Source organism: Equus przewalskii, chromosome 1 (genome assembly GCF_037783145.1).
Source record: "Equus przewalskii isolate Varuska chromosome 1, EquPr2, whole genome shotgun sequence".
NCBI lineage: Eukaryota > Metazoa > Chordata > Mammalia > Perissodactyla > Equidae > Equus > Equus przewalskii.
Genome location: NC_091831.1, coordinates 135186653 through 135450913, shown reverse-complemented (window position 1 = coordinate 135450913; position 264261 = coordinate 135186653). Strand labels below are relative to the sequence as shown.

Below are 264261 nucleotides of genomic sequence, written 5' to 3'. Positions count from 1 at the left end.
AGTTTGCATTCCCACCAGCAGTGTATGAGGGTTCCTTTTTCTCCGCAACCTCTCCAACATTTGTTGCTATTAGTTTTAGATATTTTTGTCATTCTAACGGGTGTAAGGTGATATCTTAGTGTAGTTTTGATTTGCATTTCCCTGATGATCAGCGATGATGAGCATCTTTTCATGTGCCTATTGGCAATCCATATATCTTCTTTGGAGAAATGTCTGTTCATGTCTCCAGCCCATTTTTTGATTGGGTTGTTTGATGTTTTGTTGTTGAGTTGCAAGAGTTCTTTATATATTAAGGATATTAAGCCTTTGTCAGATATATGACTTGCAAATATTTTTTCCCAGTTAGTGGGTTTTTTTTTGTTTCAATCCTGTTTTCATTTGCCTTGAAGAAGCTCTTTAATCTGATGAAGTCCCATTTGTTTATTCTTTCTGTTGTTTCCCTTCTCTGAGAAGGCATGGTGTCCGAAAAGATCCTTTTAATACTGATGTCAAAGAGTGTACTGCCTACGTTTTCTTCCAGAAGCCTTATGGTTTCAGGTCTCACCTTTAGGTCTTTAATCCATTTTGAGTTTATTTTGGTGAATGGTGAAAAAGAATGGTCAATTTTCATTCTTTTACATGTGGCTTTCCAGTTTTCCCAGCATCTGGTCATGCATTTTTAACCTCAAAATCAGAGCTTTCTTTTATTTATATTAGAGCTTTATTTTTCTATAATTGTTTCAGATTGCTCTTGATATTTTAAGATTGTCTTTAATGTTTTATCAGAAAAGGGTCACCACCTAAGATCTCCCCTGACCTTTTTAGGATTTAAAGAATGAGATTGATTTGGGATTTTAAGATTATTTTAAGATAACAGCAAATGATCAAGTCTTAATAATCTTTCATAGCTCATTATTTTGTTCTGGATTTAATGCCAGTATTTATATAAATAAGAGAAAAAAATCAGGCAAGGGATATGTTGGTTTGATGATTATCCTCAGGTGCCACACAATTCAAAATCCATATGTCCTTCATGTCTTATCATCATATAGGAATGGAGGAAACTGTAAATGTGTAATAATCTTGGAGGCCATATCAATGATGGAGTCCATTCAGCATTGGATGTTTTGGTGTAACAGTTCCAATTGATAGCCCCTCCAGTCCAAACTACATATGCCTACTGGCAATTTGCTAGGAAGGCAGGAAGCACAGAGTGAGTATAGATTGATTGCCCAGACTTACCACGTAGACCCCAGGTGCCCAGGACAGGTTTCTCTAACACCTCCCAGCCAGGGATGGAATTAAGATATCCAGAGTTATTCCTGACCTGAGGCCCTTTCACCACCTCAGTTTACTCTTGAGATGGAGTTCAACTCTTGCTCTTACATGTTTCTGGAATTACTAGAATGTTTCAAAGGTTAAAGTCAAGGTTCTTTGACCACACGTTTCGTGCAGGGTCACTGTCCTGGTAGGGCCTCTGGCAAGTGCTACTTCAAGGTTCCTTTGTTAGCTATCAAGACTTACCTCTGTTTAAAAGAAGACATGTCATATCTCACTGATGGAGGATAGACAGAACTCTTCCATTAGAACTCTTCTATTAGGATATAAATTCTAATTAAATGAGAAGTATGATTTGAAATCACATGTATACCAAGAACCCAACACAACTGATGCTTCGATTATTGCTTATTTGAAGACTTATTCCTATCCCTCCCACTTCTCCTCACTCCTGGGACATGTTAAATGGAGTCAGGAGATTTACAATTTTAAGATGGAGGAGGATGTGTACTGATGGGAAGTGAGCTGATTTGCCCCACAGAACCCTGGAAATGCTCAGGAATTGGAAGTGCTGAGTACTTCAGAAGACAGCCAGTGAAGTGTGTGTGTGTGTGTGTGTGTGTGTGTGAAGGCGTGTAAGGAGCAAGAGCAGGGGGACTGTTGGAAGTCTGTAAAGCAACAGTCAGTCAGCTTCCCAAGTTGCCATCCACACGCCAAGAAGCAGTCAGGCTCCCCCCCTCCCCAACACTGGCAGCACAGGGGATGCTTTGGAGGAACTGGACCAGAGGTTCTGGACCCAAAGACGCCAGAAATAGAGGAGAGTGAGGATGAGATGACAGATTTAAAACAAGGTAAGTGATATTCTGCATACTGAAAGATAAAACCTCTTTCTCTTTCCCCTACTGAGTTTCAGAATAAAAATAACCAGTCTTAAAAATACTGGCAGGAGATGGAAAGATGGACAACCTCCGAAGAAAAGGTCTGTGGATGCTAACTTTTGGGGTTGCTATTCTTCCATACTACCTAACTTAGATGTGAAAAAAATATGTATGTGTGTCTATCACAGTGTCATACTCACGGTGATGAAAAACACTAAAAATGGATTTAACCAAAATTTGTGAAAAAACCATATTGGAAGAATGAATTAGGAGAGGTTGAGGGAGCGTAAGTCTTCTTTTACTATAATAATACATAATTTAGATAATCTCTAAAATTGGTGAATAAATAGCAAAGTTTGCACATTATTTTGAAACATGAAAGTAAGTGTTAGAACAAAAGAATTAAGTAGGTCTATCTAAGGAGCAGAACGAGATGATGAGGAGGGCCGAGGGTTGCTGTGCTTTGTTACATGCCTTTAACAATTATATGATATTTTAAAACCACGGACTAATATTACTTTGATGGAAAAGATACTATACAGTTAATAGTAAATTAGATTATTTCTTTTCAATGAATAATTTTGAGAGTGGACACCTTAATTTAACTAAACCTGTTCTAGGTAAAGTAACTCTGTTCCTTCCAGAAGGAAACAGATTGCCCTTTTTAAGGGTACTTCCCTTACAGGAGCTAACTCTTTAAGGAAAGACAAAGAGATTTTCCCAGTAAGGTAAATTCTATGAAGACATTAGAACCTGGAGAAGGGAAGTGGGGAGTGGATGCATCACCCTTTCTAAATTAGCCTTGATATCTTTGCAGTAAACGACTATTATCTTCCTAGAAATTCAAATGCTTCATTATTTAAGAATGTTGTTGAGCTATAATCTGAGGAGATAACTTGAAAACTGTGAAATACTGTGCAAACAAGCAGATATTTGCAAGCCTTTGACAAATACATCATTTCTTCATTAATTGTAGAAAGTGAAAAGACTCTTTAAAAAGTATTGTAAAAGCACATTATCTCTTTTTTAATATTGGTTATACTCCAGGTAGAAATTAAGACCAGTTGCAGATACTAGATGAAGAAAATCTACAAGGTCGGGAAACATAGGTAAGGGCTTAATTACCTGATTATTCACTACAAACACTTATACAGATTATTTAAAGATCTCTTTGAAGAAAAATGGGCAGTTCTTTCTAGAATCTTCTTCTCAAGGAGTAACTAAATATTGTGACCAAAGTAGAGATCCAAAGAAACAGGTTGCTGAGTAAATTGTCTCAAATTTATTCCATTTCCTCATAAATTTACCAAAACAAGTTTTAATTCAATGACTAATCAATTGATGTCTTTCCCTATAGAAGTGATCTCTCCATTTAAGTAGAGATTCTCTCAACTGAGTTCTAGACTATAAAGAGATCTTAAATAAATCAGAAGAAATAACCAAATGTGATGAGGAAATCCCTAAGTCCAGAAATTTTGATAAAACCTGAAAACCATGACTCTGTTTAACATCCATGTTTCCATAGTGGCTTTGCAAGACATGTCAGTAAAGAGCTGGTTCATCAAGTGTTTTTAAAGTCATGGTGGCATTCCTGAATAAACAGAGTCAAAACAAAATGCTACAATAAACAATAGTTTCAAAGGACAACTTCTAAAAACGTGTAATTTCTAAAGGTGTACTGAGATAATACTTAGAGCTTTTACTCTTGGACTGTTTTCTCTCCTGAAATTATTCTGCAGTTCTCCACCAACTGGAGAGTGGCATTCACTGTTTGATGAGGGCAGACACTGCCTACAAAAGGGGGACTCAAATAACTTAATTCAAGGGCTGAATGGATTTTTTTTTCTTTTCTTTTTTTTTGGGGGGGGGGGTTGGTGAGGAAGATTGGCCCTGAGCTAACATCTGTTGCCAGTTTTCCTCTTTTTGCTTGAGGAAGACTGTCACTGAGCTAACATCTTTGCCAGTCTTCCTCTATTTTGTATGTGGGATGCTGCCTCAGCATGGCTTAATGAATGGTATGTAGGTCTGCACCTGAGATCTGAACCTGTGAACCCTGGGCTGTGGAAGTGGAGTGCATGAATTTAACCACTACGCCACTGGGCCAGCCCCTGAATGCATTTTTTGTTTTTTCTTGAGGAGGATTAGCCCTGAGCTAACATCTGCTGCCAATCTTCCTCTTTTTGCTGAGGAAGACTGACCCTGAGCTAACATCCGTGCCCATCTTCCTCTACTTTATTCATGGGATGCCCGCCACAGCATGGGCCAACAAGCGTTGCGTAGGTCTGCGCCTGGGATCCGGACCCAGGCTGCTGAAGCAGAATGTGCGTGCGAACTTAATGGCTGCACCACCCAGCTGGCCGCTGAATGGATTTTTAAATTCACACCTGGCGAGAGTGTGAAATCACAACATTCTGGATCTGTCTGAGGCAAGCCTTTGAGAGAGAAAGGTTTTTGTTTTGAAGTCAAAGAGGGCATGGTTCCAAAGTTTGATCCAGATTGGAGGAGCAGAGTTTAGGCTTTATAAAAAGTCGTCACCATAGAGTAGGGAACAATGCACTCTATGACTCATGGAGTTCCCCACCCCCAAGGCAGGAAAATTAAAGAAACTTTTCCAGGCCTGGCAGAGGAATCAGAGAAAGAGAGAGAGGAGAGCAAGAGAGCTGAAGTGCCCCAGCGAGGACTGCTCTCAGCCCGCTTCTGGGAGCAGTCAGACCTGCAGTGGGGGCAGGCTGATGAGCTTGGTTCAGTAATCAGAGCCGAAGGAGCCTATACCCCACCTCCCACATGGGATCCTGAAAGGACACCTCTGAGAGTACCCCGTCAGCCCCATGGGCAGCCTCAGTAGAGTAGAAATGGTACCATGATGTGTTTGGTAGATGAAGAGAGCTTGAGTCTGTGCCCCACTGGTTCCCCAAGACCTGGACGAGATCCTCAGTTCCTGAGTCAGGTGTAGTTGGAGCCCAGGGTGCACAGACCAGGTGTACTAAGTGGAGGTAGACACAGGACAGCAGTGGAAGAAGAAAGGAGAGAATGTGGGATGTTATAGATAAAGCTGCTTTCTTGGACTCTGAATAGTTCAAAGAACTGAACCTCTTTCAGAGAGGTAAAGACACAAAGCATCAAGCAAAATCATAAAGCAACTCAAGCCCTAAGGATAGAGGCTTAGGGGATGTTTAGAAAGATCAAGCTCTGGAGAAAGAGACAAGATTTTATAGTGAGACTTGAAAGAGAGCCCACTGCTAGTGATTCAGAAGCTGAGCAGACCCGGGAGGTGCTGAGGAGGCAGAGAGGAAATAAGAGGAGGGCCATGCTGGTCTGGAGAGAGCCTAGGCTCAGGAGGTGCCTACAGCCCTTTCTCAGCCACAAGCCAAGGAGGATACTGCCTCTAGCAGGAAAGAAGAGGAGATTTCGGTTGAGGAATCAGTCCCTACCTTCTGTTGCTCTTAAGGGAAGATAGGGGCTTACCTGGTTGATGTGAAGTGAGGGTCACCATATACAACCCATTTTGGGGGGGCCTTCCACACAGACTAGGATAAAAATGGTGCCCCAGGGTTGTGCACATCCTGCACTCCTCTACTTGGGGGCTCTGTCTAAAGCCTGCCTGAAGCTTATCCCCCATCAGAGGAGGCTCTGTCTACGTCATGGCTGAAGCTTCCTAAAAGGTGGGGCTGGTGGGAGAATGAAGGCAAGCCACTGAAGAAGAGATGCAAGGATGTTGATCAAGGCCACCTGGGTAAACCCAGAGGGCTTGCAAAGAGAGACACAAAACAGATTCTACACAGACACCCTCTTGGAAGTGGGAACATCCAGATGAGAGTAAATGTCTTTGCGGTGGCCCTCGATGATTCACTAGGAGAAAACATGAATTTGGAATTTTGGGTGATATTTGGAAATTTTAAACCACGATTTGTTTTCTGTCCAAAAGGGATACTTGCCCAGTGATTCTTCACCCGTTAGAGTGGCATTCATTGCTTCAGGGAAAGGCCGAGTCAGCCTAGAACAAAGAAAGCCATTGAAGGGTTGAAAAGTAGTGTGCATGTGAACACACGCATGTGTGCGTGTGTGTGCATGTGTGTGTGGGTCTAGTCTCTGTGTTTAAACTCAGAGCAGGCACAATTGCCTGAAACCCTGCACGTGCAATAGGTTTGAGGTTTAAGGTCATAATGACTCAGATGAAAAGAAATATAAGTTTCTTTATTTGTCGATAAAAATAGAAAGAGCTCCTTTGGTGAGAAGGGTGGGAAACATTTCATCCTGCCCCTTTAAGGTAATGCAGTTGTCTCCAGTTAAAACCTCATCTCCTTTAACTGAAGGGTGGCAGAATATGGCACCCCCAAATATGCCGCTTTGGTATAAGGATTATTTTGAGCTGAAGGCAACTGAGAAGGAACAGATACAAGAAGAGCTCCCTGCCCTCCGTCACTTTGCCTGAAAACAGGACATACAGTTGCAAAGCTGTCCCTCCCCCCCTCTCTACCAGGAAGGACAAAAGTTACTCACAGGAGACTTTAAACTCCATCAGCCTGGAGATGGCACCAGAGGGATCTACAGAACAAATTTATTGCCTAGCCTTTATAGACCATTCGTTTCCCATATATTTGCCTTCCCACAATTTGCTGCCCCTGAAGACACAAGGTTCTTTTCCTTTGTCTTGTCACTTCTCTAAAATTTATTGTTCCTTTGCTAAGATGCTATATAAACTCAAGTTCTAACCAGACCTTTGAGTTACTCATCTCTGGGGTACACACATGTCCCATGTGTCACAAGCGGATACACATGTTAATAAACTTCTGTTTGTTTTCTCTTGTTAACCTGTTTTGTGTTACAGGGGCCCCAGCTGAGAACTGAGAAGGGTAGAAGGAAAATTATTTTTTCCTTCCCTATATAACCAATTCAGGATTCAAATTTAGTTAATTCAAAGCCAAACTCTATGTTCAGGCTTTTCTAAACCTCTGAGCCCTATTGCCTCCAGGGCTGTGCTCTGAGTGCAGGTGGTGGGTGGCACGCGGCCAGCATCGTGCTGGGGAGAGGAGCGTCTGGGCCGTCTCGCCTGTCTGCAGATCTGCGGCCTCTGCACCTTGCTGGCCTAAGGCGACCCCTTGCTCAGCTAAAGTGTCTTATTCTCTGCCCGGTGCACCACTGGCGATCGCCTGCTTGGGTCATCTGCTCTGTGACCCTGCCATCCACGCTTGGAAGCCTGTGGTGCTTGCCTTGGCCTCCCTGCTCCGGGGGCAAGCTCTCCTCAGCTGGAATCCAGTCGTTCCCCAGTCATATCCTCTCGGCAGGTGTGCAGCCTACATGGAGGCACATGGCCTCTGGATCTTGTCCAGGACACACATAACCCCAGAAAACCCATGGAAAACCTCAATCACAGACTGCTTCTGTGCCTAACACTCCACCCACCATTGCTATTGTCATTCTATTGTCTACTGTCATTCCTGTGTTGGTGTGGGACATCCTTTAAGCTGGCGTCCTTCCAAGTCTTTCCAGATAGAAAATAGTGCATGAGCTTCCCCACTCTAGGAATCTAAAGTGTGAGGTTCTTTATCCCCAACTATCCCCATTCACGGAGCTGCAGAACCCTGCCCTCCTCAGCCTTTTCTCCAAGCTCCTCCTCTTGAGTCAGGAAGGGTTTTTATTGCCTTTTTGTGTGACAGGAAATTGCCATGACCTCATGTCCTATACCCCATGGTTTATATTAAAAACTCTAAACTTAGCCCTCATGCTTTGGATCTAGAGATTTAAAGAGAATGTTTTGGAAGTTGAAATAAAACAAAACAGAACAAAACCCTTTCTCTCTTGAGTGGCTGGGCTTTGTAAATGATGTGCACCCCTGGCCTGTTTGCCCTCTAGTCCTTTCCTGCCCTGACCCTGTCCAGCTTTCCGGTTTCGGGGCCCAATGCCTGCAGGCTCCCATGGCAGCTGACTCTGGCTGGGTTCAGCCACTCGGCGACACTGGCAGGAGCTCGGGCTGGAGGCGGGAAGGAAGAAGTTTGAGTATTTCTCTCGGCCTCGGCAAATCTCTGGCAGAAGCTGCCTTATTCCGTTTGTCTCTCCAATCTTGCTGATGTGGTTTATTTCTGGGTGACTTGACCATCCACTCTTTGGTTTCTCATCTCCTCCATCTCGTGTGAACCCAGTTACCTACGCTAATTTTCCTCTGTTGTAAGTTCTTAAAGTGGTTTCTGTCTTCCTGGTTAGACTCTGACTGCACACCTGGCTTTCAAGACTCTTGCTTCTGAAAAGGACTTCAAGAGTTAAACAATGACTCTTTCCATTCCTGCTGTAAAAATCCTAATCCTTCCTAAGGAAAATGAGGCTGAGTCAGAGGAAAGTCAGGGTCAAAGAAGCACAAAAATAAAAAACACATTAATATATTTCAAAATACCTCACTACCAAAGCATGCACAGTTACTGCATTCATTGTATGGCTACTTCAGTAGACAATTTGTTGTCCCGCCTGCCCCCTTATAAACTCATGGGGAAAAGTTCTCAGGTGTTCTAATATCCATGTGATCCTCCTTGGGTCCCACGCTATGTCTCTTACCTTTTACTTACAGAAGATTATGCCCCATTCAACAGCAAGTCACACAACCCACTCGGCTGAATGAAGTAATGGTGTATATTCTCAGTTGTAACAAAGCCAATTTTACACACTGACCCAAACGTGGATGCAAGAGTTTTAGAATATCAGCTTGTAATGACTGGTACTGACCATTCCAACAATGATACTAAAATCTGCAGATCCAAATGAGTGAAGGCAGAGGTCACACAGATCAAAAATGTCTGTGGGGCCAGACAGGTAAGACATGTGGGAAAGGAGATCCCGTGTATTACAAAAGGGAGCAGTGGGACTGTGAAAACTAGAGAGGAGGTGTGTTAGTGAATGGGGAGGCAGTCTCTACCCAGCTCCAGCTGATTACACCGTGTGAGAATGGGGACCCCTTGTAGGAAATTTTACAATATTTGAAGAGAAGCCAGAAATCCAGATTGCATGTGAAAATCTCATGATTTGTAAAGTAACATCAACAAACTCAAAAAATTTGAAAGCGTTGTGCAAATTTAACAAAACATGTCTCAAGCTAGATAAGACCCCATGTCATAAGTTTGCTGCCTCTGTTCTAATTAGACATTATACATTGGAGAAATATACATTATATGTTCTAATAATGCTGCCTTAATTTATAACATTTGTGGATATTTTAGTTACCTCCATAACATGGTCTATTCTTTTGAATATTCTCATTTGCATGAAATATACATTCTTTCATGGTAGGCCAAACTTTCGAGAATAGTCAAAATAATAATGTGAATATCGTTTATAAACAAAGAAAAAGTGGGGAAAATGAATTTGGGTGTATGTTTTTCCCTCTCACTTTTAACCTCACCCCCACCCCGACTCCCCCTTCTGGTTGTCACATCTTTGAGTTTTAAAAATATTTCTGGGGGCCAGCCCCGTGGCCGAATGGTTAAGTTCACGCGCTCTGCTTTGGTGACCCAGGGTTTCACCGGTTTGGATCCTGGGTGCAGATGTGGCACTGCCCGTCAAGCCACGCTGAGGCGACGTCCCACATGCCACAATTAGGAGGACCCACAACTGAAAATACACAACTATGTACCTGGAGTCTTTGGGGAGAAAAATGAAAAGTAAAAAAATCTTAAAAAAAAATTTCTGGCATTCTCATTCTATCATTCCAGTTAAAGCAATCATTAATAGATTCCCTCTAGTAAACCATTCTGATAACTTCCCATTTCTCTGAGCTCCCAGGCTGTCCTCTATGCAGCTTATTATGAAGCAGCTAACGTGAATTAGCACAATGCTAGGAACTCAAAGATAAACTGGGAAAAATTTCTACCCTCAAGAACTTTACATTCTAGACATTTTGGTAGGTAGGAGGCCTGTGGCTGTTGGGGAGGAGAGAGTCCTGACTCTGCCTGAAAGAGGGAACGTGGAGGAAGAGAGCCTGGTTCATTGACTGGAGCCTCAGAGAATCCAGCCCTCCCACCCTCACTGTGGGAAGTAGTTAGAATGTCTTCATTCCACATTTAAAGCAATATAGCCTCTCACCACATGTCGTCTTATCTCCGCCAAGAAAACTGTCCTATTTTGTGTTCCACGAACAGTGTCATGCTTTTCTGCCTCCGTGTTTGTTTCTGCAGCACTCTCCACCTCAGCCTGTTGAAATGCTACTTAAACTATGAAACTCAAATGCTACCCACCCAAAAATCTCCTGCTAACTTTTTGGAGTTATTCTTTCCTTTGAGTTTCCGCAGAACTTCTTGTCTACATTTTGACATTCATATTCTGCTCTGAAACACAGATTCTTGAGTTCTTGTCTTCTCCCCACTAGACCACAAGGACATTTCGGGCATCACCTGTGTCTTATTACTGATCTTCTGCAGGGCCTAGCATTAAGCTTTGTACAAAGTACGCGCTGGAGACGTCTGTCCTGTATTGGGGAGAGGATGAGTTCTCCATCTAGTGGTAAAACTGAAAACCGCATGCAACTTTTGCCTAGTCTAACGCTGCACATTGCTTCAACCTTAATCTATATGGAGGAATGCACCGTATTACTTCGCAAGCAGACGTTAATCTCTCATAATATTTTTTATCAAATCACTTTGTCTAAAAAATTTCTCGAGATGGTACAAGTAAATCTTTCTAGTTAAGGTTAACACTCTGAAATGCAGGTTTCTACGGAAGTTTTTAGAGCAGAATTTCTAGAGATTGGGACCTACCCAACATCCTAGACGCCTTACTTGGCAGAGTCTCAAGCCACGTGCTGCTTTCATATGCCACTTTCTTCTTCCTTTCTTTTCCCCAGATTTAACAGGAGTTCAGTGGGGAACAGCTCACACCAGCAATGGCGTCCACAGAGGATGATCAAGGTCTGAGGAAATGTTTAGTAACTCAAAAGACGGCTTGGAGACCCTGCTTTAGCATTTGGTGTCTTTTTTAAAAATTGCCTTCTAAAAATAAAGAAAAAATAAAGTTAAGATAGTTTTGACAGTAGGGCTAAAATAAAATGATGGTATAATGCTCTCATGAGATTAATTTTTAACTGTCATATATTTTATTATGTAGACAGTCATTCTAGTTCCCTTCTATTTATCACTTAGATTCCTAAGCAAAAATGTCAGGCATTTGACTATAATTTTTGTGGTACAGTGATAAATCGAAAAACATGGCCACAATATTTTGCAGTTCTTCTCATTAATAAGATGAGAAGAGAAACTATTCAGTTCTCTGCTAGTTCCCCACCTCTTGACTCTGGGCTGTTTGCCTTGCTTTGACCAGTATAATGTGATACAAGTGACTGTACAAGTTCTAGAGACTTAGCTTCAAGGAACCTTGCAACTCCTACCTTTTCCTTCCGGGAATGCTGCCCTAAGACCATCAGTTAAGGAAACTGGTCTAGCCCACTGAAGATGAGAGGACCAAGATACCCCAGCCGACAGCTTGAGCCAACTGCTGGCCCTGTGAGTGAGGCCATCTCAGACCTCCAGCCCAGCTAACCCTCCAGCTGAATGCAGCCCTGTGCGTGAGCCCAAGCAAACGCAGCAGAGGAACCCAGCCCAGTCAGTCCACAGAGGCTGAGAAGTAATATGTTAGTCGAAGCAAGCCTCGAGGCCAGCCCAGGTTCAGGGGAAGGGGAAATAGCCTCTGCCTCTTGATAAGTGGAAGCCCAAAGAACTTGCAGCTATGTCCATGACTGTATTTCTATTTCATTTATCTATTCCTTTGTAACTAGCTATCCCAAAACTTAGTAACTGATTGGCTTAAACAACCCCTGTGTATTAACTCACAATTCTGCAATTTGGGCTTGCTAGACTTAGCAGGACAGTTCTTTGCCTGTGCCTGGGAATTCAAGATAGGTTTACCCACATGTCTGTGTCTCACTGTGATGGCTGGAACACCTGGGGTTTGGCCAGTGTGACACTGTAATCTAATAAGACATACATATTTAGTCTTCATTCCCAGTTCCTGTCACGGAGTCCCCTAAAACTTGTGATTTCCTTGAGTGGTGAGGTGAAAGGAGCATCTTCTGTTATTTATAATAAGCCCCTTTCGACCATACCTGAGTTTATATTAATGAGGTGACTGGTGGCCAAAATCTAGATACTTTTAGGGGCTAGTCACCAGAGGAGCCAACCACGTAATTAGAGAGTTGGAACTTTCATCTACACCCCCAAACTCCAGGGAGGAGAAAGGGGCTGGAGACTGAGTTAATCACCAATGGTCAGTGACTTAACCAATCATGCCAAAAAATGGAACCTTCATGAAATGACTAAACTATGAGGTCAGAGAGTTTCTAGGATGGTGAACACATCCATGTGCCGGGAGGGTGCACACCCAAACTTCATGAGCACAGAAGCTCCTGTGCCCAGGACTCTTCCAGACCTAACCCTCTGTACCTCTTCCTTTGGCTGTTTCTCTGTATCCTTTATAATATCCTTTATAATAAGCCAGTAATAGTAAGCAAAGTGTTTCCCAGGGTTCTGAGCCATGATAGCAAATTATCAAATCTGAAGAGGGGGTCATGGGAACTCCTGATTTGTAGCCAAGTTGACCAGAAGTGTGGGTAACCTGGCTACCCACTACATCTGAAGGTGGGGGCAGTCTTGTGGAACTCAGCCCTTAACCTGTTGGGTCTGTGCTCAGAATTGACTTAAATTGTAGGACACCTAGGTGGTGTCCACAGAGAACTGGAGAATTGCTTGGTGTGGAAAACCTACACATTTGGTGCCAGAAGTGCTGTGAGTAGAGAAACAGCTTTCCTTTAGCCAGCTATCTTTCATCTCTCCATCTAGGTTGCTAAACCTCTTTCCATGTGGCTTGGAGCCCCAAGAGGGCAAAAGTGGAAGCTGCACAGTCTTGTAAGGCCTGGCACAGTGTGTCTTCTGCTGCATTCTAATTGTCAAAACAAGTCACAAAGCCAGCTGAGATCCAAGGGACAGGAAAGTAGACTCCATGTCTCCATGTGGGAACAGAAAATATTTTGTGGCCATCTTTAATCTATTACAGTCCATTCTCTGGCCATAAATTATTTGCATCTCTCCCACATGGGCCTGTTCCCAAGACCTTCCAAGTCTCATGCAACATGGCAGCAGCTCATTGCTCAGAATTTCATCATCTGGATCAGGTCTGGACGTGCATGACGATGCTCGGGTGTGGCTTATCTCAATCTGGAAACCTGTGAACTAAAAGTTTAAGTTATCTGCCATCCATCACCACTATCCTTCACAACCCCACATACAATAGTGAGTGAGGGATAAGATAGTGACAATGGACAGCCCCATTCCTAGGGGGAGGAAACTGAAGGCACATAGCAGGCCTGCGTCCTTAAAAATTCTGAAACTCAGCCATGCACATGTTGCCTGATCCAGAGGCAGGGACTATTACATGATTAGGGCCTGTTTCTGCTCTCGGAAATGATTCCTTAACCCACTGTTCTTGGCTGTTGGCTCTGTCCTCTGACATCTTTTTCCTTTTCCGTGAGAAATTGTTCATGTTTGCAGCTGAGTAATTTCTCAGTCTGCTTCTTGCTCACAGAAAGTTGGGGGCCCAGAGGTCTCTTTTCATTTTGAATTGTCTTTGTTCCTTTAGACTAAGTGTATACAATTCCTTTAAAAATGTTGTGGAATTTCTCTATATGAAATTATAATCTACCCCATTAGACAAAAGTCACACCCCATCCACATGTCTCCTGGAGACAGGCCCTCTCTACTTTGGGCTGTGATGTCTTAAAACAGGTCTTACAGCTACATCCTCAATTAGATCTTGATTAAGGTCACATTTTGCTGGCAGCATCCGGAGGCCATTTCTTCCTTTGGAAACCCTTAGGGGCAGGAGAATCTAAGAAAGAGAATAGGTTATATTTTCCAATCCATCAAGCCTGAGCTTGCAAATACATTCTCTAAATTCTGCTTGGAAGATGAACTACTCCTTCTTTGGTTTATCTCCCTTCCCATATTTTATCATAGGCAGCTAAAAGAGGCAAATTAGCCCCTTCAGCATTCTACTTGGAAATTTCCCTTGGCCAGATCCACAAGTTCAGTAAGAACATTTTCTACCTTCCACGTTACGGCAGTCCTCAGCTTCACTAACCGTCCCCTACTTTAAAACACACGTGACCATCTTTCCAGCCCCCAATAACAATTTCCTTTGCCACCCTTCCAGCCTTTCCCCGTGGCTCAAGCTCAAAATCACCTCTTTTAGATTTCTGTTCCTGCAGCACCCCACTTCCAGATACTACTTTTTGTTTTAGTTATCTATTGCCATGTAATAAACCACCCCAAAATGTAATGGCTAAAAACAAAGATTTATCATGGGTCTCGTGATTTTGTGGATTGACCACAGTAATGTGATGCATTCATCTAGGAGCCTGCTTGGACTGGACTGTCCAAGATGGACTCTCACCCTCCAGAGTGTGTCTCCATTTGGCCTCTCATCATTGAGTGGTCTAGCCCAAGTCACTTTTCAGCATGGTGGTGAACTTCCAGAAAGAGCATTCCTAGAGGACAAACTCCAATGCACAAGTGCTTGTCAAGTCTTCCATCACGCTTGCTAATGTCTCATTGGCCAAAGCAAGTCACGGGATCAAGTCCAGGGTCAATGTGGGAGGGGATGCCAAGGGCATGGATACTGGAAGGCATGATTTATTGGGGGTCACTGTCTCCCGCACTCTCCAACTTTATGTCTTAGCAGTTTCTCCCTTGTTCACTATGCTGAACTTACACTGCATTCTTGCTGTTCCTTACACAGAAATCTCTTCCTTGCCTCAGTCTTGTTTTTGACGTTCTCTACCTGGATCACTCTATCTCTAGTCTTCACATTGCTGTTTCCTTTATATTCCTCTGGTATCAGCTGAAATGTCGCATGTGCCCTCCAAATCCCAGTTACTATCACATTACTTTGTTCCTTTCTTTCTTGGCATGTGAAATTATCTTGTTTACGAATTTTCTAAAATTTTTTTCCCTTCCTCTACCAAAATATAAGATCAAGGGGTCTTGTCTACTTTGTTCACAGCAGTATTCTCAGCACTCCAAATAGGCCCAGCACATTGTAAGGACTTAATAAATGTCTCTGAATGTATGATAAATGAACAAATGGATGAATGAAGTAACTAAAGCTTAGTGTAAAGGAATTTATAGATAAATGTTTATTTTTTACAGAAACTATATAAAAGTTTTAAACAATTGTTGACTACTAAAAACCAGGAGTGACCCAAAAAGTTATTTTTTGAGATCTGGACTTAATATTGGTTATAGCTTGCTGAAACATTTAAAAGAAATGATAAATTTGGGGTTTGCTTCAAAATAATCTGGAGAACACAGGGGCGCAGATGACAAGAGATTGACTATGAATTGATACTTATTTAAGTTGGGTTAAGGGTACACAAAGGTTCATTATACTCTTCTCTTAACTTATGTATCTGTTTGAAATTTCCATAATAAAAAGTTTAAAAATTATATGTAGATTATTAAGGGACTGAAGAGCATTAGAAAGATTGTAAAAATGTTTTACAACTATGAACTAATTTATTGCTATTCCCACTTTTCCTACTTCTTTTAGAAAGAGATTTCTATCCTCATATGATGGAAGGGAGGCATTTTTAATGATCATCTAGAAACAGCATTGGCTAGATGATCTGAGGCTTACTTAGATGTTGCGTTTAACCCACACTAGACTCCATTTTAAGATATTGCTGGAACTTGGCATGCAGAACAGATTTCCGTAAAGCAAATCATTTTCCCATTGATTTCCATTCGGTTTTGAAGACCTGCTCTCATACCTCCTGTTGATTTCTCTGTCTGCTAATTATAGCTCAAGGCAGGAGATGGGAAGTGCAGAAGCTCATGTAAGCACTGGCATTTTGCCCTGATCTGGGGCTCAATGCAGCTATCTGATGCAACAAATTTTTATGTCCTCTGCCTGGATCAAGAAGAAGCCAGGGAGAGCAGGAGTTTGCTCCAACAGATGCCACCCTCAAGCTGACAGCCGCTTTGCCTGGCTCTGATATCAGTCTGGGGAGTTGCTCATCTGTTGGCAGAATTCAATTAATAAGGGACTTTTAATTATTATATATCTTTCATATGAGTCTTAATTTGGGGGAATATAAAATAAATATGGCTTCGTCTCTGCTATCAAGGAACCTGAAGGCTTAACGGGCTCAGGAACAAGTCCAACCTTAAAGCATCAGCTGGTATTTTTCCGCCCAGAACTAGAAGAAAACTACTATAAGGTTGAGGGCTGCCATATCCTGGGCGTTTGTATAACGAATCAGGACCCTGGGGCCAAAATCGTGGAGCGACACAGCTTATTTGTGAGTGAGCAATGGAACTGATGATGCTCTTGTGTGGGCAGAAGACCGGGTGGCTGTGCTTCCATGCTTAAAGACCCCCAGATCCATATCCAGGTGAATCCATTCAGGATGGCCACCTGCTGGGCATTCCCCCCCACCTCTGGAATAGAGATAAGGACCCAAATGGGGATTTGTTTTAATGGAAGTCTCTTTGCTGGGATTTGTCCTCACCCGCAACTCACACACACCTTCACAAAAGGTGGTTGGAGAAAGGCCAAGACCCAGAAATGGAGGTGTGTGGACAGAAGGAACCTGGCATATCAGTTTAGGGTGCTTTCAGCTGCAAGTAACAGTGATCTGTCAGTGTGGTTGCTTCATCTAGTCTCCGGGAGGCCCTGAATTTGTAGTGACAAAAGCACTGGGCCAGGGGCAGGCTGACCTGAGCACTGGTCTGGACTCACTATTTTCCTCACCTTTCTAAATCTCGTTTTCCCATCTGAACACGGAGGGAGGTGGTCTAACTTCTTGGAGATATCAGGTCCAGAAATCAATAAACAAGTGATGAAATAAAAACTTGTAGACTATTGGAGGGGGCAAACTTAGGAGGAGTCTGTCGTTAGGGCCTCTGGAGAACGGGGCTTCCTGTGGGTGGGAGCAGATCTTTGAGAAGTAGGAGGAAATAGTTCTTCACTTTGTGATTATGTTCAAAGCCCCAAACGGACGTTGGCTCTTTGGAGTAAGATGAAGGTACCTACCACTGTGCTCAGTGAATGTTAGTCTCCTGCTCTCTTCCGATGGGTGAAGCCCACCTTCCCTACGTAGGACCACCTCACCCAGACAGGAGAGAGAAGCACTTCTGATTTGCAAAGTAACACAGGCCCACATCAAGGCTTTCCTTTCAAAAAGGGCTTATTAAAAATTTTAAAATATGTATTTGCATAGCATAATTTCACAAAGACTACAGTAGACTCCAGTCACCAAAATAAAAATAAAAATATAAAAATATTATTTCAGTTGGAGTTGAGGATGTTCCCGTTTACAGATTCACTCAATAAAATAGTAGCTTAATCAACAATTTGTTTAATGCAAATATTTGGCGTCCTGCCAGAAGGACCATAAGGCTATTGTCAAATCAGTTAAATTTCTGTTACAAGCAGTGAGGGTGGCCATCTGCTGTGGTTGGCAAAGAAATGAACATATTTCAAAACGCAAACACATCTCAGTCTCTCCCTACACATCTCAAAGCAGGCATCTTGGCTATAGACAATTTGGATGGAATATTTAGTGCTTCAACTAAAATGATGTCCAATGTCTTTAAAAATAGGCAAGAGATTTTAGATAATAAATGTTCTATTTATTTGCTGTTATGAAGAATGACAATTCTTTAGCTAAAACTTTGTGCCTTCTTGAGAAACTCTCTCCGAAAATCATTACTGTCAATTCAATTCAGCAAATGAGGATAGTGCCCCTGCTACAGTCACTGGGCTCTGTGCTTTGAGGCGAACAATGAAAGGGGCCTTTATGGAGCCTCCGTGTGCCTGCACAGGGCAGAGCACTCTCACAGAGGCCTGAATCCAGTGCCACAGGAGTCTGCTTATTTCACAGGCAGGGGTGGCAAAGGCTTCTCCTCCCATGGCAGTTGAGGTGGATTTCGAAGGAAAGTATGACCCATAAAAAAACCCCAAAATATGGAGAACAGCCTGAGCAAGACTTCGAGACACAGGAGTGCGCACCCTATTCAGGAAACAGTAAGCGGTTCTGTTTGGCTAGATACATTTGGTAAGATGAAGCTCAAAAAGTTGTGTGGGAACAATGGTGGGCACCTCTCATGTGTTTTGCCTGGCTTTCATTCCCCTTCTTCCGGAAACACCACTCTGATTTTCCTTTAGGGAAACTATGCCTTACTCTTTTCAGCTCATGAGACTTGAAGGAGCTGATTATGCAATGCTGTGGACACTGGCCAAAGGAACTTGGACTTGAGCTATATATATATATTTTTTTTGAGGAAGATTAGCCCTGAGCTAACTTCTGTCGCCAATCCTCTTCTTTTTGCTGAGGAAGACTGGCCCTGAGCTAACATCTGTGCCCATCTTCCTCTACTTTATATGTGGGACGCCTACCACAGCATGGCTTACCAAGTGGTGCCACGTCCACACCTGGGGTCGGAACTGGTGAACCCTGGGCCGCCAAAGCAGAACATGTGAACTTAACTGCTGTGCCACCGGGCCAGCCCCACTGAGCTATATATTTTAAATCTCTTATTTAATAGAATGGAGAATCATAAAAACCTTTTTAATGAAAAATTTGTGAACATACAGAAGTAAAAAACCAAAACAATGAATCTCTATAAAGCCACAACCAGACTAAACAATTATCAAGAATTTATGATTCTTCTATCCCGCTCTCTCTTTTCTTAAGATTGGCACCTGAGCTAACATCTGTTGCCAATCTTCTTTTTCTTCTTCTTCTCCACAAAGTCCCTCAGTACATAGTTTATTCTAGTCGTAGGTCCTTCTAGTTGTGGCATGTGGGACTACGCCTCAGCATGGCTTGATGAGTGGTGTCATGTCAGCGCCCAGGATCTGAACCGGTGAAACTCTGGGCCACTGAAGTGGAGCACACGAACTTAACCACTCAGACACGGGGCCAGCCCTGCCCCTCTCTCTGTCTTTTACCAAAGTGTTTCAAAGTAAATCCTGGACAACCTGTGTTTTCACTTCCACATATCTTAGTACACGTCTCTAAAAAGTATGGACATTTTTGGGGTCAGCTCCGTGGCGTAGAGGTTAAGTTTGTTGTGCTCTGCTTTGGCGGCCTAGGTTCACAGATTCAGCTCCTGGGTGTGGACATACACCACTCATCAGCCATGCTGTGGCAGCAACCCACATATAAAATAGAGGAAGACTGGCATAGATGTTAGCTCAGGGCTAATCTTCCTCAAGGGAAAAAAGAGGAAGATTGGCAACAGATTTTAGGTCAGGGCTAATCTTCCTCAGCAAAAAAACAAAAGTACAGACATTTTCTTACAAAATGCCATTATCACAACTAACGATTCCTTGGGATCAACTAATACCCAGTCCATATTCAAATTCTCCCAATTCTCTCAAAAATATCTTTTTAAGTTGGTTGCTTGAATCTTGTTCTAAACAAGGTCCACGCATGGCAAGTAGTTTTCATAGCTCATCAGTCTATTTTAATCTATAGCAACCCTCCTCTCTCCACTTTTTTTTCCTTATGCCATTGACTTGTTGAGGAAACCATGTCAGTTGTCTCTTATAATGCTCCCTCTTCTGGATTGGTCTCATTGCTTCCCTCTGGTGGTGTTTAATTTATTCTTCTAGCTCCTGTATTTCTTATAAATAGAGATTACCCAATGTTTGCTTGTCCCACATTTATTAGTAGTAATGCTAAGATTGATCAGTGAGTTCAGGTGGTGACAGCCTGTTCCTTCCACTACAAAACTTCTTACCCATCTATTACCTATTGGTTTCATCCATTGATGATCTTTGCCTGAATCTTCTATTTCATTAGGCATTGCAAAGTGGTGATTTTCTAATTTTATCACTCTTTCCACACTTACGACCTGGATTTTTTACAAAAGAAAAATTCTCTCTGTCAATTAGGGCTATTTGGTTATCCTAAATACTGTTGATATAGGAAAAGCAAATTTCCTTGTAATTGTCAATTTTCAGCATACTACTTAAAAAAAATTGAAAAATATAACAGATACAGAAAGCCACATAAACTAAATTAATACCTTAATAAATTATTGGAAGCAAACACTCTTGTAACCATCACCTAGGGGAGGAAATAGAACTTTGGCAGCCACCCCAGAAGCCCTCCACGTGTCCACTTATTCTGATTTTTATGGTAATCGTTTCCCTGCTTTTCTTTATATTCTATCACCCAAGTACGCATGCCTAAATACTACAGTTTCATCTGCTTTTTATTTAGTATGAACTTTACTATGACTTTTTAAAAAAGTCTCTTTTAATCTACAGGTTCCTCTTCCTTTTTTTTTTTTTTTTTTTGCTTTAGGAAGATTGTCCCTGAGCTAACATCTGTGCCAACATTCTTCTATTTTGTATATGGGACGCTGCCACTGCCTAGCTTGACAAGCAGCGTGTAGGTCTGTGCTTGAGTTCCAAACCCAGGAACCCTGGGCTGCTGAAGTGGAGCATGTGAACTTAAACACTATGCCACTGGGCCAGCCCCCATGTTCTTTTTCTTTTGTTGAAATTTATTTGTTAAAGAAACTTGACTGTTTGATCTGTAGGGTTTCCAAGATTTGGATTTCACTGATTGTATCACCATGATACAACATTTCATAATCTATGTACTTCCTATAATTTGGTAATTGGATTTAGAGACTTGATTAGATTTCAGTTTAATTTTTGCAGGCAAGACTACTTCGTGGTGGGTTTTGTTCTTCTGTCATGAGGCACATACTGTCTGTTTGCCTCTTTTTTGGTGATGTTAGTACCCATCGATGCCTATTGTCTAGATCAATTCAATTCATTAAGGGTTACAAAATTATATTGCAATTTTATCACTCCTTCCCTCTTTATTAGCTACACTATTTCTATATAGAGCAGCTCTCCTTCATCTATTATTTGGTTTTCCAGTGGTACAACTCGCAAAGGAAAGGCAGGATAAATATTTGAGTTTTTCCCGTGACCCAATTTTAAAAATAGTGATTGGTTGCCTATCATCCTCAAAATGTGACCAATTAATTTTTTAGGATCATTAAAACTCATGGATTTAAACATATTTTAAGTGTTTCAATCCACTGAAGTTATTATCCTTATTGAACTTAAATTGTCCCATCTTTGGCCAGTGGCAGCTTCTTCAAGTTGGCTCCTCAGTCCTGTTGACATGACCTTAGTAGTCTCTGATAGCTTCCTTGCTACTGAATGGCAAGATATTCCATGAGTTCTTACTGATACTTCCAATCCAAAGTCAGGACTGTATTGTTTTTACTTAACATCTTCTATCTTACATCAATATCTCCTTTCTTCTGAGAAGCCAGATTCTCAGGGACCAGAGAACAAGAGAATTAGAATATTATACAGTTACTGTTTGCATTGTCCTGCATATACACAATAGTCTATACACAATAGTCTATACACAATAGTCTCAGCAAAATCACTCATTCTACCACCACCAATATTATTGAAAAAGTTAAAAAAGTGTTTGCATATACTCTATTTTCTGTAGTTGCATTTTATCTAGATTTTCAGAGAATATATCCAATACACAGCACACTCTGTCCTCTTTAACCCTCATGTAGTCGTGGTTTGCCAAGTAAATAGGTATTCAATGCTCACCACCAGTCCTTAGGTTGACGTCTCTCTAGTCATTGGGATGTCTGAATTTGTTCTCTGATAGATTCTTCAGGAAATGTGCAAGGAAGCAATATTGAATTCCTGTGCCCCCACAATGTTTCCAACAGAGGATGCTGTCAAACTTAGATTTTTTGCCAACCTGATAGGTGAGACGTGGTAACTTGGTGTATTTCTCTTATTATGAGTTAGATTGAGCATTTTTTTTTCATGTTTAAGGATCATTTCTTTTTCCATGAGCCATCTGTTCATATCTTTTGTTCATTTTTCTATTGGGTTGTTGGCTTTCACAGTTCCCTCATTTTTAGGAGCTCTTTCCATATTAGTGTTATTACTCCTTTGTGTGTGATGTGAGTTACAAATATTTCTTCCTACTTTGTCATTTGTTGCTTGGCTTTACTTACAGGGATTTTGGCATGTGACTTTATGTTTAATATCTTGCAGGGTTAGCCTCTCCCTCAATGCATTTTTCAGAATTTTGGGGGGCTATAATTGTTTATGTTCTGATTTTAAATGTATATTCAACTTGTCTAGCTCTAGAAAAAAATGACATTTTTGTTGAGATCGTGTTAAATTTATCCATTAACTTAGGCAGAATTGCTATCTTCATGACATTGAGTCTTATCATCTAAGAGCATGGTTTCTCATCCCATTTGCTTTGGTCTACCTTGTGTCTTTCACTAAAAGTACTTGAAAAGTTTTCCTTATATAAGTTTTGCATGTTACTCCTGTATTCATGCCTGGATATTTTATCTTTTGTTGCTAGCATAAAAAGGGTCTTTTCTTGCCTTCTATCTTCTAGCTGGTTATTGTTTATAAATATGAAGAATATTGACTTCTGAATATCACAGGCTTTTGAGTTAAGGATTTCTATGGTGACACTGTATGGAAATTATTAGAGAAGTAAGAGAGAATTCAGTATTTCAAGCGAGACATGATTCCACGTACCAAGGCAGAATCAGGAGGGAAAGAGACATGTACCTCAAAGGCAAAGGACTTGGAAACTAATCTGAGGTTGAAGAGAGGATGAAGGGCACGTGAGCTTTCAACTTGGTGACTGCAATGATGATAATACTGTTATCAAATAATAGGAAGAGGAGAAGGTTGGGGAATAGAGAATGAATTTCAATTCTGGGCATTTAGATTTTGAGACTGAAAGTCAGAGAGAGGTCAAATCTGAAAATTTAGATTTGGAAGCCATCAGGCAGAGCTGTAGGAGTGTTTGAAAAGACTAGGGAGAAAAAGTAGAAGAAGAGAAAAGCCAATGGTAGAATGCCAAAGGACTCCTATATTTAAATAATAGGCAGAGGAAGCTGACCTCTGAAAAGAGACCAAGAATTTGGGGTCTGAGGTAGAAAGTGAATCAGAATATGAAGACCTGGAAACTGAAGGAACAGTGTCACTGGGTTTACCAATTCCGAAATCACCAGTAATTTTCAAGACAGCCATTTCAGAACTGCTATGAGGGTGAGGTAAGATTGTGAAAGATTAAGTAAAGAAATCCTATTGACTTTAAAGGTATAATCTATGTAGGTATCAATTAAACAAACATGCTCAGATGACAAAAGCTTGGCCTAAGTTAAATTTTATTAAGTTATTTCTTGCTTATGGCCACATAACCCAAATCCAAAGTTCAGCTCTTTGCCTGAATCTACATTCTTACTTTACCTTCTGACAGAGGTTGGGGGGGATGGTGTGTGTGTGTGTGTGTTGCTTCAAGTAAAACATAACTTTTAAGTGCTAAAAAGGACAAGATGTTTTTCCCACTCCTAGATAAATGTCTGTCCTTTTATGTACGTAGTTATAACAATCACAATGGCTTATACTTAGAGTTTACAAAACATTGTCCTATCACTGAACTTCACAGAAGATTCTGGGAAGTAACCAGGACAGGAGTCATTGTTCTTCATCTAAGTGCAGAAAGGGGAAAAAAGTGACAGAACTTGGTCTAGATCTCAGGTGTTCCTGACTCCTAGCCAATAGGCATCTGTTCATAATAGTTAGAGCTAAGTGTAGGAGATGCTTATTCTAGGTATTTCAAGCAGAAAAAGATAATGCAGATAATTGTTTACATGTACAGAAGTGGAAGAGCAAGCTTTAGATTGTGCCCCTAGAAATGACTCCCAGAACACGGTAGAGCTGACCAGCAGGGGAATGGGAACGAATTCATATCTGGAATCGCTCCAGAGGTCAGGAAGCCAGACCAGCAAGTTGCTGATACTGCTGCTGCTACCATTGCTGCCACTACTTGACTGCATATTGACATTCACAGAGCTGGTGACCTGGCATTGGAACAAGGACCCTTGATACCTAAGAATCTCAAGAACAGACTCTAGAACACTCCTGCTGAAAAACTTTGTCACTAGGAGCTTGCTTGCAAAAAGAAAGTCACCAAAAGGGGAGAAGAGGATAGCTTCTGCTTCATTTTCATCCTCCAAATCTTTTAAGAATGCATCTAATAGATGGAATGCAATTCATATCCAGAACCCAAGCAGTGAAGAAGTCTAGAAAATGCAGTTTTTGACCTCTCAGGATCTGCATAACAGGAGGAACCTGGAACAGAAATTGGGCAAGACAATCTACAATATTTGCCACAGCAAACTTTTTGTATGTTCACTCAAGATTTTGGCAAAAATAAGAAACAGGCCAGAACCATTGTGGCTCACCACTGGAAAATGCTCTCCAGATGGGTATCATTACTAGCATTCAGATAACCTGCCCAGGGTCATGGTTATAATTGGCAGTGCCGAGACTTAAACCCAGGTCTGACACCAGTGACCAGAATGCTGTATTGCCCTTCAATTTGATTAATTCTCTTTAGTTGTTTAAGCAAAGTTTATAATCCTTTTTTTTTTTTTTTGTTTGACAGCTGTGAAACAGTATTCAAATGTTGCGCTAAAATCAGGGTATTCTTTCTAAGATTCTCTCCTGACTTATCAATCCCAATGAAAAAGAGAGGCAGTTTGCCATTCTTCAGGGGAATCCGTGATGGTTTCGTGATCCTCACGCTAATCTAACATTCCCCACTCCTGCTTAAAACCTTCTGGTGGCTACGTTGGGTTAGAATTTGGATTTGCGTTGAGCGACAGAAAACTCAAAATAATTGACCTAAACCAGAAATTTCTCTCTCATTCATAAGCAAGCAGTCAGGACCAGTAGGGCAGCTTCCCTGTCATCAGGGCCTTAAGCTCCTTCTATATTGTTACTCTATCGTCCTCAGCACATAGCTTTACCTCGAAGAACAAGGGAGCTACTAGAGTTCTAGTCACCACAGGTGCGTTCCAGCCAGCAGGGAGGAAGGAGGGCAAGAACACAAAGTCGCACACAAACCTTTTGGTTGAGTACTTGGTAAGTGACTCCCCTAAACTACAAGGGAAGCTGGTACATGCAGTCTTTCCTGCAGGTGCCCGGGAGAATGCTACTAGTGGCAAACAGCAGTCTCTGATACGGTGACCTCATTGTGTCCTGCAATCCTGTTCATTGTGCGTCTTCCTCATTATATTGTAAAATTTCAGAATGGCAGGCGTCTTTTCTAGCACCTGGCACAGAGACTGACATATTCTAGGCACTTCATCATTTCTTCAACAGCCTATTTCTTATTTCCTGATGAAATTGTAAAAGTGGTTTAAAAATAAATGATTAGGTACACCTCCAAGAAATGTGCCTGAAAAACATGTGTGTGAAAAACAAAATTTCGTATTTAAATCTTATTTCTCCCTTGACTCCAATACATCAGGGCAGGTATTTCCACGGGGGTAGGAGACGGAAAGGGACTCGATTCATTGATAGAAAGTTACAAAATACAAGTAAAATCCAAAAGCAACACAAATGAAAAGGAAGTCTAAGAGATATAAGGATGGGAGCTTAAAGGGAAATAAAATCCTCACAAAAATCAAACAACACCAGATTTTAAGCTGGAATGAAATTTAAAGAAGCCACCAGATCAAACTCATACAGCAGGCAGTTTGAACAAGTGTCTTAAGTATAGCATAACAGTTATGAACTAGGCTTCGGAACCAAGTTAATCCCAGCCCTTCCTGTTGTTGCTGTTACCCCTATCAGTTAATCCCTGAGCCAGAATTTTCTCACTTGAAAAATGATATTCTTTCAGAATTGTTACCATAAGGAAATGAGAATATATACAACGTATTTAATATGGGGTTTAGTGCAAGGAAATATTCTATATATGGTAGTAATACCATTCTCATGATACATTTTATTTGTAAAATTATTTTCTCTTCTCTCCAAAATTAAGTACTTCTTAGAAATAAAATCTACCTTGAAAATAGCAGTCCTTTTGTTTTTCCCTTTCCACCCCATAAGCAGATAACTCAAGGGCTGGCCATTTATATATTTTAAATTTCAGATTATATAATATTGATCAATGATTCCATCCACAAACTTGTAATTCTAAAGATTCATTTATAGTAATGTACATCAAAATCAATCTCTATAGATTGGACAAAATCAAAATTTTGGCAATAGGTGCTGAGGCAATTTGCATTTATGATACTCAATAATACCTGATTTTTCATCTCATAAAGGGAAGGCAGGATACCAGTTAACAGTTTACACCAGTAAGCAGTCTACTTCTAAATGCAGTCTTTACTAAGAAGCTTCTTTTGCCCTGTTCTTGGCTCCTGTGTGAATTCTCACCTCTTTTCTTCTATTTCACATATTATATCTCTAATTGGCACTTCTCAAAGAACATGTGAGTAGTTCTTTGTAAGACTGAGAGCCCCTTACAGCTGGACACAAGATCTTAAGTACCTTGCATCTTCTCTAGGTTAAGGAACTCATTTTAAGGTGGATAACCACATGCTCCAGGAAACGGACGCGTACCCTAACTATAAAGAATCAAGAATCTAAGCTAATTTGTTTTAGGGTGGGCCTTTGACCTTGTTTTGTCAAATGAGACTAAATGGGGGGTGGAAGGTGGGAAGGGAGTGCCTAATGGGAGACTCTGGGGAGGTTTTTTTTCTCTCTGATAAAAGGCTGAGAACTGCCCTTATCACCTTGTTTGGGATGTACAAAGATAAAATTTCTGGAGCTGTGGCAGCCAAACTGTGACCACAGGCAAGAGATACAGAAAAGCAAAGCTGAAGAAGATGGAACAGAAAGACAGAAAGATACACTCTGGTTCTTGATGAGATTGAGCCATTCAATGAACTCTTGAACTTCCTGTCTCCAAAATTATTAAGCTAAAACTAAGTATCCTCACGGCTTAAGCCAGTGTTAGGTTTTCTCTTACTTGCAGCCAAAAGCGCCTCAGGTACTACACAGTATTTTTCCTCAGACTTTGTTACTTGTTCATTATATCTACTGATTCTTGTTTTATTCGCCTGCTCTTGATTAATTTTTTTCCCTTCTGTCATTGAGAATCCTAATGTACTTAAAGTAACGTCCGAATAGTTCATTACTTTTATCTGGAGAGACCACTAATTGTCTTAGTTTCGGTTTCTTCGAATACTTTAGAATTTTGGTTTACAGGCTCAACATCAGTTTTGGTTTGCAGGCTCATCTTGCGTGGCAGTCTCCTTTCTCTTCATCCCCCCACTTTCCAAACGTCACTCTCTTTTTTCCTTTTATAATTGCTTCCACCACCTGTCCACACTCAGGGCTCAGTCCTGTGGTGAAAGTGGGGCTACTATGGATTAACACAGATCTGTAAACACAGATGAGTCGGCTGTTTGGCTCAGGCCTGGCTACAATATAAATTACAGTGTCAGGCACCAGTGCTGCATCTGTTTCCTCTCCAGAGTGAGGAAACTCCATCTCAGATCCTGGTTCATTACTCTGTGGGAGTTGAAACTTCTGGCTCTCTTTCCTGTGTCCAGACTATAGCTCAAGTTCTGGTTTACCAGTTCAGTGCACTTATCACTTTGTACTTCTGGTTCACCAAAATACCTATATTGCTTTTGGACACAGTTGTGCTTTAAAATTTTCTCAGTTTATTCTTCTATTCAAAGCTCCAAAAATATACATATCTGGGTACTCACAGGCTAACATTCTAAAGAAAACATTATGTGAATGAGCAAAAGAAAAGATGTTATTTTGGACAACATAAAGCTCTATGCCATGTACCACTCACTGGTAATAAATCCTAAGTGAACAACAGAATTGTGACAAAGGAAATAAGATCTGTGTATCCTTCCGGATTAATAGCAGAGAGCAGGTTAGCCACACTGTTTCACCTTGTGCTGATTTTTATCCATTTCCCCGAATATCATGAGATCAAAGGAAGAATGGCATCAGGTCTGTTCACAAAATGCATGCTGCCTATATAAAATAGCTCCCATAAATCACCTGAAGATCCAGTCAGTTTAATATAAAATGTTTTTAATTGTTTTTGAAAACATTTAAAAAACAATTTTTGAGCACTTTTAATAAAAAAAGAGAACTGAAATGCTACTGCAATATTCAACTACTGTAGTTTCAGCAGGTACAACAGACAACAAAAACACTCGGGAAATCTGACTTTTTGCACTAAATGAAAACATGAAACAGGGCTTGTTTTTGTCATTTATGGTGTAGTAAAGCACATTATAGTACAAGACTATTATATGAACCTCAGATGCACTGCACAAAAAAACACTTTCCTTCTTTTCAGTTCAAAAGTCAGTGCTTATTGCAATTATATGCAAAATTATTTACTTCATGAAGTCTTATCATGATAAACAGTATGCAAAATGTTTTAAACATCAAAACAATGAAAATAATCTGAGAAAAGAACATATTCAACAATAACTAAGCAGAATTAGTAAACATAAAAAAGTAAATAACTTGTGAATAACTATGCCTGCCTGGTTAACATTGAACCAGTCTCAATACAGCCAAGAAAAAAAAAAGTGGTTACAGGAATACCTAGTACTGTACAAGGTAAGTCAATAACACTCATGCACATTTTGTGATCATGTATTAACATGGTGAAGCAAACTAAATTCTTCCTGCTGTAATATTCTCACGTAAGAGAATAAGAAATAGAAATATCTCATTGAGATCAATGCACATTGCTACATAAGACAATTTTATCTGTCACTTTGATGACATTTTGTCTTTTCATAATGAAACACATTTAAAAAGTTTAATCTGTGGACTGTATTGGTTGCATTTATCCTAAGAGATGTGCCTACCACAGGTTCAACAAATTTAGTGCAATATATGAACCCCAGAAAGTTTGCTGGACGAATTCAACCAAATTTAAAGTGTTTGCTGCAATACTGTACAGGGGTTAAAAATCCTCCAGTCTTTATATTTTTATCAAAAAAGATTTCCATTATTTTTATGTTAGTAGGAAGCTAATAATGTAAACAAGGGATTAGAATGGCCTCAAAATCTCCTTTTCAGAGTATCTCATATAGAAAGGCTCCCATCATTTGTTAAAAGAAATCACACAGTTTCCTTTGGGTATTGCATACTTTGGTGTGCAGTAGTGCTGTGTCTCAATGTACAGTGAAGAAATAACTAGGATCAAGAAAAAATATCTAACAGATCATTAAATCAAGATAACAGCAAACACACACAAATGCCAATAACTAGGACATATCAATATATAAACCTCTGAGCAAACCCTAGCACCATTTATTTATCAAAATATGTTAATAACCTACCTTGCAAATTTATTGAACAATGAAGCCTTATTAAATTAAACCCTTCATCACATTTGTTAAATATTCATTGATTGTAGTCTTCCGATTGGCTTACTAATTAATAAAGGAAAGCTTATCTAGGTTCAAGGTAGCATAGCAATGGTTTAATGTTAGCTTTAAAAACTTAATGGCAATTTTTAAATCTATTTGAAAGTCATCTTGAAACTCACTTAAATGGAGCTGTCAACTAGTGAGCAGATTTGTCAACATGAAATTCATAAATAATTATTCATAAAACAAAATGGGAGCCATAGAGAGAAACATTTTAAAACAAATCCTGAGTGCTTCTTTTGCAATTGTGGTTATCACAGTCAATAAATTAAGCATGTAATAAAATGCCCCTCTTCTTCAAGTACTATTGATGGCCCCTTTGCTTATCAGATACAAAGATCTGTGGCTTCAGACCTTAGGTGCTGAAATGTTTTTTGCTCAGTTTTTATCTTATCTCCCTCCTGCTTGTTTCTCAAAGGGATCTCATGATCACGTTCTATTACTAGAATCAGGAGGAGCGGAGGAGTCGGTCACTAAATTGAGAACTTAAGATTATTCTACTTAAAAAAACTTCAAAAGAAGTCTTCAATAGAATTTTACATATGTGCATGTAGCCACTGTGATGAAACTAAGAAAATGCTTTTATTTTCCTTCTAAATTCCCCTATCTCAACTACCTAATAATAAAACTCAAAATATTTTCCTAACATGCTTGCTTTTATTCTATTAAATTACAATGTTTGGAGTTATTTGCTGTGTGTGTGTGTGCACACACGTGCATGTCTCTGTATTTTAGCTCCATATTAAAATCAGTATTTTAAAATAAGACTAACACAAGGTCACAAATATAAATGGCTACTAGGTTTTCCTTTAAAAAATTTTAGTGCAGCTTTTGCTTTCCTTAGGTTAATATTTAATTTTCCATTATTTTTTCCTATTGAAGCCCTTCATTGCAGGTGCAAATGGTACTGAAGTCCCAGAAAGTCCTACAGAGAATTTTCATTCTACAGTAGCTCTATGCTTCAAGCGTAAATACTTATAATAACCTGAATATTATCCCTGTTTCAAGGAAGACCTTCTTGTCTACAGTTCACCTTAGCTATGATTTCATATCTAAAAGATAATGCCAACAACAACAAAAAATAGCCTATACCTAAAATCAATGGTTTCCACTAAATTCTGTGCAGATCAACCAATGAATTAAAATGAATTTACACAAATAAAGATCTAGACTGCTCTTGTAAAAGCTGGTTAGTCAATTGTTTACTAGCAAACAATGTGATTAAATGGGGAACATTATAAAATTTAAAACCTAATACTTTTTCTTCTACAGCCTACTGTCTTTAGAAACTTGTTAAGAACTGAGGCGAGTCTAACCATTTCCTACTGAAGAAGAAACCACTTCTGCAGCAAACTTTTTAAATGTCACAATTAATAGTAAGTGTTTCTGCTGCGGGAGGCACTTCCATTAAGACAAATACAATACATATGTCTTTAGATACAGTGTGCTACATATTATAAAACACAATTTAACCCAACATTTCAACAGTAGGATGGTCCTTGCTTTCTATCCATTCAAAACCTGATGAAGTCATAGAGCTCATGGATTCACTGCAAATTTGTTGAAATAATGGGTCATTCTTTAATTCTTCCAGTGTAGCTTCATCATCTTGTCCCTGCTGACGACCTGGATCAAACAGTAGATTTGGGTCTAAAGTGTTCAAATCATTGATGCTGCCTGAGAGCTCAGAAGACAACCTGATATCGCTAGAGAAATCAGACGCAGTATTAGTAAGATCAGATGCTACCTGACCTACTAGCTGCTGGCTGGTTTGCAAGCTGTCTCCACTCAACAGGTCTTTAACAGTGCTATTGAAATCTAATTGTTGCTCTCCAATTTCTGATTGTGCTTGATTATCTCCAGGAGAAAAACTGATCTGATCGGTGCTATTACTTTTGGTGAGGTAAGATGGTGTTTGGAATTCATAAACAGAAGTGCTGGAATCGATCATATTCTGCGGATTGGCACTAGGAAAAACAGTGGAAGTTTCCAAAATCTGAGTGAGATTCATCCGGGCTGTGTAATTGGAGGGCAAGTTGTTCATGCCCAAACCTCTCACTGCATCATCATTGTCAGAATCAAGTTTACTCAACAAAACATTGGTTATTTTTTTACTGTTTGTTTGCTTCTGAAGAGCATTCGGGAAGGCTGTCTGCATCATGACTGTCAGTGGAACTGATTGACTTCTTTGAGCTATGTTGTTGGCACATGGGTCTGTGTGAACATTTGTGAAAACATGAACATCTGGGGTTACTGGACTTCCAAAGGGGGTCACATTAGATCGGGGGATATTAGCTACTGGATAGAGGGTGCTTCCACTAAGATTACGTTGGCGATGAACAGCAGGGCTCACACTCCGGCATCTGAAATTGCTGCTGGTAGATGAATTAGTTCCTTTATTATCAAGAGGGGCAGGGACTGCAAAACCCTCCTGTTTGTTGGTGTTATTTACAGTGGCACCTTGATGCTGCACAGGAGAGACAGGAGTCAAACGACCAAAATGAGTGTCATGATGTCTGGATTGAGACTGGTAAGACTGTCCAGGCACAGCAAAAGCATGAGGTTTCCTGAAACGGTCTTCCACTAGTTCCTGATAGCTTGGGAGAATGCCATGGCCAGAAACTGATGAATTACCAACCCCACTATACCCATTATTCATCCATTCTAGCTTGGTTTTGTCAGGGTGTGTGGCCATGGGTCTTTGCATTGGCTTCACAGGACTACTTGAAACAATGCTGGCATCATGATATGCCATACTGGAGCTTATTGGGGTAAATGCAAATGGATTCCTGCATTCAACAGGGCTGGGAGGGACACTACTGCTGCAGTTAGAATGTGGAGTACCAATGGGTGTATGTCGGCTACTTCCTAAAGCACTATCCACAGGTGTGGTCTGGGCTAGCCTGGAACAAGGGCTCTCCCGCGACAGACTTTGAGACCCAGCAATCATTTCAGATGTTGGGGTTGGGGTTGGGGTCGGGGTTGGGGTCGGGGTAGGAGTGGGTGTGGGTGTGTGGATTGGAGTGCCATTGCTATGGATTGGATGATAGAAGTGGGTGCTGGAGGTGTGAGATGACATTGGAGCTCCTGGAGTTACTGACTGACTTTGAAGGGTCATTCCCAAACAGTTACCATAAGAATGAGAATTGTTCATGGACATTTGCTGCTCCATAAGCACCAGCTCTTCCACAATACTATCTTGTGTAAGTTCATCATCAAAAGGAAAGTAGCTTTCATTTGTTTGGGAAACAGAAGGCTCAAACTCCTTTAGTTCAGACTGTAGAGGTAACTGATCTGAAGACTGTGCTTGTATTTGATTCAAAGAAGATTCTTGTATCTGGCTATGTAGCTGCTGGGTATATGTGTCCTGTGGCATTCTTTCTAATTCCCAAACAGATTTCTCTAGGTCATTGATATCAGAGTGCTCAGGAATTGTCATAACACTGATATCTTGCTGTTCACAGCCGGCAGATATAAACTCAGAATTCTTAGTGACCTGCTGCCATTCATTTGGATTAAAGCTGCCATCTGGTTTTGAATCACTGTCTAAGAGAAAGACACTCCCTTCAAGTTTTACTTTTATATCTGGAGATGATGATGGTGTTTGCTGTTCCGAAACTGAACCACTGGTAATAAGAGCAGAAGAATTCAAGGGTCGATTTGCCACTGTGTGTGAACTGACATTCATTGATACCTTGCTAGAAATCTGAGCACCCGCTGTTGAACTTTCTGTTTTCCCTGAATGTGGAACCTTTTGGTCCTTCTTAACACTGCCTGGTTTCTGACCTTCCATGTTAACTGCAGAAAGCTGTTCCACTATTGGTTTCTTTATAGGAGGCACCTGGGACTCTTGCAATGCAGAAGACAGTCGCTTTCTTGGACTTTTAGTGCATAATTTAGGGTCTTTATTTATTGAGTCACCATTAGATGGTGAGTTGGTGCTGGTGAAAGTTAAGTTTTGAGTGGCAACTGAGAGTGTGACAGTGCTTTGATTATTGCCTGTTGAAGTGATCGGCAGAATTTCATTACAGCGACTTTTACATTTGGTCCTCTGGTCACAGACCTTAGTTGCTTTTATTTCAATGACACCTTCATTTGAAGGTTTTTGCACTACTCCATCAGTATTACTTTTCTGCCCCAAAAGGGCACTAGGTGTTGTTTTGGGAGCTTTAGTCCCATCAGAGTTCTCTTGGCACTGTACAGGATGCTCATCTGATGAAGTTTCAGGTTCTATTTTGACTTCCACAGCAGATGATCCCCCAGCGCTGCTGGTCCTGGATCCAGGAGACTGAAGTGAAACAACAGAACCATTCTTGATCTGCGGAAAGGTCCTTGATTCTTCTGTTGTTCCTGTAGCACTGTTTACTGAGGCAGAATGTTTAAGAGGGGCACTACTGTTGCTGGGTGTGAGGGATATTGCTGTCATTTTCACCACATTTAGAGAACTCATGTGTGAAGTGGGTACAACAGCGGTTTTGATGGGACTGCTAGTAAAGAGGACAGTAGTTGGAGAGCGGATGGTGAGCGCACTGGTGTTGGCAGGTTTGGGTAAGATCTGAGGGTAGCGGTGCCGGGCAGAACGATCCCCACCAGGACTGGCTGGAACATTCTGAGGAGTCTTTGGTGCCTGTTTCACAGACTGCATGTGCTGAGTGACCACCTGTACATTGAGGGGAAGAACTTTGCCATCAGAAGAACTCATTGGACTTGGGGAAGTTACCAACTGCCTGGTCCGCTGGACCTGTTAGAAGGTGAAAAACAAGAAAAAAAATCAGATTTAACAAGCCTAGGATATAAACAGTAATTCATATACCTGTATAGTAACAAGGCATTTAATAAATGCAATGCTAAAAAAAAAAAAAAAATCAGTTCCTATGTTAGATGAGAGTTCTTCTAGACCAGGTTCTACACAATCAGACACATAAATATGAAAATAAATGCAACATAGTGCATTATAGCTGGAAGACACAATATGTAAAGAAGAACATTAAGATACTTTTCAATTAACAGGACCAAAAACTTCACACTTGTGATGAATACTTACCAAAACAATGATTTTTAAGGAGGTTATAGGGAGAAGAGGAAAATCTTGAAGAAATATGCAACTTTATGATGGTATCGACTGGAGTCTGTGCCAAGAAGATAACTCACTCACTGGGGACACTGTCTGATAAATGGGTCTAACTTGCATCTTAGTAATTAAACCATAAGGTCTCAGATAAAACAACTGTCTCCCCAAATTTGCTCTATAGTGAACAGTACAAGAGTGTAGTTACCAGGTATTCCATGTTTTAATGACATGATGATGATAATGGTAGGAACAAGAAAAACAAGATAAAGTTTTTATCTCCCTCATAATATCAGTAACAACATAAAATACCATCCTGTTTTAGTATGATACACTTTCATTTTAAAAGCCCCTTCATCACAACCTTAGTGGTCTGAGACAGGAAAAGGGAAGAATATCACCTCCGTTTGTTGATAAGGAAATGGACTCAGGGTAGCTAAGGGACTTGCCCAAGGTCCTATGTCCAGCAAGCCACAGACATAGGTCTATGTTAAAGCATTATCAATACACATTACAATTTTGCTCCATCTGAATGTTAAAAAGAAAAGAAGTTTAAACCAAAAAAAAACGTTTAAATTGCGTCATCTTGGCTTAGCTAGAGAAGAAACAACTCTGAAAATGACTCATCTCTTACATAATGCTCTGACCAGTTATGTGCATACTTTGTATGTCTTGGATCTTTGTATTTTCACGTATGTTCATTTGATAGCTCACTTTGTAAAAGACAACCAACTGAAGCTGAATCTATCTGTGGTCACAAAATTAGTTAATAACTGAATTTACACCTATACTTGCCTCCTTCTCCTGTGCCACTTTTAATTAAATGATTGACTTCCCACCATCCCAGTAAAGCCAAACACTATTTGATGATATTACCGGAATGGGACTAGGGACAGCTGCCACAACAATACCAATAGGCTGAGGAGAAAGGATTGCAGGATTTCCATTAGAAAGATTAGTCACTCCATTAGTTGTAGCGCCTTCTGATTTTTTCGCTGAGGATTCTCCTGGCAAAGGGGATTGTAGTTTCTGTTCTTGCTGCTTCTTCTGAATTTTCCGTTGCAATTGCTGTTTAGCATCAATAGGTGATGGCAAAGTCTTCACCTGAGGCTGAAATGAATTACTTTCAGCTGTAGGTATAAAAGCAGAAGGCTGGGTAACTCCTTTAATTCCTGAAAATAAACAGAATGGAAAGCTAAAATAAATACTCTCCTTTATAGAAGGCAGTTACAACTCCATTTCTTTGAATATGTAGCTATCTACCACACACGGCAACCAAACCTAGCAAATTTATTTTTTTTATTTATTTTTATTTTTTTTAAAGATTTTATTTTTTCCTTTTTCTCCCCAAAACCCCCCCGGTACATAGTTGTGTATTCTTCGTTGTGGGTTCTTCTAGTTGTGGCACGTGGGACGCCGCCTCAGCGTGGTCTGATGAGCAGTGCCATGTCCGCGCCCAGGACTCGAACCAACGAAACACTGGGCCGCCTGCAGCGGAGCGCGCGAACTTAACCACTCGGCCACGGGGCCAGCCCCAAAAACCTAGCAAATTTTAACTCACAGTTTCTTTATAAAGCGTAAGTATTAGACTTCCAATTTATAAACATTTGTCAATATGGTTTTAATTGACACTTTAAAATATGGTTCAACTCAGGTGACTGTTTCAGTTAAATCAACAATAACAGACGAAGATTTTGAAAAGAGTAGCTATGTCATGAATATGCAGAAGTTAGGATAAATAAATGCAAAGAAAGCATGTTTTATATTTTATCAGTAGATGTCAGAAATTTCCCTCCCCACCTTCTCTAATTAGAAATTCAAGCATTTTCACGATTTTAATACTCAGCCCACAAGGGGCACTCCATAAATATTTGCGGAAACCATCCATATATTAGGAAAAATTTGTATGGGGAAAACAAATCTTTAATTCTACCAGAAATTCATGAAAATAGATAAAACTATTTTAACTGCTACTACACAATTATTCCAGTACGACCTAGGAGAAATTAAGCAGTTTCTTGATAACACTGAGGTTAAGATATTTTGAAAAAGTGTCACTGAGCAAACTCTTTAAAGCAGTAGGAAGATCAACACTGAGAAAAAGGAATAAAATAAGCAAGAGATAAATGTCAATTTAAGAAAAATTGATTATGTAATACAATTAATTTTTTTAAAAGCTCATTTCACATTTAAGGTGTGGCACTGAGATCATCAGAAAATAAGCCTGGTCGGTAAAACCAGTGGACAGAGGAAAGGGGAGGACATCACCACCCTGCTGGCACACCTTGCCCTACCTTTCCCCAGTCCAGTTTCTGCTTTTCACGTTCCGTTAAGAACAATAACTTGGGGAGTGGGAGACGGGAAGGAGAAAAGGAAGTGACTGTAAACTCTCTCCCACACACTCACTCCTCAATAATCCCTCATTTTCGGAGCCCCTATTTATCATTATTTTTTTCTCTTCAAACGCAGCTCGAATTGCACTGCTCCCTCCTGGCCCCCAGCCTCAGCTCTGGCTTCTCGGCACCTGCACCCCGAGAGCCTCTGCCAGTGGCTCAAAGCTTGGCTGTTACCCCGCCTGCCAGGGTTTCTGGACGGGAATGAGTTCCAAGCAGCTGACTTACAAAAGAACATTTGTAACACAACCTGTTCTTAATATGGAGACTATATTTATAAAAAACCAAATTCACTTCAAAGGATGAAGATTAATCACTACCAAAGGTATTCAAAAAAATGTGGTACTGGCTGAGAACAAAATTTCAAGAGATTCTAAAAATGTTTGAGTAATGAAACAATTGTTAGAGCCCCCAAGCTGACTACTTTCAAAAAGGGAAAAGACTTGTCTATATATGTAATTTTTAGTATTTTTGTTTAAAAAAACACACCTTTCTTTACACTTATGCCTCAAGGGGGCTTTGGAGACAGACAAATCAGGATTCAAATTCTGGTCCCACTACTTATCTGCCCATGACAAAACACTTAACCTCCCTGAGAGGCTGTTTCCTGATCTGTAAAATGGGAATAAATATCATGTATCTTCCAGGACTGCCAGGGGAATAAATGAGGTAACATGTGTGAGCTATCTAGCTCGATAAGGCTGCCCCAGCACTCCCCTGCTTCTGAGTAAGTGTTAAGGGAACAGATTTAGGTCATACAGTTTACATCCAAACAGAAAAAATTATGAGGAGGCTCTTGTTAGAGATTATTTTTCTGCAGTGGGGCCTCAACTGACCATAAAATGAGAGGACAGAACAATCCCACAAACACACCACAAATGCTTAAAGCTTCTGATGAATATAAACTAAAAGAAAAAGGATTCCTTATTAAAACGATGAAGTTAAGACCCCCACAAAAAGTGAAGTTATTTAAGAGACCATAATTCTGGCTGTCATAAATCTATTGCAGATTTAAAAACATTTACATTTAACAATCAGAAGAATTATCTCTGGAAAACAAGTTTCATGTTAATAAGTTTTTCATAGAAATTGTAATTTCCTACAGTATTAACATAATTTATTCACTCTTTTTTAGGTTTATAAGGTATGACTGAAATAAGACATTTAAAAAATTTCATCAGAACAGATACTTTACACAGCTACTAATTTAGGGGTCATTTATTCCAACAATACTGTCAATTCTAAAATTCCTATTTGAATGAAAATACTCATTTGAATGCATATATGCATATAAAAAAATCACTCGCTATTTTATAGTAATGCTTCATATAGTTCATTTTTTGTGAGACTAAAGCACCTTTCACATGTCCAAAGATCATTTTATTTATAAGCATTAGTTTCTGAGAAAGCAGTCTAGCAAATAATTTTAAAACGCAGTCTTACTTTTACCTCTAATATTTAGTTTATTAATTTAGATACACATATGTACTTAAAAGTACATATGAATGTATCTTTAAATTTTAAATAGCAATGAAAAAATTAAGCAAACATCAGCTGGGAAACCTTAAAAGTTTCATATTTTGGCAAAGCAACATACAAAAAGCTTTAAGCTTTATAATGAAAGGACTACTATTACTATGTTTGTTGGCTCAAAAAACCCATCTGAATTTAGTGTTAAATGAAGTAAGAGTGAATTCATACAAATACTGAAAAGACAAGTTCTCTGGCTAAACTCTTCTTTTGCTATCAACTCTACATAAAGTAATGCCCTGTCAGCTTTAGCTTGTGAATAGTTTTGTACCTGGTGGTGCTGCTGCCATCACAGTTAGAGCTGCCATCGACTTGGTACCTATACAGTGACTTGTTATGAGGAAGCGGGCTAATTCCAAGACTGTGTCAAATGGCTGGCTTAACACTTTCTGGGCCCACTCACACACAAGGCGGCAAGCAGAAGAGATAACTTCCTCGTCAATATTTTGAAGCTGCCCAGAAGGTTCAGCTCCTTCCAACTAAACAAAGGAAAAAGGAAAAGTTAATTTTTAAGAGAAAGTTCATAGAAATTAAATAGAAGCAATTCAAGATACGTACTCTTAATTAGAAGATACAATCTAAATCTGCTGGGTCTAAGTAGTATGAAGTGACGTACGGCATGCATATAAGAGCATTGCAAATAAGGTGTCTTTGCCTATAGCCACTGGTGCGCAGCCATCAGCAGCATTGTGAATGTAACATTTAAATGGTTGTTAAACATATATGAAGACTAACAGATCTTTTGAATCTTTCTAAAAGCTTTTCTAACATCAAAAAAAACAAACTATGCTACTAGCCATATTTGCTCTTCTGAAAACATTCATACTAAACATATTACCCTACAACTTAAAATTTCCTCTTGACAATATACATCATGGATATATCTACAAATCAGTAACTTTAGATACATCTTTGTTCTCTGAAATTTCACGAGCCATGTTGATATAAGTCATATACCCTAACATTTTTCAGCCACTGTTGAATTTTTGGGTTCATTTATTTTGTAAAAGACACCGTTCCTGGTCCCTGGTTTTATCCAAATGAGACTATGCAGTATGCATTTCAATGCTGATATTAAGGTATAATTCTATATATTAAAAAGAAAAGGCAAAATTCTTACCCCATCTCCAGTTTTGTGAAAGTCAAGATTGGGCAGTGTTGGCATATGGACAAAAGCTTTTTTTCTTAGTCCACTGTAGCAATATGTAATAAATGGTTAAGGTCTAAAGTACCCTAAATTAAATAAACTGCTTATATAGTTAGTTATATGAAATGAGAATAAAATCAGCATAAGATGACATCTACTTTCTGAGTTCTTCAGTAAGAGAAACCTTAACATTAGAAACTCAGGACACTTTTACTCTTTTGAAACTGGAACAGTCTTTGTAGAACGTTACTGTCTTAAATGAAACAAAATGATTTTCATCTGTTATAAATTTTACAAATAAATGTTCCTAATAAGCTGTGCCAGCCACCAGTAACAAACAGGTCAAAAGGAAAGGAATATCCAGATGGAAACCTGGCACAGAGAAGGGAAACTTTAGCCCAGGGCACTGGGACAAAAACAACTCTTAAGAGTGTCACAAGGGCTTTAACCTTTTCACTTCTCTTTTTCCACTGAAACACACAGGATTATCGCCTGTAACATGCCAAAGACACATCAAGACATTTCTTTTTGTACTCAGGAAACAAGTCTAGGTCATGCAACAAGTGGCTCAAAAACACCTGGATCCATTTTAGAAAAGCAGCCTTTCCCCCTTCCCCTCATTTCCTCTAGAGTAGTGAATTTTTAAGCTTTGAAAAATGCCAAGAGCTAATAAGCAGAGAGAAATGATGTATTTCTAATATGACAGAGAGACCCTCTATTTTACAATCTTATTTCAAGATTAGGAAGAACTTTAATAAATTCTTAAGTTTAATTTTTTTTTTTTTTTTACTTCTGTTTGCTCCTAAGTATTGCTCCATCACAAGAGGGACCATTTCTATGCTGTGGCTTTAATTTTAATAGAGGCTTTAAATGGTTGGCTGAAAAACACTTTAAAGAGAACACTTATCGTCCAGTACAAGTTCCACAGAAATTTTTTTGAATATTCTATCTTTTGCCAAGGAGATCCCTACTTTTCTAAATTAGAGGAAGTAAAGAAGATAATCTAACATCTTTCTCCATTTTTATTGATACAACTTACAATTGCTGTACTGTGGCATGCCTCAATAATTCTTATTGTTAAAGAAAAGGACATCAGACCATAAGAACACATTACAGAGACAGCATAAGGGGAAATCTATCACAATCCTTATAATAACTACTGTTTGTTATTTCTCTTGCAGTTTGATAAATAGCTGGGAAAATAACATTTGCAATTATTCTACTAAGTCCTTTTGAGTTGTTTCTATTTGTTAATTTAAATTTATTTCTCAATAAATGTAGTTGAACTGCAAGTGCTGGTTGAAGTACCACAGCAGATGTTCTGTAATAAGCACCCTTACAGAGATTACTAAAAACCACTCTGGGAAAGGATATTTAGATTTGCCTCTCGTGCCCAGACGACGTGCCTTCATGTTTGGAAAGACATTTTTCATGATCTTTCCAAAGTCAGCAGCACTTAATGGATGGTAACCAAGATTGTCACAATAGCTCCTGAAAAAGAAGGAGGGACCAATTTAGAGAGCAACAGAACTCAGACTCACACAGCACAGTGCTATTTCAATACAATTTGAGCCCTTTGAGAAAATGAAAAAACACATCTTCAAGTCATTCACCACAATTCTCACTGATAAATGATTATTCTTTGGGGACTAACTCAGGTTTAGCTAGCTTGTTTCATCCTCAGGGCATACAGTACCACTGCTTTCAACAGCATTCAAGAAACTTGCAGTAAGAGATATTGGCAGTACAAAGTTTTCCAACTACAATCCAACCCTCCACTCTGCAATGAGTACATCCAGCTCAATCAGTAGGGCTCTAAGTTTCCACAAATGTATCAAGCTCACATCCTGGGATAATTTCCAGTATAAACATTATGTATGTCAGACATTAGAGACAAAACCACAACATGGTTTAAAACAGAAACATGATACATTAGAAGTAAAAGGGACCTTGGGGATCATCTATGCCAACACTCTCATTTTACCAATAAGGGAAAAAATGAAGGCACAGAGAGAGGTCCTGAAGGTCCAGTGTTCTCTCCTCACCCCCCTGACCCCTATTATTGCTAGGAAAAAAGTACTCTGTAAGGCAGTAGCTTCAAGAGGGACAAGGGAAACAAGCCAAGTCTTAACGACTATTGGACTCAGCTATTCTGTTTTTCTCCAGGGCTGCCAGCTGTAGGTAAAAGGCCAATCCCTCCACTACAAGAAGCAGCAGGCCAAGGCCACATCTCGTTCTGGCTGCCAAGGCCTTCCTCATAACTTTTGGCCTTTGGGAGAACCACTACCTGAGACATACTAAAGAGGAAGTCAGAGGAATTCCAAAGTAATTCAATCAGATCTCTCCACCTCACCACCCCCATTTCTGAATCAACCAGAGCAGCTTCTTGATGAAAAAGTCATGCGGTGCACAGCCAACAAAGAGATTTAGGATGAAGAAAGAAAGGAAAACAACAGAAAGGCCTGATGGGCAGGGTACGGTGATAACCAGGACTTGAGTTCTTGCAGACTGCTGAATATCTTGGCAACATTCCTGAAGCAACCTGAACTCAAGAAGGCAAATTGGGAGAGACTCAAGAGGAGGGAGGGATCCCTGGAGCCTTACCAGAGAGAACATGGGTAGGTCTGGAGACCATGGTCTTTTTCTTGCTTGTGTCCTCCCTATCCCCACACCAAACCCCACATACCTCTGTGGGGAGTGGGGGAGAGGGACTGCCCAGTAAACACATTCCCAGCAGTGCTGAAGAGCAGGGAAAAGGCAAAGGAGCTAAAACGTATTGAAAATTCCCTCTAGAGGAAGTACTAGATTAGATACATCATATTTAAATTGAGACTAAACGTGATACTTTGAGTGGCTCAGGGGTCAAGGTTTAAGGTACAAAGTGAAGGGATGATTTTTTGGGCGCTGACAATTTAAATGAATTGCATCAAATAATAACCATTTCAGTAATGGGTTAAATCAGTCATCTCTACGGTTTAAACAAGCACAGAAAGAAAATGTGAATGAGGCTCTTTTGCACCTCAGAAACTTGACACGTGTTTCCTCTCCATGGAACATTATTACTTTTCTTATCCTTCAAGTCCTAGCTTAAATGTTATGATTTCGAAAGGGTCTCTTCTGCCTCCCCTGTCTAAAATAGTGCCCTCCTGCCACACCCTCACCATATTCCGCATCAGTGTACTCTGTTTCTTTTCTTCTCATGACTTACAGTTATGTAACAGCCAATTTACTTGTTGTCTCCTCCATTAGACTGTAAGTTCAACCAGGGCGGTGACCACATCTATCTGATTCACCAATGTAGTCGCAGCACCAGGAACAAGATTTAAGAGTTACACTGTTTACCTGTTACACTAAGCCTTAATATGACATTAAGTATGTCATACTTAAAATGACCAAACCCGTTAAAGAAACACATAAAAAGGTTAAAAAAAAAGTAAAAAAGAAACTACTGGCCACTGGTTCCCATGACAGCAATGGCAGATGGGCCTAAAAAAACTGAAACCAAATAAAGAAAAGCAGGGCAATGAGTCTAATGAGAGATATAACATCCATTCTAGCCTCCCTCTGTGACTTAGGTCTTGGTGGTTTTTTCAGCATATTAGTATACCAAAATTTTTTACTTTGGCAGAAGAGGTAGGTGAAAGGTTGGCAAAGTTAAGAATCAAGATGATCAATGCAAAATTTGCTTGTCAAATAGAACTACTCCTGAGTGTGATTTCAGAAGGTGACCATCTGATTTCATCTGGTTTTTGACTATTATTTATTCCACTAAAAAAAAGAAGTTCACCTTTTGGAAGAATTAATTTTTTTTACAATAACCTTATCTTTAAAATACTCTTCAGTGGATAAATATAAAAAGTATCTTGTACACATATAAACAGCTTAAATTATTCCTCCTCAATCAAACAGTAGGTAATATTAAGAATAAAACTGCTTATGATTCAAAATTCTATACTTTGACATCTTACATGTCAAAGAGAAAATAAAGAGACCTCAATTTAAAAGCAATGATAACAGTACTGGAACAGGTCCTCAATTTTTTTAATTTTGTGAAATCTTAGAACTGGAAATGAGTTTAGAAGTTGTATAGTTCAGCTTCCTGCCAGATGTGGAAATGGCCCTACTCTTAAATGACGGGTTACCTCAATGTGAACACTTCCCCTTATGGGGAGGGCTCTATATCGTGAGGCAGCAGCGGTCCTCATTTTCAAAGAAAGAGAATTTCATTATTAGAGTCCCTTCCTCATTGGGAAGATCTAGATATTCAATGACTCTGTCTTAATCTAATTAGGTAAATATTTATAGGCTATCTACTCGTAATTTTGAAACCAGTGCTATACAACAAGCCATAGTTCATTCCAGGCCATGTGGAGATCCTGGTTGGTTACATTTCGGTTTCCTGCTTCATAACTTTAACTGCAGGTTGATCAAGCAAAATATGGTGTCAATTAACACTTAACTCAGTGTCAGATTATATTTATGCAAGACACAAAAAAGGGAAGGAATAGAGAATGTTCTATTCACAGGATAACTAACACTCTAATGCCATTCTTAAAATGAGACCATTTTTTTTTTGTTGCAATGTTTTTTTAAAAGTATGCTTTTAAGACTTTGAAATTAAGCCTAAAATTCAACATGACCATCAACACATTGTTCAAAATTGTTGGCAGCAAGTCAATCTTTAATGTTTATTCATACCATTTACAAATTAACTGCATAAGTTAAAGGTAAACATTATTTAAAGGTACAAAAATATAAACAAAAAACCCATGAAAGACCAGTGGCAAAATATAGTCATAGGATACCCAGCCATACCTGGACATTCTTTGAGTGTTTTGTATGTGTTACAACATTTAATCCTCCCACACTTTGAGGCAGGTATTTATATTACACACGCTTTTTAGATGAGGAACTTGCGAAGAGAGAGGTGAATCTGGAAAGGATTTGGTCATCCAGCCTAACCTACTCATCTTGCTGATGAGAAACTTTTATTGCTAATTAGTGACTGTAAGCAAACTGAATGCTTGGAAAGCAACCAAAATTATATTATTAAAAATTTTTCCAATATTTAGAAAGAGAAGAATTTACTAAGAATTATTCATTTTCTATTAAAAGCCCTTTTCTTACCAAGACTCACACTAGTATTTTGGAGGGCCTTAACATTCAAGTATTACAGACGACAATAAAAAATATGGGAACTTAGGAAGGTTCCGAAGACATGTAGAATTACATTCCCTTAAAAGTATTAATCAAACAATACATTTGCCAGATGATCTGCAAGATAAATGAGGTAAAAGTAATATGGTCAAATTAGCTAATTTGCTTGAGCTTGGAAAATGAAACAGTTGCTGAAATCCTCCAATACTTTTAAGGTGCAATTAGGTCCTAAGACTCTGCAGAGAAATTCTTTGAACGTACCTGACTTTGATCATAATGGATTTGACTTTTCCTATTGTTCCATGTTTTGGGCAGGACAATGATACACAGCTGAGTCTGAGGCACGGGGCTAGGTCCACTGGGCTCTGGCATTTGACAGGACTACTCAGAGAACACTGTGGAAGTGCACAGTGTAAGGTATGTGATGGCTTGGTGTCCCAGTGGACAGCACAGCTGGAGAAGCACTGCATTCGGCTGTTGGTTAGTTATCGTGTCTTCTAGTCTAGCCCTGGAGAGCACTTTAGAGTTGGCAGCAGTACTATTAAGCCAAGCTTAGACAGGACAAATATCACCTTTGAAATTCAAGTGCCAAATCGTATTTTTGTAGTAACTACATAATAATATGTCTGAAAGATTACTTTGCTTGAAGTCAACAAAATTAAAGAAGAGTTAAATTATCATGTATATATAAACAAATGATCATGCACGACCTTATTAACCAGGTCTTTCCTTCCACCTTGCTTTTCCTTTTTCATGGGATTATTAACTAAAATGATTTTAACTAATAATTCCATGAGAAAGATTCAGTCATGGTGAGTCAAGATTAACATGTCAAGGATCTTATCCTGAACTTTATAAGTTACTAATAAAAGAACATAAACTTTAAGGGTAGTCATCTGATAAACCCTCAATATTTTAAAAAGAAATCTGTGTCCTTAACTATTTAACTATAGTAAAAAGTAAATATTTCTATTTTTATTATGTCTTAAGAAAGTCTTGATTCCTCACTATTGCCTAAGAAAAAGCCATTTAAAATGACTATTCCTTTGGTCAGTTTGTATTTTTTTTTTTAAATAAACACTACATACATAAAGGATATATATATCTCTCAAACTCTGGATATAGTGCAAACTTTATTGGTACACTTACCTTCAATTTTGGATGGTCTCAGTTCTTTGTTTTAAATTAACCTCACATAAAATGTTCAGATTACATGAATAAATATATTAACTGTCTATAGATTAAGAATGAACAAAAACACTGAAGCAGTGGGCCTCGACCCAATGAATCCCTGATTAACCATCTCTTCCCTGAACTTCCACCCAAATCCAATTTAACTATACTAACAGTTCTTCAACAGTTTCAAACATTTCTGAAATCAGTTTAGTAAAAGGATAAATTTGACAGGAACGAGGTTGTCTATGTTAAAACAACAACAAACTCCACCATCATCTGTGTAATCATACCATTTTGTAGATGAGGATACTAAGGAACAGAGAGGTAAAGATGATTTGCAAGGATAGTTAACTAATGAGTGATTCTTTATATTACTGATGAGCCAAGCAGAGTTTTACACATTGGGTATTCAACACATATTTGCTGACTGGTGGCACTGCAATCAATATTTTCAAAAGGTTCCTTCTGAAGAATACTGATCAGTCCCCAATTTGATTTGCTGCATAAAATCTCAAATCAATAAATACATATAGGATGGCATTCTTCTAGAAACTACATCAGGAGAAAATGATGAGTGAGATATATTTACCTGCCTTTAATTATTATACAGAAGAGAGAAAAATGGACAAAGACTTAAATAGGCTCTTCACAAAGAGGATATCCAATTGGCCCAAAGAACATACAAAAAGGCACACAACTTTATTAGTCATCAAGAAAGTGCAAATTAAAACTCAAATGGAAAATAACCTAATGACCATACATAGTAGAATGGACAAAGAAATTGCGGTATGTATTCATAAACAGAATACTAAACAGCAATTAGAATGAGTGAACCAAGACTACACAAAACAAAATGCATGAATCTTTCAAACATATGTTGAGTAAAAAAGAACCTAGATACAAAATTATTTTATAATTGCATTCATATAATCTTCAAAAACAAGCAAAGCTAACGTGTGGTGTTAGAAGCAGGGATAGCAGCTCCTCTTGGCAGAGTTGGGGTGATGGTGGTGGGCAGTGTAGTGACTAGAAAAGGACACAAGGGGCCTTCTGGGATGATGGCGATGCTCAGTTCTTGATCTGGATACTAGGAATATAAGTGTACTCACTTTGTGAAAATTTACCAAGTTGTACACTTAAAATTTGTGCATTTTCCTGTGTGTATGTTACACCTCAAAAAAAGTTACATAAAGTACTGTAAATAAAAAAGTCCTGTAAATAAAATGCTATGACAGAGGTACAAATGAGCTGCCATATGATCACAGAGATGGAAGCAATTTTAACTTAGATAAGGGTATAACGGTGTATGCAGAAAGTATATTTAAACTGGGCCTTGGAAAACAAGCAGATTTAATCAGACAGGTGTTGTAGGGGAGGGGGCTGAGGTAGATCTATTGCATGTGGAGGAGAGTGTGTGAACAAAAACTGAGAAGAGCAGGGTGCGTTTGTGCAATCTCAAGAAGTTCAAAATAGCTAAGGTGTAGGATGAATGGTGAGAACAAGGAAAGAGGGAGAAGAAAGGTTTATACAGGATAAGGTTCATACCAGGTAAGGCGAAATGTTGGACTGTGGAAGAGTTTGAATAATAACAACTGCTGCCACATATTGAGGGCTAACTATGTACCAGGGACTATGGTAACACTTTTTGTATGTAGTTTTAAACCTTAATAAAAACAGTATGATATTTTTACATTCTACAAAGGGATAGAAAACAAACCGACACTAAACATTACTGACATTAAACGTGACTTGCCTATGGCTACAAACCTCAGTACATCTCTAAATGAGGACTCAAACTTAGACATGGTTAGTTACAAAGTCCAATTTTTCTCTACTATATTATTCTGCTTTCCTCTGAAAAATACAAGGTTTTGGACTTCATTCTGTAACAATGGGAAATACCAAATACAATCTGGAAGGAGTCTTTTTCATAACTTTTAAAGAAAGTCTTAAAGAGGTTTTCATTTTTCAGGCTAAACAGTTTTTATTTCTTATGATTAAAATGGTTATTCCATTTGCTGGATCACTTCAATGAACTTTTCAATGAAGTGAGGCAGTTAGAACTACACATAACATTTCTGGTCCTTTAAAAATTTACAGCTTTCAATTTTATAGTTTTGGTGACATCCATGAAAACTGTATAGTAAGGACCACTGAAACAACAAGGGAATTAAAATGGTTCGCTAGAAAACATCTATTTAACACAAAAGAAGTCAGTAATGGGAAAATTCAGAAACAAAAAATAGACATAAGACAAACAGAAAAAAGGAGCAAAATGACAAATGTAAATCCTATCTTATCAGTAATTACATTAAATGTAAATGGATTAAACTCCCCCAATTAAAAGGCAGGAATAGGCAGAATGGATTTAGAATAAAATATGATCAAACAATATACGTCATCTATATAGTACATATATATTTTAGATTCAAAGACACAAATAGGTAGAGAGTAAAAGTTGGGAAAAAGATATAGCATGCCAAAAGTAACAGAAAGAGAAATGGAGTGCCTATACTAACATCAGAGAAAAAGACTTAAAGACAAAAATTGTCACTAGCGACAAAGACAGACATTATTTCAGGAAAAAAGCATCAATCCACCAAGAAGATATAACACCAATAACCTATACTGCACCTAACAACAGAGATCCAAAATACATAAAATGAAAATGGACAGAATTGAAGGGAGAAATAGATAATTCAACAATAATAATTGGAGATTTCATTACTTCACTTTCAACAATGAGTAGAACTAAGCAGAACATAAACAAGGAAACAGAATACATAAACAACAGTATAAACCAACTAGACCCAACAGACACCTATAGAACACTCATATCTATTGAACATACGACGATAGATCATATTTTGGGTTATAAAACAAGTCTCAATACATTTAAAAGGAATGAAATAACACGAAGTATTTTCTCCAACTATAATGGAATGGAATTAGAAATGAGTAACTGAAGGAAATAAGAAATTCACAAATATGTGGAAATTATAAATGGGTCAAAGAAGAATTCACAAGAGAAATTAGAAAACATGTTAAGATGAATAAAAATGAAAGCACAACATACCAAAACTTACGTGCTTGTAGGGAAATTAATGGCTGCATGTGCCTACATTAAAAAGGAAGAGGGCCAACCCTGTGGCCTGGTGGTTGAGTTCAACATGCTCTGCTGTGGTGGCCTGGGTTCAGTTCCTGAGTGTGGACCTGTATCAGTTGTTGGTGGCCATGCTGTGGCAGTGACCCACATACAAACTAGAGGAAGACTGGCAAGGCTGTTAGGTCAGGGAGAATCTTCCTTGAGCAAAAAGAGGAAGATTGGCAAATGTTCCTCAGCAAAAAAAAAAAAAAAAAAAAAAAAGGAAGAAAATTCTCAAATGGATAACCTAATTTTCCACGTGAAGAAACTAGAAAAGAGGAAACCAAACCTAAAGCAGGCAAAAGAGGGGAAATAATAAGAATTAGAGTGGAAATAAATAAAACAGGATATAGAAAAAAATTAACAAACCCAAAAGTTGATTCTTTCAAAAGATCAACAAAACCAACAAATCTTTAGCTAAACTGACCAAGATAAAAAAAGAGAGAAGACTCAAATGACTAAAATTAGGAATAAAAGAGGGAATAGTACTACTAACCTTTTAGAAATAAAAAGGACTGTAAGAGAATACTATGAAAAGCTATATACCAACAAATTGGATAATCTACATGAAATAGACAAATTCCTAGAAAGACACAAACCACTGAAATGGACTAAAAAAGAAACAAGATGATCTGACCTATAAAAAGAGATCAATTTAGTAAATTAAAAAGTACCCACAGGAGGCAGCCTGGTAGCGCAGCGGTTAAATTCGCAAGTTCCACTTCGGCGGCCCAGGGTTTGCCGGTTTGGATCCCGGGTGCGGACCTACGCACCACTTGTCAAGCCATGCTGTGGCAGGTGTCTCACATTAAAGTAGAGGAAGATGGGGACAGATGCTAGCTCAGGGCCAATCTTTCTCAAAAAAAAAACTACCCACAAAGAAAAGCTCAGGCCTAGATGACTTCACTGGTAAATTCTATCAGTTATAAACTCTCTCACAAAAATAGAAGAGGGAATACTTCTAAACTTATTCTGTAAGGCCAACATTCCCTGATTCCAAAAACAGACAAAACGTATCACAAGAAAGAAAAATAGAGATCAATATCCCTTATGAATATAAAAGCACAAATCCTTAAAAAGACTAGCAAACTGAATCTATCAGCATATACAAAGGATTATTCACCATGACCAAGTGTCATTTATTCTAGGAATAGAAGATGGGTTCAATATACAAAAATCAATCAATAATGTAATACACCACGTTAAATGCATAAGGAAAAAAATCTGACAACGATCATCTTAGTAGATGCAGAAAAGGCATTCGACAAACTTCAACATCCAACAATCTGGTAACAGAATGCAAGTTCCTCAATCTGATAAAGGTAATCTATGGAAAACCCACAGTTAACATCATACTTAACAGTGAAACAATGAAAGCATCCCCCTTCAAACTGGGCAAAAGACAAGGATGTCTGCTTTCACCATTTCTATTCAACATGGTACAGAAGATTCCAACCAAGGCAATTAGGCAAGAAAATGAAATAAAAGCCAGATTAAAGAGGAGAGTTAAAACTATCTCTATTTTCAGATGACAAGACACTATATATAGAAAATCCCAAGGAATGCACTAAAAAACTATCATTAGGGCAAAACCTAGTTCAGCAATGTTGCAAGATTCAAGATCAATATATAAAAATCAGTCATGTCTATAAACTAACAAAAGTAAAATTAAGAAAGTAACTCCATTTACAATATCATAAAAAAAAGAACCCTAGGAATAAACTTAACAAAAGAAGTACAAGATGTATACATGAAGACTACAAAACATCCTTGAAAAAAGCTAAAGATCTATGTAAATGGAAATATGTCCCATGTTCATGCACTGGAAGAAGTAATATTGTTAAGATGGCAATACTCCCGAATTGATCTACAGATGGAATGCAGTCTTTATGAAAATTTCAACTACGTTCCTTACAGACACTGACAAGCTGATGCTAAAATGCATATGGAAATTCAAGGGACCCAGAAAAGTCAAACTAATCTTGAAAAAGAATGAATTCAAAAGACTCACACTTCCCAATTTCAAAACTTACTACAAGGCTAAATTAATCCGACAGTGTAATACTAGCATAAAGAAAGATACATAGAACAATGGAACAGAATTTAGAGTCCAGAAGTAAGCCCACACATCTACGGTCAATTAATTTTCCACAAGAGTGCAAAGACCATTCAATGGAGGAAGAAATAAAGTCTTTTCAACAAATGATGGTGGGACAATTGGATATCCATGTGCAAAAGAATGAATTTGGGTACCTACCTCACACCGTGTATAAAAATTAACTCAAAATGCAAAGAACTAAATGTATGAGCTAAAACTATAAAACTCTTAGAAGGAACACAGTGTAAATCTGCATGACCTTTGAATTAGGCAACTGTTTCTTAGATGTGATACCTAAAAGCACAAGAAATCAAAGAAAAAATAAAATAGATTTCAACAAAATTAAAAACTTTTGGGGCTGGACCTGTGGCTGTGCGGTTAAGTTCACGCACTCTGCTTCTGTAGCCCAGGGTTTTGCTGGTTTGGATCCTGGGCACAGACCTAGCACTGCTCATCAAGCCACACTTAGACGGCATCCCACATGCCACAACTAGAAGGACCCACAACTAAAATATACAACTATGTACTGAGGGGCTTTGAGGAGGAGAAGGAAAAATAAATAAATAAATAAATAAATAAATAAAAAGATCGGCAACAGATGTTAGCTCAGGTGCCAATCTTTAAAAACAAAACCACCAAAAACTTTTATCAGAGGACACTGTCAAAAAGAAACAGCCCACAGAGTGGGAGAAATATTTGCAAATCATAACATATCAAATAAGGATCTAGTGCCCTAAATATATATATAATAGAACATTTATGACAATAAAAAGACAATTAAAAATGGGAAAAGAATCTGAACAGATATTTCTCCAAAGAAAATATACAAATGGCCAATAAGCACATGAAAGGATGCTCAGCATCATCAGTCATCAGGGAATGCAAATCAAAACCATGAGCTACTACTTCAGATGTACTAGAATGGCTATAATAAAAACGATGGACAAGTGGTGGCAACGATGTGGAGAAACACCAATTCTCACGCATTGTTGGTGGGAATGTAAAATGGTGTAGTGATTTTGGAAAACAGTTTGGTAATTCCTCAAAAAGTTAAACATAGAATTATCATACGATGCAGCAATTCTACTACTCAGGATACGGCCAAGAGAATTGAAAACATACAAAAACTTAGAGACAAATGTTCAGAGCAGCATTATTTATAATATCGAAAAGTACAAACAACTCAAATGTTCATCCACTGAAAAATGGATAAACAACATGTGGTATATTCATAAAATAGAATACTATTTGGCCATAAAAAGGAATGAAGTACTGATATATGATAGATAAACTGTGAAAACATGATGTTAAGTAGAAGAAGCCAGACAGGAAAGGCCATATGTTACATGATCCCATTTATATGAAATGTCCAGAATAGGTAAATTCATATAGGCAGAAAGTAGATTATTTGTTGCTATACCCTGGGAGGAAGGAAGAATGGGTAGTGACTATTAACAGATATGGGGATTTGAGGAAGTAACAAAAATATTCTGGCATTAGTGGTGACTGATGCCTGACCTTGTAAATATGCTAGAAACTACTGAATTGTGCAATTTAAAACACAATGAATTTTATAATATGTGATTTATGTCTCAAAAGATAAAATCTAGGGGCTGGCCCTGTGGCTGAGTGGTTAAGTTTATGCGCTTCGCTTCAGCAGTCCAGGGTTTTACCGGTTCGGATCCTCCGTTGTGCACATGGCACTGCTCATCAGGCCACGCTGAGGCGGTGTCCCACATAGCACAACCAGAAGCACTCACAACTAGAGTGTACAACTATATACTGGGGGGCTTGAGTAGAAGAAGAAGAAAAAAAGAAAAAACTTGCGGGAAACAAGCAAAACAACTCTTACATGGGAATTTGTATGCTCAATGCATTTAATTAAAAAAAAAAGAGAAGAGTGAAAATGCTTACTAAAAAAAGATAAAATCTAAAAAGCAGAACAAAAATTTATAGTTTTGTCTATCTGTGAATAATTGTCTTAACCCTATGACATACAGTAAATTGAGGTTTTTACTGCTGCATGAATCTGAATTACAGCCTTTAAGATGGGAGTGGAAGTGATGCACTTGCCGGGACATGAGCTAGCCAATCACACCTGCATCTCAGTAAGGCTTCACTGTTCTTAAATCATTAAGACTTATACTGTCTCCAAAAATTATAAAAATGTTTTTTCTATGTTAAAAACAGCTCCAAATCAAATAGATGGATTACAGAACTGTTAATTTTCTTGGATGTGATAAAAGTACTATGGGTAAAAAAGTGACTGTCTTTATTCACTGAAGTATCATACCCACAACTTACTTTCATATGGTACAGGAAAGAAACTGCTGAATCTAGGTGGAGAATACAGGATATTCTTATATTATTCTTTCAACATTTGTTACGTTTGAAAATTTTTATAGTAGGAAGTTGGAGGAGAAAGTGCCCTGAAAACAAAGTGATTCTTCAGGGTGGATGGTGATGGCAATGAATAGGAAGTGAAGAGATCTAAAAGGGTAATGATATTTCCCAAACTAGGAATTCATGAAGGTCTTGCAGCATCTACTTGGCAAAGTCCAGGCCGCATCATGGTTTTGTAAAAGAGTGAAATGTTTGTTTTCTAGTTTTGTTCTTTTTCTGATGGTGCCCACTCAGTTGATCTTTTTGGCCATGGCACAACGTTGGCCTGCTCTTCCCGGGTTATAATTTATAAAGATCTTCCTGAGCCATTTGCAAATGGTAGCTAGAAAACCTTTATCCTGTAATATGCTTATTTTCTTAAATACACTTATTTTTGTCCACAATGAAGTTTCCTGATTAAAAATGCTTATGTGGATTTTTCTGCCAACCTAAGTGGCTTAGGACTTTGTCCCTAAGGTTAATTCACTGTTCTTCACTTGGTAGAGCTCAGAGTAAACTGCTTCTCCTCTTACACAGCCCACAGAGGATTACGCGGCTGTTTGCACTTTTCCTTTAAAGATGTATTTGTTTATTCTCATTTTTACTTCCCTATCCTTTAGCAAAGTGATCCAGTAAAAGGTAAAAACAAAAACATGTACTACCTTGTTAAAGGCTTTTGAAAAGTTGAAGTATCCTTTACTCTTCAATCTAAACATCATACTAATACAACTTAAACATAAAGGCAAATCTAACAGAGTAAAATAAAAATGCTTAAATAGCCCCTATGTAATTTCTTAGATTAATTTTATTTTAACTGCAAAAATACAGTCAGGATATAGCACATAGCGGGAGAGGGAAGAGAAACTCCAAGTCAGGACAGCCCAAGTTAGAGCTGTCCAGTTAACCGAGTTTGACCTCATAGGTATCTTTCTTCCTCTTATCCACAAATATAATTACAGAGCTTACTTTAAACACAGTAAAAACAATAGAGGGTATATTCTTTTAACTGTTATAATTTACTATCAGCATTCCTTCTCACCAAATTTTCTGAAGTTAGGTAGCAATAAATAAAAATTCATAGACACTTTAATACATTAATTAAATTTTGAGTAATTTTATATCTTTTTCTAACTAGTTCATTTCCAACCATCAAAACAGCTATTTGATAAAAGAGGCCATCTAACATGCAATGAAATAAATATGAAGGGTCTTGACTATTACCATTTTGTTACAATTACATGGCTAATTTAGTTAACTGGCTTTATAAAAGAGGATCTAGCATATTAGTACATTAAGTACTTCTTTGCTGCTAGTCTATCAGTCACACAACTAATAAATATCAAAGAAAAACTAAGGACATTAAGGTTTTAAAGACACTTCAAATATTAATGATATTGCCATTATTGATATATATATATATATCTTCAATGCTAAAAAAAGGGAAAAGGTCCCCAAGAGGCTAGGCTAGAGGTATTAGAGAATAGGGAGTATCTGCATGAACAATCAAAAAATTTCACAGATGCAGTAAGAGCTCCAATGAAATAGTAATTAGCTACAGCATTCTATAAAGCAGAGTTTCTCAACAGCAACACTACTGACATTCTGGGCCAGATAATTCTTTGTTGTGTGGGATGGTCCTGTGCTTTGTAGGATGTTAAGCAGCAGACCTCGCCTCCACCCTGTAATAGATGCCTGTAATACCCCCCAGTTGTGACAATCAAAAACATCTCCAGACATTGCCAAATGTTCTCTGCAGGGCAAAACCACCTTCAGCTGAGAACCAGTACTCTAAAGCAGTAGATGTCAACCTTAGCCTCAGAGGAGAAAAACAAGGTGAGCTTTTAAAGTTCCCAATGCTTAGCTGCACCCCACACGAATTAAATCAGAATATCTTGGGGGGGAGGGGGATGGGAAACAGACTTCTTCTAAAAGCTCCTTAGGTAATTCCAATTTTTAGCCAAGGTTGAGACCAACTACTGTAAAGTGACAAGTTTATTTGTATAATTTCTCTCTCCTCTCCAGGATTATCTATGAACTCTCAGAAAGAGAGGACAGGTGCATTTTAAGTATACGCTGGTCATCTCTAGTCTGGCCACTGGATAAGGCAGTACACTTAGGGAAGAGCTTCTAAGAGCCGAGTAAGAAGAGACTTATTATAAACTCATTTACTTTCAGTAAAAAAATTTTAAAACAACACACCTAACTCAATTTTTAACCAAGGATTTACAAATTCAATAGTATTGCTGCTGATAGGTAGCAGACTGTCACGGACGAGAGAAGTTGAGGGTAGGGAGGAGAAGGTAAAGTCAATAAGGTATGTGTTCCCAAAGACACGCAGAGATTTTATATCTTGAGTGGTTGATTACTTTCTTCCAGAGAGTTGTGGGAAAGACTCAAATGCACACAAACAATACAACTAATAAAGTTAATATAAGATTTTCAAGCATACATTTTAAATATTTTTACTATATTATCCCATCAAATTCACTGACTTGACTTATTAGAAAACTTAATGACTTCTGCCTAAAAAATTTTAGTGAAGACAGAGTATGGTGAGTTGCAGAGTGAATGAGAGGTGAGGAAGTTAAGACAGCTTAAGTGCACGGCCTCTGTTGACAGAAATAGCTCAGAGATCTAAAAGTTCCTCTGCCTTAGGCTGTTAGGATATTCATCTAAACTGTTTAAGCCTACTAGGTGTGAGGTTCCTATGAGGACTTAAGATTAGTCTAGAAGAACTGAAAACTTAAGATAGTTACATAATCATATGCTGCATTACACTGCTAAATGCCAAAACAAATGAAGAAAGATTTTGGTTAAATGGGATGGACAGATTGCATGCTTAAAATAAGTTAATATAAAGAATAAATATCATCCCCTATTCCCAAGCCACAGAGAAGTAGCAGCAGCCAGGAATCATCTCCCCAGGCAGGATAACTTAACCCTTTGGAAAAATTTAAAAGTGGGTAGGAGTCAGAGACAGCAAAAGGTGAGGGAGGGTAGTGGAATGAAGGGCAGAGTAAAAAGTGATTTTAATTTGATGCTATACTTTTAATTTGCTATAATGAACATATATTTCTGTAGTATTTGTAGAATTAAAAAATTAATTTGAATATCTGATAAGGGGTTAATATCGAGGACACATAAAGAACTCCTATAACTCAACAACATAAAAACAAATAACCCAATGAATAAATGGGCAAAAGAACTTGGATATGTTTCTCCAAAGAAGATATACAAATGGCCAATAAGTGTATGAAAATATGCTTAACACTATTAACCATTCAAGAAATGCAAATTAAAACCACCATGAGATACCACCTCGCACCCATTAAAATGGACACTATAAAAAATCCCAGAAAATAACACGTGTTGATCAGGATATGGAGAACCTTGTGCACTGCTGCTGAGGATGTAAAACGGTGCAGCCGTTATGAAAAACAGTATGGTGGTTTCTCAAAAAATTAAAAATAGAATTACCATAAGATTCAGCAATTCCACTTCTGGGCATACACCCAAAATAATTGAAAGTAGAGTCTTGAAGAGATATGTGTACACCCATGTTCATAACAGCATTATTCACAACAGCCAAAAGGTAGAAAGCAACCTAAGTATCCATCAACACAAGAATGGATCAACAAAATGTGGTATTATACACACAATGGAATATGCTGACACATGCTACAACACAGTTGAACATTGAGGACATTATGCTGAGTGAAATAAGCTGGTCACAAAAGGACAAACACTGTACGATTCTACTTGTATGAACAGTCAAAATTCATAGAGACAGAAAAGCAGAAGGATGGTTCCCGGGGATGGAAGAGGAGGGTACAAGAAGTTATTGTTTAATGGCTACAGTTTCAGTTTTGCAAGAAGAAAAGAGTTCTGTGGCTACATGGTGGTATGACAGCACAACAATGTAAATGTACTTACTGCTACTGAACTATACACTTAAAGATTAAGATGGTAAATTTTATGTGTGTATTTTACCATAAATAAAAATAGTAATAGAAACATTGTGATTTTATTATAAGCAAGGCTTAATGCAAGGTTCAAAACAAAAGTATCTTACCTACCTGGGAAGACAGAAACAACATTATATTTAAATGACAACTTAGAAAAACAGTGGAAGACAACAGGATGATTAATTTTAAATAAGTAACATAAATCAGTGATTTTCAACCTTTTTCTCACTCCCTTAACGCACCTGAATTCTAACTCACTTCTCCCATCAGCCACAGTAGCTCATTTTGGATGGCAACAAGTAAAACCAGGCTAAGGATTATGAGTGGTGAAATGGGTATCTACAAGGAGCCTGGGTCCCTGCTGATACCACGGAGCCACTAGAAGGAAAATTAAATCTTTCTTGTTGTTGAAACTGTTGTTCACTGGATGTTCGGTTCTATGCAAATAAACTTGATCCCCACTGGATGAGGCTAAAAAAAAATTTGCTCTCCTGGGGCAGGCCCGGAGGCGTAGTGGTTAAGTTTGTACGCTGTGTTTCAGTGGCCCAGGGTTCACAGGTTCTGATCCCACGTACAGACCTAGCACAGCTCATCAAGCCACGCTGTGGCAGCACCCCACATAAAATAGACGAAGACTGGCACAGATGTTAGTTCATCAACAAAAGAGGAAGATTGGCAACCGATGTTAGCTCTGGGCCAATCTTTCTCAAAAAAAAAAAAAAAAAAAAATCTCTCACTACCTCATCTCTCTTACTGTTTTCTTTCTCCATCCCTTTAAAAACTCTACTCAAGGTCTTCATTTACCACCTATTTACCTTTCAGGGCATTGTAATCAGGCTTCATTCCCCAATACAATATGGAAACTGCTCTGGCAATAGATCCCAGTGACCTATTAAGTGACAAATAAGATGGATTTTTTCCTTGTTTTCCTTTTACTCGAGCTGTCTGAGGTACAGGAGACTACAGCAAACACCTGTCTCAAAATAATCTCTTTTCTCAGATTATAACATATATGCTTTCTTGTTTCTCTTTTAAATTCCTCCTCATTTTTGGAGGGCTCTTGTTTCTCTGCCTAACCCCTCACAATTACCAATTTTCTCCTTTACCTTATCATTTCTTTCTGAGATGTTGTTCTATTGTTTAAGTTTTCAGTGACTCTCCATGATCCACACATGCTCTCTGGTCTGGCCTGGTCTCTGACATCTCCCGAAATCTGATTATAAGCTCCCAGGCATTTAGTATTGCGCCTTCCACCCAGAATGCCCTTCTGAATCCCTAGTCTGCTAGGTAAACTTGTCAGTTTTTACAATTTTACACATCACCTCTTCTGTGATGCCTGCCCTCACTCCACCAAATTGAGCTGGTAATTCTTTGTGCCCCATTTATTTACTGGTCTGTTTGTCTTATTTGAGAGTAGGGACTATGTATAGATAATGCTTGATAAATTAATGCACTCAAATTAATTTATTTTAAAATCATTTATTTTATTTAAGGTATGCTGTTTTTTTGGTGAGGAAGATTGGCCCTGAGCTAACATGTGTTGCCAACCTTCCTCTTTTTGTTTTTTCTCCCCTAAGCCCCAGTATATAGTTGTATGTCCTAGTTGTAAAGTCATTCTAGTTCCCCTATGTGGGATGCTGCCAAAGCATGGCTTGATGAGTGGTGTGTAGGTCTGCACCCAGGATCTAAACCAGTGAACCCTGGGCCGCTAAAGCGCAACACATGAACTTAACCACTTGGCCACGGGGCCAGCCCTCTAAAATCATTTATTTTAATTTATTGATTGCAATAAAGCACTACTAATTCTGCCACGATCTCTTTGTCCTTAGGATTGGTAATGCTGAAGTCTTAATTGTGTTAGTTCTTCAAAGTACTCAGTGCCTCTCAACTGCTACATACCACATTAGGGGCAGAGAAAAAAAGTTAAGGTAGTGACCCCAGCAATGAACTGATAACTGAAAGATTCATGATATGGAATAACTAGGCTCATAGACATGCAGTTTACATGTGTAGGGTATTGGAAAGGACTCTCATTTTAAATTATGAGACTTGGTTTGTAGTTCCAATTATGACTATAATATGTGTTTAGTGCACTTACTGTGATTGGAACAAGTCAGTCAACGTTCTCTACAAATATGTCAAATTAGAGAACTAGTTCCTTTCCTGATATAATATTCACTGTTCTAGCTCTATTCTGCCACTACTCTATTACTGCTCTTTCTCTGATGATTTTAAAGAGTTGAAGAGGGAAAGATGAGAGTAAATGACAAACCTGTGAATGTACAAGTGGTCAAAAACATTGAGAAGGTAAGGGAAAGATAGATTATCAACTATCCCCTTGAAAGTCAAGTCACTGGAAACAAAAGGAAAAGAGAAAACTGGGATAAGGACTCTAAGAGATAGGCCACATCAAAGAAGTGTGAAAAAAAAATCTTACCGGAAAAGAAATCCCTTAAACATGCTAGCTAATGTATTTAGGGTAACAACTCAGACATTACAACTATTAAACTTAAATGGTAAAAATCTTAAACCAATTTATATCTTAAGGAATATTTAATATCTATATTTACCTGTCAAATACAAAACAAAAAGTTTGTAATGCTGAAATTGATCACTTTTATGATTTGGTTTATTTCCAGTCAGTTAAAAATATTTAAAATATAATTAAGGTTTGGCAAATGCTACTTCAAAATTTTTCATTTTAAAAAGAATAGTATTTGGAATAAATTTCTAGTGGTAATAGAGATTAATTCAAAAAGAGCCCGCCCTGAAGTCAGAAAACCTGGGTTCAGATTTGTCTAGAGCAATCTCTTCTCTGAGCCATAAGGCCCTCATCCATAAAGCAGGGATAACATCTGCTTCCATTTATTTCCTACGGACGTTGTAACACCAAACAATATATTACACTTTTAAGAAACTTACAAATTATGCACATACGCTTAGGCCTGACCTAGATTTCAGATAGGTGTAAAACATTTATATGTCTTTTAAGTCATGCATTTGTTCACTATTCTAAAGCTCTTAAAACAAATATGTTACTAGAATCTACTTCTACCTTCAATGTTGTCCTAAGAGTTTAATTTACATTGATTAATACAACAAAAATTACAGACTTCAGTGGTAAGCATGAAAGCATCACACATAGAAATTTAATGATTATATAATAACAAACTAAAAAATTAAAACAATCACATTCCTTGAAATATTAAATAGATTAAAAAAAAAAGGATTTGGAGAGAACATTTGTGTACCAGCAAACACTGCAGCCAAGGTTGTCAAGTTTACAAATCTGCATATTTGTGATCTATCTAGAATGAAGCAAACAAATCTCCAGGAATGCTAAAATAGGCTATATATTATTTAGTAGAAATTCATTTAAGATTAATACTTGAATTTCTCTATCATACAGGAGGAAAAAGCAGCAGGGGCTGTGGTTGCTATTGCCTCTGTTGCTAAATGTTTGTATACAGAAGAGTTTCTGGATTGGTTTATTCCATCAGCTTCCCTATGGGTTAGATTTTAAGACCAGGGACAATTTTAGATTAAAACTATGTAAAGCATGACATAAATGGTAAAAATAAAAGTGTGGACAAATATGTGTGTGTGTGTGTGTGTATATATATATATGACAGATATCCAGAATGTGTCACAAATATTGATATCAAAGGAGAATTTAAGACAAAATACAATAAATATGACACAGGATCAGTTTTTGTTGACAACAGCAAAAACTATAATAAAGATATACCATCATGGACCTTTTTTGTGTCAAATATCCCCAAAGACATGTAAAACAAAACCCATTAAAAATACTGCAAGGAATTGTGTGAAACATCACTTTTGTAAGAGATTAACCCCACTCATCTTCAACTGATTAAACAAAAAGAAAGTTAAAGATATTTTGCAGAATTTGAAGGATTTAAAAAATAAAGGAACGTGGATATAGTGCATAACAACATACAGTGAATACACAGTGTGATATAAACAGAATGTCCATAAACATTTATAAAAACTGTCCATTTGTTAGGCTGAAAGTAAACCTGAACTAATATAGAAAAATCAGAAATTGAATGAGCCATATTCTTTGAATGCAATATAATAAAACTAGAAATTAATAAACTGCAAAACAAAATGAAAGAAAACTCCTTCGAGCACATGAAAAGTTAAAAAAAAACACTTTATTTTGGGTCAAAGAAGAAATCAAAGCTATAATTCCACACGATGAGAAAATTATGGTAATTTTAATAAATCATATATCTACACATAAGGCATACAGCCAAAACTATAAAGAGGCAAATTCATAGATATAAATATTCATATCTTAAATATGAAAAGAATGAAAACAAAGTAAGCATTCCATTTAAAGAGGAAAAAAGTCCAAGAAAATCAAGAGAAAAAAAATAAAAGCATCTAATAAATGAGAAAACAGACCAAAAAAAAATCACTCTTTTCTTCTCCCTTTAAAAAGAAAATCAATAAAAATAAACTACAGCTAAGTATAATTTGGAAAAAAAGAGGGAAATTCATATATATAACATTAGAAATATGAAAATGGCTATAACAAATAGGATATTCAACTTAAGAGAGAATAGGATACATAATGCTATGCTAATACATTTGAAAATCTGAATGAATTCCAGAAAAAACAAATTACCAAAAGTGACTAATGAAATAAAAACCTAACCAGAAAAAACTACAAAAAAATTGTCAAAGAATTACCTCCAACAAAGGCTCCAGGCCTAGATGGTTTTATAGTTGAGTTCTTTAAAACTTTCAAGAACAAATAAGTCCCATGCTATATAAACTTTTCCAGAGCACAGAAAATTAGGGAAAGAGTTCCAATTCATTTACGAAGCTGGCCTAACCCTGATATCAAAACCTGACAAAGATAGCACAAAAAAAGAAAATTACAGACCAAATTCACTTATGAATATAGATGCAAAGATTCTAAATAATATACTTGAGAATAGAAATCAATAGAATTATTAGACATCTTGACATGAAGAGGACATTCATTCTAGGAATAAAAGGAGGGTTTAGATTAGGTAATATCTTTATATATCATATCAAAAGGTCAAAGAAGCAGCACTGTATAATAATCTCAATAAATGCCCAAAAGGCATTTGATGAATTTCAATACCCATTTCTCATAGAACAGCAAATAATGTCTTGGTCAACTACAAATAATACATTCTTAACATCAAAGAACTGTAAGAGTAAATGATGCTTATCATTGCTATTATTTATAAAATCAGAAGGAATATCTGTTAAATGTAATAAAATAAAGAGAATGAGGAAGATATACAGGATAAACTTTACCCAGAAGAATCAAAACTAACAACTGAAAAACTAGGATTAAACAAAGTTCAGGAAATATAAAATTTGCAATAAATTCATAAATAAAATAAATTTTCACATTTAATGCCGTGTGAATCAAAATTCTTTTAAGGTTTCCTTTTTTAAAGTTAGAAAGGTGATTCCAAAAATTCATATGAAAAAATTAACTGGTCTGAAAATAAACTCCAGGAAAATTTTGAAAAAGAGGACTAATAAGGGAAGACTGGTCCTATCAGCACTTAAACATTTAATAGCTAAAATGCTTAAAAATGGTATAGTATTGGAGTAAGAACAGAAAATATAAAGGAAGAAAATTGAGTCCAGAAGGCCTTACTAATATAAAAATATTATAGATTAGTGTTAAGAGAAAAAAATTATTCAATAAACAAGACACCATTTGGAAAAAATTAAAATCAGTGCCTTACCTTACGACATATACCAAAATACATATGAGAGGGACTAAAAGGTTATATGTGAAAAATGAAATAAGAATATCTAGAAAAAATACATGTGAGTATTTAGTTGCTAGTGGCATGGGGAAGCTCTGTCTGAGTATAATAGCAATGTGACAAGCTACAAAGAAAGTGGATAGATCAGACTACTTAAAAAAATTAACTAAAATTTCAATAATAAAGAGCAATCTTGAAAAAAATTTACATTTTAATAGAGTTAATATCCTATATATATAAAGGTTCAATAACCAGCAATCCCAATTCTGATAATCTACACTAAATTATATAGCCAAGAATGTTCACTGCAGTGTTATTTGCAACAGTTCCCCCATTCAAGAATTGTGTAAACAGTGGGGCCAAATTTGGTTAAACAGTAACAAGAATATACATGGGAAAAGAAGGCAGTAGAAAAAAATAAAAAGAAATAAACTAGAGTGGTTACTTTTAGACAGATTACTGGTGGTGTTTTTCTTTTTTATACATGTATAACTATCTGTCAAAACTTTCATGATGAATACATATTACTTTTACAACCAGAAAAATATAAAAAAACACATTAAGGAACATTTTCATAAATACATGATTATCAGAATTCAAAAGTTTCAACAAATGTGAAAGTTCACAATGGTTTGTAAATTAAACTATCTTTGCGTGCTGAAAGCCCCTTAAACATTTCTGGTTCTATTAATCTTAACTTAGCATGAAAATACAGTTAAAAAAAAGCCATACTGTCTTAGATTACATTTTCATTCCTTCTCTCAAAGGGATTTTGATTTTAATGACTATTAAAAGGATTGATTTTCACAAATACATCTAAACATCACTGCAATAAATTATACAAGGGTCCATATGCAATAGAATAGCTTACAATAAAGGTTTATTTCATATTAATAACACTTTTTTCAGTGAATATTTAGAATAGAACCAATTTAAGACTGGTCATTTTCTATATTAAGTTTTTACTCAGGAAACCTCTTTAAGGCACTCCAAATAGGAAGACGACTAGCCTAAAAGCCTTTAGAAAAAACAAAAATTCTTTAAAAATCTTAATGGACAGGAAGTATTATTTTGTGCCTAACTGAAATCTCTCCTGTGATTTAAAACTCTTGTTCTTTAAAAAAATATAAAGCTAGACTGCATTTTGCTTTCTTTAGACAACATAATTAAAAAACTTTTAACTAGCTATTTCCTAATACTTTGGTTTACTTGTCTGTCTGTAGTCTTTTAATATTTTTCTTATCTCTCAAGTTATTTAACCCCATATGGCAAATTATGGTTTCAGGCAATGCACAATCAAATGAGAGAAGAGCTTAGAGCTCCTACACGTATAATTCTGTAGAAATACAAACATACCTTCCTTCTTGGCACATGTTGCGCTGCTATTACATGTTACTGTGCTTGTCTCTTACCACACTCATATTATTTGTATGCATGTATACTAATTGTATGTAAACCAATTCATACTTTGAGCAGCTTTTTTATTCACACTAAGTGGAAGTCCTAGTCAACTTTATTTGTAACTACTTGCCCAACCTTTTCCACTCACTCAGTTTGACATCACTCAAATTTAACAATTTTGCCTTCTCATCTATTATGAAACACTCATGAAATGTGAGTTCTAGCCTTATAACCATCCCTAACTAGTTTTGTGACACTGGAAGAGTCCCTAACTTCTCCAGGTTTCAATGTTTCCCTCTATAAAACGGGGATGGAACTGTACTAGAAGACTAAAAAGTCTTTTACACGCTGACATTTTATTATCAATGCCACGGATCAGATTCTATTCTAATTACTCTTAATATTAAATTACTGCTTACTATGTGGAAACACTGTGGGGAATACAACAGTAAATAAAGTATATTCTTAGTGCAATGTTTTTTGAACTAAAATACCCAGACTTAGGTATACTTATACTATAGTACTATACTGATTATAAATAGAAAATCATTAGCATAATTCTTTCAAATTCTGTGAACAGAACTGGTATTTCTTCCCTAGCCACATTATCAGAAATTTCCCTTGCCTATACTTCCTTTTTAGACTCTAGTCTAAGTCACGTCCTTTTGTCTCTCTTGCTCTCTGATGAACTGCAAACGAACTGTTCAACTGCAGAGCCTCCACTCCTCGCCCCAAAATGAGGTTCTGTTTTGGTTCTATTTTGTTTAGGAAAAATCTTTAACTTTTCTTAGCGAAAAAAAATTATAAGGATTTATGGGAATCTTATAAAATGATTTAATAAAAATTCAGAAAAATATAACCAAGTCTTGCCCAAGGCAAGACACTTTTAAAAACATAAGGACTGCTATAACGGGCCAGACTCACACTTTCACAAACAGAGGGTCCTGTCTCTCATGGTGAGGCAAAGGGCTGTGCAGTGGAAGGACATCACTTCACAAATATATGAATATCCCAGGTTCCCTTATTAATTTATTACGGAAATGTGATACATTAATTTGTCCAATTTGCCGTTTGGGAAGCTAGTGAGTTATCCGTGGATAACTAGTTCCTCAACATTTCCTATGTCAGACAATTTTTAGAAATTTTAGGGCTAAAAGAAACCTCACACCTTTTCAATTGCCTCATTTTATAGATGACAGGACTGACAAAAAGAGTAGTTAAAACTCTTGTCCAGGTCACTCAAGTTTAAGAAAGAATCTACTCTCTCGATCCTCAATCCAAGGATATATTTCTTCAATATATCACACATTTATCTGATACTAATAACCTTTGAATGAATTCAAATTTGCTTTTTTGCCATTTCATAGGGTTATCTCTATTTTAATTAACTTGACTTTAGTGAAGAATTCATGCTTACTGTAAATATATATATTCTTGACAAGGGCCAGGGCTGTGTCTCATTCACTGAATCCTCAGAATTTATTTATAGGGTCTGGCACATAAGCAGGTATTCCATAGACTGTTGTAGACTGAGCGAATGAACTTTATAGACTTGGCTCACATGCATTCTTAGCTTTAATTTTCTTAAAGAGAAAAAACGTAAAGCTCTTTAGTTCAACTTTGTTCCTTTGATCATTCCTGACATTTTTCTCTAGACTTTCTCCAGCTCCATTATGTTTTTTTTGTTTTTTTTTTTTAGGAAGATTAGCCCTCAGCTAACATCTGCTGCCAATCCTCCTCTTTTTGCTGAGGAAGACTGGCCCTGAGCTAACATCCGTGCCCGTCTTCCTCTACTTTATATGTGGGACACCTGCCACAGTGTGGCTTAATAAGCGGTGCAAAGGTCCACACCCAGGATCCCAACTGGTGAACCTCAGGCCACTGAAGCAGAATGTGTGAACTTAATTGCTGCGCCACACGGCCAGCCCCTATGTTTCTTAAGGTGAGGAAATGAGAATTTTGAATGAGGGTAGAAAGTTTTCTTTCTAGATACCAATAATCTTCCCAGTAAGTGTAGTTCCCTTGCACCACCTTATTCTGGTTAACAACAGTACTTACTTAACACTTTTCTTTCAAACTGTATAAGTACAACACATTAATGTTTGTTGGTTTGACATTTCAACACCCAGAAAATATGGATTTTATTTATTCTGCCAGAATAAAGTCCCTCTTCCAAATCAATTATAAAAATGTTAAACAAGACTAGATTTAGCATGTATTAACTTTTCTCTATCCAGAATGGTCCATTAGACTCTATAGTTTCACTTCCTGTGTTTAAATAAATTATCTGTATAATCAAAATTATTTGAGTGTCTAATATGTGCAAGCCACTGAACTTCCTCGTCATGAGTAAGTAACTCATACCATTCCAGAAACTGATCTTTTTTTTGGTTGGTATGGAGAAGGATTAGAAAAGTTTTGGATCCATGAAAAAGACCTTTAGGAAGTATAAATAAAAAACATGTTTTAGTTTTTCCTTATGCATTGACTTATTTATTGCCTTCCACTGTCCTTTTAACCCCAGATATACCCTTCCTGTCATTCTTAAGAACTCTACCAAAATCCTTTTATTTATCAATCCTATGTCTTTGTCCCTCTATCCTCAGACAACCCTCCTATCATCTAGAAGAACCTTAGAGAAATTCTTTTATTCAGTAATCCTGTCCTTTATTACATACGCTATCAGAGAAGTTGAGAGATGGAAGGAATCTTAGAGATTCCAAGTTAAACTCCGATATACCAGCATGATATTCATCAATACTAAAACAAATAACTGTAGCCAAGTATAGTACTTAACCTGTTTAATACGTCAGCATGCTTGACGTATACACATAATACTTACTTGTACTCATCATAGACTTCCTGTTTTGGCAGTGAAGTCTCAGGATGCTCCTCTAGGGTATTCCGAATCCAGGAAAAGGCATGCATTTGCTGTGCCCGACTAGATGACATGGCGTTCTGATCACTAATCATAAAACAAAAACATGTTTTAGCTGAACTAGACAGCAATTCTTTGATAATTTTTGAGCCAGGACTAAATGTTCCACTACAGAACTGTATGTGAACGCATTATAAACGACTAAACCAGACTCAGTACATACATCAGATGCCCAGTTATCTATGTACCAATTGTCTACCTGTGGTTGTGAGCCATTTTCTACAGCTAGTATCCGACTGCAGTTACTGCTCTGTTCTATCCCTCTCCATGGTCTGTCTCTAAGGCGGCAGAGGTGATGGTGCACCGAAAACATAAGGTATTTGTTTTGGCCAAAATTATCTCTAAGTGGATATCTGCTCACTCACTTGCTTGTTCACTGGCCTAAATTTAACAAATCATCAAACTTTTAAAATAAAAGTCATCAAAAAATTTGTTTATTTTCTATTTGCTTAGCAACCTCAAGTAACTACCCCAAAATCTTACTAAAACACTCTGTCCTCCAGAATGGAATTCACACTAGAGAGATCTTGAGAGGATGAATCTCCCCTTATAATCTTTCCTGTAACTGGGTCCCCTCCCCAGGCAAAAAAGATCCTAAGTTTTTATTATATGGCAGTGTCATTTATAAACCAATTCCATGAAATGAAACCCAAGATAGCATGAGGGAAGCTCCCTTATTGATTCTGACATTCACCTCAGCTAATAGCATAACAATTTACAATAATTCCAAAGAAGATACGGAGCAAGTTTCTAGAAAGGACAGAAAATGATTAAAATAGTAATAAAATTTGGTTGGAGGGAGAAAAGATAAAAGCAACACAATTTTCATTCCATTTCTTTTTATACACAATTTTAAAGCAATAGAATGTTAAGTATAACATATGAATGAAATGAATTTTGAGAAATACTTACAAGGGTGAAGAAATGCCTTTAAGAATAGAATGTATGAACAACTTCCCTCTATACTTTCTAGATGAGACTATTAAATATTTTTAATAATAAAAATATAGTAATACCCAAAAGCACCTAAAACGTCTTATATTTATCATAAATTTATGTTCCATACAGGCAATTTCACTTTTTTTCTTTTTTATATTCTGTCATCTACTTACCCGACAGTACTTAAAAATACTCTTTTGCATTTTATTGCTCACAATACTTATCTGTTTATGTTTTGGTTTTCTGTTCATTTTCACAATCTCCCTTACAGCATAAATACATTGATTTGCTTATAAAACATAATCCAAATTGCATTTTGTAGCATTTACCCAGGTGCACAAATGAACCGGCAAAACTGTAGGAAAACACTTAACCAAATATGATGAGACTAAAAAGATCTACTGTTTTGCCAGTCTGTTTTCTGCTGATTTTAGGAATAGTGTAAAACCATTAACAAACACAACACACACATCCTCGGGGTGTCCTATAAACACTATAATTAAGGCAAAACCCAGAAGACATATACCTTTTCTCTCCATTGCTGAGACCAGAAGGCAGCTGAAGGTAGAGGTAGAGTTTCTCTAGGTCTGTAAACTTCTCAACTTCTTGCTGATTGCAAAGGATTAAAAAGAAAGATAATTTTAAGAACACTGGTTTCTCCCTCAATAAAACTTACTCCCTAAAAAATACTGACTGTCTAAATTTATACGCCATGGAATGGACAACCTGCCAAAGAAAACAAAATTTAGGCTTTTTTCTCATCAGTAAAATAATATAGTTGTTTGATAAATTTATTGCAAATAAAATGTTAGTTAACAAGCAAAAATGGTCCTTTCCTATTAATTCTTATCTTCTAGGTATAAATAAAACCATAGATCAATGCTTAGACAGAAGTTTCTCATTTTTCACGACCTTTAAAGAAGGGGACTGTACAGTACCATAGGAAAGGTACGAGACTAGGAGTCAAGAGAATATTACTTAGTCTTAACCTAACCATTTAACTGGCTATGAGGCTTTGGTGCTCTGGCAAATTTTCCTTGTAATTGTTAAGATGGATAACATGATTTCTAGGATCCTTTTCTAATGCTCAAAAACCTAGAACATGTGACTGACAATGCTATTATCACCTGTGGATGGAACTGAAGTTTAAAAAACTGAAGTACAACCAATCAACACTCTTTCTACACTATGCAGATATAATTATTATTTAACTTGCAACAGTGGCTACTATTTGGAGAACCTACTTGCAACATTCTCTATTGCTATTTTTCTGCACTTATGTCATTTCGTCTATAAATGCACCCTTAAAAATAATTTCTGCTGGTTGCAGGTTCCAGATTAAGATGGCGATGACAACCGAGGAAGATCCTGAACTCACTTCCTCCCACAGACATACTGAGTCTACAGCTATATATGGAACAATTTCCTCTTAAAAAACCCTAAAGTCTGTCTGAGTGATGACTACACATCGGGTAAACAAGGAGAAAACCATATCAGAGCAAATAGGAGAGGCTGGGAGACAAACTCGCCATAAACCCCACCCCCAATACCGGTGATCCACAACTAGGAGGGAACTCAGAACCTGGAACTTCTTGCTGAGGAGCAAAGGTTCAAACCCCACGTGTGGGACTCCAACTTTTAAGACATGCACTTGAGAGAAATCGCCCAAAACATCTAATTTAAAAAACCAGTGGGGTCCCAAGACCCACAAGATAGTAGAGATCTGGGAGACACCTCTTAAAGGGCCTGTGTGCTCAGACTCACTGGCCCAGGGCCCAGCTCAGAGGAACCTCATCATGCCCAGACTTAAAGTGAAGGAGGCTCACCTGCTTATATTAAAACCTCACCCTGAGGGGGAGGCATCTAATGCAACAGACACACACACACATCTAGAAGCCTGCTGGAACACTTTCTAGGGCCAGACTGGCGGGCGCTATGTTTGCACTCTCCCTTTGCCATGCTCCAGAGCACCATTATCTCCCTGAAGAAAGTCCTTACACGTGTTTGGTGCCCTGATTTTTGTGGCTGCCACCCAAAGGATGCCTCTTGATCACCTGGCAGTGAAGGCCAGGGGAGCTTATATTCCTGGTCAGGCGGGACTCTAATAACCAGTGTCACCAAGAAAGCTCATACCCAACTGGCACCCTGATTTTTGTGACTGCTGCCAGAGGACACATCTGTATCATCTGGCTATGGTGGCAAGTGGAGCTTTTGCTCATGGGTCCAACAGGATTGTAACCAATGAATAAAAGAGTTCTTAAACAGCTATCACTCCCAGGGCAAGGCAAGAGGCAACAGACGCAGAGCTTCGTCTTTCTGTGAAGGAGGCCTTTCAGGTAATCATCATAACTGTGGCCTGAGGAGTAGGCTTCTAATTAAATGCACATCTAGGGGCCGACTGTAATCTTTTCCAGAGACCTGGGAGGGCAGGTGCTATCTTTGTACTCACCTTCTGCCATGCTCCAGAGTCCCAGTGTCTCCTGGAGGGGAGCTTTACAAGTGTCTAGTAGCAGGTTTTACAGCTGTTGCCCAGGGGATGCCCCTTGACTGCCTGGCTCTTGGGCCAGAGGGGCTTGCAGTCCTGTGTTTATTGGTAGACTAGCACCCCCAGGGCACTGCAGAGACAGCAGACTGAGGCACCCCGCCCTACCCCCCCGCCCCCACCCCGTCTTTCTGTGAAGGAGGCCACTTTGCTTGTCCTGGAGCTTCGGACTGAGGGGCAGGCTTCAGATCTGGCACACATTTAGTGGCCTATGGAGCTGCTCTAAAGGAATGTAGGCTGTGGATGCCAACATGGCACTCTCCCTCTACCTTGCTCCAGCTCACCAGCGTCTCCCAGAAAGGAGTTTATACACTCATCTGGGGCCTGATTTTTGCAACTGCTGCCCAAGGGACACTTCCAGACCACCTGGCTCTAGTGGCCAGTGGGGCATATGCTTTCAGTGCCTCAGGACTGTATATATCTGTATACTTTTAAAAGCTGCTGCCTGAGAGTCTGGCTTCAAGCAAACCTGAATCTAAGTGCTAAGATACTCCCCTTTGGGACAGTGACAGGTCTTGGCACATCTTCAACTACTAGGAGATATTAAAAAACAGATTAGGCTGCTGGGACAAGCACAGAAACTTGAGAGACAACCAAAAGCTGGGGCAGGGCTGAATAAAAAGGTTCATCTCTTACACAAGGCCACTCCTTCAAGACTAGGAGAGGTGGTTGTTTCATCTATTGTATAGAAACCAACACAGACAGCCAAGGGAAATAAAGAAACAAAGGAATATGTTCCAAATGAAAGAATAGGATAAAACTTCAGGAAAAAAAACTTTAATGAAACAGAAATAAGTAATTTATCTGATAGAGTTCAAAGTAATGATCATAAACATGCTCACTAAACAGGAGAGAAGACTGGATGAACACAATGAGAATGTCAACAAAGAGACGGAAACATAAGAAAACACCAAATCAAAGTCACAGAGTTGAAGAATACAATAACTGAACTGAAAAATACACTACAGGGGTTCAACAAGCTGGATGAGGCAGAAGAAAGGATCAGTGAACTTGAAGACAAGACAGTGGAACTCAACCAATCAGAGCAGCAAAAAGAAAAAGAATGGAAAAAAGTGAAAATACCTTCAGGGAATTATGGGACAACATCAAACGGACTAACATTTGAATCACAGGGCTCTCAGAAGGATGAGAGAGAGAGAAAGGGGCAGGAACTGTATTCGAAGAAACAATGGCTGAAATTTCTCTAACTTGGGGAAGGAAACAGACATTTAGATCCAGGAAGCCCAGAGAGTCCAAAAAAAAGATGAGTCCAAAGAGACCCATACCAAGACACATTATAAGTAAAAGGTCAAAAGTTAAAGACAAGGAGAGAATTTTAAAAGCACCAAGAGAAAAACAACTTGTTACATACAAGAGAATCCTCATAAGACTATCAGCAGATTTTTTAGCACAAACCTTACAGGCCAGAGGGAGTGGCACAACATATTCAAAGTGCTGAAAGAAAAAACTTCCAACTCTACCTGGCAAAGTTATTCAGAACTGAATGCGAGATAAAGGGTTTTCCAGAAAATCAAAAGCTAAAGGAGCTCATCACCACTAAACCTGTCTTCTAAGTAATGTTAAAGGGACTCCTTAAGCTGAAAAGAAAGGGTGCTAATTAGTAATAAAAACACATATGAAAGAATCAATCTCACTGGAAAAGTAAATAGACAGTAAAGGTAGTGGAATAATTACTTAGAAAGCTAGTATGAAGGTTAAAAGACAAAAGTAGTAGAAATAACTACAGTTACAATAATTAGTTCAGGGATACATAAGATAAAAAAGTGTAAAATGTGAAGTCAAAAATATAAAATACGGGGGGAGAGTAAAAATGTTGAACTTTAAAATGGCATCAAACTTAAGTTATTATCAACTTAAAATAGGACTGTTATAAGTTATTATATGCAAGCCTCATGGTAACCACAAAGCAAAAACCTATACTAAATACACAAAAGATATAGAGAAAGGAATATAAGTATACCACTAAAGAAAGTCACCAAATCACAAAGGAAGAGCAAGAGAAAAAGAAAGGAACAGAGAGGACTACAAAAACAGCTAGAAAACAGTTAACAAAATGGCAATAAGTACATACCTATCAATAATAACTTTAAATGTAAGTGAACTAAATTCTCCAATCAAAAGACAAAGAGTGGCTGAATGGAGGAAAAATCATGATCCATCTATATGCTGCCTACAAAGAGGTATACTTCAAGTGTAAGGACACACACAGACCAAAAATGAACAGATGGAAAAAGATATTCCATGCAAATGGAAACCAAAAGAAAGCTGGAGTAGCTATACTTATATCAGACAAGATAGACTTTAAAACAAAGACTGTAACAACAGACAAAGAAAGGTGTTACATAATGATAAAGGGGACAATCCAACAAGATATAACATTTGTAAATATTTATGCACCCATAGGAGCACCTAAATATAAAAAGCAAACATTAACAGACCTAAAGGGAGAAAGAGATAGCAACACAATAATAGTAGGAGACTTTAATACCTTACTTACATCAATGAATAGATCACTCAGACAGAAAATCAACATGAAAACATCAGCCTTAAATGATATGCTAGACCAGATGGACTTACCAAATATTTACAGAACATTCCATCTAAAACCAACGGAATATACATTCTTCTCAAGTGCATACAGAACATTTTTGAAGATGGATCATATGTTAGGCCACAAAACAAGTCTTAATAAGTTTAAGAGGACTGACTTATATCAAGCATCTTTTCCAACCACAAAGGTATGAAACTAAAAATTAATTATCCAATAACACTGGAAAATTCACAAATATGTGGAGATTAAACAGCATGCTACTGAACAACCAATGCATCAAAGAAATAAAAAAATACCTTGAGACAAACAAAAATAGAAATGTAACATACCAAAACTTATAGGATGGAGCAAAAGCAGTTCTAAGAGGGCAGTTCCAAGTGATAAATGCTTACCTCAAGAAACAAGAAAAATCTCAAATAAACCACCTAACGTTACAACTCAAGGGACTCAAAAAAAAAGGAACAAACAAAGACCAAAGTTGGTAGAAGGAATAAAACAACAAAGATTAGAACAGAAATAAATAAAACAAAGACGAAAAGATCAACGAAATTAAGAGCTGGTTCTTTGAAATGATAAACAAAATTGAGAAAACTTTAGATGGACACGCCAAAGAAAGAAGAGAGAGGACTCAAATAACAAAATCAGAAATGAAAGAGATGTTTAAACTAAAATACAGAAATACAAGGGATCTTAAGAGACTATTAACAATTATATGCCAAAAACTGGACAACCTAGTAAAACAGATAAATTTCTAGAAACACACAACCTACCAAGACTGAATCATGATGAAATAGAAAATCCGAACAGAGTGACTACTTGTAAGGAAATTGAATCACAGTAATCAAAAACCTCCCAACAAACAAAAGTCAAGGACCAGATGGCCTCACTGGTGAATTCTATCAAATAGTCAAAGAACAATCAATACCACTCCTTGTCAAACTCTTCCAACATACAGAAGAAAGGGTATTTCTTCCAAACACATTTTACAAGGCCAGCACTATCCTGATACCAAAATCAGACAAGGCTGCCACCAAAATGAAAACTACAGGCCTATATCCCTGATGAACCCTTCCTGCAACTCTGGAATAAATCCCACTTATCATGGTATGTGATCCTTTTAATATAGTGCTAAATTTCGGTTTCCTAATATTTTGTTGAGAATTTCGTGCATCTATGTTCAACATTCGCAAATCAGTCAATGTGATATACCACACGTTAACAAAATGGATAAAAATCTCAATAGATGCAGAAAAAGCATTTGACAAAATTCAACATCCATTTGTGATAAAAACTCTCAACAAAGCAGTTATAGAGGGAAGGTAACTCAACATAATAAAAGCCATATATGACAAGCCCATAGCTAACATCATACTCAATGGTGAAAAGCTGAAAGCTTTTCCTCTAAAATCAGGAAATGACAAGGATGTCCACTCTTGCCACTTTCATTAAATGCGGTATTTGAAGTTCTAGTCAGAGCAATTAGACAAAAAAAAGAAATAAAAGGCATCCATATTGGAAAGGAAGAAGCGAAACTGTCACTAGTTGCAAATGACATAATACAATATATAGAAAACCCTAAAGATTCCACCAAAAAATGGTTAGAATTCGGGACCGGCCTGGTGGCACAGTGGTTAAGTTTGCGTGCTCTGCTTCAGAGGTCCAGGGTTCATGGGTTCAGATTCTGGGCATGGATCTGCACACTGCTCATTGGGCCATGCTGTGGTGGCATCCCACACACAAAAGAAAAAAAAATAGAGGAAGACTGGCACAGATGTTAGCTCAGGGTCAATGTTCCTCACCAAAAAAACCTCCTGTTATTCATAAATGAATTCAGTAAAGCTGCAAGATACAAAATCAATACACAAAAATCTGTTGCATTTCTTTACATTAATAATGAGTATCAGGGGCTGGCCTGACGGACTGGTTAAGTTCATTCACTCTGCTGCAGCGGCCCAGGGTTTTGTGGGTTTGGATCCTGGGTGCGGACGTGGCACTGTTCATCAGACCGTGGTGAGGTGGTGTCCCACACAGCACAACCAGAAGGACGGGGGTGGGGGGGAGGGGTAGGAGGAGGGGGAGGGGGAGGAGGAGGGCAAAAAAGATTAGCAACAGATGTTAGCTCAGGTGCCAATCTAAAAAAAAAAAGAACTTTCAGAAAGAGAAATTAACAATCCCATTTACAATTGCATCAAAAAGAAAAAAATACCTATGAATAAATTTAACCAAGGTGGTGAAAGAGTTGTCTATTGAAAACTACAAGACATTAATGACAGAAATCAAGGAAGACACAAATAAACAGAAAGATAGTCTATGTTCATGGGTTGGAAGGATTAATACTGATACAATATCTGTACTACCCAAAGCAATATACGAATTCAATGCAATCCCTCTAAAAATTCCAATGTTATTTTTCACAGAAATAAAACAAACCATCCTAAAATTTGTATGGAAGAATAAAAGACCCTGCATAGCCAAACTCATCTTGAGAAAGAAGAACAAAGCTGGAGGCATCATGCTGCCTGATTTCAAACTATATTACAAAGCTATGGTAATCAAAACACTATGGTACTGGCATAAAGACAGACTCACAGGTCAGTGGAACAGAACAGAGAGCTGGGAAACAAATCCATACATATATGGTCAATTAATTTATGACAAAATAGCCAAGAATACACACTGTAGAAAGGACAGTCTCTTCAATAAATGATGTTGGGAAAACTGAGAAGCCACATGCAAAAGAATGAAACTGGATCACTATCTTACGCCAGACACGAAAATTAACTCAAAATGGATTAATGCATGAATATAAGACCTGAAACCATAAAACTCTTAGAAGAAAACATAGGTGGTAAGCTCCCTGACATAGGTTTTGGAGATGATTCTTTGAATCTGAAACCAAAAGCAAAAGCAACAAAAGCAAAAATAAACAAATGGGACTAAATCAAATTAAAAAGCTTCTGCACAGCACAGGAAACCATCAACAAAATGAAAAGGCAACTTACTGAATGGGAGAAAATAACTGCAAATCATATATTTGATAAGCAGCTAACATCCAAAATATATAAGGAACTCATACAACTCAACCCCCCAAAACCACACAATCCGATTAAAAAATGGGCAGGGAATCTGAATAGACATTTTCCCAAAGAAGACATACAGATGGCCAACAAATACATGAAAAGATGCTCAACATCCCTAATCATCAGGGAAATGCAAATCAAAAACTATAATGAAATATTACCTCACACCTGATAGAATGGTTATTATCAAAAAGAAAAGAACAAGTGTTGGTGAGGATGTGGAGAAAAGTGAACCCTTGTGCCCTGCTGATGGGAATGTAAATTGGTACAATCATTATGGAACACAGTATGGAGGTTCCCTGAAAAATTAAAAATAGAACTAGTATATGATCTAGCAATTCCACTTTTGGGTATTTATCTGAAGAAAATGGAAACACTAATTCGAAAAGATACCTGCAGTCCTATGTTCACTGCAGTATTATTTACAATAGCCAAGATATGGAAACAATCTAAGTGTCCATGTATGGATGAATGGATTAAAAAAAATAACAATGGAGTATTATTCAGCCATAAAAAAATAAAAAAAAGAATGAAATCTTGCCAGTGCAACAACATGGGTGGATCTCGAGGGCATTATGATAAATAAAATAAGACAAATTAAGACAAATACCGTATGATCTCATTTATATGTGGAATCTAAAAAAACAGAAACAAAACAAGCTCATAGATACACAGAACAGATTGGCGCTTGCAAGAGGTGGGGCTCTGGGGCTGGGAGTAATGGGTGAACTGCTTCTTGTTTTTTATTTCAGTTTAAATAAACTGAATAAAAATTTAAGAACAAATGTTAATGTCATAAGACACAAAGCAGCAGAGCAATTTCCAGATTAAAGGAGGCTGAAGAGGCATGCCAACTAAATGCAATGCTCAACCTTAATTGAATCATGGAAGGAAAAATTTTGCTCTAAAGCACATTAATGGGACAACTGACAAAATTGGAAATATAGACTGTGGATAATTAGATAATAACATTGTATCAGTACTAAAATTTGCTGATTCTGATATCTATACTGTGGGTTGTTATCTAAGAAAATGGTCTTAGGAGGTACAACTGAAATATTTGGGGGGTAAAGAGAAAAATACAAGCAATTTAATTTTCAACTAAATGAGGAAAATAAAATAAAATAATTTCTGCTATGCAGAGATATATAGTGTTCTTTCCAGTTGAGTTTGCCATAGAATAGCTTTAAATGTGCCACAAATCCTATTAGAATAAAAATATCAGAGTAAAATTTTGGTAGCCTTATTCAAGTAAAACTCCACTGCAGTTAAAAATGCAGGCAGATTACTGGCATTCCTGATGGCAGAATTTCTTCTTATATAATAAAGCACAGCTTAAACATAGATCCAATTTTTTTAAAAAGCTTAAAATGACATAATTTAGCCTATTCTTATTATCACCAGAATTCATCAACAAACGTTTAATCTTAAAATTCATCCAGAGAATGATTTAATCTATCAATTACATGCAAATAACTCCCCAATCCACATTTTTTTCATTCCACTGTCTATGTGGGTATTTTCCAATTAGCTCTCGCTCTAACGCCTAATAGATCTACCAGTAATATCCAAATAACCCTCCTCTCAAAGAAAAAACAACAATAACAAAACACACAGACATTTCCTTTCTCAATTGTTACTTGACACCTTCTTTTCTCCAGTTTCCCAGTGTTCAGTTTTGTTCTGCTTAATTTTGTTCCTCTTGGTGCATTCCACTTTAATCCTTTATTTAGCCCTCTTAACTCTTCCCCACATATTCTCCCAGTCTCTTTATTTTCCCTGCCACCATATTATTCTGGGTCTTTACCTGTCTTTCTTTTAACAATAAAGGAGAATTCATTTACTCATTTATTTGTTCAGTACTTCTATTTTCCGCCATGTTCCACACATGATTTACAGTAACCATGGATTTACACTGTGTATTACAACCTATACAAAGACTGGAAATACAGAGATGAACAACACAACAATAGTCCTTGCCTTTAAGGAACTTATAATAATTCCTAATTCCTAAATTACTAAAATGTCTAATTAGCAAGTTTCCCTGCCTCCAACCTCTCCCCATTTTAATCTGTCTTAAATAAAGTAAATATAGTTCCTAAAACACTTTCTGTTGAATATTATTAACATCACCCACTTAATCCCAACAGTGTCTATCGTATTAAATCCAAAGTAGGTTATGTAACCAAAACCCCCATAAGCATCATCATGGACAAAGTCTGAGAAAATGCAATATAAAACATGATTTTTGATGGCTAAGAATTAAAAAAAAACTTCATACTGTTGGAGAAACCTTGGACGGTACATAGTTTTCAAACTTTACATATACTAGAGACAAGAAACTCCAGAACAGAGAGGAAATTCCAGAAGGAATTCAGGAGATAGTCCAAATTAGGATAAAGTGCCAAAGAGATGATTTAAAGATGACGCCAAAGGAATAATTTTGAAAAAGATAAAACTTACCATCCTGTTTTATGTTTTGCCTTTCAAACAATGAAAATTTACTACTGTTAATTACCATTTCATTTGTTATGTGGGACTTAACACACAAAAGAAAAAATGTGGAGAGATTACTAAAACTGGTGATGTCAAAATTCTCTGGAGCAAATGGGAACAAAATGACTCAAGAATGTGGTGACGGCATTCTAGTCCAGCAAGGCTGAGTTCATGAAGATTTCCGGTTTGGGATATATAGTGTCATTTATGGCTAATAATTGGCTTTCAAAACAATAATCAGTGGTGTAGGACAAGAATTTAACCTGGGTTGATTATCACAGCAAGAGCATCAGGTGGCACATATGGTTAAACATCAGATTATTTGACATGCTTAAAGATTAAAATGTCAAGAATAAAGGTTTTTTGTTCCATGTTGAGATTCATTGGTTGTCAAAAAGAAATATGTTTGGCTGGATCTATGAAAGGAAGGACAAAATTGCTCTATTTTTAGAGAACTAGAAAAAAGATCAACTGCACAAACTTTTACAAACTATAATCTTTAAATTCAGCAATAAAAAGGAATAAACTACTGATAACATCTACAACACACACCAACCTTGAGAACACTATGCTGAGTGAAAGAAGCCAGACACAAAAGGCCACATACTGTGTGATTCCATTTCTAAGAAATATCCAGAATAGGCAAATCCTAGAAATAGAGACAGAAAGACTAGTGGTTGCCAGGGGCTGGGGGAGGAGAGTATGAGGCTGCCTACAGGGTTTCCTTTTGGAGTGATGAAATGTTTTGGAAGCACAAAGAGGTGGTGGTTCCACAACACTGAATATACTAAATATCACTAATGGTAAATTTTATGTTACATGCATTTTACAACAATAAAAAATGTCAATTTTGAATAGAGCTTGGCTCATTTGGCAGACATATCTGAATACTGGACCTGAAACTTTAAATGACAAACATTAATATCCCTATTCACTAGACTTAAAAAGTCTTCATTTTCTTGAGTTGAAGAGTTAGGTTCTCAAAGCAAAGTTATTGAAAATGGTTTCAAGTCTAGGGGGAACCTCAAATATTACACAGTCTATTGAATGAACTAAGGTGACAATTTCCTGCTATTGTTGTTGAAGATCTTGCCTGAAAGCTTATGAGGACCTCTCTCATACATTTCAATCTTTGTAAGAAGATATCCAAAAGGAATCTTTGAACTAAAGTTTGATTTAAATGTCACAGGCATTCCAGGAATCTGCTTTGGAGAATTTTTGGTAAAATCTGTGTTGACTCCCAATTAGGTGAGGAGACCTTGTGTGTCACCATCCCACTTTTGTAAGCATGTATTTACGAAACTGGTTTTTCTGAACCTTTGGCTATGAAAACAAAGCAGTGCTACAGACCTAATGTTGCAAATGACCTAGATGGTACTTTGATCTTTCACATCTTGGACAGAAAAGCTTGTGGCAAATAAGGATTCAACATTCACTTTGATATCACGTGATCCAGGGGAGATAAAGGTGTAATTCAAGATATGCAAAATCAAGTTACCTTTGGAGGTTCAAGATGGAGTTCCCTGTTCGAATCCTACAACTCAATCACTTTTCCTTCTGAAACTTTGGTTGGTAAAGAATATTTACACAAGGAACTAACAGCGTGGAGCTATCTAAATCCTTCTATGAGGTGCAAGTAAAACAGTGAAGAGAACATGGGACAGAGACAGAGCTCATCAAATATTCCATGTGCTCACCTATACTTCTCAGCCTCCTTTGCAGTTAGATTAGGCCCAAGAACTGAGCACAAGTTATGTATTTCATTTCTCCGCTGACATAGCTAAGAATCAATGTATGACCTTTATCCAAAGGGAAACCCTTTGTGACACCTTGGAGGCCATCTGTGTTACTGGTGAGACCACAACATGGCAGTGCCTGTCAATGTGGGTTCCTGAGGAACTATGTGGAACAGGGGACACTAATGATTTGTGCTGTACATATAGAGTCATACACTGCATAATGACGTTTCGGTCAATGACAAACTGCATATATGACAGTGGTCCCATAAGATTAGTATCATATAGCCTAGGTGTGTAGTAGGCTTATACCATCTAGGTTTGTGTAAGTACACTCTATGATGCTCGCACAACGACAAAATTGTCTATCAACACGTTTCTTAGAACATATACCTGTCATTAAGTGATGCATGACCGTAAGGTGAATGAAAATAAATTTTTGTGGTTAGGTCAATATTTCAGGTGTACTTTGTTATGGTAGCATAGCCTTGCCCATTCTGATTAATAGAGAAAGTCAGACTTTTCCTTCCAGCACTTCTGAGAGAACTAAGACCCCTTTTATATATGCAGATAAAAAGGTGGGGAGAGGAAAAGGGATCCTCTGTAGTTAGAAAAGCTTCCATTCACTCATTTTTAGAATAGTATTTAACTTATTTTGAAATTTCAAATTACATTAACCAAGAATATAAGATATTTACTTATGTTTCTCAAAATAGAGTATGGGCTAAAAAAAGGTTGAGAAGCACCAGTTTAGAATACACAGCCATGCTCTCTTCCACTTAACTTCTACTTAAAAAAAAAAACAAAACCTCATCAAAAATTCAACTCTAATAAGTTTTTTACATGTGATCCTATAATATGTCTGTCTGTTCCTCTACTTTGAGCCACAATTACTTAAGAATTTACACTCAATTAATTTGCATTTATTGATTGTTTGAAAAAATGTTTTTCAGTGTCTGGTTATATATTCCCCCCTCAACTAGACTGAAAATCCTGGTTTGTCGAAACTCAATCATCCTTTGAGGCAGAATCCTGAAAGATACGACAGAGTTAGATGGGAATCCTTTTAATACTTTAATAGCTCATTAAATTTTTTAAAATTTAAAATTATAAAGCATTTCAAATAAAGTATAGAAAATAGGGACACATGTATCACTATCTATATTAAAAAGATACTAACTTTTTGGTATATTTGCTTTGGAATTCTTTGACTTTTAAACAGTTTGTACAATAGTGTTGTATGGATTAAAACCAGTTTATCCATTTCTCTAGATAGATACTATAAAATTTCATTATTTCATTATCGCTTCTATGAAAATCCTTATTTGTGAATATTGGGTACTTGTGTGAGAGTTTTTTCCTATGGTATGTACCTAAAAGTAGGAGTACTTGGTCACAAAGATGCATATCTTCAACTTTACTAAGTATTTTGAAATTGCTCCCGGCAACTGTTATGCCAATTTATATTCCTAACAGCAATGCTACAATTTCACCACATCTTTGTTAAAACTTATGATTTAAATTTTAGCTAATTTATGGGTCAGAAAAATAACCTTGTTTTAATTTACCTTTTCTGATTGATGATGAGACTGAGAATGTTTTCATAATATTTATTATTTAAGTTTAATACAACGGCTATCAAATTTTAGTATGCATCAGAATCACCTGGAAAGCTTGTTAAAGACTGCAAGATCCACGTTCTGATTCAGTAGGTCTGGAATGGGGGCCTGAGAATCTGGATTCCTAAGAAGTTCCCAGTGATGAGGATACTGCTAGTGAGAGGATGATATCTTGAAGAAACATAGCTCAAGCAACCGCTCATTTAAAAATGGGGATATTTATCATGTAGCCTGTATGCTAATCCTCTACTAGTTATAAGTGCTGCTAATATCTTCTCCTAGTTGTAGCTTGTCTTTTCATTTTGTTATTGAAGTCTTCTGATGCAGAGAAGATTTTCATTTCCAGGCAGTCACATATATCAATCTTTTCATTTATAATATGTGCCTTTTGTGTCTTGTTTTGAAATTCTTCCCTATCCCAATGTCCTACGTTTTCTTTTTAAAGTTTTTTTTTTCTCATTTAAGTCTTTAGGTCTTTAATTGCCCTAGAATTTATTTTTCTATGAGATATAAAGTAGGGACCTAATTAAAAATTTTCCACAAGGTTAGCTACTTGTCCAAGTATGATTTATTGAATGATTTACCAATTCCTTTCTAATTTTTCATGTCACATCTATTATGTGATTCTTCTTTATTAAAGGTTAAAAAAATTTCATTTTTACTTTCAGTATTTAAAAACATCTTTCTCTAGGAGGTGCAGGAGGAGTGATGTCAGCACCATGGCAGAGTGAGCCCTTCACTTTGACTCTCCCTGCTAAGACATAATGCAAAGGACATTCATAAACCAAAAGAGAACATTCACACAACACAACAGATGTCTGAGAGAACCACGCAGTCATGCATCTGAAGGTTGAGGTTCTGGACTCCCAAGGAGGAAGTGGAAGGAGGTAAGGGGATTGCCTCTCCCTCCTCCAACAGCAGTGACCCAGGTCACGGGACTGCACATGCCTCTGAGAAAAGAGGGGGAAGGGGCAGCTCTCCATGGGAACACCTTCGCTCTCCAAATTCCCTCACAGCACGTGGAAAAGCCCCACACACAAGTGGTTGGGCTATTGCAGAGCTGTTTTCATCAAGCCAGCATACCAGGAGAGTAGACAGTAAGGGCTATCCAGTGAAAATGTCCTCTAGATAAAATGGAGAAATAAAAACTTTCCTAGATAAACAAAAGCTCAGGGAGTTCATCGCCACAAGACACCTCCTACAAGGAATGATCAAGCAGGCCCTCATACCTGAAAAAAACAGAAAGGGTTTACAAAGCCTTGAGCAAGGAGATAAATAGGCAGACAAAAATCAGAAAACTGCTGCTCTCTATCAGAACAGCTTAGCAAACAATTATAACATTAAAGATAAAGGGAAGGAAAAAATAAAAAATACCACAAACTCACAACCCAAGATGGAATAAGATGTGACAAAAACAACTTAGAAGAGGAAGGTAAAAAGGATGGAATTGGCTTAGACAAAGGACACAACAGGCTATCAGAAAATGGACTATCTCATCAACAAGATTTTGTACACAACCCTCATGGTAACCACTAAACAAATAAGCAGAACAGATACACAAATGATAAATAAAGAGAAAACCACCATAGAAAACTACCAAACTGAACTGGTAGTCTGAAATACACAGGACGAGAAACAAGGAAAACACAGAACTGGAAAACAAGTGATAAAAATGGCAGCATTAAGCCCTCATATGTCAATAATCACTGTAAATGTAAATGGATTGGATCCCCCAATCAAAAGACAAAGAGGGGCAGGATGGATTAAAAAAGAAGACCCAACAATATGCTGCCTCCAGGAAACACTTCTCAGCTCTAAAGATGAACACAGGCTCAGAGTGAAAGGATGGAAGATGATACTCCAAGCTAACAGGAAACAAAAGAAAGAAGGTGTCGCCATCCATATATCAGAGAAAGTAGACTTCAAGATAAAACAGGCAACAAGAGACAAAGAGGAGCAGTATATAATGATAAAAGGGACACTTCACCAAGAAGGCATAACACTTATAAATATATACGCACCCAACACAGGAGCACCAAAGTACATAAAGCAAGCATTAACGAAACTAAAAGGAGATAGTCACAACAACACAATAATAGCAGGGAACCTTAACATCCCACTTACATCAACAGATAGATCATCCAGACAGAAAGTCAACAAGGAAACAGTAGATTTAAATGAAATACTAGACCAGATGGACTTAACAGATATCTACAGAACACTCCATTCAAAAACAGTAGAATACACATTCTTCTCAAGTGCACATGGAACATTCTCAAGGACAGACCATATGTTGGGAAACAAGGCAAGCCTCAACAAACTTAAGAAGACTGAAATCATATCAAGTATCTTTTCTGACCATAATGCTATGAAACTAGAAATCAAACACAAGAAAAAAGCTGGGAAAATGACAACAAATATGTGGATATGTAACAACATGCTACTGAACAACCAATGGATCAATGAAGAAATTAAAAGAGAAATAAAAAATATCTGGGGACAAATGAAAACGAAAATAACCATACCAACTCATATGGGATGCAGCAAAAGTGGTCCTAAGACGGAACTTCATAGCAATACAGGCCCACCTTAACAAACAAGAAAATTTTCAAATAAGCAATCTTAAACTACACCTAACAGAACTAGAAAAAGAAGAACAAAGCCCAAAGTCATCAGAAGGACGGAAATAATAAAATTAGAGCAGAAGTAAATGAAATGGAAATGAAAAAAACAGTAAAAAGGATCAGTGAAACAAAGAGCTGGTTCTTTGAGAAGATAAACAAAATTGACAAACCCTTAGACTCAATAAGAAAAAAAGAGAGAAGGCTCAAATAAATAAAATTAAAAATAAAAGAAGAGAAATCACAACAGACACCACAGAAATACAAAGGATTATAAGAAAATACTATGAAGAACTATATGCCAACAAATTGGACAATCGAGAAGAAAAGGATAAATTCTTAGACTCACACAACCTCCCAAAACTGAATCAAAAAGAAATAGAGAATCTGGATAGACCAATGACAAGTAAAGAGATTGAAACAGTAATCAAAAACCTCCCCAAAATAAAAGTCCAGGACCAGATGGCTTCTCAAGAGAATTCTACCAAACATTAAAGAAGATTTAATACTTATCCTTTTCAAACTACCCCAAAAAGCTGAAGAAGATGGAACATTTCCTAACACATTTTACATAGCCAAAATCACCCTGATCCCAAAGCCAGAAAAGGACAACACAAAAAAGGAAAATTATAGGCCAATATCGCTGATGAACATAGATGCAAAAATCCTCAAAAAAATATTGGCAAACCGAATACAACAATACATTGAAAGATCATATATCATGATCAAGTGGGATCTATACCAGGAATGCAGGGATGGTACAATGTCTACAAATCAATGTGATACACCACATTAACACCATGAGGAATAAAAACCACATGATGATCTCAATAGATGCAGACAATGCAATTGACAAGATCCAACACCCATTTATGATAAAACTCTCAATAAAATGAGTATAAAAAGAAAGTATTCAACATAATAAAGGCCATTTATGACAAACTCACAGTCAACATCATACTTATTGGGGGAAAACTGAAAGCCATCCTTCTGAGAATAGGAAGAAGACAAAGTGCCCCGTCTTGCCACTCTATTCAACATAGTACTGGAGGTTTTGACCACAGCAATCAGGCAAGAAAAAGGAATAAAATGTATCCAAATTGGAAAGGAAGATGGGAAACTCTTGCTGCTTGCAGATGGCATGATTTCACATATAAAAAACCCAAAAGAATCCATCAGAAAACTATTAGAAATAATCAACAACTACAGCAACGCTGTACGCTACAAAATCAACTTACAAAAATCCACTGCCTTTCTATACTCTAATAACTAACTAACAGAAAGAGAAGTCAAGAATACAATCCAATTTACAACTGGAACAAAAAGAATATAGTAAATACGAATAAATTTAACCAAGGAGGTAAAAGACCTATACAATGAAAACTATGAGACGTTTTTGAAAGAAACTAATGATGACATAAGGAAATGGAAAGATATTCCATGAACATGGATTGGAGGAATAAATAGAGTTAAAAATGTCCATACTACCTAAAGCCATCTACAGATTCAATGCAATCCCAATAAGAATGCCAATGATATTCTTCACGGAAATTGAACAAAGAATTCTAAAATTCATATGTGGCAACAAAGATCCCGGAGAGCTAAAGCAATCCTGAGAAAAAAGAACAAAGCTGGAGGCATCACAATCCTTGACTTCAAATTATACTACAAAGATAGAGTAATCAAAACAGCATGGTGCTGGTACAAAAACAGACACACAGATCAATGGAACAGAATTGAAAGCCCAGAAATAAAATCACACATCTGCAGAAAGCTAATCTCCGACAAAGGAGCTAAGAACATTAAATGGAGAAAGGAAAGTCTCTTCAATAAATGGTATTGACGAAACTGGACAGACACATGCAAAAGAATGAAAGTAGATCATCATCTTTCGCCATATACAAAAATTAACTCAAAATGGATCAAAGACTTGAAGGTTAAGACCTGAAACCATAAAATTCCTCGAAGAAAATAGAGGCAGTACACTCTTTGAAATTGGTCTTGGAAGGATCTTTTTGAATACCATGTCTACTTGGACAAGGGAAACTAAACAAGTGGAACTTCATCAGACTAAAGAGCTTCTGCAAGGCAAAGGGAACCAAGAACAAAACAAAAAGACGACCCACCAACTGGGAGAAAATACCTGCGAAATAAGCCATACAGAGAAAGACAAACACCACAGGATTTCACTCATACGTGGAAGATAAACTAACACATGGACAAAGAGAACAGTTTAGTGATTACCAGAGGGGAAGAGGGTTGGGGAGTGGGCATAAAAGGTAAAGGGGCACGTTTATATTGTGACCGACAAATAATAACGTACAACTGAAATTTTAAAATGTTATAAACTATTATGACCTCAATAAATTTAAAAAAATAAAAATAAAGAAAATAAAAACCTGACCACCACCACCACCAAGAAAATCTTTGTCTGAGAAAGATTAGAATTTAACCAGAATTCTAACTAGAATTTAGAATTTAACTAGAAAAACGTGAACAATTTATCCTTGAGAGGGTCATATACCATTATAGCAAAATATATGATTCACCAACCTTCTTGAACTTGTGTTACAGAGATTTTTTATATAATATAACCCAATAACTGATTAGTACAGTAATAAAGCTATCTAATGATGAAGCTTTTATAAATATGAGGTTAACAGGCAAGTCTCCTATTGATAAATTAATAGCTAATGAGTATACATGAATGAAGCAGCTGCTATTTGAGCTTGACTGATTGACCATTCGAATCTAATCTATCTAAAGCAGCAGGATATTGTGATAAGGTCTAGGATACAGAATCAGAAGGCCTGGATCTGAGCTCCAGATTTGCCATTCATTAGCTTTGTGATATTAGGCAAGCTGTTCAAGTTTGAGTATTAATTTTGAGATCTATAAAACAGTGATAAAATGCTCAGATAATTTTTGTGAGAATTAAATGCAATTTATAAAATATATTTATGATAGGTATTATTATCACATAAATATTATTCTGAAATTTATAACTGCCTAAAATCAGATTTTGGCTAAATAGTTTATAACTCAAATTTTGTCAATAAGTATAGGATCTTTCATTTGAAAAAGCAAGGCACCTTAAGAAATGTAGGAAATATTTAGCCTGGCAACCTCCAGAACTTGGGAGGCATACTGTAAGAGCAAGGTCCTAGATTCTATATGTGAGCATCAGACTTGGCCATAAGTTTCTGAAGACAATGCTCCACCAGCACTGACCTTCCTCAGGGGCAGTACAGAAAAGGGCAGATACTATTCCCTCCTGAACCATCAAGATGAAATCAAAGTTAGAAAATATTTCTGACAACAATTTTGTTACCAGACAGAAAAGAATCAACCTAAGCAGAATAGGTCAGAAATTAAAGCTTTCCCCAGGTTGTACTTGGAACAAGATGTGCAACTTTCCACTTACCTTCTGTCTTAAAAAAATACCTGAAACAATATTCTGTATTTAAAAAACTGAGGTAATTTTTAATGCTTCTGCTAGTCTGCTCAGGACATCTGCCTCTGAACTGTCAATACACACCAGATGGAATGCAGAGAACCAGGCAGAATTCTGAACGTCTTATTACCAGAACTTGAAGAGCTTCAAGTAGATGGTAAGGAAATATGTTCCTACTATTTATTGGCATGGAATACAGGTATAAGGTAGTCTGAGTAAAGAGATCTGCTCCTGTTTTTAGGGACCATCTTAAATCAGGTTTACTCCACAATTTCTCAAAATTTTAATTAACTTTCTCCTATCGGAAATAAATTTCTCTGCAGTGATTTTTTTTTCTGTTATGAAACTTCCCTTTCAGGTTTTATTCAGGTTTTTTTACAGGGTTACAAAGCTGGGTAAGGGTTGATGCTTATAAAGACCATAACAATTAAAGACTTAAACAGAAGCTTTCATGCAAATCCTTGATGGGGAAATTACATCTGAGGATCATTATCTTTATTTCCAGAAGAAGCAGACATTCTCCTGTTGAAATGTATAAACACCTTTCAAAGAATTGGCCAGGATGATAATGACTGAGCTCTGACAGAAGATGACCAACCAAAGTATCATGCCCATAATCAGTTCTTTAAACTTTAGTTTTCAAACTGGCACCAGAAAAAGGTTTTTTGAAAAGTTTTAATTCAAAGTTGTGTTTAGAACAGTCAGCTTAAAACCCAGAAACCGAAATTCTCCAGTTTGACAGTTTCCTCAGTTAAATTACCATGTATGGAGAGAAAATATATATACGGCTAGGATAATCATCCTTGATTTTGTCTGCCCTTGATTTTGTGAATTACAAAAACAAAAGTGAAAATAAATCTAATTTTTCCCCCTCAAGGTGACACTGATTTAGGAGTATAGTTACTAAAAGGCCTCTTTCTTCACCACATCACTGACAGAAGCACCAAAAGGGCAAAAGCAGAACTTCATTCTACAGCCTTTAATTTATGCAAACAGTCAACATTCTCTCAGGCCCCAGCAGTTGTGAAAGATGTCCTTCCACAGGATTGTATAAGGAAGACAGAGAAAAAGGACAAGCGATGAGGACTCTATTTTTCAATGCTGGTTGCTTAGAATTCTTAATTTTTCAGCAATTTTCAATTTCCTAACTTGCTATGAAAACAATGGTGGGGGTGTGTGTGATTTTCTTTTGAGAGCTACCTACTATAAACAATCTAAGAGAAAACTGTCTTTCTATTCTCACTTCTAGAAAATACAAATCAAATGGGGAGAGTAAGTAATTTTTATTGTACTTGTATTATTGTGAGGATTTACTCTATTTATAAACCTAATGAATTAGACGTAAAATGAAAATGGTTTAATTTTCTGTTCAAAATGTTCTGCTCTGATATAAGGAATGTGATCTGAGTTCATTTAAAAACATCAGTTACTAGGGCACAGCTAAGGAAAAGTGAAGGAAGGCTGACAAGCAAACTTCAGCAAAACTCAAAATTTGTGTCTCTCTTTCTTCTTATTAATTCTGCTGGGTGACCTAGAGAATTCACGACCACCTGAAAACAAACTAACAAAAAACCCCTTTCAATTTGCCTGAACTACAATCAAGCCTAGAGAAATTCTAACATCAAGAAGCCCTGAGGGGCTGCAATGTAAGCACTGGAAAATTTACACTCCAAGGTAGATATCTAAGATATTTTTGAGTAGACTCTGTGTATATTAGGAAGGTAATATGCATAAAATTGGGAATAGAGTAAATTATGAAAGAAAAAAGCTAGAGTGCCAAGGACATTAATTGTATATCAACAGTGGTCATTAATATGAATGTGCTCTAAAATATATTCTTTGATCTTATTTTTAGGGCTTAATAATAAAAAAAGGAAGCTGAATCTCCGAAACTAACATGATGAATAGCATGGTAGCAAGTGTCATGGCTACAGAAGTGCCCAAATGTCTAAAGACCAAATGAAACGCATATTGCTACAATACTTACATGCCAGGTACTACGGTTCAAATGGGCAGAGGGTACATAAACCTATAGATTTGAGTCCCTCTGAAATAGGATTCAAATGAGAGCCATCTCTAGGGAAAATTCTAGAGTTAACATAGCTAAATTCTACAAAAAGTGACCATCATGGGATGATCACCCAATAGTTCTCTGGATCACTCAGATGGGGCAAAGGTTATCATCAATGTTTCTGAATGCTGTTTGAAAAGACCCTAGGGTTCTAGCAGTGGTTGGGGATAGAAGAGGGGACACTAGCAAAAATGATAAGGTTTAGATCTTTCCAGCCACTGTGTTTTCTTCCTTTTTTCAGCATGGAAAGAAAGCATGGTCCCTGAGAGCCCACTGCTATTATGCTTCCAAAAAACTGGACTTCTAATCAATTCTTCAAGATCACAAAGCTACAGCCTCAACAAAAGTGGAGGACATGGAGAGAAAAAGTCAGTTCTTTAATTCCTTTCTTTGCTCCTAGTAACTGTTCCTTCTTTCTCTCTTAGTTAGTTTAACTCTTTTTTGTAAGTTTGAAATGACTTAAAATGCAAAGATAGAAAAACTAGAATACTGTAAGAATTCATTTGCTTTCTATCAGAGCACATTTTTCTGGTTTATGTCATTCTTTGAATATAAAGATATTAATGAAAATTGAGTTTCTTTCAGGTAATGATGAGAGATTGCCATCGTATTCTTTCCTATTCCTCTTTGTGACAATAAAATGAATTTGAAATCTAGCTGACAATGATTTGGCATTCTTTATAATTATGAAAGAGGAAAGTTACCAGAACTCGTGATTTGAACCTTAGTGGCAATTTAGTCCACTTGAGTCCCTAACAGGAGAAAAAAACCAAAAGACATTATTAACTATATTGTCCTCCCATACTAAGAGAGGAAAAAATAACTTATGTGTTTAATGTAAATAAATAAATAAATAAATAAATAAATAAATAAAAGACTCAAAATGCTCTAAACAGCATGGCCTTAGACAGATTACTTCTTTTTGTGATACGCAAAAAAGAGAACAAAACCAGCTATTTAAACCTAGTCCTTTTGTCAAGTCCCCCCCCACACCAAGTAAATTCTACATAAAAATGCCCTTTCTTTTGAAAGTTACCCATTTCTTCTCCACCAAGTGACCAAAAGGAAAAAGTCAGATTCTGAGACAGGACTAAACTAACAGTAACCCGAGTGCCACATCACAAGATAAACCCTATCTTCTATTCTAACAACGAGCGTTTTTCTAGCCATGATGTATTTTAATCAGACATTCCAAACAAAATTTTTAGTTTCAATCAATTTTGGGTCAGTAAGTTGACCCTGGTCATCATTTAGCATTCATTACAACAAGGATTTGAGGTGAGAAAGCATGCTTTCTCCCATAAAGGAGAAAAGGGAGGAAGGAAGTCTTTTCAAATGTATACTCCTCATACATGCCCCTCAACTATATACGATCTATCTCTGAAGGGCAGGTGAGGAGGTGTGCCTTTTGTTAGGAATTATTCCTTGAGTGAGTTACTCAAATTATTTCTGGGAGTGTGTCATCTATCTTAGAAAGTCCCACTCTAACAATATTAGTCTGGTTCCCAGGAAGCAGGTTTCCTATACCCTAATGTTTCACGTATCTTTTAGTTCTCATCCAATCACTTCAGCAGTAGGCATATTAAAAGAATTGGCTTCTAACTGAAAATACTAACCTTGGCACAGACCTGAAAAGTTTAAAAATTAAACGAGATCATTCATTCATTCACCCACGATTGAATGCCTACTATGCTTTAGGCATGACCTTACATTTTAGTACCAGAGAGACAGACAATAAACAAAATTTAAACATAGAACATATGTTACACGATGATGATAAACATTATGAAGAAAAAGTGTTGGGAGGGGGTACAATTTAAGTTAGAAGGGTCAGGGAAGGTTTTGCTGGGAAGTAAGAAGACAAAATGTTTTGCACAGTGGCTACCCATCAGATATATTCTCAAAAGAGTTATTAGCATCATTTTTTGTTCTATCCTACTTTTGCTTTCTATTGACTGGCTGTTGCAATGGCCAGCCACGGCAAGGACTGACAGTAAAGAGAGTCTATCGTACCAAGAGACAAAAATAGAGACTGTCTTCTCACTATCTGTCCTCATATACACTAAAATGGGTCCGCCAACCCTACAGAGAATTGCTCTTGGAAGAACTTTGCCCCAAAAGAATCTAATACATAGGTCACAAACTCAAATGTCAGGCAGGTAATGCAAATGATTAAAGTAGACTATAGGTAGGAAAAATATCTATGTTGAAGAGCTAAACACATGGCAAGGACTCAGAAGACTGGAGAGTACACGTCATGTTTAAAAGGGATAGCTGTTACCTAGGTCCAACAAACAACTGTCATGGAGAAACAAGGACTCAGTGTCCTCAGTTTTCAAGAGAAACTAGACAACTAACTTTTTCTGTGAATTCTCCCCAATTTTGAAATTTCAATTTTGAAATATGGCAACCAATTTGAAATTTAAAAAATGTCGGTATAGGCCAAACAGAACACCTCTATGGAACAGATCTAGCCTGTGGGTCTCCAGTTTAGCTCCTCTGGTCTACAGGGTCATGGGCTGATTCCTTCCAGGGCCAGAAAAGCAGTGGGATGCTTGATTTGCTGGACCAGGCTTGCTTGTTATTACCATCCAGTACATATCTGAACAATCATGTATGAAAATCCAGGATCTCTGGAATGTACAGTACTTAGATTCGGAGCAAGCCATGATGAATAAGATGTCATAAGCCAAAATGAAATGATACTAGAAAGGTCATACACAGCAAAATATTTTCTACTGCAGTGTTTCAGATAGGACCCTGGTGAGAATCTAGGTACTGCTGAACTTCCACATAGATATGCATGATAAATAAATAGACTTCCTACAGACAGACTGCTTGTCCTGCTTTCCCCGTGCCTGTTTCTAACCAACTTATTACTATGCTAAATAGGATTTTTCAAATGGGCAGTTAGTATTTCTGTTGTGATTCTCTATTGGGGCAGGGGGTGGGGGTGGGGAGGGGAGGAATTGAGGTGGGAGAGAGTGAGCAGATTCTCTATACGATTACTTAATCAGTATTCAGAACCTAAAATACACAGACTACAAATTCAACACAATTTTACCCTTTCAAGTTTTCTACTGTATTCCCTTGCGAGAGGAGGACACCAAGAGTTCTCCCCTGGAGGGAACTTGCCTCACTACTGAATTATCTGAATGATGGCATTTATCACCTAGGTTTCTCTAGCCATCCAGAAGGAACAGGCATTCTGGCAACCTCACGTCACTTTCAACCTCTCTCTCCTAATGATAATCCTAGAAAGGCCTCAACTCTCATGAATAAATCCTATCCCAGCAGAGCTGACTTAGGTCAGAAAGCCTATAGACTCACCTGTAACAAGAAACTCACTAGACATGTTCAATTTTTGCCCAGATGAGTTTACTTGGCCTTCTAGGTGCAGAGCATAGCATGCTCTGTAAAGCACATGCTTTATTAGGCTATGCTAAGTCACCAAAAAAGGCTAATACTGTATTTTTTAAACCTAGCAGTAGCTGGCAATAGATAAGATTCCTCTCTTAGAATGTCGGTCACTTAGAGAGCCCTAGAAGGAAGGCATATACTCTTCCTGGGAGGTTTAGAATATAGACCTAAAATACTCAGTCTGCCTTATTCCTGGTTTTAAGCTTTTTCTCTCTCCAGCTGATGGGAAAAAAGTCAACAAAGGCTGTCTACTCTTATCTCTATTATCTTACTAGGATTGCTGTTGAATTGCTTAGTCCATGAGACAGAAATATTTTTCTTCTTGCTTTAGCTGATTTCCTGTTAAGCTGAATGTTATTTGTTTTAATATTTACAAAAAGCCTTTCCTAATGGGAACCAAAATATATGGTCTCCCCCTCACCCACCCCTTTTAACTGTTATGAGTTCTAGTAACTCTAAAGCAGAACTAATCAATTTAGGGGACCTGAACATTAGAATTGGTGGGAATAATGCTTCCTGGTGGTATACACACTTAAAACACAGTAATATAAAAAGAAAGTTCTCAATATCTGATAGTTCTGAATGGTAACGTGGGAAATAATTTCTTTCTCCATTCTAGAAAATTGCCCTATAGATTTTGCCAGTCATTTCCCAAATAGTGTGCCCTACAACACCAGTTTCATGAGAAGTTTTATGAGGGAAAAAAGTGTGAAACACAATGAATACTTGTTAAGATTCATGATATACAGAAGCATATTAATAACACCTCAAGACACTTTAATCCAGAGTTCATAAGACATATTTGACTCTTGGAATCTTTTTGTGTAACATATTAACATCCCATGGAATTACTCTTCCAAGGACCATATTTTGGGAAACATGAACTATTTCTTCCCATCCTCCTGTGGTTGACTCTCACCAAATCAGGTCTTGCTTTTTGGCACCAAACATTCAGGATTATTTCTCTCACATTTTAGGTCTTGCTACAGCTGGCAGGTAGTTCAGTGTAACTGAACTAAGATGAGGGGACTAGGTAATATGGACCGAGCAGTTTTCAAACTCTGGGGTCTAGCTAATCCTCTGGTGCTGGATAAATCAAGGGTAAGATTTTGCCTTGACTATTAAATTGCTCATGAAAAATATAACTGGATCAGCTTTATAAATGTACGACATTACAGATCTAAAATTGTTACAACTCACAAGAAATTTAGCTTAAGACATGTTGGTTATTATTAACTTAAAAAATTGTTTCTACTGCAAAAGCATTAAAACATTAACGAAAAACTTTATTCACAATTGTGCTACTAAAAATCTTTTCATCTTTACTGATAGGCAGGCAAAATGCTAGGCTTTGAAAATAGCATAGATAGGGCTGGTCCAGTTCGCACAGTGGTTAAATTTGTGTGCTGCACTTTGGTGGCCCAGGATTTGCCAGTTCGGATACCAGACACAGACCTACACACTGCTCATCAAGCCATGCTGCGGTGGTGTCCCACATACAAAACAGAGGAAGATTGGACAGGGCCAATTTTCCTCATCACCCCCATCCCCCCACAAAAAAACCCCCAAGAACCTGCATAGATACAATTTTACGTTTTTCACTTCTAGTATTTTTCATAGTGCCATAGTCTTCACAATTGTAATCAATTTAAATAAGTAAAACCATTTTAGTTATTTTGTTTCAGTGAGCATATTATGAGCTTTTAAAATGGCATTCAAACAAACTGCTTGCAAAAAACCAGACTGCATTTAGAATTATTGACTACTAAAGTTCAGTATGATAATGAGGCCAGCTTTTAATTTTTTCTTTTCAGATTTATGTTCAAGGTGGAAATTTACTTTCAGGAACATTTTCTTGATTATAAGAGTAGAATTTCAAAAAATTCATACATAAGCTCGTGTTTCAGACACTTTTAAAGAAATGATACAGTATATCATAGCTTTCAAAAGCCTGGGCTCCAGAGTCAGACTATCTGGATCAAAAGCCTAATTCTACTAATTAGCAAATTTTATGACTCTGGGTAAGTTACTTAACCTGTCTGAGTCTGTTCTTCATCTGTAAAATGAGGACGATAACAGATTAACCTGCTAGGCAAATTATAAGGACTGAATGATAAAATATGTAAAGCACTTCTCTGGCACATGGTAATACTCAATAAATGCTAGTAATAACAACAACAAATACAAAAAAACTCTGTTTAGGGGAAACTATGTGCATATTATACCTTCTTTTTGATAATGACTGCATGTGAATAATCATTCAGCAAATATTTACTGAGTGTCTTCCATGTACTAGACAGTGTGCTAAGCACTGGGGATACAAAGACCATGAGACACAGTCCTTACTTCCAAAAGCTTATTTTTGGAGAAGAAAACAAATTAATCTGGTGATTAGCATACTATATGGTAAAAGCTTTAATAAGGGTAACGAGTTTTTCATGAGGGTAGGGGCCCTTAACACGAGAAGGTATGGCAGATACGCTGAACTCGTATACATACAGCTAACCACCTTTTACGTCTTCCTCTGGTATTCAGTCTAGAAAACAAAATACTCTGTGTCTTAGTTTCCATTACACCTAGGAGTACCCAAGCGACATTACTCTGGAGGGTGAAGCTCCTGAAGTGGGTTTTCAGAATGAAAGTAGGTGCCCTGAAAATAAAGACAGAGCTTTGCTCGAATAAAGCCCTCTTGCCTTTCCTCCCTTCCTCCTGCCTTAGCGTTTGGACAGAAGGCATGGAAGTGCACCAGCCATCAATGACGCCACAGGACAAAAGGTGACACAGCAAAAAAGAAAGAGCCCAAGACTCCGGTGTCACTGCCGAGTTACTGCACCCCTCTTGAATGCCTAACTTTGAACTCATTAGATGACACAAACTCTTATTTCTTTAAGCTACCAATACACGGGGTTTTCTGTCATCTGCAGCTGAATGCATTCCTAGTAGATAAATGAAGCTTTCTAAAAATGTTTCTGAGTCGAGTACAAAAGGAGTAGGAGTTATCCAAATGAAGAAATCTGAGAAGGGCACAGCTGGCAGAGGAAACAGCTCGTACAGAGGCCTGGAGGGGGAGGGAGCATGGAGTGCTGATCCTGGCATCTGTTCTACGATATGCAGCTTCTGGCTTCTTGGACGGCTTTAACCAGGTGATTCCCATCCTCCACCGTCTTTCACTACTTAGGTTTGAGGGATTCAATATTCTCTCCTCAGTGGTTTCATATGGTGAGCATTCATTCTTGAATGGTAAGTTCTGTGATGATGAACACAAAATGTGATCCCTGACTAATGTTAAGATTTCTAGAAACAAAAATTTATGCCAATTAAATCAATTAGATCCACATTATCAGTTTACACATCTAACACCTTCAACTGAAGTTGTCATGTGTGCTTACCATGTGCCAGGCACTGTATTTATACTAGTTCTCTCATGTAACATTCACAGCAACTCAGTGGGTTAGGTACCATTATCATCTCCTTTTTTACAGAACTAAATTAGGTTAAAATTGTCAAAAGGCAGACAATAATGGCAGAGGCAAAGATTCAAACTCAGGTCCGTTTCATTTTTCAGCCTCAGCTCTGAGCCATTCTGCTATACTGCTAATCAGTTTCCCTTAGTTTCTGACCTGTTTGTCCCACTTTACTTGCTTAAATCATTCCCGAGTGCAAAAGTTTTAGTTTAGTTCCCCATCTGTACTCCAACGATGAGAGCTGAGGTTGTTCAGGTAGGTTATCTCTTAACAGGAAAGTATGGAAGGAAGGGGCATATCTAAGCTGAGCATACAAGGGAAAGGGTGAAAACGTCAAAAAAAGAAAAAACATTCTTTCCCTCTAAAGGAATGAGACAAGTTTTTGTTCTTACTGGCAAACTGTGAAGTAATTCCAAAAAATAAATTCAAATATTTTAACAAGTGTATGGTCTCTAAAAGGCCTAAACTGAAGGTGGCAACATTTCTTTATATTTCAAATTGTAATGTTTAATAACTGATTCATTAGTTTATACTCATTCATACATTTAACAAATATTTACTGATCATCCTCAGATGCCTCTGGGGAGATTCCAGTGAATACATTCCTACACTCAAAAAGCCAAGAACAAATAAAAATGCTAATTATAATTATCACAGAAGTGACTACATAATACAAATAAAGATAAGCATAGGATATTATGGGACAGAAAATGTGTCAAACACAGACCTGGGAAATCATACGTGGCTTTCCAGAGGGGGTGATACCTAAGATGGATCTTTAACTATAACTAGTATAGCCAAAAATAAGGGACAGTCTAGACCGGACTTCTCAACTTCAACATTGTTGACAATTTCGGGGTGATGTCCTGTGTCTTGCAGGATGTTTAAACAGCATCCTTGTCCTCTATCCAATTGATGCTGGTAACATACCGAGTGTGAAAACCAAAAATGTCTCCAGATATTATCAAATGTCTCCTGGGGGCAAAACTGCCTCTGGTTGAGAACCACTGTTCTAGACCTGCACTATCTCAAATAGTTGCCACTAGTCACATGTGGCTATTTAACTTGAAATTAATTAAAATTAAATAAAATTAAAAGTTCAGTTCCTCAGTCACACTAGCCAAATTTCAAGTGCTCAACAGCTACATGTGGCCAGTGGGCACCATACTGAAGAGTGCGTATGTAGAATACTTCTACCACCACAGAATATTCTAATGGATAATGCTGTTCTAGACTGAGAGAGTACATATTCTCTTCTCTTACTCCATGACTATTCACTACAGCTTGCTGATAGCCTGTGGAGGGAGTAGAGAAAGATGAGGTTAAACAAGAAAAGCAAGACCTGAATATGAAGGGTCTTCAATGCCTTAAGATAGAACAATGGGGAATCAGTGAAAGGTTTTAAGCAAGGGTGTAAAATAAATAGGTTCGCATTTTATAAAGATGACTGTGATGGTATTGTGGAGAATGGAATGAACGTGGAGAGACTAGAAGCAGAAAAACAGTTGCAGTATTTCCAACAAGTATGGTGATCTGGATTAATGCAGGAGCAGTAGGGATGGACAAAAATGGAGCAATTAAGGAGGGAGAATTGATAGGACTTGGTAACTGACTAGATGTGAGGTAGGCTGAGGAAGAGGATGAAGAATGACTACAGGTTTTTAGGCTGGATGAGTGAGCACATCTATTAAGATAGAATGGTAGAAGGAATTATGGCCTACAAGATGTAATCCTCAAATCCCTGGAAGCTGTGAATCTGTTACCTTGCATGGCAAAAAGGACTGTGTAGATGTGATTAAACTGCATCAACCTTGAGATGGGGTAATTATCCAGGACTATCCAGTAGGCCCAATGTAATCAGAAGTGTCCTGATAAGAGAAAGGCTGAAGGAGATTTGACTCCAAAAAAAGAGAAGTGTCAGGGTGATGTAGTGTAAGAAGACTCAAGCAGCCACTGCTGGCTTTGAAGATGCAGCCACTAAAAGCCAGAAAAGTCAAAGAAACAGACTCTCTTCTAGAGCCTCCAAAAGGAGGCCCTGCTGATGCCTTCATTTTATCCTAGGGAGACCTGTGTCAGACTGCTGAGCTACAAAACTATAAGGTAATAAGTTTGTGTTATTTTTAGCCACTAAGTTCATGGTAATTTATTACGGCAGCAATAGGAAACTAATACAGATAGAATTTACAATTTAGAATTTAGAGTATGATACAATGACACTGATTCTGGAAAAGCTGAGTTTGAAGTGCCTATGGGACATCTTGGTAAAAGTGGCCAACTGAAAAACAGTTGGATACAGGGGTCTGGAGCTTAAGTTGGGGATGCATAATTAGGAGTGATCAGTATACTGAGATTAATTGAAACCATCAAAGTAGATGAGATCACCATGGGCAAATATAGAAAGAATGCAGAGGACTTAGGTAGAGGAATAGAAGCCCTTGAAGGAAACTGGGAAGGAACAGCCTAATATGTAACAGAAAACCCAGGACAGTGTCACATCTAAGGAAGTAAAAGAATGAGAATGTACTAAACGAGGGGGAAAAGAGGATGGTCAATACAGTCAACTGAAAAAGGATTGTCAAGTTAGGGACTGAGACTGTCTATTATACTTGACAATATGAGGTCATGGTACTGTTGATGAACACAATGAACATAAGTTTCAGAGGAGTGATTATTAGGAGAAGACTTGTTACTGGGGCTGAAGACTGAATGGAAGGTGAGGCATGAGACTGAGTTCAATCAACACTTTGACTAAACTTTAAACTTTAAATTTCTTCTTTCAAAAGAAAGGAGGAAGACAGGGTGGTAGCTAGAGAAGGGTTGTGGGCTACAAGAAGGATTTTTTCATAGATGTGAAAAAAATGAAGCCTTTAACTATTAGTGGGAAAAGGTCAGTAGAAAATGAGAGAATAAAAAAACAAGGGAAAGAGAATAAATGAAGTGAATTCTGAGATAGGAAGAGATGAGATCCAGAGCCTAGAAAGAGAGAGCTCAACTTCAGACAGGCAGAAAGATATTTCTTCTGTTAGGAGAAAAGGGAAGGAAGACAAGAACAGGTACTAAGGTGAGAAACTACTGAGCTGGGGATAAGAAGTGGGGTTAATTTTGTGGAATAACTACACTGTATCTTCCTATTTTCTCAGAGAAGTAGGAGGTAAAATCATGTGCAGACAGTGGGAGAAGAGGTGGGTATAGGAGCTTTAGTTAAAGAAGTTTTAAACAGTTTTGGTAGGGAATAGTGGAAAATAACTCACTAGAAAACAAAGAAGGTTGAAGGGGCCCACACATTTTACTGAATAGCTCTTCAGTAAAATATCTTAAAATAGCTTTTAATAAACCTTTGCACATGGTCACAGTGGAGTACCTAATACTGAATCAACTCTCCCAGGTTCATAAACTAAAAACTCAGACAAAATACAGGCAACAACTCTTTTCAGAAACTGGATAACACAGAGAACAGAACTCTTATATCTTGGAGAAAAGAAACAAATGAGATGATTGCATCTGAAGGCAACTTCTGAACCATGGTAGAAGGAGGGGGAACTCAAGCAGAGCATGGCAGGATTGATGAATTACAGAGATAGAGATCAGTGTTCAACAACGCAAAGCATCAAAAGGAAGGAAGATAAAGAATATCTTCAAAATCTTTTATCTTTACAAACAAGTGTCAATAAATACTCAACTATTTGGAAATTGATCAATATATATCTACATGTTCCATGGGTACAAGAACAAATCAGAATGGAAAATTCAAAAAAAAAATTAAATGATAATGAAAACAACATAGAATTTATGGGATGCAGTTAAACCAGTGCTTAAAGGAAAATTTATAGCATTAAATGCTTATAACAGAAAAGAAAAAAAAGAGTTTAAAGTTTCTTTATTAAGGAACTAGAAAAATAAGAGTAAATTAAAATCAACGTAAGCAGAAGGAAAGAATATGTATTAGAGGAGAAACAAATAAACCAAAAAACTGACAAATAAGAGAGAATATCAACAAGGCAAAACTTGATTTATATGGAAAAATCAACAAAATGATTAAACTTTTAGCCAAACTGATCAATAAAAAAGAAAGAAAGGTAATTATCAGGAATGAGAGATAACTGATACAGATCCTACAGATAGTAAAGGAATATTAGGAACATTGCAGCAACCAATTAGGTAATATAGCAGAAATGAACAAATTCCTTGAAAGGCACAGATACCCAAACTGTATCAAGAAGAAACAGAATAGCCCCACAATAACTGAAGAAACTAAAACCTTTTCCACTAGAGAAATCTATTAAACATTTAAAGAAGAAATAATATTAATTTTAAATAAATTCCTTCCAAAAGTAGAGAAGGAATAAACACTTCCAAACTTATTATATGAAGCAAACATGACCCAGACATCAAAGACAGAAAAAGACATTATAAGAAAACAGCAGATCAAAAGCCCTAATTAACACAGACGATAGTCTTTAACAAAACAGCAAATCCAATCTAGCAATATATAAAAGTATAATGCAACATATGGAAGTATAATGCATCATGTGGAGTCTATCACAGGAATGCAAGGATGGTTTACTTTGGAAAATCAATCAGTGTAATTCACCATGTTAACAATAAAGAAGTACTTGTGATTATTTCGATAAGTGCAGAAAAATCATTTGATAAAATCCAACATTTATGATGAAAACCTCTTAGCGAAATAGCAACAGAAAGGAATATGATCAACTTGAAAAGAGCATCTATGAAAAAGCTAATGCTAACATCATATTGTAAGGTGAATGTCTTCCCCTACGGGTGGATTTCCCCTAAGAGTGACAACAAGGGAAGGAAATTCACTCTCATCATTTCTATTCAACATGGTCCTAGAGGTCCTAGAAGTGCAATAAGATGAGAAAAATAAATAAATAGACACTTAGATTAAAATGGAATTAAATTTTTCTGTATTCACAAACAATATGATTAGGTAGAAAATCCAAAGGACTCTACATACGAACTACTAGATCTAATATGTGAACTTAGTAAGTTTGCAGCTACAAGGTCAATATAAATATTAGCAATAAAACACTGGAAAACAAACATTTTTAAATGCCATTCGTGATAGCATCAAAAATCTTAAAATATTTAGGAATAATTTAAGCAAAATATATACAAAACATATACAAAGAAAACCACAAAACTCTGCTGAGAGAAATTATAGAAGAACCAACTAATATGGAGATATATCACTCTCATGGATTAGAAGACTTGTCATTAAGATGTCAACTGTCCCCAAAATTTTCAATAAATTCACCATAATCCCAATCAAGGATCCCAGTAGACTTGGGGTTTTTTTGGGAAGAAAGTGACAAAGTTATCCTAAAATTTGTATGGAAATACAAAAACAATTTGAATCATTACATTACCTGATGTCAAGACTTTCTATAAAGCTACTGTAAACAAGACAGTGTGGTGACACCATGAGGACAGAGATGGCAACTAATGGAAAAAAGAGAGTGTAGAAAAACATCCACACATAATGGTTTTGATATAGCAGGTGATTTGGGAAGGACAGACTTTTCAATAAATGGTGCTGGAACAATTGGATATCCAGTCATACAGTAAAAAATAAACACTGAAGTTCACCTTACACAAAGCACAAAGTTAAATCAAAACGGTTCAGAGACCTCACAGAAAATACTAAAACTATAAAACTTCTTGAAGAAAACAGGATAAAATCTTTGTGAGAAGATTGAGATATCCAGACCAGGTGCAGTGAAGGTCAGCAATCCTCCCCTCAAAGTAACTATAAAATGATGCAAAATGGTCTAAAAGAACGATTTTAGGGCTTTGGAAAGTGACTAAAGGCAAACAATATATTGAGAAGTGTTTGGTCATGAATAATTGCTGAACTTTAGATAATAACTGTGAGAGTCTGTGTCACTCTTGCCTGGGGCTGCTCACATGGTTCAGACAGCAACGCTGCCAGGATGAGGCCACCATGTTTAAACATACAAAGGAAAACATCATGACAATGAGTCAAATAATAAGGAATTTTAAAGATAGACAGAAGCTTTAGAAGGAGAGGGGAATCCAAGGGACAGAAAAAGTATTTGAAGAAATAGTGACTGAAAACTTTCCAAATCTCAGCAAATCCCAAGTGATCCATAGCTACACATATAATAGCCAAACTGTTGAAAAGAGTAAACAAGTGAACAAGCAAGTGAATGAATTTATAAATGAATCTTGATAGCAACTCATCATGTGCAGGAAAACAACACGATTAATGACTGACTTCTCATCAGAAATAATGAAGGCTGAAGGCAGTGGAATAACATATCTGAAGTGATGAAAGAAAAAAAAAAAACGTGTTAACCAAGAATTCTATATCCAGTAAAACTATCCTTCAAAACCAAAGGCAAAATAAAGACATTCACAGATAAATACAGATAGAATTCACTACAAGCAAACCTGACTTACAAGAAATACTAAAGGAAATCCTTGAGACTAAAAGGAATTATCCTTGATTCCTCTTTGCTTCTCCCTCCACATTCAATGTATCAGCAAGCAAGGCCTACTGGCTTTATATCCAAAATAGGCCTTGAATCCATCTACTTTTTTCCATCTTTCACTGCCATCACATGAGCAAGAGCTTGAACTCTCATTTGGACTTCTGTAATAGCCTAACTGGTTTTTCCTGCTTCAACTTTTTTTTTTTTCCCCTTCCTTCTTTTTAAAGATATGTGGTTTTTTTTGTTGTTTTTTGGGGTCTTTTTTGATGAGGAAGATTGGCCCTAAGCTGACATCTGTTGCCAATCTTCCTCTTTTTTTTTTGTCTCCCCAAAGGTCCAGTACATTGTTGTATATCCTAGTTGTAGGTCCTTCTAGTTCTTCTATGTGGGATGCCGCCTCAGAACGGCTTTATGAGTGGTGTGTAGGTCTGTGCCTAGATACAAACCAGCGAACCCCGGGCTGCTGAAGCAGAGTACATGAACTTAACCACTACACCATGGGGCCAGCCCGGCTGCTTCTACTCTTGTCCCCCCCACAAGCACATTTTCCAAGAACAGCCAGTATATTTTTTAAAAAACTAGATCATACTATTCTCCTACTAAAAACTCTTTAATTGGCTTTCCATGCACTTAGAATGAAATCCACACTATTCACCATGGCTAAATACGCCCTACAACATGCCCTACCTGAACTTTCTCTTATCATTCTCTCCTCCCTCCATAAGTTCCAGCACACTGGGTTCAATCTTTGCGTTCTTCAAATATCCCAAACTCACACCTGATTCAGCATTTTTGTACTTACTATTCCCTCTGCCTAGTATGTGTGGCAGGCAGAACATCACACAAAGCTGGCTTATTTTTTCAGGTCTCCCTTCAAATGTTATTTCCTCAAAGAGGCTTTTCCTGATCACCCAATCTAGGTTACCCTACCCACCATCACTTGCTGTCTTTTGCCTCTTTAAAATTTTGAAGTAGCATTTATCGTTATCTAAAGTTATAATGTTTATTTATTTGACCATTCATTTAATGTCTACCTCACTCAATAAAATGTAAGGTTCACAAGGATAGAGATCTTACTATCTTGTTCATCAAATATACATAACTTTAAAACTTACGCTAAAACATAAACACTTCTGAACTGTTGATTTTTTAAAACCCTTTTTGTTCTTACTTAGTACTTTTTATAAATGCCATATTTTATAAATTATACCAGTCTTCTGCCTCGATTTTCTCAATGAAAAGAAAAAAACTGAATAATCCTCCAACTTTATCTCAGGTACTGAAAAGAAAGCTGGTGGTCTTAGATAGGAATTGTATCTGTCTTCTTTTCTGACACCCAGAACAGAGTCTGGTACATAGCAATTATATAATAATTACTGAGTGATAAACAATGAGACTCCTGAGAGTTGGGAGAGATAGGAAATGCTCTCATGGCTGGGGGCAACATCACCCCTACATTCCCAACCACCACCTTCCTAGGACTTAAGAGCACTCTTGAATATATTCTGACAACAGACTGAATTTCTTGAGGCCAAGAAGTATATCCTTTTCATTTTGTATGCCTTATATCTAGCAATGGCAGACAGAAGGTGTTCAATAATCATTTTTCTGAAGTAAATGCAAAAGCATCAGTTTCTTCATTTGTAAAAGGGAGGTAACAAGATTACCTACTTCAGAGGGTTATTGTGTGAGGCAAAAAAAAAAAGGAAGATAAAGAGTAAGTGAAAGGAAAAGATCCCTATAATGTTCTCTCTCTCAACTATTACTTTAGAAAATCATAGGAGAATTGATCAAAGTACCTCTTCACCTATGAACTACTACTATTTATTTGCCTACCTAGAAGCTAATAAGCTAATAATACAATAAGCTAATAATAATATCATGAGCTAAAAAGACATCAGATACTGTTTCAGCACCAGACACTAAGGACCCTACCCGACTCCCCCACAAAAAAATTAGCTTATAAGGAAGACCCAAACCTACATAAGAAAGTTCTGATGTCACAAATAGAGAAACAGGACTAACTACAATGATACTTCAGGAAATCTAACAGTACAGAGTCATTGAATGTTCTAGAGCCTAGGGAGTATTCCATTGGCAGAGATTTCATGAAGGAAGTCAGTACTATTCCAGCGGCCCCAGAGCTGCAAGCTTCTTCCCTCAAATATTTAAGAGACGACTTAAGGAACTACAAATACAATCTAAATTTAAACTACTGTTGTGGCTTTAATTCCTGAAGGCCAGCAACCCAAACATGAGAAGTATATTAAAGCAATAAAAACTAATCTTTGAAGCATTTTTAAAGGCTTTCATTTAAACCAATTCTCAGAGTTCTATAAGTGCTATCTAAATTTAAACTTTTATTGTGGCTTTAATTCCTAAAGTCTAGCAACCCAAATATGAAAAATATGCTATCACAACAAAACTACCCCATCAAAATCTTCTTTCTTTAAACAAATTCTTACAGAGTTATTAGAACACAAAAATAAACAGCCCCTTTATTAAACGTTCAAGTGATTTTTAGCAAAAGCCAGTTACATTTCAAAAACATGCCATTACCTCAGATTGTGATGTTATTATTGATGAGATATAGGAAGGTATCTAGATAGCTTATAAACAGTTTACCCCTAGGGTTGTAATTAAATGTCAAATTTTACTCACTAAAATTGGGTTATATTTAAAACAAGTATTTATTCAAGAATAATATATTTTATATAGTGGTAAAATCCTTATTGCAAAAGAACTTTAAGATTAATTATTTTACTTACCAAAATGTAGTCCACTTTAGATTGTATAGTTTTGCTAAAAGAAAAAGAAAGTTAGGTTATTAAGAATGATAAATTTATTAATTATTTGAAATATTCTTAAACAGATACAGTAATTAGTCTCCCCTACTACGAAAAAAATAAGTAAAACTCCTTATTAAGATCAGGCATTGTATGCAGTGTATATACACAATTGAATACTACTCAGCCATAAAAAAAAAGATAAATCGTCCCATTTGCAACATGGATGGATCTTAAGGGTACTACGTCAAGCAAAATAAGCCAAAGAAAGACAAACACTGTATGATTTCATTCATATAAAAGTAATAATAAAGATTAACCAATATGGTAATAAATTGAAGGGGCAGAATACATTTAGAAATAAATAACACAAATAAAGCCACTATATATCAATTTAACTGAACAACTGAGTATAAGTGAACTATTAATATATAATACAAATGAAGACAGTATAAAATAATTGAATTGTCATTTGGATTTTGTTATAACACGTTCAAGTGCAAATGTAATGAAATCATGCAAAAGTTTAGAGATAGTTCATATACAATCTTTAAAAGATGTTACAAACCAAATTATCTTCCATAAAAGGGTCTAGAGCCAAACAAAGGTAAAAAAGAAAAGTGGTTATTTACCTTTGTATATAGCTATTCAATTAATCTATAAAGTAAGTAAAAATCAGCATTTAAATCTCATTTTAGTTAATATAATCAATAACCTTAAAACTTTGCACCTGTACTGAGATTTCAAATTTCATTTTTTAAAGAACAAAGCATGACTGTATTAAGTTCAATCACAAAGTTCAGAATGACCAAAAGGAGCAAGAAAAGTAAATGATACCTGTAGGTAAGAGGAACTGAAATCCCCTCCCCAGAATTCCACAGATTTTTTGAGGTTTTTAAATCTTTTGGGATCATTTATACAGCTTATCACTCACAAGCAGCTAAAGTGTGCTATATTTTTCTCCTCCTAGTAACTCCCACAGTTTCCCTGAGATAAGACAGTAATCTACAAATTAAGACTGCTGCTAGAAAGTAATATGTGAGGAATCCAACCATTTCTCACCACCTTAGTCTAAACCACCATCATTTCTTGTCTAAAGTGATAAAATCACTTTCTAATTGGTTTCCTTGCTTCTGTCTTTACCAGACTAGCACCAACCCTCTGCACTATTCCCAATAAAGTGGCCAGAGAGAGTCTTTGTCCAAGCCACATTAGTCCTTTGCTCCTCAGTCTTTATCATGGTCAACAATACCCTGCAAGATGCAGCCCTCTGCTCTTTCTAATCTCCTCTCCTACTAGTCTTCTCCCCATTCACTCAGCTCCTGCCACAGTGGGTTTTCTGTGAGCCTCTAAGGCTCTTCTCCCATAGAACTTATCTGTTGACCTTCTTCATGACTTTGCTCGATGTTAACTTTTACAGACAGTTCTTCTTTGACTTCCCATACAAAATATTCTCCATCACTCTCTATTCCTCTTACTCTGCTTTACTTTCATTATTTCACTTACCACCAGTCATTTTATATTTTTATTAATTTACTTATCTACTTGCTATCTTCCTCGACTAGAATTTAAACTCCATGAGAGCAGGCTTTGTCGGTTTTGCTCACTGCTGAATTATCAACTGGCATATGTTAGGTATTCAATAAAATCTGTTGAATGAATAAATGACAAAAAACACATTCAGTCCCCCATATGAAGAAAACTCTTTGGAAAGACTGGGACCACTTAAGAAAGGGTTTTTAGAGAAATTAATATGAAATTGAAAAAGGTGATTATTTTTTAAACCATAGATCTAAATATACTCCCCTTCTACCAGAAACGGACTGCCATATGAGATATCTAAATAGGATGGCTATGTCTTCCCATTACAAACGACTTGGTAAATCTTTAAAACGTATATGTAAAAGACAGCCCTTTCAAAGAATAAACTTATAAAGTAAAATGAAAGCATTTCTGAGCTAGATATCAACCTTGGCAATCAATCTAGCCCTTTGATTATTTTTACTTCATACTTACACAAACATAATAGGATATAGATGAAGTTTAAGTCTCCTTTGCTCTTCTGTCTAGTTTTATACCCTTTCCTAGTTTTCCAAAGACAACCATCATTAATCTGATACGTAACCTTCCCAGTTGATACTTCAATACTTGTATTAGATATATATCTATATGCAACCTAATTGTTGTTTGGTGAAGCTTTTAAATGTTTATATAAATGACATTACATTGTATATATTCTGCAATTGTCTTCTCTCACTCAAGATCCATGTTGATGCACTTAGATGAAGTTTATTCATTTTAATTGCTGAAAAGTCTTCCATTGGATGAATATATCAAATTTATTCATCCATTCCTCTATTGAAAGCCAATTACATACTTTGCAGTTTTTCCACAAACAATACTGCAATGAATATCTTTGTACTTGTCTCCTGATATACACATGCAAAACATTTCTCAGTTATAAATCTAGAAGTCAATTTTCTGGGGCTCATAGATATATCTTTCAATTTTATTATATATTACCAAATTCTTCTCCCAAGCACTTGTACCCATTTATATTCCCATCAGCAGTATACGATAGTCCCTATTTTCCTATTACCTTGCACAAATATATACATATGCCTTTTATACATGATATACATAATACACATATTAAAAACTTGTCATTCTAATGGATATAAAATGTTTTTTTAAATGTCTTTTTCCCAATTACTAGCAACGTTGTGTACCTTTTCACGCTTATTGGCCATATGGGTTTTCTCCTCTGAAAACTGCTGGTTCACATTCTTTACCCATTTTTAAGTGGAGTTGACTATTTCTTATTAAATGGTTGTAATTTGTTCTTTATATATTCTGGATACTAATTCTTTGTTACATATACTTACTTTGTTAATGATGTATTTTAATGATAGCTTATGAAAATTTAAATTTTGATTTATTGTTTTCCTTTATGATGTGTTTTTTTGTCTTAAGAAATCCTATCTAGCTAAGGTTTTAAAGACATTCTATATTTCATTCTAAAATTTCTGAAGTTAGCTTTTACAATTTTGATCTTTATTCTAATTAGAATTTATTCTTGGGTATGCTATGGTGTAACATAGATATTCTTTCTATCTGGTAAGCCAATTGTTCCCCATTTCATTGTGCCAAGTTTCCATGCATGCTTGAGTCTGTTTCTGGCTTTTTTTCTGTTTTATTAATCAACTATCCCGAAGCCAACATCACAATTTGAATTATTAGTGCTTTAAAAATTAGGTCTAGTTATTTGATTACATGACCCTCTTTGACCATTTCAGAACAGTCTTGGATGTTTAATCTTCCAGGTGAATTTTTCAGTTTTTTTCAATTCACAAAAGTCCTGCTAAGATTTACATTGAACTGTACTGATGTTATAGATTGGACTGAGGGAACTGACCAATAATCTGGATTAATTTTGTCTGTCCTTAAAAATGTCTTGTAATTTTTCTGTATCTTTTGTTACAGAGAGTCTTAGGTAGCTTATAGATGGTATTGTGAACTGTATCTTTTTTTTCCTACTGTTTTCTACTAATTTTGCAGATGTGCAGAAAAACTCTTGGTTTTCTACGCTGACCTTATATCCAGCAGCCTTTCTGAACTCTTATTAGTTCTAATAGTATGCAGATTCTCTTGTAAATAATAATTCCACTTACAACTAATGAAAATATTTTTTCTTCCTTTCCAATCTTTATGCCTGCCCCACCCCTTTCTTATCTAATTACTTTGGCCAAAATCTCTAGTCTAATGGTGAAAAGTTGCAGTGACAGCAGACACCCTTGTTCTGTTTGCAAATTTTGTTTCAAAATTTTAACATATTATAATATCCCATTTAGTGGGTGTTTTATAATTTCCTAAAATATTCCTTGAATATTGGATGTTTTGATTGACTCAATTAAAATAAAATAACGCTTCAACATTGCAACGTTCTGCTTCAAATAATGACAAGGTAACTTATATTAGAGTAATCTTCCTACACATAACAATTACATATTGTGGACAAAATATAAAAACAAACATTCAGGCGAAAGACAGTGACCTAAAGCAGGTAACAACTGGAGGGAAGACATCCTTAAAACAGAATGGCACTGGGCAGGATCTGTACTTATAAGGCTGTCTCCTGAGGGCACTTATCCGCCCATGCAGCAATGATCACTGGGGACTGAGGCAGAAATCTGCTATCTTGCCAGCTGAGGAGACAGAGGACAGTCTAGGGCTGCCCGAGTCACCGTAAAGTGAAGATGAAGTCCCAGAAAATAAGGTGCTGCAAAATTTCTGTACAAACTATGCCCAAATATTTGGATGACCTCTGTGTGAGGAAGACTCCAAGGTTTCCAGCAAAAAGCAACAGCTGGAAAGTGGAAAGATCTGCGTTGAGACTTCTGCTGCTGCCTATCACAGGAGAGATAAGATGGAGTATGAATCCAGCCATGTTAACTGTCTACCAGGACAAAAAAAAAAATCAACACTCATCCAAGAAAAATAACAGAATCTAAAGTCTACAACATATCACCCACAATGCCCACTACACAAGCAGAATTTACTGGAATGAAGAAACAGGAAAAAGAGACCCAGAGTCAAGAAAAAAAGCAGCTCATAGAAATCAAATCCTGAATGATCCAGATGTTAGAATTAGCAGACAAGGACTTCAAAGTAAGTATTATAAATATGTTCAAGTATTTAAAGGAAAATATGGTCATCATAAACACACACACGGGAGGAATCTCAGTTGAGAAATGGAAGCTATGAAAAAGAACCAAATGAAAATTCTTGAATATATGAAATGGAAAATTCACTGGATTACCTTAACAGGATATCAGATAAAGCAGAAAAAGGGTCACTAAAATGGAAAATAAGTCAGTAGATCTTACTGAATCTAAAGGAGAAATAAAAACATTTTCAGAATAATAAACAGAGCTTCAGAGATTTTTAATATAATATCAAGTGGTCTAACTATGTACAATTAAAGAGGAAAAATAATGAGAGAAAAATATAAGATAAATGGCCAAAATTTCCCCCGATTTTGTGAAAAAACACATACTTAAATATCCAAGAAGCTCAGCAAACTCTAAACAGGACAATTATAAAGAAAACCACACATGGTAGATGAAAACATAAAGATGAAAAGCAAATCTTGAACGCAGCCAGAGTAACATAACTTAAAAAGTGATGTATGAATGATAGCTTACTTCTATATAGTCAACTGATTTGCAACAGAGGTACCAAAGCAATTCAAGGGATAAAGGAAAATCCCTTCAACAAAGGCTGATGGAATAACTGGATATATCTATAAGCAAATGAACATACCTCTTTCTATGGAAAAATCTGAGTTGGATCACAAAATTAACCATAAAAGCTTAAATTATAAAGTACCTAGAGAAAAATCACAGGAGAATATCATGACCTGAGAATATACAGAGATGCCTTAGGGTGCAGAAGCAATAATCATTATTAAAAAATAAATAAATTAGACTCCATCAAAATAAAAATCAACTTCTATTCATCAAAAGACATCAATTAAGAAAATAAACAAGGGGCCAGCCCCATGGCCGAGTGGTTAAGTTCTCGTGCTCCACTTCGGCAGCCCAGGGTTTCCCAGATTTGGGTCCTGGGTGCGGACCTAGCACCACTCAGGCTATACTGAGGCAGCATGCCACATAGCAGAGCCAGAAGGACCTACAACTAGAACATACAACTATGCTCTGGGGGGCTTCAGGGAGAAGAAGGGAAAAAAAAGAAAAAAAACACACTGGCAACAGACGGTAGCTCAGGTGCCAGTCTTTAAAAAAAAAAAAAAAAGAAAAAGAAAAAGAAAATAAACAAGCCATCAACCAAAAGAAATCATCTGCAAAACACATATTTGACAAAAGATTTGTGCCCAGCATATATAGTGAATCCCTACAATTCAATAATAAAGACAGGGGTTAACCCATTTAATACATCAGCAAACAACTAGAATAGACAGTTCACAAGGAAAGGATATACAAATGTCCACTAAGCACATGCAAAATGTTCAACATCATTAGTCATAAGAATATGCAAGTCAAAATCACAACAATATCCTATTACATTCTTACTAGGAATGGCTAAATCAAAAACACTGAAAACACCAAAAGTCAGCAAGAATTTGGAGCAACCATAATTGTCATACATTTCTGGTAGAAATAAAAAAGGTAAAACCACTTTGGAAAAATTTAGTAGTTAAATATAAACCTATCCTATAACACAGCAATTCTACTCTTAGGTATTTATCCAAAAGAAATAAAACTGTGGGTCTACAAAATAGGTGTGTACAGGAATATTCATAGAATCTTTAGTGACAATAGGACCAAAAAGGAAACAATACAAATGGCAGTCAACATAAGAATGGAGAAAGACGTAATATATTCACAGAACAGAATACTACTTAGCAATAAAAACAACAACAAACTTCTGATACATAAGAGACATGGATGAACCTAGTGGTCATTATACTGAGCCAAAGACACCACCGAGAAAAGTTCATTCTTTATGACTCCACTTATATGAAGTTCTACAATAGGCAAAATTAGTCTATGGTGAAAGAAAAATTAGAAAAAGTGGTTGACTCAGCATAGGGGTGAGGAGTTGACTGGGAAGGAGATATATGGATTCTGTAATACACTGTCCCTTTTCCCCTTTGCAGGAAAAAAGGACTATCCCCCAGCTGCTAGGAGAGCTTCTGGCAGAAAGCCCTCAGTTGTCAGCCCCCTGTGGGGACTGCCTATGCTGAAGAAAACTTCACTCCCCAAGGCCACATCGTCCCACGACAGCCCACATCCAGAGGCTGATCAACATAGGGGAATAAAGGCCCCGGTCCTAGTCTCAACTTGGGACAATTATGATGGGTCATTCTAGCTTCAGAGCTCTCCAGCACTGCAGCTTAACTTTCCCTCTGCTTCCTTCCTGTCCATTCCTTCCATAGATGTGAATCACAAGAGCACTCCCTAATAAAGTGGTTCTTAAAATATAATTCCCGGACTAGCATCACCTAGAACGAGTGCAGATGATTAAAAGCGTAAATTTGTGGGCCCCACCCAAGACCTAGTGAATCAGAAAGCAGAAGGCCCGTCTAGCTGCGGAGCTTCCTATCAGTGCTTTGTGCCTCACTCTTATATATACTCAGATGGGTATACATCTCTAATACGAAAGATAGAACATTCCCCTTAAAAAGGGGGCAAGAGACCCTGCTTGGAAGAAGTACGACCATGTAAGAAGAAGAAAAAAATTTTAAATCTTCGCTAAGGTAAAAACCAAAAATTGGATACTATATATACTTTTAAAAACATTCAGAGAGCTAAAAAGTAACGTCTTAGAAATTAAAACTACTGGACTGGATATTTTCTGTTTGCCCTTCCAGATCCACTTCCCAACCTTTGCAAGAACCAAATGCTTTATGCATTGTATCTATATGGCTCCCTTTCCCTCTGGTTTCCAGTGGGCCGACATTAATCACCGGAAAGAGATAAAGAGAGCAAAAAAGAGATAGGAGGTATTTATGCCACTTGGCTTTCTCTCTAACAATTAGTAGTTAGGAAACTGTGGTTCTTCCTAGTAAGTCTTGTAAGATCTTTTTTGACCCATTAAACTAGGAGCATCTAAAACTTTAATCAAAAACGAAAATTAAATCAAATATATTAAAAATTTAAATGAAAAAATCTCAAAGTTATTAAACAAGAATTGGGATTATCTATGGATAAATTTGGAATTAACTTATAATTATTTTTTCACCATTACTCCAACAAGTTAAGAAAACTTTTTCAGCAACAGGAAAAATATTTTTATGTTATGTAAATTTGACCTCAAAAAAAAAAAAGAATTGTGATCACAAAACTAAGAAAAATTCATTTTGATACTACCAGTGCCTAATCAACAAAATACCATTCCTGTTTCTTTTTAGACCAAAATGCTTTTAAAATAGTCACTGTTCACAGTTCTTGCCTGATCTTATGAACCTGTGGGCAATCTGCTTTGAAAGGAAATGAGCCTGTAGACCGATGTTTCCCACTAGGGCACTGACATTTATTGGCATCCTCCTTTACTGAACAAGTCTTTCCGATGCCTTATAGGATGTTTGGCATTACTAGATGCTACCACTAAATGTCAGCAGACATTCCAACAACCAAAAATGCCCCCCATATTACCATATGTCCTAGTTGAGAGCCACTGTTACACATGAGAAGTTACCTAATATACCTAACACAATGCTCTTCAAATGAGTCATTTCAAAAGTTCAAACTTCTTTAGGTATAAAAATTGAATTTCTTGCTTTCTTGCTTTTCACACAGGATATTACGTGTTTGTTAATTTTACCATAAAACTCTAAACATTAAAACTAATTCCAACCAGAAGAATTAACTATATCACAAGGTAACTTTTGCTTACTATTTTTTTTTTTTGAGGAAGATCAGCCCTGAGCTAACATCTGCTGCCAATCCTCCTCTTTTTGCTGAGGAAGACTGGCCGTTAGCTAACATCTGTGCCATCTTCCTCTACTTTATATGTGGGATGCCTACCACAGCATGGCTTGCCAAGTGATGCCACGTCCACACCCGGGATCCGAACCCACGAACCCAGGCTGGTGAAGCAGAACAGGCACACTTAACCACTGTGCTACTGGGCTGGTCCAGTATTTAATTATATTGATCGTATTATTAAAATTAAACTTTCAATTTTTCTTAGTGACATTATTCCATTCATTGAGTTAATATTTTCTTTTATTTTTTAAGTTACCAAGTTGCAAGTATATAGGAAAGTTATAAAGAAAAATGTAACACTCATGTGCCTGCCTGCCAGTTTGAACAAATCTGAACATTTTGCCTTTTTGTCCTTTAAGGGAGAAAACTTTACAGATAAATCTAAAGCCCTAATGGGCCCTTTTCCAATCTCATTTCACCATTCTTTTCTCAGTGGTGACCACTATTCAGAAGCTGCTGTTTACCACTCCCAGGAATGCTTATATTTTTACTACAAATGCTGAGTATATCCAGAAACAATAGAAAGTAGTTTTGTTCACTTTATAGACATGGAGATGATGTATATATCACTCTACCTTTTTTTTCCTTTTATTTAACAGGCCTAGAAGAAGTTTACCTACTTTTTTTTTTTTATGTATATAAAGATTGGCACCTAGGCTAACAACTGTTGCCAATCTCCCCCTTTTTTTTTTTTTAAGGATTGGCACCTGGGCTAACAACTGTTGCCAATCTTTTTTTTTTTTTTTCCTGCTTTATTTCCCAAACCCCCCTGATACATAGTTGTATATCTTAGTTGCAGGTTTTTCTAGTTGTGGGATGTGGGACGCCGCCTCAACATGGCCTGATGAGCGGTGCCATGTCCGCGCCCAGGATCCGAACCCTGGGCCACCGCAGCGGAGCACGCGAACTTAACCACTCGGCCACGGAGCCGGCCCCTGAAGTTTACCTACTTTTTGATTCTAGTTTATCCATTTTAACTGTTACATAGTGTCATGGGTTGCATTGTGTCCCTCCCACCCCAAAATTCACAAGTTGAAGTCCTAATCCTCAGTACTTCAGAATGTGACTGTGTTTGGGGATAGTGTCTTTACAGAGGCAAATCAATATAAAGTGAATGAATTAGTCATCTGAGTGGGCACTAATGCAGCATGATTGGTGTGCTTATAAAAAGGGGAAATGTGGACAGAAACAGACATAGAGGGAAGATGATGTAAAGAGACACGGGGAGAAGGCCATCAATAAGCCGAGGAAAGCAACCTGAAGAGATCCTTCTTCACACCCCTCAGAAGCAATCAACCCTGCTGACAGCTTGATTTTGGACTTCTAGCCTCCAGAACTGTGAGAAAATAAATTTATGTTGTTTATCTCACCTACTACGTGGTACTTTATTACAGAAGCAAACTAATACACATAGTATGCCATTATTTGAACATACCACTTTTTATTTATACATTCTTTCACTCAAGGACTCTTAGGGTAAGGTGTTTCCAGTGCTATACTGTAACCCACAATATTGCGACAAACATTTGACACATAGATCCTGCTATACACATTGTAAGATTATTTCTCAGACAGAAAGACACATACAGAAACCTTGCACGAGAATTCTGTTATGTTGATCTTTAACTTTCTAAATGATTATTAAATTGCCTTTCAAAGTATACTCCATCAGCTGTGTACGAGAATGATTTCTTTCTATCCTCTCCAAAATCTGGTAATGAAAGACTTTTGCCAATTTGCTGTATGTGAAATATTTTAATATGCATTCCTCTGTTACTGAGGGTGAACATCTTTACAAGTTTATTGACCACTAAGTTTTCTTCCGTGAACTGCCTACTCATACCACATCCTTTACCCATTTTTATACTTGGTTGTTTGCCTTTATTATTATTATTTACTTATAAGAGTCCTCTTTATACTTTGCATATTAATCTTTTGCCAATTATTTGAATTATAAATATCTTCTCATCTGCTTTTTTTTTAATGGTGTTCACTGTTTTACAGAAAGCTTTTAATATAGTCGAATTTACTAATGTTTTTCTTTATGAGAAGTGCTTTTGTTACCTTGTTTTTAAAAATTCTTCCTTATCATGAGGTCACAAATTTATTTTCTTCTAAATGTTTGCTTTTCACATTTGGGGGTTGAGTTTCCCTGGATTCTGTGTGTGATTTGAGGGTTTTATTTTTTTATGTAGATAACTAAAGGTCCCAGTGGTCTATCCTTTCCCTTATAGACAAAGCCTACGTCTTGTTAATCTGTTTCCTAAGCATAGCATTTTTGCTGTACACATTAGGCAATTACAAATGTGTGACTGATAAAAGGAGGGATGAAGGGAAGAGAAGGGAGAGAAAGGGAGGTAAGTTAGGGATGGGATTGTGGGAAAGTACTCCGATCGTGGTCCTTGGCACAAACTAAGTATCAGAACTATACAAGTCAAAGGGCATTAAAACGGATTCAGGGGTGGACTGCAGGAAGATAGGCTTTCCAGAACTCTGGAATGCAGAAGGCAGACATTGCTCATGCGTAACTAGGTAGTGACTCTGCTTTCTCTCTCCCAAGATGAGAATATGGCCTTGGTGATACTGAATTTGTTCGAAATTCAGAAAACTGTGATGTTTTGTAAATATTATTTGATTATTATGTTAAGTCTTTCCAGAATGTTCATGAAAACATAGGTATAAAGGACAAAGATATACCAATAATTTGATATCGGAACACCATCGGAATTTTTGCTGCAGGAAAGGTGGCTATATGCACCACAGGAAACCTAGAGATCGGAAAAGCCGTTAAAGATAGGCTGCATTTACTACTATTCGGAATAGTCATTTGGCCTCTATATCCTTAAATAAATAATCCAGGAACATATACAACAGGTGGGTGGATAGTCTCTTGCCAACAATCCCTAACCTGAGGGTCTAATGGGAGGTGGGGGCAGGAGGGCCAGGGCACAACTGAAAACAAAGGAAGAGAAGAATGGAACCTAGAATGACTTTTGCCTCAGTGGCCCTCAACAGAAAAATAGCTCCCTAGAGCAACATTATGAAGTATAGCTCAGAAACAGTCAAGGAAGTATGTTCCACAAGAGTAAAAAGGGGCTCAGTGTTCTGATGGAGGTACACAACACCACCTATGAAGTATTCTTGCCAAAATACTGAACTACGTCTACATAGTGAACCATATCTACATCTAACTTCCAATATTAAAGAAATGGAGGGGAAGTATATGCTAAACAGAGAAACAGAAAGGAAAAGAAATATGCTAAATAGCAGCATGGGAATGAAATCAGTAAAACTCAAACTGTGGGAAACTCCAGAGGACAAATAATCCAGTTTCTTCAACAAATAAAAGATAACAAGAAAAATTTTAAAAGAAGACCTACAGATTAAGAGACATCAACCAACAGCAATGTATGAATACTGATTCAAACAAACTGTAAAGAAAAAAAAATGAGACACGGAAACTTGAGTACTGATTGTATGCATGCAGATACTAAGGAATTTCTATTTGTGTGTGTGTGGGTTAATCACATAGCTATATTTATTTATAGATGAAATCATATGATACCTGGGATTTCCTTCAAATAGTCTGTGGGGGGTTACAGATGGGGTTATACAGAAATAAGATTAGCTATGAGACGTTCTTGAAGCTGAATAATGACACGAGGGTTCACTATTTTTTCTCCCCTTTTGTATACAATTGAAACTTTTCAACACAAAAAGTTTAGAAAGTGGGAGTGCTTAGCAAATCCTTTTCAAAAGAAAAGCACTTCAACCATGTAGGTCCTACAGTTAAGAGACTAGTTTGAAACCTAAAAACCTTCTGATGTTGATTAAAACTATGAAGGGCTTAAACTCTGTAAGAGAAGGTTATATAGAAAACTAAGAATCAGAGATTCATCCACTATAACCACTATCTACTGAGTTCCTGTTAACCAATGTTTACTAAACAGCCATTGAGCAACACCAAAAAGTATGTTAGTGGTATTCCAAAGTTTAGACTACAATGACTATTTTTATAAAAACTTTCTAATGAGTTATCTTCCTTTTTTGGCTGTTCTTCCACATGTAGGCATCTTTCATTACATTATTGCTGGGTGCACCAAATGTTGAATTTTATCACTAAAATCTGGCCTAAATGGACTGTGAAAATACTTTGGGAAGGCAGCGTACTGAACAAATTTGACTGTTCTCTTTAGTCTCTATGTACTTGCTCAGTTTTTTTCAATGCAAACAGACTTTCACGTTGACAATAAGAGTTCAAAGAGTCAATAGGATTCAAACGTGCAGTCAAATAATAGGAAAGCACTTGCCCACACAATACTCTTTTTAAAGTTAAAAAGAACCCTTAAAATAAATTTATCTAGTAGGAAACACTATGGTATATGTAGCAGGAAGAAAACATGGTTTTCGAAAGAAAGAATTCCAATTCTGCCACTATTAGCTGTATATCTTTACTTAGATGAACCGTTTTTTTCTTGAGGTATGTAACACCGCCTCCAAAAGTTGTACAAGACGGTTTATAAAAAAGCCCTATTGCAATAACAAGAAAGTAACAGATTCTTAGTAAACGTTAAATGAAACTAAATCTAGCCTAACCTTTTCATTTACAGTGAGGAAACTGAGGATCAAAAAGGTTAAATGACTTGTGCAAGGTCACACATTTTATTTGGCCCCATTATCAGTAAAAATGCTACTATTACACCTGATAATCATGCCTCTATTTTACACTAGGATTCTAATTAAGAAGAACAATTCTGCCCTACTCTCATCATTTAGGAACTTCTTTCTCCAAAAAACATTAGGTATTGCCAGTAAGTGAGCTGGATGAAGGTTTTGGCTAGCTCCCAAGTCATATACTCTTTGCAGGGCTTCAATGCCCTCTAGTGCTGGGCTGCAGAGGCAGCCTCAGGTTCCAAATACAGGCAAATTAACCTGGTCTACAAACAGGTAACAATGCTCATAAAAATAATGAAATGAAACATAAGGCAGGTGCATGCACATAGAGACCCATCTATAAGAATGACTGTCTTCTTTGAGAAATGAGATTTGGGGAGGTTTTACTTCCTTTTCAAAGCTTAAAAAAGTGTTTTACACCTTTGTTCTTGTTTGAATTTTTATAACAAACATATAAAACTTTAAAAAACAAACTAAAACATGGGGCAGGAGAGAATCATGTGGATAGCCCAGTGGGGAATATTACTCTTCTTCCCATACTGCATTGCTCAGAAAAAGAGTTATACAGCCATGCAGCTTGGTATCTTCTTATGTTACATTAGAAGAAAGCCGGATCAGAGATAAGGCAGATCTTTAAATTGAAAAAAACATCAAGATAAAGGTAAGCAGGGGCTAGCCCCGTGGCCAAGCGGTTAAGTTTGCGCACTCCGCTGCAGGCGGCCCAGTGTTTCCTTCGTTTGAATCCTGGGCGTGGACATGGCACAGCTCGTCGAGCCACGCTGAGGCAGCGTCCCTCATGCCACAACTAGAAAGACCCACAATGAAGAATATACAACTATGTACCAGGGGGCTTTGGGGAGAAATAGGAAAAAATAAAATCTTAAAAAAAAAAAGATAAAGGTAAGTGGCCTCATTTTCTTTGGATGTATATCTTAGGTGTCACCAATAGGTGACATATATGTAAGTCTTTTTAAACTAAAAAGTATTAAACCAACCTATGATATTCATTATTAGATACTTAACTGAGCTTCTAAAAGAAGGAAATCAAAGTGGGAATGGCTGTAGAGGACCAAAGTTAAAATAAGATTTCCTCTAAGATAGGAGATTTCCTCTAAGATAGCAGACTCAGGCAATGATGTTTCATGTGCAGATTAGAAACTACATTAATGTCTCATATAAACTGTTGCAAGAATATTTCTTAAAACCGTAGTTGAAATGACTCTTGTATATACTGCCTTCACTCTTGAGACATGACTTGCTACTCTTTTCTAGAGTTTTTTCTTAGTTTTTTTAGAGTTTTTCTAGAGTGCAGTATTCCAAGATCTGTTCCAAAAAATGAAGCCACCAGATTCAATATCCTATCATCCACCATTTGACTCCAAGAATCATAAGACTTTTGTCATAATGAAAGGCAAAATACATGAAAACCAATTTGATAGTTAATACTAAAATTCTCTCCCAAAAAGCAATGAAGGAACCAAAAGTGAGCAGCCTGACCTAAAAACGTTCTAATCTATAAAGTAGAAGGCTATCTAAGGAGATCAAAGAATACTTAATGTTCAAATGATGCTGTAGAGGAAGATACTAACACTGACACATTTTAAAGGTAGAATAGTTATCAATGAAAACAGGTAAAATAATTTTTTAATGACAGTTAGAAAGGTCTAATGTTTTCATCTTTCTCCCTGTGCCTGAAGCATGATTCCACATAGGAAGGTCTGGTAGTAATGTCTTCTTGGGATATTTCAAAGAGACTTATGGGATGAAGGATCATCTGATCTCAAGCCAAAAGTTTTCAAAAACCAAACCAAGCCAGAATTCTTCCCTGGGCCAGAAAGCTTTATAAAAACCTAAATAATGAGGTTCAGCCTCCGAGACTTGTCAACTCATGGAGGAAGTGTACACAGTCTCACTGTTCAACAGAAACATAATACAAGCCACATAAATAATCTTAAATTATCTAGTAGTCAAATTAAGTACTAAAAAATAGATGAAATTAATTTTAAATATTTTACTTATACATCAAAAATACTACTACTTCAATATGTAATCAGTATAGAAATTACTGAAATATTTTAGATCCTTTTTTCATACTAAGTCTTTGAAATCCAGTCTGTATTTTATACTTAATATATCTCAGAATGATTTAGCCACATTTCAAGTGCTCAATAGCCACATGTAGCTAATGACTAGTGTACTCGACAGTGTAGGTCTATGGCACAGTATGTCTCACGGGTTATACTCAAAAGAATATAAGTAAGTTTGACGACTGCTTCAGAGGTGAACATGCAGAAACAAAACAGTCAACTGTTACTCTTTAATTGTAGGATTTACTCCTTTAAAAGTATATAAAACTGCAAATCTCTTGAATAAACTGCCTTCAATCATGACAACATGCAGAATAATTCCTTTCTAGATTTTACTAGGATAGTAATCAGTATCCCAACATCTGCCCTCTAAAAAGAAGTCACTAAGCTAATATCCCATTGTCCTTCCCTTGAAACCAAGACTCACAGGCACAGAGGATAAAGCATTTATGTATTGTAGTCACTAAGGGATTATAGCATAACACAGGCAGAAGATAGCTGTTAAGTATTAAGTATGAAAATGTTAGAGGCCACTCATTTGACCATCTGGAAAAGAGAACTGCAAGGTTAATGTACATTAGTGACATAGTGCTAATATTCTAGTTGCATTTTGTGAGGAGTGTTCCTCCTAATATAAATAAATAAGTATAACATGGAAAAAGTGGCCAATATTCAAGTAAATTTAGGAATTGCTGAGTTAAATAAAATTAAACATATTCTAGGTTGCCCCATCCTTCTAATACAGGACTGTTTACGGACCTTAATATGCTAATATGCACTGTGTCCATTTGAGAGAGGGTTAGAAAGAGGGCTATAGTATGCAGCATTTCCCAACTAATGTAATGAAGAAAATTTATTCTCATGGATTTATTCTCATGGATTTATCTTGAGGAACTAGTATCCCAAGTTAGAAAATGATGATCTAGATGCACAGGTAAGACTAATTCCACAACCCCAGGGAGAATCAATGTTAGAGTATCGGCAAGGGCTTAAGGAAAGAGTATACTGCTGGGCTAGGCTTTGAAGGTCTAGTTCTTAAAAATAATTCTAACATAAACTCTAAGGCCTAAATTATCAGGGACACTTTTTTGATTTGGCTAAGTACAAAAGGTAATGATCTGTCTGTAGAGCTATAACACCTCCCTATTCCTACAATCAAGTAATAATGGCTACAAAATACAAGATTTAATTAAAATCCCCCCCACAAAAAATCTTATTTTGGTCTTATGCTCCTGCAGACCAAGAAAGAAACTTTTATGAAATGAAATGGAAGTGAGGGGAAAAACTCATCTGATTCTAAAGCTACTGCAGTTGAAACTAAGCAGGTTTAAGAACTTTGTGAACTTCACAGCACAAAGTTTAAAGAAGTAACCAAGCAACTGGAATAATTAATGTACATAGAAACATCTAAAATAACCACATTGTCTAGAACCAAAAGGGATCTAAAAACATAAATGGGTGCCAATTTAGACAACAAAAGCAAAAAGAGAGTTATTTCCTCTAAGGAGAGATTTTTCTATGGCTTATGGAGAGTGTAAGTGGTAAAACAAAGAACACACTGCAAAAAATATTCTGTGATCTCTCCAAAACCCTAATCTGGATTAAATGTTCCTCCTACAGGATCAAAGAAGAGAATACATAAAATGAAGGTAACATTTACAATATTCAGGGTAGACAGTTATAAGTGCCAGTAGTAGGAAGAATTTAATTTTTGCCCATCTGGTGGGTACAAAAAGATTGTCTTGAGTTGCCTTCCTCTGAGAACTAACAAGTCTGAGCACATTTTAGTGGGTTTTCTTTTTTTAAACATTTCCTTTTTATGAAATGCCTGATTATGTTTTTTTGCCCAAATTTCTGTTTGCTTGTTTCTCTTTCTTAGTAATCTGTAGGACTTCTTTATATATTTAAAATACTAATCTTCTTTCAGTTGTGTTGCAACTATCTTCTCTCAGTTTGTGATTCATGCTTTCATTACATTGACACAAGACTAACAAAACTTTAGAATTAAATGTAAATGCTCAAAAATGCTAGAGAATTCTACCAAATATTTAAGAACTAAACTAACACCAATTCTACAGAATCTTTTCCAGAAAATAGAAGAGAAGGGAAAACTTCCCATTCATTTTACGAAGCTGGTATTACCATACTGACAGAGTGATAGACACATAGATCAATGAAACAGAAGAGACCACCTAGACACAGACCCATTCAAATATGCTCAATTGACTTTTAACAAAAGTACAAATGCAATTCAATGGAGAAAACACATATTTTCAACAGATGGTGCTAAAGCAACTGGACGTCCACAGGCTAAAAAAAAAGATATGTCACCTCACAGCCATAAGGATGGCTACTATAAAAAATAAATAAATAAATAAATTAACAAACGTTGGCAAGGATAAGGAGAAACTGGTACCCTTGTGCCACAAATACTGTAGTCATAATTAGTCTTGGAATTCACTATTGCAAGTTCTTAACTTCTTCTTTAGGAGCATCTTGGCTATTCTAGGCCATTTTCTCTTCCACAAAAAGCTTAAAATCAGATTGTTTTTTTGAAAAACACTATTTTGATTAAAATCGCACTGAATGTGTTGAGCTACTTGGTAAAAAATGAAAAGAATCTTTACCATAGTCTTTATTTCAGTGAACATGGTACATTTCTCTGTTTATTTAGGTATAAATTATTTAAAATCTTTCAATAAGGTTTTTAAATTTTCTAAAATAAAGATTTGCACATCTCTAGTTAAATTTATTATAAGAACCTCTTTATTTTTACTGAATATGCTTCTAAATATTTTTATATAAAACTTTTATGTAAATTTTTATTGTTGTATATACAAATGCAAATGACTTTTGCTAGACTATCTTAATAATTCTGATAATTTTTACATAGATTGAGTTTTCTATACAGAGTAACCCATGTTTGTTTCTTCCTTCCAACTATTCCTAACTTCTACTCATTTTATTTTTTTATGTCTGAATGTGCTAATAATTCTGTACAATGTGGATAAGAGTGTTTAAAAAGGGTGTCTCAAATCTTTTTCACTAATAAGTATGTTTTCTGTAGTTTCTTTGTGAATTGCCCCTTTTCAAGTTAAGGAAGTTCTCTTCTACTCAGTTAGCTAAGAGTTTTTATCATAAACAGATACTGAATGCTATTAAATTCTTGCATCAATTCAGATAATCAAATACTTTGTCTTACTTCATCTGTTAAAGTGGTAAATTTTATGAACAGATTTTTTAATGAACTAACTTTGCACTCTGTAAAAAACTCAAGCTAGCTAAGATGTATTACCTTTTTTAGAATTTTTGGCTTCAATTTTCTAATCTGTGTTTTGGACTTTCTGTTCCTATGTTTGAGTGGGATAGTAAAATTAAAGGTCATTTTTATAGTCTATCTTGTTTGGGTGCCAAGATGATACTAGCCCCACAAAATGAATAGGAGTGTATATTAATTATTGCTGTATAATAAATTACCCCAAAACTTAGTGGTTTAAGCAACCAACACTTGTTATCTAACAGCTTCTTTGTGTCAGGAACTTGGGAGTGGCTCAGCTGGGTGGGTCGTCTCAAAGGGTTTCTCACGAGGTTTGTGCGGATGTCAGCAAGGGCTGCAGTATTCACTTCCAAGATGGCCCACTCACAGGCTGCTGGCAGGAAGCCTTAGTTTCTCACCACATAGGTCTGTCCATAGGCATGAGTGTCCTCAAAAGTAGCTGGCTTCTCCAAGAGTAAGTAATCCAACAGAGAGAGTGAGGAAGAAACTATAGTTCCTTTTATGAACTATTCTCTAAAATTCCACACTGTCACTTCTGCTTTTTTGTCCTGTTAAAATTGCATCAAGTCCAGCCAACACTCAAGCGGGAGGGAATTAGGCTTCCACTTCCGGAAAGGAAGACTATCAAAGGAGTTTAACATATTTTATAATGACCATGAAGTATTCCCTCTTTTTCTAATTTCTGAATGTGCGTAAGACTGAAATTATCTGTTCCTTGAACATTCGGTAGATCTCACTTATAAAACTATTGGGACTTGGTATTTTCTCAGTAGGCAGTTTTTACAGAACTGATTTAACTTTCTTAATGGTTAAAGGGTAATCAGGTTTTCTATTACTGAGGCAGTTTTCTTGGAATTTATCCATTGTGTTCAATTTTTAAAATTTACCGGCATCAAGGTTGCTTACAAATTCCCTTATTTTAATCTCTGTTGCATCATAGTTATGTCTTATTTTTCATTCCAAATATTATCCGCATCTACTTTTTTCTTGATCCGTCATTCCTAAGTCTTGATTATTTAGCAGGATTTTGCAAAGAAACCAACTCAGATGTTGTTGATCATGTCATATCTTAGTTTTTTATTCAATCAATTTCTATTCTCACCTTTATTACTTCCTTCTTTCTATTTTCTTTGGGTTAATTCTGTTAATTTTTCATCTTAAATTGAAAGTTTGCCTCATTAATTTTCAATTTTTCTTTTTGCCTGGTATAAGCCAGTAAAGCTACAAACTTCTCTATTAAGTACTAGTTAACTACATCTACAAGTTCTGACAGGGAATCTTTTCATTATCATCTAATTCTCAATATTTTCTAATTTTCATCATGATTTCCTTTTTGAAGGTATTTTTTAAATTGCCAAATGTGTGGAGGTGTTCTCCAACTTTTTATTACAAAAATAGTTTTCAAAGCAAAGAAAATTTGAAAGAATACAATAAACAACTGTATACGCTTCACCTAGATTAAACAATAATTATCTGTCAAATTTATTTCCTCCTTCTACACACACATATATAGTATAACATGTATTTCACTGCACCATTTAACAGTAAGCTGTAGACATTAAGACACTTGATCCCTAAATAGTTTGCACACCTCTTCTAAGAATAAGCAAAATCTCCTAAATAACCACAATTTCATTACATCACCTGAAAAAATTAACAATAATTACAATATAACATGTAGCCCACATTCATACTTCCCCTAATTATTTCAAGAATGTCCTATAGAGCTTTTACCCCAGAACCAGATCAAATTCAGGTTCATGCATTGTAACTACTTCTTGTATCTTTCGTCTAGAATAGTCCTTCCACCTTTTTTTCCCTATGACATTCACTTTTTGAAGACTCCAGGACAGCTGACTCCAGAATGTCATACTCTGGACTTGTGTGATTGCTTCCTCTTGATGGCATAAGTGAATGTATGGACTATTCTAAAGCAAATACTTTGTCTTTTCCACTAAACATTTTAAGTTATGAGTCAATGTCCATATAACTTGAGCACCAGTTAGGATTCTGAGTGCACGTTAACTGAACTACACAATATGTAAGATTTATTTGATTATAGCTTTAATCTGACATAAATTTAATGATATGCATAATTTTTTTTGCAGCAAAGTATTCAGGCACGAATGCTAAATAGCTCACATAAATAATAGTAATCAATATTCTTTTACTCAACCAAATCAATGTGTCACAGTTTTTCTTTCATTTTTATTATTTCCCCAGTAATGAGCCAGCACCAACATCTGTTACATATAAGCAATAGCATAGAATTTAATCCTCAGATTCAGTATCCCTTGTTCCTGCCTTACTCCCTTGTACGTACGACTGAGACCTAATCTAATCTTTCCCCTACCTTCCTTAAAGAGGAGTCCTAAGGAGTCCAACAATTCACTGACTACTGACTATTTCACATTATTAGTTTCCTAGGTCTTAAATTCAAAACAGAAGAAACATAGTGTCCCTAGGCTGTGAATAGCCCATTTGCAAAACCACAGCTGGGGCAATGCACTGCCAGGCTGATGACCTGGGAGCCTGGAAAAACACAGTGAGCCTGGTTTATGGATCTATAGCATCTGGGCCTCTAGAGGCAAGGAGGGATGACAAAGTAAAGTACAGTTATTCTCTACTTGGGAAGGAATTTAACTTTATAGCACGTGCAGTGAACAAGAAGGCTCTAATCACTTCCATCCAAAACCAACAAACCAAAGAAATACTAAAACAAAACAAAACAAAAACTCACCCACATAATGCTATCATATTGAGTGACAATTAATAGTATTTTATATATGTTGCTTATAAAATGAGGTACAAAGAAATACAAACCTAGAAAAGGAACCAGAATTCAAATCTAGGTCTGTATTATTACAACCTATATTCTCACTGTTTACTGACACCAGATAACAGAAAGACCTAATTGCAGGATTAGAGAATTAATGTACATTGAAAACAGTGAATAAGTAAATACAAATGAGCAAAAGAACTCAGTCCAGATAAAAAAATTAGGACGCAAGATGACACTGGGAGAAAGAGAGGTTGACAACATACTAGCATTAATACTCTTGTGAAGTTTATCACAAAAAGCTAAAATGCAATAATTCCTCAGTTATTAAATGGCAAGATTACAATATTTACTTTTACTTCTTCCTTTAGTTTAATCAGTTGTGTCATGTATAATAAAGCTCCGTTATATGGTACAAATACATATTTAGGATGTCTTTTTGATGAACTGGCTCTTTTATCATCATGAAATGTCCCTCTTTATCACTGGTAATACTTTGTCTTGCGGAGTACTTTGTCTGATATTAATAGAGCCACTCCAGCTTTCTCATGATTTAGCATTTCGGTAGTATGTCTTTTTTTCCTTCCTTTTACATCTAGTCTGTATCATTATACTTAAAGTGCATCTCCTATAGATAGTATATAGCTGGGTCTTGGAATTTTATCCAGTCTGAAAATCTCTGCCTTGTGACTTTAGTCCATCTAGATTTAAGCTAAATATTAATATGGTTGGCTTGGCTTCATCTGGTATTTTTTAGTATTCCATTTTATTGCCTCTATTGGCTTTTTAGCCATACCTCTTTGTTTAGCGATTGCTTCAGGGATTTGCAATGTATATCCTTAATCTATCACAGTTTATCTTCAATTAATATCACTTCATCATCTTAGAACAATGCAATTCAATCTACCTTCCTACTATCTTACGTGCTATTGTGCCATGTTTTTTAGTTGTATGTGTTACAAACCCACAATATATTGTTAAGGGCAACTTTTTATAGCATTTTTATAGAAAATAAGACACAAGAAAAAATGTCATAAATATTTACCTATATAAAGACCAACTCTGGCCCTCTACATTACTTCATTTAGAGTTGAGTTTCTGACTGGTATGTTTCCTTTAGCCTGAAGGACTTACTTCAATATTATTTGTAATGAAGTCTGATGGTGATGAATTCTGTTAGCTTTTGCTCATCTGAAAATGCCTTTATATTGCCTACATTGCTGAAAGATATTTTTGATGGATTTATAATTCCAGGTTGATAATTTTTCTTTCAGCACTTTAGAAGATATTCTGCTGTCTTCTAGTCTCTATTATTTCCAATGAGAAGTCAGTGTTAATTCCTATTACTGTTTCCCTATGTATAATGCAATGAGTCTATTTTCCCCTCTTTAACTGCTTTTAAGAGTTTTTTCTTTTTTAAATACAGATTCTGGGACTCCACTCTTGAAAATTCTAGTTAACTAAGATTGGAATGGGCTCAGGAATCTGTTTTTTTGCTGTTGTTGTCAAGGAAGATTGGCCCTGAGCTAACATCCGTTGTCAATCCTCCTCTTTTTGCTCGAAGAAGATCATCCCTGAGCTAACATCTGTGCCAGTTTTCCTCTATTTTGTATGTGGGATGCTGCCACAGCATTGCTTGATGAGCAGTGTAAAGGTCTGTGTCTAGGATAACCCATGAACCCCAGGCTGCCAAAGTGGAGCATGCACACTTAACCACTATGCCACTGGGCTGAGCCCAAGATGTTCTCTTTGTATTTGTTTTTCAGCAATTTAACCTGATGTGTTAGTATGGTTTTCTTTGTGTTTATTGTGCTTGGAGTTTGCTGACCTCCACATGTCTGTGTGTTTTCATCAAATATGGAGATCTTTCAACTATCATATCTTCATTTTTCTGCTCCAATCTCTCTTCTTTTTCTGGACTCCATTTACACATATGTTCTACCACTCTTTACCGGCCTATGGGTCACACTGAGGTTTGTTCATTTTTTTTTCTCCTCTCTTTCTCTCTGTGGTTCAGTTCACTGAAGTTTTCTTCTGCAGTTTCCATTTGCCATTAAACACATCCAGTGAATTTTTCATTTCGAGATATTCAATTTTGCTGTTGTAGATTTTCCGTTTGATTCTTATTAAGATTCTACTTCTGCTGAGATCCCTGTTTGTGCATGGATTGTGCCCATCTTCTCCTTTAAATCCTTGAACATATTTAACAGAGACTATTTAAAACATCTGCTTGCTAATTTCACTCCTTTATCATCTCTGGGTCTGTTCCTATTAGTTTTTTTTTCCCTCTAGAGATGAGTCACATTTTCCTGCTTCTTCATCTGTCCAGTAAGTTTTTATTAGCTGGATATTATGGGTACTATGTTGTTTAGTGTCTGGAGTTCCTTCAAAGTGTGTTTTGTTCTGGCATGAAGTTAATTTACTGGGAGCTCAACCTGACACTTTTGAAGGTTAGTATTAGGCTTTGTTTGAATGGGTCTGGAACAGCTCTAATTCTACAGGTAGACTAGCCTTAGTCCTAACAGTAAGACTTCCTGGGGTCTCAACTAATGCCCAAGGTGCTCAGCAAGCTCTTTCCAATCTGGCTGGTTGAAATTCTGTCTCTCAGCACTCTGTGACCTCTAGAATCTCCTCCTGACTTACGGCCCCAGGAGTTGTTCTCTGAAAACAGATGTGTCCTGCATATGTGGAGTTCAGTAATCAGCCAAAGAATCCAAAGGCCCCTGTGAAGATTTCTGAAGCTCCTTCTCTGTGTAGCTCCCTCCTTTCCAGTACCCAGCCTCACAAATTCCAGCTGCTTAGCAGCCATGCACTCCAAGCACTGTTTCCTCCATCCCCTAACTCTCTGGTCTCTGTTTGGGCTCTACTTTCCTGAGCTGCAGTGTGGAAAGCCAGAGTAAGCTTACCACTTAGGTTTTCCTTCTCTTAAGGATCATAGCTGTACGCTTTGCTATCTAACACTAAGAAAATTCCCCGTTGCTTCATATATTTTATTCAGTTTTATACTTGATTATGGAGAGAGGATAAGTTCAATACCTGTTACTCCATTATGGCAGGACCTGGAAGTTAAGGTGTATCAAAACTAATTTTTAAGTACTTAAAAAAATTGTCTTCATATATACTCATTAAAAAAACAGAAATATAAAAATGACAATGAAATTTTTTTTAAACCAAGACCACATTCCGCAAAGAACTTCTGCTAAATTCTGGTGTATTTTCTTCTAATTATATTCACATATTTGTCTTTATACATGTGCATAAAATCTTTTTAAAAATTAGGTGAAATTAGTTTTATATTTTGCTTTTCTTATTTAACATTGTCTGGTGGGCATTTTCCCAAGCCATTATACATTAACTGACAACAGGATCTTTTTATGGTTATACAACAAAATCTTGATAGCAATTTTAAAATAATTATAAGCACTCTCTTTTGGTTGGACATTTAAGTCCCACCATTATAAATAAATGTTTTGTCTTCTGATACCCACATGGCTCGCTCCATAATTCAGGTCTTTACTCATATGTTCCCTTAGTGAGGGTTCCCTGACCAACCTATGGAAAACTGTAATCCCCTCCCTGACATACATACTCCCTCTTTTCCTGCTTTGCTTTTCTTCAGAGAATTTATCATCATATCCCAACATATATATTTTTTATTATTATCTGTCCCTCCACTATAATTCAAACTTTATGAAAGCAGATATTTTTGACTATTCTGTTTACAGCTATAGCCCCAGAGTTCTAAAAGAATACCTGCCTAATAGCAGGTACTTAATTAATATCTGTTGAATGAATGATTATATGAATATTAAGGAAGGACACACTATACAATATGATTTAAACTATGCCAAAACAAAAAGTTATTTACAGGAAAAAAGAATCAGAAGAAACATTTATGTTTTACATAGACAGTGGAAATAAATTTTTTTTGTTTTTTAAGTTTTCTATAATTAATGTGCTTTGAAAATGTAAAAAATATATTTTCTTTTAAAAAAAAGACTAAAATATCTTTCTGACTAGTGACTGTGACAAATTATTATTTGAATCACCTTAAGACCATAAATATTTGCTAACATAGCACTGTGGGAGATACAAAGATGAATAAGATATGGCTGTTGCCCATCAGGGGCTCAACATCTACTGGGAAAGAAAGACATACACAATAAAAAATACAGCATGTGCAAACTGTGATAAATGCTATACTGGAAGTACAAGGTAAAATGAGGGGAAAAAACCCATTGGAAAGAATACAGTAAACTGGGGTAGCCTAATTACGGTCCTGAAAGTTGTCTTTGAATATGCAGAGGGAAAAGGGAAGCATTATTGCTAAAGGGTAAAGCCAAAGCCAAGGAAAAGAGATGGAAGACTATATAACAGCACCTTAAGAGAACAGCAAATACTCCAAAAGATCTATCAAGCAAGGGGTGCAAGGCAAGGGTATCTTTCAGGGATGGGCAAATAACCTAAATGTGCGATACAGCTAGACCTAATACAAATAAGATTTGGTGGTCCACATAGTGAAATGGAATATGCTGAAGGTATTCACATTAAAATTATTGTAAAATTTTGTAAAAAGTACTGTGCTAGTCCCTGCTAGAGACACTGTATTTAAGAGAAAGGAGGACAGAGAGGATAAGCTGGAAAGTCAACTGGAAACAAATTACAAAGTGTTTGGAATTCATCCTGCAATTTTAAAAGAAATATTTTTTAAAATAAATTGCCTATTTCAGGAAGACTCAAAAATACAATAAAAAATTATTTTGAAAATCATCCATATCACCACTTCCAACATTACTGAAAGTCAATATTTTTCTGTGTTTTCCTTCCATTCTAAGATTAGGGTTATGTACGTGAAAGTGTGTACACACGTGCATGTGTGTGTAGGTTTGATTGTGTCTGTAAAATTGTGTAACTATAGTGCATTTTTTTATCTTACTAATATTCTATCAAAAGAATTCATTTATGTAGGGGCCAGGCCTGGTGGCTTCACGGTTAAGTTCAGTGTGCTCTACTTCACCGGCCCAGGTTGAGTTCCCAGGCACAGACCTACACTGCTCTGTTAGCGGCCATGCTGTGCTGGCCAGCCCACACACAAAAAACAGAGGAAGACTGGCATGGATGTGAGCTCAGGGTGAATTTTCCTCAGCAAAAAAGAAGAAGAAGAAGAATTTATTCATGTATGACATACTCTCCATTAATATTTTTAATGGCAGCATAACCATTAAAATTTTATTCTGTTCTAATTTGTCTTTTAATTTGGACTAGGTATAGGTGAAAAAATCTAATACCTAAGTTTCTTTATTTTTCATTAAGTAGCAAAATTCTTTTTTTGGGGGGGGGGTTTGTTCTAATGTCTTCTACTACTTCTAATAGAAATCTTTCACTCCACCAGAATTTAATTTCTATTTTGTTCTAGTTTTTCTTTTAATCATCCCATTTCTTTTTCATTTAACCATTTATTCGTTGGAATGGTGTTGATGACTCCTGTGAGTTGAGGCTCTAAATTTATTCCCTCCCTTCTCCAAACAGCTACCAAGTGCACTAGTATCATTTCTTAAATAATCCTTCTGCCGATCTGTGCTGCCCCTTTTATCATATATTTGTATCATAATTGAAATACAACTTGATTATGATTCTAAATTTAAAAAAAGAACATAAAGACAGTAACAAGATTTCACCATTAAATATTGCTGAATGTAAGTTTTATATTTGGAACTCAACAGATGAACAACTGCAACCCAAAACAGCCAAAGCACGCAGGTCCAAAATACAAAGTTTTGTTTTGTTTTTTAATCTGCCACAATCATTCCAGAGCCTGACCCTTTAAGTCATCACAAAAATTAAACACACGTAACCTCAGCTTTCTAATCAAGTAGCAAACACACTGTAGCAATGACATCCCAGGAGAATTTCCTATGAAACCGCATTTCTCAGGCTGGGGTTCAGTTACAGTCCCTCACAGTTCATTGTCTTCATCCAGGAGAGCAGTTGTCTGAGCAACCTCTAAATTCTTCACACCATACTGCCAATGCCAGAATACACATTCCAACTTACTTCACAAGAACTGATTTTAAACAACTACAGAGAACTTATTCTATTATTTAAATAAAGCAAGACACAAGCTGTACTTCTAGCCAAACAGGTTGAAACTTCAGAGAATTCACAACAGTTCACATCCTACTTCAGGAGTCAGGAATCCCAAAGTGTCCTTTTAGCTTCATTTCTCTCTGCTTTCAACTGGTTAGAATTTGATAGCCTTATATCGGAGACTAAAGCAAGCAAGCAACCAGACTAGCACCCCTTTCCTTCTGTTAAACTCACTGGCTGACTCACATCTTCTCTAGGGTACATTATTAAATGATTTTGCATAATCTTTTTCATATCAAAGGCTCATCACATCTTTTCTTAAACAACCTGATTAGGCTTCGAAACAACCTGATAAATAAAAAGCTGTTAACTCCTTAGATTCTAAATGTAAGAAAAGCAGGCATAAAATTTTAATAAACTATATAGATAAGTTTTTCTTTTATGATGGGGAAAGAAAGGTGAGAGACAGAAAAGGCAAAAGAAGGGGTAAAGGATAAAGAACAAGAGAGGTCAATAGAACAAAAAAGGATGGAGAAAAAAGGAGGCAAACTAGGAGGTTCTGAATTATCTCCTATAAACATCTTATACTATATTAATATGAGCGCTGTGAGGAAATACTTCTCTTCACAACTTACTGGAAATTATCTCATGTCTTGTTTTAGACTAGATGATCCACATTTATAAAATATAAGTTTAAAGAAGTAAAAGACCAATGCAGATATTTTGGGGCCACAGAGAGTCTGACTAAAGTAATAACAATAGGAGAGGTGAGGAACTGGTGATTAACAATCAAGGTTAAGAGGAAGTACAGGTATAGGCACCCAACACTAGTTATCCAGAAGGAAGTCACCTGGAGGATAGAAACCAAGGAACAGCTTTGGGAAGGGTGACAAACAGATGCTACGTCCCATCTTCAAGGCAGAACTAGAGGGAAAAAAGACAGAAAGGAACTGAGAAAGAAAACCTGGCCGGACTTCAATGAGCTAGAAGGAAAGATGGAACATGAAAAGTCATATAGAGAGAAAACTGTAAATACTTACACACTATGTTAAGAACTGCATTTAACACAACAAAAGTGTGACCCTGTAGTAAACTACCCACTAATCTTTAAGTCTGTATCCAAAGATTCCCTTACCATCATGATATATACGATATACAGAATGTTATAAACAGTCGTGCATAAGCTGTATGAAACCCTCCAGAGGAAGAGCATTAGAACAAAACTGCAGCCTCAAGGAAAAGTGGCACCCAACACAGGGAGGGGAGTGGGCGTGGAAAACCACCAACCAGTGGCCAAAAGGCAGCTTTCTTTCTGTTTGGAGGTTCCTCAGATGTGTTTTACACAAGAGAAGCTTTTTGGACTTCTCTGTGTTTTGTTTTTAAAAAACTCTAAAAGTCCCCTAGGAGGAAAAGATACTGAATAAAAACTTTATTACTCTCCAAGAAAAAAAAAAGTGATTAGAAAGGTTTTTTAGAGAAGTGAGATACACATAAAACATAAGTGTTTAGTTCTTTTTGAATTCTCTGGAAATGGCCTTCAAGAAAGAAATCACATCACCCCAAAATTAAGCCTTAAGGATCACAGCTAAGTGCACAGGTTGTCACCCTCACACTTTGTTTTCAACAAGTCTGGCTATACTAATCTGACATGTCATAATTTCCAGAGGTTAAAAATAAAAAAGTGTGGCAGTGACACCACAAAGCTGTTTTTCTCATCCCCTACATTCCCAATGAGAAATTAAAAAGAAATTTAACAAACCCCTAATAAGAGCACTGAACATTTGTTTACAATAAAACATTATATAAGGTAGTACATAACATATACTAGTAAAATCAACCACACTAGGGGAAAAGGGAATATGTAGGCCAGTTTCAGAAAAATGGTTCACACTTCAAGATTAAAAAACATCAATTTGAGAGTACATATACTAATCTGAATCATGATAAAATTATTTCTTTTTGGTAGTGCTATTTATATTAACAATAAATATTCAAAAAGGTCACCTGTAACAGAAATTTGCAATAAACTATACTTTTATACTATTGAAAATGGTGTATCATATACTAAAAATGGTGTATTTATACAGGAAAAATACTAAAGTTTGCTACTTTTATTTATAACTTCTACTACACTTAGTAACATAACTTAAAACACTGCTTGAGGGGGTGGACGGTGGGAGGAGGAAAGCAGGAAAACTGCACCAGACTCCCAACTCAAGTCTAAAAGCAGTTTGATAGTTACTGAGTTAGCTCAAGCATTCATGCATGCATTCATTCTTCACTGGGGAAGTATCTTTAAGTGAGAGAGCTATAAGAGGGGAGACTGAAACTATACATACAATTATTTTATTACAATTATAACGCATGGTAACAAGAATTAGAACCTAGGGGGAGAGTGATTAAGGACCTAACTTACCTTAAAGATTCAGGAAAGACTCCTTTTACAGTTAATTGAGTTGAGCTCTGAAGGATAAATAGAAATTTACTAAGGTGGGGTTAGGGTTAGGAGAGCATGGTCCAGGCAAAAGGACAGCAGGTGAAAGAAGGCAGGAACAAGACCAATTAGAAATCCCAGAATGGCTTCTAGTCTATTAAAACCACTATCTAAATGCAATTTCTTAAACAAGAGCTTGAGACTTCAGAAACAGTAATTTACAAAATTCTACTGCAAGAGGAAGCATAGAGTAGTAAGACTACCGGACTGTTATAATAATGATAATTTGCATGTTCTTTAAAATAGTAGTACCTCTATTGTTAATACAGAGTTTCATTCTAGTTATTTAAAATAACTGAAATATATGTGAAATGCTTTAAAGTCTAATTCTCACTTTTTACTAATTAAGTTAGGTCATTTATTCCAAATTGCTGATGCATGTTTATACTCCAATAGACAGATTATGAACATTCAGTCTCTTTGACGGCAAATCTTTCAAATTTAGTAACAGCACCTATCATACTGTACTTAATATACAAGTTTGTCCCTCTATCAAAGAGCCTAACGTTGCATAATTTTGGCATTATCATCGCTCTATTTAAAGAAAATGGTAACGGTTATTCTATAAGGAATTACAAAAATACTCATTTAAAATTTTTGGAAAATAGAGAAAAGTATAGAGAAAATGAGACCACTCATGACTAGCTGCAACACCTCAAGACGCCCACTCATGAATATTTAGAAGTCTTTACTTCATCTTTTATACACACACACCTAATGTAAAATGTCAGTAACCCAGCACAGCCTGGTCTCCCCGTTTCTGCCCTTGCCCCTCTACAGTCTCTTCAACACAGCAGCCCAGTGAGCCTTTTAAAACACCAGTTGGGTCATGTCACTCCCCTGCTCAGAGCCTTCTAATGGCTCCCATCTCACTCAAAATGAAAGCCAAAGTCTTGGTGCTTACTAGACCAGCAAGGCCCTACACAAACCTGCCCCTCCTTTACCTCTGACCTCAGCACTACACTCCCTGCAATCACCACACTCTCACCACTTGGCCACCTTGGCGCAGCCTTCTCATGACCTTTGCATTTGCTGTTCCCTCTGCCTGGAAAACTCTTCCTTCAAACATCATCACAGTTCCCTCTGTCACAGTACAACAGTACAGTAATAGGAATCAGAAGTAATCATATAATCTTGTAAACAGATGGTGCGTTAAAGTGAAAAAGTTCTTTGGATTTTATTGCGGTTAAAAAATAACAGCCAACATTCATCACTTACCATGTGCCACATTCTATACTAAGCGTTTTACATGAATTATCTCATTTAATCTTCACTACAACCTTATGAAGTAAGCACTATTACTATTTCCATTTTATTGATAAAGAAAACAAATTCAAAAGGTTATGCGATGGGTGGCAAACTCAGGCAACTAATTTCAGAATGCATTATAATGACTTATACCACTACATTAGACTCGCTCTTTGTGATTCCAATTTTTTTCACTTTAAAACTGTTAAATATGTAAGATTTTAAAAATAAAAGTTACTCTATTTTGGAAGTTTTTATGCTTGGCAGAGAAAGTTTCTAACCTTCTTAAAGAGAAATTAATTTAGGAAAGTACAATTACTTCACTGGTTCAAAATATGTTACAGAAAAAAGTGAGAGCTGACATATGCTCTATAGTTACAAATACATAACATAGAAATGTCTGAAAATAATGTGTGCCATAGGGAGATTCACACAAGTGTCTGACCAGTGATGATGAAGCTCAAGGCAACACTTAGATAATTTTTTTAGCAGTAAGCATCTAAACAGAAGAAAGCTTTTTAGCATATCTAAAGTAATTAAAGACTGGTCCACAGAGGACCAAGACTGCAAAGAAAAAGAACACCATCCATCTTCTGAGTTTCTAGAAACCCACGTCCTATTGTTGAGTCTCATCAACACATAAAACAAAAACACTACCCCAAATGTTCCTAATGCCTTTGAGCCTCCAGAAATATAATTAGATAAATAACTTTTCTACTTCTAATCAATCCAGTCAATATAATTCACTTTTTAACAGCTTAAAAAAAAAAAAAAAAGCAAGCCATTCTAAAACTAGATCATAATGATGACTGCACAACTTTGTAAAAATACTACACCATCGGTCTGGCCCCTAAAATCTTTTTAGTGGTTACCCTAGGGGTTTACCCAATATACCCTTATACACTTTTATGACTAACCCAAGTCTACTTTCAAATGACACTACACCACTTCAGTTAGTGCAAGTACCTTTTAAGAGTATTATCAATTCCTCCCTCCCATCCCCTTTAACATTGCTGTCATTCATTCACTTCTCTGTATAATCATCAAATATATTATTTTGAACAAAATATTATTTGTTAGATTAAATATAAGAAAAAGACAAGATTTTACCTTTATTTATTCCTTCTACACTTTCTTCCTTTATATAGATCTGAGTTTCTGACCTATATCATTTTCCTTCTCTGTGAAGAATTTCTTCTAACATTTCTTGCAAAGCAGGTCTACTAGTAACAAATTCTCTCAATTTTTGTTTGTTTGAGAAAGTCCTTATGTGTCCTTCACTTTTGAAGGATAATTTCAGTGGATACAGAATTCTAGGTTGGTGGTTTTCTTCTTTCAATGCTAAATATTTCACTCTATTGTCTTCTTGCCTGCTTGGTTTCTGAAGAGAAGTCTCATGTAATTCTCATCCATGTTCCTCTACTGGTAAGGCAGTTATTTCCCTCTGGCTTCTTTCAAGATTTTCAGTTTTTAATTTTCTGCAGTTTGAACATAGCACACCTAGGTGTAGTGGGGTTTTTTTGGTTATTTATCCTGCTTAGTATTCTTTGAGCTTCCTGGATCTGTGGTTTGATGTCTGCCATTAATTTTGAAATATTCTCAGCCAATACACTTCAAATATTACTTCTGTTCCTTTCTCTTCTTCTGGTATTCTAATTACAAATAAGTTACACCTTTTTTAATTGCCCCATACTTCTTGGATATTCTGTTCCATCTTTTTCACTCTTGTTTTCTCTTTGCATTTTAGTTTTAGAAGTTTCCATTAATATATCTTAACATCCACTGATTCCTTGCTTAGTCATGTCCAGTCTATTGAGGGGCTCATCAAACACATTCTTCATTTCTGTTACAGTGTTTTTGATTCCTAGCATTTCCTTTGAATTCTTTGAGTTTCCAACCCTCTGCTTACATTATCCATCTGTTCTTGCATGTTGTCCACTTTTTCCATTAGAGTCATTAGCATATTAATCAAGGATTTTAAAATCACAGTCTGACAATTTCAAAATCTGTGTCACAGCTGAGTCTGGTTCTGATGCTTGGTTTACTTCTTCAGATTGTTTTTGTCTTTTAGCATGCCTTGTAATTTTTTGTTGAAAGCCATACATAACAACCTCGGATAAAAGGAACTGAGGTAGACAAGCCTTTACTGTGAAGTTTTATGTTCATCTAGCTGGGAGTTAGGCTGTGTTTACTGCTGTAGCTATGGTGTCTGAGGCTAAAATTTTCTCTAATGTCCTTGTTTTTGTCTCCCATGTTGTCTTTGGGAATCTCGAGAGACTCCTTAAATAAAGTCTGAGGCTTACAGCTATTTTAGCTGTAATCCTGTTACTATACAGGAGCACTACTGATGTAGCGGTAAAGTGGCGGTGGGGGGGGGAGGGGGGTGGATGCTGTTGTCCTATGATTAGGTCTCAACCTTTTAGTGAACCTGAGTTGGGTATTTCCCTTTTCCCACATGGAAGACTAGAGGGGACTGGACTTGGGTATCTCCCTTCCCCTGGGTCAATTACGCTTTGGTAAAGCCCAAGTTGGTTGGGCTCTGATAAAATAGTTTCCCTTGAGGCAAGCCTTGTTGAAGAGAACAGAGAGCTCTGGGTATATTTTAGAAGGGTTACTTTTCTCCTCCCCTCCTAACCCACCCCCCCACCCCACACACACACACACACACAATATAGGAAGTAATAGGAGATTTTTCTCTGATCTTCACAGGGAGAACCTGGTAGGGCTCCTGGAGGTAAAACTCAGGGCAGTGTGGGGACACCCCACCCCCTCCCCAAGACTGGGCCACCTCAGTTTTTAACTCTCAAGCTAGCCCATGCAGAGCCTCCAGCAATTCATCAATTATAGTTTGAAGTGCTCCTACCTATAGTGGCTTCAGCTATGGACTTGTACTCCGGGGCTGCTGCCACCTGTAAGCTGTGACTCTCTGCATCCACCTGTCTGTCCCCAGTTTTGCAGGCAGCAGTTTGCCCTGTGACTTCAATTCTCTGATGGATTCAAGAACAGCTGACTTTCAGTTTGTTTAGCCTTTTCTCTTGTGATGACAGGAGTGAGGACTTCCAAGCTCTTTATGTGTTGAACCAGAAACCAGAAGTCAATATACTTTATTATTGTCCTTGGGAGCTGAGTTAAGACTATCCCTAAAATATAATTCTCACTTGCTTGCATTCTAATATGCTTTACACATAACCCTAGCTTTACCCAAGGGAGAATTACAAGACAATATCAAGCACGTGACTGTTATCCATTGTTTGTCAATAAACGGGAATAAAAACTGAGAACTGTATTCAAGTAAAAATTGATATCTGTATCCTCTGAGTAGTTATCCCAGCAAAGCAGTGGGATACAGGGGTGCACAAACTGCTGCCCAAGGACTAAATTCTGCCAGCAGTGTAACAAATCTGGCCTACCCGTTCATTTATATATTGTCTATGGCTACTTTCTTGATACAATGACAAGGTAAAACAGTTGCAACAGAGATCTTATGTTTTACAAAACCAAAAATATTTACTATGTGGCCCTTTGAAGAAAAAGCTTGCTTACTGCTGGGTTACATATCCCATACTTTCTTGCACGTGTGACCACTGGTAGAGTGAGTGTGTGTGTGTGTGTGTGTGTGTCTGTCTGTCTCTGTCTTTTAACTGCTGACCAGGGCTGAGTACAATGATGACTATGCACTGTTTAATTTTTATTCATCAATTCACCCATCAATTCATTTAATATACAATTACTGAAACTAAAGATTTCAGTTTAGTGGAAATCTTTTACAACAGTACAAATGATGCTATAACAGAATTATATTCAACTACTATGAAAATTAAAATAAAGGAGTTATTAACTCTATTTGGGGTACTCAAAGATTGAAAATACTAAAATTTTGCTACAGAGGACTTTGGCTTAATATTTGTTTATTAGAAGACATATCCTCTAAGCCAGTGGTTCTCAAACTTCAGCATCTATCAGAATCACCTGGAGAGCTAGTAAAACAAAGACTGCTAGTTACACCCCCTAGAGTTTCTGTTACAGTAAATCTGAGGTGGAGCTCCAAAATTTACATTTCTAATAAGTTCTCAGGTGATGCTAATATGACCACAACTTGAGAACCACTGCTCTGACAAACGAAGTAGCAGCATATAAATACAATTTTAAAGCTGAATGGGTCTTTTAAAGATAATCTAGTTGTTGTACCTTTCTGAAAGAATATCAGACCAGAAAAACAAACAAACAAAAAAGGCTCTATGTCAGGTAGAAAAGCCCAGCAGACTAGTCTGTTTTATGAATTTGAAACACGTTGGGCCCTCAGAATGGTTTTCCTATTTTAGTCATTCCCTCCTGACTTCCCAGATAAATCCAGCTCCCTCAGTTATTTGCCCTAACTCACAGGTTTCCTTTGCCATCTTTAGGCTTTGGCCATGACTCAAGTTACCTTAGCTTTGGGTCTTGACTCCTAAAACAAGCAGATCAAACCCTCCATCAGGACTAAACTTTAAAGAAGCTATCTCCAATTCAATGTTAAGCGGGTCTTCAAAATTCCAAGTTCATCTCCTGGGAACTAGGCTGGGACACAGCCTGCCAATCAGTTCACAAAACCCTAACTAAATACTACTGTACGCTCATTGATGAAAAGTTACTGAACTATGTAGTAGTCATTTGCTCAGCATTTTTAAAATAAAGGATACAATGGCTCTCACTTGGGACATACATTATTTTTTAATCTAGATATATAGTGAAAGATATTTAAGTAGTAATTGGTTAATATAAATTATATAAACTAATAAAATAATTAGAACTGAAACTCTAAATAAATGATTACTTCAGTTTCACCAATACAATTTTTAAAAAAATCAATTGCTGTAAGTCCTCTATTCTATAAAATGCAGCATAAGTTTAACAACTTGTCTGGGGAGAAAATTATCACATTAAATATATCAAATACAAAAACATTAACACGTAGAAAAAAAATAAAGTGCCCCCAAAGGGTTTCTGGACCCAATTCCAAGGTGTGTGTGGAGGCTTCCCCACACCAACAAGTAGTTCTCAGACACCAGCAAGGTGTCCAAGAATTCAACTCAATTCTGACCACTATCTACTGGGAGATAGAATCAGATTCCACAGGTAAAAGGGCTCAGTCCCACAAGACCACCTCCCACTTCAAATGCCAGCTGCAAGCCCAGGTTGTTACCTGTACTTCCGACTGACTAGCTATAAATCCGAGGTTCCCATGACCTACTCTTCAGGTTCGATTAATGTGTCAGAACAGCTCACAGAACTCAGGGAAACACTTATGTTTACGAGTTTATTAAAGAATATGATAAAGGATACAGATGAACATCCAGATGGAACAGATGAGTAGGGCAAGGTGTGAGGGAAGAGGCACAGAGTTTCCATGCCCTCTCTGAGCGCCCCACTCTCCCAGAACCTCCATGTGTTCAACAACTCGTACGCTCCCAGAAAAAGGGCTGAGGAGCTGGCCTCTTGAGTGTTTAATGGAGACTTCATTACATGGGCACGACTAAGTCATTGGCCACTGGCAACTGATTCAACCTCAAGCCCCGCTCCCTCCCCAGAAATCAAGGGAAGGGACTGAATCCAATCCTCTGATCAGATGGCTGGTTCTCCTGGCAACCAACCTCCACCTTTGGGTGGGGTCCGAAAATAATCTTCATCCACATAACAAAAAATTCTAAGGCTTTTGGGAGGTGTGAGCCAGGAATTGTAGGTAGATGAAGACCACATATATATTTCTTATAAATCACAGTATCACAGTGCCTCTAAGAATGTAGTAGACAAAAATGCTATTCACTAGCACCTACCGCTAGATGAGAAAAGGAAAGATGCAAAAGGTGTTGCCCCTAGATTCAAAGAACTTGATTAAAATGGCATAGGAAAAAAATTGAGTGATTAAGTGCTTAATTGTACAGAACTCACTATACAACATGATGTCAAGAAAAGGTCAATGGGGACTAGAGTAGCTAAAGAATGTTTCAAAGCACAATGATTTCAACTATGACTTCAAAAAAGGTTAAAACGTGATTAAGTAGGATTTGGAGACAAAGGAGTGAAGATTCCAGAAAAGATATAAAGCAGGAATGAAAGCAGGACCACAAAATCTAAGTCAGATAGTGAATTAAGGCCTGCTGGACTTAAGTGGAGTTGAATACTGATGAACAGCAAGAAATAGGGTTGGATTGATCGTACGGAGCTCCACAGGCCTTAGAAACCTGACAGAAAACTTTAGACACCATATAGTGGGCAAGATGAAATTATTATAGGTTTTTAGAAGTGGACTGCATGAAAAAGAATGTTTTCTATTAGAAGAGTTATTTTGGCAGCAATATACAGCATAGTTCAGTAGGGAAAAAGGACAGGGGCAGAGAACAGCTATGTTGCTGCTATAATAATCCAGGAATGAGATGGTAAAGCACCAAACTATAGTCCTGGCAGTGGAAAAAAGGAAGAAAGAACCTTAAGTGACATTGCAAACTTGGTAACTTATTAAAATATGGTGATGAAGACAAGAGAGGAAAATCAAATACAAAACCAATATTGTTAGCCTGATAGAATTAAGGAACAGTGGTATCTACTACCAAAAGAAGAAGAATTGGAAATGAAAGCAAACTGAGGTAGCAAGGCACCATGGCAAAGAAGAAGGGTTACCGTGAAAATGCCAAGCTTAAGGTGACTGGTAACTACCGGCATCTGGCAAATAAATGAGATGTGGTTAGAGCTGTCTGTTCAGTCCATCTATTTCTTGATTTTAGCAAAGAAGTGAAAAGAGAAAAAGAAAGGACAGCTAAGAAATAAATGTCTGGATATTCACAATTAAAGAGCATCTAAGGAAGGGAGCAGGAAAAATAAAATGTTAACCAAAGGTAAGATAAATGAAAACAGGGATCTTGCATCCTTGCCCACGAATCCCCAAATGCCTGGCAGACTAAATGACACAAAGTCAGCTCTCAAAGAGGAACGAATGAGAATTTCCCAAGTGGGAAGTAATCATACTAACAAGAAGAAATGTTAGAGACATAATGAAAGATAAAGACTGGAAAAAGGCCACTGAGTTGGCAATAAGAACAAGAAGCCAGACTGCAAGAGTTAAAAAGGACAAGAGCAGAGAAGATCTAGCAGAGTGAGGATGGTAAGCTGATGGACAGGCAGCAGTTAAAAGGAAAAGCAGCAGGGTAGACAAAGGGCATTATTTTACTTGTTTGGATATTTTTCCAACAAAAAATAATACTTGCTCATTCAAGAAAATTTGGAGAATATAATAAAGTAGGGGGAAAATTACACTGTTCCGCCACCTAAGTGCAAACACAGGTGACACTTTTAAAATGTATGTTCAAATTTATTCCACCAAAAACATGAGTGGGTTTACACATCACACAAGAGAAAAATAACTGAAGGACTGGAGGAGAGGGAAAGGGATAGGAAAACAGTAAAACAGGAGTGAGATTAGCTAGCAATGGTTACGGTATTTCTTGAATCTTTTCTTAGTGGTCAAAAAATGTACTTTTCTGCTTTAATTATTTTTTATTATTGAGAGTAAAGATTTTTGCATACTTCTTAGCTGTTTATGTTATTTAGATTATTCTTCTTATAAAATGAGTATTTACATTCTTCATTCAATTACCTAACAACTTTTTTTCTTATGGCTATGAGTGAGCTCTTTAGGTCACTGAGAGATCAGCTGTTTTACTGCAAAAACTTTTTCTCCAAGATTGTTGTTGCTGCTTCAAGGAAGTCATAAGCACGTCTAAAGTCACAGGAAAAGCAGCCCGTGGAAATCACAGTGAGATGATGCTGACAGAAACAGGGTATGTGTTAGAACAAATTCCCTAAATATATGGAAAAGGATGAACCCAAAGGGAAAAACAAACTGCCTCCAATAATGGAAAAGTACAGAGATACAAGGGCCAAGATATAGGAGCCGAGATATGGGCTGAAGGAGGGACCCCTACATTCACTGAGAGTCAATTCAGGGTACACAGTCCTCTTTCAGGACTGCTATTGGTGCAGTTCCTGGTCCTCTGCCCCAGCTGCCTCCATCCTTTTCTTCTCTATTATTACTTAATATTCTTTCTTCAGCCATTGTAAAACTCAGATGAGAGGACTGTGATTGGTGGAAACCCCACTTCACAGTCAAGGTAATTCTGTCCTAAGCTATTTTCCTTTAATTATTCTCATTACTGGCAAGGCTTATGGTCATCAACAACTCTGAATTCCTTGCTAGCAGGAATAAAGATTTCCCAGTAAGCACAGTGTTAAATGGATTTGGATCAATAGCCTGTCCTTTGATTTTCTGTTAAGGCCACCATCCTCAATTTTGCCAATAAAAATATCATGTCCTCACCGAATCCCTCTCTCATCTAATTCTGTATTTGTTTATACCATTGATTATAACATCACTGCACTTAACAAAATCTTATTTTTGTTAAATTCAATTGATGATGCATACAACTAGCACACAAGGGGTGAATGTTTTAAAGGTAGAGATAGTGTCTTATTACCTTTTTTTTTGAGGAAGATTAGCCCTAAGCTAACATCTGCTGCCAATCCTCCTCTTTTTTTTCCCTGAGGAAGACTGGCCCTGAGCTAACATCTGTGCACATCTTCCTGTACCTTTTATATGTGGGACACCTGCCACAGCACGGCTTGTCAAGCAGTGCCATGTGGGCACCTGGGTCCCAAACCAGTGAACCCCAGGCTGCCGAAGCAGAATATGCAAACTTAACCGCTATACCACCGGGCCCACCCCTGTCTTATTACTTTTTAATCTTCCTATGCCTGTATGTAGTACACATTAAAATAAATGTGTACCAAATTTGGCTTTCCTTGACCACTTGATTCTGTAAAATTAGAACTAGTCTTTGACCTCCTCACTTCTTTGAAACTTGTGTATATAGAATTTGGCCAAACACTGCTTGCTAGTATCTCCTGCTTCAGAAAAAGGAACCATGCATTTAATAATCTGACAGTTAAATTTTATATCATTACATACACATACAATTAATAGAGCTAATGATTGCAATCAAAATGGAAAGTCAATGACATTAACTGAAGCATCTTGTTCAAATACATTCCCAGGCTCCCAGAAGCACCAACTTTACTCCAAGCAAGATTTCAGTGAAGTGACACTCTTATCCAATTAAATTTTTAAAATTTCATATGTACTGCAAAAACAATGGCAAGTTCTTTAATACCCCATATACCAGTAATATTTTATTGTCATATTTTAAGTTACTTATGCAGTGATTGCTTTGCTTCACGTATATTCAATCTCTGAATTCCTATGAACTTTGCATATTAGAAAATGAGAATGTTTCATTTAAATTCAGTAAAAATTCACTAAAACAAACTCGTCTCAGGTAAGCCCAGTCTAAATTACTAAAAAAATTAATTTACACAACTCAGATCACTATTCCCTGGGAGTTGGGAAAGCTTCATGGAAGCAGAGGCACATGAGTTAGATCTTAATGTTAGACATCTATATCAGCAGAAAAAAGAGAAAGGTTTTTAAGGTAGCAGGTAAAGTGACCAGCACAGGCAAAGGCAGAGACACAAGACAATGAAAGCAAAGAAAAAGGGTTATGGATAGTGCAAACTGAAGCAGCCACTAATACAGTAATCCCCTGTTCTTATCTTGTAGCTACTTGGCAGTACAAGATGATCAAAGTAGGAGAGCCACAGAAAAATAAAAAGAATACAAGCAGAGAAAGAAAAACACAGACCCAAGTGCTCTCCATACTTGATTTGTATCTTAAAATTAGGCATCATAAATGGCAATACCATACCCCTCGGGACTCATACCCTCCAAGATAACCAACAGCTCTGACGCTTTACCTGTTAATAGAGCTCAAATTCTAAAACTCACAGATTTCAGAAAGAAAAGGGGAGGTAATTGTAGGGCATATGTACCATCACTTCCTATCCCCATGTTCCTGGGAGGCATCACTAATCAATCAGTCTTGGCAAGCAAGTTCAAATCAACTTGCTAACCCTGTGTTGGAATGAGTGCACTCTTTGCTATCTGAATCTTTGCTATTTGAACTCAGACACGAATGGGTTCACATAAATTTTTTTTTTTAGATAAGGCTATTTAGAGGAGATGGTATTTCACACCATACGGACTCCTGTCTTCCAAAATAACAAAACATAATAGATTGGAATCTGTCACTCTGACCTCTCTCTCTCTGAATTAAAAAACCGAATAGAAATTCAAATAGCAAGGAATATCTCTATGTTTTCAGTTTGTTCTAAGATATGAGGAATACAAAATCTCTCTTCCCACACAATTTTTTTGTAATATATATAGGAGCTACTTTAATAGTTGCCTGATACAGGTATTGTGCATAATTAACCAAACCTCATTGTTTTCTATTTCCTCTTACAAATAGGAGGTTTCTGTGCATGAAACAGAAAAAAGTAAATGTCTCAAGAAAGAAAAATCAAATCATGTTTTAAAGTTTTTATTCACATGGATTACGGTTAAGTGTGAAGTGCTTTAATCTCAAGTCAAGTGCATTAAAGTCTCAGACCTTATTGTTCCTTATTTATTATCCTGCGAAGGGCAAGAAGATTCTTCCTCCTATTGGTCTATGTTACTCATCTTTAACCTGAACTCACAGAACCCTTGAGAAAGCAACTAAATATAGGGAGACTAATGGAAAAGGAGGTACTGGATAAGAGTGGTCTAGTTTGGTCAGAGACAGGGAGTAACCATCTTATTGTCTTGTTCTTAACACCCTGTCACAATTACGCATTAAAATGTCTATCCTAGATGAAGATGAAAACTAGTGAAAGCGCAACACTACACTAAATTATTCTGAAAAGAATACACACCTTTCTTATTTACATAACCAAATTTACCATACAACATTCACTACTGCCTTAAAATATTACATTATTACTACAGGAAAAAGTTCCTCTGTGAAGTGCTTATAAGTACTGAGCACCTATTTATAAACAGAACAAGCACACAAATAGCCCCCCTATTACAATCTCAACTAGTAAACTCTCCAACAACAGAGATTACTGCATAGCCCTACATATTTTGCATAATCAACAGCTCTTAGCATATTTTAAACATAATACATGCTCACTAAATATTTGCAGGCAGAATCTCACTTACATAACAGAACTCTTGCACAAGGTAACAATAAGTGAATAACACCTTCAGATAGGCCTCCTGGGCTCACACCCAAGGAAACACTGACAAATCCTAATAATCCGTCCATTGAAAATGTTCTGCTGATTGCCTGTGATTAGTTAATTCTGTTCATCTTTCACTGTGCTCAAGCTATGCTTTATTATTGCTGCCAATATTAATTTAGTAATAGAGTCACAGAAATTTAAGCTAAAGGAACTTGCAAGGTTGTCTAATATAAACCTTTCATTTTTATAGACAAGCAAACTAAGGTCTACTTTTCCCACAATTAACAGTTTGGCACTTGTCACCTCTTTCCCTGGTCCCTTAACTAAATAAAAGAGAAGTTTTATTGCACATTTTTGCTTAGGTTAATATTACAAGTGAATGGGCATTCCTCAAATGCCAGTCTCTAGCTTAGCACTTTGTATATAGCAGGCACCCAGGTGAGTACTTACACACTGTTCTTGCTTAAAGTGTTCAAATTTGAGTAAATAACAATGCTTATTTTAATTATTTTCATTTGTACAATTTCAGTGTGTATTATTTTTCTAATATAAAAGGTGATCTGATCTGTTTTTATTCAAAGCATATCCTTCATAATAAATAAGTCACTTGTCTTTTCTACCACTGTGAAGCTCATTTCCCCCAGTAATACCAAAAACTTACGAGACAGAAACCAAATCAGCTCTACACATAACATCATTCAAGACACCTTCCAGTGGGGAGAGCAAATTGGTCAATTATTTATACACACAGATCCACTACCTAGGCTAACCAAGGCTGGAAAGTCGAGGGGCATGAAATTGCTTAACTTGCCTTTCTAGTTAATAGAGAAGACAATTTCATCAGTTTCGAATTATAGCAGAGAGTAAGGAACTGCCTTCTTTCTGGAATCAGAGAGTTAGTGTTGGGATGTAACCATCACAGCTGGCCTCAATCCAGAGAAGCAGAAAGCACCCTAAGTCTTTGGTATGCTTGGTGTAGAAGACAAGCTGAACTCAGCGCAGGTAGCAGGTCAACCAACTAATCAAAAATATATGAAAACCAGCTGATGTACTAGTCACTGTCTAATATTAAAGCAAAATGAAGATCACGGGCTTATGGTTAAAGTAAACTCTAAAGTTATGAGCTTTATAGTGAATGTTTCCTTCTACAGTTGAAAGAACAATAACTATTTCTCAGACAGAAATAATAAACTGCCTGACTCAGAACCAAACACAAAACTGAACTACTGAGTTCCAGGATAGAAATCAGGACTAATATGACATTACTAGGTAAATCTTACAGATCACCAAACTTTGCTTATTGTAACTGAGAAATAAGAAAGTTAAAAAAAAAAATTGCTCCATTTGAATTTAAATGAGAATTTAGAAAATATCCAAAATGACCCACGTATATAATTCTACTTTGATTATAATTCTAAGCCTAAAATGTACCAGAATCAGAAGTGTGTATGACTTACAAGATGATATAAAGTCAAGCAACTCTGGCCCCAGCACTGCTTCCGGGGCCTGATAATGAATCAGAGGAATCCTATAGCTTCCCTGTCATTCAATTCATCTGTTTCCATAAAGTGGGTACAACAAGGACACACCTTAGGATTGTTTTAAGAAATGATTTGTAAGATCTTACTCGCAAATAAAAAGTTATAAATAAAAATAACATTAACTAATTCTTTTAAGAATCCCTGAATTTGCTAAGTAAATACAGTATTAGAACGTTTTCTACAATAAAACATCAGAGTTTCTTTTGAATTCCTAGGCAAAGGTTTGTTGTCTATGTGACAGACTAATTACAAATATGTTAATCACTCCCATCCATGTAGGCATGATTATTCTCAAACATAACTACCACAAACAGGCAGAAGAGATCTCAAATGTAATTTTTTCTATCCTGTTTTTTCCATAGCAATTTTATTTTATCAGGTTTCAAGTAAAACTGCTTTTTAAAAAGAAAAAGAAAAGCACTTAGTAAATTTTTTGTGTAAACTACATACAAATTTTCATTTTTTAAAAAACTATGAAGATAGTTCATGGGAGATAAGAGGAAGGAAAAAACTTGCTCTGATATTCTTTAGGCAACCAAAGAGGGGTGCAATGGAAGTTAAAGGAGTTTGCAGCAAGGTTAGTTTGTGGCTTTGTTTCAGGTTTGAGTATGAGCCTCCAGGTAGAAAAAAGACACAGGCTACTAGTTTTTTCTTTTTAAATGAAGTTTATATTAGGGTTCTGCTTTTTAGAAAATATAAACAACATCCTTACAGCATATTGAGTACTAAAACACACCTCTGCCAATAAATCTCCTTTCAAGTGAGTAGTGTAAGTGATTCGGACCTTTGTCTACAGGGTGGGAATGAGGAAGGTCAAGAAAGGTGCAGGCTTGTTAATTTGGACTGTAGATGAAGATATTCATAAGTATATTACACAAATATTACAACACTATCAAGTCAGCAGTATCTTTACTTTCTAGAACTACCTTAAAAAAACATTATATTTCTAATTCTTAAGAAACAGTTTCTGATCTCATCTAAGTACCATGATTTCAACTTTGAATACTTAATCTTTTTTTCAGACTCATTCAATGCTTGAAATTACCATGAACATACTTCTAGCAAACAGCAATTTAGCTTAATAAACAGAATAAATTAATTATGACTTGAGATAATAAATAACTCATTGTCCAGCTAAAGGCCTACATCACACACTATATTTATATTTGTAGAATAGGAAGACAAGTACAGACTTGTTTGTGATCTGCAAGTCCAATAATTTAAAACTGTGATCTAAATGCAAAACCCATTTGATAATTTTTAAATGCCACATTTCTGTTTAATGTAATTTTAAATTCTGATTAGTAATGCTGCCAAAGGTTGATACAGGAAGGAGTACAAAACTGATAATCCCTCAGAACATTATCAGGTGATAAAATAATTGGTAAAAAGATACTGGTGCCTCAAAAAAATGAGATACTTTAAGAATTGCAATTTTACGTACTAAAAATGATTTTAACATATATATATCTATATATATACAAACACACACACACACACACACACTATTTCTTAGGAGGAGATGGTAGTGAAGGAGCTTTCACTTTTTAATGTCTTTATTTCACACAGTCACTTGATGAATGTAAAAACAGTCTTGTGGACCAGGGGATATGAAACTATATATTAACTATATCTACTATTCTAAAGTTTTAAATATAATATAAAGGAATCACTTTAGCAAATAGGATTTCTAAAGTTGAAAATTAAATGCTAGTAAGTGTGCCATTAAATTTTAAAATAAAGATGTAAAATTGTACATTTGGGGATCAGGGTGTTTCTGCCCATTATTTTTCAGAGCAAGTACCAAAAACTGAAGTGCTCTCTACTTCAGCATAAGTTTTTCTCACATTAAAGTCAGTGCAGTTAAGTTGTAATGGACGTGTAAATATAAATTACCAATGAAAGAATAATCAAATCATAAGATTTACCAAAAAGAGGGCTCCACTACCATTATTATTCAAACACTTCAGTCAGTTGCCTATACAATTCACTCTTATTTTTAAAATATAAAGTGAAGGTTCCTCTCCTCTATTGTTCTCAAAATAAAATATACATTACTAATTCAACTTTCTTAATTTGCCCTTCTTAAAAGATTTTAGTCCTTCAACTTGGATGAATCTTATCTCAATGTAAAAATCAAGGTGCTTAATTCAATTTAATGATGGTTTCAGAGACACCAAGTTACATCAAGTTAGGGGAAAAAAACCCACTCTGGTTTCTGGAAACCTTGATGGCAAGCTGGAGATTAACCATCTCTTACTTTAAATTACAGCTTAAAAAGGGAGTGAGGGTATCCATCAAAAAATAAAGCCTTCTCTCTCTCTCTCTCTCTCTCTCTCTCTCTCTCTCTCCCACACACACACACACACACACACACACACACACGACAATCCTATTTATCTGACCTATTCAAGTTGCCACAACATGACTACTGTCAAAGTCAAAAAAATTCTCCTTTAAAATATTTAAATTTCATTTTAAAATTAAAACTGAAAGCAAGATACTCAGCTGCCAACTACTGTGTAGTAAGAAACTATTAAAGCCTGCACTGACCTACTTCATATTAGCATCATGACAATATGGATGTATGCCAAGAAACTAATGAAAATTACTATATAACAAACCTTAATTTTGTATTTAAAAATTGTCACTTTTTAACTGTGTAAATACTATACTGCAACACCAGCTGTTTTATGATATATTTATTTTTAAATTGCAATATAAAAGCAAGGAGTTTTGATATTTTAGTAGCCATATTCAATGATGGACATGCAAGATCTCATTTTTAAAATTAGAGCTTTTTTTATACCACATTTAATTCTATTTTTAAACTTCTATTAAAAGTAGTCTCTTAGACCAAATTCCTAATATTGCTTTCCATTTTTAAAAGAACACTACACTTTTTAAAAAATGTCAGTTAATGAAAAATCCTACAAAAATAATGCAAGTTCATGTTCAAAGAATATTTGCAATGCTTCTAACAGAGGATAGACTTAACTCAGTGTATTTAATTATTAAAAGACTGCCAGACTGCCCCCAGTCTTTCAGAGTTTAATCTAATGCTGAAATATTGGAAATTCTCCTTCAAGAGAGTACCGGAATAGCAAAGGATATTTCATCTATGTCCTCTAAAAAAAGATACACGAAATGGCAAGACATTTATTTTAAATTACAGACATCTTTTTAAATTAAAAAAATCACTTTACAGTGTAAACTATCACCTTAAAATATCTTACACGAAAGAAACCCTCCTTTACCATCAATGCAAAGAATAAACTCCCTGGAAGAGAAATTTAATTTCAGAAAAAAGGCAAAAACATCCAGAAACAGCAGCTAAACCAACTGAAAGGAAGAGACACATTAGGTTTTGTGCTGCATATTAATATTCTTACGCACAATGTCTGTTTGGTGAAAATTCACAATACACTTCTTCCTCCCTGTATGAATGCAAAAAGGAGTAAACACATTTCGCATTCCTCAGTCCCAAATTCATGCCACCATCATGCAATATGACTTAATTTCGACCCATATTCCTCTTACACATAAATGAAAAACACAAATAACTTGTTTATCTGCACTCACAATTGAGGAGGGGGTAAAAGCATTTTTTGGCTATGGAGACCGGGGGCTGATGCGAATTCCCCGCACCTCCAGGGGTCCTATAAATATGCACCCGACTCTGGATACCCACATTCAATGAATGCATCAGCCTCCTCCTCCGCTCCCCCGCCCGCCGCCCCCCACCCCCTTTGCAGCAGAAATGTGCCTGGGCTTTTTCACCCCAGCGATGGAGGATCTTCTTACCAGATGGAGTTCTTGATCTCGTGTTGCAGCGCGCTGGCCTCTGTCCCTGGCAGCCCAGGCACAAGGGCTGGCAGAGCCACCCCCGAGTTGGGGGCGCTGGGGGGAAGCTGCTGATGGGCATCAGGCTGCTGTGGTGGCGGCTGTTGTTGTTCCTCTGCCATCGCTGCTGGAGGGGTGGGAGGGAGGGAGGGAAGATGGGGGCGCGGGGAAGGGTGAGGGAAGAGACGGGGAGGGGAGGACGAAGGGGGAGAGGAGGAGGAGGAGGGGGTAGGGGAAGAGGAGGAGGAGGAAGGAAGCTGGATAAGCTAGGCCTTTACCCCAGGGCTCGAGTGAGTCGCTTTCGCCTGCCGCCTGGGGGACATCACCGGGGAAACCGAGTGGCTCCTCGCGGCCGGGGCGCTTCACCGCGGGAGAGGCATGGCGGCGCCCCTCAGCCCCCCGCCGCCGTCGCCGCCTCCTCCCGTCAGCGGCCGGGGCTGGGGGGTGAGGAGGGGGCGTCTGAAGACGAGCTGCGGGGGCAAGGCTCCCCCCCGATCCGAGGAGAACAGTTGCTCAGGGACTCCGCGGTCCGGCCTTCCTTTCTTGCCCCCGGGGCTTTCTACTCCGGGGGCCCCGCGCTGCTGCAGCCCCAGGCTCGGCTCCACGCCACTCCCCACGCCGCCGCCGCCGCCGCCGCCGCCGCCGCGGCCGCCGCTGCCCTGCCAGCCCCGGAGGCAGACGAGTGCGCGCAGCCGCACTGCGGCCCGGCGCAGACGGCAAACACCTACCGCTCGGCTGGGGGGGGCGTGGACCCGTGTGTGAGGGTTACCGGCGCGGGCGCGGGGGGCCGGGAGGGGGGCGCACGGGTGCGGAGGGCGGGCGCGGGCCAGCCGGACCCAGAACGCGCGCCGCCAGGGCTGAGGAGGGGACTAGCCCAGCTGGTGGAGGAGAGCAGGAAAACGTGGGGGAGGTGCTGGCGAGAGAAAGAGAACTTGCGTGAGGAGGAGCAGGAGGAGGAGAAACCAAATTTAATATTTGGCGTGGAAATGGGATTTTTTTTTTTGCATCTTCAATGCAAGTGAAGTGAAATTAATCAACATTATCCTCCCTCCCCTCGACAAGTGAGGATTACTTTCTCCCTGGGTGAATGAAGAGAATGGAAGCAGGTAAGAGGATAAGCTGACTTTTCAGAAGCCCCCAAAGTAGAACACCCGTTGGAATTAACCACCCTTTAGGTAATTCAGTCTTGAACGGAAATCGCAAGTCAGGAGCTGGGTTGAGTAAGCTCCTCAGTCGGGCATTCAAAGCCCTCCAAATCTGGCCCCACTTTGGCTATCCAATCATAGCTGCCTCCATCCCCCTGCAAGAACTCCCGGCTCCAATCAGTGAAGTCTCCATGCCATTCTCAACGCGCAGCAGATTCATTCTTCCTTCGTGCCTTTGCTCATGCTGTTCCCCTCACCTCCCCACCCCACCCCCTTTCCAGGAATGCCCTCCCTCCTCTATACCGCTCTCAAGCCAACCTAGGCTCTAAGGCACAGCTCAAGTCGCGGCTTGTCAGGGTCCCTGGCAGCCAAGGCCCCTGCTTGCCTCTGAAAGAAACGCGTGTGGTTCTCTCAACGTGGAGGCTCAGGCTCCAACCTCAAGCTTCTTCCTTTGGAGCCAGTTGAACCCTTGGACGCTCTCTCCACCCCCCACCCCCCACCCCCCATTCTTAAGAGAGAGCTTTGCCCACAAGAGTACGACTCCCTGCCACAAGCAAGCAAGTCCCCTTTAAGAGCTGAAGAATTGGCTTTTCTAGGTGGGGCTGATCAGGGAGGCCTAAACAGCCTGGGTGTAGAAGACAACAGCCAAGGCCTCTGGCACTAGATAGAACAACTGCTCCGCTCACACTGACCTTTCTCTGGCTGTGGGTGTTAGGAGCTCTTCGGTTTTAACTTTTCTGAGTTCCTATCAGGTTTCTACCTGTCCGATTCCCTGGCCACTTTCCTGCTGTACTTGGACTTTGGGCTGTGAGGCTCTGCCACCTTTTAGACTCCTCGTGGGTGGGGAATCTGATTGGCTTGGGCTTCCTGGCCTTTGGAGTGCTCACTTCCCTGCCTTGGCCAGGAACTCTTTTGCACCTCTGTGCCCTCAGGCCTGGCCCACAGACTCCACTCCCAGATTCACCCTGAATGCTTACACATGGTGGGGGAAGGGGGCGAGGGAGGGAAGAAGGGCACCTGTGTGCAAAACAAAAGCTCCTCCATGAGGATCCCAGGCCTCTTGCATTCCTTTATGCTCTGAGCACCCATTGCACTGATTGTATCACACAAACGAACCCCCTTTTCTAGAACCTAAGGTCACTATTAGCTTAGCCACTTTAGGAAAATATAAGATGTTTATGAATTCATTCTGCATATGTACTCTTGTGTCTGTCCTATGGAAAGACAGTATTTTTCTGTACCAAATTAATAGACATGGTGTGCACTAGATAGAAGCTTTGAAGAATAAAAATAGCTAGCGTTTGTTGAACACTTTCCTATGCCAGACCTAGCACTTTCCATACATTATCATAGTTGCCCCTCCCCAAATTGTATAATGTAGCTACTATTATTCTCCCTATTTTACAGATGAAACAGAAGCTTAGAGAGATTAAGTAACTTTCTTAAAGTTACCCAATTAGTGAATGAGGGAGCTGGGATTTGAATTCTGGAAGTCTAATTCCAGAGCCTGCAAGCCATGCTGAAAATAAGATTATACTGAAAAAAATCCTGAATATATATATAACCTCTATATCCATGGGGCAGATGAAGGAAGGAAAGACATTGAGGAAAGTTGCCAAGTCCACGTTCTAATTTTTTACCTCGCCAAGAGAGAATGATGGCTCCACGTTGCCACGCCCTGGGAAGGGGGAGATCCTAGGGAGTGGGAGGTTCATCCAAGAAAGGCAATGCATCTGAGACCTGACAAAGGCCTTAAGAAAAGGAAGCTGAGAACCAAGACGTTTCTTAAAAAGTTCGCTACCGGTGTCACACGGCCTGGCTTCCCGAGTGCAACTTTTCAGAGTTTTTTATAGGTTCCAGAAAAGAGCAGCCATATTACCCCAGACGCCACTAGAGGGCTCAGCAGAGCTGCAACCCTGAGCTGCCCTCTAGAGGCGGTGCTGAGAGAGGGCATTGTTGAGCCTTTGGGGCCTTCAAAGACCAGCAGGCGGTTGGAGGAGACGTCTGGAACTCTTAGGTTCAGCTAGCTGTGAGAAGGGTGGCAGATAGTATCAGACTGAAGAGACCTTATTGCCAGAATGAGACATCCTTGCAGGGAAGGAAAGGTCAGCCCCCACTGCTCACTGAACATCTGGGACTTTTATGACAGTCTTCAGAGAGGGTTGTGAATAACATTACGCTACTAGAAACCTAAAAGAAACCTGGTAAAGTTACCCAAAATCTTGAGTGGGGACTCAAGCTAAACCCAGACACCCCGAGTAAAAGCTGCAGAGTAGCCCTGTGCTTCTCAAACGGTATGTGAAGCCTCTGTTGTGAAACCCTGTACTGAGGACCCAGAGTCAAGGTGGCTCATTTTCTCAGACCTTCCGTTTGATTCAGTGAGTAGTGGAAAACATTAAACTAAACACGAATTTTTAAGATAACACGTTAGATTTTGAACTTGTATTTCCCAACCCTGAGGAGTATAAGTCTGTTCTCTCTGAAAGTGTACTCCAGTGGAAAATTTTGAGAAACACTGATGTAGTGGGGAAGAAAGAGTGGTCTCGGAATCGGAAGACCTGGGAATTCAAACCCTCTGTTTCCATGCCTATAAAGATGAAAATGATGACCTACCTCACCGGGTTGTGAGGAACAATATGTAAAGTGATATCTAAACCATGGAAGTCCTTTGCACTATAAAGACAATATACAAGGCAGATTGTGAGCACCTCAAAAGTAGTAACTATGTTTTATTTATCCTAGTAGTCCTGGGACACAATTCCTTACTCCTAGGTGTTTAGCAAATATTTTTTGAATTCAGTAGTTACCTAACCTTAAATTTCTTAGCCCAGTATATTATATCATCTTGCTCTCTTATGTCTGTGAACCTTGTCTCCTTTATGAAACTGTAAACTTTTATACTGTCCAGACTGTAGCATATGCATTTATAATATATTTATCCTGCCTGATACATAATAGTATTGGAGACAGAAAATATAAATTAATTAATTAATTAAATGAATAAGACCTTGTCTCAGCTTGAAGTAGTTTACATTCTTGGGAGCAGAGACACATAATATATATTAATTATACAAGATGATGAGTTCTAAAATAGAATCATGCCTCCTAATGCTGTGGAGTCATAGTGGAGGGAGGGATTGGTCGTGCTCAGGGTCAAGGAAATGTTTGGAGAAGGCCTCTTGGCTGGCATTTGAATTGAGTCTCATTGGATGAATAGAAGTTCAGTAGGCAGAGCAGTGAGGGAAGAGGATTTCGGGTCAAGGAACAGCATGAGCACTGGTGTGAAGCCATGAAAGGGCGCATAGGATGAGAGAATAATGCATAGCCCAGTGTTAGCTCTGTGCTCGGATCCTTAATGCAGTGTACAGGGGAGGGAAAGGAGGTGGGGGAAGCACAAGCCCGTTTACAAAATGTTGCTCTACGTTATTAGTTATGACTGTTCTGACAAAAGACGAGGCCTAAAATAGGTCTCATCAGTGGTAAATATTGGTTAAGTGCTTAGAGTGTACATTTTATTTCCACAAATTATGGTGGTTTACAGATATGGAAAAGATAAGATTCTACCCTATTCTCCTTCCCCCGCCCCCCCCCCCCTTAAAAATAAAAACAAAGTATTCCCTCATCCTCTTTCCCTTTGATCATTGCTTTCCCTTCCTTCTTCCATTGTAGACTTTTCCCTCTAGGGGCTGAAAGTAGAATATGTAATCACCTACATGTTATTATTTGAGGGAACAGGGAAGAAAGGCTTCCCATTTCCAAAAAATCTTTCTCCATACCAGAAAGTGATGGTTAATTTCTTTGGGCTAAGCTGTTGTCTTTCAAAATGCATGTAGTCCCAGAGGAGCTGATGTGTTGAGTTCCAATGCTGCAAGCTAATTGAGTTTTCAGTCTTTTCAGAGCATTAGAAAGAAGGAGGCTGAGGGAGAGGTGAGGGGGACAGTAAAGAGGAAACAAGCATACAGAAGAGGGCGGTTGGAGGGTTCAAAACCCAGTGCATATTGGCAAATCTGAATATATTTTCTCAATGCCATACTTACTAACATACGATATGAACGTGTGAATTCTCCCATTAGAGCACAAATATTCCATTATGTCATTGAAACAATGGTTTCTTAAGGCAAAATAACCTGACTATTCAAATATTGGGCAAGGCAGCAGGCTGTTAACAACACTGTCACTACCTGGCTGTGTGACTCTATCTGTACAAGCCATTCTTTCAGGTCCCTTTACTTATCTCTAAGGATTAATGGGATCAAGTTCTCATAATGTACTTGGCTCTTCAAGTGAAAGGCATTATGAAAATGAATGCCAGGTACTGCTTTGATTTCAGTTAGAAATTTTCCACTGTTGTTACCATATGCATGTTTATGTTGTAACCTGCAATTCTCTTTAGATTAAAGAAGGTTCAAGATAATATCATCTGTCTGAATTTTAAAGGAAGTGTTTACTTTTACATGGGGCCAGAAAGGTCCTAAGTAGAAATTTGATATCTTGGAAATTCAGCCCAGCAATAGCTGTGAACAGAAGGAGGTAAAGAAAAGGCATATTTACCTAACCCTAAAAGTGACAATGAAAGGACTCTGGAGCCAATCCTACAATGAGGAAGTCAGTGCCAGTGCAGTCTGAACTGGTGGAGCCCCATCAGACACCCACAAACTTGATCATTCGTCACTACATTTCAAGGCACATTTAAGTATCTTATTATGCACAAATCAGTATCTTGGATCTCAGAAAGATTTTAAAATGTGGTAAATACGGTATTGTTCTAATCTTCAAGAAGTTCTTAGTCTAATTGAAACACTAGATGTGTCAGCCCACACATATTTTTAAAAGTGAAGTAAAAATACAGGGGGCAAACAAATAAAAAAATAAGTGTGTGACAGCATAATTTATTACGCTATTAATTTGGTTTATGTTCTCCTTATATTTTCCCTCCCCTCCATTCCAGACAGGCTTCAAGGGAGTTTTGTATTCCTAGGCAGAAAGAAGTTGTCTGACAGGAATTCTCTGTTGGACAACTTCAGGGGGCACCACTCACGCTGTAAATGAGGCCTCCTGGACCACAACTTCTTAGAATGCACTGTCAATGTTATCCCTGGAGTTGTGCCCAGGAATTTGCCTTCCAGGTTCCTGCTCCTTGAGGAGATTTTGCCAGAAGTTTAAAAAGGTGAGGGCATCTGGAGAGCAAGGGAAAGAAAGAGAAAGAAGGAGGGGTTGTGAGCCGGTGGAATTGTAGAAAAAGAAAAAAATTCCTCCAGCCTGGAAAGGAGTCAAAGGTCAGGGTTCCAGTAGTGGGGACATGAGCCTTGCTTTCTAGAAGCACCTCAAGAGATATCCAAACCTCAGATGGATGCATGATGACCCAAGGGAGGCTGATCCCTCTGCCACTCTTGGTCCATGAGTAGAGGAGTTGCCTGGCTTCTAGGGACCATATACCCTTGAACAATGAGGATGTCAAAGTCCATCTTCCACTATTTTGTAGGTTCCACATAAATCTTCCAGACTCCAGTGCACTCCTAGGGAGAAAGGGAGGGAGGCCTGGGGATTGGGTTTCCTTCGACTCCGGCAGAATTAAAGCTGGGATCACTTAAGACTGGGGTGAATTAAATTTGATTTAAACAAAATAAATAAATTTGACATTTCTTGCACACCCAAATTTATACTTACCAATGGTGGATAGTGTATACATAACAGTGTTATGTGAGATATGTAAGATTAGGAATCACAGTGAATGGCACAGCTAACAACTACTGAGGGAGTTTAGAGAAAGAAAAGAGCAAAAGCAGCTAAAGTAATAGGCGGCTTCATGGGGGACTTGGGATCGAGCTAGCGAGTAAGGAAAGGGAAGGAGTTTATAAAGGTGGAAGAAGGAGTAGAGACCAGTCAGAAGGGAAAAGCCGTGTGAACAGAAGCGGAAAACTGAGCATGCATGTGAAGAGACACAGGAGACTGGCCTAACTGGGGAGAACAGCTGATGATAAAGGTTACATGGGGTACCAAATTCCAAGTCTGTGCTTCCGTATTCACTGTGTAAGGCAGGGATCTACCAGAGAACCACCAGAAGAAGATATATATGTATTTTTTAATTATGATATAATTTATTATACTATTTATTATGATTATATATGTATCATAATAAGTAATTATTTTATTATAATTTAGAGGAATTTGGCTTACATGATCGTGGGGGATGACAAGTCCAAAATCTGTAAGGCAGGCCAACAGGCCAGCAGGTTAGGAACTCTTGGGCAGGAATGGACCCTGCAGTCCATAGATAGAATTTCTTCTTCCTCAGGAAAATCTCAGTTTTTGCTCTTAAGGCCTTTCACCTGATTGGATGGAGCTCATCTAGATTATCAAGGATAACCTCCTTGACTGCAACTGACTGAAGAAGTTAACCACATTTACAGAATACCTTCACAGCAACACCTAGGGTAGTGTTTAATTGAATAACTGGGTACATTAGCCTAGCCAAGTTAACACATAAAACTAACCATAACATTCGCTACACTCTTTATGTCATCCCTTGAGAAGAGAAAGAAATCTTTGGACTTTTTTCTTATGGACCTCAGGAAAGATCATTTCCTGTGAAGTAGGTCATTTTGTCTCCTTTCCTTGGATACATTTATTTTCTGTGCTCTTTCATGTACATAAATACACTTATTCCCAGGAACTTTCTATTTTTCTTCATCCTTTTTTTCCCCTACTATCACCTGAAGTTATGCCAAGGGAGTATTGTGTTTGGTATTAGTATGGTTTTCATGTTTTTTGGTTGTTCCATTTATAGTGCCTCTACTGTGTCTGCAGTGTCATTCTCCTCAGTCAGCCAAGCCTCAGGTTGTCTGCCATATCCATGGCCCCTCGAAGGCTGCCTCCCTAGCTGCCTTCTAAAGGGCTCTATTGATGTAAGCCTCCATCCTTGTCACTTGTAACCTTGGGCCTCTGGTTGGAATGGGGCTCAGCATCCAACACAAGGCAACCAATCCCCTGGCTAGACAGGGACTCAGGAGTTGGCTGAATAGAAGAGATTTGCCTAACGAAGATGTTAGCAATTAATTAACAAATTGATTCCTTTCTTGGAAAATAAATATAATAGAGAGAGAAGGTTAGGCAGTGGCAGTAAAAGAGTAGCTGAAAGACACACAAGAGAAGGCCAACTTCAGAAACCAGTAGTCAACAGCAACCAGTAGAGGCAATAAGTAAGCAGAAACTGAGGAGAAAAGCTGAGAGGCTTACACAAGAGAAAATAGTTGCTTAGGGATGGTACGAACAATTGGCCTAGGGGTTGATAGGAAGTGAGTAGATTTTCTGGTGGAGCTCCAGAGTGAGGAGGGACAAATGAGGAAGAACAGATTATTGTCCAGGCCTTGGGGAAATCCAAAATAACCACCCAGAAACCCAAGAACAGACATACAAGTGACCTCACAGAGACTTGAAGAGAGCTGGGGAACTAAAACTTCATTTTAGTTCCAATGCAATTCTAGCAACTGATTGATCTCCTCAAACTCCAGGAGAAGGATTCCATTGCTCCCTTACTTTGGTGCGAATCTCTCTTCCTCCAAGAGTCTTCCACATACACTTGTGGTCCTGATCACCTGAAGGGCTCAGTTGTATGTCAAGAATTGCATCCTCTTAGAAATCTTCCCTTATCCATTTCCCATCCCACTCCCACCCCAACTGAGTTAGTGTCTCTTTTCTATGGTCCTATAGTACCTTCCACAGCCTTATGTTAGAGACACTATCTCTTTATATGATAGTTGTAGGTTCACTTTTGATTTCTTGTATCTACCCTCCCCACTCCTGGCTCCTAGTACTGTTAACTAGGTCAGGAAGGTATGAGGTCAGGAAGTATGTTTTTATTTTTCTCTATGTCTCCAACATATAGCATAGTCTGTACCATAAAGTGGCCAAACAATACATAAATTTAGTTGAATTGAGTTATTGAATTAGCGAGAACTCCTTTTGTTTAGGCCAATAAGAAGAAAAAAAAGAAAAAAAAAAGAATGTCAGAAAAAGCAGAATTGGCTAATAAGAAAACAGTAGCTTATCTACAATAATAGTGCAGGAGCTGAGAACTTAGTTAATTCGTACTTAAAATTCATATCTTCGTGACTCTACAAAAATTTCCCAAGCAGCCAATTTTGTCTGTTCAGCTTGACATCTGGTGCTACGATTCTCCAGTTTTAAAGGTACTTTGGCCAGCCCTGTTCCTTTTAAGGAGAAGAGTCGGCTACATTCTGCCTCCAGCCCCCAGTTTCTCATCTGAATTCACATCCACAGTCTTGGGTGGGCCAGGCTTGAGGCTCACTCTCTGGGAGAGCCCCTGGGCTTCAGAGCTTAGAGTCCAGGATCCAAATCCCAGCCCTACCACTTGCCACTTCTGTAGTCTCGGATAAGTCCTTCACTTCTCTGAGCCTCAGTTTCCTAATTGGTAAAAATGGGGATAATAACAACTCCCTCACAGAGTAATGCTGAGGGTTTGATGAAAAATACTTTTGAAAATGCTTAGCACAATGCTTTACATGTAATAAGAACCAAATAAATATGAATTTACTTTCCTTTTTATTCCTGAGGAAGTGGAGAGGGGAAGGGAAGGCATAGGATGATGGTAGAGGACAAGGGCCCTGACAATGACAGGAGCCCTGAAAATCAAAAGTGCCAGCAGCCTCGGGACCGTGTGCTACCACTTTAAAATCCGATAAAGCCCAGATCATAGTCACCCCAAACCACACTGCACTTGAGGCAGCTGTTGCAAGAGATTCCTTGATCAGAGCATGGAAAGACATTCAAACCCTGCCAGGCTGAAATGGGGTGCAGCAGATAGTGAGATAGGCACCACTGATGGCAAGGAAGAAAGTTTTTGCTGACAGCAAGCAAAGAAAATTTAGAGATTCATCAAACACTGTGTCAGAGAATTCTGGGAGTGTACAGAGGTGTCTGACAGCAAACCCATGCAAATAACAACCGCAGGACTGAAAAAGGAGAAAGAGGGGAAGGTGTTAATAATCAGTTGAGAAATCTCAGAGTATTCATAGGAATTTCAAACACATATCCATTCTTTTTGAGGTCCCTAAAGAAAGCCCAATAGGACCAGCTACTCTTTTCAGAGGGACTTAAAAGCCCACATAATGGGGAGTTGGGGGGAGGGGGGCAGAATTTATAGCTACTCTAGGAAGAGTTCCCTTAAGTCAGTATTAAAAACTGTTAAAGGTCGCTTCATGGTGCACTCTGAACAGGCTGCTTGGCAGACAGGGATTGAGGTAGGGCAGGAAGGGGCTAGAATCCCCAAACGGGATGACCTAGTTAGCCAAATTTTCCTGACTGAAAATGTCACAAATGTCACTGATTGCTGCCTAATGGCCTAATGTGTCAAGTTTGTTACCAGGTGGAAACAGTGGTTAAATGATTACAACTCTGCAGCAACCAGTGTCTTCCACCCCCATGAAAGAACCCCTTTTAATTGAATAGACTAGCCAATCTATTTTTCAAGGCAGGTGACTCAAGACTAAATACTCCTTTCCACTGTCGTTGGTGAAAGTCATTTTATCATTTTGAATCCCCTCAGAGATATTGTTGGAGTAGTGCTTCAATTTCCTTTCTGTCACACAGATACTCTTTCTGAGTATCTTTTAAAATGTTTTGAAACAAAAATGGTAAGATCATAAATTACCACCCACAAATAAATTATATTTAATGGTGTTTTGAAAGAGTTAATTTAAAAATCCTGTGTATGAAGATTAAATGAAGATGTCAGACTGAAGGAAACTTACCTCTACCAAATCTTATGAAATGACAGAAAAAGTTGAGAGATGGGAGGGGGAGAAAGAAGGAGGGGAATAATTGGGAACAGGACTGGGGACAAAAAGTATCAATGTATCAGGAATTTTTAGGAAATGGGATCACACCCTGGAAAAACAAACTAGAGCAACTGAACCTCAAACCACTCTAAGCTCAAGCCTGTAGCCTGATGTAGAAGCAATTTCAGGGAAGCTCCCAGCTCAGAGAGAGCAGATTCAGTGAATAGGGTGCTAGAGTAATGACCAGAGTGATGAATGGAGACACTGCGTTTGGAGCAGCTGGACTGCTGATCCCCTTCCCTTTTCCTGCTTATAATTGTCCACAGATTAAAGCAGTGAGCCCATGGGTCCGGGGAGCCAAAGAACAGAACAGTGGGAATGGACTCCAGGAGAGACAGGGAGACTCCTCGTTCTGAAAACAAGCACTCTGCCCAGCATGAGCATATGTCCTTTCCCTCCCCTGTGGTCACCAGAGCCAACCCACATTACACAGAAGTAGAACACCAACAGGGATTCTCATTTACAAAGTACAAGAGCAATACAAGTTTGGAGAGGCACCAAACTCAGTAAATTCCCAAATAATACCTGAGGAAAGAGAGGTAACAAATAAAATCAAAAGATAAGTATAAATTTATTTTATAAATTTAATCTTATAGTTTTAAGAAAAATATAATTATTCTAAGTAAAAGTAAAGATAATGATTATAAGTATTGTGAATTTAACAATTATCCTCAAAGAGATTCAGGATGTTATTACATCCATGAAAATGAAACAAACTGATCTTAGAGATTAAAAATGTAATTTTCAAAATAAAAAAATTCAACAGATGTGAATCACCAATAGGATATACTTGAGCAAAACCAGAGGCACTCACAACTAGAATACACAACTATGTACTGCCGGTCTTTGGGGAGAAGAATTAAAAAAAAAAGAACATCCTTGAAAGGATGACTATGGGATGACTTTAACAAAATAAATAACGAATCCAAGAAAGATGAAGATTTCAAGAAACAGTAGAGAGGAAAGAAACTAGTTAACTTATAGCTACATAAGTATGGCTTGTGTTTAAAAATTAATAACATGAAGTTAAAATCGACATTAGATGTTAGCAAACTTTTTCTGTAAAAGGGCAGAGAGTAGATATTTTCGGCTTTGTGGTCCATATAGTCTCTGTGGCAGCTACCCAGCTCTGCTGCTGTGATGTGAAAGCAGCCATAGTTAATGTGTAATTGAATGGGCATGACTATGTTCCAGTAAAGCTTTACTTACAAAACAGGCAGCGGGACAGATTTGGCCTGGAGGCTCAACCTTGTTCTGGATGATTGCAACATAAAGATGTCGGAGACAAGGCATGATGGAAAGATGAGAGGGAAGTTCTAAAAGCCTGATAAAACACACAGACACACACAATCAGACGGCAGGAAAAAAGTCAACCATCATTAATCGCAATATATGACAAATGGATACAATTTCTTCAATAGACAGAGGATCTCAAATTTGGTAAAACTCCAACAATGACAACATATATAGATATAAGCTATTTAGAGGAAATATGTCTAAAAAGAAGATTGAAAATACAAGTACCTACGAAGATATATCAGGCAGATACTAAAAATAGATGTGTGGTAATATTAATGTTAAACAAAAAAGACTTTAATGTGAAGAGGATTTGACAAGATAAAGAACATTCATGTTGATTAAAGATACAATTCCATAAGAAGCTATATTAATAATGAACCTTTACAGACCTAACAATATAATATCAAAAGTCATGTTTATAACACAATGCTTGAAGTAAAAACTGATAGAAGTACAAGTAGGAATAAAAAATACCCAGTCTGTGCATTCCATTTTGGAAGACTTCAACACATATCTCAGAAATTGGCAGATCAAGGAGAAAAAAGTAAGTAAGGATAGAGAGGATTTGAATAACGCAATAAAGAAACTATGGGTATAAAGGGCTTTTATGCAATAAATGGTGAATGCACAATCTCTTCAAACACACATGCAACATTAACTATCTGCTAAAACACAAAGAAAATGTTAATAAATTCCCGGAGAAGAAATCATTCAGGTCACATTCTTTGATCATACAGTAATAAAATTTGGAATTAATAAACAAAGGGGTACAATTTTTATAAACTTGGAAATAAAAGAACCACTGCTTCAAATAACTTTACCTTTGAATAACTTTATTAAAAAGAAACTTAAAATGAAGTTATAAGTATTTAGAAATAACAATACCTAAAATTTATTAAACATTACTATACAACGAGCATTGTGCTAAGTGATCGACATGGATTATCTCATTTTATTATCACAATAATCCTGAGACGTTGATTCCATTGTCATCTCATTTCACAGATGAGAAACTGAAACACAAAGCTCTGTTAAATAACCTGCCCAAGGGCACACAGTCCATAAATGACAGAGTTGGGATTTGAACCTAGATAGTCCAATCCAGGGTCAGGACGTTTAACCACTACAACAAGAAGGACAACGGGATGAATGCAAATCAAAATCTATACTCAGAGAAAATGCATAGCCTTGAATGCATACATTAGAAAATAAAAAGATTGACTAGAATTAAAGCAAGCGTGAAGCTCAAGGAGCTAGTGGAAGAAAAATTAAAAATATATAAGGAAAGTATTATTAAAGAAAAAACCAGAAATGAATGAAATAGAGAGTAGAGTAAATTTGAATAAAACTGAAACCTGATTACTTGAAAAGAACCAAAAATGTCAAAAGTCTAGAATGTCTGATCAAGGTAAAAAAAAAAAAGAAAGAAATATCAATATTAGAAATGCAAAGGGGACATAACTATCGGCATGGAGTAGATTCTAAAAAGTCTGAGATAAATACTAAATTTAAGCTTATAAGTTAGAAAAATTTAGATTAAAATGATTTCTGGAAAATACGTCACCAAAATTTATCCAAGACAAGACACTCACCTTAAAAGAACAAATAGTGACAACAAAACACACTGAAGACACTGAAAAGGTAGGCAAAGCTCCCTTTCTTATAAAAGGTCACCAAACACAGATGGTTCTACAAGTAAGGAACAAATAATGCCCATACTATATTAATTTATTAGCCCAAAGCATGGGGAAAATAAGAAGTTTCCTAACTCATTTACATTGGGGCTGACATGGCGTGGATATTAAAACTGCACAAGGAAAGAGCATGCTTGTTTTTGAACTCAGGTACGGAAATCCTAAGCCAAGTATTAGCAAAATAAATCCAGAAATGTATTTTTAAAAATCTCACAACCAAGTAGAATTTATCCAATATATTCAAGGCCAATTCAAAATTCAGAATATATCCATGCAAATCATTATATTCAAATGAAAGAAAAATGATATAATTATCTTAAGAGATGCAAAAAAAGCATTTAATTCAATTTGACATCATTTTTTATTACAAAGAAAACCACTTTAGCAAGTCAGTAGAAAGAAACTTTTCTATATTAATGGAAGGTATCTGTATACACAAGCATCATATCCAACGATGAAGTATTAGAAGCTCTCCCACTGAAGTTTTCTCAATATTGTTTTGAGTCCTACCCAATGTCATGCAATAAGAAAAAGAAAAGTTAAAGGTGACAAATGAGGAGAAAATACTTTCAATGTATATTTTAAAATATGTTACATTTTATTATGTGTAATAAACACCAAAAAATCAACAAGAAAAATATAAACAACCTAACAGAAAGCTATGCAAAGGCTATAAATAATCACTTCAGTAAGAAGAAATATAAATGATGAATATAAATATAATTCCAAACAACAGTGAATTGCATTTTTTTGCCCTTATAACTGGCAAAATTTTTAAAGGTTGATAATATCTAGTGTTTATAAAGATTACGAATCAGATATTTTCATGTACATTGGTCAGAACGTAATTTGTAAGGCTTTCTTAAAAAGCAACTTGGCAAAATTTACCAACATTTTTACTCTACAATTTTCTTTTACTCAGCAATTTTGTTTCTACAATTTTAGCCAAAAGAAATTTTTATAATGCACAACAAAATATTTGCTCATGTGCACAAAGAAAATTCAGCATGTTTGTTGCAGCATTATTTCAAATAGTGAAAAACTAGAAATAATCTAAATATGGACTAGTAGAGAAATGACTGAATTAATTATGTTGCATTGATACTATGGAACATTATGCAGCTGTTAAAAATGAGGCCACTCACCCCAGACCTGTTAGAAGGGCTGTTATTAAAAAGACAAGAAACAACAAGTGTTGGCCAGGATATGGAGAAAAGGGAACTCTTGTGCACTGTTAGTGGGAATGTAAATTGGTGCAGCCACTATGGAAAACACTATGGAGTCTCCTCAAAAAATTAGAAATAGAACTAACATGTGATCCAGCAATTCCACCTTTGGGTATTTACCCAAAGAAAACAAAAACACTAACTCAAAAAGATATATGCACCCCCGTATTCATATCAGCATTATTTACAATAACCAAGATATGGAAACAATCTAAGTGTCCATTGATGGATGAATGGATAAAGAAAATGTGGTATGCATATACAATGGAATATTATTCAGTCATAAAAAGGAATGAAATCTTGCCATTTGCAATAACACGGATGGACTTTGAGGGTGTTATGCTAAGTGAAATAAGTCAGACAGAGAAAGATAAATACCATATGGTCTCACACATGTTTAATCTAAAAAAATCTCCCCAAACCCCCCATGTTCATAGATAGAACAGAATGGTGGTTGCCAGAGGTGGGGGTTTGGGGCTGGGCAAAATGGATGAAGGGAGTGGAAAGGTACAAAATTCCAGTTTAAAATAAATAAGTTATGCAGATTTGACATACAGCATGGCAATTATAATTAATAATACGTGTATATTTGAAAGTTGCTAAGATATTAAAAGTTCTCATCACAAGAAAAAGAAATTCTGTAACTATGAATGGCTATGGATTTTAACTAGACATATCGTGGTGATCATTTTGCAATATATACAAATATTGAATCATTATGTCTTACACCTGAAACCAATATAATGTATGTTAATTATACCTCCCCCCTAAAAAAAGTGAGGACAATCTGCCTTAGACATAGAAAAAGCTGCAAGATGTATTTTTAGGGTAAAAGTAAAATTACAGAACTATTGTAAAGCATGAATGAGTATATTTTTTTAATGTTACACATACATGTGTGTGTGTATATGAATGTAAATGCATAAGAAATAATTTGAAAGTAAGCTCACTTAACAGTTTTCCCTAGAGATGGCAGCAGAAATGGGAGGCAGGAAATGAAGGCAGGATTAATGTTTTACTCTATATCTTTCAGTGTTGTACTGAATTTTCAGTGTTTTATATTTACTCTATATATTTCAGTGAAAATATGTTCATGTAAACTGCTATGATTTTTAAAACATTTTTTGAGTTTTAACATACAGAGACTAACATGCACAAATTATAAGTATACTGCCCAATGAATTTTTACATATATATTGCTCATGTAATCACTACCCAAATCGAGATGTAGAATATTTCTGCTCCCTGGAATGCTCCATTGTGCTCCTCCATAGTACCTGCCACTAGAAGTAACCACCATCTTTAAACACCATAGATTATTTTGTCTGTCCATGTAATTCACAGAAATAGAATCATACAGCTTGTTCTAGTTTTCTGTCTGGCTTTTTTTGTTTAGTGTCATGTCTGCTATACTCATCCATGTTATCAGTTCTTCTTTTGTTGCTTGTAGTATTCTATTGTATAAATGCACCACAATTTGTCCATTCTACTTTGACAGACATTTGTGTTATTTCCAGTTTGAGGCTATTATGAAGAAAGCTGCTATGAACATCCTTGTACATGCCTTTGGTGTGACATATTCAGGCATTTCTCTTTCTCTAGGTACCCAGTAGTATCTAGGTACCCATTTCTCTAGGTTCCCAGTAGTACCTAATATTGGTACTACTGGGTCACAGGAGAGGCTTTAGTAGACTCCACTGATTCAAAGCGGTTGTACCAATTTTACGCTCTCATTAGTAACATACGAAAGTGCCGAGTTTAGTTGTTCCATATCCTGGCCACCACTTTCTATATTGTCAGTCTTTTTCATTTTAGCCATTATGATGAGTGTGTATTGATGTTTCATTATGGTTTTATTTTTGTTTGCATTTCCCTGATAACCGTCATGTGGAACGTCTTTTCATGTAATTATGTTCATATTGATATTCTCTTTTGTAAAATGCCTGCTCAAGTTTTTTGCTCATTTTGTTTGAGCTGTTTATTGAGTTATCTTTTTCTTATTAATTTGTTGGCATTCTTTAGATATTGTGGATATGAGTTATTTGTTGGATATATATGCTATTTGTATGATATGTGTATATATACATACATATACATGTATACATGTTGCAAATATCTTCTCTTAGGTTGTGTCTTTCTGTTTCACACTCTTAATGGGGTCTTTTAATAAATAGAATTTCAGAACTTTGTAAATCTTTCTTTTTATGGTTCATTTTTTGTGGGTCTTATTTACGAAATCATTGCCTACCCCAAGGTCATGAAATTATTCTATGTTATCTTCTACAACAGGGGTCAGCAAACTATGGCCTATGTGGTCTGCCACCTGTTTCTGTAAATAAATTTTTATTGGCACACAGCCATTCCCATTCATTTATGTATTGTCTATAGTTGCTTTTGTGCTACAACAGCAGAGTTGAGTAGTTCTAACAGAGACCATGTGGCCCATAAATTTGAAAATATTGACTATCTGGTCCTGTACAGAAAAAATTTACCAACTACTGCTCTAGAAAATTACTGATTTCCTTTCATATTAGGTCTATAATCCAATTGGAATTCATGTTTGTAAATGGTGTAAAATAGGTCTAAAGTCTGTTTGTTCCATATGAATTGTCCAATTGCTTCTTTTATTGAAAAAAATTATTACTGCAAAATTGTAGTAGCACCTTTGTTGTATGTCAGGTTACTGTACATGTGTGGGCCTATTTTTGGACTCTCCTGTTCCACTGGTCTATTTATGTATCATTGCACCAATACCACACTATCTTAAATATTGTAGCTTTATGCTAAGTCTTGATTATCTTATAGTGTAAGTCTTCCAACCATTTCTTCTTCCTGATTTTTTGGCTATTATAAGTTGTTTGCATTTCCATATAAATTTTAGAATTCTCTAATAAATTTGCACAGAAAAACCTGCTGGGATCTTGATTGGGATTGCATTGTCAATAAATTAATCTTGGGAGAATTGACATCTTTACAATATTGAGTCTCCAAATCCATGAACATGGTACAAGTATATCTATTTGCTTAGATCTTCTTTATTTTTCTCTGCAATGTTTGCAATTTTCAGCTTAGTGATCTTGTATGTGTTTCATCACATTTTTTCCTAGATATTTGAGGTTTTCCAAAGCTATTGTTAATACTATTGTTTCTAAAATTTTATTTACTAATTGCTTTTGCAAATACATAGAAATACAACAGGTTTTTGGAAATTGACTCTGTATCTAGTGACCTAGCTAAATTCATTTATTAATTCTAATAGGGTATATATTCTTTTGAGTTTTTCTGTATTTAAAACCATGTCCCTAGGAATATCAGTTTTACTTGCTCCTTTCCAATATTTATACCTCATAATTCTCGTTTCCTGTCTTGTGGAACTAATCAGGACCTATAGTGCGATGATTAATAGAAGTAATGAAGACAAATGTGTTTCAGTTGTTACTGAACCCAAGGAGGAAGCACTCGACATTTCACCATTAAATATGTTAGCTGTAGACTTCTTGTATATAAACATAATCACATTAAAGACGTTATCTTCTATTCCTAGTTTGCTGAGAGTTTTTGTCATGAACTAGTCGTTAATTTAACTGGAAGCCTTTTTGCATCTGTTGAGATTATCATATGACTTTCACTTTCATTATGTTAATGAGGTGAATTATATTGATTAACTTTCAAAAGTTAAACCATTTTTTATTCCAGAATAAGCCAATTTGGTCATGACATATTATCCTCTTTATATATTCTCTGGATATAATTTTATAATATTTTGTTCTAACTTGTGTGTGCGTTAATAAGTATTGTTCTATAATTTTCTTGTAATTTCCTTGTCATATTTTTGTATCAGGGTTATGCTGGCCTCATAAAATGAGTTAGGAAGAAATACTCTCTCTCTGTTCCTTAAAAGAGGTAGTGTAAGATTGGTATTATTTCTTTCTTAAATGTTTGGGAAAATTCTCCAGTAAAGACACCTAGATTTGAAATTTTCTTTGGGGATAGGTTTTTAATTATAGATTTGATATAGTTAACAACTATTAAGATTTTTCTGATTTTTCCTGTGTCAATTTAGATAACTTGTGATTTTAAAGAAAATCATCTGTTTTATTTAGTATGTCAAGTTTATTGAAATAAAACTGTTCATAATAACCCAGTGTTATCTTTTCATGTCTGTAGGCTCTGCAGTGATGTCCCACTTTCATTCTGATATTAATAATTTATATTTTGTCTCTTTTTCTTGTTTGGTCTTGCTAAGAGTTTATCAAACATTGATATTCTCAAAGAACAAACTTTATTGATTTTTTTTCATTTTATGTCAGCTTTCTGTTTTATCAATTTTCTTCTATTTTCTATTCTTTTCTAACTTCTTGAGATAGTAATTTAGAAATTGATTTTTAATTTTTTTCTTTTCTAATCTATGTGTTTAAAGTCAATTTCCTTTTAAGCACTGTGAATCAACAGGTCCAATCAGGAGAGAGAAATCACAGAGTAATTCGAACAGAAAAAGTTTAATATAAAGAATTATTAGCCCTACCAGGGGATTGCAGTAATGAGGGATTGGTTAGCAAGAAGGAAAGAGGATTCCAAAGAATATAGGAATAGTAGATTTAGGGAATAGCCGATACCCATGGAGTTGATGGCACACCCAAGGAAGAGGCCTGCCCAGGCCTGAGATCCAGACTGCTGTGGAAGGCACTGCTGTGGCTCACCGGAGGGCAGAGAAGCTTCAGTCACGCTATCCTGCTAAAATGTGCTGGAAATCCACCCTCTGAAACTTGCTTGAAATCCACCCTTGATTGATTGCTTGAAATTCCAGGGAAAACTCTTTATAGGGAGATCTCTCACTGGAGGTTCTTTGCTACAAAACAGCCTGAGGGAGGTGCCAGGGGAAACTGCTAGCTTCTGGGTGCTGCTGGCCACTGTGCACTGCAGAAGCCTAATGCTGGGGAAAGCAATGCATCCTGGGGAAGCTTGTCCAGCAAGCACACCAGAACTAGGAAGGAAAAACTTTTTCCTCCTGCAACGTATTTCCAGTGCCCTCTAATGACAGAGTTCCAGCTGGCAAAGAAAAATATTTACAGAGCCCAAACCTATTTTCACAAAGCAAGCAAATAGGCAAAACTTGGAACTGAAAGGGAGTGAATAATAACTAACACTCACTGCTTTAGCCACGTCCAATAAATTTTGGTGTGTTGTATTTTCAATAGCTAATTTTCATTGTGCTTTCTTGACTACTAGGTTATTTAGAAGAGCGTTGGTTAATTTCCAAACATTTTCAGATTTTTCTTGTTATCTTTCTATTATTTGATTTCTAGTTTCATTTCACCAGGGCCCGATGACATGCCCTAGGTCATTTTAATTTTTTGAAGTTTGTTCAGACTTTTTTAATGCATAGCATATAGTATATTTTGGTAAATATTAGACGGATGGGAAAAGAATGCGTATTCTGCAGTTGCTTGGTGTAGTATCCTATATACACATATCAAGTAGGTCAAATTTGTCAATAATTTGGTTCAAATATTCTGTATAATTTATGATTTTTGTTATCTAGCTGTTCTTTGGGGTCTAACACACCAGAGATGGGTGATTATACTATTATTGGAGTTTGTCTATTTCTCCACTATTTCTATCAATGTTTGCTTACACTATTTGAAACTATGTTATTATGGGCATAAAAATTTAGGATTGCTGTCTTCCTGTTGAATTGACCCTTTTATCTTTAGGAAATGCTACCCTTTATCTCTGGTACACTTCTTGCCTTAAGGTTTGCCTTGTCTGATATTGATATAACCACACAAGCTTTCTTTACGTTACTGTTTGCACGATATATCTTTCCATTCTTCTGCTTTCAATCTATCTACTTATATTTAAAGCATAACAGCACACAGTTGAGTTATTTTTTTAAATCCAGTCTGAAAATCTTTGCCTTTTAATGAGAGCGTTTAGTCCATTTGCACTTCATATAACTACTCATATAATTGACTTTAAGGTTACCATCTTGCTTAATGTTATTTTTATGTCTCTTATCTGTGCTTTCTTTTTTCCTTCTTTCCTAATTTTTTAGGATTAATTATTTTATTATTCTGTATTATTTCCTTTGTTAGTTTTTCTTAATTGCAGATTTGTTGAGATATAATTTCCATATAGTAAAATTCACCACTTTTACTATAATTCTACGAGTTTCGACAAATGCATAAAGTTGTGTAACCACCATTACAATCAAGATATGTTGCAGTTCCATCGTTTCCAAAAATTTACTTGTGCCCCTTTGCAGCCCGCACTTCCGCATACCCTTAGACCCTGGCAGCCACTGACTTCTGTGCCTCTAGTTTTGCCTTTTATAGAATGTCATAGAAGTGGAATCATACTGTATATAGCATTTTGAGTTAAGCTTCTATTATTTAGCATTGTGTATTTGAGATTCATTTATGTTGTTGTATAAGTCCTTTGTTCTTTTTTTTTATTGCTGCATAGTGTTTCATTGCATGAATATACCAGTTTGTTTATCCATTTACCAGCTGAAAGACATTTGAGTTTTTCCACTTTTTGACTATTATGAATAATGCGTTTAACTCATTACTAATTTTTGGCAATTTTGAATAGAGTTGCTATGAACTTTCAGGTACAGGTTTTTGTGTGAACATATGTTTTCCTTTTTATTTGGTAAATACCTAGGAGTTGGATTGCTGTGTTATATGATAAGTATACATTTAAACTGATAAGTAAGAAACTGAAAACATTTCTAAAGTAGTCATACATTTTTTAATTCGCACGAATAATGTATGAAGATCCCACATCTTCGTCAGCCATTAGTATTATCAGGTTTTTTGTTTGCCATTCTCATATGTACGTAGTGGAATCTTATTGTGGTTTTAATTTGCATTTCCCTAAGGATTACTGATGTAAAATGTATTTTTATGTGCTTATTTGACATCCATATGTCTTTTTTGATAAAATATCTGCTCAAGTCTTTCACCAAATTTTTTTCCTGGGTTGTTTGTTATCTTCTTATTGAGTTTCTAAAATTCTCTATATATTTGGGACATGAGACCTTTAACTGATAGGTGTTTTTCAATTATTTTCTCCCAGTCTGTCACTTATCTTTTCATTTTCTTATCACAGTCTTTTGAAGGGCTGAAGTTTTTAATTTTTTTCTTTTCTTTTTCTTTTTTCTTTATTTTTTATTTTTTTGAGGAAGATTAGCCCTGAGCTAACATCTGCCACCAATCCTCCTCTTTTTGCTGAGGAAGACTGGCTCTGAGCTAACATCCATGCCCCTCTTCCTCTACTTTATATGTGGGATGCCTGCCACAGCATGGCTTGACAAGTGGTGCATAGGTCCACACTGGGGATCAGAACAGGCAAACCCTGGGCTGCCAAAGTAAAACATGTGAACTTAACCACAGGGCCACTGGGCTGGCCCCTGGGCCAGCCCCTGAAGTTTTTAATTTTGATGGAAAAAATTTATTAATTTGTTCTTTTATGGTTCATGAAATTATTGCCTAAGAAATCTATCTATGAGATATTTGCATGACCTAACAACACAAAGACTTTATCCTGTATTTATTATGATAATTTTATAGCTTTAGATTTTTCACATATCTATAATTAATTTGACTTATTTTTTGTGTATGATCTGTGTTATGGGTTGAGGATTTGTTTTGTTTTGTTTTTCAAGTGGATATCCAACTTTTTCACACTATTTGTTGAGGAGATGACTGATCCTTTCTTTATTGAGTTGCTTTTGCAATTTTGTTGAAAATCTGTTGGCTATATATGTGAGGTTCAATTTTTGGACTACTTGGTTCCATTGATCTAAGTGTCTACCTTTCACCAATATCACACTGTATTTATTATTTGACTATTTATAGTAAATTTTGAAGTTATGTAGGAAGAGTCCTCCAACTTTGTTCTTCTTTCCAATTTTGTTTTTGTCACAGTAGCTCCTTTGCTTTTCCATATAACTTTTCTTTCTTAAGATAAAAGCTTAGATCATTGATTTGAGACCTTTCCAATTTTCTAATACAGATGGTCCCTGACTTACAAAGGTTCAACTTATGATTTTTCAACTTTACCATGGTGCAAAAGCAATATGCATTCAGTAGAAATAATACTTTCAATTTTGGCCTTTTCCCAGGCTAGAGATATGTGGTATGATGCTTGTGATACTGGGCAGCAACAACAAGCCATGACTCACAGTCAGCCATGTGACCACAAGGGTAAACAACTGATACACTTACAATCATCTGTACCCATCCAACCATTCTGTTTTTCACTTTCAGTACAGTATTTAATAAATTACATGAGATATTCAACACTTTATTATAAAACAGGTTTTATGTTAGATGATTTTGCCCAACTGTAAGCTAATGTAAGTGTTCTGAGCACATGTAAGGTAGGCTAGGCTAAATAAACAATGATGTTTGGTAGGTTAGGTATATTAAAAGCAGTTTCAACTTATGATGTTTTCAACTTACAATGGGTTTATCAGGACATAACCCATCATAAGTTGAGGAAGATCTGTAAAAACATTAACACTAAGAATTTCCCTCTAAGGACAGCTTTATCTGTATCTCAATAGTTTTGATATGTTGTATTTTTACTTTTATTCGGTTCCAAATATTTTCTAATTTTCTTTGAAAGATCTTCTTAGACCCATTGGTTATTTAGAAGAGTTTTTTTTCAATTTCAAAATAGAGGATTTTTCAGGACTCTCTCTTTGCACTTTAATTCTGTCATGATCAGAACATGTACTTTGTATGACTTCAACTTTTGAAAATGTGTTGTTGTTTGTTTTATGGCCCACAATATCATCTCTCTTGGTGAATGCTTCATATTTTCTTGAAAAGGATGACTAATCTGCTGTGGTGGGTGGTGTGTTCTGTGAGTATTAATTAGGTCAAGTTGGTTGATAATGTTGTTCAAGTTTTCTAATTCCTTATTGATTTTTAATATAATTGTTTTATTGATTACAGAGGGAAAATGTTGAAATTGCCAATCACAATTTTGAATTTGTCTGTATTTTTTCAATTCTACCAAATTTTGCTTCCTGTATTCTGAAGCTCTTTTGTTAGGTGCCTGTGCACTTAGCGTTCTTTGGGTATGCTTGGTGAATTGATCCCTTTATCATTATGTGATTTTTCTCTCTCTCTTTTTTTAATAATTGAAAGTTATTTAATCTTTTTTTTTCCTGCTTTTTCTCCCCAAGTTCCCCCAGTACATAGTTGTATATATGTTTTCTAGTTGTGGGTCCTTCTAGTTGTGGCATGTGGTCTACTGCCTCAGTGTGGCCTAACGAGTGGTGCCATGTCCATGCCCAGGATCCAAACCAGCAAAACCCTGGGCCACTGAAGTGGAGTGCATGAACTTAACCACTCAGCCACAGGGCTGGCCTCATGATATTCCTCTTTATCCCAAGAAATATTCATGTTCTGAAGTCCAATTTCCTGATATTAATATTACCACTCCAGCAATATTAATTCTTTTGATTAGTATTTGTATGGGCTCCTCAAATTTTCAATCTGTCATGCCAGTTGCTACAACCACTAAAAGATCCACTGGTTTTTCTTTCACCCATGTTAGTCCCTCTACCTGCCCCAAGTCCAGTTCTTAATCCAAGCCCAGAATTAGCCAATTCCTCCTGGGAAGAAAACTGCTTGCCAGCATAAGTTTGTTAGAGAGGGTTCTCCCCTCACTGGAATATTATCTGGTCCTTTTGCTTCCACATCATTCTGATGTCTTTAAAAGCGTAATTTTTGTCATTTATCCATTTTTTCTAATTGTTGCATTTGAAATATTAACCTGATGAAACCTATTAAGTTCTACCCATAAGATGTATAATTTTTTTTTAATTTAAGAAAAAAACTCTATGCATGTACTTATCAGTGAGAGGAAGTTTTAAAAAAATGCTTTAACTGATGTTTGCATTCAGAAATATGCCTCAGGGGTTTATAGCTTTCTCATGTTTTACCGTATTTAAAACCACCTTTCTTTATATTTTGTTGAGAAGAGCTTGGGAGGAGAATAACACATAGGCTTTGGCCTCAAAGCTGAACTATGATAAAAATTGTCAATGTATAATTTTTTAAAAATTGACTTGTTTATTATAAAAATATTATAGTGACCATGTGTCAAGGATTTCTTAACTCATTCTTGAGGGGAACCATGCGATGGTAAAGCTAGTTCAAGGGAAAATTTGAAGAACCCAAGATATATGGTTATCCAGTGAAAGGAAAGATGAAAGGAATTTGCTAACAGATACAGACTAATTAATGTCCTACAGGGTAAGAAAAGCATATCCATTGGGGTTACATTTACTTCCATAGAGAAATCTAAAGTTAAGACCTAATTCCACAGACTCTAGTCCCTAATCAAGAGTAAATAGTAAGTCAAGCAAAAGTAAAATTCCCTACTTAGTTAAATAATCCTTGGACAGAGGCATTAGTTCTTTGGGTGACATTAAAAAGGTATGTTCTCATCCTTTTGCCTTATTTCCAAATATCAGATCACTTTTCTTATCAGAATTATACTAACGTGAAGCTAACTTCTCACAAATGTCAAGTTTGTGTACAGAAAAGCAGAAGATGTCATATGGCTATAAGGACTGAGAGATAATTTGGAGATTTTTTTTCCCTTGTGATCCTTGCTAACAACTTTAGCTGGCCTTGTGGGAAATGCCTTTGATGTTAGGGAAAGGAAGGATGTTATTTATTTTATTGTTATACTCTCGCTATTTACTTTATTGTTAAAATATTTTCTTGTTGAAAAATATATCTGTTCCTAAGCAGGAATAACTTTACCAGAGAGATAACTCTCCTTTTCTCTTCTGAACATTCTACTCAAAGGCAAAGGTTGGAGGGGTAATGATAGATGTAATTTCTGTGCAAAAGGAATAAATTAGACAAGCTAAGTTAAATAATGTATGAATGTGGTTGCTACAAATAAAGGCAAGGTTATGCATATCCTAACCATTTTCAAACACTTCTATAAGAAAAGGAAACCTCACCAATAAGAAAGATACAAAAGGACATAACTCCATCAGGATAGTTTTAATTTCAGAGAATTGATGTCTTGAAGAATGTTATCTGAAGAGGGATGTAACAGGATCATTGGCAATGGGAATGATTTCTACATCTGTCAGTCCCTGGCTGAATCATTTAGATTCTCAACCCAGATTTTATACCTAAGAGTGAGCATTAATTAGAAAAACCAATGTTATTGCAAAGCCAGATGAATAACTAATGCCTGGCATAGATCTGCTAAAGTAATTTCAACCAAAGATTTGTGTTGGGGTGTCAGTAAGTGATTTAAACCAGAAGCCAAAGCAAAGTTGGCCTTTGTAAGCTTCAGAGGGACTTAATGAGTTCAAGATTCTTCCTTTTGAATTCAGAGCTTCTCCAGGGATGTTTTTCCCCCAATGATTGGTAAGAAAGTTATGATGTGTGTCATAGAAAATTTGCATTGAATAGGTTGAATGACATCTGAGTTACTTGCATATTACCTTCAGCATTATAAAAGTGCTGGTATTTCTGAGCATAAGGGCTCCTAAATGTTTTACATGCCTTAAAAGATATTTGTGTCACAGAATGGGAAAGGGAAAAATAGAATCCTTTCAAGGCAAAGGAAAAGAAAATTCCCAAAAAGATACTGGTTAACAGATGCTAGCATACAGGTTCAAACCCTCAGACAGTCAAAATAACTGAAAAGCAAAAGAAATCTGTGGTATCTATATAATGAAGTAATCATGTAATATTTTTACACTTTGAAAATAAGGTCTTTGGCCTAGGAACTTGTAGTGAGAATTGGTGTGGCTGACTGCTTGCAGTTGGTTCTCACGGCCGTTATAATTTATACCTCTGCCCCAAAACAGTGTCCACGCCTAAGAACTACAAGTTGAGGAATTTGATTCATCCATGGATCATGAGATGATATGGATTCAGGCTAATCAAATTCCAAGGATACTGTTTTTATATATCAGAATATCAATTGTTTTTCATTTATAATATAAGGCATTTCTGACCTAAGTAGAGACTACCTACCCTTTAAATGTTGATGATCTCTCATTCTAAGATACTTCTCTCAAATCATAAAAAGATATTACTAACCCTTCTTATTAATATAGGTGCAAAAAATGCTAAGCAAAATGTGAGAAAGAGAAAGCAACAATATGTATTTTTAATCTACCAGAACCAAAGGGATTTTGTCCTAGGGAAGCAATCAAGATTTAACATTAGGAAACTTTTTCTGTATATATTGTATAAATAAGTCATATAAAAAGTCACAATCATCTCAACAGATGCCAAAACGGCATTTAATAAAATCAAAATCATTCATATTCTCTAAGATAAGAGGACTAGATTGCCACTGCCCTAACATGGCAGAGAGTGCATCTTTCAAACCACCAGTAGACATCATATTTTAAACTAAAACAGAAGAGGCATATTTATTAAAAGTAGGCATAATATTAGAGTGTCCTCCATCACTATTATTACTTAATATCATACTGGAAATTCTGGTTAGTGCAATAAAGATGAACCAGAAATATATAATCTCCCAATACTTATAAATTATACTATTAGACATCAAGAAATTTCATTAGAATTTCCAAAACCTGTTAGAATTAATAGGATTTTGTGAAAGCACTGGATACAAGAAGAATGTATATAGGAAGGTTTGCAGGAAAACATATCACAAGCTAATATCTTAAGGGTGGTTAAGAGTTACTGAAATGAAGAGGCAGGGAAAAGGGACTGAAGAAGATGATGGTACTGTTCCTATCTGAGGGAAATTCCTAAGCAAGATCTATGGGCAAGAGAAGCACTTGATGGCTGAGGAAGGGAAGGAAGTTCAATATGCCTGTTAATGTGTGTGGGATTGGCCGCAATTCCAGACAAAACTTCAATGGGATATTTGGGAAGTTCACACCTTATTTTAAACTTCCTTCTGGATAAGAAATGTACTACTATTATGGAAAGTGAAGGGAAAAAACAAGTTTGAGAACTGACTGTGTAGTGTGAACCAATTTATGTAAAATTTAGGTATGGGGGAACAGGCATTATGTATGTTCTTATAAATATATACATGGACAATTTCTTGAACAATACAACCAAAAAATGTTGACAGTGGCCCCCAAGGAGCAGAATTGAGAGAGTTTGAAGGGGAGGGAGGGTACAGGAGCTTTTCTGTTTGCTTTATACCCTTCAATCTCATTTGCATTATTTCTACGACCATATTGTGCTGTTATAATTTTGTAAAGTTCTTTATATCAGTGTTTTAAAATCAGCAAATAATCCTCACTGAAAATATTTCTAGAAGAAAAACAATAAAAATATCTTTGAAAACCATCTGATAAGTATTAGTCCTGCTAGTATGAAAGCATATCATAAAATACAATTATAAACACTTTTAAATAATGGGGCAAGAAGAGACCATCAGCAGCACACAATATCCCAGAAATAAACTTCAATATAATATAATATGAAATTAATATATTCAATATAACAGGAAATGAATATAGATAAAGGATATATCACTGATCAATGGAAAAATAAGGAGTTATTTAATAAATTACATTGGCGCAATTGTTTAGCAGTTTGTAAAAAAAATTCATGTAGTTTCTCATCTCACATCAAGCATCAAAATAAATTCCAGATGGTTTGACTTAAATATATAAAAACAAATCAAAATAGGACAAAAATAGAAGTGAATATTTATAAGGTTTTTGGAAGGAGACAGTTAAAAAGCAATAGGAAGAAATAGGGAAATATTTAACTATGCAAACATTTAAAATTTCTATCTATCCCCAAAGAAAAACCACAACTAAAAAGATAAACATAAACTTGGAGGAAAAATCAAAATTAATCTGATACTGCTGATGCAAATTTGGTAAAATACTAAGACTTCAGTTGATACACAAAGAAAATGAATTCATAAAAGAGAAAATATGTCTTCAATAAACATGAAGAATGTCCAACCTCACTAATAATCAGAAAGATGCAAACTAAAATTAGTTTTCACTTTCCACTTGTAAGTTTAAAAATTTTAAAAACTTGATAGTGCAATTTCTAATATTAATAAGGGTGCCTACATTAATTGCTAATAGAAATGTAAATTGGTACAACTATTTTAGAAAGCATTTTGATAATATGTGTTAAAGGCCCCCAAAATGTTTATTTTTTTGTTTTAGTAATTATACTTCTTGAATCTATCCTAAGGAAGTAATCAAAAATATGAAAAAAACTTTATGCATAAAAAGTTGATCTAAATATTACTTAAAATGGTGTCCAGCAATAGAAGAATGACTAAGTTATGACATCATCTAGAAAGAATATTATATTACCATTTTACCAATTATTATATTATATTATATTACCAAGTGCATATGGCTAGAATGCACAAATGCCTATGTTATACAATATTAAGTTGAAAGAAGGAATATAAAATTATACTTATTGAATGATTATTGTGTTAAATAAAAAATATACACAAAAAACATGGGAAGAATACATAATAGAATACAATAATGAATGTATCTGAGTGAGGAAATGGCAGGTGATTTTTTGTTTGTTTCTAATTTTCTTTAAAGATAACATTTTCCTTTTTAAATGAAAAATATAACAAAATTAAACTTTAAATGTTCATACTCCCCACATAATCCTACTTATCTTTTTTCCTAAATTTTATTTTAATTTAAAATAATTTAATGGAAAAATAAAACTTTATTTAATTAGTATAGCTCTTTCATATTAAAAAATATTAAAAGTAGAAAAGAAAGATAAAAACATGGAAAAAAATTTAGGGGGTCCCAGAGTTCAGTCCTTGGCCTCTTTCTTGCTTTTTACATCCATGAAGTTACATCCATGACTTCATACATTAATGACTCTTGTAACTCTAGGCCCTCACATATTCCTTGAGTTCCAGACACATATTTCCAACAGACTCGTGGACAATTGTTGACTGGTGCTACAGGTAAATCAAACACATTTTCTCCCCAAACATGCCTCTCTAGCAATATTCCAATCCTACTTGATGGTCCTACCATACACTATATATCCTAAATTAACATTCTTATAGTTATTTCACTTTATGAATACAGATTTCCTTTTTTTCCTCCATCCTCACTGCTACTGGCTTGATTTTGTCAAGTTCTGATCTTCTCTCACAGGTGTTAAGCCACACTTCCATTTGGCCCTCTTGCTCGAACTAATTTTTGTTATCAATTTCTGCCTTAATTTTTTTGTGATGAGAGAACATTCTCTAAGAAATAAAAAGAGAAATCAAAAATCTGAGACAAACGAAAATGGAAACACAACATAGCAAAACTATAGGATGTGGCAAAAGCAGTTCTAACGTGGAAGTTTATAACTATTAATGCCTACATTAATAATTAAGAAAAAAGAATAGGGTGATGTCAGCATCAGGGTGGAGTGAGCTATTCTCTTTGTCTCTCCCTCCTTAACTTACAACTAAACAGATATTCAATAACTAACAGAAGATTCCCACACAGCACAACAGGATGCCTGAGAAATCCATGCAGCTATACATCTTATGGTGGGTGGACTGGATGCCTGGGAAGCAGTGGAACTAGATGAATGCACTCTTCCCCCTCTCCGGCAGCAATGAGCCAGGTCACAGAGCCTCACACAGCAGCTGAGAGTGACTGTAAGAGGAGTTGGGGGCAGCTCGGTGTGGTAGCCTGGAGGGGTAGCCTGGCCTATGGGAGCACCAACCATGCCCCAGTAGCCCTGACTGTGGGAATGCTCCCCACTGAATGGCAGTGGCTCAGCCTCAATGAAGGTGCCTTGCCCACCAAATGCAGTGGCTCAGCCAAACCACTGGCAAGTACAGGATGGGCCCATACCTGCACTACCTGCCCACTGAGTACAAAGACTCTGCCCCCACAAGAGTGACCCGCCGAGTGGTTGTGACCAGCCTGTGCAAATGTAGGGAAGCTGTACCTGCACAACTTCCAGCAGATGAGGCAGGATCAGAAACACAGCTCCTGCTACACTCCAGCAGTGGCAGGTGGAATTTGCAACCCGATATTACCACAAATGTGCCAGCAAAGGATCAGTTCATCAAACACCATGAAAAACTACAGTAAGACCTCAGAGCAGAAGGAAAATGATAAGTCTCCAGAAACCAATCCTGACGTCACAGAAGTTTATAATCTAAATAACAGAGAATTCAAAATAGTTGTCATCAGGAAACTCAATGAGTTGCAAGAAAACTCAGAAAGACAGTTCAATGAGCTCAGGAATAAAATTAATGAACAGAAGGAATACTTCACCAAAGAGAATGAAACTCTAAAAAAAAACAAATTCTGCATATGAAGATTACAAATGATGAGATAAAAAATAATCTAGAATCCATAAAAAATAGAGCTGACATTATGGAGGACAGAATTAATGATTTAGAGACTAGAAATATAGAAATGCTGCAGGTGGAGGAAGAGAAAACTAAGATTTTTTTAAAATGAAGAAATTCTTCAAGAAATATCCAACTCAATTAGGAAATATAAGGATTATAGATATTCCAGAGGAAGAGAATGAGAAAGGAGCAGAGAGCTTGTTCAAAGAAATAATAGCTGAGAACTTCCCAAACCTGGGGAAGTAACTGGGCTTACAAGTACATGAAGTCAATTGAACTCTTAATTACATCAATGCAAAAAACCTTCTCCAAGGCATATACTATTAAAACCAGTGAAAGTCAAAGACAAAGAAAAAATATTAAATGCAGCAAGGCAGAAGAAAATTACCTACAAAGGAACCCCTATCAGGCTTCCAGTGGATTACTCAGTAGAAACCTTAGAGGTTAGGAGAAAATGGAATGATATATTCAAAATACTGAAAGACAAAAATACTTGAAAGACAAAACACTGAAAGGCAAAAACTTTCAGGCAAGAATACTCTACCCAGTGAAAGTATCCTTCAGGTGTGATGGAGAAATAACCGCTTTCCCACATAAACAAAAACTGAAGGAGTTCATTTCCACTAGACTTCCCTTACAAGAAATGATGAAGGAAGTCCTCCTACTTGAAACAAAAAGACAAAGGTTTATGAAGCTTTGACCTAGGAGATAAAAAGACAGACAAAATCAGAAAACAGCAGTTCTCTATCAAAATAGGTTAGTAAACACTTAAATATAGCATAAAAGATAAAAGGAAGGAAAGCATCAAAAATATCTATACATACTTCAATTTAGCCACAAAATCACATCACAAAATAGAATAATTTGTGACAACAATAACTCAGAAGGGGAAGAGGAAAGGGATGGAACCTGCTTAGGTTAATGGAGATAAGAGGCTATCAGAAAATGGACTATCTTGGGCTTAGCCCTGTGGCCTAGTGGTTAAAGTTCTGCATGCTCCACTTTGGCAGCCTGGGTTCACAGGTTCAGAACCCAAGTGTGGACCTACACCACTTGTCAGCCATGCTGTGGTGGCAACCCGCATACAAAATAGAGGAAGATTGGCAGAGATGTTAGCTCAGGGTGAATCTTCTTCAGCTTAAATAAATTAATTAATTGAAAAAAGAAAATGGACTTTCTCATCTATGAGATCTTTTATACAAACCTCATGTTGACCACTAAACAAAAAAACCAGAGCAGAGCCACAAATCATAAGTAAAGAGAAAACCATCACAGAAAACCACCAAACGGAAACGTCAATCAGAAATACAAAGGAAAAGAAACAATGGAAATATAGAACAACCAGAAAACAAGAGATAAAATGGCAGTATTAAGCCTTCATATATCAATAATCACTCTAAATGTAAAAGGATTGAATACCTCACTGAAAAGACACAGAGTGGATGGGTGGATTAAAAAGCAAGACTCAACCATATGCTGCCTCCAGGAAACACATCTCAGGTCTAAAGACAAACATAGGCTCAGAGTGGAAGGATGGAAGATGATACTCCAAGCAAATGCCAAGCAAAAGAACGCATGTGTTGCCATATTTACATGAGACAAAGCAGACTTCAAGATAAAAAAGACAATGAGAGAAAAAGAGGGGCATTATATAATGATAAAAGGGACACTCCACCAAGAAGACATAACATTTATGAATACATCTACACCTAACACAGGAGTAACAAAGTATATAAAGCAACTAATAACAGACCTAAAGGGAGAAATTGACAGCAACACAGTAAGAGTAGATGCCCTTAACACCTCACTTACATTAATGGATAGATCAACCAGACAGAAAGTCAACAAGGAAATAGTGGACCTAAATAAAACACTAGATCAGATGGACTTAATAGATATATATAGAACATTCCATCCCAAAACAGCAGAATACACATTCTTCTCAAGTACACATGGAACAGTCTCAAAGATAGACCATATGGTGAGAAACAAGGCAAGCCTCAATAAACGTAAGAAGATTGAAGTAATATCCAGCATCTTTTCCAAACACAATGCTAAGAAACTAGAAATCAGCTACAAGAAAAAAGCTGGGAAAGTCACAAATATGTGGAGACTAAGCAACATGCTACTGAACAACCATTGGATAAGTGAAGAAATTAAAGGAGAAATAAAAAAACCCCAGAGATATATGAAAATGAAAATACAACATACCAACTCTTATGGGATGTAGCAAAAGCAGTTCTAAGAAGGAAATTTATAGCAAAAACAGACCCACCTCAACAAACAAGAAAAATCTCAAATAAGCAATCAAAGTACACCTAACAGAACTAGAAAAAGAAGAAAAAACAGTCCAAAGTCACTTGAAGGAAGGAAATAATAAAAGTTAGAGCAGAAATAAATGAAATAGAGACTAAAAAACAGAAGAAAGGATCAATGAAACAAAGAGCTAGTTCTTTAAGAAGATAAACAAAATTGTCAAACCCTTAGCAAGACTCACTAAGGAAAAAAGAGAGAAGGCTCAAATAAATAAAATTAAAAATGAAAGAGGAGAAATTACAACAGATACCACAGAAATACAAAGGATTATAAGAAAATATTGTGGGAAAACTATATGCCAACAAATTGGATAATCTAGAATAAAGGGATAAATTCTTAGACTCATACAACCTCCCAAAACTGAATCAAGAAGAAACGGAGAATCTGAATAGACCAATCACAAGTAAAGATTGAAGTGGTAATCAAAAACCTCCCCAAAAATGAAACTCCAGGAGCAGATGGCTTCTCTGGAGAATTCTACCAAATATTCAAAAAAGATTTAATACCTATCCTTCTCAAACTATTCAAAAAAGTTGAAGACGATGGAACACTTCCTAACTCATTATATGAGGTTAACCTTACTCTGATCCCAAAGCCAGAGAAGGACAACACAAAAAAAGGAAAATTACAGGCCAATGTCAGTGATGAAAATAGATGCAAAAATCCTAAACAAAATATGGCCAGACCAAATACAGCAATACATTAAAGGGATCATATACCAAGATCAAGTGGGATTCATACCAGGATGTAGGGATGGTTCAACATCTGCAAATCAATCACTGTGACACACCACATTAACAAAATGAGGAATAACAACAACATGATCATCTCGATGGATGCAGAGAAAGCATTTGACAAGATCCAACATCCATTTATGATAAAAACTCTCAATAAAATGGGTATAGAGCGAAATTACTCAACATAATAAAGGCCATATATGACAAACCCACAGCCAACATCACACTTAATGGGAAAAAACTGAAAGCCATCCATCTGAGTACAGGAACAAGAGAAGGGTACCCACTCTTGCCGCTCTATTCTACATAGTACTGGAGGTTTTGGCCAGAGCAATTAGGCAATAAAAAGAAATAAAAGGTATCCAAACCGGAAAGGAAGAAGTGAAACTCTTGCTGTTTGTGGATGACGTGATTCTACATATAGAAAACCCTAAAGAATCCACCAGGAAACTATTAGAAATAATCAACAACTACAGCAAAGTTGCAGGGTACAACATCAACTTAAAAAAATCAATTGCATTTCTATACACAAATAAAAAAACTAGCAGAAAGAGAGCTCAAGAATACAACCCTATTGACAATTGCACAAAAAGAATAAAATGTCTAGGAATAAATTTCACCAAGGAGGTGAAAGATCTAAACACTGAAAAATATAAGACATTATTGAAAGAAATTGAAGAAGATATAAAGAAATGGTTAGATAGTCCATGCTCATGGATTGGAAGAATAAACATAGTTAAAATGTCCATTCTACCTAAAGCATTTTACAAATTCAGTGAAATCCTTATCAGAATCCCAATGACATTCTTCATGGAAATAGAACAAAGAATCCTAAAATTTACATGGAACAGCAAAAGACCCTGAATAGCTAAAGCAATCCTGAGAAAAAAGAACAAAGCTGGAGGCATCACAATCCCTGACTTCAAAATATACTACAAAGCTATATAATCAAAACAGCATGGTACTGACACAAAAACAGACACACAAATCAATGGAACAGAATTGAAAGCCCAGAAATAAAACTACACATCTATGGACAGCTAATCTTTGACAAAGGAGCCAAGAATGGACAATTGAGAAAGGAAAATCTCTTCAATCAATGGTGTTGGGAAAACTGGACAGCACATGCAAACAATGAATCTTCTGCCATACACAAAAATTAACTCAAAATGGATTAAAGACTTGAATGTAAGACCTGAAACTATAAAACTCCTAGAAGAAAATATAGGCAGTACACTCTTTGACATCAGTCTTAGCAGCATCTTTTCAAATACCATATCTACTCAGGCAAGGGAAACAAAAGAAAAAATAAACAAATGGGACTACTTCAAACTAAAGAACTTCTGCAAGGCAAAGGAAACCATGAACAGAACAAAAAGATAACCCACCAAAGGGGTGAAAATATTTTCAAATCATATAACCAACAAGGAGTTGATCTCCAAAATACCTAAAGAACACGCAACTCAACAACAACAAAAACAACCCGATCAAAAAATGGCAGAGGATATGAACAGAAATTTTTCCAGAGAAGATCTACAGATGGCCAACACGTACATGAAAAGATTTCATCATCACTAATTATTAGGGAAAAGCAAATCAAAACTACAATGAGATATCATCTCTGCCTGTCAGAATGGTTATAATTACCAAGACAAAAAATAACAAATATTGGAGAGGATGTGGAGAAAAGGCAACCCTTATACACTGCTGGTGGGAATGCAAACTGGTACAGCCTCTATGGAAAACTGTATGGAGAGTTCTTAAAAAATTAAAAATAGAAATACCATATGATCCAGCTATCCCACTACTGGGTATTTACCCAAAGAACATGAAATCAACCATTCAAAAAGATTTATGCACTCCCGTGTTTACTGCAGCACTATTCATAATAGGCAAGACATGGAAGCAACCCAAGTGCCCGATGAATGGATAAAGAAGATGTAGTATACATATACAATGGAATACTACTCAGCCATAAAAAAGACAAAATTTTCCCATTTGCAAAAATATGGATGGACCTTGAGGGTATGAGCTTTAGTGAAATAAGCCAGAGACAGACAAACACTATGTGATTTCACTCATATGTGGAAGATAAACACACACATGGACAAAGAGAACAGATTAGTGGTTACCAGAGAGGAAGAGGGTGTAGGAGGTGAGTGAAAGGCATAAGGGGGCACATGTGTATGGTGACTGATAACAATGAGAAGATTGGTGGTGAGCATGATGCAGTTTATACAGAAACTGATAAAGAATAATGTACACCTGAAATTATACAATGTTATAAATCAATATGATCTCAATAGAATAAATAAAAAAAGAAAGATCTGATATAAACAACCTAACATTAAGCCTCAAGGAACTAGGAAAAGAAGAACAAACTAAGCCCAAAGTTAACAGAAGGAAGGAAATAATAAAGATTAGAGCAGAAATAAATGAAATGGAGAACAGAAAAACAAAAGAAAAGATTAATAAAACTAAGAGTTGGGTTTTTGAAAAGATAAACAGAATTGACAGACCTTTAGCTAGATTGACCAGGAAAAAAAAGAGAGGACTCAAATAAACAAAAATAAATAAAATCAGAAATAAAAGAGATGTAACAACTATCACAGAAATACAAAGGATTGTAAGAGACTACAATGAACAATTATACACCAAAAAAATTAAATGATACAGAAGAAATGGATAAATACCTAGAATCATGAAGAAATAGAAAGTCTGAACAGATTAATAATGAGTAAGGAGACTAAATCTGTGATCAAAAGCCTTTCAACAAAGAAAAGCCCAGGACCAGATGACTTCACTGGTGAGTTCTACCAAACATTTAAATAAGAATTAATGCCAATCCTCAAACTCTTCCAAAATACTGAAGAGGAGGGAACATTCCCAAACCTATTTCACAAGGCCAGCATTACCCTGATATCAAAACCAGATAAGGACACTAAAAGAAAAGAAAATTACTGGCCAACATCCCTGATGAATATAGATGTATAAATTCTCAACAAAACATTAGCAAACTGAATTCAGCAGCACATTAAAAGAATCATACACCATGATCAAGTGGGATTTATCCCTGGGATGCAAGGATGGTTCAATATATGCAAATCAATAAATGTGATGTATTACAGTAATAAAATGAAGGATAAAAATCATATGATCATCTCAATAAATGCAGAAAAAGTGTTTGACAGAATTCAACACCCTTTGAAAAGCTTTTATTAAATTGGGTATAGAAGGAACATGCCTTAACATAATAAATGCCACATATGACAAGCCCACAGCTAACATCACACTCAATGGTGAAAGTTTGAAAGCTTTTCCTCTAAGATCAGGCAAAAGACAAGGATGCCCACTCTCACCACCTATTCAACATAGTACTGGAAGTCATAGAGCAATTAGACAAGAAAAAGAAAGAAAAAGCATCCAAGTCAGAAAAGAAGAAATAAAATTTTCTCTGTTTGCAGATGACATAATCTTATGTATAGAAAACCCTAAAGATGCCACTAAAAAACTGTTAGATCTAATCAACAAATTCAGTGAAGTTGAGGATTAAAAAAATCAACATACAAGAATCAACTGTGTTTCTATACACTAACAATGAACTATCTGAAAAAGAAATAAAGACAATAATCTCATTTACAATAGCATCAAAAACAATGAAATACTTAGAAATACATTTAATCAAGAAGGTGAAAGACCTGAACACAGATAGGTATAAGACAGTGATGAAAGAAATTAAAGAAGATATATATATATATATGGATACTCAGTGTTCATGGATCAAAGGAATTAATACTGTTAAAATGTCCATACTACCCAGAGCCATCTACAGATTCAATGCAATTCCTATCAAAATTCCAATGGCATTTTTTTCACAGAAATAGAAAACACAATCCTACAATTCATATGGAACCACGAAACACCCCAAATAGCCAAAGCAATCACAAGAAAGAAGAACAAATTTGGAGGCATTACACTTCCTGATTTCAAACTATATTATAAAACTATAATAATCAAAACAGTGTGATACTGGCATAAAAACAGACACACAGACCAATGGAATAGAATTAAAAGACCAGAAACAAACTCATGCATATATGGTCAACTAATATTTGACAAGGGAGTCAAGAATATTCAACGGAGAATGGATAGCCTTTTCAATAAATCGTTTTAGAAACCTGGATGTTCACATGCAAAAGAATGAAACTTGACCCTGATCTTACACTACTCACAAAAAATAAGTCAAAATGGATTAAAGACTTTAATGTAAGATCTGAAACCATAAAACTGTTGGAAGAAAACAGAGGGAAAAAATCTCCTTGACATTGGGCCTGGCAATGATTTTTTGATATGAGACTGGAAGCATAGGCAACAAAATAAAAAACAAACAAGTGGGATTACATCAAACTAAAAAGCTTCTGTACAGCAAGAGAAACAATCAACAAAATGAAGAGGTAAGCTACAGAATGAGAGAAAACATTTGCAAACAATATATCCAAAATATATAAGGAATCCATACAACTTAATAGCAAAAAGCCAAATAATTCCATTTAAAAAATGGGCCAAGAACCTGAATAGATATACAAATGGCCAATAGGTACGTTTAAAGTTACTCAATATCAGTAACCATCAGGGAAATGCAAATCAAAACTACAATGAGTATCACCTCGCACCTGTTAGGTAGGTTATTATCCAAATCCCCCCACCAGAGATAACAAGTATTGGTATGGATGTGGAGAAACGGGCAGCCTTGTACTCTGTTGATGGGAATGTAAATTGGAACAGCCATTGTGGAAAACAGTATGAAGATTCTTCAAAAGATTAAAAATAGAACTACCGTATGACCTAGTAATCTGAATTCTGAGTGTACATCCAAAGGAAATGCAATCACTATTTCAGAGATATCTTCACTCTCGTGTTCATTGCAGCCAAGACTTGGAAACAACCTAAGAGTCTGTTGACAGATGAATGGATAAAGAAAATGTAATATATATATATATATATATATGTATATTCACACATATACAATGGATTATTATTCAGCCGTAAAAAGTAGTAAATCCTGCCATCTGTGACAACATTGATGAAACGCGAGCAGATTATGCTAAGTGAAATAAGTCAGAAGGAAAAAGACAAATACTGCATGATCTCACTTATACATGGAATCTAAAGAAGTTGAACTCACAGAAACAGACAACAGACAGCAGATTGGTGGTTACCAGGGGCTGGGGAATTGGGGAAATGGGGAGATGTTAGTCAAAGAGTACAAACTTTGAGTTATAAGATGACTAAATTCTGGAGATCTAATATATAGCATGGTGACTATAGTTCAAAATACTGTATTGTATTCTTGAAAGTTGCTAAGAGAGTAGGTCTTAAATATTCTCACCACCAAAAAAAAAAAAAAAAAGAAAGGAAGGCAACTAGGTGAAGTGACGGATGTGTCAACCAAAAAAAAAAAAAACATGTTAATCATAGCGGAAACTAGGTGGGGAGAGAGGAGGTGGAGGGGGCATACGGGAAGTTTCTGTACTTTACACTCAATTTTTCTGTAAACCTAAAACTGATGAAAAAAATAAAGTCTACTAATTTAAAATTTTTTGTATGTAATTTTAATTGTGTTAGATTTGCTGAGACTTGCTTTATAGCCCAATTTTTAAATAATGTTTCATGTGTGCTTAAAAATAACGTGTGTTTTACAGTGATCCTTTACTTAGGCCAGTTTTCTTAATTTTATTCAAGTCCTCTGTATACTTAGTTTTTGTCTGCCTATTATATAAATTATTGAGAGAGGTGCATTAAAAATGTCCCACTAGGTTTGTGAATTTGGCAAAATCTTGCTTTAAACAGTTTGAAACTATATTATTAGGATTATACAAATTCAAAATGCTTGTATCTTCCTGGCCAATTACCCCCTTTTCATTATGAAATGATTTTCTTTACATCTAATAATGCTTTCTGTATTTGCATTTATTTGTTTATATTAATACAGCAACAGCTACACTAGCTTTGTAGGGGAGAGTTTGGTATTTGCATGGTATGTCATTTTCCTTTCTTTTATTTGAACCTCATTGTTTTAGATGTGTTTCTTGCAAACATCGTATAGTTATATTGTGTTTACCCAGCCTGAATCTGTGTCTTTTTCCCAAAGCATTAGGTCTACGTCAGGTAATTCCTGACGTATTTGGGTTTAAATCGTGCATCTCATTCTGTGATTTCTACTTGTCTCACCGTTTCTGTTTCTTTTCCTCTCCTTTCTTACCTTCTTTTTGACTGCTTAAGAATATCTTTTTATGTTACACATTTATAGTTTGCAAGTTATACATTAGGCTTCTCTTCTCTTAACGGCGACATTAGAAATTTAAAAATTTCTACCTTAGCAAATTTTAAGGTAGAAAAATTTCTACTTTAAAAATGTCTAACTTATCATAGTAAAGCTAATCAATACCTTTACTCTCCTCCAGTACAACGAAAGTTTCTTAGAATACATTAACTTCATTTTCCCATCTCCACTTATATGTTGGTGACTTTTAAAATTCTATGCTGTAATTTTCTTTTATCTCACAGAACATTATTTCTCGTTTACGAAGTCATCTAGATTTACCCAGGTATGTACGCCTGTTTTGTTCTTTATTCCTTCTTGTATTTCAGATCTTCCATTTGAGATTACTTTTCTTTTGCCTAAAGTACATCCTTTAGAATTTGCCTTCAGTCTCAAAAATGTTTTCTTGAGAAAGACAAATACTGTATGATTTCACCCATATGTGGAAGATAAACAAACGAACAAGCACATAGATAAGAAGAACAAATTGGTGGTTACCATAGGGGAAGGGGGTGGGGCGAGTGTGGAAGGAGTAAAGAGGCATATGTATATGATGATGGATAAAAACTAGACTACTGGTGGTGAAAACTATGCAGTCGACACAGAAGCTGAAATATAATAATGTACACCTAAAATGTGCACAAGGTTATAAGCCAATATGACCTCAAGAAAATAATTTTAGAATGTATATACATATATATAAAAAGTTGGGAGGCCAAAAAATATGTTTTCTCTTGGTACATAGAATTCCAGGTTGGCAATTATTTCCTTTAAGAGCAGTTGAAGATATTCTACTATCTTCTGGTTCCCACTGTTACTATCGAAAAATAAGTCATAAGTGTAATAGTTCCTCTTTTGAAGTTGACCTTTTACATTTGGCTTCCTTTAAGACGCTATCTTTGGTGTTTTGCATTTTCACTATGATGTACCTAGACTATGATTTCTTTTCATTTATTTTATTTATTTTATTTGAATCTGTGGATTGTTGTCTTTCATCAGTTCTGGAAAATTCTTGGCTATGATCTTTTAAAATATTGCCTTTGTCCATTCTCTCTTTTCTTTCCTTCTGGAATTCTGATTAATGTGTATTAACCTTGTCATTCTATTCTCATGTTTTTAACATTTCTTTCATACTTTGTCTTTTTGTCTTATATGCTGTATTCCAGATAATTTCTTCTAATTTATTTTTTGATTCATTTATTCTTTCCTCAGCTGACTACAATCTACTGATAAACACATCCATTGCATTTTTAATTGTGGTTCTTATATATTTTACTTTTTGTTTCTAGAAGTTTCTAATTGGTCATTTGGGTCTGTTTTATCCCTATTCTCTACAGAAAATTTCAAACATTATCTTTCATTTCTTTTAACCTAGTAGGCACAGGTTTTTAAATTTGTCTAATAATTCTTATACCTGAATATTTTGTGCATTTACTCATCCTATTGTTTCTGCTCATTCTCATTCATTGTACCTGGCATTTTCTATGCTTGGTATTTTGACTGTGTATGGCTCATTGTTCTTGAAAACTATTGGTGGGGATTCTTTGAGGCCTAGAATGAAGGCACCTATATAAATTTCCTATTGCTGCTGTAACAAATAACCACAAATGTAATGGCTTAAACTAGACATTTTATTCTCTTTGAGTTCTGAAGTCTAAAATCAAGGTGTCAACAGGGCTGCATTCCTTCCAGGGTCTCTAGAGAAGAAGACGTTTCGCCTTTTTTAGCTTCCAGAGCCTGCCTGCATTCTTTGGCTCATGGCCCTTTCTTTGAATCACTTCAACCTCTGCTTCTGTCATCACATCTCCTACTTCTGACTCTGGTCCTCCTGCCTCCTATTTATAAGAACCCTTGTGATTACATTGGGCCTATCTGGAATAATCCAGGATAAGCTCCTATCTCAAGATTCTTAAGTTAAGCACAACTGCAATGTCCCTTTTGCCAAGTAAGGTGTCATAGGTATCAGGGATTAGAACATGGGAACCTTTTGTTTTGGGGGGAGAGGGTATTATTTATCCCACCACACTCTCTTCTCCAGAGAGTGTATTTGCTTCTACCAGGCCCCGGTCCAGAACTCTCTCAAAACAGGTTTACGGCTTGAGGTTTTCTGGACCATCAGGTGATATAAATCCAGGCTGCACATTTGTGGACAGATACACTATATAGTCACAAATTCTCAGAGAAAGTTTTAATCCCTTCTTTTCTTTTTCTTTTCAGCACCAAAGCGATGTTCTTTGCAGTCACCCAGAAGTGGGAATTAGAGCAGATTTACTTATTTTATCTGTACCCTGAGAGAATAGGGCCTCAGTTTAATTTGGGGAAATCTACTAGACTCTCCACCTCCCACTTGGGATTTGACATCTGTCCCCACCACCCTGCAAGTCTGCCAAAACCAAATTCCAGTTTTCCAGGAATGACAGGAACCCTCAGGCCAAAAGTGTCTTTGACATTGTGACTTCTTTCTCTGGATCTCAGCTTTCCCTTGGATTTTGGCCTGATAGTTCTTTGTGATCTTGTCAGTCTTCAGTGCTCTTAATTAAAATAGGTATATTTTAGTCGGGATTTATTATGTTTTCAGTAAGAGCACTAGTTCAAATACTCACCTGCCACTACACAAAACTAAGTCCCCAAACAAATTCTTTATAATGAACATGTCTCAGTTTTTCACTTAAAAAAAAATCATGGGCAAAACCTTAGGATATTTGAAGGGCAGGATAAGTCACAAGATGGTGCATGATAATTACCAAAAAAGCAAATATAGTGATAATTATTTCTCGTGAATTCAGAAGAAAATGAATTCAGCACAGTTTGAGACAATTTGACAAGTTTAATGGCAGAAGTGTGATTTAAAGTGCAAGATAGACCAGTGGAGTTTGATGTAATAGAACAAAAATATTTCATTAATTTTCATGGCTTCCCCCTTATTCAGCTCATGATCATATCTGTGTGGCTGGAAGCTATTTTGAGATACGAATCTATGGAGTTTTCATCTCTGTATTTCCCCTCTCCTTACCTCCCATTCAAGCGTGCAGCCCTGTGATCATTGCCTCGAAGGAGGTATGCTGCAGAATGAAAAGCAGAAATAGCCCAGAAGTCTCCTTGGCTTTTGCATTCCAAGAGTGTAAGCTCTTAGGAAAAGTTAAAGGAGAAGTTAAAAGAAAGGGAGAGTAAAACTCCCAGGCATAAATGGCATGTCTCAGAAGAAACATGAAAGAAAAATGATCTACTTCAGATTAAAATAATATTCTCTTAGACTGAGGGTAGGAGATGAAAAAGCAGTCTGAGGCATCCAGAGCCTAGGCATCGGGGTACTGCTTTCATCTAGTGCCACCAGGGAGACAGCATAGAGAAAGAAAGCAGCCAGAGAGAAATGGCAGTCAGATGGAACACAGACAGTCTAAAAAAGACTCCCAGGCACTAAATTGGCAAAAAAGCAGCAGAGAGCTTCTAGAATCAGAGGTAGGACAATGGACTCCCAGTGGGAACTGTATAAGACCCAGAAATTATAATACAACCTAGGGGGAAGGGCATCCCCAAGAATGGCTGAGATCAATTTTCCTGTCAGCCCAGTGGGATGGAGTCAGAAAGTCAGTCAGGATCAGAAAGTAAGTTGAAATGGAGAAAAGGAAAATAAGTGGTATATTTTAGCCAATGGAGAAAAGGAAAATAGGTGGTATGTTTTAGCCAAGGTTGTGACTGACATTCAAATTACTACATCTTTATCTCTAGCTCTGAAATTTTTCTCAAGTTCCATCCTAGTGCTTACTGGAAATTTCTTGTTGGATATTCCACTATACCTCATTTGTTATACTTAATACCATGCAACTAATATTTCCATTGAGGCAGAGCCATCTGGGGTAATTACCTCTATATCCCCCTTCCTATAATCAGGGGAGAAACCCAGAGATAGGGAAAAGCAATTTGAGCAGAGTGTCCTTTATCGTAACTTAATGTCAGAATGCTTTGTAATTTAGCCCAGGTCAAGGAGGCTATTATGTTCTTTTAACATAAGGCCTAGGTTTGCAGTAATTAAAACCAAAAATATGCCAAGAGGAGAGAGATGAATCTTTTGTGTAGAGAGATTGTATTAAAGAAAATTAAACTTCAAGGTGTATGGAGGCTTGATATGATTACTTAGAAGAATCCTAGCCACAGCTAAAGTGGAAACTTCCCACTCTTATTCTTTTCTCCACTTCCCAGGGGACAGAACTGTCAAGAGCAGTGAAAAATCTGAGATGTTAAAAGTTAGCTTGATAAAGTTTCAGGATGCTGGCAGAAGGCACAAGACTCCTGGGTTAGAGACAAAGGACTTTTTTTACACATGGCAGAGAGGAGAGCATGAACTTTATGTTTCCATTGCTTTCCCTTGTCCCCCAAGTCCCATGAGGGTGATGCAGAGTTGGGATCAGGTAGATTTTGTACACGCAGTGGATGTGCATCAGTTCCCAAGAAGGGATTAGGAGTTGGTGAATTCTGTAGGGACAGGTGGCAGACTTCAAGGAAATGGGGTGGCAGACGCTGTAGAATGTACAGATGGAAACAGACACAGCTAAATAAAGGGAACTTTTCAAAGTGAGGGAGAGAATGGGAGCTTCAGACTACCATCTGAAGGTCTAGAGAGTAAAGCTCCATATGGAAAACAGAGCGAATTTCAAAGACCAGGGATCTAATGCCCCATTTTCTACTACCACCACTTTACACCCATCTCAGTAAAACATCTATACTCGTCTATCTGATTTGGGGAAGGGAGGTGCTGCAGGTCGGTTCTTCCTGGAAGGAGACTCCAAGTTAGATTTTAGAGTGAAAGATGTTTATTACAGAGTACCCTTGGGATCAATACCTGTAGGAGAAAGAAAAGAAGCAGGTTGGGGCAGAGAGAAAAGTCAAGTTGCAATGCAGGCCTGATGACAGCTTTTGCCAATGCTAGGGAGAGCTCTGGAGCTCAACTTGTTTGTCAGAGGTGTCTTATTTTGGGTTGAAATGGTGGAGCCTTTGATCTTAGTGTCAATCAGTCATTGGATGCGTGCCATTAGGAAGGGATGTGATCTTGGGTGAGGGACCTCTCTGTAGCTGAGGCAATCCTGGAAGGAGCTAAGAGCTGGTTCCAAAAAAGCCAGTGATTAGGCAGCAAGTCCTTCTTTGAACGGGCATCTGGGCATCAAAATTTCATGTCCATCACCATACACCTTCTGCACTGCTCAAATCTACTTCTTAAAATATATTCAGAAAGAAGCGTCTCTAGGATTCTGGTAAGCATTTTCTACTGGGGAAAACTTCGAAGAGGAATCTTGGTGAGATGAACTACAGCTCCTGTGATTGCAGCTTGTCTCAGTCTAGATGCCCGTCATCCTCAGCTGGCATCTCTGCTGTTTTTGGACATGACTCCCATGTGAGAAAGGGGCACTATTCTTCAGGATGCTGTATTCATCTTAAAGCAATATTGACAGTCCCAGACATATTTGGACAGACCCCTTTTCCCAGTATATATGTATCTGAGTAAATGACCATAGGTCCCACTGGGGAAAGATTTTACCATGTATACTAGCTCTGTGGTTGCAAGACTTTTCTTTCTGAGAAGCTGGCACCCTCTGGGTCCAAAAAACTGATTCAGTTTTGAAAACTGGGAATAAGATCATGAAGTTTTATTAGCACAACTGCCCTCAGCCTCCTGATTAGCATCCTTGATTTCTTTTGATGGTACAAATTGAGTAGTGCATTTGGTTTTGTCCATCTGTTTTTGCTCCTAGGGATGCTGCATTCTACTAACCATTTCCATAACTCTCTGTGGGTCAGCTCCTCTTGGTTCTCAGTCTAAATTTGCCACTCATTACAATAATTGCACCAACCTGGCTTCTGATAATTAAGTACTACCACCTGGCCTCTATCGTTTGGGGGGCTTATCATCCCTAGTGCCATGAGTGAGCCTCGGAGTATAATTCATCTCTCCTTTCATCTACCCTGGAACACAAAAAAGAACCAACACTGAAGTTTTCAGTGGTGCTTGTCATGCTCTCACCAGCACATCCCTTATGGTCTTGGTAAATCGTGTATCCTTCATGTCTTCCCATGGAACATAACCATTTAGAAGGATTTATTTGTTTGATACAGTATATCTATTCTAGCATGCTCATTTTCTTGTGCCTTTCAATCCCTTTCTCCATCTGCCACTGGAATTCTGGCATTTTGACCTCCTTTATTATGGGCCATCATTTTTTCCATGCTTCTAGGTGCTATCCAATTAGTGAGTTCACACTTTCTCTTGGGATCTTTGCTATAGGTGTTAAATTCTGTATCTTGGGATTTAATAAATAACCCCTTTTCCAATCTTTTGTTTTAATCCCCTTGATCAAGTACTCGAGAATACAGTCCCAGGCATACTTCCCCAGCTCTTTCCAGCAAATGCTGGCTGGGTCCTGCATCTCCTTTCTGTCCTTATAAGGCCAAACATGTCCCCAGTTGGGTTATGCTGAGACTCCCATCAGAATCATCCCTCTACCTACCTCACAGATTCTTAGAGGGGCACATATTGCCTTGCAGGGGAGAGAAATCTGCATTTTCTTAAAGTAAGAGGGAAGTGATAGCTCTGAATAGGGAGGGTTGGGCTACTTCTCTAGGCTCATAGGTTTCAGGGAAATCTGAGAATTCAAGATTTTCAGAGATATCAACCCAAACATCCCAACTCCAAGTGTTAAGACCCAATTCTTTCTCAAACAGGGTCTTAACCTTAGTATAGGAGACCTGTCGAGTTTGAAAGTTGAACTTTTTTGGAAAGTATGTACACTGACAATTAAGTTCTGGATCTGGTCTTAAGTTTTCTCTGCCCTCCTGCTGCTGGAAAGAGGCACTTTATATGTTCCTAAGGGGCCCCCTGGTTTTCCACTTGACTTTCAATTGCCTGTTAATTGCTCTCAGCCTTTTCTTATCTTTTTCTAGAGCATCAATCCAGTTTAGCATTAGCTATGGAGTATTCCATTCTCCTTGTAGTTACTATTGTATCCCTATTTCTCAAATAATACATCAAACCAGCACGGGTATTTCTTTTCACTGACATGCCATCCCAGTTCACCAATAGTGGAAATTTGAACAGTCACACAGCTCCCTACAGCCAGAGGCTGGCTGTGCTTCATTTACCATCAGTGATGGCTTCTTCTTTACCAAGCTGGTAGTGAATGAACTAGCTCTAAAGCCCCATCTTATGTGTTTTCTTAGACTACTCTTGGTCCCAACTGTTGCAAGTTGGACTTTCTGGGAGGCACACTGAATTGGAGTTTAGGGTGCAGGATGTTTATTAGTGATTGCCATTGTGATCAACACCTGTGGAAGGGACGGGCAAGAAGCAGGATTTGGCAGTCGGAGAAGCTGAGCTTTGATCCAGGCCCAAACAACAGTCTTGCTGGAACTCATGGAGGAGCTTTGCAGCTAAAATAGTCCGTCATAGTTTCCTGTGTTGGGCCCAAATGGCAGGACCTTTATACACCCCGCTGTTAATGAGTCATTGGTTATGCGCTGCCCAGGAAAGGTCATGACCTTAGGCTAGGCGCTATCTGTAGCTGAGGCAGATCCCATAAGTGCTGACAGCTAAAGGTTGCCTGTTGAAGCACTTCTGGCAACTGGAGCAAAAACTCCTTCCATGAAAGGGGATCTGGAGTGTGTCCTTCACAGTGAATGAGGCAGTATCTAAAGCTTTTAAGTGGAAGTCTCCTCCTTCATGATTACCAATAGGCATCAGCTCCAACCTCATTGTATACTACTGGGTGCAAGGATGAACCACCCACGTCAAACAAGCCAGGTAAGGAAAACCTAATGTTGGCCACCATAACCTCCCCTCTTTCTGTATTGGGTGGGGTCTGTCACATAGTTTTCTCTTAAATAAGCTCCCTAATTAATTTCCTTCTTTAACTTAATGATGCCATCAGTATCCCAATCAATCATAATTCAAATGGTAATATCCTAGTTCCCTGGTTCTCCCTAACCTTTCCAACCAGTTAGCAAGCCCTGTGGGTTTTTCATTTTGGGGTTGTTTTTTTATGTGTGGTAAAATACACATAATATAAAACTTACCATTTTCACTATTTTAAAATGTGCAATTCATTGACAGTAAGTATATTCACAATGGTGTGCAAGCATGATCAATATCTAGTTCCAGAACATTTTCATCATCCTGAAAAGAAACCCTGTACCCATTAAATAGTCACTCCCCGTCATCCCCTTTCCCCAGTCCCTGGTAACCACTGATTTGCTTTCTGTTTCTATGGATTTGCCTAATCTGGATATTCCAAATAAATGGAGTTATACAATACTGGTCCTTTTGTTTATGGCATATTTTATTTAGCATAATGTTTTCAAGGTTCATCTATGTCATCGCATATATCAGTACTTCATTCCTTTCATTTGCCAAATAATATTCCATTATATGAATATACCACGTTTTATTTATCCATTCATTATTTGAACATTTGCTTGGTTCCTTTTTTGGTCATTATGAATAATGCTACTATGAACATGCATGTACAAGTTTTTGTTTGAACAGTTGTTTTCAGTTCTTTTGAGTATATGCCTCAGAGTAGAATTACAGGGTCGTATGGTAATTCTGTGGTTAACTTTTTTAGGAACAACCAAATAAACTCTATGCTTTGAAATGGGTTTCCCATCTATCCGCTATTTCCATTTTTGCTGCCATCAGTAATGAGGCCTTATTATCTCATGCTTGAATTGCTTAAAAATTTCTTTACTGTCATTGGTTCTCTTCCAATAGTTCTGCTTAATGCCATCACACATCTTCCTAAAATAAATTTTGGTGACATCAATTCACTTCCTAACCACCATCTAGGACTCCCATTTAACTCCAGAATAATATCCTAATTCTTAGCTTGGCATGTAAGTCCTCCACATTTCCATTCCAGATTTAACTGTACTGTCTCATTCTCCAAACCCTCCAGATAAACTAGTTCACTCATCCTCTGAACGCATCTTGAGTTTTTCCAGTTCTTCTTGTTTTTTTGAAGTATGTTTCCTTCTTCCATCTCAAGCGTGGATATGCTATAATCTATCCATAACTTAATTACAAAGCCATTGCTCTTCCCAGTTTGTCCCACCTCTGAACTTCCAGTGCATTTAGATCGGGTTGGAATTTTTTAGCGTTTGATTAGAGAACGTTGCAAAACTCCTGGAACAAAGAACCTATCCTTAGAAAATATTGCACAATTCTAAAGAAGACAAGATTTCTGAAATGATTTTATGTGAAAAGTATAAAGAAAATCATAAAATCAAATTAATAATAATTTATTAATAATAAAATAACTTGAGTTTGAACTGTTTTGTGGACTCTAATGAGAAGAGAGTTCTGAAGACACATGCCAGTCCTGGGGAAAAATTCTTCTCTGTTAAGATAGATAATACAATAATGGGAAATACAACTATGGACTTACACCTGACTAACAAAGAGCTGAGGATAATGTGAGATTGGAATCTCTGAAGAGAGAGAGCATGTCCTCTCTGATTCTTCTGGCTTTGGAACTGAAAATGGGATTGTCAGTCAGAAATTTATTTTACTTTAAGTACAGAAAAATGAGTTATGGTGTTAGGGCTAGAATATCTATAAAGGAATATGGTTCAAAATATATGAGATTGTTATAAATATGAAATTATCACTATGCATTCATTAATTATTTCATTGCAAAAGTGAGGTAACCAGCATAGAAAGAAACAAAATTTGGGCCGGCCCGGTGGCGCAGCAGTTAAGTTTGCATGTTCCGCTTCTCAGTGGCCCAGGATTCGCCAGTTTGGATCCCGGGTGTGGACATGGCACTGCACGGCAAGCCATGCTGTGGTAGACGTCCAACGTATAAAGTAGAGGAAGATGGGCATGGATGTTAGCTCAGGGCCAGTCTTCCTCAGCAAAAAGAGGAGGATTCGCAGCAGTTAGTTCAGGGCTAATCTTCCTCAAAAAAAGAAACAAAATTAGCTATACAGGGAGCTTGGTGATAAGCTCAGGCTTTTAAATGATCTAAAAAAAATTAGAGGGAGTGGAACATAATTAAAAGACAAACAGCAAAATGGGGCATGAATCCTTAAGACTGGCAGGCTGGAGTTCCAAAGGATAGGAAATGCTAAAGACATGAAAAGTACCCCTTTTCCCACTTTCTTTTAAGACATTTTGATTATTGGATTAAAAGAATTGAAAAGGCACACTTTAGCTGTTTTAGGCAGGTTAATCAACGTTCACTAGAAAAGCCAGGACTCTGTGACTCCTATTTTCCTTCCAATTTATCTAGCAAACAGCATGCAAAGGTAGATCTAACGAAGTAGAAAGAGAACAGAAGCCTCTGAGAAGGAAAGAAATGGTGTTAACGCACTCAGATGCCTTAGATAAATTTAGAATTCTTCATATATACAGATAGTAATGTCGATTAAGACACTTCTCTAAATACATGTGTGAAAGATCTTCTGGGTCAGAGATGTTGCAGATCTGATCAGGAGAAGTGGGTTATTAGTTGCTTTGGTCGTGCCCGTGTGTGTGTGGTATGGCGCTGAGGGGCCCACGATGCTTGTTTTTGCTTTGGATAGTTGTAAGAGTATTTACACTTCCTTGAGGAGACCATTTGGTCTTCTTGTAATCATTTGGTGGCAAGTTGGTTACATGAGATAGTGTCCACCTTTGAAAAGAGGGAAGATTCATTCTAACGGTGATCGTTCCGGATATGGGTGTGTCTTTCTTGTTCACAGAGCCTAATCTAACTCTACTGTTTTGAGGGCTCACAGTGTTTGATTTACTAACATGAGATCCTACACAATAATTCCTTGGCACAAAGGACTCACTTTATGGCAAAGGAGACAAGGCAATTTGCTTATGACTAAGGAATCCACTGGTCCTACCGCATACAGTGCAACTCAGAGGCTGTCAGCCTGATAATGTGGTGGAATGGCTCCTTGAAGCTTCAGCTGAGGTGCTAGCTTGGAGATGACTCCTCTGTGAGAAAGTGGCACTTTTCTTCAGAAGGCTGTATCCATCTTAAAGGGATGATTATTTTACGGTACGACGTCCACAGTAGTTAGAATACATAAATTCAGGAACTAAGGGATAGAAATAGAAATATCTCCACTAGGCATCACTCCCCATGACCCCCTTGGAGACTTTGTCTTCCTATCTTTGCAGCTTTAGGATCTGTGGGTTGAGAGGTCTGTATTTCCAGGGGTGCGGGGTCCTTCCACCAAAGAACATAGCGTACCTCTAAACTTAAAGCTATAGCTGCTTCCTGCTCAATTTGGGCTCTTTCCTCTCTACAGGGGCTGGTAGGCAAGGAAGTAATTACCACACTGGCAGGGGTAATTGACCTTTGTCATTTTGAAGATGTAGAACTGTTGCCACATAAAGGAGCAGAGAGAAATGGGTTTGGTATTCAGGTGACCTACTGTGGCATCTCTTAGTAGTCCCCTGCCTGATTTTAGGCAAAAATAGCAACCCCAGCCTGAGAAGGGCCTCAGCCCTGTTCTCAGTGAGGGTCTGAGTTACTCCACCAGGAAAGCTAGACTAGTGGAAATGCTTAACAATGGGGAGGGGAATCTAGACTGAGTGGTAGAAGAGGGAGATGGTGAGAATCTGGTCTTGTGATCAAATGTAGCAGCAGGGGTCTCAAGTCTGTCCTGTTAACCCTCCTTTCACAACTTTCCCCAGAAATTGTGAGCAATCAGAATCCTGGAGAAGTTGTGACTGAGGTGGAGTGAACTCACTGTGACAGGCAAGCTGATCTGAGCAGTGTAAGGTGTGGACCCTAGTAAATGCTATTGTTGGCCCAACCATATCACCTTTCCCAGGTCACTGCATCCATCCTTGAGCTGCTGCCAGTGTGGCTGATATTGGCTCACAGCTGCACCTAACTCTGGAGAATTGCCTTGGGCCACTAGTTACTGCCTCTTCCAGAAATGCCTAGGAAATAGTGTCACCCGCCCCCATGCCGCAGTCATGGGCCACAGCCAATGGCTGACTGATATGGGTGTACGAAGCTCCTGCTCAAGGCGGGTCAACTCTGAGGCGCAATCAATCCTAATCAAAAGCTTCCTGTGGGATCAGGTGATGGCTAGACTCCAGTTGAAACCATTTCTTTGCTCAGCATCCTCTCCTGTACTGTTATGCTTTCCTCACATCCTGATAGCTTTCTCCTGAGAACACTCCTTAAGTAAATCACTTACACAAGAATCCTGTCTCAGGCTCTGCTTCTAAGGATCCCAACTAAGATAGTCTCTTCTTGTCTTCTTCCAAAAAGAAAATTCCTAGAGAAGAATTCTGATTGTCCTGGTACGTAGTAAAGAATTAACCGCACCCAAAGAGATGTCTGGCCTTTGCCCTCGACTACCCAGAGGTGATCTCTAGGCACTTGGAATGTCCCGCCTGATTGGAGTATCTTTGCCTGGGTACTTTGGCCCACGCAGTATCAGTTTTGCCTCCAGAAGGGACCGGAGACTAAAGATATCAGCCCAACCTCCAACAGGAGCTGGAGACTAAAGGTCAGCCATACAGGCAGTATGTGATGGAGTCCCAGTAAAAACTGTAAAGATCATTCCCCGGCTGGCTGTGCATATCGTCATACATCATGGCTGAAAGGAGTTACACTGTCCATGACTCCATGCACAGAGGACAACCGGGAGCTCCAAAGTTGGACCCCTCCTGGACTCTGCCCTAGGCGCCTCTTCCCTTGGCTGATTTTAGTCCCTGTAATAATCCATAACTGTGGACATAGCAGCTTTCAGTGTGCTCTGAGTCCTTCTAGCAAATTATCCAAACTGAGGGTGGTTTTGGAACCCCCCTGAATTTACAGTTGGTGTCATGAGTTAGGGCAGTCTTATGTGGACACTGCTCCTCCTAACTGTATGCTTGGCCAAACTCTCATGCCTGGCTTGGGGCTCGTCTCCACCTCTGGAGCCATCACCAGGGCCAGGTGAGTAGAGTGCATGCTGCCAGTATATTTGACTGGAGTTGGGAGGGAGGCCAGCTGGTGGGATAGACTGACAAAAAGATGTTTAATTTTCACCAGCATTTTCTAGGACCTGGAATCTGCCCTGCCCTGACAAAAGTCTGCTTCTTTATTCAGAATATTGCTGCTGCTGCTTCTTTTCTTTTATTCCCTTTCCTGCATCAGGGAGAGACACTTCTCTCTCATCGCTAACCTTTAACTTCCTTCTCCTTTCAGATGCCCACCGTATGCTTTTTGTTTGTCGACACAGCTGATACTATTTTGCTTGGAAATCAGTGGTACCTTAGTGTCGCAGCCTTCTTTATCTGATGTGCAAATTTACATATTACAACTCCTATACTATTTTTATCTCTGAAAATTGAGTTTCTAATTGACATTAGATGCTAATTATAAATCTTCCTTTAAAATGAAACTTCTTTGCGAATACATGTAGTATGGCATCCATAGCATCTTCTTTATTATTTTAAAGAGTCCGTGGTAATTTTCCTCTAAATTTTTATTATCCCAGCTAATAATATTACCTCAGTCCTTGGCTTTTCCTGTCATCAGGTGTTAGCTGATATCAGGTGCTTGGGAGTGCCTGGCGGGAGGCTCCACAGTAATGTTTGGGTCTGACCCAAAGGCACGGAGAAATGTAAGATGAAATCTGAATACCAGCAGATTTTAAGTATAAGTTCTGCTTTACTTAGAATTAGTGTAGGGACTGGGGTAATATATCTCTAGACCAACTAGAGGAGTAAAAAGGGAGACACTGAGAAACCAAGGCAGAGATCGAGAAGGGGAGACATTATCTAACTAGTATCTGAATGAGAAGGACCAATGAGCATTATTAGAACATCACAGTAGTGAAAGCTGTATTTTACTTTCATTTTGCTATGTATACATATATTAAAGTAAGCTTAACTATGTGTGTAAATGAAATTTTTTTTCCTTAAATTAACTGGTAATAAACTGTATTTATTTTATTCCATAATATAAGCCTATTTCTTTTCAGCTGCTTTACTGGAACCAGACTCAGTTCAGCTCCTTATTAGCTGAGTGGTTGGGGTCCATTTACTGTACCTCTCTGAGCCTTAGTTTCCCCATCTGTAAAATAGCGATCAAGTTTAACTACCTTGTAGGTTGTTGAGAGCATTTTAGATGATTTATGAAAATCCAAGGCCCAATAGAGGTGCTCTGGAAATGTAGCTATGACAATTAGCTCTCATAACATTTGGGGTTTAAAAAACTAACTCACCAGGTACCCTTAAGGAGACACCACTCTGATGTCCTAACTGAATGTACGAGTTAATCAGCACCCTTTTTTGAATGTGTCAAGTATAAACCATTCTTTTTTTGGGTATTCCATTCTTTCTACATCATAAATAACTTCTTGAGGACTGGGCATTTATCAGTTTCTTCCTTTGCTGGCCTTGTTCTTTTGAAGGCAGTGGCACCGTCAACCTGACATTCAGCCTCTCCAGGTTCCTGAGCCTCTTGCAGCCATTGCTTTTATCTTTGTACCTAACAGGTGGTGTTTCATCAGATTCAACCAGAGCCCTTGGGGTATGGAGTGATCCTTACCGCTTTAAGCAGTTTTGTGTTTTTCTTTGGGGTGCCTGGGGAGAGCCCTGGCTTCTCCCTTGCCCCAACGCCACAGCCTCTGCGCATTCCTCTGTGTTATCCCAGGCCATTTGACTGATTTCTGCCTCAGTTAACGGTGCAGAATCCAAGCTCCCCTTTGGAACAGGAGCCTGAACCAAATCCATGTGAATGGGACCCTAACAGCCGCCCTTGAGGGGCTGAATCATGTGCTCCATAGACCCAAGGCTTTGTTAGACTTCTGAAATCCCAAACTGCTGCCTCTCCTGACTTCATTATTATCTACCCTCCATACCCTTGCCCACTGGAATGGACCAAATTTCAATGCCAGTCTGAATAGTGGTGAGTTCGCCATTTGAACACTAGCTTGTACATGGATCTCTTCCTCCTCCTGTCCAATCCGGGATTCAGGCCTGAGTATACCTCAGGGTCAAGCTCACACAAGCGTTAGCATTGCTCAATGCACTCAGGTATTATATCTTTTTAAAACTTTACATAAATTATATTCCATATAACACCTTGTAGAACTACCTGCTCTCCACTGTATAACATGTGCTTCTTTGAAAATCTCCTAATTATCTAATTTTGTGACAGTCATTCTAGTTTGTTACTGACTTTCAAATTCCATTTTGTTTTAGAGCCCTAGGAAAATTGCACACGTTGCTTTAATTAGCATCAATTTGGTTGTCAAATTTTCAAGATAAAACCATTGTGTTGCAGCATTATTTAAAGCTAGGGCGTTAAAATTAGCTGGGGATTTTTCAAGAATCACTCACGATGACCCAATTTTAAAGTCATTTTAAATGTAACATTAAAAAGAATTATTAATAAGTCTGTATTCTACCTTTGGGCTACAATATCTTAAAGTTATATAAAAAGCTAATTGCTAGCCAAAGGTATCACTTTTCACTGCGTAAAATATAGTGTCAACTCAATTGTCTGCATCAGGAGAAGCAGAGGTTGAGTAATGCAAAAGTAATTTAGATTTGTCTTTGGGATGCTTTACCCTTAAATTTGAATATGGGTGAGTCTGATGTCTAGGGAATTCATGTCAAAATAACGAAGCTATACTATAAGGTCTCAAATCTGGAAGCTGATGAGTTCAATTATTTTACCTTTTTCTTTTCAGTTACTCCCACAGATTAAAAAAAGCAAGTTAAGCTGAGCTCTATTCCTCTTTGGATCTTAGAATATTGAACACAGATGTTAAACCATGGGTCTGGGAAGAATTCAGTAGCAGATTAGAAGCTGCTGAAATAAGGATTTTGAGATCCCTATTGGGTTATGTGATTAGGCTTTAAAAAAATAAAAGAAAGAAATGGAGAAAATAAAAATGGAAGATAGATTATATCATAGAAAAAACATTTAGCGAAAATACTGCAGAAATTCTGTAAAGAGAACAGGGAATGACATCTGGCCAAGCATTATGCTGGCTTAGAATACACCCATTAAACTCTGCATATTGCATGCCATGGGGGTAGAGGTAAATTGGAGAAGGAAATAAAATAATAAGCTAATGAGGTAAAAACTACTGTCTTCAAAAATTCTTGTGTCCTGGTATGTAAGAAATACGTATATACATATTTTAAAACAAAGACTCTATTGCATCATTTGAATAATTTTTTTACCCTATCCATCTTTTATTTATTACCCAAAAGCAACACACTTGAAAATAGATGCCTTGAAATTGAAAATATATAGAATTTGATGGTAACAGCAAATGTTTTTCCTAATGATAAGTACTTAACTCTCTCCCTACCTGCCTTAGTTTTCCACAGAATTTCTAAATTGAAAGACAGCATGCTTTGCTTCTCTTCTCCAACTAAACTGCACATACTCTAAGGCCAATTACTGTGTCATAGTTCTTTATATCCATTATAGGCTCTAGGAAAACACTTTGCACATAGTGGGTGCTTATTTTTTGAATGAATGAAGGCATGAATACTGAACACATGAATATCTCTGGTTAGATCTGTATGCCCAAAATAACAAGAACACAACAAATCTGATCATTTTAGCCATCTGAATGCTCCACCAAATTGCCCCTGCCATGTCGATTGTGTGATCTGCAAGGAACAACTAATGCCATCGTAATTTATTCCATTTATATTCCACCTTGTTTACAAAAAAGTATTTAGAGATGGCACCAAAATTGCTCTATGGACTGTGCCACCCTGTTTATTTGTTTGTTTTTTTTTTTTGCTGAGGAAGATTTGCCCTGAGCTAACACCTGTGCCAATCTTCCTCTATTTTGTATGTGGGTCACCGCCACAGTGTGGCTGCCAATGTGTGGTGTAGGTCTATGCCCAAGACTCAAACCCAGGCCACTCAAGTAGAGCATACTAAATTTAACCACTAGGCCACAGGGCCAGCCCCTGATTTTTGTTTTTTATCTTAATTACTATTTCAACATGCTGGGCCACATATGTTTCGTTTTTCTTTCATAGTGGCTCATGTTTTGGTAAAAGTTTCTTTGCCTCTGCAGATACACTGATCTCACTTAACTAAGTCACACTATCTTTGTTGTAAAAATATAAGACACAGGGATAGTCCTTAATATTTCCAACTATATTTATTTTAATGAAGTGGATTTATTTAATGGTGTGTGGTTAGCTGAGCTCTCAAAAGATGACTCTGTTTTTGTTTTTTTTCCCATTTCTCAATAATCATATAGATGACCTTACAGGAAAAGTAATATTTAGCAATAACAGCTAACATTCATTCAGTACTTACTATTTTCCTGGCACTGTGCTTGGCTCTTTAAATGCCTTATCTTATTCATTTTTTTATTTAAAGTTTTAAATATATACACCTATAATTTTCGGTAAATTTATGAGAAGATTATACCATACACGGCGAGAAGAGCATGTGGGTGTCGGTGCTTCCCCTTCACCTCAAGGCAACAGAGAGGAACTTAGGGAAACCACCTAAAAAGCTTAATATATGTTCGCTGCAGTTTGGGGGAGACAGAAGACTGGTGTCAGAATTATACCCAAAATATCTGAAAGATGAGAGCTTGGAGGAAGTGGCCAATGGTTGTAGTTTGGGAAGTAGCTGAACTTTTAGAGTCTGTCACAGCAAAAGAGTTGTGATGTTACACAAGGACCAGATGGGTGGATAATTTCAGAGAAAGCCAGTCTGGGATTGTCATAGTTCCTGCCCAAGAGGAAGCCTCAGTATAAGGCTGAAAAACCCCCAGATTCCTCAGGGTGTGGAAAAAATCACAAATGACTAGTTGGCATTGAGATGGATTTGAGATACCCAGAGGTGGTAGGTTCTCATCACGAGAAAAAATCGTAACCGTGAGGTGATGGATGTTAACTAAACTTATTGTGGTGATCATTTAGCAATACATACAGATGTTAAATCATTAGGTTATACATCTCAAGCTAATGCAATGTTACACGTCAATTATATCTCAGTAGAACAGGAAAAAATATATAGTTTCCTGGCAGGAAAATTACTAGATTAGCCGTGAGTATAAGCAGTGAGATACCTGCCCCAGCTCTACAAGAAATCAAGCCGGCAGCCAAATGAAACTCAGAGAGGGGGATATAAAAAGCTGTTAATTGAATTAAGGTGCCTCCAGATCACAAGCCATTGGTCTCTTGTCTCTACTTTTATTCTCCACCCTTCTTCCAAGTTTATTGTCTGGAATGGCGTCTGGTGAGAGAATCTGCATCCATTTCCTAATTTTGGATTCCTCATTGTTTGTCATAGGTTCTCTCCCCAGCCCAACAATCTGGACAGCTGTTTCTGATTTCCCTCACTGACAATGCTCAGGCAGTCCCACCTGACTGCTGCCAGGGCTGAAGGAGTAAAAATTCTTAAACCCTGGGAAGGAAATAGCCTCAGCTCTATTATCTGAATTTAGGCTGATGGGAATGAAACCAACCAATAGTTATTAAATGTCTACTGTATACCAGACATTTAAAAAATAACAGCTTTATTGAGATATAAATCACATACCATAAAATTCACCCTGCTAAAGTGTACGACTCAATGGTTTTCACTGCATTTGTAGAGGTGTGCAATCATCACCATTATCTAATTTTAAAACATTTTCATCACAACAAAAAGAAACGTCATACTCAATAGCATACTTTCCCCCTTCTCCCCTCCTCCAGCCCCTGGGAGACCACTCATCTATTTTCTGTCCCTATGGATTTGCCTATTCTGGACATTTTATATAAATGCAATACATAGCCTTTTGTGTCTGGCTTGTTTAACTTAGCCAAAAGTTTCCAATGTTCATGAATGTTGCAGTGTATATCAGTACTTCATTTACTTTTATAGCCTATAACTATTCCATTGTAGTAATATATCACATTTTGGTTATCGATTCATTAGTTGATTGGCAATTGGGTTGTCTCTACTATTTAGCTATTATGAATAATGCTACTATGAACATTTGTGTACAAGTTTTTCCATGGACGTAAGGTTTCAGTTCTCTTCAGTATGTATCTAGGAATGAAAATACTGGGCCATATGGTAACTCCATGTTTAACTTTTGAGGAACTGCCAAACTGTTTTCCAAAGTGGCTTCACCATTTTACATTTTACCAGCAGTGGATGAGGCTTCCAATTTCTTCATATCCTTGCCAATACTTGTTATTGTTCATCTTTTTGATTATACCCATTCTAGTGGGTATGAAATGGTATCTTATTGTGGTTTTGATTTGCATTTGCTGATGACTAATGATTTTGAGCATCTTTTCAGGTTCTTATTGACCATTTGTTCATCTTCTTTGGAGAAATGTCCATTCAAATCCTTTGCCCATTCTTTAATTGGGTTATTTTTCTTTTTATTGTTGAGTTGTAAGAGTTTTTAATATATTCCAGATACTAGGCCTTTATGAAATTCATGATTTGCAAATATTTTCTCCCATTCTGTGAGTTGTCTTTTCACTTTCTTGATGGTATCTTTTGAGACACAAAAGTTTAATTTTTGTAATGCCCAGTTTATCTATTTTTGTTGTTGTTGCTTATGCTTTTGGTTTCATAACTAAGAAACCATTGCCTAAACCAAGGTCATGAAGACTTACCTCTATGATTTCTTCTAACAGTTTTATAGTTTTAGCTCTTACCTTTAAGTCTATGATCCATTTTGAATTAGTTTTTGTATATGGTGTGAGGGAGGGATACAACTTTATTCTTAGCACATGGATATCCAGTGAGCCTGGCACCATTTGTTGAAATGATTATACTTTCCCCATTTACAAGGGTATATTGCACCCTTGTAAAATTCATTTGACTGGAGTGATGTCAGCATCATGGCAGAGCAAGCTCTTCCCTTAGTCTCTCCCCACTAAGATACAATGAAAAGGACATTCATTAACCAACAGAGGACATTCACAGAACACAATAGACATCTGAAAGATCTACACAGTCATATATCTGAAGGTGGGAGTGCTGGACCCCCCCAGGAGGCAGTGGAAGGAGGTAAGGAGATCTCCTCTCCCTCCCCAAATGGCAGTGATCTAGGGCATGGGGTCTTGCTGGCAGCCAGCTAACAACACTGAGAGGAGAAGGGGAAAAAAGACAGCCCTCCATGGGAACGCTTGCACTCTTGGAGTTGCCTCCCAGCCTGTGGGAACACTCCACACTGAGGCAGATAAGCAATCGTGGGGCACCCGACACCAAGCCGAACAGCCCAAGCCGGTAGACAGTGAGTGTAGAGTGGGGGCATTTGGGATTGTGCATATGAAAGAAAGTGCCTTTCCCCCTCACCCCTCGCCTGGTGCACCAGCTCAGCCAGTCAACCAGAAACAGGGGATCTCCACCAGAGCACCTGAGCATACGTGTGTAAAGCAGCAGTGGCTAGTGGGCAAATGCAGATGGGCTCTGTTGGGAGAGCTTCCAAAGGACAGGCACATCTGCCAGGGGTCATGGAGGGCTCAGAAGACACAGTTCCCACCCGCCCCCCGAGTGGTGGCAGGTGGAATCTGCAACCAGATACTAACACTATGCCATGGCACAAATGCACCCCATCAAATAGCATGAAGTGTATTAACACTCCAGACCAGAAGGAAAATGACAAGTACTCAGAAATCAATCCTGAAGTCACAGAAATTAACAATCTAAATGACACAGAATTCAAAATAGCAACCATAAAGAAACTCAACAAGTTACAAGAAAACTCAGACAGTTTAATGATCTTAGGTATAAAAATTAATTAACAGAGGGAATACTTCACAAAAGAGATTGAAACTATAAAAGAAAAACCCAATCAGAAATGTCAGAGAAGAAAAACACAATGAATGAGATAAAGGAAAATCTGGAGTCCTTAAAAAATAGAGCTGATATTATGGAGGATGAATCAGTAATTTAGAGGATGGAAATATAGAAGTGCTGCAGATGGAGGAGGAGAGAGAACTAAGGCTAAAAAGAAATGAAGAAATTCTCTGAGAAATATCTGACTCAATTAGGAAATGCAACATAAGGATTATAGGTATTTCAGAGGGAGAACTGAGGGAGAAAGGAGCAGAGAGCTTGTCCAAAGAAATAATAGCTGAGAACTTCCCAAACCTGGGGAAGGAGCAGGAATTACACGTAAACAAAGCTAATAGAACTTCTAATTACACCAATGTAAAAAGGCCTTCCCAAGGCATATATTAGTAAAACTGGAAAAGTCAATGACAAAGAAAAAATATTAAGGGCAGCAAGGCAGAAGAAAATAACGTACAAAGGAACCTCTAGCAGGCTTTCAGCAGATTTCTCAGCAGAAAACTTACAGGCTGGGAGAGAGTGGAATGATATATTCAAAATTCTGAAAGACAAAACCTTTCAGCCAAGAATATTCTATTAGGTGAAACTATCCTTCAGATATGATGGAGAAATAAAAACTTTCCCACATAAGCAAAAGCTGAGGGAGTTCACCACCACAAGAACCCCCCCCCCAACACACACACCCAACACATACAAGCACACAAAAGAAATAATCAAGATGACTTTCATACCTGAAAAAAAAGAGAAAGAGTTTGCAAAGCCTTAAGCAAGGAGATAAATAGACAAACAAAATCAGAATATTGCAGCTCTCTATCAGAACAGGTTAGAAAACACTTATAACATTAAAGATAAAGAGAAGGAAAGAATCAAAGATAACTATAATCACTTCATGTTAATACAAACACACAACACAAAACAGAATAAGTTGTGACAACAATAACTTAGACAAGAAATAGGAAAGAGATAGAATCTGCTTAGACTAAGGAAATAAGAGACTATCAGATAATGGACTATCTCATATACAAGATCTTTTATACAAACTTCATGGTAACCACTAAAGAAAAAATCAGAACAGAGACATAAATGATAAATAGGGAAACTGAGAAAACAATTGTAGAGAAACACCACACTGAACTGGCAGTCAGAAATTCATGGGATGAAAAACAGGGAAATAGAGAGCAAGGGGAAAACAAGTGATAAAATGGCAGTATTAAGCCCTCATAGATCAATAATCACTATAAGCATAAATGGATTTAATTCTCCAATCAAAAGACAAAGAGTGGTGCAATGGATTAAAAAACAAGATCCAAAAATATGCTGCCTCCAGGAAATAAATCTCAGCTCTAAAGACAAACACAGGCTCAGAGTGAAGGGATGGAAGATAATACTCCAAGCAAGTGGCAAACAAAGGAAAGCATGTGTTGCCATAGTTATAACAGGCAATGTAGTCTTCCAGATTAAAAAAAAGACAATGAGAGACAAAGAGGGGGAGTACATAATGATAAAAAGGACACTTCACCAAGAGGATATAACACTTATAAATATGTATGCACCTAACACAGGAGCACCAAAGTACACAAAGCAACTATTAACAGACCTAAAAGGAGATATTAACAGCAAAACAATAAGAGTAGGGGTCCTTACACCCCACTTAAATCAATGCATAGATCTTCCAGACACAAAGTCAACAAGGAAATAGTGGAATTAAATGAAAAACTAGACCAGATGGGCTTGATAGATATGTATAGAACACTCCATCCAAAATCAGCAGGATACACGTTCTCAAGTGTTCATGGAATGTTCTCAAAGATAGACCATATTTTGGGAAAAAGGCAAACCTCAATAAATTTAAGAAGGTTGAAATCACATCAAGCATCATTTCTGATCATAAGCTATGAAACTAGAACTCAACCACAAGAAAAAGGCTGGGAAAGTGACAAATATGTGGAGTTGAAACAACATGCTACTGAACAACCAATGGATAAATGAAGAAATTAAAGAAGAAACCGAAAAATATCTGGAGACAAATGAAAATGAAAATATACCATACCGACTCATATGGGATGCAGCAAAAGCAGTCTTAAGAGGGAAATTCGTAGCAATACAGGCCCACCTTAACAAACAAGAAAAATCTCAAATACGTAATCTTAAACTACACCTAAAAAAACTAAAAAAAGAACAAGAAGAGCCCAAAGTCAGCTGAAGGAGAGAAATAAAAATTAGAGCAGAAATAAATGAAATTGAAATTAAAAAAAGAGTAGAAAGGATCAATGAAACTGAGAGCTGGTTCTTTGAGAAGATAAACAAAATCGACAAGCCTTTAGCCTGACTCACTAAGAAAAAAAGAGAGAAGGCTCAAAAAAAATTATAAATGGAAGAGGATAAATTACAATGGACACTGCAGAAATACAAAGAATTATAAGAGAATACTATGAAAAACTATATGCCAACTAATTGGACAATCTAGAAGAAATAGATAAATTCTTAGACTCATACAACCTTCCAAAAATGAATCAAGAAGAGATAGAGAATCTGAATAGACCAATCACAAGTAAAGAGATTGAAACAGTAATCAAAAGCCTCTCAAAAAATAAAAGTCGAGGACCAAAAGGCTTCTCAGGAGAATTCTAGCAAGCATTCATAGAAGACTTAATACCTATCCTTCTTGAACTATTCAAAAAATTGAAGAAAATGGAACACTTCCTAACTCATTCTAGAAGGCCAACATCATGCTGATACCAAAGCCAGACAAGGACAACACAAATAAGGAAAATTACAGTCCAATATCACTGATGAACATAGAAGCAAAATCCTGAACAAAATATTGCCCAACCAAATAAAGCTATACATTAAAAGGATCATACACCATGATCAACTGGGATTTATACCGGGCACACCGGGGTGGTTCAACATCCGCAAATCAATCAATGTGACACACCACATTGACAAAATGAGGAATAAAAACCACATGATCTTCTCAATAGACACAGAGAAAGTATTTGACAAGATCCAACATCCATTGACGATAAAAACTCTCAAAAAAATGGGTATAGAAGGAAATTATCTCAACATGATAAAGGCCATATACAACAAACCCACAGCCAAGATCATACTTAATGGGGGAATACTGAAAGCCATCCATCTGAGAACAGGAACAAGACAAGGGTGCCCACTGGCACTCTTACTCAACATAGTACTGGAGGTTTTGGACAGAGCAATCAGGCAAGAAAAAGAATGAAAAGGTATCCACATTGGCAAGGAAGAAGTGAAACTCTCATTTTTTGCAGACATGATTCTACATATAGAAAACCCTAAAGAATCCATTGGAAAACTATTAGAAATAATCAACACCTACAGCAAAGTTGCAGGCTACAAAATCAACTTATGAAAATCAGTTGCATTTCTATACTCTAACAATGAACTAACAGAAAAAGAAGTCAAGAATGCAATCCCATTTACAATCGCAACAAAAAGAACAAAATATCTAGGAATAAATTAAACCAAGGAAGTGAAAGACCTATACGATGAAAACTGTAAGACAATATTGAAAGAAATCAATGATGACATCGAGAAATGGGATGATATTCCATGCACATGGATTGGAAGAATAAACATAGTTAAAATGTCCATTCTACCTGAAGTAATCTACAGATTCAACGCAATCCCAATCAGAATCACTATGACATTCATCACAGAAATAGAAAGAATCCATTCATTTGGGGCAACAAAAGACCCCAAATGACTAACAGAATCCTGAGAAAAAAGAGCTGGAGGCATCACAATCCCTGACTTCAAAATATACTGCAACGCTATAGTAATCAAAACAGCATGCTACTGGTACAAAAACAGACACACAGATCAATGGAATAAAATTGAAAGCCCAGAAATAAAACCACACATCTATGGACAGCTAACCTTTGACAAAGGAGCTAAGAAAATTCAGTGGAGAAAAGAAATTCTCTTCAATAAATGGTGTTGGGAAAACTGGACAGCCCCCACCCAAAAGAATGAAAGTAGATCATTTTCTTTTGCTATACACAAAAATTAACTGAAAATAGATTAAAGACTTGAAGGTAAGACGTGAAACCATAAAATTCCTGGAAGAAAATACAGGTAGTACACTTTCAGACCTTGGCCTTGGAAGGATATTTTTGAATACCATATCCACTCAGGCAAGGGAAACAAAAGAAAAAATGAACAGACATGACTTCATCAGACTAAAGAGCTTCTGCAAGGCAAAGGAAACCATGAACATAACGAAAAGACAACCCAGCAACTGGGAGAAAATCATATATTCTACAAGGGGTTAATCTCCAAAATATGTAAAGAACTCACATACCTTAACAACAAAAAAACAAACAACCCAATCAAATAATGGGAAGAGGATATGAACAGACATTTTTCCAAGGATATACAGATGGCCAACAGGCAAATGAAATATGTTTAACATCACTTGTCATCAGAGAAAGGCAAATAAAACTACACTGAGATATCACCTTACACCTGTTAGAATGGCTATAATTACCAAGACAAAATAACAAATGTTGGAGAGGATGTGGAGAAAAGGGAACCCTTGTATGCTGCTGATGGGAATGCAAACTGGTGCAGTCATTAGTGAAAACAGTATGGAGATTTCTCAAAAAATTAAAAATAGAAATGCTATACGACCCAGCTATCCCACTACTGAATATTTATCCAAAGAACTTGAAATCAACAATTCAAAGAGACTTATCCACCCCTATGTTCATTGCAGCATTAATCACAATAGACAAGACCTGGAAGGAACCCAAGTGTCCATTAACTGATGAGTGGATAAAGAAGATGTGGTATATATATAATATGGAATACTACTCAGCTGTATAAAAAAAAAGGACAAATTCTTCCCATATGCAACAACACAGATGGACCTTGAGGGTATTATGTTAAGTGAAACAAGCCAGAGGAGAAAGACAAACACTACATTATTTCACTCATAAGTGGAAGATAAACACACATATGGACAAAGAGAACAGAGCAGTGGTTGCCAGAGGGGAAGGAGGCTGGGGGGTGGGCATAAGGGGTAAAGGGGCACATATATGGTGACTGAAAAATAATAATGTACAACTGAAATATCACACTGTTATAAACTATTATGACCCCAATAAAATAATAAAAAAAATCAATTCAGCATAAATAGACAGGTTTTTTCCGGACTCTTAAATGTATGCCATGGATCTATATGTCTATCCTTATGCCACTACTACATTGTCTTGATTAGTTAGCTTTTTAGCAAGTTTTGAAATTGAGGAGTGTGAGTTCTTCAACTTTATTCTTTTTCAAGATTGTTTTACCATTCAGGATTCCTTGTATTTCCATATGAATTTTAGGATCAGTTTGCCAATTTCTGTAAAAACAAAAAACTAGCCAGGATTTTGATAGCAATTGTGTTGAATTTGTAGATTATTTTGGGGAGTATTGACATCTTAACAATATTAAGTCTTCTGATCCATGAATGTGGGATGTCTCTCCATTTATTTAGATATTCTTTAATTTCTTTCAACATTGTTTTGTAGTTTTGATTGTCCAAATCTTGCTCTTTTGTTAAATTTATTCCTATTTTATCCTTTGTTGCAATTGTAAATGGAATTGTTTTCTTAATTTCAGTTTCAGGTTGTTTATTGCTAGTGTATAAAAATATATATAATTGATTTTTCTATACTGATCTTGTGTTCTACAACTTTGAACATTCTTTTCTTAGTTCTGATGGTATATTGTGCGTATTCCGTAGAATTTTCTGTATAGAAGATCATGACTTCTGAAAATAGAGATGGTTTTATTTCTTCTTTTCCAATCCGAGTGCCCTTTATTTCTTTTTCTTGACTACTTGCCCTGGCTAGAACCTACAGTACAATGTTGAAGTAAAGTGGTCAGAGCAGACATCATATTCTCATTTCTGTTAGGAGAAAAGCCTTCAGTCTGTCACCATTAAGTATGATGTTAGCTGTGGGTTTTTAAGGGACAGCCTTTATCAAGTTGAAGAAATTCCCTTCTATTCCTAATTTATTGGGTGGTTTTATTAAGAAAAGATGTTGGAATTCTTCAAATTTTTTTCTGTGTCTATTGAGATGACCATGTGTTTTTTTTTTATTCTATTAATATTACATTAATTAATTTTCAGATGTGAATCTGACTTTGCACTCCTAGGACAAATCCTACTTACTCACGGTGAATAATCCTTTTAATAAATTTGATTTGCTAGTACTTTGGTGAGGATTTTAGCGTCCATATTCATAAAAAATATTGGTCTAAAGTTTTCTTCTCTTGTGCCTTTGTCTGATTTTGATATAAGGATAATACTGGCCTCAGAATGAGTTGGGAAGTGTCCTCTCCTTTTCTATTTTTTATGGAAGAGTTTGAAAAGGATTGATGTTAATCCTTCTATAAAGGTTGAATAGAGGATCATATACCATGATCAAGTGGAATTTATTCTAGGGATGCAAGAATGGTTCAACATCCACAAATTAATCAATGTTATACACTACAGTAACAAAATGAAGAATAAAAATCATATGGTCATCTCAACAGATCCAGAGAGAGCATTTGACAAGATATAGCATCCATTTATGATAAAGACTCTGAATAAAATAGATATAGAAAGAACACACCTCAATGTAATAAAGGCTATATACGATAAACCTACAGTTAACCTCATTGTCAACAGTGAAAAACTGAAAGCTATCCCTCTAAGAACAGGAACAAGACAAGGGTGCCCACTTTTGCCATTCTTATTTAACATAGCATTGGAAGTCCTAGCCAGAGCAATTAGGCAAGAAAAAGAAATAAAAGAGATCCAAATTGGAAAAGAAGAAGTAAAACTCTCACTATTTGCAGATGACATGATTTTACATAGAGAATCTACCCAAAAAACTATTAGAAATAACAAACAAATACAGTAAAGTTGCAGGACACAAAATCAACATATATAAATCAGTTGTGTTTCTATGCACTAACAATAAAATAGCAGAAAGAGAAATCAAAAATACAATCCCACTTACAATCACAACAAAAAGAATAAAATACCTAGGAAAAAATTTAACCAAAGAGGTAAAAGACCCGTACACTGAAGACTGTAAAACATTGGTGAAAGAAATTGAAGAAGACACAAAGAAATAGAAAGATATTCTGTGCTCATGGATTGGAAGAATTAACATAGTTAAAATGTCCATACTTCCTAAAGCAATCTACAGATTCAATGTAACCCATATCAAAGTCTCAAAGGCATTTTTCACAGAAATAGAACAAATAACCCTAAAATTTATGGGGAACAACAAAAGACCCCGAATAGCCAAAGGAATCCTGAGAAAAAAAAACAAAGCTGGAGGTATCACACTCCCTGCTTTCACAATATGCTACAAAACTATAGTAATCAAAGTGGCATGGTGCTGGCGCAAAAACAGACATGAATCAATGTAACAGAATTGAGAGCCAAGAAATAAACCAATGCACGAACAAATATTTGACAAAGGAGCTGACAACACTCAACGGGGAAAGGATAGTCTCTTCAATAAATGGTGTTGGGAAAACTGGACAGCCATGTGCAAAAGAGTGAAGGTACCATACACAGAAATTAACTCAAAATGGATTAAAGACTTGAATGGAAGACCTGAAACCATAAAATCCTAGAAGAAAACGTGGGCAGTATGGCCTTTGACATCTGATCTTAGCGGTATCTTCTTGAATATCATGTCTCCCCAGGCAAGGGAAACAATCAAAATAAACAAATGGGACTACATGACACTAAAAGGCTTCTGCACAGCAAAGGAAACCACCAACAAAACAAAAAGACAGAAACTTTTTAGTTTGATTTAGTCCCATTTGTTCATTTTTTCTTTTGCACAGCAAAGGAAACCATCAACAAAATGAAAAGACAACCTAACAATTGGGAGAAGATATTTGCAAACCACATATCAGATAAGGGGTTAATATCCAAAATATACAAAGAACACAAACAGCTCAACAACAAAAAAACCAACAATCCAATTAGAAAATGGGCAAAAGATCTGAACAGAGATTTCTCCAAAGAAGAAATACAGATGGCCAACAGGCATATGAAAAGATGCTCAACATCAATAGCTATCAGGGAAATGCAAATCAAAACTACAATGAGGCACCTCACTCCGGTCAGAATGGCTATAATTAACAAGACAGGAAACAACAAATATTGGAGAGGGTGTGGAGAGAAGGGAACACTTGTTCACTGCTGGTGACAGTGCAAACTGGTGCAGCCACTATGGAAAGCAGTTTGGAGTATCCTCAGAAAATGAAGGCTAGATCTACCATATGATCCAGCTATTCCACTGCTGGGTATTTATCCAAAGAACTTGAAAACACAAAGGCATAAAGATACTTGCACCCCTATGTTCATTGCAGCATTATACACAATAGCCAAGACTTGGAAGCAACATAGGTGCCCATCAAGGGATGAATGGATAAAGAAGATGTGGTATTTATACACGATGGACTACTACTCAGCCATAAGAAATGACGAAATCCAGCCATTTGTGACAACATGGATGGAACTTGAGGGTATTCTGCTGAGTGAAATAAGTCAGAGGGAGAAAGTCAAATACCATATGATCTCACTCATAAGTAGAAGATAAAAACGACAAAAAAAAAAAACAAAACACATAGCATTGGAGATTGGACTGGTGGTTACCATTGGGGAAGGGGGAGAGGGGAGGGCAAAAGGGGTGATTAGGGTCACATGTGAGGGGATGCACTATAATTAGTGTTCGGGTGGTGAACATGATGTAATGTATCCAGAATTTGAAATATGATGTACATCCGAAAAAAAAATTAATAAATAAATAAATTTAAAAATTTTAAAAAATTAAAAGAATTTAAAAACAACAACAACAAAAAAAGACAGCCTAACAATTGGGAGAAGTTATTTGCAAATCATATATCTGATAAGGGGTTAATATCCAAAATGTATAGAGAACTCATACAATTCAACAACAAAAAAATAATCCAATTAAAAAATGGACAAAGGATCTGAATAGACACTTTCCAAAGAAGATATACAGATGTCCAACAGGCACATGAAAAGATGTTGACTGTCACTAATTATTAGGGAAATACAAATCAAAACTACAATGAGATATCAAGTCATTGGAATAGCCATTACTTAAAGACAAGAAATAAGTGTTGGAGAGGATGTGGAGAAAAGGGTACCCTCATGCACTGCTGGTGGGAATGCAAACTGGTGCAGCCACTAGGGAAAACAGTTTGGAGATTCCTCAAAAAATTAAGGATAGAAATACCATATGATCCAGCTATTCCACTTCTGGGTATTTATCCAAAGAACATGAAAGCACTAATTTGAAAAAGTGTATGCACCCCTATGTTCATTGGAGCCTCATTCACAATGGCCAAGACTTGAAAACAACCTAAGTGCCCGTCAACGGGTGAATGGATAAAGAAGATACAGTATATACAGACAATCGAATACTACTACATCATAAAAATGATGAAATCTTGCCATTTTCAACAACATGGATGGAACTTGAGGGTATTATGCTAAGCGAAATAAGTCAGCTGGAGAAAGCTAAATACAGTATGACTTCACTCATGTGTGGAAGATAAACAACAACAAGCAAACACATAGATATAGAGATTATTAATCTAATCTCTAATTATTAATTATGGTGATGGATGGTAATTAGTCTTTGGGAGGTGAACAAGATGTAGTCTTCACAGAAACAGAAATATAATGATGTACCCCTGAAATTTATATAATGTTATAAGCCAATGTTACCGCAATAAAAACAAAAGCAAACAAACAAATAAATAAAAACTGTGCTAAAAAAAAAGTTGAGTAGAATTCATTGGTGAAGCCCCTGGGCCTGGATGTTGTTGTTGTTTTTTCCTAATTCAATATCTTTGCATATTATGGTTTTACTCAGATGTTCTGTTTCTTCTTGAGTCAGTTTTGGTAGTTTGTCTTTGTAGGAATATGTTCATTCCATCTAAGGTATCGAATTTGTTGGCTAACAAGTGTTCATTCTCTTATAGTCCTTTTAATTTTTGTAAGATAGTAGATATCCCCTCTTTATTCCTAATATTAATAATTTGAGTCTTCTCTCTTGTGTCAGTCTAGCTAAAGGATTTTCAATTTTGTTGATCTTTTCAAAGAACTAACTTCTCCTTTTATTGATTTTCTTTATTTTTCTTTTTTCACTTTATTTCCACTCTAGTCTTTATTATTTTCTTCTTTCTGCTTGTTTTGGATTTAGTTTACTCTTCTTTTTTTATTTTATTAAGGTGAAATTTTAGGCTATTGATTTGAGATCTTTCTTCTCTTTTAATACAGATGCTTACAGCTATAAATTTCCCTCTAAGCACATATTTAGCAGTGTTCCATCAGTTTTAGTATGTTGGGTTTTCATTCATCTCAAAGTATTTTCTAATTTTCTTTGTGATTTGTTTTTTAACCAGTTGGTTATTTAGGAGTGTGTTGTTCAATATCTACATTTCTGAGAATTTTCCAAATTTCCTCCTGTTATTGATTTCTAATTTTATTCATTGTTGTTGGAGAAAATACTTTGTATGATTCCAATCCTTTTAAATTTATTGAGGCTTCTTTTACGGCCTAACATATGCTCCTTCCTTGAAAATATCCCATATACACTTGAGAAGAATGTGTACTCTGCTGTTTTTTTTCTCATAGTTACCATGCATGTACGTGTGTGTGTGTGTGTGTGTGTGGTGAGAACACTTAATATCTACTCTCTTAGCAGATTTCAGTTATACTATACGGTATTATTAACTATAGCCACCATAGTGTACATTGGATCCCCAGAACTTATTTATCTTATAACAGAAAACTTATACCCATTGGCCAACATCTTTACATTTCCTTCACACCCTAGCCCTTAGCAACCACTGATTTACTCTCTGGTTCTGTGAATTCAACTTTTTTAGATTCCACACATAAGTGAGATCATACAGTATTTATCTTTTTCTGTCTGTCTTATTTCATTTAGTATAATGTTCTCCAGGTTCATCCATGTTGTTGCAAATGGCGTGACTTCCTTCTTTTTTATGGCTGAATAATATTCCATTGTGTGTATATTTATCACATTTTCTTTATCCATTCATCTCTTGACGAACGCTTAGGTTGTTTCCATGTCTTGGCTATTGTGAATAATGCTACAATTAACATGGGAGTCCAAGATGAAGGTTCTGACTGATTCAGCTTCTGGTGAGAGCTCTCTCTCAGGCTTACACATGGCTACCTTCTCACTATGTCCACACATGGCCTTTCTTCTCTGCACAGAGAGAAGTGAGCTCTCTGGTCTCTCTTACTATAAGGATACTAATCCTATCAGATCTTGGCCCCACTCTTATGACCTTATGTGACCTTAATTACCTTCTTATAGGCCCTATCTCCAAATACAGTTACACTGGGGGAGAGGGCTTCAACATATTTTGGGAGCACACAAACATTAAATCCACAACAACCGCTAACATTTAACATGATGGCTCGTACGTAGCCCTTGAATAAAACAAAGAAAGACCACATTGAAAATATGTGCCTTTCAAAAAAAACCCATAAAATTGATGACTGGCCTGGCAATTTGTTGGCATCCGGATAAATGTTATTTTCCTCACAGTGAAGAGTGAAAGGAAGAAAGAATTCATTCACAATGAGAGCTACAATTCTCATGCTTAGGGAAAAACACCTTTGGGTACTGCTGTTTTGTGAGGTAGGGTCCCAGTCTGAACACGGCTGAAGGACACACAGATCTATTTGCTTGGAGAGAGAACAGTGCTTCAGGGTCAGAGTGAAGGGGAAACTCAGAGAAGAGCAAAATACCTGACATTCAGTTTGCTGTTGTGTTGGGTTTCTTCTCTTTATCCCTCTTCTCCACCCTTCCCTACCCTGTTTTTATCCCCAGAAGGCTAACTAAATGGACTGCATCACTAGGGTTCCTTGCCCTTTGGCTTTTACCTGAAGGCAATCACCTATATCCAGGTTCTAAAAGAGAGAGGGTAAATGGTTAGAAACTGGTTACATGTCCAATGGAGCTAGATAATGAAAGCCAGCAGTGCCTGAAACTGAATGAGGTGGAGCCCAAAGGAAGCTAATGTTGGGCAGACTTTCAGAGTGGGTAGGGACATTCCCAAGCCAGTGTGCAGAAAACTATAGCAGTTTTTAATATAGTTTGTGCCTTGATTGATATGGGCCCCTTAAGAGTTTTTATAGAAGCAAGAGGAGCTGATACAATTCTTAGCAACAAGAATTCAGATAGTAAGCAAAATTCATAAGTATTTAAATAATTACTATGTTGCATAAGAAGAGAAAATTGCTGCAGTCCAGCCTAAGTCATTAGAAAGAAGGATTCGACTTCTGTACTAACTCATGAAGACAAAGGTCATAGCATTGAAGGAAGAACAATGGTGTTATTAGGATCTGGATGTTGTGTGGCATGACACATACCAAAAGTCACTTTTCTGGTGTGAAATATAAAAGATTTTATATTTCTGGAGTGAAATATATTGGATTTTGAACTTCCAGTGACATCACCTAAGTTATTACAAGCGACATGAAGTAAAGGGGGTAGTTATTCTTCAGAGCTACCACAAACATCAGAATAAAAACAGCTCACATGTGATTAAATAGTAATGTTTATAAATGGCTATTGCTTGGCTAGGGCTGGGGATGATATGAAAGCCTCATAATTTTGTCCAACAGGGGGATCCATTTTCAATTCAGACTGTAATCAGGAAGCGATTCTTTTGGCTCAGAGGAAGGTTGTACATAACATGTTGCATATAACTAGGGTAGGGTTGCCAGATATTATACAGTATTCCTACTCAGGCCTCTAACCTCACATTTTACCCCCCTGCCACATGCCACGTTCTGGTACTCTCGAAAGGGGCATGTGTTCTACCTCTGAATATCAGGACCTTTTCACGCTCCAGAAAGAAGGAGGCCGGAAGAGCAGGAGACCTGCAAGAATTTCAGTGTCCAGGAGGATGAGGACGGCCGGGACTCTTCCCACTGAGAAGTAGAACTTGGCTTCGTTTTTCATTTGTTTTTGTGTTATGGGAAAGATGATACAAAAGACAAGCCCTGCAGATATAAGAAGGAAGAAAGAATTTATGCTGCGCCTCTGTGTGTGTGTGTGTATGAGTGTGTGTATGTGTGTGTGTATGCGTGCGCACATAGTGGTCTTGTCCACCATGGCAGGTGGTCTAAACAGACTCCTGGAATCTGATCAATCATTCTTTTCCAGGAGGAGGGAGCAGAGTTTGGAGAAGGCAAACTTCCCTGAAAGGCCCTCTCCCCAGCTGCCTAAGGTGCTCAATCAATGTTTTATGTTTTATTTACTTTTTGTTTTAGGTGTTATCCTGAATGAACATAAAGTGCCTCTCCTCCTTAGGAGTTTGTTGTATGAACTCAAGAATGATAAACACTAATGCCTTCCTAGAAATACAGTGTCATAAAATCACACAGCTGAAAGTAAACTTTGATAACATCCAATGAACTCCAATGCGCTCATTCACGTTTGGAGATAAGGAACCTCAGGCCCAGAGAAGTTAAATTATTTTCACAAGGGCATCCAGATACTTAATGGTAGGAACAAGTGTGGGGTTTGCTGTAGCAGAGGTAGAGCTGACTACAGCTCAGTATTTTATTACAAGTAAGAACCATATAAACCAATCACACTCTAGCCCACCTGGCACACAAATGCAATATCCAGAAGGAATAAACTACACCAAAAGTCAGAAGGAGCACAAGTGTCCTCAAATGGCATTGCAGAACCAGTTATATTTACTTGTACGTAACCTCTCTCTCCCATCTTTATCTCAAATGGAATTTTACTTACGTGATGGTGAAACTGCAAAACTGTCTCTATGTTATCCTAAGAAGTATAGAATTACCAAGGGCCTCTGTAATGTGCAACATGCCTCGACAGAAATAAGCTGTGTTAAGAGAGTATTTTGTTAACAATGCTGTTTATCTGATTTGCTCCACTCTGGGTATTGGAATTGTTATTGTAAAACTCAAGTAGAGGCCACTTAGCCCAGTTAAGGCTTATTTAACTCAGGATTTTGTGAACTAGTAGTGGATGTGTTGATAATGACTAAACCTACACACCAGAATAAGAGCTATCTTTTAATATGCCAGCCTTGGTCACACAGAGGGTCTCTAGGAGTCAGAATCAACATGATGGCACTAACCACAAACCTTTTAATATATCTTTTAATAAATACCAGGACTGAAAACATCATAAAGCAAAGGTTCTTAACATTTTTGGATCTTTTTGAGAATCTGGTGAAAGTTATGGCTATACCTTCCAGTAATGAGGAATTTTAGTTATAATTCACATGACATAGACCCCAACACCAAATTCCATCCATGGAGCCAAAGATAAAGATCTCTGCAACATAATCGGTTCTGATATCATCTTTCAGTTCCTCCTTCAGCCATTTTTGGCTGAGGGATTGGCCTCTGTTTTGGTCCAGTCTGCCTGGCTTTCCTGCATCACCTTCCTGCTTGACAACACTTCTTTTTTGGCATGTCACTCTCTAGTTGCAGGGAACTGAATATTTGTTGTTAGTCTCTACATTTGTGAAAACTCAGATTCCTCCCTAATAACACCCCTTATAAGTGTGTTATTTCCACTCTGAGAAGCATTACAAAATTCTGGCTGCCAATTTTACTTGAATATTGGGAGTGACTTTGGTTCCTTTCTTTGACCCAGTACCCCTTTCCTCGTCTAATTTGTAATGTCTCCACATTCCCTCTAGAGCTGTGGGGATGGGGAAAGTTTTCTGTTGTACATGTATGCTGTATATAATTAGGGTAGCCATATAATTCGTTATCAAAATTGGTATACCTTGAGAATAAAAAAGTGCTATCGATAATTACACCTGGACATTCAGCACTGTCCTGGCAAACCAGGCCATATGGTCCCACTAGCCTAAGACTGAAGTGCTGCTTGGTTTTCCTTTGCCCTCATTGCTTGGGCCTGTATCTCCCTCAGTGGTCTTGTGAGAAGGAGTAGCTGGAACCAGGAAATGAAGAAGTTTCCAAGGTGAATTCAGAGCTAGAACCCAGTGTAGCCCCTCTAATATGCTCTAGATAAAGCCTAAGCAGATTTGTGACTCATCAATGGTGTTGAATCTACTTTGCAATGATATCTTGCCAGATATGTTATTCCCCGGTGTTGATGCTACAGCTGTAGCAGGCACAGGAACTAACCTGTGAGGTTTCTTATTATTTCCACTTCTGGGAAACTCAATCCCACCATGTAATTCACAGGTCAGAGCTCCTAGTGGGTGTGAATGATTACTGGGTATGAAATGGTCAGACAAGAACACCAAGGCTGCAGTAACCAGGCTGGAAGTTGGACATTAGCACTTAAGTCCTCCTGTCCCAGGGCACACTCAAAACACAGATGTGGCAAACCAGAGTGCCAACGTTGGGGCACAGAACACTCAATAAGCACCTGCTTCCTGAGCCAGGGAGCACAGAGTCAGAGTGCAGGATTCAGATGGAAAGAGACAGGGAGCTACAGGAACTGAATAAGTAGTTGGCATTTTGCGGAAATCATCAGAGAGTCACCCTCAGCAATTCAGTGACAGTGATTCTGTGCTTAAAAGAAACTTTGGGCAGTTGTAAATTTAAAGAGAAAAATACTATAGCTGGTATTAAGAGCATTACATAGAGAGGTAACTGTTTTGGGGGCAGGAACAGATATTAGCAAGGAAATTAGCAGAATCCTGAGAAAATAGGAGGGGAGGAGGCTGAGCCAAGCCAGGCCAGGACAGAAATTATTCTTCTAACCAACCCAGCTAAGGTTTTACCCTGGAAATCTATATCACATTTCCACAAAAACTCAAGTATAGTTTATTAGATATATCCATAGTTAAGTTCAGACTTTTTCAGTCATGCTCAACCAATTATGTTGCTATCAAGTACTGATTTGAGTAACTCCAGCAGACATCAGGACTAGCTAGACCTTGAATAACGACTACAGTCAAAATTCTAGAGCATAAAAACTATAAGGATGGAGAAGAGGTAAGTGGTTGTGGGGGATGGGGGAGGGTAGGAAAAGAGGTTGACCACAAAGGAGCTGCACGAGGGCATTTTGGGGAGTGATAGAACTGCTTTATATTTTGATTGCTGGGATGCATACATGAAGCTAGGCATATATGTAAAAATTCATAGAAGTGTATGTCACAAAAAGTGAATTGTACCATATGCAAACTTTAAAATAAATAAAAAATTTCAAAACAGGAGAATCTAGGGACTAAATGAACAAAACCAGATAAACAATCTCTCTCCCACTTCCCCTTGCTTTCTAGACTGTTGCTTTTTCAAGTTTATATCTTTCTGGTGGATACAAAGATATGTCTATTGGAAACTTCCAATAGAGCCTAATCTTCAGGAATAATTAAACTAGCTGAAGTCAATTTGGAGTTACGTCAGGTAAGACAGCTGCTTTATAAGGCCTTTGGTTCTTTGGAAGATAAATATGTGCTCTCTCCTTCTATGTATGATTGAGTACCATCCTTGTAGAAACACAGAATGTTAATGCTGAAAGGAAACTTAAAATCGTACAGTTTGCTTCTTCATGTTACACATGGAGAAATTAAGGCTCAGAAAGATCAAGTTATACTCTCAAGGTTAATGTGCAAGCTAGTTAGTGGTGAAAGAGGGACTAGGTCATGGGTCTTATGACCAGAAGTCTCATTGCCACATTAATGGAGCCATATTTTCCAAACCAAAACACCTAAGACACGTGATCTAGAAAGTCTGACATGACTTACGGGGATGATAGGACAGAAGACTTGGGATTCCAAAGGTGCTAGCAGAACACCTCCATTGCTTTCAGCCATTCTTACTGCTCCCTCCTAACCCATTTTCCCACTTCTGTGATTCCATATTTTCTAATCTCCTTTAACCACACTAGGAAGTTACTCATTAGCAAAACTGGGGGACCCAACAATCTTACACATTGGCTCTTCCTTCCCATTTCTGCACTCTCTCGTAATGTAGGTCGAGGAAGAAGTGTTTTTCTTTCTGTTTTAAAGATATATAATGAACTTTCCTATTTGTCCAGACTCATCACATCTTGATGGCCTCTGGCTTATCCATGAGGTATTTCAAATGTCGGAAACTTGTGTAAAACAAGACTTATTTCATGGTCTGACTATAACCAAGTTAATAATAGCAATTTTTAAATCAACATTTTTTGGACCCAAATTTAGTGCTTTATCCAGAGGGCTAAATCTTTCTCCTCCTCTATATTTTGTGAATATGCATTTACCCTTTGCATAAGGTTCTACAATGATCCCTTCACTCATGTCCGAAAGTCTAGAATGAACATATGGTCTCAAATAATCCAACACTCTTTAGTAGAAAGTATCATTAGTAAGAAAGTATAAGTGGTTCTCTGACAGCCACACAGTTTGACACATTAGACTCAAGAATTAGAGATTGCCCGTGTTGAAAGGGATGCTAAAGATCCTTGAGGACAGCTGTCCCTGTCAATGGGTCATTCAGCCTCTGCTTATGCACTGTCACTTGTCACTGACTGAAATGCTCTTTTCTCAGAGATAGTTTATTCCAATTTTAGGCAACTTTAACTGCTGGAAAGTTCTTATTTGAGTAGAAATACCCCTCTTTGTGACTTCCACTCACTAGCCTCCTTTTTCCCAGTTTCTTTGGTGTCATGATGATTACATCCAATTTTTCTTGTACTTGTCAGCCCTTTAGATATTTGAAAGTAGTTTTCATGTCCCCATCACAGCTTTACAACAAAACCTGTAGACAAAAGTCTCTATTGGAGAACACAGAACGAAGTCAACTTTTCTTCTGATTATAAGTATTTTTATGCTTCTGATTTATGAAACATCTGCTATAAAATGTTTTCTAAACTTTTAACATAAACAGAGTTTTTATAGAACTACTTGAAAATTACAGATAAATATCTTAGTTTTAGTATGCCCAGAAGCAAACAAGACAAGGATTTGAGTATAATTATAGTAATAGTAATAATAGGAAGAGAATCCAGCCAATGAATGGCGTGTTATTATGCCAGCTATCACAGTGGGCAACTGGAGAGAAATCTCAGGGAGAAACCCTGGAAAACTGAAAAATAAATGTCTCAGAATTATGCCAACTCATGGGTGAGCTACTACCTCAGCATTTTCAGCCCTCTCACAGGCAAGCTGTCTTCCACAGGTCTGGAATAAAAAGCTCTCAGGTACAGAGGAAGCCATTAGAAGTTAGCTGGAGTATTTCGTGGCACACTGACAGCATCTAGGACAATAAGCAAAATAATGATAATTGTAATTATTAATGGTTAACAATTTGATTGCTTCCATTCAGAATTTTTTCTCTATGTATATTTCCCTGAATATAAATTATCACGAAAATAAAGTCATTCTACAATATTAATTTGCAGCCTGCTTTGGCACTTAGTAATACTGTATGTCATATCTTTCTATGTCAATAAATATACATATACTCATATCATCATTAATGATGATATGGCATACCATAATTTATTTATTTAATTCCCTGGTTGGACATTTAGGTTAGTTCCAGATTCTTGCTATTTTTTTTATTGAAGTAAAATTGACATACAATGTTATATTAGGTGTATAACATGGTGATTTGATATTTTTACATGTTACAAAATGATCACCATGCTGTCTAGTTACCTTCTGTCACCCTACAATGTTATTACAATATTATTGACTATATTCCGTAAGCTGTAACATTACATCCCCATGACATATTTCTTTTTAACTGCAAGTTTCTAACCTCTTAAACCCCTTCACCTATTTTGCCCATCCTCTCACCCGCCTTTCCTCGGGCAACCACTAGTTTGTTTCTATGTATCTGTGAGCCTGTTTCTGTTTTATGTTTATTCATTGTTTTGTTTTTTAGATCCCACATGTAAGTGAAATCATATGGTATTTGTCTTCCTCTGTCTGACTTATCTCACTTAGCGTAATACCCTCTAGGTCCATCCATGTTGTTGCAAATGGCAAAATTTCATTCTTTTTATGGCTGAATAATATTCTATTGTATATATACTACATCTTCTTTATCCATTCATCTATCGATGAAATTTAGGTTGCTTCCATATCTTGGCTATTGTAAATAATGCTGCAATGAACATTGGGATGCATATATCTTTTTTTTTTTTTTAAAGATTTTATTTTTTCCTTTTTCTCCCCAAAGCCCCCCGGTACATAGTTGTGTATTCTTCGTTGTGGGTTCCTCTAGTTGTGGCATGTGGGACGCTGCCTCAGCGTGGTCTGACGAGCAGTGCCATGTCCGCGCCCAGGATTCGAACCGACGAAACACTGGGCCGCCTGCAGCGGAGCGCGCGAACTTAACCACTCGGCCACGGGGCCAGCCCCGGGATGCATCTATCTTTTTGAATTAATGTTTTCATTTTCTTCAGGTAAATACTCAGAGTTAGAATTGCTGGATCATATGTGGTTCTATTTTTAATTGTTTGAGGAACCTCCGTACTGTTTTTTATAGTAGCTGTACCAATTTACATTCACACCAACATTGCAAAAGGTTCCCTTTTCTCCACATCCTCACCAAAACTTATTTCTTGTCTTTTTGATAATAGACATTCTGACAGGTGTGAAATGATATCTCATGGTGGTTTTGATTTGCATTTCCTTGATGATTAGTGATGTTGAGCATCTTTTCATGTGCCTGTTGACCATCTGTATGTCTTCTTTGGAAAAATGTCTATTCAGGTCCTCTGTCTGTTTTTTAATTGGATTGTTTGGGTTTTTACTACTGAGTTGTATGTGTTCTTCATATATTTTGGATATCAACCCCTTAGAGGGTGTGTCATTTGCAAATATCTTCTTTCATTTAGTAGGTTGCCTTTTTATTTGGTTGCTTGCTTCCTTTGCTGTGCAAAAACTTTTTAGTTTGATGTAGTCATAGTTGTTTATTTTTGCTTTTGTTTTCCTGAGGAAATATATCCAAAAAAATATTGCTAAGATCAATGTCAAAGAACTTACTGCCTGTGTTTTCTTCTAGGAGTTTTATGGTTTCAGGTCTTACATTTAAGTCTTTAATTTATTTTGAGTTTATTTTTGTATATGGTGTGTGGAAGTGGTCCAGTTTCACTCGTTTGCATGTAGCTGTCCAGTCTTCGCAACACCATTTATTGAAGAGACTGTCTTTTCCCTATTGTATACTCTTGACTCATTTATGTAGATTAATTTACCATATATTGCATGGGTTTGTTTCTGGGCTCTCTCTTCTGTTCCATTGATCAATGTGTCTGTTTTTGTGCTAGTATCACACTGTTTTGATTACTATAGCTTTGTAGTATAGTTTGAAATCAGGGAGCATGATACCTCCAGCTTTGTTATTCTTTCTCAAGATCATTTTGGCTATTCAGTCTTATGTTGTTCCACGTAAATTTTAGGATTATTTGTTCTTGTTCTGTGAAAAATTCCATAGGTATTTTGAAAGGGATTACATTGAATCTGCAAATTGCTTTGGGTACTATGGACATTTTAATAGTATTATTTCTTCTAATCCATGAGCACAGTTTATCTTGCATTTTGTGTTTTCTTCAATTTCTTTCATTAATGTTTTCAGAGTACAGATCTTTCACCTCTTTGGTTAAATTTATTCCTAGCTATTTTATTTTTTTGATGCAATTGTAAGTGGAATTGTTTTCTTAGTTTCTCTTTCTGATACTTCGTTATTAGTGTATAGAAATGCATCAGATTTCTGTATATTAATTTTGTATCCTGCAACTTCACTGAATTCATTTATTAGTTCTAATGTTTTTTTTGTGGAGTCTTTAGGGTTTTCTATGTATAGTATCCTGTCATCTGCAAATAGAGACAGTTTTACTTCTTCCTTTTTAATTCAGATGCCTTTTCTTTTTTTTTCTTGTCTGATTGCTGTGGCTAGGACTTCCAGTACTATGTTGAGTAAAAGTAGTGAGAATGGGCATCCTTGTCTTGTTCCTGATCTTAAATGAAAATCTTTCAGCTTTTCCCCATTGAGTATGAAGATAACTGTGGGTTTGTCATATATGGCCTTTATTATGTTGAGGTATGTTGCTTCTATACCCACTTGGTTGAGAGTTTTCATCGTAAATAATGTTGAATTTTGTCAAATGCTTTATCTGCATCTATTGAGGTGATCATGTGATTTTTATCCTTAGTTTTGTTAATGTAGTGTATCACATTGATTGACTTATGGATGTTGAACCATCTTTGCATCCCTGGAATAAATTCCACTTGGTTATGGTGTGTGATCCTTTTAATGTTTTGTTGAATTTGGTTCACTAATATTTTGTTGAGGATTTTTGCATCTATAGTCATCAGGAATTTTGACCTGTAATTTTGTTTTTGTAGTATCTTTGTCTAGTTTTGGTATCAGGGTAATGCTGGCCTCATAAACTGCATTTGGAAGCATTCCTTCCTCTTCAATTTTTTAGAATAGCGTGAGAAGGATAGATATTACCTCTTCTTTAAATGTTTGGTAGAATTCATCTGTGAAGTTATATGGTCCTGGACTTTCCTTTGTTGAGAGTTTTCTAAATCACTGATTCAATTTAATTACTAGTGATCCATCTGTTTAGATTTTCTATTTCCACCTGGTTCAGTCTTGAAAGATTGTGTGTTTCTAGGAATGTATCCATTTCTTCTAGGCTGTCCAATTTGTTGGCATATATGGCTCATAATAGTCTTTTATGATTCTTTGTATTTCTGTGGTATCATTTGTAATTTCTCGCCTTTAATTTCTGATTTTATTTATTTAGGCCCTCTCTCTTTTTTTCTTGATGAGTCTGGCTCAAGGTTTATTAATTTTATTTCTCTTTTCAAAGAACCAGATCTTAGTTTCATTGATCTTTTCTATTGTTTTTTTGGTTTCTGTTTCATTTATTTCCACTCTGATCTTTATTATATCCTTCCTTCTCCTAACTTTGGATTTTTTTTTTGCTCTTCTTTTTCTGGTTCCTTTAGGGTGTAAAGTTAGATTATTTATTTGAGATTTTTCTCATTTCTTGAGGTAGGCCTGTATCTCTAGGAACTTTTCTCTTAGAACTTTTGCTGCATCCAATAAATTTTATAAAGTTGTGTTTCCATTTTCATTTGTCTCAACGTTTTTTTTTTATTTCTTCATTGACACATTGCTTGTTTAGTGGCATGTTGTTTAGTTTCCATGTGATTGTGTTTTGTCCAGTTTTTTTCTTGTAACTGATCTCTAGTTTTATGTCATTTGGTCAGAAAAGAAGCTTGATATGATTTCAATCTTCTTAAATTTATTAAGACTCATTTTGTGGCCTAATATGTGATCTATCCTTGAGAATGTCCCATGTGCACTTGAAAAGAATGTTTATTTTGCAATTTTTGGATGGAATGTTCTGTATATATCTATTAAGTCCATTTGGTCTCTTGTGTTGTTTCAAGCCAAAGTTTCCTTACTGATTTTCTGTCTGGATGATCTATCCATGTTTTTTGCTATTCTTAAGGGAGACACTTAATTTCAGTCTCATTTAGCAATGAATTTATACTTGGTTCAGTTGCCACTTGACTATATGTTTATTATTATAATGCTTAAAAGATATAAACAGTGTGGGAAAGAGTACTGTGTATTTAAGGGCTGATGATTAATACTTGCTTTGCAATTTGTAAATATTACTTAATACAGATAAGTTTGAATTCAAAATACTGTTAAATCTTGTGATTATATCACAAGATGCAGCCTTTTAGGTTATAGAGGTTCAACTTCATGTGTTTCATTTAACACCACTACCACAACTTAGGAACCATTTCTTTGCCTTTATGAAGATTGATTTAGATTTTACCTCAGTACTGCCATTCCAGAGCCATCACGGCCTCTCAGTGCTGTTGATAGTATATCTGTAATACTTTCTTTTCTCCTCAGAGTACTTGCCATTTTTTAGTTTATAGCAGTGCTAAGTGGTACATAATAGCCCCATGATTTCGACTTGTTCAGTGAGTATAATATTGTATTAGGCTAGGTTTCCTGGGAAACAGACTGAGATGGAGATTTGCATGCAGGAGGCTTAATGGGGAGTCGTCTCAGAAACATTCTGAGAAACATAACTTCTCTTCATCTGGAGACAGCTTATCCTGGATTCTATACTCTTTATTTCCTGAGGAAATGTATAAGAAAGTTAGTGGGGAAAATTCCAAATCCTGACTTTGCATTTGATCCTGATACTCATTACCTCTCTCCTCTTCCACACTCCTATATCCCCTTATCATTCAAGTAGCTCTTCTGCTGGGCTAGGTGTCTTGTCTGGTGAGGCTATCCAGACTCCTATCCTTCAGGGATCTGAACCCCTAGTAACCATGTCTCTCTCATGCTGTGGATGCTGCATTTGTCCATTTGCCATCAAAATTGGTTATGGGAGTTATCAAGAGACATTCCGGTGGATCAGCTAAGTGCTAAATAGTCTTCCTTTACCCCATTGTGTAACAGTAGCCCTACTTCATCTGAGTCAATTACCCTGCCAGTATGGGGACTCTTTTCCTTGCCTGCTAGACTCTTGGCACAAGGAATCTAAAATAACCAGGTGGTAGCCATAGCTTAAATTTTATGGAGACTCTTGTTACTGTGCCCCTTTTTAGAAGCATTTCCTTTATGTCAACTGGAAACTCTAGGCCTGCAGAGCATGAAGTTGAAGCAACAGGAAATGCTTGGAGTGCTATTGAGAAAAGTTACTCCTACTTCCACAACTTTGGGTTCCCCAGTTTTGGAAATATCACCATACAGTGGTCATTGATTCAAGGTGTCAACCCTATCCATAGGATAGTGCCCATCCACACATGATGCTGTGCTTTCAAAAGTCCCCTATCTCTCTATCAGGCCTGCAGTTTTTAGGTGGAGCAGTGTGTGATAGGACCCATGAATCCCATGGTCATGAGTCCACCACCATACCTCATTTGTAAAATAGTTCACTTAGCCTGAGATGGTGATCCCTTGTATAGTGGTGTTGGCTGAGGCACTTTGGGCAGGAAGAGTAAACCCATGCCTGAAATAGATGTCAGTATTTAATTTGGAGGTGATGTCTTAGCAAGCTCCAGATCAATGGACTCCTAAAAACTTTACTGATATGGGTAGGCCTGAATTTTCATAGGATTTGTCTTCCATACTAAGGAGTGCATGTATCTTACCAAAGTTTATGGAGTACTTGCCCATCTTACTCATTAATTCTGACTAACGTGTTATCTCTAATCTCATAGGACAATGTGATGTTCTGAGGGATGTCCAGAAGGTCCGGGTATTTTCCACTATATTATAACAGAGTATAGGAGAGTCAACTTAGCTCAGTGGCAAGACCATTAATGTATACTGTTGTTCCTACCATGTAAAGGCAAACTGCTTATGCTCCTCTCGCGTGCTAGATATTGAACACAACACATTTGCCAGACTAATAGCCTCATACCTCTTAACAGGGGCTGTGTTAATATGCTATAACAAAGATATCACCTCCATCACATTAGCTACAAATAGAGTTACTACTTAGTTAAGTTTGAGGAATTATCTACCTTGTGTTTTAGAGGCCAGGTTGGACAGCTACATAGGGATATGATGGGTACCACCAAGCCTGTATCATTCAAGTCTTTGAGGATGGTACTAATCTCTGCAATTTCCCCTAGAAGAAGCATTATTTTTTTTTAAGACTTTACTTTTCCTTCTTTTTCCCCAAAGCCCCCAAGTACGTAGTTGCATATTTTAGTTGTGAGTCCTTCTAGTTGCGGCATGTGGGACACTGCCTCAGCATGACCCAGTGAGTGGTGCCAAGTCCGTGCCCAGGATTCAAACTGGCAAAACTCTGGGCCACGGAAGCAGAGTGCATGAACTCAACTACTCAGCCACGGGGCCAGCCCCAGAAGCATTATTTTTGATTTTACAGTCTTCCAATGATGGGGAGGTTTTCACTTGGCCTTTTCTATTATAACAGCTCTTCTTTCATAGGTCAAGAAACCAGTGGGAGGGTTCTGCTCATTGTTGAGTATGTCCACTCCAGTTATGTGTTAAGGTACCAGGGAAATAACCACTAGGTCATTTTATATGTTTATTTTTGGAACTAATGGATTCACTATGAGTTGAGACTTGGGCCAAGGCTCCATTTATTATCGACGTCCTTCGTTATTCTAACAGAGGTGTCATGATAACACTTGGAGCCATTCGATATTCAACTCAGTGTTTGCTCAGACATTGTATCCAATATCCCTCAAAAACTTCTATGTATTCCCTTTCCTCAGTTTATAATTACCTCAGAAAAGTCTTTTTGGGGAAGGACTGGGGAAATCACTTGGTATACATTTGCTATTGTATTGCAGTGTCAAGAGGCCTGGCCTCTCTTTTAATTGACAGACTCTGAGTCTGAGAACTGCCTCAGGTCTGGAAACTAGGCAAGGGATTATATCTTTTCAATGGGGCAGCTGACCTCAATCTTTTGCTCATACAGTAATATATATCACTGATTGATTATATATATTAAGGAATACCCTTGTTGGATCCCTATGTATCTTGCTCCTGGACACACCATGTTCTATTAGCCAGCCCTATAGATCACTGTGGGTCAGGCTTCCTTGGCTGCCATTCTACCCTTGCTGCCCAAGAGAATAATTACACCCACCTTGCTTTTGACAATTAGATGCTGCCACCTGGCATCTATTATTCCAGCATCAGACTCTTGCCGTTAGGGAATCTAGTTCTGTTATAGAACTTCTTACTGTCAGCCCCTTCTTACAGAGGACAGACACTAGTACTGAGCATCTCCATGCTACTGCTGCCCATCCTCTCCGTTGCATTTCTTATTGCCTTGGTAAATGGAATGCCCTCAGGGCCATACCAAGGAATATAATTAGCCGTTGAATTTTCTACCTCACTTAGCATAGTCCTTTGCTTTTTCCAAGCTTCTAAGAGCCATCCTAGCAACTTATTAGAACTAGATGTCAAGATCCTTGCCAGGGTGTTAAACCCAATGTCATGGGAGAGTGCCTCTATATCAACAAACTCTCCCTTATTCTGATTTATATCCTGCTCCCCTTGATTCAGCATCTTTAGGATCCATTTCCTTGCATATGATCCTGATCCTGGTTCTTGCTACTGCATGTTATTGAGATGCTACAGCTCATGTGTAGCTCATCCCTCTCCTGCCTTAGCAGACCTGATACTCCCCAATTATGCTGAAATTTGACCCTAGTTATTTGTCTAGTTACCAGGACAGGAGTAATGGCAGATCCTGAGAAGGGCAAGCATTGTCTTGTAAGCCATATGCCTATTTTAAATGTCTGCATGTTCTTCAAGCAAAGCAGCACCCATCTTCTAACAAAAATGAGTGGGACATTACTGCAGGCTCAGAGGGTTCAGACATACCAGGAGGGCAAAGTTCTGAGTGGATCTATGCAAAATCCTTAATCCAAGTCTCAAGGTCTCATTCTTTCCATCTCAGGGCCCTTACTTGGGCATAGGACACTTTCTAGGGTTGAGAATGCAATATCTTCTAAAATTCTACTACTCTTTAGGTCCTGAGCTAATGAGAACTTCTTTAAGTGCTACTTAGTAGGATCTTTAGTGTTCACACTTTGCTTTGAATTGATGAGTGATCATCCTTAGCCTATTATTTTTTCACTTCAAGTCATTGATGGTATTCAGCAACAACTATGTAATTCCAAAATCCTTATAATTGCTATTTCTCCCACATCTTTCAAATGCCACAGATATTGCACAAGCCAGTGCATTCCCTTCCAGATCCCATTCCAGTTAGCCACAATTGGAAAGCCTTAATAGTTTTACTGCTTCATCATGCCAGGAACTATCAATTCTCCACCTACCAGCAGAGATGAGGTCCTCATTGGCAACTGGCCAGCAGGTGATCCAACTCCTGAACACTATCCTTAGAGTCTGCTTCCTAGCCCATTCCTAACACCCATGGGTCATGGTTGGGGTTTTCTAGAAGCAGAGTCTGAGACAGGGATTCAGGTGCAGGTTGTTTTTTTTGAAGGAGTGCACTTCAGAAAAAAACTAAAAGAGATAGAAGAAAGCAGAATAGGGAAGGGGAAAGAAGACAATGACGTGATCTTAGGCTAAGTCTGACTTTGGCCTGAACAATGGGGTTGGGGCCTCTGGAAAATAAATCATGCTGAGAATTTTCCCAACTTGAGGCAAAGGGGCTAGGCTTTTAGACTCCTGTATCAGTCATTTATTAGCACCCCCACCACTACCATACGCACATGGGATGTCTCTTTTGTACTTTGAGCAATGACTAGACACCTGGAAAATTTTTTTTTAATAAGTGGTCTCAGACCCTTCCTGCTGTTTCCTTTCCTCCAAAATTTTCTGGTTAAGTTTATTGGAGAGTAGTACTAAAACAAAAACTCTGTAGCTCCTTAAATATTCTCATTGGTCAAACTATGATATTTGAGAAGCAAAATGACAATATTAATAATTATTATAATTTAGATAATTGGTGAAAAAGATGAGTCTGTGAAAGGTCATGAGCGGATAAGAATATACAAAAGAAAAAATAAATATAAAGTATATAAAAAGATAATTATAAATAAAAAATATTGACAATAAGGAGATCCTTAAAGTTAATTTTAGGTGCACATGAGAGTTGGTGGTGGGCAAAAATGCTGATAATTTTAGAGATATAGATGGAAAAGATAGTTCTCTTTTTAAAAGTTATGAGTTCATATTTATCTTCCCAATTTATCATTTATGCCTGTACCCAACTTTTCTTATCAACTATGGAGTAAGATTTTTCTATTACATTGACATAGATTCAATTTTATGCTAATCTGTGTGATGAAGCCCAGAGTCTGGAATTTTGAGAGTTCAAACATGAAATTTCAACTCAGTACTAAAGTATCACCCCTTCCTTTTCACTTGGTGCTATTATTGATGGTCACCTCTCTTGTGGTTCCATAAAAATAATAACTAATATGTGCAAGAAATTCTCCTAACACTTCATATTATTGCTCTCACATTTCACAATAATCTTATGAAACAGGAAGTATTGTTATCCCTATTTTTCACATTAGAAAAATAATACTCAAAGAGGTTAAGTGAAAAGGTCACATGGCCAGTAAACAAATGAGCCACATGGCTAACTCTGCTCATTTCAGGAAATGAAATCTCAAGATAGCTAGTTTTAAAAAATCAAAAATTAAGAATAACTTACCTTTCTACGGTATCTGTTTTACTTGTAAGAACTATCTTCTATCTACCCATCTGTGGTCAAGAAAAGAAGTAAAAGCAAATATTATGGTTCAGAGCATTTAGCGTTTAGTTAAAAAGAAAGAAAAAAGAAGCTCCACATGCAGTAGAAAAGTTGTTATTGTGGTTGGAGGTGGCAGAAATAAATACTCCTAAACACTAGCCCAGTGCAATGAATTCCTAAACAGACAGTAAATTATTTTTTTTAAAAGCCTCTGCACAAGAAAATAAGCAAGAAGTTACATTGGACTGAAATACAATCCACAAGGACAAATGTGGCTTTTATTGGATGACTGTGGCTGGCTTCTGGGCCACATCCTTCTGATTCATAATGTGAAAAGGCCACAGGGTTAACCTGGGCAGGGCAACTGGTCAATTAGGCTGAGTGGAGTGCCACAATAAGTGTGAATCAGGATGCATGGCAGTGCCAAATAAATATTTAAGGGTGTTAAACATAAACATTGCCTGCTTGCCCTCTCATAGAGTTTTCTGTATCTTAAGATCCAATAGTTACTAATAAATACTCAGAGTTTCTCTAGAAAAACAAATGTAGAGAGGGACCTCAATTCAAAAGAAGGGGTCCAAATGGAAGTCTATTTCTGAGGTTGGAAGAAGATGCCTGGGAGAGGTGAGAGAGGAGCAGAGAGGTGCAGCTCAAGTGTGATTCTGGGAATCTGACTTCATTCTTTGGGGAAGTGGATTGTATAAATTTACCAGAATTGAACAGTGACTAGACTAAGGTGTGTGTCTGGCTCTTGCCAGAGACAAGCCAGGGCAAGACTGTGAATAGTGCTTCCTGGAGCCCAGATTAGTATTTATTCCTTTCCCAATCTTTTAAACAAAGCTAGCCTATCCATGAAAGGAGCAGTTGAAGTCTCTAAAAGCCCCTCTTCCATCTCCAAAATTAAACCATCCCACTCTCTATTTGCTACTCTGACTTGCTGTCTAGGGTCTCAGGTTTTCCAATCCATTTCTTTCCTACCTTAGTCCCGGTATTCCTCATATTGATTGACAACTCATTTGGGATATGCTTTATGACCCAACTATGCATTTTTCTCTTGGATGTTTGCAATGCATGTAGAGGTAGGGGAGACCACCTCTCATGCACCCAAGCTTTTAGTACTGATCATCAAGATTTACTTTTATCTTGATTTTTCCATTATCAAGGAGAGGATATAGATATCCACTTTCAGGTAGAGGTAGCACATGTACTTTTCCCTATTCCTCTCACTAAGTGCAACTAAAACCTCTGGAAATTATATGTAAAACAAACATAAGAAGACTTTGAAAGGTGGATAGAGGAAGGCAGACCAACTAGGTATGTTGGGACTCAAGGAATGACATGACAGTGAGTTCTCTGGGTTGCTGGGGGTTTTTTTTTGCATCATATATTCCACACTTTGAGGTGAAGAAGACAGAAACCTGAAATGCCATCAAGCAGAGAAGAAGAAAACTCCAACAGAAAGTCTGCTCTCTTAGCCAAAGGATCAGGAAAGGGGCAACATAGAAAGAAAGAACAAATACAAAGAAATTCACTCAGCTTAATTAAATTTATGAAAACTAAAAAGAAAAAATATATTTGAAAGAAGCCAGAGGAAAACAATATTTTACCTAGAGGAGAAAAACAATTAGAATGGCAGCAGATTTCTCATCAGAAAACACAGAGGCCAGAAGGAAGTGACACAATATTTTCAAGTTCTGAAAAAAAAGAACTGTCAACTAGAATCCTATCTCCAGCAAAAATATCCTTAAAAAATTAAGGGGAAATCAAGACATTCTCAAATGAAGAAAAACTTCATAACAGAATTTGTTGCCAGGAGATGTATCCTAAAAAAATAGCTAAAAGAAATTTTTTAAACTGTAAAGAAACAATTAAAGAACGAATCTTGAAACACCAGGAGGGAAGAAAGAATATGGTAAGCAAAACTATGGGTAAATAAAATAGGCTTGAGTTTTATTAATTATATTTGACACTTGAAGCAAAATTATAACACTGTCTGATGTGGTTCTCAATATATGCAAAGGAGATAGTAAGACAATTATATTCTAAACAGGAGAGGGGAAAGGATGTAAAGATAAGCTAAAGTTTCTATACTTTACTAGAACTGGTAGTAGAGTGTGATTATGTATACATAATGTATTACCTAGAGCAACCACTAAAAAATGCTAAGGAGATACAGCCAGAATCACTACAGAAAAATCAAAATGGAATTCTAAAAAACATGTTCAAGTAACCCACAAGAAGGTAGGGAAAATAAAATGAAAAATTTAAAAAACAGAACCAACAGAAAAAATAAAATGGCAGAGATAATCCCTAATATATGAATTATTAGAGTAAATAAAAATGATCTAAGTATGTCAATTAAAGGATAGATATTAGTAGGTTTCATTAAAAACATGACCCATCTAGGGGCCGGCCCCGTGGCTGAGTGGTTAAGTTCATGCGCTCTGCTGCAGGCGGCGCAGGGTTTCCTCGGTTCGAATCCTGGACATGGCACCGCTCATTGAGCCACACTGAGGTGGCATCCTACATACCACAACGAGAAGGACTCACAACTAAGCATACACAACTATGTACCTGGGGGCTTTGGGGAGAAAAAGGAAAAAAAATAAAATCTTTAAAAAAAAAAAATGACCCATCTATATGTTGTCTACAAGAAAGTCACTTCGAATACAATATAGGCAGTTTGGTAAAAGGGTCAATCAACTAAGAAGACATAGCAATCCCAAATGTGCCTGCACAAAGCAACAGAGCTATAAAATATGTGAAGCAAAAACTGATAGAAAGGAGAAATAGACAAGTTGGGGACTTGAAGCTCCTCTCTCAAAAACTGATAGAACTACTAGACAGAATCAGCAAGGATATGGAAGAATTCAAAATAACATCAACAAATAGGATCTAAAAACATTTTTGGAACACTTCACCCAACGACAGCAGAATACAGATACTTTTCAAGTGCACATATATCATTCACCAAGATAGATCATATCTTGAGCCATAAAATAAACCTCAAAAAATTTTAATAGAACTGAAATCATACAGTGTGTCCACTGACCACAAGGGATTCAACCTAGAAATCAATAATAGAAAGATAACAGGAAAATCTCCAAACACTTGGAAACTAAGCAACACTCTTCTAAATAATCCATAGGTGAGAGAGAGTCTTGAGGGGAATTAAAAAAAAATACACTAAACTGAATGAAAATGAAAATACAACCTGTCAAAATTTATAGGATGCAACTAAAGCAGTGCTGAGAGGGAAATTTATAGCAACTAAATGCATAAATAAAAAAGTAAAAATCTCAAATCAATTATCTAATCTCCCACTTCAAGGACCTAGAAAAGAAAGAGCAAAATAAAACCAGAGGAAAGAAATAATAAAGATAGGAGCATAAATTAATGAAATTGACAACAGAAAAACAATAGGGAAAAATCAGTTAAACAAAAAGTTGATTCTTTTAAAAGATCAATAAAATTGAGAGACCTCTGGAAAGACTGACAAAGAAAAAAGAAGAGGAAGACACAAATTACCATTATCAGGAATGAAACAGGGGAGATCACTACCAAACCTGCAGATATCAAAGGGTAATAAGAAATAATATGAACAACTCATTATGGATGAATTTGACAACTTAGGTGACATAGACTACTTTCCCCCCAAAACACAAATAAATAAATGATTTGAATAGCTCTATAACTATTTAAAAAAGGAATTTATATATATATATATATATATATATATATATACATATATATATATATTTTTTTGGTGAAGAAGATTGGCCCTATTGCCAATCTCTTTCTCTTTTTGCTTGAGGAAGATTGTTGCTGAGCTAACATCTGTGCCAATCTTCCCCTATTTTGTATGAGGGATACTGCCACAGCATGGCTTGATGAGTGGTGTGTCGCTCCATGCCCAAGATCCAAACCCGGGAACCCCAGGCAGCCAAAGTGGACTGCGTGAACTTAACCACTATGCCACTGGGCCAGCCCCAAAGAAATGAATTTATAATTTTAAAACTCCCAAAAAAGAAATCCCAGGGCAAGATGATTTCAGTGGAGAAATCTACCAAATGTTCAAAGAACTAACATTAATTCTCCCCATCTATTCCAGAAAATAGAATAGAGGGGAACACATTCCAGTTCACTTTATGAAGCCAATATTACGCTGATACCACAACCAGACAAAGGCAATAAAAAAAGAGAAAACTACAGACCAATATCCCTCATGGATAGAGATGCAGAAATCCTTAGCAAAATATTAGCAAATAGAATTCAGCAATATATTAAAAGAATGATACACTGTGAACAAGTGGGATTTATTCCAGAGAAGCAAGGCTGGTTCAATATTTGAAGATCAATCAATGTAATCTACCATATTAACAGGTTAAAGAAGAAAAATCACATGATCATATCCATCAATTCAGAAAAAGCATTTGACAGAATTTAACACACATTCATGAACAAACTCTCAGAAAAACAGAAAAAGAGTAGAACTTCCTCAACTTGATAAAGAACATCTACAAATATCCTACAGCTAACATTATACTCAATGGTGAAGACTGAATGTTTCACTGCTAAGATCAGGAACAAGGTGAGAATGTCGACGGTCACAGCTCTTTTTCAACATAGCACTGCAAGTTCTGGACAGTTCAATAATACAAGAAAAGGAAATAAAAGGCATAGAAATCTTAAAGGAAAAAATAAAATTTCCCTACTTGCAGATAATATGTTTGTCTGCATAGAAAATCCTAAGAATTCTACCAAAAAAATCTTCTAGAACTAATAAGTGAGATTATCAAGGTCACACAATATAAGGTAAAAATACAAAGTAAATTGTATTTCTATATCCTAGCAATGAACATGTGGGCTACAAAATAAAAATACAATACCATTTACAGTCTCTAAAAAAAAATACTTAGAGGCCAGCCCAGTTGTATAGTGATTAGGTTTGCATGCTCTGCTTTGGTGGCCTGGGGTTCTCGGGTTCAGGTCCCAGGCGTGGACCTACATACCACTTATCAGCCTTGCTGTGGTGGCATCCCACATACAAAATAGAAGAAGATTGGCATAGATGTTAGCTCAGTGACAATCTTCCTCAAGCAAAAAGAGGAAGATTGGCAACAAATGTTAGCTCAGGGCCAATCTTCCTCATTAAAAAAAAAAACTTAGATGTAAATTTAATGAAATATCTATAGAACTTATATGCTGAAAATACACAAAACTGATGAAAGAAATGCAAGAAGATCTAAACAATGGAAAGACATACTATGTTCATGGTTTGGAAGAGTCAACATAGTAAAGATGTGAATTCTTCCCAAATGATATACAGGTTAAACACAATTCCTGTCACAATCACAACAAGAGTTTTTGCAAATACAAAGTAATATTATTCTAAAAATTTTCATGGAAAGGCAAAAGAACTAAAATAGCTAGAACAATTTTTAAAAGAAGAATTAAATGAGAGGAATCGGTCTACTCAGTTTCAAGACTTATTATGTAGTTACAGCAATCAAGTCTGTCTGACATTGCTAGAAGGATAGACAATTAATGGAACAGAACAGAGGACCCAGAAAGAAACCCACAAAGATATGTCCAACTGATTTTTGACAAAGATGGAAAAGCAATCTGATGGGGGAAAGATAGCCTTTTCAATAAGGTGTGCTGGAGCAATTAGATATCCAGAGGTTAAAAAAATGACCCTTGACCTAAGTTTCACACCATATACAAAAAAGTAATTCAATATGGATCACAAACTTCAATGTAAAAGTATAAAACTTTTAGGAAAAAACAGGGTAAAATCTTCAGAATCTAGGGTTAGGCAAAGAGTTCTTAGACTTGACAGCAAAAACATGATGTATAAAGAGAAAAATTGACAAGCTAGACTTCATCAAAATTAAAAACTTTTGCTTCATGAATAGACCCCGTCAAGAGAAGGAAAACACCAGCAAAAAAGTGGTAGAAAATATTTGCAAACCACATATTTGATAAAGGACTAGTGTCGAGGCTATAAAATGAATTTCTAAAACTCAACGGTAAAAATAAAGCAAACAATTCAGTTAAAAAGAAAGACTTGAAGAGACCTATCACCAAAGAGGACATACAGATGGCAAATAAGCACATGAAAAACTGTTCAACATCATTAGCCATTAGGGAAATGTAAATTAATACTATAATGAGATAGCACTACATAACTATCAGAATAGCTAAAATAGAAATAGTGATGACATCAAATGTTGGAGTATGTGGATCAGTCATACATTGCTGGCGGCAATGTAAAATAGTGCAGTCACTGAAGAACAGTTTGGCAGTTTCTTAATAAACTGAACATGTAACTACCATGAGACACAGCAATTCCACTCCTGGGCATTTAGCCTAGAGAAATGACAGCTCCTGTTCATGGAAGAACTTATACACGAATATTTATAGCAGCTTTTTTCATAATAGCCACAAACTAAAAACAACCTTGATGTCCTTCTATGAGTAAAAGGTTAAACAAACTATGATATATCCGTACCAGGAATACTACTGAGTAATAAAAAGGAATGATACGTGTGACAACCTGGATAAGTCTCCAGAGAACTATGCTGGGTAAGAAAAAGTCCAATCTCAAAAGGTTACATTTTATATGATTCCATTTATATGACATTCTTGGAAGGATAAATTTATAGAAATGGAGAATAGATTAGTTATTGCCAGAGGTGTAGCAGAGATTAGAGTGCTAGCAAAGTAAGTGTGTCTTTAAAAGATCAACTTGAAACATCCCTGTGGTAATGGAAATGTTCTATATCTTGACTGTATCGATGTTAATATCCTGGTTATGATACTGTATTATAGTTTTGCAAGATACTGCCATTGGGGAAAAAACTACCGGGTAAAGGGTACACAGAATCTTTCTATATCTTTCTTACAACTACATGTGAATCTAAAATTATCTCAGAATGAAAGAGTTTGGAGAAAAAGAGGAGCGGATTAAGATAGTTTGGGCTGGCATCTGTTATATGATGGAGAGTTTGTGAGGGACTCCTGCAAATGGTCTGTTAGGGACAGAAACTACTGGACAGTAGGAAGAAGGAGAACTGGGATTCCAGCTGCTGGGGACCCAGAGAGAAATAGTTGATTTGATTTCTACTGGGGATTGTTCTTTTTGATTGTTCTTTTCCAGGCTAGTGGCTTGGAAACACCTGGTATGCAGGTTGTGTAAAAGCATATAAATAGAATTTAGTAGATTTTCTTTAGATGAATAGTTTACTTTAGTCCATTGCTATATTTACTTTCATTTTCTGGCACTTAAGAAGGGCTAATTGTATAATTTGTTTGGCGTCTGTTCAACATAGCTTGGTGCTGTGGTGGTAAGGATGATGTTTGTTGAAGGAGGATATGAAATTCAGATGCTATACCTTATATAAAACTGACAGGAAGGAAGAAAAATTCAGAAATACAGGATTTGAGTGTATGTCATAGCTAGATAATTCAGAAACAATTAGGTGTAATTATTTCATCTGGTTATTTAAGGAACTGACAGATTTGTTCTATGTTTTCCCATCCTTTAATATAGCTTTCCAGTGATGGGCTAGTCACCTCTGTTTCCTTCTTCATCTATCTAATTTCCTCCTTCAAGCAGAATGTGCAGCAGTATGCAATTTTAAGTAGGAGAAGTGAGAAAATATCTCACTTCTTTTTAAAAGTTTTTTAAAGAGAAGACTTTTCTTTATTTCTTCTTTCAACTCAATGGTGGGAAAGGGGAATACTTTTCTACTGCAGTTTGGAGTCTCTGTGCTGGAGATCTACGCTACTGGCTCAGACATTTTGCTGTGTTATTCTGAAATGAATGTGGCAAAGTTTCAGATCTGGTGTACAGGAAGTCTTTCTGTAACGATGAGCGGTTACTATCATCATTCCTCACTCCACCTACGCTGTGATCCAAGCAAAACACCTGGTCGAGGAAAAGCATGAAAAAGTAGCAGGCTGGATAGCTACCCAAAGAAGCCTTCAAAGACTTGATACCCACAGAGAACACAGATGCTTTCAGCAGAGAAACAGTCATTCCAGAAAGGGGGTAGCCTCCAAAATTGGAGTAATCAAAACTGCATGAGGTCCTCAAGCTCTAAAGCTGTTAATACATGCAGAGACTGTGTGATTTTCAGATTCCAAAAATGTACCCATCACTGGTATGGGTGCCTACTGAGAATTTCTGACTTTTTGGAGACAGGGGATACTGAAAAACATTGCAACAAAGTTGGCAATCACTTAGCTCAGCTTTCTAGTTTGAGAAGAATACAGATGTTCAAGGGACTTCATGAAGTGTGGTGCAACGGAGTTGAGTGTGATATATGAATACAAACGGGACAATAGGAAGCATAGGGATTTTCTTAGGAAGTAGAAAACAAGGCTGTAAGAAACTTTGTTTTACAGAAACTGGCACTGGAAAATCATCCTCATTCGTTAATTTGTTTGGTCATTTATTCCTCCATCCAACAACAACAACACAAAGTTTATTGAGTCCCTGTTATATGTCAGGCACAGAAACCAAGGGAGCTCTAGCATACCAGCTTATTCCTTTTGCCTCTCTCTGGAGTTACAGTCTCTGCTTCTTTCTATATTTCTTCTTCAGTTCTTGGACTTTCACAAGACCTCTAGCCTCTCTGACATGAAGTTTCAGCCTTGGTTTCCACTATTAAATGACCTGTTATTCTTTTGGGATTTCTTGGTTCCAATTCCTGAGAGAGAAAATCTGATTGGCTCAGTTCATCTTTTGGTACTTCGTACATCATAGGATCTTGGTAGGTTTATGAGTTGACTGTCCAATCCCTCCTCTTACCATGTAGCCTAGTCAAAACAGCTGTTGCCAAGGGGAAGAGGGAGCAGAGTCACCTGTTATCAAATAGGAGATCTGAGCCATAATTAGGAGCTATGAATGAGACAGGCAACGTGAATTAGTGCTCAATACAATGTTACCAGAAATTTAGGCAGAAAATTGGTCTGTACTGAGGGAGAACTCCCTCAAATTATTTTTAATGCTCCAAGCGATAATTTTTCTACTTCATTCACAAGCTCCAATTCATACAGATTTTACTTCCAAAATATTTTTCAACCGTGTTCCTCAAACTTCTTACTATCCCTTCTTTAGATCAGGCTCTCTTGATGTGCTTTCTTTAATACTACTCTTGGATCACTGCAACGGCTTAAGTTTCCTGCCTCCAATCTTGCCCTTTCAAATTCATTTTTCACTGAGTAACCTGAGTGATCTACATAAATACAGATCTTATTATGTCATTTTCTGGCTTGACAACCTTCACATAAAAAGTAAGACCAGGCTCCCTAGCATGGCAGACATGTCCTCCAGTCTTCCTTTCACACTTAGCATTACAGCCACGCACCATGTAATGACGTGTTGGTCAATGACAGACTGCATGGATGACAGTATTTCCATAAGATGAGTACTATATGGCCTAGGCAATACCATCTAGGTTTGTGTGAGTACACTCTATGATGTTCGCACAATGATGAAATTGCCTAAAGACATATTTCTTAGAATGCATCCCCATCATTAAGGAACACATTGCTATACATGTAATGAACTGCTGGAAATTCCTTAACACACTGTGTTGTTTCTCTTCTTCATGCCTTTGTTTACATGGTTTCCTTTGCTTGAAATGCACTTTGCCTTCTTTAAAAAGACATTAAAAGAGAAAAATAGTATTTTATATTTACTTCAATATTTACTGCTCTCTATTCCTTCTTGAAGATCCATCTGGTATCATTTCACTTTTGCCTAAAGACCTATAGTATTTTCGTAGTTCAGGTTTTCTGATGATAGATTTGCACACGACTCCTGGTGACAAGTTTGCATAGTTTTCTTTTACGTGGAAATGCCTTTATTTCACCTTCATTATTGACCTTTTTTCCTATTGGATAAAGGGTTCTGAGTTAATGGTTTTTCCTGTCAGCACTTTAAAGCTGTTGTTCCATTGTCCACTCTCCTCCATTATTTCTGAAGAGAAGTCAGTAGTAGTCAAATCATTGTTGCCTTTATGTATTAATTTTCTCTGACTGCTTTCAAGACATTCTTTTGTTTTCAGAAATTTGATTATGATGTGTAGGCATGATTTCCTTTATATTTATACTGTGTGATGGTCACTGAGCTTCTTGGAGCTATAAATTTACTTCTTTCACCAAATTTGGGGAGTTTTTGGCTATTACTTATTTAAATATTTCTTCTGTCATGTTCTAAATCTCCTCTCCTTCTGTGACTTCAATAATTCATCTATCATGTATGTTAGAACTACAGATATTTTCCACAGGTCTCTGGGTCTCTGCTCAAGTTTTTAATCTTTTTCTCTTTATTGTTCAGAATGAATCATTTCTAATGATCTATATTCAAGTTCAATGACCCTTTCCTTAGTCATCTCTACTCTGCTATTTAGCCTATCTAATGAATTTTTCAAAATTTCACCAATGAAGTTAAAAGAGCTGCTTTAAATTCCTTGTTTGCTAGTTCAAACATTTGAGTCATCTCAAGGTCAGCCTCCATTGATGGCTTTTTATTTTGAGGATGGGTCACATCTTTCTGTTTCTGCAAATGTCAAGTAATTTTGTATTGTTCTTAGACAGTGTGAATACTAATGTTCAGAGACTTTGGATTCTGTTGTATTCTTGCAAAGAGTTATTTTAGCATGAAATTAAGTTGCTCAGACTCAATCTGAAAACTTTGTCTCTTGGGAAATACCTCAAATCTCATATCCATCATTAGCTGAGCTGCTTGAAATCTGCCCATGCATATGTACTTCAGTTGTCAGCTAGAGATTTGGGTGGAGTTTATACACGGAATTTGGGGCTCTCTCTCTCTCTCTCTGGTGCTCTTTTCTTTTCTTTTCTTTTTTTTCCCTAAAGATTGGCACCTGAGCTAACAACTGTGGCCAATCTTTGTTTTTTTTCCTTCTGCTTTATCTCCCCAAATCCCCCCTGGTACATAATTGTATATCTTAGTTGCAGGTCCTTCTAGTTGTGGCATATGGGACGCCACCTCAATGTGGCCTGACGAGCGGTGCCATGTCCCCACCCAGGATCCGAACCAGTGAAACCCTGGGCTGCCACAGTGGAGCGCTTGAACTTAACCACTCGGCCATGGGTCCAGCCCCTCTGGTGCTCTTTTCTAGTTGCCAAAACTCTGTCTTCTGGTTCTTCAGGCCAGAAAGACTGTGGATTTTCCATCAGAGTTTTAGCCACCCTGGCTTGTGGCAACTGCAGCTTGCCCTCAGGTTAAAAGCTATAAAAATGAGAAACTCATACCATGCCATTCCCTTCACTCAAGTATAATTTTCCTTTCATAAATTGTCTGCTTTTGGTCACCCTCCAGTGTCTATAGGGGATTTTTTCGTATTGTGTCCAGAGTTTATAATTGTTATCTGAAAAATAGTCGGTCCAATAGATTACTCAGCCATACTAGAATTTGAGACCCTTTCCCTTCTTTTTTATCAAAAAAAATCTATTCATTTGTCAAGAATCAGTTAAGACACTACCTCCTCAGAGAAAACCTCCCTTTCTCCTATCTTCTTCAGGTTGAAAGTTAGTTAGCTACCTAAGGGTAGGTTAGGTGTTCCTCCTCTGGGCTTTCATAGGACCTTGTGTCAAATTTGCTTATAGCACTTATTATATTTTAGTGAAATTACTTATGTGGGTATTTCTTTTCCAACTGACTATAAGAATTTGAGCTCAGGGCTTATTATCTTTATATTCCTAGTGTGTAGTACAAGATCTGGTGTATAGGCTAAATATTTTGTTGAACATTCTCTATTGATAAGATAGATAGATAGAATTTTTATGATACTCTCCCTGTTGGTAAGTGTGTAGTGTCCAGCTATTCAAAGCACAGAGTTCATGGGGACAGGTCTCATCTATCTCTTGGCCTAGTAAGGGTAGGATGGTTATACAGAAAGTCAAGTCAACTAGGGTCCGTGGAAAGTTTCCAGACCCAGCAGTGGGGATGATCATTCAAACTAAGAACTGAGATAGAATCTATGTCCTGTTGATCAGGCACTAATGGTGGGGTCCAGATAAGAAGGCAGCCACATGGTACACCTACAAGTGCCTGGAGAGTTCTTGTTCCAACTATACCAGCTAATTCCAGATCCTACTCACTTAGTCTGGAATAGCCTTGGGACTGGATGAGTCTGACCTTTGTTTTGGTGTTCTTCAACCATTAAAGTTTATTTCTGCCAGGGGGTACATCAAGCCTGGTCCAAGAAATGTCATAATTTTGGATTCATTTCATTAGGGCTTGAGCTTGTATTGGTCCTTAGAAAGTCCCTAACTAAAGTGAAAATACCTGTGGAGGGGTAACAGTTTAGAAGATACAGTCAATTAACTGATAGCTAGCCAAGGCCAAGACCAGGCAAGAATGTGACACACAATGAGTGTTTAACAAAGTGTTTGTGGCATGTGTGGTAGTGGAATGGGTGAAATGGAAGAAGAGCAACTGTAAAACATTTCCACAGCTGCACTGAGAGTCACTGTTTCAGGAGACCCTTGGTCAATTTTCTCTTCATAGGCTACAAATTCTAGACACTTAGGATACAATGAATAATATTTTCCCTCTCTCTTGAGAAAAAGATGAGAATAATTTGTGGCTATTAACAATGTTTCATGAGTAAGTCTTACCCAGATTTTGTGCACCTTTCAAAGAAAGATAAATTTCACATTATAGCAATAAACAGAACATCAGGGATCCAAAGTAACTTTGTTTGAAATTTATGCCAGGTTGGTCTTTATTGTCTCCAGGAAAGGACAAAGAAAGACCTGCCTAACAGACCTGTATTGATGAGATAATGGTGTTATGAGAGGACACCCTATCATATGATAGGATGTTGAACATTTCCACCCAAAAAGCAATTATAAGACAGTTAGAAGTCCACCTTCCTTTGATGAAGATACCTGATTGTAGGCAAAAGCCTCTGGATTTGTCCCCAAAGTGTCAGGATGTGTAGTTGCACTTGAACATAAAAAAATTATGTTATAAGCAGAGAACTAAAACTGCACAAGGGTTGGACCACAGTCAGGGTGGTGGTATCTGCATATTGTCTAATATTGTTTTGAATAGCGAAGAATGAGGGGACGGCAGGGTAACCCTTGACTGATCTCTAGGTCTGCAGCTAGGTAAAAAATTGGGCCTAGCTAGAGGTTATTAACTCCAGTTTCAGCAAATGTCTTAAGCAATCAGGCTTGACAGCTGCCAAAATATTGAGCTCAAAACATTTCTGGTTTTATAAAATCGCTTGAAACGTAGTCACAAAGATTGGGTTAATATACGCTGTGTGTGAAAGAGAGAACTGCTATTTTGTTTGGCATTGCGTATTTCTTTAATTCAAAATGTCATTTCAACTAAAGTGCCAAGTTGAGGTATACAAAATGCTTCCTTTTGGTTTCTGTAAGTCTTAGCATGTAACTTTGTTAACAGGGCACTTTAGACACTATTGTCGTCCTCCTTAATACTTGAGGTGAGTGGGAGAGGATGCATGATAAGTATATAAGGAAGCTGTTGGTCTGAAGGTATCCTATAAGTGAATTTAAAGCTATTCTAAAGTGAACAAGATTGAAAAAGAAGCAACTTTAATACTTTGGGGAATGAATTTCATTTCCAGGAAGTTAGCATGTGCAGATTGAAAAGGAATCCCAGACAGGAGTGAGTTGGAAAGTATGGAGTGATAAAGTGTTAAAGGCACATCCAGATGTTAATTGCTGCATTTCTATTTCAAGCTTTGCGGTGCATCTTCCATTTAGCATACACCTATTTAAATAATTTACTCTTTTGACGATGTAGTGGTTGATGGCACGTCTATCTTGTTTATTATCTGTTGTTTTCAGTATTCTTACCATATGGTGCTTTATATTCATTGTCACATTAGAAATATATTACTTTAAAATTTAAAAATAAGCTTTTTATGCAGAATATTTTAGTTACTCCACCCAAACTCTGAAATAAGATATTCAGTCAGTTAATAAAGATTGAGCTCTATTATGTAATTTCATACTATATGGGAGTATATGAAAAATACATTTCTAAATATCTTTGAATCATTTTTTCCCCCTCTCCATCTTCTCTCCAACTCAGCTCATTATCTAAACCACCTAAGGTAAATTCTTTCCTATTCTTATGCAAGACTGATGAATAAATATTTGGATCCTTGTGATATAGGGCATAATATTTGGGCACCTGGCCTGCTCACAGCCCCTTTCTGAACAAATAGACAAGAAGCAGCCCTTAAGAATAGGTGGCCATGCTCAGGTTTATAGGATCTCAATACCGTAACTATGGTTGTTTAGACCCAAAGGTAGTAAATGACCTGGCAAGCTGGTGAGTGAGCCTATCATGAGAGCTTTGGCTAAGGGTGGTGCCCTGGTGCCCAATAAGTGGCTAATACCAACAGAAATTTCTCTTAGAGAGTTTGAATGAGACACCTGCTGTGAAAGGGTTATTTCATTGTTATTGACAGGAGCAGTAGCAATAAAGACAGTAACTTGAGTGGTGGAGCACTAGAATTGGGAGCAATGAAAGTCGACTAGTGTGGGTATGACGAAGTAAGCAGACTCCTAAAGTTATATTGTTTCCTTAATGATACCCCAGCTCTCCTAGGCCTGGCTATATGGCTATTGAGACTGTTTCCTTTTTTTCTAATGACCTCCCCTCTGTATATCCACAATATATCCTCATTCATTGAAATAATATGTGCATGTTTCTTATAATCCAAAAAAACCCAGAGCAGTGCTTCTCAAATTTTAACGTGCATACCAATCTCCTGGGGATCTTGTTAAAATGCAGATTCTGATTCAGTGGGTCTGGGGTGTGGCCTGAGATTCTGCATTTTAGAAGTTCCCAGGTAATACTGATGCTGTTAATCCATGGCCATGGGCCACGCTTTGAGTAGCGAGGGCTTAGATACCTCTTCTCTGGGCTACATGCTAATTGATTGATTGATCACTTATAAGTTCCTACTAAGAAACAACATCTATAAAGATTATTTCAGTCTTCAGCAATAGAATCTTAACACTGGAGGAATTATCTAGTTCAATGTTGCCTTAGTCTGTTCAGGCTGCTTTAATAGAAATACCATAGACTGGATAGTTTATAAACAAAGAAATTTATTTCTCACAGTTCTAGAGGCTGAAAGTCCAAGATCAGAGTGCCAGCATGGTCAAGTTCTTGCGAGGACCCTCTTTAAAGTTGCAGACTGCTCACTTCTCATTGTATCCTCACAAGGCAGAGAGCAGAGAAAGGATGCAAGCTCTCTGGTGACTTTTATAAGGGCATTAATCCCATACATGAGGGCTCAACCCTCATGACCACATGTAATCCTAATTAGCTCCCAAAGGCCCCACCTCCTACCTCAATCACATTGGGGGTAGTTTCAACATGTGATTTGGGGAAGACACAAACATTCAGTCTATAACAAATGTCTCAACCAATGCCAGAATCTTTTCTATAATATCCGTGATGTATAGTCTCATTCAGCTTCTGCAATGAATGCTTATGAGTGATGAAGAATTCACTATCTTACAAGACAATCCATTCTACTGGTAAACAACTCTGGTTATGAGGCCTCACAAAGGCAGGACCTAACTCCAGTGAAGCCTGGCCTAAATGTGCAGAAACTATGGATCATAAAGTATCTAAAAATAGTTGTATCTACCACCTATTCATTGTCATACAACCCTACAATACAGGTTTCTCCATTTTACAAATAAAGAAATTGAGGCTTAGGGTAGGTAAATTACTTACCTAAGATTGCACAGCTGTTAGGTGGTGGAACCAGGAATGAAGCCAAGATCTGTCTTAGTCTAAAGTGGGCGTTCTTTGCACAATACCATATTGTCTTTCAAAGTATAATTTTGTTTCTTTCAAATACTTTAAATGTCTAGATTACCAAAATAGTTTCTTAGCTAGGACCCCTTCACACAGTTTCTCTCCTCCTATTCATTTTATTCACTGCTGTTGAGTGAATTTTCCTTCAGAAAATTTAAAAAAAAATTATAGTACCACTCCCAGGTTCAAGAGCCTTCAGTGTTTTCTGATTATCATTCCTACCTTATTACTCACTGATTACCCACCATAAACCTCCATTCTGGACATTTCAGTCTCCTCTTCCATTTACTCTACATCCAAATGATTAGTTTTCCAATGCTTGCCAAATGTTACTGGTTCTTAATGGCCCAGATCAAATCTTTCCTTCCTTATGAAGGTTCTCCTTATTTCTCAAGACTTCCAGGAGTTTATCCTTCTTGAATTCCTATAGCACCGATTACATGTTTTAGTCCTTCCTTAATTAAAAATTCTATCATATTGTCGTCCTGACTTTTGACATTTTTATTCTCATTTCCTCCAACATCATTTTAAACATTTTATGAACTGCTAACATATAGCTTTATATGTAATAGATTTTCCTATTCAGCCCAGTTTTTATCTGTGAAATAGCAAGTATTTTATTTTTATACTTTTTGTAGTTGGCTGTACACACAACGTCAGAACAGGATTTATTTTGTAATTTTAGCAAGTATTTTATTTTTATACTTTTTGTAGTTGGCTGTACACACAACGTCAGAACAGGATTTGTTTTGTAATTTTAGCATTTCTAAGGGTTAAATTTTGATTGTGAAACACATCAGAGAAAATAAATTATTATACTGGTTATAAAATTAAAACACTACTCTAATTTTAGACATCCTGTGTAAAAAAAAAAAAAGCAATGGGGTTGGAGTCATAAAACCTGGCTTTTAATCCCAAATCTACTGTTGTTAATGAACCAGGTAACCTCGAGTGAATTGTTAAATCTCTCTAGACATTGACTTCCTCATTACCGCAAAATGAGGGGCCTATGCCAGATTATGTACTGCTCTAAAATCCTCTGGTTCTGTGTTATAATTAAATGTGAACTTTAAAAATACTTTAAGTAGATTGGGCTTCTGTTCTAGCTAATGTTAAGGATATCTTAGACAATTTTCAAGTTGCATTTGCTTTGTGCACACTTTGAGCTGAATTCCCATCAGCTTTTTTCCCTCCCCATAAGCCTTTTCTCTATTCACTACTAGCTCCATGTTATTGAATCAACTGCGAATGTTTATTCAGATCATGCTCCAAGTGATGAACTTTATTGGATAAAGATACAAAATTCACAACATCCTTTAAATTCTTGTTTGTTTTCACAATGTTTCCATAGCTCAATGCTGTTTCACACATTCTCATTACCCTGAAACATCATTTCAAAACAGATGTAGTGGCTCTATAGAATTATAAACATTTCTAATGTTTTCAAATATTTGTGGAATTGAATTATGGAAGACTAGTTTTGAATTTGCAAATTCCATTTAAAGTAGAAGAAATCAAAGCATTGTTTGTTTGAAAAGTTTCTCATAAGGTACTTCCTTATTCAAGAGAGGCACTGTGAGAGAGAGCATGTGCCAGCCATGACCTGACTCTGTCATTTAGTAGGTAGCAAGTATGATCTGAAAGACACCAGAAGATTGGTATCGTTAGAGCAGGACTTGAGGAGATCTCTGTCATCTGAGGGATGACAGATCAAAGTAGGGTGCAGCTTCGCAACCAGATCTAATAATTATTGCACATACACATCAGCATAGAGAGAATTTTGAATAATTACAGCTAATCCTCTGCTTTTACTCAGGAAGGGCCACAGGTTTAACACACTCTTTTCTGACCCCATCTGACATTAATTACACAACATTTGAAGGTCGGGAACAGCTGCTGAGAAACACATAACAAATCAGGGGTGTGAATGTGTCTTCCTGTTTGCTGCCAGATGTCAATCTGCTGAGGAAGAACATCCAGAAATCATCTCTCCCTCTCAAAATAAATTATACAAACATGTTTCAGGATAGTGGTGAGGTGGGAAGAAATTTTTCTTGACTACTTATATTATGTATTCAGCATGACTTTTATAAGAAGTTGAATTTCTATAGCATATTATGGTATAGCATTGGACAAGTCTGTTTCTTAAATATAAATTTAAAAATGTTTTTTTTGGTAATAATTTTAAAGTAAACCATGTCAATAAATAGGTTTTACTTAGGCACCTACACTTCTCATGAAATACTGAAGAGAGAATCCACATTTTAATAAAAGTAGGTTTTTCTATAGGCGAAGAGAAAGTGAAAACTATATTAATTTGTGATACAAAGTTTTTTGATAACTGAAGCTAGAAAACACATTTAAAATTTTTCTACTAAACTTATGACTAAGAAGAGATAAATTAACTTGGTTCCATAATTCTCCTATTGTCCTTACTGGACTAGCTTTGTTTTCTTTTTATCCACTTGTAACTACTTTATGCATTTTAAGGTATATTTGAATTTTTATATTGTCCATGTTTGTTGAGAAATACTCAGAGTATATAAGCTTATTTTAATTAAATTAACGTACATGCTGTTGTTTTCGGTAGTGGTCATTTCCCTTTAAGACAGCCATGTTGAAAATTAATAGTCACTTCCTAACGATGCCACAAAAAATGTTTAACTTTGGATATTTTTTTAAGATTTTTTTTTTAAAGATTTTATTTTTTCCTTTTTCTCCCCAAAGCCCCCCGGTACATAGTTGTATATTCTTCGTTGTGGGTCCTTCTGGTTGTGGCATGTGAGATGCTGCCTCAGCGTGGTCTGATGAGCAGTGCCATGTCCGCGCCCAGGATTCGAACCAACGAAACACTGGGCCGCCTGCAGCGGAGCGCGCGAACTTAACCGCTCGGCCACGGGGCCAGACCCAACTTTGGATATGTTTAAATAAAAAAATGAAAATAACAATTCTTACTCAATTTCTCATATCTCTATAAAACTTGGGGAAAACTATAAAATCATATCAGCACTCTAAGTTAATAGCACTTTTGAAAATTATAAGCTACAGCTTTCTGTGTTGTGAATAACATCTTCCTTTAAGGTTATGTTAATTAAAAAGGAATCAGATAATTATTAAAAGAAATTTTTGACCACGATTAAAATTGTGATTTTAAATGACTTATTTAAAATAAAATCTGACAAAAAGTGGAAAAAAATATAATAAAGAGACGATGTAGTAAAAATTCAAAAAGTGATATATGTGGAGACCAGTATGGGGCGATTCAGTTGGTCAGGCCTAAGCCTCAGATTTTTGGATATGGACTAATTCAAAAGAAATATGCAACGATCCTTTGGCACCAAATTCCTCAAACATATTGTTGATAGTAATTGCTTTCCACTCATTCTCCTTTAACATGGCTTCTAATGCTTCTACTTCACTATAAATATCCTTCCTGTGGCCAGCAGCTTCTTGCTTGCCAAATCCAGAGGCCTTTTCTTAGTCTGCCTGTTGCTCAATCTTTCCATTGTATTTTAGCTGGGTAACCTCATATTTGTTTCATCTTATTTTTAGCATTCTAAATATTACAAAAGTACTATGTGTTCTTTGCAGTGAATTAGAATATACAGGTTTTTAAAAATCATTTGTGATAACCAAGGCTAACATTTTAATGGAATCTTTCCTGGCTTTTAAATCCATTTATATACTTTGTACAGTTGTATCCTGAGTTACGTCATTTGGGGTCAGGGATAGGAGTCATTCTTACATTAACACTCAGGTGTCAC

At 37.1% G+C, this 264261-nt stretch overlaps 1 protein-coding gene across 5 annotated transcripts; it reads right to left on the bottom strand.

The window, feature by feature from the left end:
- Positions 1-28104: 28104 nt before the first annotated feature.
- On the bottom strand, positions 28105-157549 carry RFX7 (regulatory factor X7). Of its 5 annotated transcripts, none has more exons than XM_070579466.1 (10): positions 157421-157549; positions 154597-154759; positions 106927-106960; positions 69134-69216; positions 67573-67695; positions 40995-41111; positions 39594-39678; positions 38745-38952; positions 35427-35722; positions 28105-34223 (listed from the first exon to the last, which is right to left on the bottom strand). In XM_070579466.1, the coding sequence occupies exons 2-10, from the start codon at positions 154755-154757 to the stop codon at positions 30951-30953; spliced, it is 4380 nt and encodes a 1459-aa protein (XP_070435567.1). In that variant the 5' UTR covers positions 154758-154759; positions 157421-157549; the 3' UTR covers positions 28105-30950. The 5 variants fall into 5 exon arrangements, with proteins under 5 accessions (XP_070435567.1, XP_070435569.1, XP_070435561.1 ...); XM_070579468.1 differs by having other exon boundaries at positions 154597-154762; positions 157421-157504; XM_070579460.1 differs by lacking the exon at positions 157421-157549 and adding an exon at positions 154914-155048.
- Between the last annotated feature and the right edge of the window lie 106712 nt (positions 157550-264261).

Coding starts and splice junctions, on each gene's coding strand:
- RFX7 (XM_070579466.1), bottom strand. CDS start 154,757: ATGGCAGAGGAACAACAACAGCCGCCACCACAGCAGCCTGATGCCCAT. Junction 106,961..154,596: donor GAGATCAAGAACTCCATCTG/GTAAGAAGATCC, acceptor TTTTTCTTTTAG/CAAAACTATACAATCTAAAG. Junction 67,696..69,133: donor CTCAGCAATGGAGAGAAAAG/GTATATGTCTTC, acceptor TTTTATGATTAG/TGATCAGAACGCCATGTCAT.